General features: G+C 37.6%; 19 protein-coding genes and 1 long non-coding RNA gene across 26 annotated transcripts; 11 read left to right on the top strand and 9 right to left on the bottom strand.

Annotated features, from left to right (window-relative positions):
• The first annotated feature begins 5,638 nt into the window (after window positions 1-5,638).
• On the top strand, window positions 5,639-10,191 carry LOC133861474 (protein BEARSKIN2). The gene is made up of 3 exons (XM_062297267.1): window positions 5,639-5,892; window positions 8,044-8,321; window positions 9,360-10,191. Exons 1-3 carry the CDS (start codon window positions 5,730-5,732, stop codon window positions 9,999-10,001), a joined length of 1,083 nt encoding a protein of 360 aa, XP_062153251.1. The 5' UTR covers window positions 5,639-5,729; the 3' UTR covers window positions 10,002-10,191.
• Window positions 10,192-15,466: 5,275 nt separating this feature from the next.
• Window positions 15,467-84,187, top strand: LOC133859116 (uncharacterized). Its single transcript, XM_062294431.1, has 19 exons — window positions 15,467-16,592; window positions 16,688-16,988; window positions 17,145-17,247; window positions 17,504-17,611; window positions 18,766-18,947; window positions 31,606-31,801; window positions 34,758-35,015; window positions 44,599-44,745; window positions 57,297-57,375; window positions 69,970-70,083; window positions 70,184-70,353; window positions 72,301-72,419; window positions 77,631-77,754; window positions 77,866-77,937; window positions 78,016-78,142; window positions 78,382-78,496; window positions 82,019-82,209; window positions 82,326-82,438; window positions 83,538-84,187. Exons 2-19 carry the CDS (start codon window positions 16,717-16,719, stop codon window positions 83,802-83,804), a joined length of 2,757 nt encoding a protein of 918 aa, XP_062150415.1. The 5' UTR covers window positions 15,467-16,592; window positions 16,688-16,716; the 3' UTR covers window positions 83,805-84,187.
• A 512-nt stretch (window positions 84,188-84,699) lies between these two features.
• Window positions 84,700-87,150, bottom strand: LOC133859105 (chlorophyll a-b binding protein CP26, chloroplastic). Its single transcript, XM_062294420.1, is given in 8 exon segments — window positions 84,700-85,077; window positions 85,192-85,326; window positions 85,913-86,033; window positions 86,196-86,246; window positions 86,414-86,498; window positions 86,593-86,824; window positions 86,826-86,891; window positions 86,893-87,150. Coding segments are annotated over 8 exon segments (1,194 nt in total). The 5' UTR covers window positions 87,136-87,150; the 3' UTR covers window positions 84,700-84,816.
• A 350-nt stretch (window positions 87,151-87,500) lies between these two features.
• LOC133859109 (uncharacterized) lies at window positions 87,501-91,095 on the bottom strand. Of its 2 annotated transcripts, none has more exons than XM_062294424.1 (3): window positions 90,819-91,095; window positions 88,741-88,915; window positions 87,501-87,819 (listed from the first exon to the last, which is right to left on the bottom strand). In XM_062294424.1, the coding sequence occupies exons 1-3, from the start codon at window positions 90,952-90,954 to the stop codon at window positions 87,726-87,728; spliced, it is 405 nt and encodes a 134-aa protein (XP_062150408.1). In that variant the 5' UTR covers window positions 90,955-91,095; the 3' UTR covers window positions 87,501-87,725. The 2 variants fall into 2 exon arrangements, with proteins under 2 accessions (XP_062150408.1, XP_062150409.1); XM_062294425.1 differs by having other exon boundaries at window positions 90,888-91,095.
• Window positions 91,096-98,111: 7,016 nt separating this feature from the next.
• LOC133859104 (uncharacterized protein ycf45) lies at window positions 98,112-113,081 on the top strand. Its single transcript, XM_062294419.1, has 9 exons — window positions 98,112-98,500; window positions 102,126-102,188; window positions 105,731-105,808; window positions 107,197-107,417; window positions 107,854-107,926; window positions 108,069-108,353; window positions 108,861-109,004; window positions 111,258-111,308; window positions 112,880-113,081. Exons 1-9 carry the CDS (start codon window positions 98,285-98,287, stop codon window positions 112,949-112,951), a joined length of 1,203 nt encoding a protein of 400 aa, XP_062150403.1. The 5' UTR covers window positions 98,112-98,284; the 3' UTR covers window positions 112,952-113,081.
• A 1,911-nt stretch (window positions 113,082-114,992) lies between these two features.
• LOC133859103 (berberine bridge enzyme-like D-2) lies at window positions 114,993-117,566 on the top strand. The gene is made up of 2 exons (XM_062294418.1): window positions 114,993-115,403; window positions 116,063-117,566. The coding sequence occupies exons 1-2, from the start codon at window positions 115,069-115,071 to the stop codon at window positions 117,414-117,416; spliced, it is 1,689 nt and encodes a 562-aa protein (XP_062150402.1). The 5' UTR covers window positions 114,993-115,068; the 3' UTR covers window positions 117,417-117,566.
• Window positions 117,567-119,118: 1,552 nt separating this feature from the next.
• LOC133859107 (uncharacterized) lies at window positions 119,119-124,444 on the top strand. The gene is made up of 2 exons (XM_062294422.1): window positions 119,119-119,375; window positions 124,116-124,444. Exons 1-2 carry the CDS (start codon window positions 119,140-119,142, stop codon window positions 124,318-124,320), a joined length of 441 nt encoding a protein of 146 aa, XP_062150406.1. The 5' UTR covers window positions 119,119-119,139; the 3' UTR covers window positions 124,321-124,444.
• An 836-nt stretch (window positions 124,445-125,280) lies between these two features.
• Window positions 125,281-130,286, top strand: LOC133859108 (uncharacterized). Its single transcript, XM_062294423.1, has 2 exons — window positions 125,281-125,642; window positions 129,957-130,286. The coding sequence occupies exons 1-2, from the start codon at window positions 125,416-125,418 to the stop codon at window positions 130,162-130,164; spliced, it is 435 nt and encodes a 144-aa protein (XP_062150407.1). The 5' UTR covers window positions 125,281-125,415; the 3' UTR covers window positions 130,165-130,286.
• Window positions 130,287-132,051: 1,765 nt separating this feature from the next.
• Window positions 132,052-134,324, top strand: LOC133859106 (probable fructokinase-5). Its single transcript, XM_062294421.1, has 5 exons — window positions 132,052-132,401; window positions 132,501-132,911; window positions 133,448-133,582; window positions 133,738-133,854; window positions 133,970-134,324. Exons 1-5 carry the CDS (start codon window positions 132,210-132,212, stop codon window positions 134,105-134,107), a joined length of 993 nt encoding a protein of 330 aa, XP_062150405.1. The 5' UTR covers window positions 132,052-132,209; the 3' UTR covers window positions 134,108-134,324.
• A 1,000-nt stretch (window positions 134,325-135,324) lies between these two features.
• On the bottom strand, window positions 135,325-150,387 carry LOC133859102 (CLP protease regulatory subunit CLPX1, mitochondrial). Its single transcript, XM_062294417.1, has 15 exons — window positions 149,174-150,387; window positions 148,623-148,684; window positions 148,324-148,421; window positions 148,102-148,181; window positions 147,667-147,717; window positions 146,050-146,124; window positions 145,883-145,960; window positions 141,009-141,065; window positions 139,122-139,192; window positions 138,906-139,005; window positions 138,660-138,764; window positions 136,823-136,885; window positions 136,576-136,698; window positions 136,272-136,430; window positions 135,325-135,755 (listed from the first exon to the last, which is right to left on the bottom strand). The coding sequence occupies exons 1-15, from the start codon at window positions 150,077-150,079 to the stop codon at window positions 135,681-135,683; spliced, it is 2,103 nt and encodes a 700-aa protein (XP_062150401.1). The 5' UTR covers window positions 150,080-150,387; the 3' UTR covers window positions 135,325-135,680.
• A 1,128-nt stretch (window positions 150,388-151,515) lies between these two features.
• On the bottom strand, window positions 151,516-155,964 carry LOC133860870 (membrin-11). The gene is made up of 4 exons (XM_062296504.1): window positions 155,634-155,964; window positions 154,962-155,082; window positions 154,703-154,849; window positions 151,516-151,885 (listed from the first exon to the last, which is right to left on the bottom strand). The coding sequence occupies exons 1-4, from the start codon at window positions 155,885-155,887 to the stop codon at window positions 151,724-151,726; spliced, it is 684 nt and encodes a 227-aa protein (XP_062152488.1). The 5' UTR covers window positions 155,888-155,964; the 3' UTR covers window positions 151,516-151,723.
• A 1,926-nt stretch (window positions 155,965-157,890) lies between these two features.
• On the top strand, window positions 157,891-160,893 carry LOC133859101 (pentatricopeptide repeat-containing protein At1g33350). 4 transcript variants are annotated; one of them, XM_062294414.1, is made up of 3 exons: window positions 157,891-159,733; window positions 160,053-160,331; window positions 160,492-160,893. In XM_062294414.1, the coding sequence occupies exon 1, from the start codon at window positions 157,967-157,969 to the stop codon at window positions 159,599-159,601; it is 1,635 nt and encodes a 544-aa protein (XP_062150398.1). In that variant the 5' UTR covers window positions 157,891-157,966; the 3' UTR covers window positions 159,602-159,733; window positions 160,053-160,331; window positions 160,492-160,893. The 4 variants fall into 4 exon arrangements, with proteins under 4 accessions (XP_062150398.1, XP_062150400.1, XP_062150399.1 ...); XM_062294416.1 differs by having other exon boundaries at window positions 160,400-160,893; XM_062294415.1 differs by having other exon boundaries at window positions 160,391-160,893.
• Window positions 160,894-165,814: 4,921 nt separating this feature from the next.
• On the bottom strand, window positions 165,815-166,724 carry LOC133861324 (22.0 kDa class IV heat shock protein-like). The gene has a single exon (XM_062297079.1). It carries the CDS (start codon window positions 166,647-166,649, stop codon window positions 166,017-166,019), a length of 633 nt encoding a protein of 210 aa, XP_062153063.1. The 5' UTR covers window positions 166,650-166,724; the 3' UTR covers window positions 165,815-166,016.
• Window positions 166,725-166,970: 246 nt separating this feature from the next.
• LOC133860434 (protein FAR-RED IMPAIRED RESPONSE 1-like) lies at window positions 166,971-171,019 on the bottom strand. The gene is made up of 4 exons (XM_062296044.1): window positions 170,980-171,019; window positions 169,427-170,884; window positions 168,732-169,338; window positions 166,971-167,088 (listed from the first exon to the last, which is right to left on the bottom strand). The coding sequence occupies exons 1-4, from the start codon at window positions 171,017-171,019 to the stop codon at window positions 166,971-166,973; spliced, it is 2,223 nt and encodes a 740-aa protein (XP_062152028.1).
• Window positions 171,020-174,691: 3,672 nt separating this feature from the next.
• Window positions 174,692-175,837, bottom strand: LOC133861027 (22.0 kDa class IV heat shock protein-like). Its single transcript, XM_062296723.1, has one exon. The coding sequence runs from the start codon at window positions 175,641-175,643 to the stop codon at window positions 175,050-175,052; it is 594 nt and encodes a 197-aa protein (XP_062152707.1). The 5' UTR covers window positions 175,644-175,837; the 3' UTR covers window positions 174,692-175,049.
• Window positions 175,838-180,559: 4,722 nt separating this feature from the next.
• Window positions 180,560-182,677, top strand: LOC133860432 (B-box zinc finger protein 23). Its single transcript, XM_062296043.1, has 2 exons — window positions 180,560-180,793; window positions 182,273-182,677. Exons 1-2 carry the CDS (start codon window positions 180,560-180,562, stop codon window positions 182,675-182,677), a joined length of 639 nt encoding a protein of 212 aa, XP_062152027.1.
• Window positions 182,678-186,360: 3,683 nt separating this feature from the next.
• Window positions 186,361-187,632, bottom strand: LOC133860831 (putative clathrin assembly protein At1g33340). Its single transcript, XM_062296457.1, has one exon. The coding sequence runs from the start codon at window positions 187,606-187,608 to the stop codon at window positions 186,505-186,507; it is 1,104 nt and encodes a 367-aa protein (XP_062152441.1). The 5' UTR covers window positions 187,609-187,632; the 3' UTR covers window positions 186,361-186,504.
• An 11,054-nt stretch (window positions 187,633-198,686) lies between these two features.
• LOC133859280 (uncharacterized) lies at window positions 198,687-203,315 on the bottom strand. 3 transcript variants are annotated; one of them, XR_009898730.1, is made up of 7 exons: window positions 202,714-203,315; window positions 202,529-202,604; window positions 202,276-202,406; window positions 202,082-202,152; window positions 200,946-201,027; window positions 199,334-199,472; window positions 198,687-199,037 (listed from the first exon to the last, which is right to left on the bottom strand). XR_009898730.1 is itself a non-coding variant. In XM_062294620.1 (7 exons), exons 1-6 carry the CDS (start codon window positions 203,098-203,100, stop codon window positions 199,452-199,454), a joined length of 768 nt encoding a protein of 255 aa, XP_062150604.1. In that variant the 5' UTR covers window positions 203,101-203,315; the 3' UTR covers window positions 198,687-199,037; window positions 199,422-199,451. The 3 variants fall into 3 exon arrangements, 2 of the variants coding, with proteins under 2 accessions (XP_062150604.1, XP_062150603.1); XM_062294620.1 differs by having other exon boundaries at window positions 199,422-199,472; XM_062294619.1 differs by having other exon boundaries at window positions 198,687-199,041; window positions 199,422-199,472; window positions 202,714-203,312.
• An 11,269-nt stretch (window positions 203,316-214,584) lies between these two features.
• LOC133859098 (monooxygenase 1-like) lies at window positions 214,585-226,249 on the top strand. Its single transcript, XM_062294410.1, has 6 exons — window positions 214,585-214,853; window positions 214,978-215,124; window positions 217,027-217,077; window positions 217,274-217,442; window positions 225,183-225,411; window positions 225,510-226,249. Exons 1-6 carry the CDS (start codon window positions 214,774-214,776, stop codon window positions 226,043-226,045), a joined length of 1,212 nt encoding a protein of 403 aa, XP_062150394.1. The 5' UTR covers window positions 214,585-214,773; the 3' UTR covers window positions 226,046-226,249.
• A 1,558-nt stretch (window positions 226,250-227,807) lies between these two features.
• LOC133859642 (uncharacterized) lies at window positions 227,808-228,898 on the top strand. The gene is made up of 2 exons (XR_009898784.1): window positions 227,808-228,396; window positions 228,493-228,898. It is a non-coding gene; the product is annotated as an uncharacterized LOC133859642 (long non-coding RNA).
• The last annotated feature ends 838 nt before the right edge of the window (window positions 228,899-229,736 follow it).

The raw sequence follows: 229,736 nt of genomic DNA, 5'->3' as shown, positions 1-229,736 counted from the left end.
TAAAAAAATATATATATTATTTTGTTTTATTTTTTTTATGGGAAGAAAAATCGTTTCTATTGGTGGTCCGCCACCCGAGAGAGAGATCAGCCATACATGGGGGACAAAAAAAAAATTTGTTGCTGAGAAAAAATAATTTAAAAAAAAAAAAGAGTTTTGGGAAAATCAATTTTAGAGCTAAAACATTTTAGGACGATCAACCAAAGTATCATTCAATTCGAGTTATAAAATTTGATTTTTTTCATTTGTTACCACCTAACAGAAGGATATGAATGTTTATTTCATTTCAGCTTCTCGTATTCCTTAATAATACTCATTTATATTTCTAATAAATCAGCATTGTAATGTACCAAATGTATCCTAAGCGGACAAACTACCTATTTTCAACACTGCTTGTAGGCCTAATAGAGAAATGATTCATACACTCATTTCTCACAACAACTCCACAACAAGCTGACGTGGCTAGTAATATTTTATTATTTTTTTACAAAAAGAAATGAAAACAAAACAAAAAAATAATAAAATATTACCAACCACGTCAGCTTGTTGTGGGACTGTTGTGAGAAATTAGTGTAGGGATCATTTCTCGGCCTAATAAGAGCTTCCGCAATGAATTTGGCTTACATCCCGTTGGTCAAATAATCGGAAATCTCATGTAAAGAAGATGAGCGATAAAAATTTATTTTTGAAAACTCACTGTAGCCCCTAACAAAAACGTGTTTTTTTTTAAAAATAAAATAAAATTAAAAGGCGGGGAGCTACTTTTATTAGATCTTCAGGAGGAAAAGATATGATGCTCCTATCTTTATCTTTTATATTATTTTTTATTTTTGGTTTCTATTCCCTTTGTTAAGAAATCATATTTCATGTCGAATTAGAGTAATAATCCTAATCTGAGTTCAATTAGGACTTTTTTAAAAATTTGATCAATGGTCAATCTCCCAGTTGAATATATATAAGATTCTCAACTTATAGTTTAAGTAGAAATAAATCAGGGGTGGGCAAATTATCCGATTACCGCTTACCGCTTACCGATCACTTACTGAACAGACATCGACCACATACCGACTTTACCGACAAAGTTGGCATAACCGACTTAACAGAACCAATTTTACCGACCTAATCGAACCAACTTAATCGACTTAACTGCCTACCGAACGTTTTGTTGACAAATTATCAGACCACCGCCTATCGACTACTTATCAAACCGACATTAATCGCCTACCGACAAAAATTAACTTAACCGAACCGATTTTATCAACTTAACCGCCTACCGAATCGATGCTCACTCCTAAAAATAATAAATTTAGTTCAAATTTAACTTCAACTCTTTATTTATAAATAAGTTCATATACTAATTATAAACGACAGACCGACTTTCACATGATCTTCACAATAATTTTCGTTCATTGTAAAGCTTCAAAACCTGTCACATCATGTGTAACATCCCATAGCCTAGTGGACGTTGGGTCTTCGGTGGGCCCAGTATTTGGGGCTTTATAATCTGTGAGCCCATTAGATTGGACTTGAAATAAGATTAGTTCATGAATCATATCTTGAAACGGCTATGCTTCAAAATTTTGATTTTTCAATTTTCTTTCAGAAATAAAGTTTGCCTTAATGTTCAAAACCCTTTTTTTTTTTTTTTTAAATTTTTAGAGACAATGTTTAAGAACTTTGTTAGGCAGATGGGATGGGAAGTTTGAATCTGCATAGGATTGGTCACCTATAGAGAATATTTTAAAATTATTTTCTAGATAAAGAAATTATTGATTTTCCTTTTTGAACTAGCCTGAATTTTCTTATTTATTAAATTTCATATCATGGCCGGCCACCCATAATTAATTTTCCAAGGAAACTTTTTGAAATCTCCATAATTGCATAGATTCTACCATAATTAAAAATCTAAGACATTAATACTAAAAGTAAATCTTTCGAACTTTTCCTTGCAATAATTTCTCCTTTCCAAGCCTGGTTGGAGGCCCGTTAGTAATCCAATTTTTCAAATATACCAAAATTCACATTTATTTCAATATTTTTACTAAAATCGTTTTAGGGTTAAATATGCTACGCCCTTTGTGATTTCAAATTTTTATTTTTGCCTCATGTACTTCATTTTTATCACAGATGGTACCTGTGCTAGTTATAGAAAAAGATGAAAATGGTATCTCCGTCCAAAACTAACGGATTTTCACGTGATCGACACGTAACACATTTAAAATTGCAACATCAATCTCCATATGCCATGTTAGTCGCCACTTCAGCGCTGACGTGGCTGCTACATAAAAATGCTTAAAAAAAAAATTGTAGCCACCCCTAATGCTAGTTTTGGGGGTGGCCGAGGGCTTGGGGTGAATCGGCTACCACCAAGGGCCAAAGTGAAAAAAAAATAAAAAAAAATAAAAAAATAAAAATAATTAGGGGGTATTGGCCCGAACCACCCTCAAGCCAACGATTTTTTATTTTTATTTTTTAAAAGAAAAAAGCATTAATTTTTTTAAAAAAATGTGGCAGCTTTACATTAGCGCTAATGTGGCGACTTACGTGACATATGAGGGCAGGTGTTGAAATTTTAAGTGTGTTACGTGTCGATGATATGGAAATCCGTTAGTTTTAGACAGAAAAATTGGACAAATGTACCATCTCTGTCTTTTTCCATATATAGTACGATACCATTTGTAATATATATATATATATATATATATATATATATATATATATATATAATAAAAATAAAATTGAAACACATGGGACAAAAATAAAAATTTGAACACAATGGGCAAAAAAGTACTTAACCCATCATTTTAACTAAAAATAACTATAATGCCCGACTTAAAAATAAGCTATAAGTGAAAATTATTTGAATTTTCAAGTAACGCTACTACATAATAAAAGTCACACATTGAAAAATTACTAAGCATATAAAACATTCTATTAATTTTTGAAACCATAGACTCACTTAATGCCACATCATTCCATAGCTTCTATTGAAAACGCATCTTTATAAACATAAAAGTTATACTATATATCATTACAATTTAACCTCTAATCGTCTATTATCTATTGCAAACCAAAAGTTGTCATAAGCTCGCGTATAAAATCTACAATTGATCACTTATAGTAAGTATGTCATTCAAAAAGCGCAGGAGATCGAAATACATGCTACATATTAGAAAAAGTATTTCATTTTCACATGTTAAGAGACACGTACACGACACTAACTTTTAGATACGGGATTCGAAAAAATTTTTTACAACCCAATTTGAAAGAAATTTTTGTCCATGAGCAATAGCCTCCAAAACCAACGTAAAAGATTTTTTAACGCGCGCAGCAAGAAAAAATTAGTTGTTCGCTCATATGAACATAAACATATTGTCGAACTATATATATGCATGTACAATTAACGTAAATCTTCTTCGATCTGCATGTGTACTGTTTTTTCTCAATTTATTTTTGTTCACTTTTGATCACCAAAGTGCATAGTCTTAAGTTCTTAACAATCCAGCAGTTGTTGAAATATATAACCATAACGTACGTGACTAACTCGAGAGTACGTACGTGTTTATGTATGTGGAGAAGACAACTGGAGATTAGCTGATCACCAGAGATGAGCGCTGATGAATCCCCCCATTTTTTCTTATTTTTTCTTCCGAGCAAGATGATTTGAATCCCGTAAATATATAACTAGTCAACTATATACCCCAAAGAACAGCTCAAATAGGGCTAATTTGCGAGATATCTTTAAACATATTAACGTTTAATAAATTGCAGACACACAGAAAGAAAGCGTGCGCTCTAATCAAGTGAATCACTCTGAATCCTCTCAAGGTCATCCACGCATCACACATGCATGTGCAAGCCCAAGGTATGGCGACTGCATCTCCAACTTTATATTATTAAGGCCAAACCCTAAATTATTAGGGTTAACATAATGCTATCAATATCCATATAAAATTTCTGCCGTCCAATCAACTGTGAAAATCTCGAGAAAGCTTAGCAGCTATTTTTCCAAGTCTTGCTTTGAGAACAATCAAATATCTCATGATTATATTCTTCTTATTTTCTCGGGATCATTTTTACCTTTAAATATTTCCATTATATTAATTAACTAGATAGTGAGAATAGGCAGTCCACAGTGTTATGCGCAGCGCGTGGATTCTACGTACCATCAACTAAACAGGCCCCAGCTCCCAAGCCAAGGAATTAAACGATCGAGCACAATGCATGGCATAAATTTTACATCTCATGCATGTATAAAATGTATGTATATATATATATATATATAATAAAAATAAAAATAAAATTCATGAACTCATTTCCCTTTGCTCTTTGCATATGGCGAAAGAGAAGTTCAACACATTTATAAGCTTTTAGGATAAGGTCAGGTTAGTTAACTTACTGAATTTAGAAGCACAGGAAATTATAAGAAATTTCGAATTCAACATAAAGAGCAACAAATTATTTTATTAAAGGATCCCCGAAGCATATATATATATAGTTTTTTTTTTTTTTTTGTTTAAAAAAAAAAAAATCCAACATAAACACAATAAATGACAACAATAACTTTTATATAAAAATGTTTTAAAAAAACATTAGTGCTTGCAAAAGTAGGTTTTTGCATACGACTACTTGCAAGACAAGAAAACGACTATATATTGAAGTGGAGTTAACAGGAACCTCCGATGGTTAATTAACTCAATAATGTATTCGTAGAGAGAGTAAAATAGGGAGATCAGTTTTAAGAGAAAATGACCCTTATCTTATTTGAGGATTAATGTTCCCTTAATTTATCTTAGACTCCTTGTTTAACTGCCATGCACCTGATGGCAAGGCTTGTGATTGTGGAGGCTAGGCTTTTAGGCTTTTTAGCCTTTCTAATGAGTAAGCCTTTGGGCCTCTGGCTAGCTTATTTATAGTATTACTGGTTGCGCCCGAATTCTCATGGTCAGACTTATATAATTAGCTAGTCCGGCAATGAAAATTTTGTTGTTTTTGACTCGCTTCCCCTTTAATTTTTAGTGTGATTTCGCAAGCCCTTTTTGGGTTGCCTCTAGCTACTCTAGCTTGTAGGGTGTTAGTTATTTAATTTATTGTCGCCAAGCTCGTAATTAACTTGGTTTTTGGGTATCGAGTTTGAGGCTCGATCTGTCTCTTGGTGCCAAGCACTGCCTTGTACGTAGTAGTTTAGCCCTAAACCCCGAGCTCGTGCATCCTCTTATCCCTAGGGCGGCTTAAGTGGAACAATATTTACAAATTTCTTTTTAATCATTGATTAATTAGTTGAAGGTGTTACCTCATAATCGGCCTCTTAATTATGGGTTAATAAGCTAGGTTAACAAGAAATCAAGAATATATATATAATGTCAGGTTTTGCGGAGCTGTATTGGCGGGGAGAGTGCAGGCACGCTCCATATAAGCGCATGTAGAAGAAGTGTTACCCCTCAATGGTAGACTATATATTAAAAATTTAATCCTGGCTAGTCTCATTCCTTAGACTTGCTTTTTACGATAGCTCTATCCATTCCCGCCGGCGTCGTCACTGGCCGTCAACCTTTTCGCATCAACCATACCCCCGTTGACACCAATTAATTAATGGTGATATATATATATAAGCCCCATGACGTACGGCACCCCCACTTAGAAATTTATTTGCTCAACTCGAAGTTTTGGAGAACGAGGGAGACTTTCAAGAGCTATCAGCTCCTAAGTAATTTGGTTAGTTAATTGTAATGGCTTCATCTAGTGGTGGTGTGCCTCCAGGATTCCGATTCCACCCGACGGACGAAGAGCTGCTTCACTACTACCTGAAGAAGAAGATATCGTTTCAGAAGTTTGATATGGATGTCATTAGAGAGGTGGACTTGAATAAGATGGAGCCTTGGGACTTGCAAGGTAAAGTTTTTATATATATGGCTTTTGATCGATCATGGGGTTCTTTAGCTGTCTTGCATAGGTCGATGCTACATCGTAATTGATTTTACTGCATGCATTTACCGGCCAGAAATAAAATGAAAAAGAAGAGATTTAATTAATTACTGCAAAATGGTCGTCCTTCTGCTCGATCTTAATCAATTAGCTGAATGTTAAGCTTGATTAGATATGCCTACTAAAATTCCACTTATACCAAAAGCATATGGTTAATAAACATCGAAAATATAGTGAAAGTAATTCTAAGAATTTGCTTAATTAACCTACATACAAAATTGTAGAACCAAAAAGTCATAACGTTCGAAAATTTTATTTTCGTCCTTTGTATTCTTATTACATATGTGCCACTCATTAATTTATCAATGACCAAAAATTAATTACATAGAGATAGATACATAGATCAAAGCATTCTCTTTTAGTCAAATTTTATCTCTTCACTAAAAATTTGATTAGCTAGACCTTCGTCGATTGTGGCAAAAGTGTCTTGATCTCCTGCTATATATATATATATATATATATATATATATATATATATATATATATATATATATATATATATATATATATATATATATATATGGATTAACACATAAAGGAGTAATAGTTTTTTATTAATTTTGAAAAAAACATAATTCTTATTAATCAGAAAGTAAAGGAGTTATAGTTAATGAAGATTAAAGGAGCAATAATATATATGAATAACGTGCGTTCATGAATTTGAGGCCTCTACGTCTTCTCTTAATATGGAGATTATACTTAGAATTTCATGAATTGTTGTGACATAAATTAATTATTAGTATATGCTTTCGATCTTAATTCTATTATCAAAAGGCCTAGCTCTACGTTGAAATGATTTTTTTAACTGCTCTTACTTCAATTATGCTTTCCACTAAAAGGTTTTTAATTCAGTATTTGTTCTTGATGTTTACTATGATTCTTTTAGTATTATATACTAATAACAAACTCAGGCTTTTGTATTAATGCACATTTTGCTGTCGCTCTTGACCCTAATAGCCAGTAGGGAATTAAGCTAGCCTCCCCCCCGTGTTGTGAAAGGATTTCTTTTCTTTTTCTTTTTCTTTTTTTTCTTTTTTGGTGGATCTCTCTTCCTTTGAAGCAGCTTGGTTTAGCTACCATGCTTTAGGGAATAGGGACCCCTATGGGCTGAGGTGAGCTTTCTTGTATATCTGTTATTTTTTCTACAATAATATTCACTTGTTCACCCAAAAAAAAAAAAAAAAATACCCTCTCCGTACAATACGTATTTCATTACGATATTAACTCAAATGCCATTTTGCAGTACGTATATAGGAAACAGTATTTATTTTAAGGTTAACTACCCACCTTTACTTTCTTCTAATTATTATCATTTTTCTAATGTTCCTCTCAAACTATCGTTATGATTACAATTTTCCTTTTCGTCGCTTTAAGTGACGAAAATATCATTCGTATATAAGATAAAATAAATTACTTTTTTTTGTTGATTTTTTTATTTTATTTTATTGAGGATATTACAACCTCAATAATAGATTAGAGGTACAATATTACAAAGTTGAAAAATTGAGAAATATTGTAAACAAAATGATAATTAGAGAAATAAATATAGTTTTCCTTATTTTAACCGGGGATGCGCGCCTAACTAATTATTTCAAATCCTTAGATAAACAAAATATATACGGAATTATTAAGTCGTAAAAAAGCACAACATTCAAGGAAATTTTTTCCTCAAACTAAGTGACATATATAATTAAAGAATATATATAAGTAAAGAGGCCTGATTAATGCGTCTAATTCCTCACGAGGATACTTGGAGTAAAATAGCTTTCTCATATGGTGATCGAGCTTACAATTAATGCAAGGATATATATTCAAAATATAGAAGGTACGTACAAGCTAACTTAATCCAAGAATACAATAATGAACATATAAGCATGACATGCATATATATATATATATATATTGCCACATTCTTTATATGCATGCATGTACTTTGTTCATGACATGCAGTGATGCATCCTTTTTAATTTTTTTGTTCTCTAATTGCACATAATTAAGTTGCTAACAATTTTGGCGTACGTTGTCAATTGCTTAATTTGTTTGTTTAACTATATATAGAGAGATGTAAGATTGGGTCGACGCCGCAAAACGAGTGGTACTTCTTCAGCCACAAGGACAGGAAGTACCCGACAGGATCAAGGACGAATAGAGCAACAAATGCTGGGTTCTGGAAGGCAACAGGGAGGGACAAGTGCATTAGGAACACCTACAAGAAGATTGGGATGAGGAAAACGCTTGTCTTCTACAGAGGGAGAGCTCCCCATGGCCACAAGACTGACTGGATCATGCATGAGTACCGCCTAGAAGATGGCGATGATCCTCAAGGAAACTCCACTGTAAGTCGTCTCTCTCTCCATCCATGAGCTTAATTACCGGATCTGTAGAGATCATTGACCAGCTCGATCATATCGATCTCCCCTAGGCCCTAGCTAGCTACTATTGCTCTCGTACTTGTGGTCAAAAGCTGCTTTTTAATTAATTCAAAAGCAAACGTAAAACTCAATCTTTGACCTCTTAATTAATTCCATCGATCACTGCAAGCCTGATGCATGCCAGGTTAATCTTGCCACATAACAAAGCAATATGTTCGACGTACGACTTAAGTAATATTTATGTCCACCATGATCGAGAAAACTGTAAGTCTAATGCTCATACAACTATATATATATATATATATAACAATAGAAAACGTACGTGCCTGATTATATGTAGTCCTTGACAATCCCAGTTCATGATCGAGGCTCATATATATGAAGGATAATATTTATGTTAGAAGTGGCTAATAAAAAGTAGCTTTGATCTGTCGATTAGAGGTTCAGGGTAGCCCTTTTTATAAAAAAAAAAAATGAAATCAGCTGAAACGAAAAAAAAAACACAATCCGAATCAAGAAAAACTTTCCCCTTTTTCTTTTAACTTTAGTTTTAAATCGATAATTGCTAGGTTATATATATTGTTCCACGTATGTATCTATATTATTGGCCTCTATACAAGGACAGAGGAGGAGGGACCGGTTTAGGCCACGCACGCCCCTCAATCCTTCAATTCCTAAGAACTAAAATTTAGGCAAAATAAAAATAAAAATTATAAGATAAACTTTTGATTTTAGCCTACCGGCCCCTAACAACAAAATATTTTAGCCCATAGCTTCGTCCCTGCCATTGTATATAGATTCTTCCTGTACAGTGTTATATGCGATTCAATGTATATTTATTTTCTCTACACGGTATTAGAAAACTTAAAGGTTTTAGATTCGAACCTTATTTCTATTGATTCATCTTCTATTTTAGTTAAAAATTTCACATGTTGGACTTCATATTTCTTACTTGTTTAAGCTTTTGAATAAGTAGTGATTTAACAATATATGTATACGTAGGAAGATGGCTGGGTGATTTGTAGGGTGTTCAAGAAGAAGAATCTGTTCAAAGTTGGAAATGAAGGAGGGTCTAGCATAAACTCGGATCAACAGCTCAGCAACACATTAAACGCTAGTCAAGCTCGCACATTCATGCACAGGGACAACCAATACCTACCACGTCAACACCACAACAATGGCGGCAACCAAGCAACCTTTGAGCCTGAGCTAGCACTCCACCACTACTCCCACATGCCTGCAGCTTCTCAATACTCGCTTTTCCAATCCCAACTGCTTCTTCCGACCCACAAGCCCCTCGGCTACGACTACTCAACCGGCCTCCCTTCCGAGCCACCACCCATCATGGTCAAGCAGCTCATGTCAAACCCAAGAGACTGTGAGAGTGGCAGTGAAAACCTCCAGTACCAGGCTTGTGAGCCGGGCTTAGAGGTGGGCACGTGTGAGTCGGCTCAACAAATGGTAACGGGGAGAGATGAAGGCATGAATGAATGGGTTATGCTTAATCGGCTTGTCACTTCTCAGCTTGGAAATGAAGACTCGTCCAAAGGGATGAGGTTCGAGGATGCAAACACATCGTCTGTGCCCCAAATTAATCAGCTCTCACTGCGCGGGGAGATGGACTTTTGGGGCTATGGGAAATAGTGAAAATCCAGCTGACCATAGGCTATAAAAATTTGAAAAAGAAAATCTAAGTTAATAGTGATTAATATATATTGGTTTGATTTCCTTCTCTTATATTTTTACTCATTTATTTGAACATTATCCCATTGTTTTATGAACATTTTTTTTAACACTGAACTTGATTGAAATGGTACGGTACATGTAACTGTGTAAGCCTCTCTCTCTCTCTTTCTCTGAATTTATAGTTTTTTTTCTTTCCCTTTTTTAAAAATGTTAACACATATAATTATAAATATGTAAAATGGAATTGGTATGGGTAAATTACATTTTACCCCTTCAAATTATCACTCCAATTATATTTACACCTATAAACTATGATTCAGTACCAATTGGATCTATAAATTATTAAACTATTTTGATTTACTCTATGTGTCAGATTATTATTAATTAATGGATGGAAAACATTACACATAATTAACACGCGTAGGGATACAATCGAGTTGAATACTAGTTGTTCAAGTTTGGCTTGAAAAAAAATATACTTATATTTAGGATCAAGCTTGAATCGAGTTCTAAGAATATATTCGAACTTAGTTAGTCAGAAACCCACTAAGTTTGAGCGTGACTAGAGCTCATCTCATTTGATTAAATAGGTTGAACTCGAGCTCAAGTTAAATTTCAATTTTTTTTTATTGGGTAAATCAACATTGACTTTAATTTATACCATAAAATTGTTAAGCCGAATACTATAAAAATGATATAAATTACTATTTTATATATATATATATATATATATATATATATATATATATATATATATATATATATATATAGAGAGAGAGAGAGAGAGAGAGAGAGAGAGAGGGAGAGAGAGAGAGATCACCTAAATGAGTTTAATGAGTTAAGTCAAGTTTGTACGAGCATTATTCACAAGAATAAATCGAGCCAAGCCGACTCGTTTAAGTTCGAGCAATAATTATTATTCGAACTCAACTCATTTATCAAAAAAATGGGGTTCGAGTCGAATCTTGATCTATTTTGAAGAGTTCGGTGCATTTACAATCCTAAACACATGCATTTTAGACATTTGGAAGTGACCAAATTTGCCCCCATTTTGTGTGGAAATGCACTTTTTTATTATTAATAATCAACAAGAAAAAACTAAAAATAAAACCAAAAAAAAAAAAGGTTTTGCATTCAGAATAACAATTAAATCTTACAAGGGGATAAATTGAAAAAATTAAAAATAAAACTTTAATAGTTTATAAGTTCGAGTTACATTGACTCATAGTTTGAAGGTCTAAGTATAATTAATGTGGTAATTTGGGGAGTAAAATATAATTTACCCAATTATTTTCTTTGACTTTCGAATGAAAACACATTTTAATGTCGATTTCTTTCTACATGTCTTTTGTTTTTGGGTTAAAGACATTTTTAGTACCTCTAGTTTAATCCAAAATCAAATAGACTAATTGAATTAAAAAAACTATCATGGATGGTACCTACATACATCCAATAAACGCATATAGTACTTTTATCCATAAAATCAACAGTGATCCACGTTAACTCCTATCAGAATGTGATAGTTGTCTCATACGCCACATCATGTAGTCATTTGTTACCTTTTTTTTTTTCTTTTCTTTTTTTTTTTTCTTTTTCTTTTTTTTTTTTTTTTTTTTTTTTTATGAAAGATTACTATATCTAGTTTGTTTTTTGCTATGTATATAATTTTCCTTACTAGGCATTTGTTTGTTATATTGTGTGTGAACATTTTATTTTGTATTTGCTATTGTGCCGCCTGTGGCACTTGTGTGGAATTAATGCTCTAGTGTGTATTTATTCTATAATAACACATTTTAAATATTTATTATGTTAGCATTTTACGTTGGCTACATTCTGAATGACAAAAACACTTTATGTAATGGTTGCAATTTAAACAGGATGATCAGTTTCTATTCAGAGTTTTCATGTAATATGGACAGTGTTCATTTCAAGTCATGTGACTTATCACAAGTCAAAAAAATCGGTTCTTGTGCAACCGTTCGAACGGGCCTTTGAAGGCGTCTGGACGCCCTATAGTGTCTAGAAGCTTCAGCGTCGAAGACGTCCGGACGTCAAGCTTCTCCAATTTATAGTCGGACTAGGATTTTAGTCGACACTGTTTGGGAAGTTTCTACAAGACGTCTAGACGACGTTGCAATATGTCCGAATGATGTCCAGCATTCCAGAATATTTCAGGTTTCCTTTACGAGCGCAGAAAAGGAGATACAACGAAGACCGTCTGGACGCTCGGCCAGGCCGTCCGAACGTGGACCTTTTATGGGAAGAATTGCGCTATTCTGGAAAGGTGGTCGCAGAAGACCGTCCGGACGAGGCTAACTTCTGTTCGGATGCTCCACAGTCAGAGTCCGAATTTGAGCAGAATTAGGTTTTCTTTAAGCCTATAAATAGAGGGCTCTAGGCTTGTTATTTGTAATAATTCTGTATTGAATTTCTTAGTGCTTTGAGATGATGTTTAGGGAGAATTGAAGATTCGCTAGCTCTCAAGTCGTTGCTGGTGTGTGTTACTTTGTTCATGTGAAGTTTATCTTAGGGATCGACCTTAAGGTAAATAATTTTATTAAAGACCCCTTTAAGTTAAAGACTTTGTTGGAAATCGTTTACGATGGGCTTCGTATTAAAGTTAAAGGTATGACTACTACCCAAGGGTATGTAAGTACGAGTATCTTGTAACTAGCTTTGTCCTCGGTATAGTGGATTTCCTGGGTTTGGCTGCCCCGGAGTGGTTTTTCTCTTCACAGAGTTTCTACTTCGTCAACAAATATCTTGTCTCTTTTATTTTCCACTTTTAAGATATTTTGTTGCACACGAACACACACTTAGTAATTTAGAAGTCATTATTTATTTTTCATATTACATTGAGGTTTATACATTAGCTTTGAAGTGTTATGTGAGGGTTATCAAATGTTTTAAAGAATAACAAATATATATATTCTATTGCGATATTTTATTATCTCTGATGTAGTAATGTCACGTGGTTGATTAGATATCACCACTTACGCATTTTTGTAAAAGGTGAGGCGTTACAAGGCATTACAAAAAACTCATAATGGTCGTTATGAGTCATAAAATCTCTCTTTTGGATGTCATCCTCGTGAACTTTGATTTGATGGTATTCGGAACGCAAATCCAGCATAGAAAAATGTTGGGCACTACCTAACTCATCAAGTAGCTCGTCAATGATAGGAATTGGATACTTATCCTTAATAGTGATGCGATTCAATACTCTATGGTCAACACACATTATCCATGATCCATCATTTTTCCTGACCAACAAAACAAGAGAAAAGTAAGGACTAACACTAGGTCGGATAGTACATGAATTTTGCATCTTCTTTACAATATTTTCAATCTCAGCTTTCTACAAATATGGATAATGGTATGGCCGGACATTGGTTGGCGCACTCCTAGGCAAGAGAGGAATATAGTGATTGTGGGCTCTCTTTTGAGGCAACTCCTTAGGTTCTAAAAATATATCTCTGAACTCCTCCAAAAGTGATTATATATCCGTATGCTCTTTGTCAATTACCTTCGCCTCCTCATGCTTTAATTGCAATAAATATCCTTAACGTTCATTTTTGAGAATCCGCTCTATTCGATGGCTACTAAAAGTAGTAATATTTTCGCTACATTTGCCTTGGAAAGTCACTCTTTGCCTATTCAATGTGGACTTCATAGTTAATTTTGAGAAATTCCAAAGGACGTCTCCAAAAGTTCTTAGCCACGTACTCAATTCCAAACACTACTTCATAATCACCAAGTGGTAACCAAAAAAAAAATGGCTTGTAATTCTTGATATTGACAAGTCTATGATCTTTCGTGTGCCAACTTCACCTTGAATTGATCACATGGCTCTACCAGAATTCAAAGTCTTTTGACAATATCCTTATCTAGGAAATTAGTGGTATTGCCTATGTTAATTAAAATTGTTACGGGTTGGCGTTTAAGATATCCTATAACTTTAATTGTTTGCGGGCCATAAGATCTTGTGCATTCCTAGAGTCTTCAATGTCGGACTCAAACTCCTTGCTATCAATTTTTGAGTGAGAAGATTTTTCCATGGGTTCAATAATTAATAATCTTCATTGCTTGCATTGGTGACGTCCCCTATGCCACTTTTCATCACAATGCCGACAAAGACCCGTAGCTGACTGTTTCTTGAGCTCTTCTTGAGTCAACTGAGTAAAATAAGGCTTTCGAGTCGAATCCCAGTACTTCGTCCAGCCATCTTGTTCATTGCTTTAGTTGTTTTGCAGTTTTCCTTGCCAAGTCTTTATTCATCTACTATTGCAATTGAAAATGTAACTGTGATTGTCCTCGGTTGTTGGGCCTTGACTTATCATTGAATTTATGGCCGAAGTCCTTCAATGAAAGTCCCAACCAACTGTTTTTCAAACCATCCACAAGTTCAATTGTAGAGGTGCTTAAAGCAGCTTTGATATTTACTCACAGGAGAAGTCAATTGTATCTTCGCTAGCTCTTCGTCTACATTGTCATATGTTGAAGGACCAAATCAAAGGAGGATTCCTTTCAAAAATTCATCCTATGTTGGTTCTTGCGACAAGCCACCAACCAATCAAACCATTGTATGACATATTCGTCAAAACTAATTGATGTTATTTCCACCTTTAAATCAGTAAGTGTGCGGTGATATTGGAATAATTGCTCGGCTCTGGATACCAATCTTGATGGATCTCTATCATCCCAGTGTGGGAATTCTAATTTCATATGTGGAGCTCAATACTTATGCCCCCTTCACATTTAAGCTTCTTGTGACTCGATCTGTATTTGACCTGGCGTCTTCCCCCTCTTTCATGATCAAACTTTCAGTGACTCTAGATTTTTGCCTGACATGGTGTTCATCCTTTGTGTGTTTGGGTATTGAATTTTTGAAATTAGAATTGAATTCTTATTCTCTTTACGAATTTCTAGGCAAATAAAGTTTAGAATTTTTTTTGAAATTGTGTTTGGGTGTTGAATTTTTAAGATTGAAAAGTAGTATTTTTTAATGATAGAAAATGTTTAGAAATAATTGAAAGTATGAAAAGTTGTGTATAATAATTGGTGTTATGAAAAATAGTGTAGTATTATGATTGAAATAAATATAATAATTAAAAATAACTATTAAAAGGAAAATTTCTTAATTAAAATTAATTATAAAATTAAAAAAAATAATAAAATTGCAACCCACGTGCAGCTCGGACCAACAGAAAAATGCCGCTGGCCGTTGATACCCTGCAGTTCGAGAAGGCCCAGTCCTCATCTTCACTGTCCACTGGTTTCCCATTTTGCCTTGATTCATTTTGTTTTCCCTGTTGGTATAGGAGATCGATGAGGGTCCATTCCCTCTTGGTTTCCCATTTTGCCCCTGACTATTTTTGCTTTTAATTTTAATTATATTGCTTTTTTCAATCTAAAAACAATACCACATTTTTCCATTGTGGTAATTTTTCTACACTTTCTCGGTAACCAAACGGATCGAATACAGATAACCGACTCATTACAAAATAGGAGACCTGTACTCTTCGAGGAAGCGATCGTCGTCGAGATCGAGGTCGTCCTGGAGGTCCTCGAGCTCCTCTTCGATTTTCTCATCGATCCAAGACTTGTCCTTGGGGATAGAGGACTCGCCCGGGGCGGGTGTGAAGGGTGGGGGCTTGAACGCTGGGGGTTTCGGCGGTAAATTCCCGAACTTTCGTTGTAAGTCGTCCCACTACGTCGACACGCCCTCCACGTCCTTGCACACGAAGTGGTAGTCCGCCATTGTTGTTTCTTTGCTCGAGCTTTTCGAGTTTTCGGTAACTCTTGCACTCGATTTTTTTTCTTTTTCGTTTACACTGCTGTCTCTCTCTCTGTGTCTGGTGCGCCCCTGACACGCGGGAGTGATTTGGTGTGGGCGCGCAAGTATAGGTACATAGCGAGTTGACGGCACAGATGAGATCTGATTCATGTTTGAAAAATTATTGAATTCGGGCTTTTACTCGGGTTAATTGCGGTTGTTGGGTTTTGAAAAAAAACCCGAAAAGAAGGTATCCAGGGGGCAGGGGCTCGATCGACTATTCTTTGAACTGAATCCTCTATTAATTCTCTCAACTGTTCAATAATTTTCGGCATAATTCTTGATTCAAACAAAGCCTCGTCTAGTGGAACATTGCTATTCGAGGCCATGGCGTATTGACTTAAATCAGTAATACCAAGCTGTTTCTTCTTGCTGCAAGTAAAGGGCATACAACTTATTTTATCTCTCTTTTTTTTTTCCCCTTAGTCTGAATGGGATAAACTCAGAACACAGTAAACTAGAATATGGCTATCTTAAACCTGCTACCAAGATGTGCAACCAAACAGCACTCTTCTTCTACAATTAAACGGAATACATCCTCCCAAACGTAATTCTCGATTTTGCAACTCCAAGCACGATCGTCTCCCACAACTGCCCACCTCACGTTCCCAGAAGCTGGAGAAATCAGCAGCCATCGCACCACCGGAGCACACCGCACGTGTAGGAAGAGGAATCAGTAACCCTAATCCCATAGGAAGAGAAATCCTAACCTAGTAAGGAAATGACTTATTATTTAATAATAATAATAATATAATTGTAGGGTTCCTAACGCAGTCATTTAATTAATTATTTAATGAAATTTGTGAAGTTGAAGAGGCTTTGGACTGTTCTCTTGCTATGGGCACTGAAGACGTCATGAAAGTAGATGTTGTTGAGGAAGAGAATGAAGGAGAACAAGAGGAAGAAGTAGAAGAAGTAGAAGAAGAAGGAGAAGAAGGAGAAGAAGAGGATGAATGTGAGTATACATTCAGGTTTGAAGAAGGGATAAACCCTTTGGATTTTGTGGAAGACAATGCTGCTTCTGGTGTCCAACCTTATGAGCAATTCGAGCGCCTCGAGTATGAAGCTCTGGCAGATAAAAAGCGAAAATTACTTGCTGATTGTCAGCGGTAAAAACTTTCTCTTCGGTGGAAAGTTTTTTTTTTTTTTTTTTTTTTTTTTTTGTTTTTTTTGTTTTTTTTGTTTTTTGTTTTATTTCTTATTGCATTCGTGTGGGGTTAAAATTAGTGTTATTTGGATTTATTATATCAACTTCTTCTGAATAGTGAAAGACCTACGAAGAAGGCCAGGCAAGAGGATATATCTGGGGCAAGCTTTGATGAAATAATGGAAGCCATGAATTTTGGTGGTCGAAGGAAATCAAGGAAGGTGTGTAATGTGCTAATGATAACTATTATCTACATTTCATGAATGTCGCATTGAAAAATAGGCGCACAATTCACATTACTGGATGGGTAAATGGACTATTGCCTCCCGTTTTTTGCTGATGTCCTGGAAAGCTTCTTTTACATCGTTGTCATTTGTATATCATGTCTAATTTTTGCTATTCCCTCCTCCCACCTCCCCAACAAAGAAAAAGACAGAATGTATGATGCATGTTATTTTTATTCTGTTCCTTGTGCAGCTTAAGAAAAGAGGTAGGCGGAAAGGATCAAAGAATAAAGTCAGCCCTGAGATTGAACGAATGATTGCTGATGCTAATCTTCATTTTGCACATTGTTGTTATGATAAGGTAAAATGCTTGATGATTTTTATTGTTAAGTATTAATTTTTGGATCAGTCGCTGAAATTGCTAGTGTGGTTCTAAGAAAAGCATCTTTTCAGCTCAGAAAGACATGGTTGCTGGAGTCTACTAAGAGCCATATGTTTTAGTTAATGCGTAAGTTTATAGATTCGTTTTTCTTCACCATACGTGCTCCTAGGAACTCTTATGGGCTTTTGCCATGAGCCGCACTGAAACTAATTTGGGTCGCGGCTGAGTGCAAGGCTTATGGTGTTGTCATGTAACTGGTCTTTACATTGGGTTTGGGCTCCCTCACGTGGGTCTGTAGCTCCATGAAGTTATCTTTTCTTCTTCTTTAATAAGAAAAGTTGTTAAATGGAAATATACATACTTGTATATATATGTGTGTGTGTGTGTTTGGGCTCCATCACGTGGGTCTGTAGCTCCATGAAGTTATATTTTCTTCTTCTTTAATAGATAAGGAAAATGTGTATTTTTATAAACACCTTATTTATAACCCGTCTATACTACTCTGACCCTCTCCACCCATATTTTTTTTTTAGCTATTTTAAATCACTTTATATATTTTTCAAGAATTAAAATTTGGAAGGCTGAGTCTCACGCCCTGGCATTAGGAAGAGTAAAGCACCTTGTTATATGCTTTTGCCTTCAAACACAATGGTTGAAGGTGAGACACTTGGGTTCCTGTGACGCTAACAATGACTTTGAGGCACTTTTTATACATTCTTTTGACAATGTGTAATGAAAATAGAGTTCATATTTCAATCAGTTGATGATATATCTTGTCAATCCATTTTCTGATCTGGAAGATCTTGGTTTGGTTGGATTCTGTTTTGAATGGCTTTTCAACCATCTTAGTTTTGTAAAGTATACCTGCATTAGAAATCTAGTTGCTGCAACGCAACATCTATGTGCATTGTGTTGTGAAACATTGCATTTTATCCTGGTTATAATAATATGGTGCAGCACCATTCTAAGCAGAAATTTCTATTTTAGGTATGGGCTCTTTGGCATGGCAGTTTTAGTTGTATTCAATTTAGTACCGGGGGGGGGGGGGGGGGGGGGGGGGGGGGGGGTTCTATCTGAACCTTTATAATTCAATAGTTTTCATTTGCTAACACCTCTAAGATATTTTGTTGCAGGTCATATCATTGTTGCATGAGGTTATTAGGCTAGCACCAAATTTGCCCTATCCGTATCATACACTTGGACTTGTCCATGAAGCACTTGGTGACTATAAGAAAGCCTCAAATTTCTACATGTTTTCCGCCCGTTTAAAACCAAAAGATCCAACTCTATGGAAGACGCTTTTTACCTGGTCCATGTAAGGTTCCTCGTGGCTGTGATTCATTGTTTTTTGCGCATTGATCTTATGCATTCAACAACCTTTCTTTCTGATTATGGTCGTAGTTGTATTGTAATAACTGATATATCATGAGTACATATGATACTTATGCAGAAATTTATAATTTTAAGCTCAAGGGTTTGATATTTAATAACTCTCTATGTCATTTGGCCTTAGATATGCTTTAGTTAAAGTATAGTATTGTTCTATTGGAATCTCAAATACCTTAAATTTATGCAACATGATATGCTCTTTAGGCTTCGGTGGCGCGTGTAGGCGCATCCGTTGATTATTTTTGTTGGAGTTTTGTTTTTGTGTTTTTGTTTTTCATGCCTGTCAAGCCCCCGTTGCACCAATCTGCCCAGGCCCTGTCGACACTGGCCTAGACTCGACCGCCGGATTTGCAAAGCCCCGAAAGAAGACGAGGACAAAGCAAATTCACCGGAGAAACTTCATTCCCTTTAGCCTTCACAGTCTTGGTCAGAATCGTCGAAACGTCACTAGCCGATGAGGACTACCCTGGGCAATCACTGACATTGTCTTCGACTGTTACAAATCCTTCGTAGACACAGGACCCGCTTTAGGATCCGAGATAGGACCTGTAACCCCAAAGACCTCCATCATTAGGCTTCACTAATTAAGGTGGAGTTTGAGCTTACACGTGAGAGAAGCTTAAGGTGTGTTTGGGTATCGAATATTTTGAATATGAATAATATTCTGAATCTGATCTCGGATTTCAAGGCAATGAAAATGTGTTTGGATGTTGAATATAATTTTAGATTCTTTTGAATATGTGTTTGGGTGTTGAATTTGAAAGATTGGAAAAAAGTGTTTTATAATAGTATAAAGTGATTGGAAATGATTGGATTATATGAAAAGTTGTGTATAATGATTGGTATGGTAAAAAATAATAATAAAAAATATATGATGGGTTTTAAAAAAGTGTTTTATAATAGTATAAAATGATTGGATTGTATGAAAAGTTGTGTATAATGATTGGTATGGTAAAGAATAATAATAATTAATATATAATGGGTTTATTCAAACTATTCAAACTTTATTCAAGTGACCCATGGGTTTTATTCAACTTGGATCCGGGTATGGGTTTTTGAATAAAAACCCGGTTCGAATATTGAATAATATTACGAACCAAACGCACCATTAAGCTAGTGGGACAAGTAGTGATTTCACAGTTAGTGTACTAAGGAGGTAGTGGGACCCTTTGGAGTTGGAGTGTGGAAACATATTAGTAGGGGGTGGGGAGTTTTTTCGAGATTGGTCCAATACAAACTGGGAGATGGAACTAAGTGTTAAGGATACAACCCTAGTCGCCGAACCCTCTATAGAAACCCTAGCCGCTACTACAGCTCACAAACAAACCCTAGAGCCGTTAGGAAGATTTCCTAAATTAGACAACCAATTATCTCCTCCATATCTCTCATTAACTCCACCTCAGCCAACGGCTATATTGCCTATGAGGACATGATACTTATTCCTTATTTAAACCCTTGTAATTATAGAATATAATAACTACTGTATAATATGCCATATATACATGGCAGCCTGTAACTCTATATATACTGCATCAATATCAATAAACATTATTCAGCGCCTAAAGCTTTTACCCTAATTCTGTATTTAGTTTACATGGTATCAGAGCCTACCAATAGCCAACGCTTTCCCATGGCCAACACAAATACTGCTGAAACCAATTTTCTGCCCAATGTTACTCAACTCGGCAGCATCAAACTGGAAGGTCCTAACTACCTAGGCTGGGTTGCTCAGTTTCAACCAATCCTATGTGGTTATGATCTCCAAGGCCTACTCGATGGAACCGATCCCTGTCCGCCCAGAACCGTCGCCAATACCACTGGTGACGCTCAGATTCCGAACCCAGCCTATGTTACATGGCTGAGACGAGACCAACAGCTCCTGAGTCTCATCATATGCTCTTTAGCACCTTCTCTTGTGCCCTCGATGTACGGTTTGAACACATCGAGGCTTGCATGGACCTCTCTGTCCACACGGTTTGCTGGTCAATCTAAATCACGCATCTCCCATCTCAAGCGTCAGTTGCAAAGCTTGCAGCAGGGGACTAAGTCGTGCACCGAATATCTCAATCAAGCCAAGTCGTGGGCTGATGAACTTTCCGCTGTCGGTAAACCCGTCGACGATGATGATCTTATTTCCTACATTATTAACGGTATCAACCCTACTTTTAACCCTTTTGTTACTGCCTTCTCCCTACGTGATCGAGAAACCACATTCCATGACTTTCAATCCGAGTTGCTAAGCCATGAAATACTACTCCAGAATCAACAACAAGCCTTAACCCCTGAAACTGGATCCTTTGCACTCCATGCACACCGCTCCAAACCATCCTACAGCAACAATCCGAGCCTCAGAAAAACTCAATTTCCCAAACCATCTGGTCAATATCGTCACTCTTCACCCCATAATCGTTTCTCCCATCCTCCATTCTCCCCTCGACACAATCCTCCCTTTTCTCCCAGATATCAACCCCCTCCTCCTCCACCTCGTCCTACTACTGAGAATCCTATTCCCGTATCCTCTTCCTCTCCACGCCAATACTCCCCCTGCCAGATATGTGGAAGAACAAGCCACCGTGCGTTGGATTGCTACCATCGCATGGATTATGCATACCAAGGGCGCCATCCCCCAGTGCAGCTCGCTGCCATGACAGCACAAGCCAATGAAGAATTTGTCACTCAAGACTGGCTAGCCGACTCTGGAGCCAACACGCACGTCACTGCAGAATCCTCCAATCTCACCAATGCTCAGCCCTTTGATGGATCCGACACTGTTAGTGTAGGAAATGGCGCAGGTTTGCATATTCAAAACATTGGTTCTTCCTTAGTTAATTCCCCTACATCTACTTCTCACAATTTTCTCCTTAAAAATATCTTACACTGCCCTACTGCTTCAGCCAACTTACTATCTATTAATAAATTTTGCAAAGATAATAAATGTTGGTTTGCTCTTACTGATGTTGACTTTACTGTGAAGGACAACTTGACAGGAACAATTCTACTCCACGGTCCCAGTGAAAATGGGCTCTACCCCATTCCTTTGAATCATCACTCCTCCAATAAATGCAGTGGGTTCACTGCCTTCCTTGGTGTCAAAACCAATGACATGGTTTGGCACCAACGGTTGGGCCATCCCTCTACTTCAGTTTTTCAGTATCTCCTTCGTCATCATCATCTTCCTCTCCTTGGTCCAGTCAGTACCCCCTCAGTGTGCGAGTCCTGCCAACTTGGCAAGTCCAAGCAGTTACCTTATTCAGCAGCCACCAGGGGGTCTACTCAGCCTTTAGAAGTCATTCACTCGGATGTTTGGACCTCCCCAGTTCCTTCTTTGAGTGGATGCAAGTTTTACGTCATTTTTGTTGATGAATTCAGTCGTTTTTCATGGTTGTACCCCTTACTTAATAAAAGTGATGTTCTTACTTGTTTTATCAAATTCAAATTGCTTGTTGAAAATTTATTTGACACCAAAATTAAGTATTTTCAATCCGATAATGGTGGAGAATACACCTCCACTGCCTTCAAACAATTTCTAAGTAACAATGGCATTTTTCATCGCCTCACATGCCCCCACACATCTCAACAGAATGGCGTTGCTGAGAGAAAGCACCGCCACATCGTCGAAACTGGTTTAACTCTCCTTGCCCAGTCCGGTCTCCCTGCCAAGTACTGGGTCGATTCTTTCCTCACTTCAGTCTTCCTTATTAACAGACTACCCACCACAGTCCTTCAAAACCAGTCTCCCTTCTCCACTCTTTTCAAGAAGGAACCCGATTACACACTTCTCCGAAGCTTTGGATGCCTATGTTATCCACTCCTTCGCCCGTATGCCTCCCACAAACTTACTTATCGAAGCAAACCTTGCATCTTCCTTGGCTATGGAGCCAACCAACGCGGCTACCGTTGCCTTGAACCCCAATCCCAAAAAGTATACCTCTCCCGCAATGTTGTGTTCGATGAATCAAAATTCCCCTCTAAGAGTTCAACTCTCCCATCCGGTTCCTGCACAATCACTACACCTCCAGCAACTCCGATCCTCTTTCAACCTGCCCAACTATCCACCCACCTGCCCTCAACTCCTTCCTCACAACCTCCCATTTCCCCCTCCACTCATTCCCCAACCCTTGACTCCACTCCATCATCCCCCATCTCTCCCCCTATCCCTCCTTCCCTACCCGCCCCTCCCAACCCTCTCTCCCCTATTCAACCCAGCGCTGTCTCCATTCCCTCCCCTAACCCTGCTCCCCTTCTCGTTCCAAGTAACCGTCCCGTCACTCGTTCCCTTACTGGCTCCTCCAAACCCAGATCATTCCCTGGCTTCACCTCCTTCCTCAGCAGACACCCCTTCGTTACACTCACATCTGTCATTCTTCCACCCGCACCATCTTCATATAAGCAGGCAGCCTCTAAACCCGAATGGGCTACTGCTATGACTACTGAATTTCAAGCTCTCTTACACAATGACACTTGGTCCTTATGTCCTCGTCCTTTGCACCAAAATGTTGTTCGCAACAAATGGGTGTTTAAAATTAAACAGAATCCGGACGGCACTGTCGAACGCTACAAAGCTCGCCTCGTCGCCAAAGGCTTTGACCAACTTTGCGGTATTGATTATCATGACACCTTCAGTCCCGTCATTAAACCCGCCACCATTCGTCTACTCTTAGTCTTAGCCATTACCTTCAACTGGACCCTCAAACAGCTCGATGTCTCCAACGCCTTCCTCCATGGATTACTTGATGAAGATGTGTACATGGAGCAACCACAAGGTTTTGTGGACCCTGCCTTCCCCCATCATGTATGCAAATTGCGCAAGGCTTTATATGGCCTTAAACAGGCTCCTCGGGCCTGGTTCACCCGTCTCTCTCAAACTTTACTCGATCTTGGTTTCTCTAGCTCACAAGTCGATCCTTCCCTATTTTTATATCACTCTAACAGTTCTCACATTTTCCTTTTAGTGTATGTGGATGATATTATTATTACAGGTAACAATCCGGTCACCATTCAGTCCATCATCACCAAGCTCAAAGCTGCCTTTGCTATCAAAGATCTCGGCTCACTCTCCTACTTCCTTGGAATCCAGACTACCCGCGACTCCTCTGGGTTACACCTACGGCAATCCAAATACATCCAGGACGTTCTCATCCGTGCCAGCATGCTTGACTCCAAGCCTTATCGCACCCCCTGCACATCCGGCTCCAAAATGTCCAAGTTTGATGGAGATGCCCTTCCCAATCCTTCTGAATATCGCCAAATCGTTGGAGCTCTCCAATATGCCACCCTCACTCGTCCAGACATCGCCTACTCTGTCAACCAACTGTGCCAGCATATGCACAGCCCCACATCCACTCACTGGACTGCAGCTAAAAGGGTGCTTCGGTATCTCAAAGGCACCATTGATTTCGGCCTTCACTACACCCCAGGCTCCCTCCACCTAACCGGATTCTGTGACTCTGACTGGGCTGGTAACCCTGACGACCGCCGCTCCACCACTGGCTTTGGCATCTTCCTCGGCTCCAACCTCATCTCATGGTCCGCCAAAAAGCAACACATCGTCTCCCGATCCAGCACAGAGGCCGAATACCGTGCAATGGCCCTTGCCACCTCAGACCTTTACTGGCTCCGTATGCTATTCCGAGAACTGCAGGTTTCACTTCCGTCTCCACCAACTCTTTGGTGTGACAATTCCGGAGCACTATCCTTAGCCTCCAATCCGGTTTCCCACGCCCGCACCAAACATATTGAAGTTGACATCCATTTCATACGGGAAAAAGTAACCAACCGAGACATCCAACTTCGATACATCCCCACACTTGATCAAGTAGCTGACATCTTCACCAAAGGCCTCAATGCTGATCGGTTCTGCTGCTTGCGTACCAAACTTCCGGTCGTTCCTCCCATCAGTTTGCGGGGGGGTGTTAAGGATACAACCCTAGTCGCCGAACCCTCTACAGAAACCCTAGCCGCTACTACAGCTCACAAACAAACCCTAGAGCCGTTAGGAAGATTTCCTAAATTAGACAACCAATTATCTCCTCCATATCTCTCATTAACTCCACCTCAGCCAACGGCTATATTGCCTATGAGGACATGATACTTATTCCTTATTTAAACCCTTGTAATTATAGAATAGAATAACTACTGTATAATATGCCATATATACATGGCAGCCTGTAACTCTATATATACTGCATCAATATCAATAAACATTATTCAGCGCCTAAAGCTTTTACCCTAATTCTGTATTTAGTTTACACTAAGATTAGGTTTTGGCATGACTTATGGTGTAGGAATCTACCACTGAAGGAGTCTTTTCCTGAGTTGTTTAGTATTGTTGCTTGTAAGGAGGTATGAGTTGTGGATAATATGCAGGTGTCTAATGGTAATCTTTAGTGGAACTTATCTTCTATTAGATATGTATAGGATTGGGAGATGGATTAGGTGATTGCATTTTATGATTTGTTATCTCCTCTCAGATAAAGACAAGGTGGTGATGATCGTATTTGGTGGATGCCTTCGAAGAGGAGGGAATTGGAAGTATGGTCGTTTTTTCAAGAATTATCTAGATCGGGAGGTGCATCTTTTTCTCGGAAGAGTATTTGAAGAGTACATGTTCCATTGAGAGTGAGTTTCTTTGTGTGGTCGACGGCTCTTGAAAAGATTCTAACATTGGATAACCTGAGGAAAAGGAAAGTAATAGTGGTGAACTGGTGTTGCATGTCTAAAAAAAGTTGGGAATCTATAGATCATAGTCTTCTTCGTTGTGAAGTGGCAAGAGAATTATGGAATGCGTTTTTCGGCTTTTCGGAGTAGAATGGGTTATGCCTAGAATGGTAATTGAGTTTTTATATTTTTGGCGAAGTCAGTTGGGAAGTCATTCAATTTTAGCTGTTTGGAGGATGTCTCATTTGTGCTTAATGTGGAGCATATGGAGAGAGTGAAATGCAAGATGTTTTGATAATCGTGAGTTGGTGGTGGAAGAGCTCAAGAATATTTTTGTCAAAACGCTTTACATATGGACTTGAGCGTATAATTTCTCACATTTTTCTAATTTTTTTGAATTTGTGGATTTTTGTTATTCTTTCCAGCATTAGTGAGGGTTATCTCTTGTATCTTGTGCACTAGGGTTGCGACGCTTTGCGCTTATTAATGAATTGCATTACATATAAAAAAATTTAATGATGATTAGAGGGAGGGCAATCTAACAAAGGTAAAGGAAAGGGGAAGGGCAATTGTGTGCTTAATGAAGCCTAAGATACCATTCTGGAATGTGAAAGGGTTGGATGAGGAGGATAAAAGGATGAGGATTAGAGGTCTTATTAGGGATTGGAAGGCATATATTATTTGTTTACAAGAAACTAAAGTAGGGTTTGTTACTAGGGAGGAGGTGGTAAGAAATTTATGAGGGTGTCTACACGTGGATTAGTGTTATTTAGGGCCGAGAGCTGCTTTTGAAGGGATATTGTTAATGTGGGATAGGAGGATGGTGGAAAATGTTAGCAGAATTGACGCCTCATTATGTGCAGAATTGACACATATTTTACCTTATTTAGTTTAGCTATTTATGGAAGAATATATTGTTATAGGCAAGTAATTGATATGCTTTATTCCCTACCATATGTAGTTTAGGGTTTCTTGGTTACCACTCATTGTCTCTCTATAAATAGAGACCGATGTAATATTGTAAGGGGAAAGTGATTGAATACAATGTAGTCCATTATTTGTTTCCGCTCTTTCTCTCTTTCAGATACCTCTCCAATATTATTCTGACATGGTATCAATATTATTATGACATGGTATTAGAGCAATAGGGAGGATTGTGTGGGAAGATTTTCCATTGCGTGTTCCTTTAGAAGTAGGGGAAACTTCACTTAACCCCCCTGAATTTTCACTCCAAAAATTCAAAAACTCTCAATTTAGTATATCAAACTTCAAAACGTTTGTAATGTCACCCCTTTGGTTAGGTTTTGGGGTTAAATCAAATGGAAAAGGAGTGAAATGACCTAATTACCCTTGGAAAATTGAAGGCGGATTCGACCGATGTTGCGAAGAAGATGCCCATAGTGGGTGATGGTCGGTCCGGGCTAAGGGTTTCGCGGGCGACACCTTGCGAGTTCGATCTTCTTCCGGCGGTGCGGCATGCAGAGGATATTCCGAGATCGGCGGTGGATTGCTTTTCCTTGGAGGCTCACCGGTTTGATATGTTGGGCAAAGACCAGATTGTATGTCCGCAGGGTAAGGACTCTCATTTGAAATTTGAAATTTCGAGATTGCGGACGTGGCGTAAGTCGGGTTCTGGTTTTTATTTGGCTTTGGGCCGGGCCGTGGGGAGAGTTCTGAGCCGATTTACCGGGTCGGGGCTGTTTCGAAAACCTTTTGGTTTTCGCGTGACCCGAATCAAGCGGAAACCTAAAGTTTCCTGTCCGCCGCCAACCTCGCCGGAGACGACAACGGAGATGTCCTCTGGGTTGGTTCTGAATCGGATTCTTCCTGGGGGTTTGGAGGTGTCAGCGTTGGGAGATAATGTGGGCGTGAGTCCAGCTTCTTCGGCTGATGTCGGGATCTTCCAGCCTTTAATAGGTTCGGTTTTCCCCCTTTTCCGGCACCGGATCTGGGTTTTCCGGGGGGTTCAGCTTCTACTTCTTTTAAGTTTACTCCTTTGGGGAAGCTTCAGTTTCCTAATCCCCTCTCTGCCGCTCCGTCGCTCGCTGGTGCAGCTCTCTTAGGAGAGAAGTTGCGCTCTCCCCTCCCTGTGGTGGCTTCTAAGCCCTTCCAGTGTTACTACAGAAGGGCAAAAAAATTGAGGGAAAGGCATTCTGTGAAGTGGAATGATGGGCTACTTTCTGACTCTTTGCAAGCTGTGAAGATGCCAGTTGGTTTCGTTGTTAAGAGGGTTTCAGGTGGAGTGCCGCCAGCTGAGAAGGCGGCAAAACCTCCAGCAATAAAGAAGGCAATGACGCCAGTGAATCAGGGCCTTTTTAGGAAGGGGTTTCTCAATATTCCCCCGATTTTAGTCTCTACCGTGGCGCTTCAGGAGGTCAGCAATGACGGGGTTGTAGGTCCTTCTTCCCCTGCGAGTGGTTGCTTGAATGGTTTCTCCCAAACTCGGAATTGGCCAGTTGGCTTTGATCATAACGGGGAGATTGTGGTGTGGGAGGAGGATGAAGATGATTATTGGGATGGTTTGCCATTAGATTGGGCGATGGATGGGGATTTTGGGGAGGAGGCTTTGGCTATTCGGGATGCCATGGAGGAGGAGTTCCAGTTTTTTGCGCGTCAAAACTCTAAAGGGAAAAGGGAGCTTCTAAATTTGCATAGTTCCATTAACTATGGGGACGCGAATTACCCCTCTAGGCGTAGGAAAGGCAAGGCACATATGTTGTAGGTCTGTTGTGCTTTGACGGGTAGTGGGTTTTATTGTTCTTAGTTGGGTTCTTTTGTATTTTGTTTGGTTCTTTTGTGTTCTGGGGCATTGGTGTTATGGGTTTTTTTGGGTTAGCTTTGGTTGTTCCTGTGTATACTTCCTGTGTACCTAGGGGCGCCTTACGCTTTTTTTATAAAAGTTCTTCTTACTTATCAAAAAAAAATTGAAGTACAAAATTACCTTAATTAAAAAAAAAAAACTGCACCGTGTGGCTAACGTGACCTACATCGAGTTACCACCAGACCCTTGGCTGGGTTTGGTGGTGACCCACGACCATGGGTCATGGTGACCCACCAGACCATTTTCGTTTTTTGTTTTTCTTAAAAGGGTATTTTTGATAATTTTTAAGGCCTCCGTTAGGATTTTCTAAATCCTAACGGATGAGTGATATTGCAAACTTTTTAAAGGTGGATACACTAAATTGAGAGTTTTTGAACTTTTTTTTTAGGGGGGGTGGGGGTGATTGCAAAAGCGATAAAAGCTCAAGGGGGTTAAGTGAAGTTTCCCCTTAGAAGTATCAATGATAATTTTGAGTGTGCTTTTGCGGGTGTGTATGGTCAAAACAATGACAATGACAGGAAAGTGCTTTGGGATGGTTTGTCTTGGATTATGAGCTGGTGGGAGATGCCATGGCGGCATGGTGTATTGGGGAGATTTTAATGTTATTCGATATCCGAGTGAGAGATCAGAAGATACATGTCGTTCTCAAGCTGTGATGGAGTTTCCAGATTTCATTTTTGACCAAGGTCTTATGGACATCCCTCTTGTGGGTGGAAAATTCATGCGGTACAATAATCGTGATGATCAATGTTGGTCCATAATTTATAGGTTTTCTTTCTCTCCTAATTGGGAAGAACAATTTCGTAATGTAGTTCAGAGGAGACTTCATAGACTCTTGTCATATCATTTTCCGTTGAAGCTCGATTGTGGGGTATTTGAGTAGAAGTCGGCATTTTAAGTTTGAAAATATTTAGTTAAAGTCAAAGGGCTTTGTGATTCAAGTGAAAACATGGTGGAAGTCATATAATTTTTAGGGTTCTACTAGTTTTGTGTTGGCACACAAATTGAGAGCTTTGAAAACAGATATGAAAAAATGGAATGAAGAGATCTTTGGCAGTGTTGGGAAGTGGAAGATGATTTAGTGGATTCACTGGTTTGTATTTGAGAGTTTGGTATCATTGCAAAAGGTAGACACTAAGGATGAAAGGTTGAGAAAGGAAGAATTTCTAGGGATTTGGGGAGGTTGATTCTTTTTGAAGAAGTGAGTTGGATGCAGAAATCTAGGGTTTTTAGGCTGAGAAATAATACCATGAGGGGTCCTTATCTTTAGATTCTACAAAAATGCACATAGTACAATTTTATCCTCAACTTTACTCAACAGTTTAGTTGGAGGCCAAAACTGGATGGCCTTTCTTTCAATTCCATTGGTGCTTATGAGAGTTCTTGGTTGGAAAGAAAATTTGAGGAGAGTGATGTATATGAGGTGGTGAGAACATTGAAGGGTGATAAGGCCTTGGGCTTTGATGGGTTTTCATTGGCTTTTTCCAGACTTGCTAGGAGGTTCTTAAAGAGGATATCATGACAGTGTTCAGGGAGTTTCATGGTCGAGGGAACTTCGAGAAAAGCATTAATGCAACCTTTATTTCTTTTATCCCAAAGAAAGCCATTGCCGTGGATGTTAAGGATTTTCATCCTATTAGTCGAGTGGGTGGCGTTTATACATTCCCAATCCTTTTCCAACAAAGATTAGGATTTTTGAGTAAAATAGAAAAGTAACCGAAAGAAATTCTAAGCTAAGTGAAATCTACGAAAGAAAATGTAGAAAAAGACTCCAAAACTTAAAATAAGACTTGTGGGTCTCTGTTATAGTTCTATATAATAAATCTAAGAATTATCAGATTATCCCTGACATAACAGAACTTTAAACTAAACCAGTGGCTATCTAAGCTAAAGAAACTTGGTACTAAGACTTAATAGTAACTAAAATAGCCCATGAAGGGTGGCAATTAGGCTCCACATCAAAAACTTAACCCAAAAGCTTAAGTTGATAGGAAATGGTAAATGTAATTTAATTAATATTCTAACTCTTTCCTTAATGTGTGGGCCGCAACTCTCCTTTAATAAATGAGGCCCAACACGTAGAATATTTTAATTGAAATGGAAGGTGAATGACAAAGATAAGGTTCGAACTCATGACTTTTGCTTTAGTACCATGTTAAATCACTACTTATCTCAAAAGCTTAAGTTGATAGGAAATAGTAAATTTAATCATTTAATTAATATTCTAACAAACTAGACCATATTGTTGAATTACTTTGATCTTTGATCGCGTTTTTCTAAGATCTTTTTGCTGGCTGCATCAAACATACTAGGAATGACTCATAGATCGACTAGTAAAAGGTGTAAGAAAACCCAATAAGTGATTTCTAATACTATTAGAAGTTCTAGAATAATCTAGACCCAACATAATTAATAAAATAACCCTAATAATAAAAATAAAATTGTTTGTTTTTGAACTTTTTGCTTGTTGAGGGATGAATTTTGATTGGGGAGGGAGTCACATATCTTGGAGAACATTGTCCCCTTGCTTGAATTGGTGAATTTGATTGGAGGCATGGAGAAATCCTTGGGAAAGTTAAAATGAGCTTCCTTAAGGCATTGTAATCTTGGTTTTCGAGTAATACGTCCTTCGATATCTCATTCTTTTTCTTGATTTTTTGTTGAATCCATTGAAATTTAGGCTTTTATGAAAGTTTTTTTTTTCCTTCTCTTGAGTTCCATTTTCATGCCCAACCTTGTTTCTTCTTCTTCTCTCTCTCTCTCTCTCTCTCTCTCTCTCTCTAATGTACTTTTTAGTTAAAAGCAAGAATTGCAACTATAGTACAACGTAAGTTCCCCAACAAGGAATATTGTTTTTCCCTTTTAAGTAACATAGTGAGGATTCTACTTATCAAAAAAAAAAACATAGTGAGGATTCTATATATAAGGGTATGCTTGTTAATGTGTTCTGGTGGGGTTTTAGAGTGTTCTGTGTTTTGAGTTGTTTATTAATGAATTTGTTTGTTTTTGAGACGTCTAAACTATTTTTATGGATGTATTTAGTCACCTCACTGCTTGTAAATGTATAAAATGAATGGATTGATAAATAATGGACATTTTAATGCAGTGAAAACAGAAACATTGGTCAAGCTAATTATTGCCTTTCCAAAGCAATAGCGGCAGAACCTAGGAATATTACTCTAAGAATACACCGTGCATCCTTCCATGTTGAGCTTGGAGATTATCAGAAAGCAGCAGAGTCATATGAACAAATATATCGCCTTAATCCTGAGAACATTGAAGCAATCACGTCAAGTGCTAAGGTTTTACCTTTTTCCTTGTGAATAAAAGCCCTTATGAATTTGTTTCGAATTTGCATTGCAGTTGTGTTATTATATGCTTTGTTTTAGTTTGCTAAATTAATAACCATGTGCCTTTTTCTTTAAACACTATATGGAGAATGCTCTTTTTCCATGTTACAAGAGTTTGTTGGGATTTTGTTATATGGGTATTTTGGTCAGTTTGGTGTACATGGGTATTTTGTTCAGTTTGATATACTTTTCAACATATATAATAAAATGCGTCAGGTAGATTACTATCATTGAAAACGAGCCTCCTCTTTTTCTGCATATTTTCTCATGCAAACTGATTCACATGGTATCAGAGCCTAGGGTTTTATCCCTCTTGGTTTTTTTTGTGATTCTCTCTCTCTCTCTCTCTCTCTCTCTCTCTCTCTCTCTCTCTCGGTTTTGGGATTACATAAGGAGGAATGCCACAATTCCTTCAGAGATTAACTTAGATTAGATCGTTGAGCATCCCCACCCACATACAATTCCCTTTCGTGCAACCACGCTGATCGTGAATGAAAATTTTCGATTGGCACAAGTTAGTCGGTGACGTTGGTGGCACAGACTCACCTGAAACACTTCAGGCTTTCCCAAAGAATCTCGAATGTGGGTCTTTGGTGGCAACCAATGCACAGACTGAACGTGAGTCTGCCAATTTGTGCAATACAGGCGCAAAATAAAAACCAACCACAATCGCTTTGATATCAAGTTGAAAGAGAAAGACGAAAAGATTTGGAGAAATGGGTATTGTCTTTTTCCACTATATTGCTTTGTACACGTACACAAGTTTAAATAGAAAAGTCCTACAACCTATTTTGGAAATACACTTATTGCATATTACAATAATAGATACGAAATCAGATGTAATCAAATCAGGTAATAAACACATATCATAAGTTTCCTTCTTCAACACTCCTATCCCATTGTTTTTTGATAACCAAGTTGCGTCACATATTGCGAGTAACCCGGTTTTTCGTGAAAGAACCAAGCACATTGAGGTTAATTGTCATTTCATTCGAGAGAAGATACTCAATTGAGATATATCTACACCATTCATGAAGTTAGGAGACCAGTTAGCTTACATGTTTACAAAATCTTTTTGTCTTAATTGGTTAGATTTTATTTGTTCCAAGCTGGGTTTATCTGATATATATGCTCCAGCTTAAGTGGGAGTTTTTGAAGAGTTTTTTTATATAGGTATTTTGGTCAGTTTGGTGTACATGAGTATTTTAGTCAGTCTGATATAGTTTTTTGACATATATAATAAAATTTGTGAGGTAGGCTACATATCATTGAAAATGAGCCTCTTTGTCGCCATATTTTCTCATGCATACCGATTCACATTCCAAATGCTATTTTATGTTTTTATTTACAAGCATTTTTTTTTCCCATATAGTACTATTATTTTTCAAATAGTTTTTTTTCCTGAGTGTGTTGGCCAAGTATGACAAAATATAATACTCTACTTCTCCTAACGATTTAGGTTTTGACTAAGAAAGCAACCTTCTCTAGGAGGGTTGGTGTGACAGAAGGATCCTCTTTTTTTTTTTTCAATGTTGGTACCATTGCATATTATTTTTGCAATAATCTACTTGCATGAGGCAATTTTGTATAGTTTAGCATTTGAAGGTGAAGAGAAATCAGTTGAAGACACTGGATCGAGTTTTCTGAAGGCTTTGTTCGAATGGGTTTTGGTTCATCCTTCTTCTGATTCTTTGGGTTTGTTTTTAGATTATAGTAATGTTTTTAACTTTTGGATATGATTTGTAATTTCCTTTTCTTTTTTTCTTCTTTTGTTTGGGGTGCCCTTTTACATACTTCTATATACTCAGTGTGGGGTCCCCTTTGGCACTTTCTAGTATCTTTTCTTATTTTGACACTTTGGAGTGAAAGCAATACCCGGACTTTTAATGGTCAGGATCCCCCCTTGAGGGAGAACTGGAAAGGGCCCCATTTACAGATATTATTTAGGAGAAAATTCATGGCAAATAACTTGCCATGCGAGGATAGAAAAAGTGCATGCTTGGTGTTCTCCGTGGATATATTAAGTGAGAAAGTTGTTTATATTTTCCCTTACTGGTAATTTCAAAATTTTAGCATTGGTGAGATTCTTTCGGTTTTCATGCTCTTCATAATGCAACTGATTAAATTTGTTTGCATATATTTAGATATTGTAGTCGGTTCTGGAGTTTCACAAAGTTTACTATGACTGTCTGCTGTTTTGTTTTAGTAGTGACTCTCTTTTGAGAGCATTTTCCAAAGATTTAACTGAATAGGATATGGTAGTTTTTAATTTTGACAATTAGTATCCTTTGCCCCTTTGCAGCCCATCTGCAGGGTGGACCTCCACCCTTCCACCCCTACCGTGGTGGGTGTTGGTGGAGCCCCTCCCTGTTGCTAACCTTTGTAGGGGTGGCAAACCACCACACAAAGGGATGGGGTGGTTCTCCTCCTCTGTAGAGGCTTGCCCACCTTTGCAAGGGTGAAGAACCAACCCCATAGAGGCACAAGGGTGGATCTTCACTCCCGCAGAGGCTTGTCCGCCTCTACTGGGGTGGTGAACCACCCCACAGAGGAGCAAGGGTGGTTCGGTTCGCCAATCTCGCACCACACCTGCTGAGGTGGGAGATGGGGAGTGGCTGCAACCCCACCCCCTTTTGTGGGGTTGGAGGGGCGGAGGTCCACCCTGCAGAGGGCCTGTGCTCCATTTAGTTTTTTTCTTCCTTTCTTTTTATTTATTTAATTTAAAGGCATAACCTGCACATGTGGCATGATGAGATGGCTCTTGATCCATAACTATCAAAATTAAAAAATCTTAGGTTTTTATCTGTCACAAGGTCAAAACTCAGGAATTTTTGGAACAATTTCCTTAATTTTCTCATATTAGTTGTTTATTCTGTTGATGTTAGTTTTTGCCTTGCTTTCCATTCAGTTTTACCAGAAATGTGGTCAGCTTGAACATTCTATCCGCGTTCTTGAGGATTATGTTAAAACTCATCCAAGTGAAGCTGATTTGAGTGTGATTGATCTGCTAGCTGCCATATTCATGGAAAGTAATGCACATGACAAAGCTCTCCAACTTATTGAGCGTGCAAACTTGGCCTACTGTTCAGGAAAAGAGCTGCCTTTGATTTTGACAATAAAAGAAGGAATCTGTCATGCTCACCTTAAAAATATGGAGAAGGCAGAGGTCTGTTGCATGTCTATTTTTATTTATTGATATTTACTGTAATTCACAGGTGCTCGCTCATTCTCTTAACATGCTGTACTCTTTGGACATGTTAAATGGGATTCAAAAGGAATGCTTTTGATATCATCATTTTCTATAAGTGCCAAAATCCCTTATTTCTTTCTATTTAATGAGTTGTACATCAATATTTATTTGAGGCATTTCATACAGTTTCAGCTAGCTTCATGGTAAGGCCAATATGAAACTTACTTTTTGATATTTAGCTTGTTATGCATGAAACATGGAAGAATATTGTGGTTATTATGAAGCACTTAGTAGGAAAGAAGGTCCATCTTTCCCGTGGAAGAATATATGGTGTGCTAAGGCTCCGACAAGGGTGGCGTTCTTTGTATGGTCTGCAGCTTTAGGTAAAATTTTAACTCATGACAATCTGCGAAAGAGGAATATTGTGGTTATTGAGTGGTGTTGTATGTGTAAAAAGAAGGGGGAGTCTATTGATCATCTGTTACTTCATTGCGACACCGCCCGTGAGCTTTGGAGTTTTATGTTTTCTTTATTTGGAATTGAATGGGTCATGCCACAATCGGTGCTGGGTTTGTTGACTACGTGGGGTGCTTCTCGAGGGCATGGCCTAGCAAAAAATGTTTGGCGTTTAGTTCCTCACTGTGTGTTGTGGAGCATTTGGAGGGAGCGGAATGCGAGGCTTTTTGAAGATGTCGAGACTGTAATGGTAGTATTAAGGAAGCGTCTTCTTAACACGCTATATCTATGGATAGCACCCCATCTTTGCCACCTAGGTGTTTCTACTTTTGTAGACTTTCTTAATTTATTAGTTGTTCCTCCCGTGTAGGGGCTCTCTTGTATACTTTCCGTGTATTAGGGTTGCGCCCCTCTGCGCTTTTTATTGAATTTTAAATTACTTATCAAAAAAAAAAACATGAACAAAGCAGTCTATTTCTTCATCATATCATCATAATCGTTTATGGATGTTTTGCACATTGTTGTTGGGGGCATGGGCTAGAAATTATTTAAGCTAGGGTCATTAACCAGTGCTGGTCTCATCTTAGCGGGGTTCTGGGTGGGTTACTTGGTGATGCCCCTACCTTTAGCATTTTTAACATGAATTGGCCACCCTCATGATTTGGACCTGCGTACTTGCATGTGGCAACTTTAGACTTTACCACCAAATAGTGGCGCCTATTGTATTGAGTGGTTATGGGGCCTGTTAAAACGTGTCTAGAAAGATAGAATAAAGCTATAAGTATCTTTGGAAGAGCAAAATATCCGTACATATATATCTTTTTAAATCTAAAAGACACTGAAACTGAATGCATTGGTCCATCGCAAAATGCCCCTCTAATATATAGGATCCATGGAAGGATCTATTAGTGAATCCTTTGTTGGCTTTGCAAATCTTCAAGTTTGCCTTCCACATCAGGATCTTGTCCATTAGGACTGTAGTAATTATTGCAAACGCATGACCAAAATAGTGGTTCAAATTTCAAGAGCATGTTGACTAGGGAACATTATTGTTGTCTCTTTGCTTGGGTGGCTGATGTTCCTAGTGGCATGGTTATTTTATTAATTTTTTTGTAACATGCATAACCACTAACAAGTATTGCTAGTTTCTTCTGCCTTCACTATCAAAAGCTCTTCAGAAGTGACTTCCTCCTTGGTTGTCATTTGCAGTGTGTGGATAATATTTGAGTTATGATCTGGCTGTGATTACCCATAACATCTTGAATATTATCTTTCTTATTGGCCACGTGCTTTGCCCTTGTCTCCCTCCATTCAGGATTCTTTGCTTTCAGTTCTTGTTGCAATCTATCCATGAGAGTCAGATTTTAGGCTCGCAGACTTTGTTTGAATGCTATTTGAGTTGCAAAATTGATAGGCTTCATTTAACAAAAGATGGTCAGAACATTCTGTTGAATAGGTATCCTTGTTACCATACGATCACTTGATCTTCCATTTCTATTTGTGTCATCAGCCTATGAAGCTTAGTGTTGCAAAAGTAAAACCATTTTACCATGATGTGGTAAAACTTGATCAGCAGGTCCTTCTAATTTTGTTTTGAATGTGTAAATCCTTCTAATGAAAGAACTACTGAGCATAAGGTAGCTTGTTAGGTTTTGTATTTGTGTTGGCAAATCCCAGTATCAGTGGGTTTTGTTTCCACCAAGGCTGTTCTCCTCAGTGTATGGGTGTTCTCCCCAGTTTTTACCTGGTATGTCTTGGAGGGACCACCAGTTTTCTTGGGTCTTCGAGGTGGGTGAATCTTCGAAGGGGGATGATCCTGAGGGAGGAGTTGTTGTATACCCCAGGGTAGTGCAAGAGGCTAGATTGTGTTTTCGCATGATGGGGGTTTCTTTCAAGGGGACTGAGAAGGGTTTTCTGGATTTCTTGATTTTAGTTGATGAGGGGTATTAAAGCACAATCCACTTCCAACTCCGTTCAACCTAAAAAGAGTCCTAGTGAGTGTGTTAAGGAGAAACCCGGTTGATCACAACTACTAGTGACAACCGGTTTCTAAAGAGATAGAGTCCTGTTTTGTATCTACTAGAAGAGTTTAAAATACGGTTTCTAAAGAGATAGAGTCCTACTTGTATTTACTAAAGAGCTGATCACAGTTTTGTATTTAGATTAGGTTTATCCCTAAGAAGTAGTATTAGACTAGGAAGCAAGTACTTTGATGTTATCTTGTATCTTGTATAAACTCTATATAAATCAATAGATGCTCACGAGATGAGTAAGCTTCAAAAGCCAAATATTATTTGTTTTTACATGGTATCAGAGCCTTCCATAGACTAGCGTCTTTTTTTTTTCATCATCATGTCCGATTCTACAACCTCCTCAGGAGAAACAAATTCTACTCTTACTCCACCCGCTTCTAATGCTGTTTTTACTATTCCCAACATGAACCACACCCTGCAAATCAAGCTCTCCAATGCAAACTTTCCCAGTTGGAGAACTCAAATCATGGCTTTTGTTAAAGCTCAAGATTCATATGGCTTCCTGGATGGTTCTACTCAGCCTCCAGCCCAGACTATTCCGAATCCGAGCACCACTCAAGGTGCTCCTGCCACCATAGCAAATCCAGAATTTCTAGCTTGGTGCCAACGTGATCAGATGCTCCTCAGTGTGTTAATCTCCACACTATCCGAACCTCTTGTGGTTCATGCAGTCGGCTGTGCCACTGCTCATCAACTTTGGACTACCTTGGTGTCCATGTTTGCTTCCCAAGCCCGATCCCGGGTCCTCCAGATTCATTATCAGCTTGCTACCTCCAAGAAGGGAAGTGCATCGATCACTGAATATTTTCAATCATTCAAGGCTCTTTGTGACAACCTTGCTGCTGCCGGCCAACATCTCAACGATTTTATGCGCACCTCTTATTTTTTGGCTGGTCTCGGATCTGATTACGATCCGTTCGTTACTTCCATCACTACTCGACTGGATCCTTTATCCCTAGATGAAATCTATGGACATCTTCTTGCTCATGAGATGCGGATTGAACATAATCTCACACCCGTGGAGCCTGTATCGCCTGCTGCTAATATCTCTACCCGAGGTGCACCATCACGAGGTCGGGGCTATCGTGGTCGTGGCCGCAGCAACAACAACTATAGAGGTCGGGGACCTGCCTCTTCTGGCCGTGGCAGAGGTACATATTTCTCATCTGATTCCGCACAGTCTTCACGTCCCATCTGTCAATTTTGTGGGAAAATCGGACACACTGCCCCCAGGTGCTATCAGCGTCCAGATCCAACTCTTACTGGTTCACCAGCTGCTCCATATCAGTCTGCTCAGGCCTATTATTCTTCTCCTAATCTTCCTCCAGAGGAAAATTGGTATCCGGATACTGGTGCAACCCACCACCTAACTAACAACCTGCAGAACCTGAATATTTCCTCTGAAGAGTACTCTGGCCAAGATCAAATCCGCATAGGTAATGGTATAGGTTTGTCTATATCTCACTCCGGTTCTGCCACTCTTTCACTTTCTCGTCGTAAATTTCTTCCAAATCAATTACTTCATGTTCCTCATATCTGCAAAAACCTTCTTTCTGTCCGTCAGTTTGCTTCTGGCAATGATGTCTTCTTTGAGTTTCATTCCTCTTTTTTTGTCATTAAGGATTGCAAGACCAACCTGCCAGTTCATCAAGGCCCACTTAAGGATGGTCTTTATCACCTCTTCCCTCCGTCAGTGCCTTCATCTACATCACAAGCACTCGTTGGTGAGAGGACTTCTTCGCAAAGTTGGCATCAACTTTTGGGTCATCCAGCCCTTCGGACTGTCAACCTTGTCCTATCCAAATTTCAGCTTCCTGTTTTGTCAAATAAGGCATCGTCTCCCTGCAATGTCTGTCCTCAGGCAAAGGGTCACCAATTGCCCTTTTCTGCTTCTCAAACTTTAATTTGTAATCCCTTAGATTTAATCTACTCCGATGTTTGGGGTCCTTCCCCCACTATTTCAATAAATGGAAATCGGTTTTATGTTTCTTTTGTGGATGCTTTTAGTCGTTTTACGTGGGTGTACCCTATTCAATCCAAATCGGATGTCATGCAAGTGTTTCTTAATTTTCAATCCATGGTTGAACGTCTTCTCAATGCTAAGATAAAATCTGTCCAAACTGATTGGGGGGGCGAATACCGCAACCTCCATAAATATTTTCAATCCATTGGCATTCTCCATCGAGTTTCCTGCCCTCACACTCACCAACAACAAGGTTGTGTGGAAAGGAAGCATCGACATCTTATCGATACCACCTTAGCATTACTAGCAGCAAGTTCCCTTCCAAAGAAATTTTGGGATGAAGCTTGTTTAACGTCCTGCTACTTAATAAACCGCTTGCCAACTCCCTTACTCAAAAATCTTTCTCCCTTTGAAAAACTTTTTTCTCAAGTTCCGGATTATAAGTTTCTCAAGGTTTTTGGTTGCGCTTGTTTTCCAAATCTTCGTGCGTATAACTCTCACAAATTCTCCCTTCGTTCCAAACCTTGTGTCTTCCTAGGCTATAGCACTCTTCATAAGGGCTATAAATGTTATCATAGTGAAACTGGCCGTATCTATGTTTCTCGGGATGTCATATTTCATGAAGATGTTTTTCCCTTCTCAAACACAACAACCCTTGCAACTCCGGCTTCTCCATCTTCCATTCCTTATCCATTCCGAATTCATTGGCCGTTTCACCTCCACCCACCGAGAGTATTCCCAACTTAACTTCTTCTCCTACTCGTCCTAGTCCTTCTACCTCGTCCGTTTCTTCTTTTTCATCTCCTGCAGAACCAGATGTGGCCCCTGATCAGCAACCAACCCGTATACATCCTATGCGGACTCGATCTCAGAGTAATGTCAGCACAATCAGGAAGCTCACTGATGGAACAGTGCGCTATCCTCTACCTCGGGCATTGCTCTCTGAAGCTGCTATTACAGAACCTACATGCTTCACCAATGCTGTCAAGGTTAATGAGTGGCGTACTGCCATGCAAACTGAATTTAATGCCTTGCTGAAAAACAACACGTGGACCCTTGTTCCAGCTTCAATTGCACAAAATGTGGTTGGCTGCAAATGGGTTTTCAAGCTCAAACGAAAGGCTGATGGGTCTATCGAGCGTCATAAGGCCCGTCTCGTTGCTAAGGGTTTTCACCAACATGTTGGAATTGATTATGGTGAGACTTTCAGCCCTGTGGTAAAGCCAACTACTATACGTACTGTTCTATCACATGCTTACTCAGCTGGGTGGTCTATGAGACAAATAGACATCCAAAATGCTTTTTTGCATGGTGTATTGTCTGAGGATGTTTATATGGAGCAACCTCCGGGTTTTATTCATCCTTCTTACCCTCATCATATATGCAAGTTGAAGAAGGCACTATATGGACTAAAGCAGGCACCCCGGGCATGGTTTGCTCGCCTTAGTGGGAAACTGATTGAGCTTGGGTTTATTGGCTCCAAAGCCGATTCCTCTCTGTTTCTTTATCATACAGCAGCTGTCACCATGTTCTTACTGATTTATGTTGATGATATTATTATTGTCTCTTCTATTTCCACTGCCATTGATGACCTCTTACAGCTTTTGAGCAGTGATTTTGCTGTTAAAGATCTCGGCTCCTTACACTATTTTCTTGGCATTGAAGTTATACCAGTAAAGGATGGTCTCTTACTCTCTCAGCAACGCTACATTCGAGATTTGCTTTCCAAAACCAACATGACTGAAGCAAAACCCGTCTCATCTCCCATGGCCTCCTCTTCGACATTATCTGCTTACACAGGTGACACTATGGAAGACCCCACACTATATCGAAGTGTTGTTGGTTCACTTCAGTACTTGTCCCTCACACGCCCGGACTTGGCGTTTGCTGTAAGTCGTGTTTGTCAGTTTATGCATCGTCCAACCACGCTCCATTGGCAAGCTGTTAAGCGTATTCTTCGGTATCTCAAGCATACTATCTCTCATGGTTTACTTTTGCACAAGAATTCATCCAATTCTCTCCACGCCTACTCGGATGCTGACTGGGCCGGATGCTCCGATGATCGACGTTCCACTGGTGCCTATTGTGTGTATCTTGGTTCTAACTTAATTTCTTGGAGCTCTCGTAAGCAGCCTACTGTCTCCAGGTCTTCAACAGAGGCTGAGTATAAGTCTGTTGCTAACACAGCTGCCGAGGTGCTCTGGATTCGGTCTCTTCTTCAAGAACTTCGTCTTCCATTGTCTGGTCCACCAAAGATATGGTGTGATAATATTGGAGCAACTTACTTATCGGTCAATCCTGTCTTTCATGCTCGCACCAAGCATGTCGCCATTGATTTTCATTTTGTTCGCGAGTTGGTTGCATCCAAGGACCTAGAGATTCTATTTGTTCCAAGTGCTGACCAGATTGCAGATGTGCTAACTAAACCGCTTGCTTCTAAAAGATTCCAATGTTTGTCTTACAAGCTCAACGTCCGCTCACTCCCGTGGCCCTTGCGGGAGGATATTAAAGCACAATCCACTTCCAACTCCGTTCAACCTAAAAAGAGTCCTAGTGAGTGTGTTAAGGAGAAACCCGGTTGATCACAACTACTAGTGACAACCGGTTTCTAAAGAGATAGAGTCCTGTTTTGTATCTACTAGAAGAGTTTAAAATACGGTTTCTAAAGAGATAGAGTCCTACTTGTATTTACTAAAGAGCTGATCACAGTTTTGTATTTAGATTAGGTTTATCCCTAAGAAGTAGTATTAGACTAGGAAGCAAGTACTTTGATGTTATCTTGTATCTTGTATAAACTCTATATAAATCAATAGATGCTCACGAGATGAGTAAGCTTCAAAAGCCAAATATTATTTGTTTTTACAAGGGGGCAGCACTCTGTCTTTGCTCCTAAGAAAAAAGGGAAAAGAGAGGTAAAAAATCTAGAATGCTTGATCAATTTTGATGCTAGGGTTGTGGGTTCTAGCTGGGTTAGAGGCAAGATGTTGGGGGTTTAGTGTAGCATTTCTTGTCTTTTGGGTTTTTTTGGGTGTTCTTCTTTTGTTTTATGTTTTTCTTTTGTTTTGGTGTCCTTCTTGTATACTCCCTGTATGCTTAGGGAAGCCTTTACACTTTTCTAATGCTATTTCTTTTATTACCTATATAAAAAAAAAATCCCAGTATCAAAACATGGGTCATTTGAGTTTGTAATTGATAATGGTAGAGTTAGAGTTGAATCTGGTTTGAAATCTGGTTCAAGACTTGCACTTTATGAAGACTCGCTCAACCCTCGCTTGAGCAGGCAAGTTTCATGTAGAACCCAAAATGTCGCTCAACCCATGCTTGAGCGTTCAAGTTTCATGAAAAACCCGAGACTTTCCTTGACCCCTTGTGCGCCAGTCGTTTGAGCAAGCCCAAATAGAAACTTAGCTCGACCCTTGCTCGAGTGAGTTTATGGGAATTTTAATTCTGTTTTAGTTAGGATTTATTGTTTAACCCAAATTATTTCCCTTCCTATAAATACCATGCTTTGCACGACTTTTCATAATTCAGTGGCAACTGAGAGGAAACTTGATAACTCTAGAGAGAGAGAGCCTATATCTGCCTTGAGCTTAAACTACCTCACTTCTCTCCTTATTTACCAAACCACTATGAAATTCTTTATCGTTTTCTGAGTGTTGGGGTTTGGCTGGTGAGTTCTCAGAGCTGGAGTTCCAGATATCGAATGAGTTTGTTTGTGACAAGTCATTGTAGAAGAAGGTCAGAGTTCTAGAGTTGCTTTGGAGTGAAGATAGTGTGGTCACTCATGGGATTACAAGCCTTGCTTTGAGTCTACAAAGGTTTTATGAGTACTTAGCCAGGTTGTAAAACTTTAGTTCTATAGTGAAGTTTTCTAGTGGCCTACTGCTCTCTAAGTGGTTTTACTTTTGAAGAGTTATTCAAAAGGTTTCTACTTTGTCAACAAAAGTCCCCGCGCATTAATTTTTATTTACTTCACTTATTTTTGGATCTTTGTTGATTGATAATGTTTGGTTTGTGCTTCTTTTGATTTTAATTTGTAAAGTTTGTCAAGGAACACCTATTCACCCCCTTCCAGGTGTTTTATTTGGGTCTAATCCATTTTTCATATATGGTTAAAGAATTCCTCCAGGTGCGTCGAGCATTGAATTCTGTAACTTAAAACTTTTTTAAACCTTGATCTTAACCTCGATGTTAATATCTTTGCTTTTGATTAGAAAATCTTAACCTTTCAGGAGTTGCAGCCTTTACAAAATCATTTTGAGAACAAACATAGCCTGGCAATTGGCTGGCCTTCTCTAACACTAAAGTAGAATTAATCTAATCTACTATAACTCTCAACTCCTATTCAAGTTTGATCTTTTAATACTTTAGAGTTCTCCAAACTTTATGAAAGCTTTACAGCTGCACTTTCAATGCATTTTTCCCTTTCTGTTGGACTCTTGGGACTGCCAGGTTTACATTAGTGAATCTACCAAACTATTTGACTCACTTTCTGCATCAAATATCTCTTACAGGGAGATCCCTCAAAATCGTAAAGTGTAATTCCATTATTTTGAGTGGTTAAATGCCTCAGCTATGTATCTGTCTTCTATTTTCTAGCCAAAAGACAGTCCAATTTGTTCTCAAATTGGATATGTTGCAGCTTTATTCTTGATTTTGAGGGGCTCTCCTGCTTTTAGTCTGACATGGGGATTATCCCGCAGCAATTTGATGCCAAATTTCTCCTACATCTGATGATGTTTATGATTTCAGGGCTTTCCTTCATTTGCATGCTTGCCTCAGCCCTAAATCCTTTCCCATCCTAGGCATTGCTATTAAGGGTCCTACATAGTCTTATATTGCTTCCTACTGTAACTGGTGATTCATGTGATGTTGCTCGTATCGTGTTACTAATTATTTAGTGTTGTGCTTAAAGATACTATCTTGTTCTTTTATCATACAGGCACTGATCCTTAACGTCATGTTGCATTGATTTTCTTTCTAGACAATAATTTAAAATTGTTTTGCAGTGTGTAGGAGTCAATTTGTGTAAAATTTTATGAATGCTTTCTCCTTTTTGAATTTAAATCATTATTCTTTTTACTTAAGATCTTTGTATCGTTTGTAGATTCTCTTCAATGTTCTGCGGCCTGAAGGTATCAATGATCATGCTGACTTGTTCACTGAAGCTGCAGACTCGCTAATGAATCTTGAGCATTATAGTTCTGCATTGAAGTACTATCTGATGTTGGAAGGAGGTGCTGAAGTTGACCATGTAAGTGAAATGATGCCTGATATAAGAACTATATGAATCTATGATACTGCATCTGAAGTTGTCTGCCAATAATGTACATGAATAAAAACTGGTGTGGTTCTCAATTGGACTCTGCTGTATTATGAAATAAGTCAGGCGGTTAAAAGATATTGAACAAATGGTAAAAATTTTGTGGGTCGTTCATATCAAGTCCTCTTTGTACCAAGTCATTCCTATCAAGTCCTCTTTGTTGAGTTGTTCATATCAAGTCTTTCAGCAAGTTGTCATACATGAATTTGCTGCCACAAACTCTGGCATTCAGCTTTTGATAATTGGTTAGTGTCACGATTCTTGACATTTTGCATCATGGCCCTGATCAAAGCTATACATCACCTGTGCCTTTTTCCTTGTAGAGTAGTTGCCATATTTTAAAATGCCTCTGTAACGCCCTTCACTGTTAATGAATAGTTCCATGCTATCTTACTCAAACATGGCACGTCTGGCCGGGGTACCCATGTCGATGATTAGTTGTATGGGAATGAAAATAAATATAATTACTTTGCAAGTCAAACTCTAAATTCTTGTTGAATAAATAACATAGAACAGAAAATAACAACAAACTGGTTTTTTTTCATTTGTAATTTTATCTCAAATTTATCTTCTTAGTAAAATTGAGATGGCATTTAAAGAAAAGTTGTTGTGTAGGGGGAAGAGTGGAAAATTAACATAGTGATTTTTTAATTTTATATAAGTAATTGAATTTCATTCAAACCAAAGGACGCACTCAAGTACACAGGAGATGTATACAAGAGAAACACCTAACCAAAAATGGTGTTCTTGGATAGCTCATTGTATCTCCTTTGTGGGGTTTTCGATCTTGGTTAATGGCTCTCCTAATGGTTTTTATAGTAGCTCCTGTGGTTTGAGACAAGGGAATCCACTCTCTCTTTTGTTGTTTGTTTTTGGATGGAGGCTTTGAGTCGAATGATTTTTGTTGTGGTTAATAGAGAAATGCTAGAAGGTTTCACAATCGGCAACACTACTGTCTCTCATCTTCTGTTTGCTGACGATACACTGATCTTTTGTAGCGCTTGTCCCGCTTAGTTGAGTTATTTGCGGAATCTCTTTCTGTTGTTTGAAGCTACCTTGGGATTGAAGGTTAACTTGGCTAAGTCTAAACTAATTTCTATGGGGAACATTGACCTAGTGGGAAGATTGGCCGGAAATCTAGGGTGTGGGGTGTCCACTCTGCTAGTTAAGTATCTTGGTCTTCTGTTGGGGGCTTCCTATAAGGCGAAGCATATTTGGGATGGTGTTCTTGAGAAGATAGAATATTGGTTGGCCAGTTGAAAAATGATGTATCTGTCCAAGGGTGGTAGAGTCACCCTTATCAAGAGCACCCTCGCTAATTTACTCACGTATTACATGCCCCTCTTCCATCTCCTGACGAGTGTTGCAAATTGCATTGAGAAGCTACAACATGATTTTTTATGGGGTGGGCTAGGTGAAGAGTTCAAATTTCACTCGGTGAGTTGGTCCAAGGTATGCTCTCCAATTTCTGAGAGAGGTTTGGGTATCAAAAATTTGTTGGCTTTCAATAGTACTCTGTTCGGTAAGTGGCTGTGGCGCTATGGATTGAGAGAGACGCTTGGTGGAGAATTGGGGTGGATTCAAAATATGGTAGCTTATAGGGTGGGTGGTGCTCTCTTGAGCCTACAGGAACCTTTGGGGTGGGGTTGTGGAAGAACATTAGAAAAGGTTGGGAGTCCTTCTCAAGTTTTACTAGATTTGTGGTGGGAGATGGGACTAGGATTAGATTTTGGCATGATCTTTAGTTTGGGGATGCGGTTATGAAGGTTGCCTTTTCTGTTCTTTTTGGTATTGCTCGGTCGAAGGACACCTCTGTTGCGGCTAATGTGGAGCTCCTAGGCGGTTTTATTCAGTGGAACATGAGATTTACTAGAGAGGCACATGATTGGGAGGTTGGTATTTTTGCTTATTTTCTACAGGTCTTGCGCTCAGTTATAGTGAGAAGAGGAAGTGAAGATAAGCTTTGGTGGGTCGCCTCTAAAAGAGGTCTATTCAAGGTTAAGTCGTTTTTTTGTTCTCTGTGTTTTGAAGGGAGTTGCTTTCCTTGGAAGACCGTGTGGTGGACCCGGCTCCTTCGAGGGCAGCCTTTTTCTTGTGGTCGGCAGCTTTAGGCAAAATTCTTACTTTTTAGATAATCTTAGGAAACGGCGTGTTATTGTTATAGACATATGTTGCATGTGTAAGAAAGATGTGGAGACCATATTCTTTTTCATTGTGATGTGGCTTCTGCTTTATGGAGTGTTCTTAGCTGCTTCGGGATGTCTTGGGTTATGCCTAGACGGGTTATCGACTTGTTTGCGTGTTGGTGGTCCGTTGGAAGGCCAAGGAGTGCTGCAGTGCGGAAAATGGTGCCCACTTGCCTTTTTTGGACTATTTTGAGGGAGAAGAATAATAGGAGCTTTGAGGATTTGGAGAGGTCCTTGGAGGATATTCTTTCATTTTTCTTCCATACTTTGTATCTTTGGATTGCGGCCTTTTTGTCCCCTCTGATGATTAGTTATGATGATTTTGTTGTTCGCTTTTCTCTTTCTAGTTATGTGTCTCCTCTTGTATATTCTAGATATACTTAAGGGCACCTTACGCTTTTAATGAGATTGGTTTATTACATATAAAAACCAATCCTATGCAGCCATCCAAATGAAAAGGGAGTTAAAGAAGAGGGCCTTTAACTTTGCCACCATCCTTTCTCTGACTTCAAAGCTTCGCTCATTTCTCTCTCCAAATACATTGCATCAAACATAGTAGAATCATCTCTAGACAACTTCACTCATAGGGCTACTAAACTTCCCTATCCAACAAGCGAAGAGATCTCCCACTCGACGAGGCATGACACACGCCAAACCGAATAAGCCGAAGATAGAGTCCTAAAATGCACTAGCTAACTCGCAATAGAGTAAAAGATGGTCGGCGATTTCTCTACTCTTCTTACACAAACAACATCAATCAACCACAATGGTATGCCACTTCCTTAATTTCCCCAAAGTGAGGATCTTACCTAAAGCAGCCGTCCAAGCGAAGAAAGCTACTCTCAAAGGGGCCTTACTTTGCCAAATACACCTACAAGGGAAAGGGGTGCTATCATGGGGGATTAAGAAATTATAGAATAAGCTAATCTTAAATTGCCCTCTCTTGGAAAGGATCCAGTAAAGTTTGTCTACATAATCCTATTTCAAATTGATGGATTAGAGTTGATCGAAGAACGAAGTAAAGAATTCCAACTCCCAATCATGCGTTGCTCTAACAAAATTAACGTTCCACTGAGAAGCGCCATTAGAGAACTGGAGTTGATTTGTCACATACGCATCCCTATTGCAGGCAATGCTAAACAGCTCAGAATACACTCCCTTAAAGGGCATCACCCCCACATCATACGTCATGCCAAAAACTAACTTTGGAGCCGTCTCCCACCTCAAATCTAGTAAATCTAGAAAACTCCTAATGAATTTCCATAGCTCCATCCCTTATGACTCATTGACTCCATTAGGGCACCATCAGCCCCACTTACTACCATATTTAAGGTTCACTACCAATTTCCACATGGCCTCTCTCATAAGTATAACACCATAACGACTTCCTCAGAAGAGCTCGATTGAACATGAGCAAATTTCGGACCCCCAAACCCCCATCAGAAATCGGAGAACACACCTTGGACAAGCTACTTGGTGAAATTTGAGATCTTAATTCTTACCCCATACCTCCCCATAGGAAATCTGTTGTAATTTCTCAATTCTGTTGGCTACGCTCGCTGGGAGGGGAAACAAAGACATAAAGTAGGTCGGAAAATTAGACAATGTGCTATTGATCAAGGTAATCTTACCCCCTTTTAGTCAAGTATAACCGCTTCCAACCAGCCAATCGACATTCATTCTTTTCAATAATGCCATACCAAATAGATTTGGCTTTAAATGACGCACCCAAAGAAAGACCTAGGTACATTCATCAAAAAAAAAAAAAGACCTACGTACTTCATGGCAAAGAGGAGACCCTACATCCCAAAATCCTAGCCAAGCCTTATACGTTATTGATATATTGATATTACCAACAGGACCAATTCAAACTTAGCCAAATTACTTTTCTAACCCGAGACAACTTCAAAACATAATTACAAACAACGTGATGAAGTGATTTGGGTGGGCCCCACAAAAACTTAAAGTGTCATCTGCAAACAAGAGGTGAGAGATATCAATCCCACCATTGTTCCCCACCTCATTAGTGCTTTTTTTTTTTTTGGGGGGGGGGGGGGGTGTGGGGGTAGAAGAATCAATTAATTACAGTTAAACTACCAACTCACGCTCACAAGAAAAACCATGAAAAACAAGTCCTTTCAAGGCAGGGTCACGGACCCGTGCAAAGCACACCCTCCACACGGATTGGGTAATACTCCAGCTTCGTTGGCGGGCTTGCCTCAAAAAATTGTTTGCACCCAAGGGAATTCGAACCTTTGACTTGACGGAAATGCCACCAAGACCAAGGCCCTTTCTACTTGAACCAACCCCTTAGGGTTAACCATGGGAGTAACTTTTCTAACATGGAATTTGCTATCAGGCGAGTGACAATGATTTCTCTTGCAACCTTTCACTAAAAAGGTCTCTTCATGAGTGGAGGTTTCCAGGGATATGGACAGTCTACAAGGCTCACAATTTATGGGTGCTATTTGTAGCAGCATGATGTTGGGTTGCGGAAAAGGATTAGAATGGGCTCAGAGGAATTCTCTCTAGAGACCTGTTTTGGGGGAAGGGATGTGGGTTCTTTATTTGATATAGTGTACTGATCTGCCTTTGATTGTTGTATTCAATCTTGCAGAAGATTAGTTGGCCAAGGTGTGAGTTACTTCTACTGGTTAAGTAGGTGTTTCCAGTGGTTTATTATGCTCCCGGCTGGTCAAACCTTCTAGGAAAACCAGTACATGAAATCTGTATGAGGGTATTTACGTTAGGTTTAGTAATTAGTTCTTGATTTCATGTTTTGGAAACTTAAGATGTAATTAGTATAGTGAAAAATTCTTGGCACTCTTAATTTATATCTAGGAACATATGAAAATATCAGAATATTCACTATTTTGATAGAAATCTTATCTTGTGTTTGGGAATTACTCCATTTTCTGTCGGGTTATGTCCAGATGGATTATTGACTTGCTTGCGTGTTGGTGGTCCTCTAGAAGGTCAAAGAGCGCTATGGTTTGGAAAATGACGCTTATTTGTCTCTTTTGGTGCTTATGGAGGGAAAGAAACAATAGGAGCTTTGAGGACTTCAAATGTACCTTGGAAGAGATTATTTCCTTGTTCTACCTTTCTTTGTATTTTTGGATGACAGCTTATGTCCACCCTTTGTCTTTTTCTTTTCCCGACTTTCTCGCTCGCTTTTCTCTTTTTAACTAGGTGTTTTCCTTGTATACTCCCTGACAAAATATTATGTGAATGGCTGAATTTAGCCTTGAGTTCTGTCTATTATAAAGACTTTACATGAATGCTATACATGGAAAAAATAAAGTCCCGCATGATTCTAGCCCTATACGTACAAACCATAATCGGTCAAATATATATATGCCAACTATACAAAATAAGAGATGGAGAAATAAGGAAAGAATAAGGAAAGAAATAATGAACAATTATGGACAGCTGTGCTGTCCATTGACAGCCCCCCTCAAATTGATGCAGGGTGATCAACAAGCATCAATTTGCCACTTAGGAAGCAATGTCGATGACGGGTGAGCGCCTTGGTGAAAATATCCGCAATTTGGAGATCAGTGGAAATATGTGGAAGAGTGATAATCCTAGCTTCAAAAGCTTCCCGGATAGAGTGACAGTCCACTTCAATATGCTTGGTGCGCTCATGATAGACAGGATTGGCCGTGATCTGAATCGCACTGGTATTATCGGCATGTATCTCAATAAAATCTAATTCAGCAAGCAAACCACGAAGCCAAATAATTTCTGAGCAAGCAAGAGACATAGCGCGGTACTCAGATTCCGTAGATGACTTAGAGACTCTGTCTTGCTTCTTACTTTTCCATGAGATCAAGGCATCACCTAAGAACACACACCAACCAGTGATAGAACGACGAGTATCCGCACAACCAGCCCAATCAGCATCACTATAAGCGGCAAGACGAGTAGAATTGCTGGCAGGAAATAATAAGCCACGGGCAGAAGTACTGCGAACATAGCGTATAATTCTTCGGACAGTAGTCAAATGTAGATGACGAGGAGCCTGAAGAAACTGGCTGACTTGCTGAACAGCAAAGGAAATGTCCGGTCAAGTAATGGTGAGATAAACGAGGCTTCCCACCAACTGCCGGTATAGGCTGGGATCAGCAAGTAAGTCACCCTCCTCTTTGCGAAGCTTGACATTTAATTCCATGGGAGTATCAACAGAAGAAGCCTCTTGAAGACCAGCTGTAGCCACCAAGTCACTAGCATACTTATGTTGATTGAGGAAAATGCCGGAGGGACCACGATGCACCTCAAGACCAAGAAAATATGTGAGAGACCCAAGATCTTTCATATGAAAGGACCCCGAGAGATGAGTTTTGAGCTGGTCAAGTAAAATAGAATCGGAACCAGTGATCACAATATCATCAACATAGACCAAGAGAAGAACAATACCCATGTCCGATTTCCGAAGAAACAAAGAGGTGTCATACTTGCTATGCTTGAATGAAAATTGCAATAAAGTGGTGCGAAATTTATCAAACCAGGCCCTTGGAGCCTGTTTGAGACCATAAAGGGAGCGACGGAGCTTACACACATGTGAAGTCGGAGATGAAAACAAGCCTGGAGGTGGCTTCATGTAAATACATTCTTTCAAATCCCCATGGAGAAAAGCATTCTTAACATCCATTTGATGTAGGGGCCAATCATTAGAAGCAGCAAGGGCAAGAATCGTACGAACAGTTGTCATTTTAGCCACTGGAGCAAAAGTCTCTTCATAATTGACACCATACTCCTGATTATTTCCAAGAGCAACAAGCCGAGCCTTGTAACGGTCCAAACTTCCATCAGATCGAACTTTGACTGAGTAAACCCATTTGCATCCCAGGGGCACAACAGTAGGAGGACAGGGCTCAATGTCCCAGGTGTGATTGGCCTCTAGAGCAGCAATCTCTTCCTGCATAGCCTGTCGCCAACAATCATGCTGGGCAACATGTGAGTAACAATTGGGAATATCAAAAGTGGCCAATGTAGCAGTAAGGGCTGAAATAGAACTGTCAGCACTGGAAGAAGAAAAACCATACCTATCCGGAGGTACAGACACTCGAGAAGAGCGACGAACCAAAGGCTCAGGAGATGTTGCCACGGACTGAATCTGGAGCGCGGTAGGATCAGATACCGGGTGAGCGACCGGAAGAGGCTGTGGGCGGGAGCGTCTTGTATACACAATACCTGGTTTAAATCGGGAACTGATAGGAGGAAGATTTGAGAGCCACTCCTCAAAGGAGGGAAGAACCACAGTAGAGGACGATGACAGAGAGGACACAGGAAAGAAATGTTGGTTTTCAAAGAAAATAACATTCCTAGAAATACGAGTACGACGTAAGATAGGATCATAGCAAACAAATCCCTTCTGACACACATTATATCCCAAGAAAGCACAACGGACAGATTGAGCAGACAATTTATGTCGCTCATGAGGAGGTAAATGAACAAAGCAGACACAACCAAAAGTACGAAGGTTATCATAACTAGGTTGCTTAGCAAATAAGCAGAAATAGGGAGACTCCATATGTAGAACTTGAGAAGGTAAACAGTTAATCAAGTGAGTATCAGTTTTCATAGCCTCGACCCAAAACATGGACGGAACAGAAGATTCTAACAAGAGAGTACGTACCACATCAAGAAGATGACGATTTTTACGTTCGGCTACTCCATTTTGTTGAGGAGTAGAGGGACATGAACGTTGATGAAGAATACCCTTAGACGCCAAGAAAGCCTGAAACTCAGTAGACAAATATTCACCACCAGAATCGGTGCGTAATGTTTTAATAGAAGAAGAAAATTGATTGGCAACATATGCAAAGAATTCAGTAAAAATACGAAAGACCTCAGATTTAGAGCGAAGAAAATAGACCCAAGTAAATCTGCTATGATCATCAATGAACGTCACATAATATTTAAATTTTTCATGTGAACTCACTGGAGAAGGACCCCAAACATCACTATGGATAAGTTCAAAGCAGTGAGATGCCCGACTAGCATGCAAAGGAAAGGGAAGAATTTTGCTTTTACCAAGTTTGCAAGAAGCACACTCAAGAGAGAAAGAAGAACTGTTTTTATTACCAAGCAAACCAGAATTCAATACATGAGATAAAATCTGAGTATTGGGATGGCCCAAACGACGATGCCACACCATACTAAGATCGGAAACATTATTACAAGCAAAAGACTTAATAGAAGAAACTGGAGACGAAACTGGAACAGGTAAAAATAGTGGAAACAAGCGCCCCACTTTAGGTCCCTTCGCGATCTGCTCCCCCGTTACCTGGTCCTGCACAACACAACCATCACCAGAAAATTTAACATCACAATTGTTTTCAACTAATTGGCCAACCGAAATAAGATTTGTGGAAAGCTGAGGAGCAAGAAACACATCAGTGAGCGTAGAAGAGGCATCTCCGACAGCAGCTATTGGCAGAGAACTGCCATTGGCAGTCTGAATAGCAGAGTTACCAGCATAAGGCCGAACATGGCGCAAAGCGGTGTGAGTAGGAGTCATGTGATTAGAAGCGGCCGAGTCCACATACCAGAGTTTAGGGGAATGTTTACCTTGAAACCCCATTGCAGATAAGGCAGAGATCAGAATCTGTTGTACCGTTTCTGGAGTGCAAAAATCTGGTGCAGGAGGGGCGGCAGGAGCAGCAGTAGGCGTGGCAAGAATTGAAGTCTGAAATGCCTGGGCTGGACGATTCGAGGGACGAATACGACATTCCTTGATAATGTGACCCTTCTTCTTGCAATAAGAGCAGAATTTCTTAGGACAATTAACAGCAATATGTCCAGACTCCTTGCAGCAAAAACACTGCAACGGTCGAGAATGCATAGGCGGTCCACGGCCTTGGGCAGAGAAGGCCACAGTGGCAGCCCCAGAACTGCTGTGAGATTGCTCCAAAATAACTTGAGTACTAAGACGTTGTTCTTCACGAAGTAACTCACCAAAACAAACATCAAGAGAGGGAACCGGAGAGCGATTCAGTAAGGAGGAGCGAATAGGTTCATATTCTGGGCGAAGTTTCATAAGAAACTGATCATGCTGTGTAGTGGCGTGAAGAGTTTGAATAGCAGAAAGAGCGGCAGCAGGAACGTCCGCAGTAACCAAGGCCGGATATTCGTGCCAAAGAGTCAAAAACCCTGAGTAATAATCTTGGATGGAAAGGCTATTATGCTGAAACATGGCAATTTCATGTTCCAACTGAAAATGACGAGCATCATTAACTTGATGATAAACCTGCTTCAAATAAGCCCACATGGCTTGAGCAGAGCGATGAGGCCGCAAGTGAGTGACAATATGAGGCTCCACTGAATCAAGAAGCCAGGACATGATACGGGCATCAAGCACAGCCCAGGACGGAGAAGACCCGTCAGCCTTAGATTTTTCAGAAGTTGATGATGAGTCAACATCCGTGCCATCAATATGACCCCAAAGCGCCTTGCCCTTGAGAAAGAACTCAAACTGAAATGCCCAGGTAGCATAATTGGTGCCAGTAAACTTAACACACACAGGAGCTGAATCCATAGGGAAGAAAAAGAGACTCTGCCGAGAAGAGAGATACTGCCGAGAACTCCACTGAGAGGGACAACCCACACTGTTGCCCAGAGAAGTGCTGAGAAAACCACCGAGAATCACACAGAGACTGCCGAAACCACCAACCCAAGCTGCAGAAAACGGTTTCGAGAGACTGAGGCCGAGAACCACCGAGAAACCGAGAAGTCACCGAGAAACCAAGAAACTACCGAGAAACCGAGAAACCACCGAGAAGCCGAGAACCGAAAAAAAATCAGGAAGCGAAAAAATTTAGTAATTGGGCTCTGATACCATGACAAAATATTATGTGAATGGCTGAATTTAGCCTTGAGTTCTGTCTATTATAAAGACTTTACATGAATGCTATACATGGAAAAAATAAAGTCCCGCATGATTCTAGCCCTATACGTACAAACCATAATCGGTCAAATATATATATATGCCAACTATACAAAATAAGAGATGGAGAAATAAGGAAAGAATAAGGAAAGAAATAATGAACAATTATGGACAGCTGTGCTGTCCATTGACACTCCCAATGTACTAAGGGACGCCTTGCTTTTTTTTTTTTTTTTTTCATAAGATTGGTTTCTTACTTATAAAAAAAAAATTGCTCCATTTTCTGTCTCTTTAGGTCTTATCTGCTGTTTTGCAACAAATATATCATCTGTGCTGCATTATCTAGAAATCGGTCAGTGGCTTCACGTCGAAAGAGATTGCAAGAGTTGGAGGATATTAAACTTCAACTTAAGTGTATACGTCAAAGCCTTGATGAGTTAGAAGCTTGCATGGGGATTTCAGAAAGGGTTCTATTTGATTCTAGTGCTTTTCAAGAAGAGGCAGAGTTTAGGAGTATCAAAAACTATTGTTCAAGTTTCTGAACAAATGGTATTTTGAAATCCATCTTCATCCCCTGATGTAGAGATTGATTGGGATTCACCGTGAATTTTTCATTATTGCTCAGATGAGTGATATTTGATTGCAAGTAAGAATAGAGCTGCTGTATCTATATGTTTTGAAAATGTGAGAAATGACTAATTGGAATTAATTATGGATGATGGATCTTTTGAATTAAATATTTTGGGCGACATACGCACGAAAGGAAAACCAACCTCAACCTCAACCTCAACCTCTTTCTGATACCAAAATGAAAGAGAAAGATGAGAAATAGTTGAATTTAGGGATTTTTGTTCTTGTTTTAGCATTTAAGGGGGACTCTCTTTGTTAGGACCCAGAGAAAGCGCTAGCCACATTCTGTGCTATCATCCCAAAATGACTAGTCAATTTTGAGCTTTCCTAGAATCACTTATAAATCCTAATTTCACATAGTAAATAAGCAATGTGACTTAGTACCCATGAATATTTTTATAAACTACCCATTCTATGTGGGCTACTCATCTTTTCAATATAGGACTGGGATGTTGCACTCTTTTTATACATCTTTTGTATTAGGGTTGCTCCCATCTACGCTTGTCAATGAAATGAGTTATTTATTAAAAAAAAATAAGTTGAAAAAGAAAGACGAAAGATTTGGAGAAAGCAGAAGATGGGGATTACTGTCTTATTCCACATTGTATTTTTTTGTATACTTACACAAGTTTAAATAGAAAATTCTACAACCTATTATGGAAATACACATTGTATATTACAATAACAGGAATGAAATCATGTGTAATCAAATCAGGTAATAATAGGAAATAAACACTTATCTTAAGTTTCCTTCTTCAACAGTATTCTGTATAAATTAGGAATGAAAATCAGAGAACGTTGACTACTTTGACAGAACTCATCTTATTTCTGTGAGTCTCCTTAGGTTTTATCTGATGTTCTACAGCAGGCACATGATCCTTTCAGCATCATCTAGTTGCATGAGTTTGCCAAGCCTTGTCCATGCTTAATGGTATTAGGAAGCTGGAGCTAGCACTCGCTTGGTTTTTTTCTTTTTTTTTTTAGGGGTGAAGCTGTAAGATACGATGCTTTGGCTGATGTCGCATATATTACAAAAGGCTTGGGTTGAGATCTGTTTTTTTTTTTTTTTTTTCTTTGGGAAGGGCTTCTTGCATGCTATGTGCCTATTTTCAGTGGTGCAGTTTTTGCATACAACTACTCTTTGACAAATTGTTTTGATTGGGTAACTTTCTAAAGGGAAATAGGCTTTATTACGAATTGGTTCTATATGTGTAAAGGTTCTGGGCTATTTGTGTATTTTCATTGGTCAGTAACTAGGGAACTCTGCATCCGAGCATGTAGATTGTTTAGAACTTGAAGTTCACTGGCGGTGCTAGATACTGTTTAAAGTTTTTTTAGCACTTGGAGTGGCGGATCCACTGTCGAGTTTTGTTTGATGTGGTGCGTATGGAAGGAGAGGATGTGTCTTGAAGGCATTGGCTTAGACTTTGGAGTTCATTGGTGGTGCTAGATACTGTTTTAAGGTTGTTTAGCACTTGGTAGTGCAGATGGTGTGCTAATTGAAGGAGAGGATGTATCTTGAAGGCATTGGGTTGTGACTGCAACAAAGAGCTTGTATTCTGCTTCCCCTTTGAGCCTCTTTTTGAACAAATTTGTATATATTAAGGAAGATTTATGGCTTGTAAAACTTTTGGCTTACGAACTAATGTACTTACACTGGTATTGGTTGTCTCAGTACTTCAATCAGTTTCTTGTGAGGTTATATTGTATATTTATTTCAAAAATCTACTTATTATCAGCTGCCAATATGTTTATGTTGCATTTGTTTCATGCAGGGGCTTTTATATCTGAAAATTGCTCAGTGTTACTCATTCTTGAAAGAAAGAGTGCAAGCAATTCTCTTCTTGTACAAAGGTAAGGTGAATTTTATTAATAGTTGGGAGGGAATCAATTTTCATTCGTAGAATGTTTTAATTGGTACTTTTGAAGGGGCATCGATGTGTCTCCAAAGTGAGTGATGACTGTGACACCTAATGGGTTTTGATCTAATAAGTTGCAGGGTTGGATTATATATGTGTGTGTGTGTGTGTGTTTCAATTGCTAAATTTTGATTGAATAACATGAAAAGAGAAATAAAAAATCGATGAGAGTAGTCTTCCAAGTCTTTAATTGTGATAAAAGAGGTGAGAAAAAGAAGAGGGAAGAGAAAAAAGATATGAGAGGGATTGTGATAGCAATTGATGAGTGATGAAAAAACAAAAATAATGGAATAAACAATAAAGAAGAGTGTCATGTTAATTTTCTTTCTATACTATGCCTAATAACTTATGTTCATTGAACTTAAAGTTAGGAAAGGAACATAAGAGAGGGAAGAGAAAATGGAGAATATTTTTTTTTTTGATAAGTAATAATTTATTGAAAAGTGTAAGGTAACCCTAAGTACACAGACAGTACACACAAGAGGCTCCAAACGAGCAGGAAACCCAAGCCCTTAAACCTGAAACCCTACACGCCCTCAAGCCCAAAATCCACTAAACAACAATTCTCAAAAACCCCCCAAGGCACTCAACGCTAGAAAACATGAGACTTGCCTCTCCCCCGTCTAGCGGATGCAACCTTAGCATCGTAGTTGATGGAGCATTCTAAATTAAGAAGCTCCCTTCTGCCCTTTACCGTCCAGGGGGTATCCTCCAAGGTGACATCGCCTTCACACGGCTCCCTCATCGAATCCATCCAACCCCAATCCAAACATGTGGCAGGGGAGAAATCTCTGTCATCCCCAACCTCATCCCAACATTCGTGGTCCTCCGAAGATGGATAGTGAATGACGACAAGCGGGGGAGAGTCATGTTAAATTGCTTTGTATAATGCCTAATAGTAAGTTCTGTTCATTGAGCTTAAGTCTAGCGTTCATTCAACTTTTTATGTAGTTGAAGTTTAAGAGCATCCCCAACAAGCTCTCCAAACTTTAACCAAATTTTAGCTAAAAAATATTCTTTTGTTATTTTAATTATTACTTTTAACAAACTTCCTATACCAAACTCTCTAAATATTTCTCTATTTTAACCGTATATTAATTTTTTAATTGGTTTTAAGCAACTACTCTTAACAAATGAGGAGAGAGGAAAAGTGAAAAGTGAAGTAAGAGGAGAGAGGAATTCTAAAAAATGATAAAAATTGAATAGCTCATGGAGGCCCTTAGTAAGTTGTTCTCTATTGCTGTTGAAAGGTGCTTCCTCTCTGGCTTCTCTATGGGCTCTAGCAGCAATGGAGAGATTAACATTTCTCATCTGTTATTCGCAGACGATACTTTAGTGTTTTGCGGGGCTAATCCTGATCATCTCTTCTATCTTCGTATGTTATTACTGTCCTTTGAAGCTGTTTCAGGTTTGAAGATTAATTTGGATAAGTCAGTATTGGTTCCTGTGGGTCATGTGGATAATGTGGATGATTTGGTTGGCATCTTGGGCTGTGGAGTTTCTTCTCTTTCTTTAAAGTACCTTGGACTTCCGTTGGGGGCCGTCCAGCTAGGATGAGGTAGTTGGTAAGATTGAGAGGCGGCTGGCTAGCTGGAAGCGGTTGTATCTGTCGAAGGGTGGTAGAGTTACCCTTGTAAAAAGCACTCTCTCTAATCTTCCTACGTACTTTCTTTCTCTGTTCCCTATTCCCTCTAGTGTTTCTAGTCGCATAGAGAAGTTGCATCGAGATTTCTTGTGGGGTGGCATAGGTGAAGAATTTAAATTTCATCTAGTTAATTGGTCCAAGGTTTGTTCTCCTATTTCAAATGGCGGTTTGGGCATCCGGAATCTAAGGATTTTCAACAAGGTTCTTTTAGGGAAGTGGCTATGGCGTTATGCCCATGAGAGAGGAGCTTGGTGGAAATTTGTTGTGGATGCAAAGTACAGTTCTACTTGGGCTGGTTGGTGTTCTTTAAATCCCCCTGGGTCACACGGAGTGGGGCTTTGGAAGAATATTAGGAAGGGGTGGAGTTTGCTTTGCAGCCATACTTGACTTTTTCTGAGAAATGAATCTAGGATTCGCTTTTGGGACGATGTGTGGTGTGGTGAGGTGCCCCTTAAGGAAGCTTTCCCAGTTTTGTATGATATAGCGCGTGACAAGGATGCTCATGTTGCAGACCATTTGGTTGTGGTGAATGGGTCTTATCAATGGGATGTTAGCTTCTTTCGAGCGGCACACGATTGGGAGGTGGATGTTTTGGCCTCCTTTTTCTCTTTGTTGTACTCTACCAGAGTGGATTGTGATGGGGAAGACCAGCTCTGGTGGTCTCCTTCCCACAAAGGAAAATTTGATGTTAGATCTTTCTATAAGGCTCTTGCTTGCAAATAGGCTATTCATTTTCCCTGGAAAAGTATTTGGCGGACCAAGGTTCCTTTGAAAGTAGCTTTCTTTGCTTGGATGGCAGCGCAAGGGAAGATCTTCACCTTGGACAATCTCAAAAAGAAGCGTGTCATTGTGATTGATAAATGTTGCATGTGCAAATTGAATGGGGAGTCGGTGGATCACCTTCTTCTCCATTGCGAGGTTGCATGCGCTCTATGGAACGCCATCTTTAGTCGCTTCAGTTTGTATTGGGTTATGCCTCTTCGAGTGGTAGATTTATTCGCTTGCTGGTGGACGGGTGGTCGCTTTCGGAATGCGATCGTGTGGAAGATGGTCCCTGGTTGCCTTTTGTGGTGCTTGTGGAGGGAATGCAATGATAGACAGTTCAAGGACAAAGAAAGAACTATTGAGGAACTCATTTCATTTTTCTTTCATTCTTTGTACTCTTGGTCGGCTGCGTTCCTTGCACCTTTAGTGTTTAGTTTTAATGATTTCCTTGTTTTGTTTTCTTCTTCCTCTTGATGCCTTTCTTGTATACTTCCTGTGTACTTGATTGCGCTTTGTGCTTTTTAATTATATTTCTCTTACTTATCAGAAAAAAAAAAAAATAAATAAAAATTTGTGAGCCAAATTTGGAGAAGGTTTTTGACATAGCCTATTTTGAGGAAAGAGTAGAGAGCTTGCTGCATGGAGCAAATTTTGGTTTTTCTCTAAAATTTGGGGAAACTTTCAAAATAAAGAGCTTGATGGGGATGCTCTAACTAGTGGTAATGGAAGAAAAAAGAGAGTTGACACAGCTTTGACCTAGATTTATGTCTATATCAACCTTAAAAAATTTATTAGGAGCATTGAAATAGATTCAAGTAAATTACTTTTTGAACTTGAATCATTTGGAGCACATACTGTAAATTGTGTGTGGAAGAGGGATATTCTGACAAGCTGTTATAATGTTTCTCTTTGTTTGAAATAGTCATGATTAAGCATGGCTACCAAAGATATACCCTATCAACTGGAAATCGAAAATATTAAGACTCCTTTTGGTGACAAAAAAAACATAAATTGATAGCTTTAGCAATTGATTAAGTGATCTAGGTCGACGATCTTGACTTCTTGATTCTATGACATGGTGTGAATTGGGCCCCATTGGCACCACTAGCAGCATCCCAATGGCACCATCGATTGTGGAAGCGATCATCCATTGTCAAGATAATCTCATTTAGGGAGAAAGGTAAATATATATATATAAGATATAAAAAAAATGTAAATTTTTTCAAGATCCACATAACATTTTATAGAATAAAAAGGGAAGCTATCTCAAAGAAGCTTACATGCATTGGGAGAGTAGGAAAGGATTGGAGTGAGGATGGTGGTACAGATGCCTTGCTTGATGGTTAAGTGAGGTTGAAGGGTCGGTGCTGCTGGGTTCTTTTGAGCTACATTTTATTAGTATTATTTATTATTTATTTTTTGTTACTTGTTATTTTACTTATTATTATTGCTTTTTTTTTTTTTTTTTTTGAAAGGATATATGAGATAGTGAGACTCACAAAATGTGTTTCTCGTTAGACACATGGAATTATGGAAGCAAAGCTTAACATGTTAAATCACTAGTTATCTCAAAAGCTTAAGCTGATAGGAAAATATGAATTTAATTATTTAACTAATATTAACACTTTTCCTCACGTCTAGACTCAAACTCTCCCTTGACAAGTGAAACTCAACACGTAAAAAATTTAATTGAAATGGGAGATAAGTAATAAAGTCAACGTTCAAACTCAATATCATTGCTATGTTTTCATGTCAAATTACCAGCTATTTCTTTTTTGATAAGTAATAGAGATAAAGCGCCCCATGTACACAGGAAGTATAAGAGAAGCCACCTAACTAGCAGGGGTAAAAAGAATAAGAAAATCATGATAACTAATCACCAAAAGAGAAATATAAGCAACTGTCAAAAAATACAAAGTGTTGAAAAATAAAGACTTAATTTTCTCCAAAGTCCTCCTCTCACGGTCCTTAAAACTTCTATTATTCTTTTCCCTTCATAGACACCACAAAAGGCACGAAGGTAGCATCTTCCATAGTCGCACTATGAGTGTTGCCAACAGTCCACCAACAAGCATACAAATCGACTACTCGTCTAGGCATAACCCCAAGACAATCCAAATTGACTGAGAATAACATTCCAAATGGCACAAGCAACTTCACAATGAAGAAGAAGATGGGCCACAGACTCCCCATTCCTTTTGCACATACAACATCTATCAACCACAATGACGCTTCGCTTCTAGAGATTGTCCATGGTAAGAATCTTTCCTAAGGCCGTTGACCATACAAAAAAGGCCACCCTCAACAGAACCTTAGTTCACCAAGCACTCTTCCAAGGGAAACAGAAACCATCATGACAACCCATGACATTGTAGAAGGAATTAATACCAAACAACTCTCTTTTGGAAAGGACCCATTACAACTTGTCTTCCCCTTCCCGTCTCATTCTAGCTAAATACAACATCATGAAGAATGAGGCAAAGGCATCCACCTCCCAATCCTAAGCCGTTCTAACAAAGCTCATGTTTCACTGAATGACACCTCCCGAATATCCCACATGAGCCACAACATGAGCATCCTTTCCGCAAGCAATACCAAATAAAACTGAAATGCATCTATGGCCCCCACACCAAAGATCATACCAGAATCTAACCTTGGAGCCATCTCCTACCTCACATTTGGTGTGACTACAAAACTTCCCCCAACCCCTCCTAATATTCTTCTAAGACACACACCATACACTCCAATAGGCTCACTAGAATCCCACCCTCCCCAAGAACTTCCATATTTAAAGTTCACCATTCTCCACCAAGCATCTCTCTCAAGTCTATAGCGCTAGAGCTATTTACCTAAGAGAGCTTGATTGAACCTCGGCAAGGCGTATGGGGTGGGTCTATGGATCAAAAGCTTAAGTTGATAGAAAATTCATTAATATTCTAATAAACAGAGTTGGAAGGTGAAGGCCCCTCCTCGCATTGTTTTCTTCTTATGGGCAACGGCTTTGGGTAGAATCCTCACGGTGAAAAATCTTAGAAGGCGGGAGTTTCAGCTGATTAACCGGTGTTGCCTCTGTGAGAAAGATGAGGAAACTATTAATCATCTTTTCGTTCATTGTGAGTATGCTGCTGACATCTGGCACTTAGTTCTCAATAGTTTTGGAGTCTCTTGGGCCATGCTTTGTAACATTCTTCAGCTTCTCTATTGTTAGAAATTTCTTGGGTGAGGACATCCTAGAGAAGCTATCTAGAAAGTTATTCCCACCCTTTTAATGTGGAGCATTTAGAGATAAAGGAGTCGTCGGCTCTTTGAGGATAGCGAGACCAATGTGCTTCTTCTTAAATCCTCCTTTTTGAGATCTCTTCTGGATTGAGCTATTGTTCGTGTTCCTAACTTTCCATCAGGGAATTTAGTATATCTGATTTGTTTTCTAGATTGTAGTTGCAGTTAGAGTTTTGGTTCTCTTGTATACTCCGTGTTTGAGGAATTTACGTCTTTTAATAAAGTTATGGGGTAATTACAATTTTTTCTCATGAACAACCACTCATTGTCAATATACCCCCATGAATTGACAACCTCACCACCTGACCTCATTGAACTACCATTTACTTACCAAAACCTTCATTTCATCAGTGCCATTGAAAAGGACTTCCGTCGGGAAGTTAAGACAACGCGCCCAAAGACCAAAGGTAGGAGAGAAGTTTTGAATCTGGTAAGCTCCATTAACTACAGTGATTCTAGCGCGTCCTCCTGGCTTAGGAAAGGCAATGCGCACATGGTGTAGGGTTGGAATCTCCCGAAGGTTTTGGGTTTGAGGGTTTAAGTTTTTGAGGGTTGGTGGGTTTTCTACTTTTCTTTCTTGTTGTAGGCTGCTTTAGTTATTTCTGTGTATACTTCATGTGTACTTAGAAACGTCTTACGCTTTTTTTAATAAAACCTTTATTACTTATCAAAAAAAAAAATCGTTAATTCAGACGGTTAACCCATCACGTGCGCTTCACATGGCGTTTTACCATTTTTTTTTCTCCACTTTTGTCCTCAGTTCGATTGTTAAACGACGCTTATACCCTTCAGTTACGAGTTCCAACATTTTAAAATATCTTCAACAATTGAATGGCGCTTATACCCTTATCTAAGCAACAAAGTACCTAAATTGACCCTTGTCTCTCCTATTGAAAGACTGAACTACCCCGACAAAAGTGAATAAGCTCATGTGAGTCCCTTAGTAAATGCAATCATTAACCCAAAAGTTAAAGTTAATCTTGCACTTTTCATCTTCTAGAAGACGAAACCCTAGATCGGCTCTGCTACCAACTCACGCTTGAAGGACGATACTTGCACAATAATTTGAAGGTCTCGCAGTTGTAGTATTATCCCTCACGCCCAAGATCCGTGCCATTGTAAGTATCATTTAATTTTGTGATTTTAATAATAAAAAAACAAAATTTTCTTGTTGGAGTGAAAGCAACAATTCATTGATTAATGAAATATACTCCAACTTCTGTTACAGAGCTGTGTTACCTTTAGTTCTTTTTTGCGATGAAGTACCATCTTGATATGTACAAACTTGTGATTTGTTTGTTTGTTGGTTGGTTTTTTTATTTGAAGTGGTCTCACATGATCTTTGTTTTCTCGTTTGTTGGTGGTCCACAAATTATTGTCATATTTCTTTATTGTCTTGTCTTTATTTGTATTTTCTTTCTTTGTCTATTTCTTTATCTGAAGTGGTCCCCAATGATGGTGCATTGTTTTTTTTTTTTTTCTATTGTCTACGCATTTGGTTTCTCGAAGCATACTATCAGAGATGTTTGGTACATCCCTATTAATTGAAAATGAATGTAAAGCTGAATAAACTCATGCACAATATCCCTATTTTATGTGTAGGGTCCAGCAATACACTTACACGATGGGAAGTGACGATGTCATTTTTAAGGTTCCTTTTTGGGGTAGGTTTGATAGGCAGTACAAGTGCACATATGTTGGTAGGGCATAGGGTTGTATGATGAGCCATATGATCTAGACTGTCTATCATTTTTTGAAGTCGAAACCATAGTTAAGAAATTTGGATACTAACCAGGCGACCTGATTTACTATAGCCAACCTGATGAAAAATTGGATGATGGGTTGGTGCTTATAACATCTGATGATGATATCATCATAATGGCTGAATGCTTTCTAGGACATAAACTTGTTGGGAGGAATGTTATCCACTTGATCCACATTTTCTTATGAATGAACTTTTTGTTTGGGTTGTTGGACATCTGCTCAATCTGTTGGTTGTAAACATTTTGGGAATTGTTAGAACTTTCTGGTTAACTTTTTGGGAATTGCTGTGAATGTTGGGCCCCCTATCAGATGTCCATAAACTTATATTAATGCGAATGTTTATGTTGGTTGGTTGTAGTTGTGGTGTTTTGTTTATGACAAGTCTGTTTAGTATTCCAAGTTGTCTCCTGTATTTATTCTTCTACCTAAATATCAAGTCTTTGAGACACTTGTATGCGTGTTAACAAATTATTTGAATGGTGTGATTATGTATATCTAGTCCTCAGTTGATTGCTCACATAGAGGCTGAAACTTTGACATCTTATACATAAACATTTTTTAATTTCATATAATGAAAGGTTATGATATTATAACACTGGTGATTAACCCAACACGACATCAACATTCACATTAAGCTAATATAGTCGTCTTTAAATAATTAGTCATTACAAATTTAAGAACATAAAACACATTTTCATGATAGCCGTTTGTAGGTTAAATGTCCATTACATGCACCATTATAGTTGGCCCAAAACACAGCTACAAAGACAACAAAAAAGATCCAGGAAAATGACAACAGTTGATTGTGTCTTCAACGCTTTCACTTGCATCTCATATCGACTTGCTTCAATCTCTAACTTTAGCCTTCAATTCTGTAACCTCTTTATTCAACTTCGCATCCCTGCGTTGCAAAACAACCTGACACTTGTTTAACATGGTCACATATGTCAGTATCTTTCCATTGGAAGAATCCACACGACCGACCAACCTATTCAAATTAGAGTACATATAAACAGAGGTTAGTGATTATCATCTGAAAATAAATGTTGAAAATTGAATTTATCCATTATGCTCCGGATCTACAATATATAAGTCAGTCTAAAACTTAACCCTAATTACCATTATGATTCACATCTACAATGTACAAGTTCAAGGAAAAAAAAAAGTTGACCCAGTATAGTTTGGATCTAAGATTTAAAAGTTCATTTCATAAAAAAAGTTACCCATTATCTACAACTTAAAAGTAATTGAACGAAAAGAAAAAAAAAGAAGTTACCCAATAAGAAGAGAAGAAAAAAAGGAGAGAAATTTCAAGACAATTATTCAAAAATGAAGAAATTCTTGCATTATAATTAACACAACCGTAAAACAACCGTCCAAAATTTTTCTCAGTAAAGGAAGTCTTCAAACATGCAGGTACTCCACATTGGCACATGGGCTCCGCAGATGTTATTTTGCTTTTTAGTGAACACAACATTTTTGTCTAAGATAAAAGCCGCTTCCTTTACATGGTATGCAGTCTGAATGTTGAAAGAGCATGAAGACACCCTTTTAATGATGCTTTTTATTTTTTTTCCTCTTTCTTAGACATCCATGCACGGCACATGTGTTGTTCAAACAATAATTCTTTTGAGCTGCATTTAACAATCGAACTGAGGGCAAAAGTGGGAGAAGAAATGGTAAAACGCCATGTGAAGCGCACGTGATGGGTTGATTGTCTGAATTAACGAAATTAACTGATCGAATGAAGGTTTTGGTAAGTAAATGGTAGCTCGATGCAGTCGGGTGGTGAGGTTGTCAATTCATGGATGTATATTGACAATGGGTGGTAGTTCATGGGGAAAAATGTAATACCCCTAAAATTATTATTTATTAAAAAAAAATAAAAATTCTAAGAAACAGAGGGGGTCTAATAAGAATTACAAGTAGCACAGGGGGTGTCCATAACACATTTGAAAACTAAGGGGGTGTTAAAAGAAATAGGTCTAACCACAGGAAATGTTCGAAACAATTTACCTTTCCTAGAAATCTTGTATTAGTTATCTTCATGTATGATGATAATAATTTGGGATGGGGATTTTGCTTTGCCATTCTAGATGAAGTACTTATAGCTTTGTTTGATTCTTATAATTTTTTTTTTTTGATAAGTAATTGCAATTTATAAAAATAGCGTAGAGGGGCGCAACCCTTATACATGGGAAGTATACAAGAGAACCCCTAAAAGGGATGAACATAGAATAATTTTAAAAAGTCTACATAAGTAAAGACACTCAAGCTATGCTGGGACGCTATCCAAATATATAACGTATTGAGTAACCGCTTCCGTAGCTTTACCATAGATGTCTCTACATCTCCATAGAGCCTCCAAATACACCACAATAAGCACAAAGGAGCTAACTGCTAAGCTTCTTTAGCACGACCACACCCAATCGCCCCCCCATCCCCCCCCAAAAAAAACTATTCAACAACTCCAATACCGTTCGTGGCATAACCCACTGTACCCCAAATAAAATAAGAATGTAGCTTCAAAGATCCCAAGCGATTTCGCAGTGAAGTAACAAATGATCAATAGACTCCCCACTCTTCTTACACAAACAACACAACTCAATCACTATAACATTCCTTTTACACAAGTTATCATGCGTCAATATTTTGCCCAAAGCAGCTGACCAAACGAAGAAAGCCACCCTTGTTGGAGCCTTAACATGCCATATATTCTTCCAGGGAAAAGAAGGAAAATGTGGGCCATCTTTCCTAATAAGCTCTTCATAGAAGGATCTCACCTCAAATAAACCTTTTTTAGAGGGATTCCACACTAACCTGTCACCCTTTCCATGTCGAGCCGAAATGGAGTATAGTCGATCGAAGAAAGAAAGGACCATATCCATCTCCCAATCTTAGATTTGTCGCGTAAAAAGAACATTCCACTGAATTACACCATTATAAACAGTCAAATTATCCCCCACCATCGCATCTTTGTTCCTCACTATACTAAAAAGAGCTGGAAAGCATTGCTTCAATGATCTATCCCCACACCACCAATCATGCCAAAAACTAATATTTGATCCATTCCCCACTTCAAAACGAACAAAATTGCGAAACTCCTCCTGCCCCCTCCTAATATGTTTCCATACACCCACTCCAAAAGAACCCGACACCTCTTTCGAGCACCACCCACCCTTTAGACTCTCAAATTTGGCATCAATCACCAATTGCCATAAAGCCTCTCTCTCCCTACCATATCTCCACAACATCTTACCCAAGAGTGCTCGATTGAACTGGATGAAATTGTGAGCTCCCAACCCACCTGCATGCAAAGGAGTACAAATCTTGTTCCAATTTACTAGATGAAATTTGGCCTCATCACCAATGCCACCCCAAAGAAAATCCTTTTGAATTTTATCAAGACGATTAGCCACCCTCAGTGGAATAGGAAACAATGATAAGTAATATGTAGGAATATTGGAGAGCGCACTATTAATAAGAGTCAACCGGGCACCCTTCGACAAATACATTCGCTTCCATCCCGCCAACCTCCTTTCCATTTTTTTAATAACACCATTCCAAAGAGAAGTGGACTTGTAAGAGGCACCCAAAGGCAAACCCAGGTAAGTCATAGGCAAAGATGCAACCCGACATTCAAGAAGATTAGCCAACCCTTCAACATCCTCTACTTCACCAATTGGAACAATTTTGATTTTCTTAGTTAATTCTCAAACCAGAAGCTGCCTCAAAGCATAAGAAGATACATCTCAGATGTCGAATTTGTTCTTCTTGAGCACCACAAAAGATCAATGTGTCATCAGGAAACAGAAGGTGATTCACAACTAAGGCCTCGGAATCCCTGGAACCCACTGAAAACCTTGTCAAATTACCTTGATCCAATGCGGCAGCCAGCATCCGACTCAAAGGCCTCCATAACCACCACAAACAACAAAGGGGAAAGAAAATCTTCTTGTCGCAAACCACGAGAACTACTAAAAAAACCCGACGGGGTTCCATTTACAAGAATAGAAAATCAGTTACTATGGGACATCCTTGAAGGATGAGCGAGTTGTTGAGAAGTTGGAGGAGGCAAATGGGCAACTGTGTGGCGTTGCACTTATGGAGGATGGCTCTACTATGTTTGATGTGTTGTCTATAGAGGGAGCGGAATGCATGTAACTTTGACGATTGTGAGAATGGCTTGCTCAATTTGAATAAGTTGGTGCTACAAACCATATATACGTGGAGAGTGATGTGGAATACTGTTGGTTCCTACTTTTTCTGAATTTTTAAATTTATGTTTTCCTTTCTCTATAGATTATGGGTTATCTTGTATACCTCCTATGTACTTGGGTTATGCCTCTTTGTGCTTTGAATGAATATACATTATTTATAAAAAATAAAAAAACTACAGGACATCCAAGTATCCTCCATATGATGTTATTCCTAGGTGGATTGGCAGAAGGAAAAAAAGAAGGTAAAAAAAGGATATTCTTAACGATCCAATTGGTGCCTATGGTACAGTGCAGAAATTAATTTTCTAGCATACAGTGATCACTAGTGTGGCTACATTGGAAAAATGACTATTTAGGTTTTCTGTTTGCTCCATTAGAAAGCTTAGATGGATTTATGTCATTAAATATGGTAATCCTATTATTGCAAGAATGTTGAGAAGTTGTCTTCCTTGATGGTGGAGTTTTATGTGTGGTTTATTAGAGAAATTTGACATTATGTTATTGATACTCTCTCTCTCTCTCTCTCTCTCTCCCTTATGCAGAGATGGTCAATGAGCCAGTCTCCTATATAATGATTCACTTTTTCTCTGAATTATTTTATCAACAGTTATACTTAATTTTACAACTGACTAATTTTTCCAATTCAGCATTCTCTCTCTCTCCCTCTCTCCCTTCTGCAGAGATGGTCAATGAGCCAGTCTCCTATATAATAATTCACTTTCTCTCTCTCTCTCTCTCTCTTCTGCAGAGATGGTCAATGAGCCAGTCTCCTATATAATAATTCACTTTTTCTCCTTTGAATTGTTTTATCAACAGTAATACTTAGTTTTACAACTGACTAATTTTTCCAATTCAGCGCTACAAATGCTTGAGGATAATGTTGATGCTCGATTAACTCTCGCTTCCCTTCTTCTAGAAGAAGCTAAGGAAGATGAAGCAATTTCATTGCTAACTCCTCCAAAAGATTTAGGTATTTTAGTTTTGAACTGTTCTATTCCTTACAAATTTTGTTAGTTTGCAACAATACTTTATTAACTTTTCTTATGTGGGCTTGTGGGTCATATTTATAGACTCTATTGATCTACCACTGCCTGAAAAATCTAAACCATGGTGGCTAAATGAAAAGGTGAAATTGAAGCTTGCTCTCATATATAGAGCTAAAGGGATGCTTCAGGACTTTGTGGATGCAATCTTCCCTTTGGTTCGTGAGTCATTATATGTTGAAACTCTTCATCCTAAGGTAATTATGAGATGATGCTCAAATCACACTTTCTCTCCATCTCTCTCTCTCTCTCTCTCTCTCACACACACACACACTCATACAGTCAGCTACATACATTTTTTTTTTGATAAGTAAAGTACATTTCAAAAAAGCGCAGAGGGGCGCATTCAAAAGTATACAGGAAGTATACATGATACCCCTAATCCAAAGAGAAAGAAGAGCACAAATTTAAAAAATCAGAAAAGAACAATCAGATATAAAATGTAGCGTTACTCTCCACGTAAACAAGGTTTGTATCACTAACTTCTTCAAATTAAGTGAATCAGTTTCACAATCTTCAAAACCGCATGCATTCCGTTCCTTCTATAGATACCACATCAACCACAATGGAGCCATTCTCCAAATCGGCACCAACAACTGGTTGCCCTTTTGCTCCCTCCAACTCAGACCCACCAAGATATATAGAATGCCGCAAAATAAAGAATTACTCCAAATCACTGTCACCTTGTTGGAAAATTTATTCTCTTAAAAGCTTAAGCTGCCAACAATGTATATTAAGCAAAAATCCCCCTTTACTTGCATGCTTAGAAACTACATGTAGATCCATAAAGGGAAATGGAGATATAGAATATAAGAACTGAAACTGAAAAAAGTTGGGGCGCGCAATAGTCAAACGCAAGACTTTTTTAGATAAAAGAAGCTTTGAGACCTGGGTGGAGAGCTGATGTAGGACGAGACAAGAATAATTAAGTCTTTAGTTTTATTTAAATTATTAGTTTTATTTGTATTAAATTATGGGCTTGGCCCAAAGTTTTAAATTATTTGTAATTCAATAATGGGCTTAGCCCAAAAGTCAGTCACATTAGCTTAAGTTATTTGTTATTTAATAATAGGCTTGACCCTTGGCCCAAAGTTAGTAGCATTAGGGTTAGGGTTTTGTCTATGAGCCTATTTAAGCATAATGTTCTATTGTAATAGACAGTTGATGATGAAGCATATTGATTAATTGAGTGTGCGCCGCTATGTTTTCTCTATTTTCTCTCTCTTTCGGCTTTCTTCCTTTTTTCTTTCTTAATTTCTGCTTCTTCTTCCTCTTGAATTCTTGCTTTATTTCTCTGAGTAATCACCCTGCATCAAGAGAGAGCGAGGGAAAGGGGTCGTTTTCCAGATGGATGATTTTAAGTCCTTTGAACTTCATTAAGATGGTTGGATTCATGATTCATTTCAGATTGAGATGGGCAGAGACTTCATGTATTTGAGTCGAGAAAGCCAAAACTTTATTTTCATATATTGATTATTGAGGACCACCTACTTTGGTATGTGATGTATCTTTCGTGTACTGTCCTAATAGTAGATGAACCTTTAATTGGTGTCAAAGGTGGGATGTACCTCAAGTAAATGCCAGTGTAGCACAAATGCTGCAGAATAAGAGCAAAAAGAAAAATAGAAAAGGAAACAACTGAAATCAACCTGAATTTATATGTGGAAAGAATTGAATCTGTTCCTGAATAAATATTCATAATCCCACTTAATTTCTTTTTTTAGTTTATTAATAATAAGTTCCCTGTTTAAAGGTATTCACTTTTTATGCTCCAGCTTTCTTATTTTTATTACTCTTAGTGAAGCATTTGACTAATAATTAGTTCCTAGTATTCAGTAACGCAACTTTGGCATTTTATTCTATGCATTTTAATCATGTCTTTTCGCAGTCCTATAGAAAGAAAACATTTTTATGTTAGCGTGTTAAAAGCTAGCTCTCCAGATGAAGCATGTAATCATTTCTGTGATTTTGAGCTTAATGTATCAGTTGTTTGCTCTATTCCTGTAATTTGACACAGGAAGAATTATCTGAACTCATTTATTCCCATGATTCATTTGGGAAAATCTCATAATGATTATGAATTTTTGATTTAGTGTCAGTTGACAGTTGCCTTATCTCTTTTTCATTATTGATGCTTTATTTAGGTTAAAGTGAAAAAGAGGCTCTCAAGAAGAGTTCTGTTTGAAAGAATTAAAGTACTGGAAGATCGTGAAACTGAGAACTTATTTTCTGGATTTAGACCAGTAGCTCCTTCATCAGACCTGTGAGTAGTGATTTTTTTCTTGTTTCATCTCGACTACATATGTGTGCTTGTGTATGAGTAAGACTACCACTACAGGCTTTTTTTGTTTCTTAATGAATTATAACTTTATTAAAATTTCAGGTATATGTATCATATACATATACGACATAACAGTGTAGCCTGCCCCTCCCAAATCTCTTTCTTCACATGGGTTCCTTCTATATATACATAGTTTGGCTTCTAAAATTCTTTACTCTGAATGTTTTAGAATACGAGTATCAGTTTAGGTATAAGTAGTGTCTTATATTCTAGATTTTATGTATGCTACAAATACTTTTTCTATAGCTTTTGTCTTGGTGATTTCCACTGTATTGTCTAGCATAATTTAACCCTTTGTACTATTCTGATCATCTTATGAATTATTTATCTTCTACTTTTGGTATGAATCTCAGTCATCGTCCTCTCAGGGCCTCCATAACAACCACAAACAATAATGGCAATGACGGATCCCTATGTCTCAATCCACGAGAATTACTAAAGAATCTAGATGGAGAACCATTAATAAGAATAGAAAACCACATTGTAGAAATACAATACACAATACACTCCCTCTATTTCTCCCAAAATCCACATCACTTCAACAAATATATAAGGGGAAAATATACTTTAACCCCCTGAATCATCACCACATTTTTATTACACATTCAAACTTCAAAATGTGACATTAGGGCCCCCTAAACTACCATTCCGTGTCAAATTACACACTTTTGCGTTTTTCTCCCCAAATACCCTTAAAGTAATTAAAAAAAACCATTCAAAAAAAGATTAAGAGGGGCTAATATGAAGGGGTCACCCTTTTTGGTATTTTCAGTTTTTCCCCTTTTTTGTTTAATTTTTTAATAATTATTTTTTTTTCAAATGTTAATTTTTTTAATAATTTTGAGGGTATTTTGGGAAATGAAAAAGTGTCTAATTTGACATGAGATGGTAGTTCAATGGGCCCTAATGTCACCTTTTAAAGTTTGGAGATGTAAATGAATATGTGGTGATAGTTTAAGGGGCTAAAGTATATCTTTCTCAATATATCAAGAATTCCCAATTAACATAATCATACACTTTCTCCAAGTCCAATTTACACAACACTCTAGGTTTCCCAGATCTAATTCAATTATCCAAACATTAATTGGTAATAAGAACTAAATCTAAAATTTGTCTACCTCTGTTGAACGCATTCTGGGAATTGGAAATAATCTTTCCCAAAACCGATTTTAGCATGTTTGCCATGACCTTGGAGATACTTTTATATACTCCACCCACTAAGCTAATAGGACGGGAGTCCTTAATGTCCACAACACCAACCTTTTTTAAGAATAAGGGATACAAAAGCTGCATTAAAACTCATCTTAAGCTTTCGTCGACTATGAAGCTCCTTAAAAATTGCCAAAATGTCCTCTTTCAAAACCTCGCAGTACTTTTGGAAAAAGGGCCATAGAGAAACCATCAGGACCCAGAACCTTGTCACCATTCAAATCCCTTACTACCTCACACCTCATTTTCCTCAAACTCTCTTTCCAACCAATCTCTCTTATTCTCATCAATGGATATAAATGAAAGGCCATCTAGTTTTGGTCGCCAACTAAATTTTTCAGAATACAGACCCTTATTTCACTATATGCTCCCTTATTTCTATAGAGTCAGAAATTATAGACCCATTGATAACTAAAGAATCCACCAAGTCATTTCTTTGGTGTGAATTTGCCACCCGATGATTTTTTTTTTTTGTTGTTGTTGTGTGTGTGTGTGTGTTTTTATCCTCTCTCAACCACAAGGCCTTTGACTTCTGCCTCCAATTCACTTCAAGAAAGATAAATCTCTCCAATTCCTTAGAAATATCCTCCTTCCTCAACCTTTCAACCTAAGTTAAAGGTCGTCCCTCAATAGAATCGAGCTCCTATATACCATCCATAAGATCTTTCTTTTTCTTCCCTACATTACCAAACACCTTCTCATTCCATTTCTTTAAATCCGACTTCAAAGCTTTCAACTTACATGCCAGTACATGACTAGGAGATCCTTGAAAACCATAATAAAATAACCATGTTTTCTCCTGCTCCACAAAACCGTATGATTGAGACTGTGACTACAAGTCACGATTATTAGACCAAGGAAAAATTCTACCTACAAGTGGGATGTCCATGAGTCCCAATCATGGGAATATTATAAGGAAATCATAGGATCCTATCATAGATCTAGATTAATAGCAACAAAAGGGGCTTTAACTGAGAAAGATCTAGATCTAGACAAAGTACCTGAGATTGAGTGCAAGAAAGAGATGAGAGTAGTTCGTGCAAAAATGAAAGAGAGGGGTAGAGAAGGAGCTGTGACTGAGGAGGAAAATGGTTTATACAAATGAGAAGTGTAAACCATTTTACTCGTGAAGGTTCTTTTTCGCGGTCAACTACAAATGTTTTTAGTTTAACCAAGGTTTTCAACGACTCCAAACACTCAAAAGTGGGGAAAACATTTTCTGGAAAAGGTTTTATGCGGAAACAAACTTGGCCTAATTTTGGTTGTCTTATCTATTTAAAGAAAGGCCTTTTTCTTGGGGCCTTAGCCCAACTTTCATCCAAGTGGTACTGAAGTAGGTGACTTGTGCTTGCTGGAGAGGCCATTATGGATTCACATGGTACCTTCGTCTTTTTTTTTTTTTGGGCCAAATGTTACGTAAACTGGTGTAGCGGAGGCGAAAGATAGAAATAAAAGAAGCAGGTACGTCTTCTTCTCTATAAGGTATACAAGCTACCACATAGCTTAGCAATACAAAGACACCAAACTTCCACTGATTTCAATATTTCATTGTCAAAAGTTGTTTTTTCAGTACATCCATTTTATAACAGCAACCTAGAGCACCTAAAGATAGAAACTAAAACCTAAATAGCAATTAAATCATCTAAGAAGGAAAACATTACAAAATATTAAATCTTAAAGGCAATAAAATAAACTAAAGATGGAAAATTCAAATAAACAGCAAAATCTTAAAATAGAAAGTCAATAAAATTGATTGTCAACTATGGATGAAAGTCACCTAGGATCATGATTCTATTTCAAAATCCGTGTACGTTTTAGTTGCTCCAAGTGTGTCTCGGTCGCAACACATTCGACCAGGCTGCGACCGAACTCCTCGGCAATTACTCTAGAGACGGCCAGCCACACCCTCGTTCGAATGGGATTACAACCAGAGCCCTCGGGTTGAATGGCTGAAGTTTAACAGCAAATTGGGGATAAAAAATTGGGTTGTCTTGAAATTGAAGGAAAAGTCTTTCCTTTTATACTTCCATTGCTTGCAACCTAAAATAGGGGTTGCCGTCCTACATCAGACACTCCCCCTTGAAAAGAACTCATCCTCGAGTTCTCTTTAGGATATGGCGGCTCCTTCGGGGAATGGTACTCGAATAAGTTGGTGAAGGTGATGCCAAATTGCTGTTAGAATATAAATGAAATTATTAAATTCATCTCTTCCTATTAGCTTAAGTTTTTGGGATAAGTGGTTTTTTAACAATCGTATCTTCTCCTCCTCGTCTCCTTCTGCCAAGTTTCCTCTACCAAATTCGCCTTGGAGGTCATCTCCAACTCCTTCAAATCTTTCCCCAGCAAATGCTCCTTGGAGGTAATCTCTAACTCCATGATGTTCTTCAAAAAAATCGCCATTTTCCACTCTTGTCGTGGCGATATTGACAAGTTGCGCTTGTTGTGGATGTGGTGGTTGCTCTTCAACTTGGTCAGTCGTCGGATCAAATGGTTGTGGTTGCATAGATTGTTACTCTGATGGCAGCCCCACTTTTACAACCGAATTAATAGCATCTTTCTTATTGTCACTGAAATTTTCTTCGTAGGTGTATTACCTATTTGGAGGTTTAGGATTATGGTTATGGATAGGTCGAACGCAACTTACGTCGTCATCGAGGAACCTGTCAACACTGCAAAACTGTATGGGTTTCCCCTTCAATCTAATGACAGCATCCCAGAGTTCGCGTATCGATTGCTGTAGCTCTTGACGTAGTTCTTGCTGCGATTGTGCAATTGACTTTTCGATCAAACACTGGAACTCCGTCAGTTTGGCACTTCAAACAGCCCCTCCCTTACAAGCGACGTTGTTAGAGAGGTTGCTACCATTGCACTAGTTGGTTATCGATCAAGATAAAGCCTGCTCTAACACTACTTGATATAGTGGAAGCGAAAGATAGAAAGAAAAGAAGCAGCTATGTCTTCTTCTCTATAAAATAAACAAGCTATCATGTAGCTTAGAAACAAAGACACCGGAATTTCACCAATTTCAATATTTCATTGTCAAAACTTGTTTTTGCAATACATCCATTTGTCTTTTTATAACTGCAACCTAGAGCACCTAATAGAAACGAAAACCTAAAAAGTAATTAAATCATCTACGAAGGAAATATGACAAAATATTATATCTTAAAGGCATAAAATAAACTAAAGATGGAAATTTCAAATAAATGGAAAAATCCTAAAATAGAAAATCAATAAAATTGATTTTGTCAACCAAATATGGATGACATCAGCTGGGATCATGATTCTATGTCAAAATCCTTTCCTTGTATGTTTCAGGTGTGTCTCGGTCACAACCCATTTGACCAGGTTGTGACTGAACTCCTCGGCAATTACTCCAAAGACTCCCAGCCGCAACCCGCTGCCCTGGTTCGGACGAGATTGTGACTGGAGCCCTCGGGTTGAAGGGCTGGAATTTCACATCAAATTGGGGATAAAAAATCAGTTGGGTCTTGAAATTTAAGGAAAATCTTTCGTTTTATACTTCCATTGCATGCACCCCAAAATAGGGGGTTGCCGTCCTACATCAAAACATAATCTTTGAATTCAAACATGCAGTCTTTTTGGCTTATGGCTTATCAATTACCATTAAATCTTGAGGTCGAGTTGTTCCCTAGTCCAGTAAATCTGTATTGATACTCCATATTTTCCAATGGGTCCACAATTGTTTAGTTTCTCAATATTGAGTATTATTGTCTTTAAAAGAAGTCTATTTTATTTAGCTTTCATATTTTTGATCTATTCTATTATAGTTTGAGTTGTTTAGACTTTTGGGTTATTATTTTGTTAATGTTTGTGAATGCTAGGTACATAAACTATTTTCTCCTGTACTATATCTACCCTGATCTGACTTCCACCCATTTTTTGGTCAATGCTTTGAATTAGGTCTAAAGCTGCCAGAGCAAAGCGGTTACTTCAGAAGAAGGAAACATTAAGGGAGAAAAAGAAAGCTGAGGCACTGGCTTCTGGGGCTGATTGGCAAAGTGATTATTCAGAGGATGAGCCTCCGGTAAATTGTTTTTGTTATGTTGCGAGCTGCTTAAGGACCCAATATCTACGTAATAAATTGTAAGATCTTCTCCTAACAAACTTTTATATGTCTTATCTGGGATGCTTTCAGCAAGAAGTGCACCGAGAACCTCCCCTGCCTAATCTTCTAAAAGATGAAGAGCATCATTGCCTTATAATAGATGTTAGTAATTATTGAACCTTTTCTTATACTTTAGTCTGCTTTATTATTGCTCTGACATCTTTATTGTCTTATTTATAGTTGTGTAAATCACTGGCTTCCTTGAGAAGGTATTGGGAAGCATTGGAGATTATTAATCTCACTCTAAGGTTGGCTCATAACATGCTGTCTGCAGAGAAGAAGGAGGAGCTTCGTTCTCTGGGAGCTCGTAAGTCCTCTACTCTGAAGAACTTGTACTTTCTTTTGCAACAACACCCCCTCCCCCCCCCCCCCCCCAAAAAAAAAAAAGAAAAAGAAAAAAAACTACTGTAGTCAAAATATCAATTTGAAATTCTGTTTAGAAGGATACCCTTGTCAAAAGACAGTTTGATTTAATGCTTCTTTGAAGAAGATGTGGCATATCTTTTCACACTTCCTAAGGTGGGTGCTTTCTTCAATATTCTACAGAGATTGCATACAATACAACGGATCCTAAGCATGGATTTGACTGTGTAAAATACATTGTTCAGCAGCATTCATACAGCCTCTCTGCCTGGAATTGCTATTACAAAGTAGTTTCAAGGTATTTGACCTGTGTATGTGCAAAATATTTTGATAATTGTTTTTCTTCTTCTTCTTCTTCTTCTTTTTTGAAGGGAATTTTTCTTGTTATTAAATAGCTTTGTATACCACACTTTGTTTTGTTATTTTTTTGGTCAGGTTTTTACCGAGGCACACCATGAATTATGGGATAGAGTGCTTGAGTATAGCTTAAAACAAAAAGCAGGGGTGTCAAATCAAATTTGGTTAGATGCCATGACAATGAGTCAGGGAAACTATTTCCTTGATAAGGCATTTTCTAGAAAAAATATTGATAATGAGTAAAGATCTTCGTATGAATTTTATCGACTCAGAGGAAATATGATTCCAACACTCTATGTGACTTCTGAAAAGATGCCATTTGTATGATTGATTATGGAATCATCAAGATAGAGGGGGTTTTACTCCAGCCACTACTGAAGGCACTTCTATCAGGTTGTCACCAGCAGCTACCGTTTCCACTCCCAATTCACCATTTTCAAGACTGCGTCGTAGGAGGTGGACTTTGTGTTATTTCTTAAGAGCCTGGAAAAGGATATCTAGGAAGTTATTTTGTTGGGTTTTTAGGAAAGAGAAAAAGGTTCCAATAAAGTATTATTCATGTGATTAGAGATATGTAAGATGGACAGTGACTCTTGTAAGAACAAGTGGAGAAATCAATGCGAGTTCCCATCTATAATAGGTTTACATCAAAGAAAAGCATCAAGTCCTTATTTTTTTAGAATCCTTTATGAATGAACTCACTGGATGGGTCCAGAATAAGGTCCTGTGGTGTATGCTATTTGCAGATGATATTAGGAATTTAAATCTGAATTGTATGGAAGGATACTTTAGTATCTTAAGTTTTTAGCCTAAGTAGGACTGAGCCGGAGCATATGATGTGCAGATTTTGTGAAATACCCAATATCAAGAGAAAGACCCAGCATGGGGAGAATGACTTAATGCTTTACATGAAAGTTTCAGTACTAAAAACATAATCTCCCTGTTAGTAGTCCCTGTCAATATTTCTAGACTTAATATGTCCTAATAACTCTTCAAAATTCAATTATTCATCCCACTACTAGTTCTATTTCCCATGTCTGACTTTCTGTAGGACTTCAGGCTGTCACTAAAATATGCATTTGCAGATTAAATGTATTTTCTCCCTTTATAACTAAGAATACTTATTTGACTATACCAAGTGAATGGACTTCTGCATCAGTCATAGCTTGTACTCAATTGGAGGTAGTACTTTTTATATTAAGTGTAAGGCTATTGGGGTCTTTGGCGTGAGAGGAATGCAAGGCTATTTGAAGATGTGGAATTACCGGTTTTGGACTTGTGTCGAAATGTGCTTAATACGCTATTTGTATGGGTCTTAGCTCATAGCCCGAGTTGTCCTATGTTTGCTGAGTTCTTACATTCATGTTCTTTTGTCTCCTTTGATTGGGGGCACTTTTGTATACTTCCCGTGTGCTAGGGTTGCGCCCCTCTACGCTTTTTAATGAGATTATAGTACTTATCAAAAAAAAAAAAATCTCTTCCATACAAGAATCTATCGGAATATAAACACATAGCTCCTTATCCTTGCCTTTGTTGCCTCTGAGCTCTATTTCTTGCAAACCCAAAAAGCATAAATTCTAGGTTGTTCAGATGCTGTTTCATGGGCATTGGGCACAATCTTGACCTGTTGAGATTGCTATGTGGTTACATGTCCTTCGTTTTGGTGTTTATCCTCCACTTGCATTTTACCTTTTTACTCTTTTGCTTCTGTTTTCTAATATCTTTTTCTTTAGGGCTTTGCATACTTGAATAGTTAAATGGGCTGTGCCTTCATATGGTTTACTTCCCAGCTAAAAGGTTTCTAGCCATTTGCACCTGTGTTACAAATTCTTAAATGACATCAGCTAATGTTGAAACAAATATCTGAATGGTTGTCTGAATTTGGATTCTGAAAAAAGTTTTAGAAATTCTACATCTATATAGTTCTTTGACAATCTAATAGAGGTATGATTTTCTAAAGAATGGATTCTTTAAGATAATTTGATCTCTGTTGAAGTTGTGGATGTTTAATTGAGTAGGAAGAATTTTTGTTGAGGTTTGAACATGGAGTTGTTTGGTTGATTTGTATGAAACGAAGGAATAATGTAGAGAGATATGGAAGAGAAGTTTTCCACCTATTCCCATCTTACCCTAATATTTGAAGACTTGAAAGAGAAACTAGTAGTCTTGTTAGGAAGAGATTTGTATGTTGATCCCTATTCGCACCTTCTTTTTTCTGGTAAGTAAATAATTTGTTAAACAAATATGCAGAAAAGGGGCTCAACCCTGGTCCACTGGAGGTTTGCAAGAGAGCACTTGGTATGAAAATCTAGCGTCTAAAATGTAAAAGATAGATAAACTGCAACGATTTTGAAAAGGAGAAATTATTATTAACTGCCATCCAATTATAGAGGGAATGCAAACAAAAGCTTCAATTCTAATGCCAAAGCCTCATACTTTTCAAAACTTTGGGCATTCCTCTCACTCCAAATGCACCTCATAATATACACAAGGAAAGTGTTCCAATTATCATTTTTATGCCTTGCAAATTTTCCTTTCCACCATTTGCACACCTGATATTTTCAGTCACTGTTGCATATTTATTTCATGCTATTTGAAAGAATTGGGGAAATGCCTCCTTCATTGGAGTATGTCCACACCATAAATCATGCCAAAACCAAATGAAAATTTGGATTACAAATCTGGCTGACCTGAAAATTTGTCCTTGATGCAATGCTAATATGTTTCCATGTGTTTTCACTATATGCAGGATTGAATGGTGAGTTGTAACAAATGCTACCTTACTATCAAAATGCAAATTCGTATGTGATACTATTCAATGACATGAGCTCATAAAACATGAGTCCTTGGTCTAAACTCATCTCTTATGAAGAATCTTTTGTTTACTGCATGACATGACTGCTTTAGTGAACTCTTTCTAATTGTTTCTACTGCATCTCATTACTTGGTTTCTGTATACCTCTTTTTATTAATAGGTTTGTGAATATAATGACTTTTCACCCATGTACAACTTGTTTGGTGGTTTGTTGTTGGTTTTATTTTATTTTTTTGATGAATGGTTTCTTGTCAGTATGTACTTCATTTGATTGATGTGTTAGTGTTGTTGGTTGTGTTGTTAGTGCTTGTCTGTAGATGTTTGTATTTTGAAGTGAATATGTTTGATGGAACTCAAAAAGTTGCAATTAGCAATCCCTAGTTGCTAAACCTTGTTGGATGACCTTGGCAATTATTGTGTTGCCTTCCATGCCTTCATAAGCTACAATATGTCTAAAATAACGTGTTGTTCCCCTTCTTTCACTTTCTTTTTTGGTTAATGGGAAGGATTGAATTACATCAACTAGAACACAAAACCTTTTTCTTAACGCTCAAAAACAATCAATTAGAACTATGGTGGTTTTGTTTATACTTGATGGAGTTTTTAACATTAAATCATCCTTTGGTGGGTGTTTGTACTGTATTGTAGACTGGAGAATCGTGATTCGAGGCATTGCAAGTTTCTCCGTGCTATGTTAGGCAAACTCCTAGATTGTGTACCACCCATTATCATATATGGGCATCAGTTTACCATGGCCAGCAATCATCAACATGCTGCAAGTAAATACCTTGAAGCTTATAAACTGCTGCCAGAGAATCCCTTAATTAATCTGTGTGTCGGTAAGACCCTTTATTTTTCTTTATTGTAGGTTGAGTACTTACATATATATATGCATTTTTTTATACTTTGAGTCTAGTTGAATGTGAAACATAACATAATGTTGTTTTCTCTGCAGGAACTTCCTTGATTAATTTAGCCCTTGGATTCAGACTTCAAAACAAGCATCAGTGTCTTGCCCAAGGCTTGGCTTTCCTCTACAACAATTCACGTCTTTGTGAGAACAGCCAGGTTCAATTACTTTTTGGTTTTATTTTGCTTTTAGTTGACTAAGGTATGCATACTTTGATGTTGTAATAGGTATATCTATATATTTTTAGTTTTGTTATTTGAATGAAACTATAGGAAGATTTATTTGTATGGTAATTATCAGAAAGAAAGACTAGGAATGATTAATAGAATGGACAAAAGGTTCTATAAACCCAGAATCTGCTCATTAAGAAGAAAAGCTAGAACTAAAGAACCAACCCCCTCCTCCCACCTCTTCTTCCTTCCCTTCGCCAACCCCCTTCTCTTTTTCATCTTTGCCGGAAGTAAGCCCCTCTACTTATTGACTGCTGGATTTCCTGGGAGATACATCAGAAAAAAAAGAAAAGAGGTGAAAAGGAGAATGAGAATGGTTGAACTGCAGTATAATAGGGAAGTCTATTTTGTTGCTGGTGCTGCCTCCAAATCTACTGCAGCCACTGCCTGTTTATCGTCCTCTTCATCATTTTTTTCTTGTCTGCCAGACTGCCACCTAACCACTGCATTTTCATGTTATCCATTTCCTTCGTTAGTTCTTTGCTCAGGCTATTGATGCAGTTTCTGCTTCTCTATTTTACGTGGCCCTAGATTTATCAAATGGTAATATGACTTTCTCGACTGATACATATGATTCATTATGTATGTATGAATGTGTATTTGTCTATATATATGTTTATGCATTATGTATACATATATAAGAAATATAAGCTTTTTTACCCAAAAGAAAGACCTCCCTTTTCAAATATTTCAACACATTATTTCGATTTACTACAAACTCTTGCCTTAAAAGGAAACTGTGGGGAGGCGTGATTGGGCCTGCCTCAGCTTTGAACTTGGTGACTGGAAAATCCAGTGAGGGGGACGTTATTTGGACATTCTCTTCATACTTAACACGTACACTAAATTTCTTGTCAGTATGATTTTATAGGGTATCCAGTTCATATATATATATATATATATATATATATATATATATATATATATATATATATATATATATACATATATATTGTATGTTTTTAAGATATAAGAAAACTAAAATTTGTCAGTATGTTATAACCATGCTGTTAAAACCTTGATGCAGGAAGCATTATATAACATAGCCCGGGCGTATCATCATGTTGGCCTTGTAACTCTTGCAGCTTCATATTATGAGAAAGTGCTTGCAGTTCGTGAGAAAGATTACCCCATCCCAAAGCTTCCTTGTGAGAATCCAGACATCGTTGAAAATCGGAAACCAGGCTATTGTGATCTCCGCAGGGAAGCAGCTTACAATCTGCATCTTATCTACAAAAAAAGTGGAGCATTTGACCTAGCTAGACAAGTCTTGAAAGATCATTGCACCATTTGAGTATACATCCTATATATTTACTACTAACTGGCTGGAAACAAGGCTATCTTTATTTGTAGATTTACATGTATAGTAAATTAGCTTATTATAGCATTGTGTTGGAATTAAAGGATACTGATATCTTTAAATAGGTTTCTAAATTATTTGGGTAGTACTTCTTTTTCATGTACTTGGTGCTTTAAGAATTTTGGGATTCTTTGAGTTTAATTATTTTGATCTTGTTATGGGAGAAATTGTGTAATTTTGCAATTTAAGGGGTGTGGTCTTGGTTGTGATGTGTAAAGAGATTTGACTGTGTTTGATGTTACCGTGTATAGCTGGACTTAATGGCATGGATTTGTAACAGCTATGTGTTATCTACTTCTATTAGTTATCATTTGTTATTACCTGTTATTTGAATTGTTTTATCTTTATCGCTCGCTTACGTGTGGGTAGAAGTTTTTTCCTCATACATACAGGTTCTCTTTAAAGACCTACCTTAACCATTCCGTTATCAAGCACGTAACAATGGAGAATTTTTGGGGAGCAAATTTGTGAGAATTTTTGGAAAAGTGTAGCATTTCTTTTTTTTTTTTTTAAAAATGCAATCTTAAATGGAACATTTTCTGCAATTTAGTTTAAAATCATACCGCTGTGGCATTTACTCCAGCTTATCGCCTATTACTTAACATCTAATGGAAATGTTGAGGAAGGATAAGCATAAAGTTGTTGATATAAGAGAAAGAGGCATGCGAAATCCTTTGTGTAGTAGGACTTGTTATTGGTAAATTGGCTATTATAAGCCTATAATTAATTAATTATAATTATGTGAAAATTAAGAAGAAATTGGGTTGAAGAAAGTAATTATAGCTAGGTGAAGGACGCTTCTTCTCTATAAATAAAAAACACAGTTACGTTGGAGATGGATGATTCGAGTAGAAGATTAAGGTTGCATGCCTTAGATAAAACGTATCAGTGCATGACATTAATTTACAATGCATCGAAGCTTGTGGAATTGGAGCTTAAAATTAAGTCACAGAGTTGGAGCTCTTTCAGCAGCTCCAGAAATGACAGTGAGCAAGTTGTTGCCGAAAGGATCACTGAGATGTTTTGCAAGGTTTTCAACAGGACCTTCTCCAGTCACATATGCTTGAATGAAGAAACCCAGCATCGCAAACATTGCAAGTCTACCATTCTTAATCTCCTTCACCTTCAGAACTGCAGCCTGGTCCGGATCCTTTGCAAGCCCCAATGGATCAAAAGGACCACCTGGGTGAAGCTTGTCCTCCAAGTCCTATATATATATATATATATATACAACCAAAACTTGCATAATTAATTTACTATTAATGTATTAATTAAAGCCATGATTTAGATAATTAAACAAGTGTACGTAGTTAGTACGTACCAAGCCATTGGTAATTCTGTAATATTCTGCACCACCAACAAGAACAACCTCAGCAACCACAGCAAGAATGAGATTGATGGGGATGTTCTTCCCGAAGTAATTCAATGTGTTCCCATCCAGGAGTAGAGCTCCTGTCTGCAGTTATGTATGCGTACATTAATGCTTCATTAATTATATGAGTTGAACAATTATTTTTAAACTTACTCAACCACAAGAAACATAATTATCATGAACATGAACATGAACATATATACTTGATCTCCATATTTCTATTATCATAATGAACCCCTTTCATTTACTATAGAGTATAGACACAACATTAAAGTTAATTATGATAGCTGCCTCCAATGTTCATATAATTCTTTAATTAGTCTAGGTTCTTCGAAATATATGTGGGTACATAGGGATGGAACTAGGATTTTTTGCGTGGGGATCCGAACCTACGTAAATAAATAAATATGCAGATACATATCTCTCTTAATGATGTAAAATAAAAGCAGACAATTCTTAAACTTAGTTTCATACTAAGTTACCATAAGTCATAACTATATACATAAGTTACACGTCTATAAAATATCCTTAAAAAGTTTTCTAGTTCAGCTAAATCATTGAAGGGACCTCCAACTACTATGGTAGTTTCACCCGTGTGTGTGTGTGTGTATTCCTCTGTTCCTAAATGGAAGTTTCTATTTCACAGATGGAAGGGCGGGGGGAAAAGAACCTTGAACCAGACAGCCTCAGGGCCGCAGTTGGCACCAAATTTGTTGAAGGCCTCTGGGATAATGAATCCGGCCGCACCAAGCATAGCCCACCGGGCGTGAATCACCTCAAATGCCTGATATCTGCAATCAAAGCATCCCCCAACACCACATTTTTCATTGATTAATTAGAGAAATTAATTAATTAATTAGTGCGTATTCAAGTATCACTCATGAGATTAATTTGAAAAGAACTCTCAAGTCTAAAGAGTAAAGAGAGCAATGTAGAGTGTACAGTTAACATACTTGGCGAAATCCTCTGGCTTCTTGCTAAGCCCAAAAGGATCGTAACCATAGCTGCATGCACATGAACAAGTCCAAGATTAATCACTCAATCGATATATTTTACTAGTACATTATGCTACATTACGTATGATTTACAACTTTAAAGGAAAACTAATTAGCACCATCGAATAAATTTCCCGAAAAAAAAAAAAATCATTGTTTAGAAGAGTTAAACATACTCTCCAGGAACTTCTCCGGTCAAGTATTCCGGGATGTCAGCTCGGTCCAAGAGACCATCCGGCAAGAAAATCCTTCTGTCAGGACCTGACCAAACCGCAATGTAGAAGGTTGATAAGTACAACAAAAACACTTTCTCCATGAACAGGAAAGGAGATGATGGTTCGATCAATCAACTTACCGTACCACTTGGCAAGCTCTTCGTTTGCCGGAGAAGCAACAGGCTTGGACTTAGGAGGCGGCGCTTTCTTCTTGGAGAAAAGTGCAACAGTCTTGAAGGTGGCCGGGCTGGAGGCCGTTGGAGCTGCTGACCTTGCTGCGCCGCTGAAGTTGAGAGGGTTCCCGAGCATTTCAGACACGCCAAGAGAGGCAGCCGCCGTGGATGCTGCCAGAGAAGCCATTCCTGGGTCGCCGGGAAACTGAGCCTCTGGTGGGGAGGAGGTAGTGGTTCAGAATTGGATTGGCGTAATTGTGGAGAATGGGAGATGACGGAGAAATGAGATACTATATTGTTGAGCTGGTGGACGTGGGCATGCCACATAGGATTCTTGTTCATGTGCTTTGATTGGCTTGCATGGTGGAATCCGTAATCCAATGCAACGATCTGATAGGGTGAGTTTGATGATGTGGCAGATGATGCTGCTGACATGGAATGCTCCTGAACTTGTAGATGGCTTAGGTTTGGATAACATGTCCCATCCAATGGACATCCATCACGATCCATTATTCAAGGCTTAGTCACCTCATGCTTCTCTTAAGATAATTATTCAGTATTTTGAAAATATGTGTGAAGTGAATTCCATCATAAAATCAATTTTATCTTTACGAATTACGATTACTCAATATTTCCAACATTATAATTTATTTTATGTTTTTCATATAAATGATGGGATGTACATCATAAATTTCACCCCTCAATTCTACTCTGTATCACTATCACCGTAAAACTTGCTGCAATATTAAGGGAAAAGTTCTCTAAATCATATGTTTTTCACGGAATGCTTAGCCTTAAGGAAACAAGTTTCCAATCACAACTATGCCGGGACACGGGCTTCTTTGTAACTATGGCTAGTGCAGTAAACATGTGCATTTGCATCTGAAATCCAGAGAGGCCCTTTGAAAGCACCCGAAAATTGTATGCTTCAATAAATTCTGAATTTAATAATAATTACATAAAGAGAATCGCCAACATGCATAGGAAATAAAGGTTTTTTTTAATATATCTATATATATATTCCCCTACGTAAATCCATGTGTACAGAATCTGGCTAGAGAGGTTCATAGTTCATTTGATTATACAGCAAGAACTCGGCATCATCTTCTCCACTTGTCAATCTCTCTCGACGTAGCTCGGATAAGCTTCTTGGTATTAATGACAAGCTCATCAACAAGTGCACCCATCTCATCCCTGACAACACCAGGCAAAAATACCAGAAACTTATACGAAAACATACCAGCCAAGAACCTAATAATAGTAATTTATAATATAAGACTTTTAACGGTCTCAATGAAACAAAAATTCTCATTTCAGTTTTTTGCCTCATCATCCGACTGTATTTGAAATTAAATACCAAAGCCCTTACTGGTGTCCAAAATCTAATCAAGCTCGAGCTCAATTCTGTGTCTAATCCTTGCCAAAGACAGATACCTTCCGAAGGACAAAACTTAACAGCTTTGGAGTATAAACATCTCTGACTCTCATACTTGCAAAATTTACCTATAACAATCTAAAGGGTTTATTCCAAATTTGAATAAAGACACGAACCTTGAAGTTTTTGAGCATTTCATTTGTATTCTTGGGAAATTTTACTAGTATTTTGTTTCAAGGGGTTTGGGAGGTTTAACATCACTCTTTTGCCTGAATTTGAAACTTTTTGTATTTATTTTCACAAGTGTACATTAACATCCTATTTTCCTCAGATGTAATTGAATCACAAAATTCTCCACCGAATAATATAATTTACTTTTAGGATATTCACTCCTCCCTATCAAAATTCTTGATTCTAAAAACCTTGAAACTAAAGTGAAGTAAGGCATTTCAGATCAGTCATCATGAAGCTCTAAATTAAAGAATTATCTTAGATCATAATAAGTTAAAGAATGACACACTAGCTTCCATCATTTTCATATATCACTTTCTGGCTTTTGTGAAAACAGTCATTAAAGACAAAAATTTGTCCTATTTTTTCCTCTTTTTTTTTTTTTTTTGGGGCGGGGGGGGGGGGGGGGGGGGGGGGGGGGGGGGGGGGGGTGATTCCAGATGATTAATAAAGTGAGTTTAATGCATTAATAAATGGAAACACCAAACACAACTAAATAGTGAACTTACTGAGACGGAATATTTATAGGAGCACGCGAAAGATTCCCAACATTAGAGTATCTTCGGTTCTCATCATAAGCGATGCCCCTCCCCGCACCATAGCCAAACCCTAAACCAACCCCACATCCAGCACCAAATCCAATGCCAACTTGTAAGCCGGGCATTCCAGGACCAAAGCCTACACCTGGAGTAGACAATCACATTACACCAACATTTATTTAGGTCTTATTTTTCCTTCCTTTCCGAGCTAAGCATGTAACAAAATAATATTTACATACTATCACATCAGCAACACGAGCAAAGATAACGGATTTATAGGCCTAATACCAAGTGGCATTGATAGTAGCGAATTCAGAAAGGGAAATCAAGAGCAAAGACGAGACGAGAATAAGAAAGACAGCATGACATCTCATTCCCCACAATTATATATAAAGATACTGTGAGATCTGATCATATATCCCTAACGAGAAACAAAAATAAATAAAGACAAAGTAAAACTATTCAAATGAAGTGCATCATAAACAAAATATCCTTAACAAGTAGGAACTAAATGAAACTTGAGTGCTCTCCTTCTCTCCCTCTCCCGTGAACCCTCTCTCTAGAAAATCCCCAATACAACCTTTGCTCTGCCTGACCCCTCCTTCTCTTCCCTTCCCCTCCTTCTCTGTATCCATTTCCCTCTCCCCTTTTCTTCCTCCTCCCCCAACCTGTCACCCCCCTTACCCCTTGCAGCCCATTGCCACCACCCTCCAACTTCCTCCTCTCTCCAATATGGCCTCTCCTTCCTCAAATCTAGTCATCTCTCAACCGGAACCACCTCCTTCTCATCTCGCCGCCCTCCATACTCCCTCCTCTCCTCACTGCCAATCTCCGCCCCTCCTCTCCCTTAGATATTGTGCCTCGTTGCCCTCCCCAAACCACCTCCCCCACCGCTGCCAGGGATCTTTTGGAAACCATCACCCTCCTTGAGCAGTGAAAAATAAATTGATTTTTATTTTATGCCTCTTCTTCTTTTATTTTTTCCTCTCCTTTTCAAGCGTACGGATTTTTGTTTGAGGGAACACAACCAACGTCCAGATCCTCAATGCATTAGGGCACAGTTCATTCGTAATGCCTCAGCAAAGGTAATATCCCCCCCGCCCACCTACACTATAGCTCAAGACCAGCTAGTATTGGTGCAGACAGATTTGTTGCAGCGAACAATTTCATCTTACTCGCTCCCGCAGTGGTCATCTTTGTCTCCAGCAGTCCAATTAGAACTCCTCTCAAATAGACTACTGGTTTCAAACCGCCAGGGTTGAGCTGCTGCCTTTCTATTGGACTAGGCTTTTGGCCCATTTCCATTGGTGTTGTATTCTATCAGCATTGTTTCTTGCTAGTTTGATCTTAATACTTGGGGTTTCTACCTTTGTTGTACTTTGATTTTTAATGAATGCTATTTGCTAAAAAAAAAATGAAATTTTGAGTGTCAAAATTGTTATAGATGTCATAACATAATTAAAGAATTAAGCAAACAAGTCTTAATCAATGTAAGTACTCCATTCTTTCTCAATATCTATAATGCCTTTTTAACTTTTAAGTAATCTGGAGTAGCAAGAACTCCTGAAGATTGAGCTCCTTACTTGAAGGTAAAATGAAAACCAACTAAGAGGTCTTTCACACATATACCGTCTGTAAGATTGAAGAAAACAGGCATAATTGACAATCTCAGAAAACCTGGTCATTTCCGAAAAGCCTCCAAGAAGAAATGCATTTAGAATGTTCAACCAACACAGAATTTCCCTTTTGAAGACTTCAAGCAATGCGAACAAAACGAGGTACTACAAATTACAGTAACAATTGAAATGATAAATTTATGTACATAAAATATTGTCTATTCAATAGGAAATCCACCGTCTGGCAATTTAGTGCGTTATATATTGTAGTTCAAAAAAAGTTTGAAGAACTTAATCTTCAAAGTGGTAGGCAATCATCACAATTTGAACGTGCAATAGCATCATGGCCGAGGGCTTCACACGTAATGATTGAATTGTAAATGTTAAGAAAGAGATATTTGTGGACAAAAAGCAAAAGAAAGAGAATAGCACCGCCGAGAAGGCCGATGCCGAGACCAAGACCGCAGCCGGCGCCGAAGCCGAAGCCGGGGCCCAGCTTACCCAGTTGCATCGAGTTCACCTGCGGAAGCTTCCACAACAAGCCCTTCTCCTCGCTTTCCTCTCTCATCCCTCTCTCTCTCTCTCTCTCTCCCTCAAGGTTTTCTATTTTCTTGTACACGCACCTCAGTATTGGTGGAGCATAATCCGGCCTGGGTCAGCCTTGAACCTTCTTTTTTCTTTTTTGATAATAAGCCTTGAACCTTCTATCTCGATTCTCGAGTTTAAGCACCCTTTCTAGTATGGCAAACTATATTTGTATACGCACTATATTTACTATTTAGGTCCGTTTGAATCTACGAATTAAAAAAAAAGTAAGTGCGATTTAATATAACGATTTTAAAGTATGTGATTTGAAAAAGTCATTTTTAAAAATGCAATTAAGCGTTTGGTAAAATCGCAGTTTAGCCTTTAAAATTCTACATTTTCAAAAAAGCATAATCTTATCTAAGATTTTAAAAAGCAGATTTTCTACGTTTTTCAAATCACAATTTTTAAAAACGCAGTTCCCAAACAATTTATGCTCTGCGATTTAGCTTAAAATCTCACATATTGTCTACGAAATCGTTTGGACTTATATATATAGGATTCATCTCATATGTATGAGCTCTACATTAAATGTGAGTGTATGTACAAAGTGTGTACGGGTAATGCTACATATCATCCTCTTTTGTCCTCCCAAAATTGATGTGACTCTTAAAATCACCATTGAATTTTTGATATATCACTCTTGGATTTTGATCCAACGGTAATTTTAAGAACCACATCAATTTTAAGAAGACAAAAGGATGATGTATAACCTTACTCATTACTAAGGTTTTAATTTTATCGATTTTGTTGATTTATTTTTTAAAGTTTCAATTATTATTAAATAAATCTTTGCATCCACCCTCAATTGGTAACCACTCGACAAGACACATAAAACCTTGCCTTAGGTAAAGTTGGCAAAACAGCCGCACATGCTCTAAAACGGCTCATATTATTTAAATTTACTAATATGAACCCTTTTTGACTCCAAAAAAAATGATTCAGAGTAAAATTGCTGCTACAATAAATAGCTAGATGGCTATTTACTATAGCACATTGAACCTTTTTTTTCTCTCTCTCTCTCTCTCTCTCCCTCTCTCGCAACAAAGCCTCTCGGCCTCTCACATAAAGAAGAAAGCAACAGTGCCAAATCTCTGTGAGCATATATGAATCGCAAACATAGATTACCACACGATCCCTCTCCCACTTGTTCTTTGCTCTTATCTTCAAAACTCAACTTTGATTGTGACTTATCCAATTAATCAAGTATATCAAGAAATTTCTTGTAGCCATCCCTCAACTGGTATAGTAAGGATGAAGTACTTACATTGCCTTTTTAAGTGAAAATTTAACAATTTATTACAATAGTCGCATTTTGCTTTAGGCTCCTCGGGAGCATCCCTCTACCTTGGTAAAATGGTCCCATGCTTTTGATTTTAACACATATTTTATAGGGTTTGGTGGGAGACTAGAGCTCATACAATTTTGAGTGCCAACAGGATTTTGACTTAGAGCACCAACAATAAATGTAGGTTCACTACCTACACATTCAAGATTCTCATAAATAGGAGGCATAATACTATCTAAAATACTAGATCTAAGACCATATGAAAATGAAAGTACCAGTGCTAGTACTACATTATCTGTATTACCATCCATCTATGATCTACAATAAGTGATAAAAACAAATCATACTCAACAATCAATAACCCAAAACAGCTAGACATGGAGAAAGCTTTTGACTCTATGGGATGGGTTTTCATTTTGATTTTTTTTTTCTTTACTTGGGTTCAGTTCCACTTGGATTGAGTGGATCAAGCAATGCATCTCCACATTTTCATTTTCCATTCCACTTGATGGCTCTCCTTTTGGTAACTTTGTTCCCACCCGATGATTGAGGCAAGGAGATCCGCTCTCTCCCTTTATTTTCATATTGGGTTCAGAGATACTTTCTAGATTAATTATGCAAGAAGAAGGTTTGAATTCTCTGCATGGTATTAAGATGAACCCTAGATGTCCTCCCATTTCACATCTTTTGTTTGCTAATAATGTGATGATCTTCTCTCATGCCAATGCCCGTGAAGCTATTGTTGTTCTTCATTGTCTTTCTACTTACTCAAATTGGTCTGGACAATGCATCAATTTGACTAAATCAGCAGTGTTCTCCAGTAAGAATTGTTGGGCAACCTCAAAACTTTCCACCAATGGTATTCTTAATTTAAATCACATTCCTGCTAGAGCTAAATATTTGGGCATTCCTGTATTTTTGAGCCATAAGAAGAGTGATTCCTTTATTGATCTCAAGGATAAGGATTTTTGCAAAGATTACTAGGTGGAAGGCTAAGCTACTTTCTCAAGCAGCTCAGACAACTCTTTTGAAGTCAGTTGCTAGTGCAATCCCTACCTATCTTATGTCTATATTTCTTCTACTGAAGTCTATATGTGCTGAAATTGGTACTGCTTTTACGTAAATTCTAGTGGGGTTTTCCCCAGGAGAAGAAGCACAACTTGTCTTTATGTCTTGGCATAGTATATGCCAGCCTATGGCTCTCGGTGGATTGGGAATTCGCTCTATGGAGTTTCTTAATAAGGCTCAGCTATCTAGGTTGGGTTGGAAACTGACTTCCAATCAACCTCTTTTCTGGGTGGATGTGCTTAGAAGTAAGTATCTCAAGCATGGTTCCTTTCTCTCAGCTTCTGCTAATCTATGGTCTTCCTGGCTTTGGAATGGATTGCTTAAAAACCAGGAAGTTGATAGAAAAGGAGCATGTATCTCCATCTCGATTGGGAGTCATGTCAATATATGGAACTCTCCTTGGATTCCATTGATGCATGATTTCAAGCCAAGACTGAATACCAACCTGCAAGTGCTCCCTGATTTTTGTGTGGATGATTTGATTCTTCCTAATGCTAGAGAATGGAATAAAATGCTACTGATGGATCTTTTTTATCCTCTTTCTGTTTAGTGCATTCTCAGTATCTATCTGCCCCAGTCCATTGCCTTTGATAAATGGTTTTGGGTTCCTTCTCCTTCAGGAATTTTTTTTCTGTGAGATTGGCCCATGATGTGTCTTCTTCTCCTATTGGTAGATCTCATCCTCTTCCTGAATCAGCTTGGCATTCCCTTTGGGGAATGAAACTCCAAGCTAGACTTAAAGCACATCCCATGGAAGATTGCTCCAACTCGTGGTAACATAAGTCAATTTGTAACTTCAACTGATAATGATGCTTGGGTTTGTCCATTCTGCAAAGGTCCTCAAGAAACGATATGCCATACTTTTTTGGAGTGTACTTTGGCCAAAATTCTTTGGAGATCGTCTGCTTGACCTCTTATCACGTCTAATTTTATTAATAGACATATCTCGGACTGGATCCTTGCAATTATCAACCCAGTGCATTGGTGGCCATTCCTAATTAAGTCTGAAGCTAGAAAGTTTCAAAAAATTTCAGCTATTACATTGGATTTAATTTGGTTTGCTAGGAACAACTTGCCATTCAGCCTGTTCCTTCTAACATCAGTAAGCATATTTCTACTTCTCTAGAGTATCATATCTTTGTCTGGAAGAAGCATTCTTTGGATTCCTCCGTGTTTGGGTAGAATTAAAGGTAATTTTGATGTGGCTATTTGGGATTCCTTTGTTGTGGTTGCGGCAATTATCACTGACTCCTCTGGGCATAATCTCTTGGCTACTACTCAGAAATTGCTTGTCCCGGATGCATTGATTGGTACGATAAAGCCTCTGCTGCTCTCGTTGCTTCAAATATGGCTATCTCCTCAGGTTTTAGTTCTTTTTCTTTGAAAGGAGATTTTCTTTTGGTGATTTTGGCTATCAATAATCATTTGTTCTTCTATACTTGGAATTTTTCTAATATTGTATTTTATATTAGTTGTAATTTGTCTTTTATTTCAAAGCTGGAATGCTTTGAAAGTGTTTCATAATTTCAATTTTAGGGCACATGCTTTAGCTCACTAGGTCGCTTTCCATATTGTTTTTGGAAGCATTCTCATTGGATTTTCCATTCTCTCTTTCATCCGAATAAGAGTGAGAAATATTCTCATGCCTTTATTCCCCATTCAATTAGGAAAAAAAAAAAAAAAACCAAAACAACTACTGCAATGTATAAAACATATTATGGTACCCATATCACCTTGCTTTTGCCATGGGTCTGACCTAGTGGTTGAAGAAGAAGACGGATAGATTGAAGAAGACTTTTTTTTTTTTGTTAGGTGTTATTTTTTAAAATTTTAATTTTTAATAAAATAACAAAAATATTATTTTAAGCAAACTTGGATGGCAAACTCATGGAGGGATCTATTGCAAATAATAAAAAATTCAGACATCTAATTTATAAAATTAAAAAGTGAGGGAGTGAATTCAAAACCCGTGTTTACTCAGTAATTTATCATACATTTACTCATTTTGGGAGGATTAGTCTTCCTTTTAGCATTACTTTTTCAATTGATATTCAAAGGCCTCGTTTAGTTCGCGGAATAAACCCTTAGAATAAAATGACTATTTTTATGGAGTAGTCGTTACTTTGTTTGGTAGAGATCTATTAATTGAAATAGTTATTCCCATTAACAAACAAACAAAAAAAAAAATCTCAAAATTTTTTATTTCCTTTCATTTTTTTTTTAAAAAAAAAAAAATAATAAATAAAGAAACCAAAATCTCCCTTTATAATAGGGGTGGCCAGCCACGTATGGAGCCGGGGTGGTTCGACCACCCCAGAGCATTTGGGGGTGGCACAGGCCACCCAAGAGTCACCATGCTGAATCCCTATTGCTCCCCGTTCGGCTAAGGATTGATTGATTTGGTTAGGTACTCCCACTAGCCATTTCGGTGTGCGGAGTGCATACCATTTGGAAGTGGCTCCAGAGCCCTTGCTAGCTGCTCCAATCCCGCGATGAGCAGTCCGGTTTGGAAGCTTCTCTAGAGACTAGATATTCCCCGAAGTTCACAATTGTTTCTTTGGCGTGCTTGTCAAAACATTTTGCCTACCAAACAGAAGTTTTTCCGGGGGAAGATTGTTAAGGATCCTCTTTGCATGATGTGCGGTCAGGCGGAGGAACAGGTGGGGCATGTGTTTGTGGAGTTGTGATGCCGCCCTAGCAGTCTGGGCGAATTGTCCAAGGGGGTTGGGGAAGTGTACTCAGGGTGCAGAGAATTTTCTTTTCTATCTTGGAAATACTCAGTGAGCGCTTGGAGCTTGATGATCTTGCTTTAGCTGCAATGGTTGCCCAATAGATTTGGCATCGGCGGAATAAATTTGTGTTTGAGGGGACTGCGGGGACCCAAGGTGTTTGTTGAAATGCGGAGCCGATACTTTGACAAATTATAGGCTAGCTCGTTGGGAAGATGACACCCAATCCATTCGGTCGCCAGTTCAGAGCTCTTCGGTTTGGTCCGCACCGTCAAATGGTTGGATCAAAGTTAACTGGGACGCATCGTTGGATACTCAGTAGAAGGTGTTGGGGATTAGTCCGATTGCACGCGATAATCTGGGTCGAGTTAAAGCCTCTATGTGTTATGCCCAGAAGTATCTTCTAGACCCAACAGCAGAGGAAGCTTTTGGAGCAAGGCTGGGAGCGGAGTTTTGTAGAAGGATGGGTTTTGATCCAATCTGCCTGGAAGGGGACACTCATGAGGTAGTTCGGGCTTTGAATAGTGACTAGTGAGAAGGGGAGCCTCTGTTCGTTTGGTAGTATCATTAATTATCGATGCGCACATGGTGCTTGCTGGATTTCAGTCTTGGAAAGTTAATTTTGTGGGGAAAGGGGGTAATAAGGCGGCTCATTATCTTACAAAACTTGCTAGCTCACGACAGTTAGACTAAGATTTGGGTTGCGTCTGTTAGGTATTGTAAATTCTGAGTTTGTTCTGTCTGATTCATAATGAGAATACAAGACACTTTCAAAAAAAAAAAAAAAAAACAAGTTTTTCATTTTTTTTTTTTATTTTATTTTTAATAATTTGAGTCCATCTCTCTTGGTTGCACACCCACATTAGATTGTTGTTTTATAATTTTTTTTTTAAAAAAATAATGTGAACTTTTTTTTAGTTATCTTGATTGGATTGCAATTAAAGTATAGGGAAAAATCATATTTAGTCCATAAATTTTCATCTGATTTGGATTTAGTCCTTAGGTTTTTAATTTTAAAAATAAAGTCCTTATGTTTTGTCTAAATTTCAAATTGATCACTCAATTAATTTAATGTCAAATTTAACGATTTTTCATTTGTCACATGTGTTTTATTTGATACTCTAAGGTTCATATTAGCACCCAATACAATGTTAATGTCCACGTCAGCATTAAATTTAACAATTTTTCATCAAATGTTACAAATCTAGAAGATTAAGATGATGAAGATGGTTTTTGTTTCTAGAGTTGGGTCTTCTTCTTCTTTATTTATTTATTTATTATTATTTTTTTTTATGGATGACTTGACGTTTAATGATGTGGCATTGATATTAGATATTGATATAGACACTGATGTTTCAATTGAGACACACATGAAATATGACAAACTATTAATCTTGAGGAAAAAAGTAACAGAGGGACTTATTTAAAATTTAATGCAAAACCTAATGACCATATTCTTAAAATTAGAAACTGAATGACTAACTTCAAATAAGATAAAAACTTAAAGACTAAATATGATTTTTCCTTAAAGTATATGAGTTGTTAGTTGTTACCAAACTAAAAAGTAAGAATAGCCATTCCGTTCCGCTCTATTTTATTCTCAATAATGACTATTTCATTTCCTAATAGAATACTCTGAGGGTGCGTTTGAGATTGCGATTTCGAAGAGAAAAAATGCGATTTTAAACCAAATAGTAGAAAATGAACCATTTAAAAACTGCGTTTTTAAAAAATTGCTATTTGAAAACGCAGTATTTTAAAAGGCTAACCTGCGATTTTGTCAAACGCTTTTTTAAAAATCACTTTTTTAAATCGCACATTTTAAATCGCACTTTTTGAAATTGCAAATTCAAACGGACCCTCGTTCCGTAATAATTAATACAAATTTTTTTGTAAGTGTCCAATCAATATTAATAAATAATAACGTCTTTCATTTTTTCCTAACACAAATTCCAAAGCAAAATACAGGCCCAAACCCAATACAATTCTCTTCTCTATTATCTTTTTTTAGGCCACAAGCTCTATATATATAAGGTTCAGGATCGTGTAGGATTCTATAGCATCTTGATCCATATATAGAACCCCTACCACCAACCAAATACAATCAAAATATGGTTAAAAGAAGAAAAATATGAAAGAGAAGGAAGATTGTACGTCATTGGCCTTGTAGCCGTAGGATAGTGGTACCATTTGTTACTGGTTCTTGAATATCTCCAATATATACGTAAATGAGTTCAGCGACAATATTGTCGGCCAAACCCTCAATCTCGCTGAAACGAAGTCTGAACCCACTCATCAGGTTCAACTGGCTGTCCTTGAAAACGAACCATTCTTGTCACCGATTGGCAACGGGCATGAGGCTCGCCGGTATCGCATTATGTCAAGCACCATTCGACCTTGCTGCCCATTTGGTGGTGCGGGACGATCTCGACGCTCTCTTGCAGGTGCGCCTGTACGCTCAAATGGGTTTCTTTCTTTTCTTCATTTTTCTACTTCTCTTTTCTTTTTGCTCTCTGTTTGTTTCATTTTCTTCCTCATTCATATGTTAATTGATATGGAGAACATGCTTGAATCGCTTCTCGTCTTTATTTTTCTGATGACATGTCTTTTTTAACATGGTTTTGCTTGCATGGTTTCTGAACATCCTCTAATGGGGATGGAAAAAGATCAACTTTGCATGGTTACTATTAGTGTCTAGTGATGAGAAATAAGTAGGAAAATTATGTGTCTTTGGGTATGATTGAGGTTCTAACTTAATTTTAACAGTATGGGATCGTCAACAATATCAATTAGTGGTAACTTGGAGTATTTTGGGCTTTTCAGATCTTAATTGATTGTCCATAGTAGGCTTGATTAGTACTTTCAAAATAGGATTTTTACAGTGGATTGGGGCTAGAACAAGGTCCATTTGCGACTTAATTAAAGCAAAAGAAGAATAAGAAGAAGAAAGAAATATGGAAACTAAGAATCTCGTTATGTTTTTCACCAAGTCTCTCCTAGAAGAAATTTATTCTTTAATTCATCAAAAAAAAAAAAGAGAAGAAATTTATTATTTCGCTGAACAAATTTATTTATTGAATTGAGGAATTGCATTTATATATGAGAAATATTACATACCACACAAACATCCCACAAAGCTGACGTGTCAAGGTTTAGTAGCTATTGGATCAGCCATTATTAAAAAAAAAAAAAAAAAATCAAGTAACTACTAAACTTTGTCATGTCAGCTTTATGGGATATTTGTATTGTATGTAGCATTTCTCTTTATATATATGTAAACTTAGAGAAATATTAGGGTAAAAGCCTTAGCACTTGATGCTTAGGTTTTGATATTGATACAGTAAATAAAGAGTTGTACAGGGTGCCATGTGTATGGCTTTCTATAATTACAAAGATATATTCTATAATTACATAGGTTAAATATGGTAAGAGGTATCCTGTCCTAAAGGCAAGATAGCCGTTGGTGTGTATTGAGGGTAATGGGAGATATGCTAGCCGTTATAGGTCTGATATGGTGAGGATCTTCTGTCATCTAGTTTAGGTAGTCTTCCGTGAATCGCGGCTGACTGCTCTAGGGTTTGTATGCTGTCACCAAGTGAGCTTGAGGCTGTAGTGTAGGGTTTGGTTGCTGTAGTGGCGGCTGAGGAAGGTTCAGGTAGGCTTGTATCCTTAACAATATATATTTATAATTCTAGCTCTCCTAATGTAACAGGATTTGGGCTTCAAATTTAGAAAATATTACAAAGATAAGATCCATGGGTAACAAGTGCAGCCCTGGTCCAGGAATTCTAAACATTGAAGAAAAACAACGGAGATTAAAAATCAAGAAAACATTAAGAGAACTAAAGCAAGAGCTAGCTAATGCAATGAAGGATGAGAATAGATAGAGTTAGCTGTGAAGGATCCCAATTAGACTATATTTCAACTGGTGCATATGTAATTACCAATAAAAAAAATACCATATTTCGAACTTTCTATGTACTTTAAAGATTGCCTTTTCAAGTGGCCTATGTCTGCTTGACTTTTAGCTTGCCAGGACAAAAGTTTATCATAGCTGATCATCTTATTGGTTTGGGAGGATTCTTTCCTAATAAATTTACTCTTATTTCTTCTGTTCCATATCCATTATCCATCACAAGTGTGGGGATTCCAACCCTTTTATTACCTACTGACCCTCTTAGAAAACTGGAATAGTTGGATTTGTTTGGTAAAGTTTCTGAATAGTGTTTTTGGTTGTGGAAAGGTAAAAATGGAGAAGTGTTTTGGTGAGGGCCACATTTGAAAAAGTGTTTTTTGGGGGGTCGGCAAAAGAAAATTTGTTTGGTTAAATATTTTTGAAAAGCAAAAGATTGTGGAGTCTTCAAAGCATAAGAAAAAAAACCAAAATGCAAAAATGCAAAAAAAAATAGTTAAAAGCTTGCCTCCACAGGTGGCTGTCACCACCCCTTCATTGGAGGAGGGAGAGGTGGGTCTCCGCTACCCCCACTACGAGGCTCTAGGCAGAGAGGGGCAGTAGGGGTGAAGATCCACCCCCATGCTTGCGCGAGAGGCTTGGAGGGGGGGAGGGAGGGACCCCTCTTAACCCCCTCCACTCTGCAGGAGTGGAACCCACTCCTGCGCCTTTGCAAGAGGTGTGGAGGGGGTGGGTCCTCCCCATCTATGGGGGTGGACATTGGAGGTGGGTCTCAACCTCTGGTGAAGGGAGGCTGGTCCATCTCCAGTGAGTTTAATTTTAAAATAAGTAACAAGGCCTGTCTCCATTCTTGAAGAAGAGCATGTGTTTTCAAAACATTTCTATTCCTATATGAAAATGTGAGAAGGTTTTTTTTTTTCGAAGTGTTTTTTTTTTTTTATAAAAAGAATTGTTTTGTGGTTTGTTTTGAATATTGCATTAGTGGTGGCGGCCACATCTGAAAACACGTTTGAATGACTATTGTTTGAGAAGTATTTTTCTATGTTTAAAAATTGAGGGGAGTTTTTCAAAACTTCCCCAAACAAATAGTTTTCTATTATCTTATAGTGTTTTATAACATGGAAAGTTCTGCTATTTTCTGGTCCTCTTAGAAAATACTCTAAGAAAAGAGACGTTTACCGGGTGAAATAGGAAGAAAGTGACTGTTAAGTTGTGGGTTTCTACTCAATGTCTTTGATGCATTGGACAACCAGATCTAAACTAGGTGTAGCTGCCTTTCTTTGAAAGATAAATGAATATTCTTTATTTAGTTTTTTTTTTCTTCTATTGCTCTCTGGCTTCTTCTAAAGGTTGCTGCTTCTCCTGAAAGAGTGTATGGCAGACTCAGGCTTCTTCAAGGGTAGCCTTTTTTGCGCGGTTGGCAGCTCTAGGCAAGATCCTCAGCTTGGACAATCTTAGGAGGCGACATATCATCGTGATGGACAGATGTTGCATGTGCTAGAGGAATGAGGAGTTTGTGGATTACTTGCTTCCTCATTGTGATGTGGTTTCCGCTATTTGAAGTGTTTTTTTCAGTTGTTTTGGGATGTCCGGGGTTATGCCTAAACGTGTTGTTAATCTGTATGACTGTTTTGCGTCCTTTGGCAAGCCAAGGAATGCTGCGGTGTGGAAAATGGTGCCTATGTGCCTCTTTTAGTGTTTATGGGGGAAATGAATGATAGAAACTTTGCGGACAGAGAGAGGACGCTGGGGGAAATTATATCTCTGTTTTTCGGAACATTTTATCTATGCACGTCGATATATGTGTCTCTTTTGTCGATTAGTTATAGTGACTTCCTTGTTCATTTTGCTCTTTTTAGTTAAGTGAATCTTTTCGTATACTTCTTATGTACTTAGGGGCACTTTACGCTTTCAATGAGATTGATTTATTACTTACAAACAAAAAAAAGCTTTTTTTTTTTTTTTTTTTTTTTCCTTCATTTTTCTTAGTTTTTTGGGTATCCATGAAGGTTTGATTCTCATATGCTGTTTGATTTATGCCAATTCACGTCTTGGGAATTGTCCAATGTGGAAGGTTATTTAACTAGTCCCTTGTAATTTGGATTTGTAGTTTGCCTTTTGAACTGAATCAACATAATTTGTTGTTATTTCAACAGATTCTTCCATGTGATTTGCGCGACAATCTCCTAAATGAACCTAAGAGAGGCAAACTTTTAGAGGTGACTATTCTTTATCTCTGCAGTGTTATTATTATTTTTTTTCCTTCTACTTATAGGATGAAAATGTGCAGTTATCCTGTTATACTGATGATACACTGTGGCACCCACTCCCAGCTTAATTATCAATTAAGCATTAATCTCAACTAATTGGGGTCAGCTAGGTGGATCCTTTTACATGTGGAACCCGTGTAACACCCAAGGAATTTCTTAGGATGACTAAGAATATTTTGTATAAACATTGGTATTAAATTAAATCAAATATATTTGGAAAAATATATTTTATGTTCACAGTTTAATATGTGAGAAGTGGACAGTTCAAACTAGGCTCAAAGAGAAATGAAATTTTGGAGCTTGAGGAATTTTCAAGAGTTTTGTTTTAAAAGAATAAATAAATAAAAATATGATAATAATAAATAAATAGAAAATAGTAGGTTCCAGATTTCGAACATGCTAGAGAAGCTTAGTGACTCCACGTCTAAATGGAGTTGAACTCTAGAGGATTGTTTTCGGTGCAATATAGCACTAGTTCACAACTGCACGTAAGCACTAGAAAAGACTAGAAAAAAATCAGATTGGTAACTTCACGCCTAAGCTAGAATTTGTTCTACTAAAGTCTAGATGATTTTTTATGCATTCGTGCACCGTAGGGACCTGCTAGATTTGTAAGGTTCTTCACATTTTCTTGTAAAGTCTAGAAAAGAGTAGAAAAAAAAAATTAATATATAAAAATCTCACCGTTTGGATTCTTTTTGCAATATACTGAGTAAGTCCCAATATTTTGCCTATAAATAGGCTGGACCACAAGTCATTTTTCATTCAGAAAATCTACTCTCTCTCACGCAGAGTGTGAGGTAGAAAAAGAGAAAAAAAAAAAAAAAAAGAGAAAAAAAGAAAGAAAGAAAGAAAAGGGTGAGAAATATTTAGAATAGTAATAAGTTTTGGAGCTACTTAAAGTGAGAGTGCTAGGTATAATTTTTTTTATCCTTAGTTCAATTCTAGTTATTAGAATTTAAATTATGTTGATATAATGCCTAAATTGCTCGGGAAAGTGTGATTGAATATCTTAGGGAAAGATATTATATTCAATCATTATTTTAAATATTACAAATGCGTCGTTGTGCTGCCTAAATATTATTATGTATTTTACAATAGTGCCATTGTAATACCCAAGTAATATTAGAAATTTTAAATAAATATTATACTAGTGTCGTTGTAATGCCCAAGTAATGTTAGAAATTTTAGAGAAATATTATACTAGTGTCGTAGTAATGCCCATATGAAAATACGTGGTAAAGCTACATAGTCGTTATGATGTCCGAATGACATCATGACATTTTAGATATATATATGCCGTTATGCTGTTCGTTTTTAGACTAAGTAGAAGGGAAATTAATCAATGGTCTAGATATTAGCTTTTTAAAATTATCACGTGTGTTGAAATGATTTGTGAAATGAAGGGAGATGATTATGAGAACAAAATAATGATCTTAAGGGAGACATGTTATTGCATATTGTCGATTAATAAGAATAAAAGACAATAAAACTGGGAAGCCAGAAGGTCTTCCTAAGTTAAATATGAAGTTAGAAGGTTGTTCTATGTTAATTGTGGAAGCCGAAAGTGCCTTACAGGTTAAATAAGAAGCCAGAAGGTCTTAATGTAAAGCTAGAGGGTGTTCTTATGTTAATTGTGGAAGCCGAAGTTGCCTTTTAGATTAAATAAGATATCAGAAAGTTTTCTACAAATGATATTTAAACGAGGAGCCGAAGGTGTCTCCTGATAGCCATAAACGAAAGGTTCAAGTCCTTTAAAAAGCCGGAGGAGCCAAAATAGTCTCTTAGAGGAAAATGAGAGAAGATTGCATTGCATCTAATGAATAAACTGATTTATATGTTTTGTGATTTGTGAATGCTTTATACTTATATACATATGCAATTTATGAGATGCAAGTAACATGTATATTGATATATGTATAAAGCTATACGTATTAAAGAAATGTCAAGAAAAAAATAAGTGGATTTTATTATGTATTATTAAACCAGCTCTACAATGTTTATCTTATCAGCTATAAATTACATAAAATTATTCTTTTTGGTAAACCTAACATAGCTGTTATTATAATCACCATGTTAGGGATTTTTTCGAAAAGGATGGCTCTTTTTAAAAATGCTTAGTAATTCTTATACTAATTGAGACCGTGGACTCATTAATCCGCCTATGTAAATGTGGCTACACCACAATTACATAGATGTTGATGTAGGTATAGAAGTGAGTGAAGATGATCCATATGTTTGTCTAGGGTATTATGGATAGGGTTTTCTTGTGCCTTAGTTTGTAGTAAATATCCTGAAAATGTCTATCTTTTGGAGTGTACCTATAGTTAGACATGTTCTAAGTACTTTTGATGTATAGCTGCTTATGTGCTATCTGTGGCACTTTTGACTAGTATTGTTTTATCATGTAAAGTACAATGTAAGAATCTATATAATATAGAAGACATCATTTCAGCTCTGATGTGTTCTATGAGGATTACCTTATAAAATAAAATAAAATAAAAATATTTCGCTGTGAGTTATATGAACTTTGATGATATTGAGGTTCAGATAGTAGTTCTTAGTGGAGATTGGAGATTGGAGATTTTCACTTTCGTATTTCATTAAGTAAAGACGGGGCGCAACAACCCGCCCAAAATTGTCTGTAGAATTTTTTGTTAGGGGTGCCAACAACTTTAATACCTTAGTGTAAACAAGGACATGCACAGCTTATATGGCAGAGGCCTTCACTGTTAATCACGTGAAGGTACTTGAATCATCTATATCCATGGTTTAACACTTGGTTTAGATAGCCAGTGGGCATTTGCCTAACAAAGCTTTGTGGGCACTTTTATGGGCCAGTCTAAGTTGTTTCATATGTTATTTTGCATATAAACAGAACATATCCAATAAGTAAGGTGATGGGGGACAGATGTTGCATTTGTTAGAGGAATAGAGTCTGTGGATTATCTTCTTCTTCATTGTAATGTGGCTTATGCCATTTGGGTTGCCTTTTTTAGTCGTTTTGGATTATCTTGGATTATGCTTAGACGTATAGTTGGCCTATGTTCTTTATCTCATTTTTCTTTTTCATTCATTTTTTCTTTTCACTTCATACGGCATCGATTTATTTCAGTTTGAGACTGCTCAGAGGATCTGGCTTAGATTATTTTCTTGTGTCCAAAACAACACAAGGAAGATTCATGGAAAGGCGCGCTTGCACGCACACACACATATTGAATATTCCTGGAAAAGCATATTCTGCTTGAGAAAAAAATACTAAAATGTCTTTCTCATTTTTCCTAAATATTAACAGTTGCACTTGTGCGGTTAATCTTTTTTCTTTTGGTGTATCATTTTGAAGTTGGTGTCCTTTAAAACTGCTTAAGTGACATTGTACTGCACTGTTACTTTTCATTTTAGGATAATATGATGCTTTTGTGCTGCACTGTTTTTTTTTTTTTTTTTTTATCATAAAAGATGACGATGCTTATGTATTGCAACATTAGTAGGTTATATTGGATCTGGGTCGTTTTCCAGAAGCACGCTATCTTGGTGAATTTGGAGGGCAGTATCTGAGGAGTAGTGAGGTAAATACATGCTTGAAGTGTCAATGGTTAGAATTTGTTTTCGTTGGTGAAATGCATAATTTTTCTTTCCTCTTGCAATGCATTTTATTCCACTTTTCTCATTTTTTGATTAATGTATCTAGATTCACAAAAACTTATCTAACATGAAGAGCCCGGGCTAATTGTTTAAACAACCCCTTCAACTTTGACTCAGTTATAATCACACCCTTGACTTTTCATTATTTTCTTTTTTTCTCTTTTTAATCACACTCCTCAAGTTCTTCTGTTCATTATTGTTTAATGGAAATTATCAATGGTTGGCACATTACCGCTTAGGGGCATATGTTCCCAAGAGTACCCATAGTTGTTTCCGTTCTTTTCTTTTAAAATGTTTTCTAAATTCTTTTCTAATTGATGAGAGAGATGCCCAAACCCATGTAAAAGCCATTCAAGCATCTTCAGTGGATGTGAAATGGGTTGTTCATGGTGGTCATGGTGCTTGAGAGGTTGCTTGGATGTGCCGATGGTGCATGAGTATAAGTGGCTGTGGATGTGGGAGATGAGGGTGGCTGGCTTTGGGTACTGATGTAGAGTTTGGTGGCTTGTGTGGTAGGTTTTGCTCTTGATGGCTGTCCAAATAGATGGGGACTTGAAGAGTACAGGTCATAGATTTGAATGTTGTGATTTGGATAATGGCTTTGTGGGTTTGGAATGGTTTTGACCCAAAGAATATGTGGCAAGACTAAAAGATTATTTTACGGTGGCATGGTAACTAGTTTGATAATTGTTTGGTGTGAGAAGGGAATCAGACCATGACTGAGTTTGGTTGTTTGCTAAGATGGCATGGGTGGTTGTTTCGTACTGATTTGCTGTTCTTTTTTGATTAGTTGGTCTTTTTCTTTTTCTTTCCTCTTTTCCACTTTTAATTTGTTCATTCTGGGATTAGAATTACTGATCATACTTGTTAAGGATATACTTTGATACTTGAATTCCTTTGTCATTTGAATTCCATAAATAAATTTTTTGCCGAGAATTGGATAACCCATCAGTGAAGGTGGAGCACAAAGAGGTGGGCCATAGGTATGCTTCCAAGAATAGTGGTTTTTTGGTGATGCCTAGAACCAACTTATTTTAAGGGTTTCCCCCATTTTCATTGAACAAAAGTATCACGTGACTTTTCAACCTGTTAACAAGAATTGGACCTAAGGATCTGTTAAGAGATGGGCAGAAGCAGAAGAGGTGAGATTAAAAATTTTAAAAATTCAAGTCATGTGATTGAACTAATTCAAATTTGGAGGGTATTGGTGAATTGTATCAAATTCTTTTTTTCCCTTCTAAATAAATTATTATATAGAACGAAAACAATTTGTCGTGAGATTTATGGAGCTAATCAATATGTTATTAACTAGGTGTCATTGAAAGAGTTGGAGTACGCTCAAAATGCCGTTGGAGAATTTGGAGGGGACAATAGAGCTGGCATTGAAGGTACCTTGCACAGGATATCTGCAATCAGGAGTAGGAAAGGGATGATAGTTGGTTTGACTTGCCGAGTTGGCAGGGTAGTCAGTGGACATGTTGACATGGTTTATGATCTGCTTCAGTATGGGAAGAGCATCTTGTTTGTCGGAAAGTATGTATGCCAAGTGATACGAAACAAGGGCACTCTTTTGTAGTTACTTGTGGTACAGGCTTAACATTGGGACATTGGGTGTTAAGGGATCCCATACATATGAAATCACTCCATTGTCCTAACAACATGCTAGAATGAGATCTATTTGTTTTTCATGGATGAAAAAAGAATAAAAGAAATGAGTTATTCTGCATTGTGTTTATCATTATATGGGTTTGGAAAAAGATATAAGGTATATCTTTTCATAGTCAACATACTTTTTGACTTCCATGTTTGTCACTGTTAAATGTCGTTCAATGTATGAATGGTGATTTGATAAATTTTTTGAAAAGAGAAGTGTTAATAATATTCAAAGTGATTAGCCATCATTACTATCCCATACAGTGTATCCAAAAATCACTTATATTAATATATATCATTTCTTTGATTCTTGAAGGCCTGGGGTTGGCAAGACCACTGTTATGCGAGAGATCGCTCGCATCTTGTCAGATAAATTTCACAAAAGAGTGGTGCGTTGAGTCTTTCTGTGTTACACGGTGGCATCTGTCTCTGTCTCTCTCTCTCACACACACACACACACCACATAGACACATTTCTGAGAATCTTAAGCTGAATTTCATTACATTTTTAAAGTGTACTGAACTGGAGTAGGTGATTGTCGACACAAGCAATGAGATAGGTGGGGATGGGAATGTTCCACATTCAGCGATAGGAGGCGCACGAAGAATGCAGGTACCAGAACCATCCATGCAATATAGAGTCATGATTGAGGCAGTAGAGAATCACATGCCTGAGGTGATCATCGTTGATGAGATTGGCACAGAAGCTGAAACTCATGCTTGCCGCTCAATTGCCGAGAGAGGCGTCATGCTTATTGGTACTGCTCATGGACAACGGCTTGAGAATATAATAAAGAACCCTACACTCTCTGACCTGGTTTGTTCTGATCTCTATTAGACAGTCTCAATGTGAATCTAATCTTTCTTGAGTTCCCTGTATAGCAACTTAAATTCCAAATGTGTGCTTCAATTTTTATTCTTAATAATTGCTAGACAACTCTATTTCTATTTTGGCACATTCCTGCGAGGCAGAAAAGTAAATTTCCTAAGACATGCTTAAGCTTGCTTTTTCTCCTACATTTTGTAGTGATGATAGTAAAATTATTATAACTTTACAAAAGAGTTACATGATTACCTCATTTCATTTGTTCTTCATGTTCTCTTATTGAGTTATCCAATTACGAAAGAGTTACATGATTACCTCATAAATAATTTGGCAAAACTCACGTTCAAACATATGCCACTTGATAATTTTAAGTTGAAATTTATGGTAATTTTATTGAAGTTTGAAAATTAAAAACCAGATGGATTTGTCTATTAAGTTGCAACTTCAGTACATGAATGTTGGGTTAATGTGCCACGTTTAATGTTTTTACTTTCCAAGGTTGGAGGAGTAAAATCTGTTACTTTAGGAGATGATGAAGCCCGAGCTAGAAAAAGTCAGAAAACCATTCTAGAAAGGCAAGCTCCACCAACATTTGATTTCTTGATTGAGATGAGAGACAGGGATTATTGGATTACACATCAGGTATGTTGATAGACATTTACTTATTTTAAATGATAAGAGAATTCTTTTAGAGACCACTGAATTAAATGTGGCACAGTCACTTCATATACTTGGAAGAATATTCCCTAACTTTTATTCTATTTAGGGATAAATTCTGGTGTTTAATTAACAATTTGCAACTAAGTAGATCTAATGCAGAGGTCAATTCACTTTGTGAAAGTAACAAATAAACCTCTAAACTCTTTTGTGGCATTCTCTTCAACTTTCGGATTGTGAAGCATAGATTGGACAGTGATTGGGGTAGCACCATGAATTGCAAACTGAAGACACTCCGCTCATGATCTCATAATGTTTACTTATCTTTTTACTCATAAAAAATCAATGATTTTCACTCGTCCTTAATTTAATGGCACCAGCTTACCAAAGTGCCTACTTCCCAGTTTTTGTCGTTTGTGTGATTATCTTTTCTTTGCATTCTTTCGTTATATTTCTTTAAATGATATTCTTGGAGAATTCATTTTGTCACTGCTCTGCAAACTAGGATACAGCTTTCTTTGTACTTCTAAAAGTACATTCCTGGAATGACCTATTGAATATTGGTTATGATATCATATATTTAAGAGGTTTAAGATGGAAAAACATATTTTGTTTCTAATGAATATGATTTTTTACCCCCTAAAACAGAGGCAATGTCATTATAAGTCAGCAAATTGACTATTAAATGGTCAAATAAGTATATTTCAATGAAGAATTTAGTTGAAGAAGGACAAAATTGTGTATCCGAAAAACCTAATCGACTTCCTTCAACTTCTACCAGAAAATGTTACTGTTGGACCTTCTACCATTGGCGTTACAGCGCCTTGATCTTTGGTGTCAACAATTGGCGTTCTTTACAATTTGATCTTTCTTTTCTTTTGGTCCTTTTTTGTGGGTAGCATCCATATAGCAATTAGAGGAGTTGTATATAGGTGTCCAAAAGTAGGAGGGATATAGCTAGGGCTCTTTTTCTTTTTGTTTTTTTGCCTGAGCAAGGAGAGAGATAGGGCTTGATACCCCAGATTTTCACTCTACCTGGTTTGAAAACTTACTTGTGGTGGAAGGGAGATCACTAAAATTGACATGTTTGTTGTGGTTTTTTTTCCCCCCTTTTTTTCAAGTACTAAAAATTTATTAGAAAAGAAGAGAAGAAAATAACTTGAAAAAGAAGAGAAGAGAAGTAATATAGTGGATGTATGAAGTACATCCTCTCCAGAGATCAAAACTGGAGGGTCAAAAGGAGCAATAAAATCCAAAAAAGACTGGAATATGTTGCCCAATGCACACTGCCAACAATACAATGAAAAGTAGGGATATGTTTTTAAGTGGGTTCCCATTTACTAGTATGGTTGTTCCCGTTTTCTTTTTCTTTTTCTTCTTCCTTTGGAATTATTTTTAATTAGTTCTAGAGGCAATGCAGACATAGCGCTAAACTCTTGCATGTATCTCCTTTAGTTACAGAGAGACAGTTATGGCCGGAGCTATGTTCTTGTATCAATTTACTAGGCAGTTCCTGTCCTTGAGTTCCTCTCTCTCTCACTTGCATGCGTGTGCACGTGCATCTGGATAACTAATAAATAACCAAAAAGCACCAAAGAGGGAGCACAACCAGGTTCATAGGGAGTATATAAAACAAAAAAAGGGCACCCCTGAAAAGAAAAAAGGAAAAGGAAAAAGTACAGATCATATGTCCGAAAATTCATAGGATCAATAAAATTGAGAAAAGAACCCAATGATCCTAAACAGGGATGGAACCAAAATTCAGTGAAATAAGGCACTTGGGAACCCCACTTGCAAATAGATGCTTCACATCAATCAAATAAGGTAGAATTTATCCTCTCCCAAGTAAACCCCTTCCACAATCTAGTTTTCTATTACAACAAGCTAAACTACGATTAATTGGAAGTTTGATCCGGATTGGTAGAAGCATTAGGTAATATTGAGTGGAAAGTTTGATCTGGATTGACGCTGCTAGCGTCATTATAGGAGTAAAACTGTCAACTGTTTGATAAATGTGCCAGGGAGAAGCTTTAAACTTGTTATTAAATAGTAAAGTTGAAGATAAACTCAGATGATATTAGATAAATAAATAGTTCATTCGCATACTGCTTCTTAGTTAATTTTGTATTATTATTATTGTTGTTGTTGTTTTGGATCAATATTATTTGTTGATTTATTTATTTGTTGCTATTCTTATATTATTATTATTTCTTAAATACTTTCTCTTGCACCCTTCAGACAGAGAAGAGTGTGGACATGTTGCTTCGAGGCAAAAACCCTCAGGTTGAGGTAATTTTCTTTATGGCCTCAGAAATTTGGAATTTAGTTGATTTGATTAGAAGCATTTCATTTGCATGTGAGAACTCTTTTAGTTTAGGTTGTGATCAGAACATAAGTCTAGTATTGCAGAGGCCATATCATCTTTTCTGGATCATGAATGATCTCTCTCTCTCTCTCTCTCTCTCTCTCTCTCTCCACACACACACATACATGCATGTATATATAGATATTCTATATGTTGCATGAAACTTAGTATGTTTCTGAGATGTCAGAGGTGATCCATTGTAGCAAAACAAAAATAAGTGATATGTGGTTATGACCTTAGAGAAATGTTTTACTACGAAGTTTCAGTGTTTGTTCATTTTTTTCTCCTTTCCTGTGTCAGTCTGGAACAAATACAGGTAAGTTGATACTCTATTTGTGGAATAGGATCTTTTAATTTTAAGTGAAATTGAGAGAAGTCATTTTATGGTTAAGATGAGATTTCACATATTTAATGGTGTATATGTTGCTACATAGTGAATATGTTGTTACATCATTTAAAATGTTTAAAGGACGTGATACCATGTACACTGTTAGATGTAACAAAATAAAATCTTGACTATAAAATGATTTCTTTCTATTTTACTTGAAATGGAGAGGATCCTGATCCCTCTAGTTGTACATTACGAGGATAAGCCAAATTTAACTACATCCAGCGATTGTTTTAATACCTTAGAATTATCCCTATAGAGACATGTTACATGCATATTTCTTGTATATCTTTTATACATCACTTTTTTAAATTAATTATTGGATTTGTAGTACTCACAAGAATTCACTTGTGGGTCCTACAAATCTAATGGTTGATTTTAAAAAGTGTACAACCAGCGATTGCTTTAATACCTTAGAATTATTCCTATAGAGACATGTTACATGCACATTTCTTGTATATCTTTTATACTTCACTTTTTTAAATTAATCATTGGACTTGTAGGACTCACAAGAATCCGCTTGTGGGTCCTACAAATCCAATGGTTGATTTAAAAAAGTGATGTATAAAAGATATACAAGAGACGTGCAAAAATCATTTCTCCATTGCTTTATGAGTGGATGAGGGCATCAAACTGTCTGTCAGTATTTTCTCACTTTTAAGTTTCTTTTTCTGGCTTCTTTCTTGTATACTAATGTCTAAGAAAAATGGCCCTAGAAAGGGCAGAATAATGGCCAATCTCAAATATTTGGGTCGATTTTATTTTATTTTATATATATATATAATTGATTTTGCTGAAGGGAAATCCCTTAAACAAAGTTCTTGTTCTCTTCTTTCTTTGGTGGGCCAAATTTCTCTCTACACGTACCTTGGCATTTTTGTATTTCTGCTATTAAGCTGTGTTTTGACTGATAATGACTTTATTTTATTTTATATATATATATATATATAATTGATTTTGCTGAAAGGAAATCCCTTAAGCAAAGTTCTTGTTCTCTTCTTTCTTTGGTGGGCCAAATTTCTTTCTACACGTACCTTGGCATTCTTGTGTTTCTGCTATTAAGCTGTGTTTTGACTGATAATGACTCTAAAATTCTGTTTTTTACAGGTCAGGAAAAGGGATAAAAGATTCGAGGTTGTTATAGAAAGATCAAAGGCATATGATACATGTGACCCTTAATTCTTTCGCTTATTCTCTTTATAATTTTTTGGCCAGTCATTTTCGTAAAAATTAACTCACATTATTTCACCACGTACATTGCTGTAAATGAGTCTTACATGAAGGCCATTTCTAAATTTGTTTTTCCTCTTGATTTGTGTCTATTATTCCATAAGGAAGTTGTTTGTTAAATTTGCTAAAGAATGTAGATTGTTATGTGATTATCTTACAACTTGATGATGTGATAGTGAAAATTAACGATTAGATTAGCACTTGGAAAAAAAAATTAAAGGTTAATTTTTACTGCCATGTCATCACATATGTATGACAGTTGTATATTTGTGTATTAAATAACATTACTCTTTGTTGAAATACTTCTTAAATTTGGTAATATGCCTTTGGCAGCCAAAGCTTCTGTTGATTTATCAAACTGGTCCCTCGATCTAGAAAAACACAATAAATTTATAGCGTCTATTTTGCTTTCAAAAACTATCATTTGTTACACTCAACCGCCTTAAACTATCAATCGTAATCATCTATTAGTATTTGTGAAGATCGTTAAAAGTGACAAAAATATTTATTATGTGGATTTTTTAGTCATGAAACAACGAAAATACTTTCAGTTTACAAACTAAATTTACTTGGGCCTCGTTTGGTACGAGGAATGAGTATTCCATAAAATAAAATGAATAGTTATTACAGGGAATAAGGAATAGTGAAATGAATTAATTATTTCAATTGCTTAGTTTGGTAATAACACATATACCACAATTGGAATTAAATCAAAATTATTAAAAAAAATGGAATAGTTATTCTTAAGAATATGTTCTTACCAAATAAATGAATAACTATTTCAATAAAATAGTCATTTCATTTCAAGAATTTATTCCGCGAACCAAACGAAACCTTATTTTTTAAGATAGAATTTGAACCCATAATGTTTACTCGATCTGTAAGGCTTGTATCATACGATTAGGCTAACATCATTTTAAATATTAATTATTGGTGGGCTTACCGGTTAGGGCAGCTAGCTGCGTGCATGGAATATACTATGCTACTCGTAGTCAATACAGTTTTACATCGATCATCTCATCTCTAGCTAGCATTTTAGGAATGATGGCGACTATATATATATGGATCGGAGGAAATTAAATAAATATTGGAAGACCTTTTCTTATGCTTTATTTTGTTTTATTCACTTAAATTCAGAATTTCATATAGAAACAAGGGGATGCGACCAATAATATAGTAATGATCAAATATACATATATAAGCAAAAGTGTGCAGCTTAATTTTGGATCTAATTAATTATATGGTTGGCCGGCATGGATGCATGTGGAGTTCATATATGTATCTTTATGCATGTATTGCTTATTTTATAACGTCATGCTCAAGATGATTACATTACACGTCTCTCTCTCTCTCTCTACACCGAACTTCTTTAATTTCATGCAAACCTGTTTTGTCACGTTGCATGGGGGCGTTTGAACCGATTATATATATATATATATATGAAAGAGTAATGATTCACTACCACCTAAATATACAACTTTTCACTACCTTGTCTATGTGGCAAGGTGGTCCCCTACTAACTTTAGAGTTTTTATTTTATTTTAAAAGATAAAATAAAGTGGGGGACCACCTTACCACATAGATAAGGTGGTGAAAAATTATATATTTAGGTGGTAAAGAATCATTTCTCTATATGAAATATGTTGGGAATAATCATATTCCAAGTTGAATTAGAGTAGTAGTCCTAATTCGGGTTCAATAAAGATTTCTTGAAGAATTTGGTCAACGGTCCAACTTCCAAGACTTCAATTCTAAACCAAATCAAACTCGGAGCATTATTTCTAATTCAGGTTTAACTTCACATCTTTATTTATAAATAGATCCATACATTTTATGCATAGAATATACTTTTTTCTCTCCGACTTAAACCGGAAAGTGTTCTAACAAAAGAGTTCCACTTTTCACAAACTCTCCCGTGGCTTGAACAAATGGCCGGCCACATAAAAGCACTACCCCTGCTGCGTTGATCTCTCCATCCGTTTGTCCTCAACGTATCAGATAATTCTATAAAACTGCTCCAGTTCTCTTTTTACTCGCAGATAGATTGCTAGCTTCTCAAATCAGCAATGAAATCCAGGAGAAACCCATCACCTAATTTAATCACGATCTTGTTCCTGTCCTTTCTCGTTAATATTCCTTGTTGTTTATCCGCAGCACCCACAGACAGCATAACTTCTTGTTTGACTCTTCATAACATCGGCAACTTCACCACACTCCCGGACGTAAAAAATGACCCGTACTCGACAGCTTACTATAAGCTCCTCAATTTTTCAATTCAAAATCTCAGGTTCGCCGAGTTCACGGTCCCTAAACCAATAGCCATTATACTTCCCGACAGCGTCGACCAGCTAGTCAACGCCGTACTTTGTTCCAGAGAAGGGTTTAGGGAAATTAGAGTAAGGTAATACTATTTATTTCAAAAGTTTAAGTTGATAAAAAAATTATTTAATTTATATTCGACATTTTTACTCACTAGCTTGTGGGGTCAAACTTCTCTTTAATTAGTGAGATCTAACATGTAAAATATTTTAGGGAAAACTTCGCTTATACCCCCAGATCTTTAATCACTTTTGTAATTATGTATTTAAACTTTAAAAAGTGTCAATTTATGATATCTATTTTTCAATTATAATTTTTTTCAATTTCAACAATCCGTTAGAATTTTTAGTTAAATCTTGTCAAAATTTTCAAAATACCCTATTTGTTTTAGGGGGAAAAAAAAGGAGAAAAAATTGTAAGGATTTATGTGTTGGATGTTGGTAAGAATTTAATGGAAACCATGCATGAATATTTGAAAATATATATATATATAAACAAAAAGGTATTGTGGAAATTTTAATAGGATTTAAAGAAAAATTCTAACGGAGGGTTGAAATTAAAAAAAAAAAAAAAAAAAAATTTGAAAGATGGATACCCTTTAAAGTTTAAGTACCTAATTGTAAAAGTAATGAAAAATCAAGAGTTATAAGTGAAGTTTTACTAATATTTTAAATATCACTTATCCAAAAAATTTTATCATAAAAATAGATGAATTTAATCATTTAATTTATATTCTAACAGGTGTGGCGGACACAGTTATGAAGGGACATCGTCGGTCACCGCTGATGGAGCTCCATTTGTCATCATTGACATGATGAATTTGAACCGGGTTTCGGTGGAGTTGGAAACCGAGACGGCATGGGTGGAAGGAGGAGCAACACTGGGTGAGACGTACTATGCCATTGCTGACTCGAGCAACGCCCATGGATTCTCAGCCGGGTCATGCCCAACTGTAGGCGTTGGTGGGCATATTGGCGGCGGCGGATTTGGGTTGTTGTCGAGGAAATATGGGCTCGCAGCCGATAATGTAGTGGATGCCCTTCTTGTTGATGCTAATGGAAGGTTGCTAGACCGAGAAGGCATGGGAGAGGATGTGTTTTGGGCAATTAGAGGAGGTGGTGGGGGTGTTTGGGGGATTGTCTATGCTTGGAAAATCAAGTTGTTGAAAGTTCCACCAACTGTGACTAGTTTCATAGTCTCTAGACCAGGCACCAAACGACATGTAGCAAAGTTGGTGAACAAGTGGCAATATGTTGCACCCTACTTAGAAGATGACTTCTATTTGTCATGCTTCATTGGTGCTGATCTGCCAGAAAGTGTAACCGCTGGAATGTCAGCTACATTTAGAGGGTTTTATCTGGGTGGTAGGAGCGAAGCCATATCCATTTTAAACCAGGTTTTTCCTGAGTTGGGTGTTGTAGAAGAAGATTGCATGGAGATGAGTTGGATTGAATCGATTGTATTCTTCTCCGGCCTAAGCAATGGAAGCTCAGTCTCCGACTTGAAAAACAGGTATCTGCAAGACAAGGGATATTTCAAGGCCAAATCAGACTATGTCAGAGCTCCGATTTCCTTTACGGGTATAAGGGTTGCTCTGGACTTACTAGAGAAACAGCCCAAAGGGTACGTTATTTTAGACCCTTATGGTGGGATTATGCAAAATATAAGCAGTAAATCCATCGCTTTTCCTCACAGAAAAGGCAACCTGTTTGCAATTCAGTATCTGGTGGCTTGGCAGGAAGAAGATAATAACAAAAGCAGCGAGTACATAGATTGGATAAGAGGGTTTTATAATTCAATGACACCCTTTGTTTCATGGGGTCCTAGGGCTGCTTACATTAATTACATGGATTTTGACCTTGGAGTGATTGATCATGATTTGGTTAACACTAGTACTAGTGTCCCATCTGAGGTCGACGCTGTAGAGATTGCCAGGCTTTGGGGTGAAAAATACTTCTTGAAAAACTATGATAGATTGGTTAGAGCCAAGACAGTCATTGATCCCAACAATGTTTTTAGCAATGAACAAGGGATTCCTCCAATATTGTCCCCGACCAGTTTCACAGCCGGGGAAAATATAGTGAGTTCCTCATGAGATTCTAACTTGTTTGAAAATCTGTCAGCACATTAGATTCACAGATCATTAAACTGTTAAGTGTTACGTTGCTGATCATGATCATGTTTCTGTTTGAAAGTTGTTCTTGTTTATATGTGAATCAATGCATCTCTACCATCGATCTCTATATATATCAGATATATATTACAAACATTTATATGTGAATCCAAGCTTACGACTGTTGTTGCCTTCAATACGACGACTTTATAGTATATATAGACCATGGATAAATAACAACCACCCGAGAGGCTCAACATGATAAAGTTGATTGTGTCCTACTCTTTTGCTTGAAATTTATAAAATCATCAAAGCATATCTTGGCAATACAGGATTCTTAACATACCCCTTCATTGTCCAAGGCCTTAAGATTTGATTTTATGATAAAGTCCATTACACTTTACACTTAAAAAAAAAATAAAAAAAATATTTGGTAAATCTGCATTTTATATTATTAACATCAAAATCTAATAATAATAATAATCTTAAATTTAATGGTGACGTGACACAAAAAGGACACTCTAGAATTACTCTTCCTCGAACTGCCTAGAGCTTTACTGGTTTTGTTCCAAATCCACCTGGTCTAAACATGGGCCAGACAAGTTTCCGATTTCAAGATAAGGTGGGAGTGGCCTAGAAATTGGAAATGAAAAGAAACAAAAAGTAGTCGATTACTACTAAAATATTGGGAAAATATAAAAAGCCTAGTCAATTAACAGCTGATTTTAAAATAGCCTTATAAATTTTTAAGTGCGTTAAAGTGACTCATCAAACTATTAAGGTGTGCCATAAATGCTATTTTTTCCCCTATAAAACCTTTATTCTCTCAAAAGCTAAAATAAAAAAAAATAAAAACTAATTTTTTTTGGATAAATATAAAATCAGTTATTGTAATTGACCTAAATTACAAATTGCTTCATGCGGTATAAAAATAATTTAGAGGTCATTATGGTATGCCAAAATAACAATTTAATTCCTACAGTCAAAACACTTGACATCTTCCGTTAGTGTCATGTCAGCACCAACAAAATGAAGATATATGTCCCTCTTAGTAAAAAAAAGGAAAAAAAAAATGCAAAATATGAAAAATTAGTTCTCATGGTTTATCTTACTTACAATTAACTATACATGGTATCAAAATGAATTTAGAGGTTTATGTGGTATGCGAAAAATAAAAACAATCCCCTCTAGTCAAATTCTGTCAAAACTTTGATGAATTTCGTTAGTTTACTACTCAGCGCTAATAAAATGACAACACGTGTCACTGTTAATATTATAATATATATATATATAAAACTAAAAAAATTAAAATTTATTAATTAAAAAGAAAAAGAAAAAGAAAAAACAAGCCATCGTAAAGGGGTCGGGGTGGGGCGCAGCCACCCCTAGCTAAGGGGTGGTTGCCAAGCCAATTCTTGGTTTTTTCTTCTTTTTTTAATTAAAAAATTTTAATTTATAAAGTTTTGAATTTCTTGAACTTTTTAGATTCTTTTTTGTTTAAAAAAAAATATTATTTTTTTCATTATTAATTTTTAAGAGAATAAGAGTATTATCGAAAAAAGTTGAATTTTTAACATTCTTTAATAGTTTGTTGGCCACTTTAACGCACTTAAAATTTTTTTAGGATATTTTAAAAATTAATTATTAGTTAGTTGAGGCTATATATAAGAGCAAAACGAGGAAAGAAAATCATAAGACATTGCACATGGCGTCATTGGCGTGTGTTGGCGGTCTATCAGCAGGCCAGTCATTGCTATTCGCCAAAACCAAACACTCGTCACCCTTTACTTTATCACCCGTGAGTTGTTCAAGAAACAGGGTAGGGAGGCGCTTTGGCTCAATAAGAGCGGAGACCATGGCCACTGAGAAACTGGGAATCAAGATCGAGAAGAACCCTCCCGAGTCCAAGCTCACACAACTTGGTGTCAGAAAATGGCCCAAGTACGCGCCCTCTCTCTCTCTCTGCTGATTGATTTCTTCCTTAGTGTTTTTGGTAGTCATTGGTTGTGTTTTATTTGTTCTGGGTTTGTGCTTAGAATTGACTGAACTTTGCTCCAAATTCTGGGAATGTGATATTATATTAACTGGTTGTGTTGTCTAAATTTCTTATGTTTAATTGTCTATGACCTTGTACACCAACTATGTTTCATCCTGGCAATGTGATTAATATTATCTGTGAGCAAAGTTTTGTATTTTTTTAAAAGCAAAAACTGCTTTCTCCGTAGCTCTTCCGTGAGATAGGTTTTTACAATATTGATGCAGCAGGTAGAATTTAAATCAGTAGATATAGTGTATATCTGATTGGATCCAGCAAAAAGATGTCACCTCTCAAGTGGTAAGATAAGAGCCTTGGTCTTTGTGGTGGTCCTACGAGATCTAAGGTTCGAATCCCCTTAAGTGCAAATAATTTCTTGGAGTCAGCCCGCCGGCCTGGGGCGGAGTCAGAAATTTTTTGGTGGGGGTCCAAACCTATATATATATATATATATAGTCCTTCTATATGTGCGCACGTGATAAATAAAAGTAGACAAGTCTTAAACTTAACTTTATACTAAGTCATAAGTCATAAGTACTGTATACAAAAGTTACATGTCTATAAAATCATCTTTAAAAAGAAATTTTCTTATAAAATCAAAAGTGTTCTAGCTTGCTATAGACATGTACAAAAAAAAAAAAAAAAAAATCCAAAAAAGAACTTTGTATCTTTCGAATTGTGCTCAACGACAGTATTTTATGGAATAAAATTCATCTATTATCATTTATGTAGTGAAATCCTTTGATATTTCTTTCTCAATATAAACTAGCAAATGATTTGCTAGAAACTCATTTTTCATTTTACTACGTAATCTAGTTTTTACTTTTTTTTTGATAAGTAGTAAAATAAGAGTAAAAAAATAATATTTAATTGATATAAGGAAAAGTAAAGGAATCTATTGTGGGGTATTTTTTTATAGGGAAGCAAAAAGTAGAGTAAATTTTTTTGGGGGGTTGAATTTCATTTTTGCTAGGGCCATCATATGATTAATCTTTAAAAAATAATTTTTTTCAAGGTTTTGAAATTTTTTGGGGGGGCCATGGACCCCCCCACCAAGTGCATCCGGCGAAGTCGGAGTATTACCCGATCCATATGGAGGAGGCGCTTACTTATAGTGACTCGAAAGAGGCTATTTATAGTAGTGTAAACCTAAAAATCTCAGCCCTTCATTACTTATCAAAAAAAAATCCTCAGCCCTTCATTACACATGTTACAAATAAGTCCTAACCATTTAAGATATAACATAGACAAATAAAAGTCTACGCTTATGGTAGCGTGTGATAGCTCTGCTTTGGGCTTAGATGCTCCTGCATCAACCCATCCGGGTTGGGAAAAACTTGGCTCTGACGAGAAAGCCTTAATAGTTTCAGCATATACCTAGGGATCAATTTTTCTCAACTACTCTTCAGAGATCCATGTACTTTCACTAGCTGGTTTTCCCAATCACTTCACCAAGAACGGTCTATATTGGTTTCCCCACCTTGATATAACCTCTTTGACATAAGCACATCTTCAATAACATCTGGTTGGCCTTTTGGTTGTTGATCAACTTACTTTTCAATAGCTTTCTATTTCTCCATCCAAGCCCATGGAATGAGTACAGATCAGAAACATTAAAGATGGGGCTGATTTGCAAGTCTGCTGGCAACTCAAGCGAAGAAGCATTTGAGCTGATCTTATTCAACACCATATGTGGCCAAAACTCCCTTGACTTCAGCTTATTATCAATCCCTTCAGGGAACCTCTCACACCTTAAATTCACCAATACTATGTCACCTACTTCAAAATGTTAAACTCTTTGATGTTATTTACACGCTTCATTACTGCCTTGAGAGCAGCCCTTACTAACTTGTGAACTCTTCAACATGGTCAGCAAAAGCCTGACCATCATGACTAACTCGAGCTTCTTGCGGTAGTGGCACTAAATCCAGAACATGCGTAGATTTGAGTCCATTAGCCACCTCAAATGGTGTCTTATTTGTGGTTTTTTTTCACTGAATTCTTGTAAGCAAACTCAGTGTGTGGTATAATATTATTCCACATCTTCACATGGTTCCCAACAAGGCACCTCAACATGTTACTTCAGCTTCAGTTGACTACTTCAGTTTGGCCATCAGTTTGTGGATGTCACGTGCTGAAATATTTCAGCTAAGTTCAAACTTTCGCCACAAAGTTGTCTGAAAGTGCCCCATGAACTTAATATCTCTATCAGACACGATGGATGAAAGGACACCAAGTAGTCTCACCATCTTTTTATAATTCAGCAATATGTGTAACATCAGAAATCTTCAAACAAGGGATGAAACGTTCCATTTCGAAATAATGGTGAACCACAACAAGGATAGAGTCATGTCTCTTTGCTGCCATTTGGAAGTCCCAACATGAAATCCATACTGGCCTCAGGAGCTTCTAGTTCAGGCAATTGCGCCCACAAACCAGTATTTCATAAACTCCCTTTACCAAATTGGTATGCTTGACAGTGCCTCACCTTCCTGTCCACACCTTTTTACATCTTTGGCCAAAGATCGCGCAACCATCACCAAAGTCTTGTCTCTGCCAAATGTCCCTCCAAATCATCACTTTGAAGCTCCCTAATAATTTGTTCAAGTAAGGATCCCATGGCATGCACAATTGACTGCCTTAAATAAGTACCCATCATGCAACTTATACTGCAACTCACTCATGTTGGTTCTCACAATTGGGCAATTAGTTGGCCAAAGTATAGATAATTTTCAAACTGTTATTCAACTCACAACAAAGTCTATCTACTCAAGCATTTGAAACTTTATTGGAATCACTGGTCCTGTATTTTATTGAAAACTTAAATTCTTGAAGAAAAGAGCTCTGCCATGAATGACATGGGTCAAGCTTCTTGTGAGAATTAAGTACCTCAATGCTTGATGATTAGAATAAACCACAAACTCTTAGTATGTCAAAATATTGTTTCCAATGATGAATTGCCTATACCAAATCATAGAACTTCAAGTCATGTGTTGATTAACGACGTTTAGCATCAGTTAAACCCTCACTGAAAAACTCCATTGACCTTTCTTCTTGATTGAGAAAAACCCCTATTCCCACCTGCGAAGCATCACACTCCATAACAAGTTGCTTCCAAAAATCTAGTAGTACAAGAACTGGCTTCTGTCGTCGAAGTTTTGATCTGTTCAAAGGCTGGTCATGCTAAGTTGGACAGCTGAAAATTAGCCCCTTCTATTCATTCAATGATATGACTCATTATAGAGCTTAAATTTTTAACTTCTATAAAATGGGGATAATCCATGGGAAATATGAATATCCCCATGGATTATGGAAGTGGCAACTCCTTGATAGCTTCCACTTTCTGAGGATCCAATTGCAGTCCATCTGTTGACAAAACAAAGCCATGAAACACAACTGCGTTGCACAAAAAAGAGAACTTTATCAAGTTCACAGAGTTTCTCCTCGTGAAGAACCTTTAAGATTTGGAGCAAATGAATCAAATACTCTTCTCTAGGACGCCAATTTATCAATATATCATCAAATTAGACAACTAAAAATTAGCCCAAGAAAGGTTTGAGTACCTTAGGAAAACCTGCATGACAGTACTCAGTGCATTAGAGAGTCCAAACAGCATCAATAACCACTCAAAAAGTTCATCTTGTGTCTTGAACGCAGACTTCTATTCGTGACCATACCTCCTGATCATATAACACCCATTTTTCAATTCCATTTCGGAGAACACCTTCCATCCACCAACTTGTCAAGCATATCTCAAATGAGGAATTGGAAATTGGTACTTGATTATGATCTTATTGATGGCCTTACTGCACACATCTTCCATGAACCATCCTGTTAAGAAAGTCAGACAGCAAAATGGCTTTTGCTTTCATGCACCAAACCTTTAGCAATCAACTCTTCGACTTGCCTTTGCATTCAGCTCATTGAATAGGTGGCAGGTTAGCAAAGCTTCCCATGATACCGAACCAGTAACTAGATTTATTGATATGCAGAGATGATTGAGAGTTTCTGGTTTTTAGGTTTTCCATGATACTAAGCTACCTCTGTTTTTTATGAAGACAGTACACCAAATGATAATGGCAGTCTATATCTAGAATTTCCATCAATTGGTGTTTCGGAAAATTGGCCTAATCAAAATGATTTTCTTGATACGTTTAAATGAATTCAAACTGCCACTTTGAGTTTAACATATGTACACCCAAATACATAATGCTAAATTAGTCATGAATGAAGGATGTGCTAGGCTCTGGATTGAGTCCATGTTTTAAATGAAGCTTAAATTGATATCAACTTGCATCTTGAACTCTGAGTTCACCTTAACAGCAACTAATGGAGGAACTTCTTTCATGCATTTGAGACATTTGTAACACACATGGTTCATCATTAAACATTCATTATGATGTAATCTAATATTTTCTCTCGTCTCAACTAGCCATTACTGCTAGGAAGAATTTAAGGATATTTGTGGCTGAATATTTTGAAAGAAAATGGAGAAGGTAATGTGCTTGTCATGCATTTATTCCTGTTATACAAGAACTTTGTCTTGTTCTATAGTTTGTTCGTTAATTGCTGTAATTCTTTTCCACAATTGCAGTTCCATTCTGGCCATTTTTAATGTAAATTTCTGCTGCATTTTGAGTTAACAGGTGGAGTTGCCCCCCAAGCAAATTCCCATGGACATTCGATACTAAAGAGGCCTGCTATCTGCTTGAAGGAAAAGTGAAGGTTACTCCTGATGGGTCTTCCGAGTCAGTCGAGATAGGCGCGGGTGATTTTGTCGAGTTCCCAAAAGGAATGAGTTGCACTTGGGATGTCTCAGTAGGTGTCGATAAGCATTATAATCTGGGCTAGTGACGTACCAAAGCCTTTTGCCGCGTATTCCAGTATAATCTATCTGGCATTACTTCTGTGTAAAGTGATGAAAACATGGTTTAAAAGTTTTGCTACTTGTTACTTGTTTTTGGAGTAACTGAAATCTCTCTCTCTCTCTCTCTCTCTCTCTCTCTCTATATATATATATATATATATATATATATATATATATATATATATATATATGATTTATCTCATATTAGATGGTCGAGATTAATTCTACAAAAATGGTGAAATAGAGTCAATCAATATCAATGTCGTATGACTACAAATAAAGATTTAAACAAATGAGATTCATATTAAAAAAGCCGATTAATTCATTACAAAAAACAAAATGATTTTGAAATAGATTTATTACTAAATCAAAAAGAAAATATTAAAAGTTAATGACACAATGGCATATATCACTACTGATAATTTTGAAAACCGTAGTAGCCATCTAATAAAAGTCCAAACTACATGAACAAAAAGATATTTAACCAAACACAATCAATACAACCCTATAATCCATCCAAAAAAAGAAAAGAAAAAGGAATTTAACCCTATAAATCTTTCTATCAATATTAAGTCTTCAAGTCATGCTCATTTGATTTGTAAATTTGGCACATTGAATGCACAAAGAGTGGATACAAAACATTTATACTTGGCCTCAAAAATTGATCCTATAATTTTTAATTGAATGATTTTAACGCTTCCGTATCTTCACTATTGATGTTTTTACATCTTCGAAGAGCCATGCATTCTACTCTTTTTTTTTTCTTTTTTTTTTATTCTTCCTAATGTTATTTTTATATTTAAATGTGTGGTGTTTTTCTAATCCTTGGCCAGGAGAGGAATGGGCATTGGTAATAATAAAAATAATAATAAAATAAACAAACAAACAAAATAGTCCAACTACAATAGAAGGGGCATTGGTGGGCAAAAAACACTCTTGTTTTCTGCCATCACCGTATAGAAGGGGCTCACCAATTGACTGTTTCCCTTCTTTCTAGGTCTACGTCAATATTCTCTAGTCAGAAGTCGTCACTTACTGAAGAAAGTTTAGAGAAACAAACGTCTGCATATCGCCAAGAAATGTCAAATATTCTATGGAACGGAAGGGTAATACTCCTAGCAGTAGTTGTAGCTATAATCCCTCTTTTTCTTTCAGTTGTTTTTACAAAACCAAAGCAGACGGAAGTAAGTTTCCCTCGACCTGAACAACAATTATTTCCCATGGCCACCGAGATATTTGGAGTGAAGATTGAAAAGAATCCTCCTGAATCCAGACTCAATGAACTTGGTGTTCGAGCGTGGCCCACGTACGCGACTCTAAAACCTTTACCTTTTATTGTTTACTGCTGCTTCTTTTTTTGCCTTTTTCTTCTCCTCAAGTTTGTTGGGTTTGTGATTCCTGAATGCTTAGCAATTATTGTGCTGAAAAATCTTGGGTTCTAATATTCAAATGTAATAAGAGACCTTGCTGGGTGAGTACATGAATCAAAAAAGTGTCTTTTTTGCTCTCTTTCTCTTTTTATTTAATGTCTTCTTTTTAATATTCCGTTTGTTTTTAACGTAAAATGGTTTTCATGGTAAAATATTTTCGACAAAATCATTTTCAAAATTTTTTTTTGACGTTTGATTCTCTCAAAAAAAAAAATTACAAAATGAGAAATTGCAACTGTTGCCGGAATCCGGCAACGTCCGGTCGCCGTTGCCGGATTCCGGCGAACTCGTTTGGCCGAATCCTGCCAAAATTGCCGGATTTCTGCCGGACTCCGGACGGATCCCGGCCATTTTGGCCAGATCCGGCCGGATCAGTCTTTATTACTTTTTGATCTAAATATTGAGCTGTTACTTTTTGATTTCTTTGTATTATTACTTGAGACTTGCAGTCTTTATAGTCTTTATGTTGGATTCGTCGTTTATCCTCCTAAACATTACCCATCACTACTAGTACCCCAAATCACTGGAAATAGACAACGTCGTTTTTCCTTAAAATTCGAATCTATAGTCTATAAACATATATTTCACCAAACCTGTTCATTCATCTTACTTCTTTCTTTTTTTCCATCCCTTTTGGAAGGAAAAATATCCCGAGTAAAAACCCATGAAATGCAAATTTTTGGGTCAGAAAGGAGCAACAAACACTACACTATCAAGCGACTAGTGCTGCTAATTGGGTATTGAAAGGAAAATCAATGTCACAATGTAGACTAAATTATCACATTATTAGTTTTATGTACCTGTGATTTTAAGAATGTGTTAGGAAGATTGACACATTGTAGAGTCTTTTAGTGCAACCATAATATAACATGTTGGGACACCACCTAACCCAAAAACTTAAGCCTATGAGTTTGGATTCTCACACATGTGATATCTTTCCAATGTGGGATTTAACCTTTCCAAACACACGCGTATATTTAATAGACTAAAATAGCAAGGACGAAATAAGCTAAAAATGAACTTTTTTTTTTCTTTTGATAAGTAATAAGAGTATACAAAAGGAAACACCTAACTAGAGAAACGAGTAAGGAAGTCAAGAAAGCTAAAAGATAAAAGGGAACACATAAGCCGTAGTCCAAAGATACAGAGTGTGATAGAAAGAGGATAAAAGTTCTTCAAGGGTCTTTTCCACGTCCTCAAAGCTTCGGTTGTTTCTTTCCCTCCAAAAGCACCAAAAGAGGCAAGTGGGCGCCGTTGTCCACACCGTAGCACTCCTCGACCAGCCCGAAGACCACCAACAAGCAAGCAGATCGATAACCTGTCGTGACATAACCCAGGACAACCCAAAGCGATTGAAAAGAGAGTACCACAAGGCAAAAGCCACGTCGCAATGGAGAAGGAGATGGTCCACAGACTCCTTCATCTTCTTGCACATACAACATCTATTTATCACGATGGCATGGCACTTCCTGAGATTGTCCAAGGTGAGGATCTTTCCAAGAGCCGCCAACCACGAAAAGAAGGCCGCCCTTGAGGGGGCTTGGGTCCGCCACACACATTTTCAAGGAAAGCGGGTACCTAAAGTACGAGTCAGGGAAGTCTTGACCTTGAAGAGGCCTTTTTTGGAGGGGACCCACCAAAGCTTGTCTTCACTGCCTCTTCTGACTATAACTGAATGCAGCATCTGGAAGAAAGAAGCAAAAACATTCACCTCCCAATCATGTGCTTCTCTTGGTCAACAAGATTTTAGATATGAGCAATAGGAAGTTAGAAGATGTGGAAGAACTTTTACTAAAAGCCAGAGTGGCAAGCTTATATTCTTAACAAGACACATTTCTAATTCTTATTAGAATGGAAATGGTGGTGGTCATGAGTATATCAATAAATCAAAAAATTATGAGCACCATAGACCATTTGATTCATGGAATATAAGAATCATTATGTTCTTATACATGTTATTTCCTCTGCAGAACATATTTTGGAAGTTCAGAAAAAGGTTTGTTCAATTGTAACTTATTCAACTTGGTTCAGACAGTCACAAGGCATTACTAAGTTGAGCAATCCCAATCCGTCTAACTTCACTCAAATGCTTAGTAATAAAACAGTTGTTCTTAGTAGGACCACAAGAAGCTGTCCTGTTACAAGTCCAGTAAACCCGGAATCCTAGCCATGAATTTTTGTGTGATAACTCTTTGGAATACAAAACTATTGGTATTCTCTAAAATTTCTCTGTATAGTTCTGTGTTAATAGCTTTAGTCCTTGACCAACTGAGCTGAGGGTTGAAGAATTTTAGTTGAATGCACAAAAAAGAGCTGAGCTTGTGCAAGTTTTTGAACCGACTACCATGATAGTGATTATCAATTTATCTGTGTAATAAGTAGGGAACATAAGCTCTAATGACTAATCGTATCGCGAATATATTATGAACATTATGTCATTAAGCTTTTTGACTAGGATAAAGGAACAAGGGCAATGAATCCTTCGAAAATTTTAATGGCATGACTCAATGGTTCATAGTGCTACTTTTAGGTCATCCATTCAGTATCTAACCAACTTATTCCTTGTTGGAAGTAGGCTGATTGAAGAGAATGTCAACATTCCTTTGGTGCATCATTTGTGCCTTTCCATCCCTTGTATTTGCTAACCATACTCGTATACTTCGTCAGAAAAGTCTCGGAGAAGATCAAATAAATGCAATTTTTTCTCTAAATTGTGGGTTTTAGATTCTCCATACTTTACACAAGATTTATATGCCCAAGAGATGGCTAGGCCTTTAGAATGGACCTAACTGCTCAACTTCGGATTTGAGTAGCAGTTCATACCGCTTATATATGGTCTTGTAAGAATTCCAAGTATGGTCTCCTCCTGAAAAGAATTCCTGTTGGAAATATAGCTTGGAATTGTTGTGACAGTGAAATTGTAGCTAGAGAACTATTTAATTATCTGCATAAATTGACCAACCATTCAGTGCCAAGTTGGCATACCCATGTTTTGCTCTGTTTCGATTAAGTATGAAAAAAATGGAAGGCAATGTCGCTATTAAAGATTGAGATGAGCTGCTAGAATTTGATAATAGGATACTGAAGACAAGGACGTACACCCTACTAGAATAGAAAAAGGAGCAAATAGTGATTTTATTTATACTTAGAAAAAGGGGTGAGGGGTCTGTGGGCTTTTATTGTTTTATTAATACCTAGATAGAGATGATGGTCTACTATCTTGAAGCAAGACTTGGGCATGCTCTGAAATTTTGTCTGTAGATAACCTGAAACTTTAAGGGTCAACATTGGTGTGGTACCACTATTCAAGTCAACCTCAAACCGCTCTTGGGTTGATATGATTGGTTGATGGCTTGCTTGATTTTATTCTGGTTTTGATTTAGTCACAATCAAGGACTCTTTACATTTTCGGTATATAGCTCACTGCTCAGGTATGCCGAATTGACTAAGGGACGAAATCCTTGTTAGTTGATGTATTACCTGTCTTTCTTTAATAATAAAACTCCATCAGACCGAACAAGACAAGAAAAAAGGCACCAGACCAAAATGAACTTAATTTTAGGTTTCTGCAGGAATTTGAACATTTGTCTCCCGATCTTAATTACGAACTTGGTATACAGGACTTAGATTTGGGTAAGCATTTCTAAATTTTCAATTATAAGCAATATTCAAGTCAGCTCTATTGGTCTCACAGTTGAGGCCAAGCTGAACCAAACTGAATCAAGTTGCTCCCTCCCATTTAGCTCTGCTGATGAATCTGATATGCACTATTTAACAAGCTCTGAAGTACTGAATTTGATGAGCCTAAAATCTCTACCAACACTGCAGTTAGAATGCTGTCACCAGCAGTACAGCTAATACCTCCTCAAGGACACCCTTTATTTCAGCATTTCTTCACTCTTGCTTCCAATCTATGTACGCACCTAGCGGATCAACCCATGACCTTACCCTCACCTTGTTAAGAGGTGTAATTTGAGTTAGAGATCATTAGCATACAAAGTTTTCTACTTGGTCATATTTCATGGCATCATGCCGCCATATCTTGAATGATACGGATTAGGTGCCACTACTTCAAAACTGTGAGTTTGACTTGCGCTCATATGTACATTTAAGGGAAAAGCTGCCATTTATAGGACTTCTTCATGTTGATATTTCATATTATTTTACTTTGATATTTGTAATATGAATAGGTGGGAAGGCAGTCCAAGCAAATATCCGTGGAAATTCTCTGCCACAGAGACTATGTATCTGCTGGAGGGCAAAGTCAAGGTTTATGTTGATGGGCATGAAGAATCGTTTGAACTTGGGGCTGGTGACTTGGTTGTGTTCCCAAAAGAAATGAAGGTTACTTGGGATGTCACTGAAGCTGTGAAGAAGCATTATAGCTTGGAAAAGTGATGTTTCTAAGCATTGCACAGATGCTGATTGAGAATATCTTCTGTGAACTGAATGGTACTATCTATGTCGTTGTAGTTTTTACTTAAAACTTTGAAATTGGATAACTGAATATGTTGGATTCTCATGTATTATGTTTCTATTTTTGAGATTTTTTTTTTTGGGGGGTAAAATTAATGTCCAAGGGAAACTTTAGGTGTTGTTCCTCCAATCCAGTACTGGTGGAGCCAGAATTTTTGGTTCGCTGGAGACAATTAAAAATTATAGTCGAACAAAAAGTGAAATGCTAATCCTTATTGCCGTTAAAAGTGAATACAAACTACAATCAACTAACGTATTCAAACAAAAGTTATATGTTACCTTTTCTGCCAATCTTATTGCTTGTCAAAAAAAAAAAAAAAAAAAAAAAAAATGTTAGAATGCTTTGTTTTCTTGTTGAGAAATGCTGCCATATTTTTTCAAATTATTTTTTGGGAAAATCATGGTTAATCGATTGACAATGTCATTTTTGTAGATATATGTTTCAAATTTGGTCTTTATCATTGTTTTTTGTTTTTGTTTTTGTTTTTTTTCCATAATCTCATATAACTCTAATTATATATTTTAGACAATTAAAATATGTAACAAGGTTGATTGCATGCGATCTTAGAGATATTTGATGAAAAAATCTTATAATTATAAACTTCAACTATAATGGTGCGATTATGCATGTATTTGAATGAATATTACGACTTAAAAGTTCGAAGGAAAGATTGCATATGATTAAGGGTGATTTGAAATAAGTTTCCATGCATGCGTGCATGAATTTTCTCCATGAGTTTGCATGGAATAATTTTTGATATATATATATATGGTGATATGCATCTAATTTAATTCTATTTGATTTGCTTTCGAATAAAGATACAATGACGTCTTTATATTTCCTTCTAATTTAATTCGATTGTATTGTTTAAAGTTTGAATTGCATGTTAATTATCATTCCTTATCAGCCCTTGATTTGAATTTGATATATATATATATATATATATATATATATATATAGAGAGAGAGAGAGAGAGAGAGAGAGAGAGAGAGGGTTAAGATTAGGGTTTTAATTATTTTGTGAACTTTTTCTTTTAAAAAGAAATTAAGTAAAATAATTACAAAATTAAGATTTTTGGCCTAATGGGGATTCAGCTTGTCATTTTTTTTTTTTTTTTGGAAAAAAAAAAAAAAAAACTTTCCATTTCAATACATATCACGGCAATAGTTGGAACTCTTTCCCTTTCGGATGGAGCGAATTTGGTGACCAATTACTATATACGGTTATGGCATTTTCATGTTGGGACTGCTTTACTGGTGAGGAAATTTAATGGGTGCCACCCCTGATGGGATTTACAATAATTAGTTGTTTAAATTGTTAACGATTTAGACAATTATTATGAAAGAGTCTATATGGTACTCAGCTGCCCAAATAAATTTTAGACTATCCTACCACTTACTCGGGTAGCTAGGTAACCCACATGGACTATTTCATAATAACTGCTCAAAATTGTTAGTAATTTGAATAGCTAATTACATCCCAATCCGCTACCACTTATATTAAGTTTTTATTTCTTGAATTGCAAGGAGAAATTGGATAAACTCCGATAGATTAACTAGGTTATTATCCGATGTTCACTCTAGTTTGTTCCTAGAAAAACTCAAAAAAAAAAAATTTTAAAAAAATCCCGTTTTATTTGGGCAGTGGATCGAATCATATATATATAAAAGAAAACTAACTAAAAAAGACATTAAATGTAATTAAAAAACTATTATTATAATTATTAAAAAAATTAAGTTCATAATCATGATCTGTTATGTTTGGAGATAAGTTCATTACATTGACTAATCCTATCCAATTAATACGGATCGAATGAATAGTGATAGTTTCATATTATAACTCTGATTTCTTCCTTCGTATCCTTATAAAAAGCCTTTGCTAGGGATTGCCAATCAGAGATATATACCACATAACCTCAATATTGTGAGAGAGAAGAAAATTAATTAAGCAAAAACCAGAAGACTCGATGACGATCTCAGCAACCAGTCCTAGCCCTTCGATCGTGGCTTTTGGTGAGATGCTAATCGATTTCGTGCCCGACACAGCCGGAGTTTCCCTGGCTGAGTCTACCGGCTTCATCAAAGCTCCTGGCGGTGCTCCTGCCAATGTTGCTTGCGCCATCACCAAGCTCGGTGGCAACTCTGCCTTCATTGGCAAGGTTCTTATTTAATAACCCTAGTTTAATTAGTTTTCATTCAATTCTCTCTTTTTATATATGATGGTGTTTTCGATCTGATTCATATATAATAATTTACAGTTGGGAGATGATGAGTTTGGACACATGCTGGTCGATATCTTGAAGAAGAACAGTGTGAATACAGATGGGGTGTGTTTTGATCCGCATGCGAGAACTGCGTTGGCCTTCGTGACGTTGAAGAAGAATGGGGAGAGGGAGTTCATGTTTTACAGAAACCCTAGTGCAGACATGCTGCTCGAAGAGTCCGAGTTGAAGATGGGTCTCATCAAGGAGGCCAAGATATTCCATTATGGATCGATAAGCCTGATATCCGAGCCATGCAGGTCGGCTCACATCGCAGCCATGAAAGCTGCTAAGGAAGCCGGCATATTGCTTTCATATGATCCGAACTTGCGGCTGCCTCTGTGGCCTTCTCCTGATGCAGCTAGAGACGGAATCAAGAGTATCTGGAATCAAGCTGATTTCATCAAGGTATTACTAATTCATCAACCTAGCTATTATATTATCTAACTTAATTATTCAATTCGAATCCTTTTTCATTTTTAATTGTTTTCATATTAAATTAGGTTTAATGGGTATAGCCCATGCATTAATAATTCGTATTTATCGTTTTTATGTTGCACTAGCTAGGGTTTAATCAGTTCATATAATGTCTCCCACTGGTTCTTCTTTGTTTGGTACGATAAGGAATTGCAATGATGCGTCAAATAGCGGCATATTAAATGAGTAATACTATTTGGTAGACAACGAAAATTAGCTTTTGGATCAATAACGACTTGTAAAAAAAAAAAATCAAATACTTAATTTTTTCTATCACGTCATATATAGATATATGACAGTCGTATAGCTGATTGGATAAGAATAGGATTCGATAGCTAGACTTGCATGCACCAAATATATATAATTATATATAGTAGAACTATTTACCTAAATTGATCAATATTAATTTCTTAATTTACTTTTTAAGGTAATTATAAAATGATTTTTTTATTTTTTTTTGGGTGTAGGTGAGTGATGAGGAGGTTGAATTCCTAACACAAGGAGATCCTGAAAAGGAAGAAGTTGTTATGAGCCTGTGGAATGATAACCTCAAGCTGCTTGTTGTTACTGATGGAGAGAAGGGATGTAGATACTTCACAAAGGTATAATTCCTTGTTTTTTTGATATAATTATACTGAAAACTTGAGCTCCCTCTCCCCCCCTCCCCCCCTTTTTTCCCTACAAATCCCTAGGGTATTCATTTGCAGGCTCATTAAATTAATTATCTTTTCGTCTAAATAATATGTAATGGCTGCAGAGTTTTAAAGGAAAGGTTTCTGGGTTCTCGGTGAAAACGATCGACACGACTGGTGCTGGTGATGCTTTTGTTGGTGCACTTTTAGTGTCCATGGCCAAAGATACTGCTATCTTTCATGTATTTATTCTCTTTTCTTTTGGCTCACTTCACTTTAAAGTTTCTTTTCTTTTATTTTTTTCTTATTTCATGAGTTTTTGTTTTTCTATAATTTATTTTTGTTGCTTTTCTTTAGGATGAAGCAAAACTTAGAGAGGCTCTGACATTTGCAAATGCTTGTGGAGCAATTTGTACAACAAAGAAGGGAGCAATTCCAGCTCTTCCATCCACCTCCCATGCTTATGAGCTCATTACCGAGTCTAAGGCCAACTAGGCAAACATATTTCATTGAGAAATATGATTTAGTAGATACGAATGTCATATGTATTGCAGTCTACTAAATAACATTATCCTAGTTTTATTTAATTTTCACCCTTGTTCTAGGTTTTGCATTTTGTGTAGGCCATGAATAATTAATAAGTAATTTGTTTTAGTTTTTAAGAATTGTGAATCCTCTCTTATTATGAAGAGTGTGCTCTACCAGCCTTCCATTTGCAAATGCTTGTGTAATGTTTGATTTGTTACTAAAATCCCTTTTTTGGAGGAGGATGAATTTGGAAGATATACTTTGTTATGGGAATATCACTGATTTAAGCTTTATCACAGAACAAGAAAAGAATTTGCATTTAAATAAATCTCTTTTGATTGAATTCAATAAAATAAATTTCAAAAATCTTAATTGATAAAGCAAAACTAATAGTCAGGATCGGAAAAAGTTAATAATCACTTATAAATATTAAACTCTAATATTACTTTACTAGAAAATATAAATAATAATAAATTTTGTTGAAAACTAGACGACAAAATTTCTAAGAAAAAATACAGGGAAAAAATGTTCAAGAGGTCCTTGAGATATCTCTAATATATATATATATTGTCAAATTGCTCTTTAAGGTTTAAATTTTATCAATTTAGTCCATAAGGTTAGAACTGTAATCAAATATATATTTATGTTCACCTTCTATTAAATTTCTAATAGTGCTCACTCAAGTTAGAATATAGTTCATATTTGATACCAATTCTAACCTTAGAGAGTAAATTGATCAAATTCAACTCTTAAGGAGCGATATTGATAAAAAGTAATACCTCAAAGACATTTGAAGCATTTTGTTTTTCAAAAATAAAATATTGAAAAAATTATAAATGTATAAAATAAAAAGAATAAATATACGTTAAAACTCTTTCGCTACATAAATTGTCCTTAATGAGCGCGATGGCCATTGGACTTGATATTAAATATCAATTTAGTGCACATACAACATGATTTACCTTATGATGATGCATGGACCATCCGCAGTAACTTCAGGGCCGCCTTCCTTCCAAAATAAGGGAAGAGTCATCAAAATGCTTATCAATCTGCGAACGCCTAAGTCAGTAGAGCCCAAGCTGAGGGGGAGAGGAAAACTAGTAAAAAGGGGAAATCGATTCTCTCTTGGCGTAAAACAGAAAAGACATGCATGCAACAAGCCGGATTTCTTCCATCCTCCCGTATTAGACTATTAGTAACCAGATTTGCATTGAGTGACAGCTTGTTTACATGATAAATTTATTACCCAACAAGGTAAGAGAAATCAGGAAAATAAAACAAACTGAAGATTGTGCAGAAAAGTAATTTGTTCCAACTAAACCTAAATTTTGCAACAAATTTTTAAAAAAATGTGCTGCATGAATTAGCAATGCTACATTTTTCTTTTCTATCTCCCCCCCTCCCCCCTCTAATCAAATGAACATGAACCCCAGAAGCTATACTGTTTTACAAGGGATAATTACACCAAACTATGAATGTGATTTTTACAAATCAAAAATCACAAAGAGAAACTGCCACATCCTAACAGGAACTATGTATGTTACATGCTCATGGCTCTTGAGGAAAGCTCCGATTCACCCTCCTGCAACTCTCCCAAAGCCACCTCAGCATTATCCTGCAAAGAATGTACAAGCAGGCATATAATTACCAAACAAAGTCTAAACCGCCAGTAGTCCGATATTAGGTTAAGGGCCCGAAAAAACTAGATTTAACTAGGCCGTAAGTCTGTTTTACTTACGTTTTGATTGATAAATTACACATACACCTAAAGAATCCTGAACCCATAACTGCACCTTCCACCCCATTTTTATAAGGAAGTGTGTCGTTTGAGCCAGAGCTTAGTGGATCAGTCTTATGTTTGCAGGAATCATCATCAGATTGTGTTTGCAGGAATCATCTAATGCTCCGTGGCCCGGATGCTATTCTCAAGAAAGCATGTGATCTGACGAGTACTAATCAGAAGTGGGTCCTACAGGCCAAGCCAATTTCGAAAATGCATATCTAAAGTGTGGAGTATCACATCTTTTGATAATTGATCGGAAGGAAAGAATCCTAGAAACTCAGACAAACTCATAGGTGGGAATAGACCCCCCCCCCCGGCGCAAATATTGTATATATTATGAGATCATACCGGTGAATTGTTCAACTTGGTTTCAGCTATGTAACGCTCCAGTGCACCATCTCCACGTAGAATTTTCCCTCCTAATCCAGGGGTATTTGCTGAACCCACTGACTCCTCATCAACCACAACAGCATCTATTCTATCATTTCCTGTCTTAACATCTGGAATCTGAATTGTACAAGCATTCATAGATTCTATAAATGAGTAAACAGCACCTCCAAGCTAGAATCAGAGGCTTCATGGTAGCCAAGTACTTAAATAAGATGTAGGTCCTTCAGCCTTGGCAACAGAAAAGAAATAGACAATTGCATACCTCGTACATGGCTTCGGTTAGAATGGTTTCCAGTATGGCCCTTAAACCCCTGGCACCAGTATTCTTAGCCATTGCTTTCTTGGCAATAAGTCTCAGTGCCTTCTCTGTAAAATGTAGGTTCACCTGAAATTGGATGAGGTCATACAATTAACAAAAAGAGGGCAAACGCAAATTCAGTTAAACATGCTTAGAGAGAGAGAGAGAGAGAGAGAGTCCAAAGCACAACAAGCATAGGCAAAATGCTTACATTGTTCATGCTGAACAATTTCTTGTACTGCTTACCAAGAGCATTTTTTGGTTCCGTGAGCACCTGCAGAACAACAGTAAAACCCAAGAAATTTTAGTAGATATTCCAAATAGGAGGATTTAACCGTCCATTAATTTAAACAATGGCAGTAATAGCCTCATGTTTGGCCTGCCGATCTCCTTTTAAATCTACCAATATTGTAATATAACATGCAAAAGCCATTTTAAACACAGTGGTGCATGCATAGAACTTAAATCAAGGGGTGGGGCTCAAGAGGTGTGTATTTGGCAAAATTTTCAAAAACACTAAACAATTTTCAAACACCAAAAAACACTTTCCAAACGAGTTTTCAGATATTTCCCCTAGACACTTTTCACATGTTTGGAAACTGGTCCAAAAATTAGTTTTCAATTTTTTTTTTTTTTTTATATAAGTAAGAAAACTTTATTAATAAAAACGTAAGGCGCCCCTAAGTACACAAAAAGTATACACAGGAGTAGCCAAAGCTAACCCGCAAAGCCCAACAAAACCCGCAAAACCTAAACCCCAGAAGCCGAAAAAACACCCAAAAGCAAACTAAAAAAGGGCCCAACTAAGATACAAGGCAACCCACCACTCGCCAAGGCACACCAACCTACAACATGTGTGCCTTGCCTTTCCTACGCCTGAAGGGATCTTTCGCGTCTCCATAATTGATGGAGCTATGCAGATTCAGAAGCTCAATTTTTCCTTTAGACTTTTGACGTGCAATCATCTTATCCTGCTGTAAATCTTCTTCCATAGCATCCCAAATTGCCATGGTCTCCTCCCCAAAAGCCCCATCCGACTCCCAATCCAAGGGCAATCCATCCCAATAATCATCTTCCTCCTCCCAAACCACAATCTCCCCATTATGATCAAAGCCAACAGGCCAATTCCACTAGTTTTCAATTTTTTATATGAACCAATATAAGATATGTGGGATTTTTATTTTTAATTTTTATTTTTTTAAAAAAAAAAAATAGGAACCAGCGTAAGACGTGTCTAACCCACTGGTTCTGCAAGATGACTTTGCGTGGCGGCCACAACAGAAGATTGTCAAATCAGTGTGGTGACCCAGTGGAAGCCTGCGAGGCTGTTGGATTTGCATGGCGACCACTAGATCTCTCTGGCAGCCCCGCAATGGCTGTCAAATCTGCGTGGCAGCCACTGCAGGGGCCACGGATACATATGGCAGCCCCACATGGCCACCAGATCTGCGTGAGGACCATCATGATCAAATCTGTCCGGTGGCCTCCACCCTGCACAGAGGAGGGTTGGCGGCCGCCACCCATGAAGGCCAGCCTCCAGCAGGCCCAAAATTGTTTTTGCTTTTCTTTGTTTTGTTTCTTTTATATTTTGAAAACACTTGTCAGTTTTTTGCTTTTTAGAAATACTTTCAGTTTACCAGATAAATTTTATTTTGTGAATCCCACAAATAACACTTTCAAATGTGGGCCCCAAAAAGAGCACTGCTTAATTTCAAAAACTCTTTTTAAAACTCAAAACCAAAAGCACTTTTCGAAAACTTTACTAAAGAGACCCTTAATTTCTTATACTTGAGCCCAAAAGTAAATAAAAAATAATAATTGATAGAGAATTTCCAATAAAATAGAGAAATATCCCAAATTATAATGAAATTGAAGATGATTTACACTTCTTAATCATAAACATACATGACTTTTCCCTACTCAAATATTTTCCTGCATAAGCCGTTCCATAGAAAGTCCACCAAAGCAAGCACAGAGAGTACCAGTTCGGAAGTTCCAACCAGCAAAACCCATACAAAATACGATAAACAAGTAACATGCAGTATTACCTGAACAAGTTGGTCCTCAGTTAAAGCCGACAGACTAACTAAAATTGGAAAACGTCCAATAAACTCTGGTATGAGCCCGTATGCAATAAGATCAGCACTTTCAACCTGAAAATGCAGAAGCAACTTTCATGCTTACATTGAGTGCATGAATTTCATAATAGACAGCACAAATAATAAACATAAAAGTGGAAAATACAAACTTTAAATTTTTCCATGTCAATGACTTTAGAGGGTCTTGATCCTCACCGACTCAAGCAAGGATGATGTCACTGCAGCATTAGTGACTCCACCAGTTCTCATGTTTGCACGAACAGGTGCTCCAAAACCAATTGAAGAATCTTGTCGCCTGATTAGTATTGTCAATAATTTCAGAGTTAAAAACATTCTTAAACGCCAAAAGAAAAGAGAGGAAGAAAAAAAAGTTAAGAGGAATTCTGCAAGAGAAAACTTAAAAGGATTTACCTCTCTGAAATGGTTTTCTCAAGATCAACAAATGCTCCACCACATATAAAAAGGATATCTTTTGTATCCATCTGCAAATCATTTAAATGATTCAAGATGACGAGATAACCAAAGCTATACAAATCTGAAAGATTGGTAATATTTACATGCACATAAACTGTGTTTCTACGGATTAAAATAGAAGATCAAAGCAGAAAGCTTTATTTTTGGTAAGACATCGTCATTGCTGGTTCTAAGTATTCTCCTTTTTTCCATGGCAAGGAAAAGGCTTGTCCTACATTCCCCTTCCTAGATCTCAAGGAAAATGTATGATGTGAGAGATCATAACGAAAAACTGTAAACAAGAGTCGAACTTCCACTGGTTGCACAAAGTTTTTACAGCTATGTCTGAATTGCAGGCATGTGCAATATAGGAATTCTTTCCTGATCAAAGTTTGACTGAGACAATTTCCCTTGCACTACTCAAAGCCCTTTATTTATACAGTAACCAACTTGCCTTTTCTATGTTCATTTCCCCAGCAAGTTTTACCTTGCTGAGTACCTCAACATAATTACACCATACTCCAGATATTTTTAAGTTGACTGTATTAGACACCTTGTACCAAAATGTGGGCCCTTGTCACATAGGCATCTAGCTTCCAAAGGTGGTAAAAGACAACTTTTTGCCCTCCAAAGAGAGTTTCAGTTCAATCATATGGGATTATTGTACTAAATAGTTGCCAAGCATAACTGCACAAAATCATAATGTTTTTCCTCATTTTGATAAATTGGCAAGGACAAAGGTGACCATAGTATTTAGAGGCAAAATTCTTCTACCTTGTCTCTCAATCTGAATTTATTGAGGGGAAATAAAATTCGTGATTTATTTCTTTTGGATAGGTAAATAAATAATGCACCCAAACGGGATCTAAACAACGATCTCACCTTGCATCCCTTTCTTTAGGGGGGGAGATGTAATTTGATCATTGATTGGGGAAACATAATGCTTAAGATAAGAAGCAAAAGATAAAATTTAAAATTATGAACAACAATAGTGATGATACGCGAAACTTACTTAAAAGCATTCTTCTATCCTTTCACTTGCTCTTTCCGAGAGCGTGGAACCATGCGTATCAAAGTAAAACTTTACTAGGTCTAAAGAAATGAACAAAAAGGAACGACATTAATGCCATTTCCAAAAGAAATTTCTCCCAAGGACAAAAGGTAAGAAACCAACCACCACATGATCACATTTTGTTAACTGATTAAGGAGCTGAAGTAAAATCCAGCAAATTCATTCATCAGTTTGATAAGAGCCAGTATATCTTTAATTTTGTTTTTAACTTCTAGGGATTTGTGCCAAACTGTTTGTTTTTCCCTACAGTATTTAATTCAACGTTGATCTTGCAGCCATTTATGTCAATCCTGTATTTTGGCAATGACTTGTACCTTTCATCTGCCATCCACTTGAGCTATTTAGACACCAATATTGAAATTTTAATACACAGGCAACTTTGCAACTGTCTGAAAGCTAAAGCTCTGGCATGTCCACCTCTGCCAAATACTGACAATATGCCCTAAAATGAAAAATGGTGACAGCAACCCTAGAACCACTCAGACTGTAATATTAAAAATAAAATAAAAGAAGAGAGTATGCCAAAAGGAATCAACAACTAAAGATACTAAAAAACAATAAATATATGGTGTAGGTTACATGCATATATAGAATACAAGGAAAACAATAATTAATGATGACTCACATACAAGAAACTAATTCTAAATGAAATCGGTAGAATCTAGGTTCTAAATAGGTAATGCAAGAATGATCAATCTCATATGAAATATCTGTAACAGACAACATAATTTGAAATTATAAAACGGAAAAGGACATATTTAGGCCTAGTATACCTGTATGTTATCTCCCCGCGGATGCTTCCTCGCCCCCTTCTCGGGAACATTAACAATCTAGACAAGAAGAAATTATTCTGCTTTTAGACTAATAATAAAGAAGGTACTAAATTTTTTAAAGTAATCTCTTTCTGGAAGTGAAAATTTATTATAACAAATAAAAAAGAACGCAGAGATTCCCCCCACAAGCATTGCAAGGGTCCTATAATGCAAATTCAGAAACTAATATAATCTCTGCGAGTATAAAATCAGAGTGGTAAGAAAGCTTAAAGACCAAAAGTTTTGAGAACAGGGTTCATATTCGAAAGAGTCATGCCTGAGATCCATATTAATCTAGAAAAAATAATATTGACTCTAATTTTAAGTGACTTTCAATTAGCATACAGCTTATTTGTTATATAGGGCCACGTGAAGGTATATTTCACTGCCCAAAGCAGGGAGGAGACGGGAGAGGTGAATACTCTTTAGAATTTTGAGTAAACCAAAATCACCCATTCTGTATAAATTAAATATTTCTGAATCCTAATACCCTTCCTCTTTTATTTTAGTTTGGATTGCTTATTAGTGTTTGTTTAACTCCATTCAGAAAGGATTTCTATTTTCCTCTTATATGCTACTTTGAATGCATATCTTTTACTATATGTATATAATATGAACAATACTATAATTATAATTATTTCAGGAAGACAGGAATCTGATTTTCTTTGTGCAGGGAGGGGACACTTTAACTTGGCTAAGATGAGGGCAGGAACTGGGGTCCCCAGCCCTCCTCCATCATGTTGCCATTTCTAATCCTATGGTGATTAGATGATCTTTCATCTTTGGGTATAATTCAGTAACTGGATGTTATATGAGGTCTCTAGCTATGTTTTATTAGTCAAAGTTCTTATTCTGTAGCTTCAACATTTAAAGTCCTCATCCTAATAGTAGTAGGAGCAGCCAGGGACCTTCAATTTGAGAGGAAGGAGTCCGTAGAATTTTCAGCAGCTGGAGATTCTGTTTGAGGTTAGTATGATGCACCTAACCAGGTGTGACGATCAAGGATTCAGACCTAGGATATCATCACTTTCTCCAATTTAATTTTTCAAATTAATTTTCTACAGTTACAGCTATAACTGAATTGAACCTAAATCCACTTTTCATTGCCCTAACTCTTGGTTCTCCCAAGTTTAGAACCTAATAGGTAAAGCCTTACAAGTGGCGCAATGCAGAAATTCCTGGAACATTTTTTTTTTTAAAGTTCAGTGACTTTTCAGCCCTAAAACTACTGAACTGGTAGGGCCTACTTCATGAACAAATCAGGTAAACCATTATATCAAATCAAAGAAATTGAAATACATGATAGCCAAAACAAATTTAGAAGGAAATGTTAAATTTAGAAAGAACAACTATGTAGCACGAATTTAGAAGTAACAGGTCAGAGGAATACATATGTTTATAAAATATCTAGGAGTTATGTGTTTCATCCAAATTCCACTTACTCATTAAAGGATTTATTGACAATATCCATCTTAAATCAACACTTAAAGGGAATACCCAAGCCAGAAACTTTATCAAATTTTACAGGACAGTGTACATAGCTGTGATAAGAAAGAAAAAGTACACAATAGAGCAAAATAAAATCACCATTTTTTATACTCCTTAAAAAAAAAAAAAAAAAGAGAGAAGAAAAAAGCATTGGAATAGAGTAATATCTCTTCTGCTATTAGGCATGCACGTGAGCAATCAAATGACCATCTTTACTAGCCAGAAAAGTCATTTTTTTTATCCTTAATGAACTACAAAGATCAGTTCAACACCTTCTGAATTAAATAGAATAATGGGAAACTACACTTACCCCTTCCAATTACCACCCAATTAGCAATGCCCCCCCCCCCCCCCCCCCCCCCCCCAAAAGAAAAAAAGAAAAAAAGAAAAGAAAAAAACCTAGCCCCTCTCCTAAAGGATTTTCTATTAAATCCAATGGAAATAGGTCACATGCGATATACATAACTCAAAATGAAAATAATACCCCAGCATCCGATTAAAAATTAAAAAAGAAAAAAAAAATGCCGTGGGAGGAGACCCATGGATCCTCGGCTCCATGGCCAGAGACCCACAGCTAGGGTTTCCACATCCACGGTTTGAACCAACTTAGCCGTGGATCTCCATGGCCAGAGAAGGTTTATTTTAAGGGCTAAATACAAAATTAACTTTTGGTGTGGATCAAACTAGTCCTTGGGTTTTCAAAAGTAATAAAATTAGTCCTTATGCTTTCTGTGGGAATAAAATCACTCCTTCCGTCATTGAGCCGTTTGCAACGTGTGAAAAAGCCAGTTGCTCCAATCACATTGCGCTACATGTACATCTCCATGTGATCATTGCTAGATCATCAAACATTGCCTCAGTGCTCCATCTGGTCTTGTGACTCCATGTCACCAGAAACAAATTGCACATAGCCCATCCCTGCACCAAGGGTCTAGTTCCATGCCTAACCCATCAGTGCTGGCACTGAACTTCTGCTGGACCAATCGAACCCATCACCATGCCGCTGCGTAATCGAACAGCCCCTTCATACTCGTAACAGAAACAATTTTTAGTGACCCATCGCCGCTGTGTATGCAAACAACCGCCACAGAATTGAACCCAACTGCAACACTTGGCTAGAGATTGGCAGTGGTTTTCGATTGAAATAATATACACATGAAAAGACTCAAATTTCCAAATCCATTTCCATTTCATCTTATTTTCCCACATTTCCACTTCCATCAAGCAGAGCACTATTTCAAAATGACCTATCTAAACTAGAAAACATAAATTTTATCCGGTCCTCATTTCATACATTTCCCCAAACAAACAAACAAAGCATTCTAACATCAGCTACTTGAATTTCGTTTTCGCTTCCTACTCTCATCAGCAACCAAAAAAAAACATACTTCAAAAGAATCATCACTTACATTCTATTTCCTCGACGAAAAGATGAGAAAACGCAAAAGCTCCACCGAATGGTTCCACACAAACCAAATGACTCTGTTATCGGCGCAAATTGGTCCACCAATCCATATGCCGACTCATACCAAAATGGAGTTCAACGAATTTGGTGAAGAGTCGTCCTAGATGCCTCCACATGAATTGGCAACAACCGAAGATTCATCTCCAGCTCATCAACCACTAGAAGCCTCCACATCCTAGATGCCACCACATGAACAAGCTTGTACTTGGCCCGCCTCTAGTCTACGGCCTTGTTCATGAGTAGAACTGAGGCACACCTGACTCGAAACAAGTAATTGGGTATCAATATAGACTTCTTATTCCCAAAATACCAATTCTGGGTAATATTCCCAATGCTCACAACCAATATGGACCACTACCCAAGCGCAGCAGCGGCGGAGATGGGTTAAGCGTGGAACAAAACCCTTGATTTGGCAATTAATTATGTGCGATTTGTTTTTGTTGACGTGGTGTGGCTGAAGCAGAGTCATGGGACCAAATGGAGCACTGATTTGGCAATGTTTGATGATTCGACAATGATAACATGGAGATGGTACACACGACACAATACGATTGGAGCAACCGGCTTTTTTTTTACTTGTGGCAAATGGCTCATTAACGGAAGCAGATAGAAGGAGTAATTTTTACATGGTCAAAATGCCTAAGGACTAATTGTATCACTTTTGAAAACCTAAAGACTAATTTTATATGCACTAAAAGCACAAGGACCAATTTTGTATTTAACCCTTTTTTCAATCCATCCAAGGGCATAATTGAATTTCACACATGATAGGGGTATGATAGACATCTTTACGTCATGTGTATCACACGTGACCCATTTCTGACAGATTTAAAACAGAAAATCCTAACAGAAGGAGGCTAGGTGTAAGGGTTAGATAGTTTGGGGGGGACATTGCAACTTGGAGGGGTTCCTCGTCATATATAAATATAACAGTTGCATAACTAAGACCCATTAAAAGAGTAAAACACTGAACTAGTGAAAAATTATGAGGTGATTTCCAAGCACAGAACATGGTCAGAAAACCAAGTCCCTTGTAGAAATACCATTCAAATCCATACTTTGTTCCTTTCCATCCTAAAAGAACATAGTTGAACTGTCTCCCCTGAAGGTTTATCCAACCATCTATTGCTACTGACTGTAGATAGGGCTCCAAATCTCCAAAGGGTTGCTTCCATCTGCAGTTCAGGCTTTTGAAAACCCACAAAGATTTTAGAACCAGTTCATATTTTCTGACTTAAATTTACTCTCCAATAAACTGTTTTACAAACTTAAACTGCTCAAAAAGGTTCTTCAACCTCCCATTAGCATTCTTACACCTTCTTGATAAACATACCGTTTGGTTCATTTGAAACAAGAGTTTTCTCTAGCTTACACATCTTCCAAGAAACCCCTTTGGATTTACTCTTTCCTCAATGTGTTATCTGCTAGTCTCTCTGAAAAGGTTCCTTTTATTCTTTTGGATCCCAAAGAACATTTGTGTTCTACCGCATCAATGTATGTTTCCAGTTATCTCTGTATCTCTATATCTTAGACCAAAACCAGCATAACCACAAGGGATTCTTCACCATACCATTTAAACTCGTCCTTAAACAGACCCTAGATCATTTTAAAAGTAGTGATCTATGACAAATTACATAACCCCATAAACATCACAAGAGGGAAGCTCAGTAGTGTGCATAAAACTGCATAATGGATTGCACTATGATATTATATTACACCTATAAGTGATTCTCATGTGCTCGCGATTCTACAGATCAGGAAAGACTTGAGTATAAAAACCAAACTTGCATTCCTTAAAAATTAACCCAAAAGGATGACAGCAGAAATATAAAAAATAAATAAACCAAAGAGAATGACTGCAGAGTAGAACCAATTGACTCACAGTTCCTTCTAGCATTTTCAATAATGCCTGTTGGACGCCCTCGCCAGAAACATCTCTGCTAATGTTTAAGCTCTCTGCCTGAAAAATGAGACACAGTTAAGTATATTTTGGGTATAAACGTACCTAGAAATTTGATCAAACTACTATGAAATCAAAACTTGCAGAACCTTCTTAGTTATCTTGTCAACTTCATCTATGTAGACCATCCCTTGTTGAGCTGCTTGTACATTGAACTCAGCTGCCTAAATTGTAATGGACAAGCATGAAAATGTTAGTAATGAACAGCAAGCACAAGCTGAGAGGCTAAAAGATAATGCATTTTGATGTTTAAGAAAGCTAAACTATTAGATCAAATAGGAGCAAAGGCATAGTGATCAAACAAAAGCACCCAGTTAAAGGGTGAAAACCACCCAACAAGAGGAGGAGGAGGAGGAGCGCAGGGGGGGGTGCTAAAAACCCTCAAATCAAGAAAAACAAAGCAAAAAACAATTTTTTTTCTTTTCTTTTGCTAAGGATCTTAAACTTTCAAATCAGGGCATCAATATATTATTGTACCACCCTTATGCCTTTCCTCTTCCCAGCCCATATAGCTATTTCAACTCCCATCAGAATTGTCAATGAAGTTCCTGTTTCACAGTAGTCCACATAAAAATCCACTTTATATTTTCTTAAGGAGCCTAATCCTTCTTGAAATTCTTTAGATAGATTATAATGGAGAATGAAAAATACTGTTACTGAAGCACACCCATCTAAAAGAGCAGGAACTAATAGAACACGAAAAGTATCAGAAGTGACAAAGATGTGACAATAAATTACCAATTTTTTTAAGCCAACTTTAAAACACACCATAGGAAGGGAGGGGGAACCCAAGTACAGACGCAACATAAAATAGAAAATTACCTCACACCAAATAGCAGTCAAAGGATTGATGCACAAAAATCATTAAACTTAGCAAATTCAGAAGTCCACAAGTTCCCCAAAGATATGTCGTTGACAGGCCAATTGGAGGGCTATGCCCACAATTAGGTGGTGAGAGCAATCCACTGATAAGTGGCAATGGTGAGTAGCCTAAAACAATATGAAATAATATATGCAACTCCGAGAGCTAGGAGGCTGAAGCTAGGTCCAATACATTTTTATTCTACAATATGGTCCCACAACCCAACAGTCTGGGAATAGTCCTTTTGTGTTAGCATAACACAAAAGAACATTGATGCGACTAAGATGAGTAGCCTAAAACAATATGAAGTAATATATGCAACTCCAAGATCTAGTAAGCACATTGGCAAGGAGGCTGGAGCTAGTCCAGTACATTTTTATTCTACAACATGATCCCACAACCAAAATAATCTGGGAATAATCTTTTTGTGTTAGCAGAACAAGAATCTATTGACCCAAGCCAAAAAAGAAAAAAGAAAAAAAGAAAAAGAGGATTGCCCCAAGCCAAGCTTCTTTTATCTCAGTTTTTATGAAGTTTGTAAAAAAGTCGTTTTTCCTCTACAAATTTGATACAAACTCTTCACTGCATGACAATATTCATCTCAAGTTAAGAGGCAGTATCCTCAGCAACGTCCCTTCTTGAAAAATTAAATTTTCTTGTTATGAAAATCAACCATCCCATATATATAAAAAAATAATAATAACAATAATAATAAAAAAAGAAGAAAAAGAAGCACGAATTATTTCAAAAATTGTCAGATGTTTGCAGAATTCCCAGATGATTCCAAGATTAATTCAAAAACAATGTCAGTTTGTAATCTAAAGGTGCTAAACATGAAGCATACCGCAAGCAGTTTATACAAGATTGATTCAACATCTTCTCCAACATAACCTGCCTGCAAATTTAAGATAAATAAATAATAAAGTCATTATTTGCCTCCTTTAATTGAATGGTAATAAATGAAAAATATATGAATAAAATCCATCGATCCCAGAAGAATGTAGCCGCACAAAAACATATTAATAATACTAGAACAAGCAAAGTTTCCTTTTCCCAATGAAATTTGGTAGCAGTTTACCAATTAGTAATAGATAACAAGCATGTTAAAAATCAATAATTACTACTGCTGAAAAAAGATAATTACTAATACTGAAAAGGAAAAATAAGTACATAAACAACCTTGATCTGATACTGAGTTTTTAAGTTCAAGCAGTCTGATATTCTACGTTGCACATTTTTTAATAACTACTATTAATGCATCAATCAGAAACAGACCTACCTGTGTTAAATTTGTTGCATCAGCAATGACAAAGGGCACATTCACAAATCGAGCTAGTGTTTTTGCAAGCAATGTCTTCCCTGTTTTACAATATGCAGGTTAGAATGGCAGTTTGATCTTAAAAATTAAGAGAATGGATACACCTCTATCAAATAAATCATGTGGAGGCCACTGGTTTTCAGTGCAAGTCATAGAAGAATGGGCACATGGTCATAGTTGTACCTGAGCCAGTCGGGCCCATCAAAAGGACATTGCTCTTTTCTAGCTCCACATTATCCTCATCATCTATTCTCTCTGGAATTCCCGATTCTGCTCCTGACCTAGTATTAAAATCCGGCAGTTTGTTCTATTAGATAAAATCCAAAAACGACTGTAAAAGGATAGAAAACCATTCTCCCACTGCTGAAATATGAATTCCCATTCCAAAAAAAGAAAAATGGAAAAAAATCAGAATGAGTCTGAGGTCAGTTATTTTAGGGGCGCACAAAATGCATTAAACAAATTCCATGGTAAAAACTGACCCTTTTTGCAGGGATGAATGATATATTCTTTTATAGTGGTTATATACAGCAACAGCAAGAACCTGCAGGATAAAGAGAAAGCATCCATGGAGTAAGTTTTAGAGAAAGTAATTAAGATAAAAAAAAACCCAGAATTTCCCTAAATGTGCATTCCATTTCTCATAAATGCTGAGACTAAAGTATAAACAAGTAACGCAAACGCTGAAATCATGAGTCTCAAACACCACCACCTAAATCTTTAATATATTTAAATTTTGTCACACGTAACAGATGTATCCTTTTAGCAGCATGTCTCTCTCCTTCAGTCTGTCTTTGTGTGTATGTTCAACGGAATAATAGATCCAGCAGCATGTGAAACATGGGTGTTGACCATGATGAGTATGTCGCAGATCAGATAGGTAAGAAGATTACAATGAACAATCTTCAATGGATTTGAGCAACGCATTGACATTTTTCTTGTATTGAATAGACATTTTATGCATTGGTAGAATTCAATTTGTCCGATTGCTATGATATGTACAGAAATGGATAACAAGCAAACCTAGACCGACCTTTTTGGCTCTATCTTGGCCAATGACAAACTTGTCGAGACCCTTGCAGATCTCCTTTGGCGTGGGAAATTCCTTGCCCAAATTGGACCCGCCCCATCCGTTTTTCTCACCGTTACTTCTACCATCACCACCACCACCAGCAGAGCCACCTCCACCGGGCCCTGCCGCCCGAACCACATTAACCCCGGGCGCAAACGGTGGCCCCGGAGGCGTGTGCACCGCCAACCCATTTCCCGAAGGAGGAGGCGGCCAATTCTCCGGCGGGTCTCCACCTGAACTGTACGATCTTAAAGTGTCCCAAAACGAGACCCTAAACCTATTATTATTGTTAATATTAGTACAAGTGTTAGTATTAGGATTAGTATTCCGATAATCTTCTTCTACACCACCGTTACCACTCCCATCAGCTTTGCTGTTGCTCCTGGAGGTGTTATTGACTCTGGCAATCTCGACGAAGCTGCCCTGGAGAGGAGAGATCCCGTGGGGGCGGAAGTAGTAGGCGGTCTTGCAATTGGGGCAGAGATTGACGGCTCCTCCGGTCTTGGTAGGATCATCACCATCCTCATCAACAACATCGACCGGACCGAGCGGAACCGGTGGGGACAAATTGTGGCGAGTGGAGAAGGAGAAGAGAAGATCCATGTGCTTGAAGCAGCGCGGGCAATTGGCCTCCGCGCGAATCTTGCGGATTCGATTGCTCTTGAAGCCATCGCTGTCGGAGCCACCGTGGCCCCACTTGTACCGCTCTTGGACTCCGACAAGCGACTCGCGGCGGCGGTGCATGCCGACCGGGAGGTGGTTGAGGTGGGCCGAGATTGGGCGCACCTGCGTGAACCGGCTGGTATCTGACGTCAGCAGCTGCGTCATTCGCTTCGCCTTGTTGCTCCATCTCCAGATTCCAGACATTCGCAACTCGCGAGAGAAAGAGAGAGTGCAACCAGTCGGGAAAGGGCGAGAGAGTGCCTAACACTGCTTTCTTATTTTTAATTTTAATTATTCCTATTTTTCGTAGACCAAAAAAAAAATACAGGATAAGAAAGAGAAAGAGAGAGAGCGTGTTAGAGAGAATGCGAAGGCAGGGGAAGGGCGGAGAAGCGGAGAAGACCGAGATAAAGCAAGCGAGTGCTTGTAGTAATATGAGAATTGAGATGAGATAAGCCAAGAGAAAACAGAACTGACCAAATTCCTTTCTTTCTTTCTTTTCTTTGCCTTGCTAACCAAACCTCTCTCTCTTTCCCTGTTTGGTATAAATTTGACAGTTCGACAGTAATGTATTCCGTGGTTAATAAAGTGTACGTGGCGTCTTTACCTGGTAGTAATTTTGGTAACTTCTTACTGACGCAACTTTCGGATAAACTAGCTAGCCTCCCTACGGAGTCCCCTCACTCTTCCCGTGTATTCCTCGCAAAACAATAAAATAAAACCCATGCATAATCCCACGTGGCCACGCTTGTCTTTCTGTTGCGTGAAGTACTTTGACAGTATGTATATATAATATAAATTATACAATCATAGGACGTTCGGGTAGACCAAACTAGATTGATTGAGGGTGCTCCAAGCCCACTACCATGCATTGACGGAGGTGCGAGGAATTATGGAACTTCGGCCCACCCACTTACTGCATTATTGAGAAAAGGGCTAGTTTGCATGGACGACCCAAGCCAGAGGAGGCATTTTTGCTGCTCTTGAGAGAGCCGTGGTGGCCACCCCCGGGCTCCGTTCTTGCACTCCTCAATTTCTCAGAACCTTTGATGGGGCAGAGGATATATAATAGTAACTCCTGAATTAAAACGTCGCACGCAAGAAGACCTCAATACCTCGCATGCGCAGGGTTTTGGTATAACTGTACGTTCCACCAATCTACAGCAACAACTCCCTTTCATGCGCGCGCTATAGGGGCACCATCTTTCAACGAACACATTTGAAATACTTTGGCCCTACAAGATCGATCATTAAGACAATCGAAGCTGTCGCTTATCATCCTATGATTGATGATACTCACCCTTCTTTTGGGAATGATTCATTCTCAGGCAATTAGAAAAAGGAGACGTGGGACGTTGCTCTCCTTTTTCTGTAATTTGCACGAAAGAAAAATCAATGGGCCAGTTTTAGGACTAAAAACAAGACTTCTCAAACCCAAATCTGGCCCGCTGTCAATTCCCCAAGTATTATACAACAAGAAAGAAAATTTATGGCGGATTTTCAAAGGCATTCATTTAGGAAAAATCAGGTTTAAATAAATAAAACTTCTTCACACCAACTAGCCAAACTTGCCCCCTGTCAGTCACACTCCAAAACATCTTTTGGCCAGATAACTAAATACAATGGTGTACACACCAAAATAATCCACAGAAAATGGAGGTGCACTACATTTAAGATTTCAACAGTTGACAGGAAGAGAAGTCCAAGATAGTAGACAGCCAATTTTATAGAAGTATAGCTCAAAGATAGCCTTTGTGTAACCTCATTACCTTTCCAACATGAAATTACATTGACAAAAAATGCATCTGGAGGAAATGCACAAAACACACATCGCTAGACAAGAGTAAATCATCCTTTCCACCTCCAAATGATGAACACAATGACGACAGTCAAAATCATGCCTGCATATTTAATCCAATTATCAACACGGTGCCTCCTCTCAATCAGCCTCAATACAGAATTTGAGAGCCCCACTGTATTAAGTACATCCAGTGCTTTCCGGTGTGCTTTCTGAACCAAGAAAAAAGCATATCAGACAAAGTGCTTATGCGCATCAGTAACAACATTTCATGTCAGAGCATCACTAAACATTATCTGTCAAGGAGATTAGCTACCCTCAACAATTTAGACCTGTTTACTTTTTTCATGCTTTAAATCGATCCAAAAGGATCATAAAATATACTACTAAAAAATGGATCATGCATAATAATTAAGAACCCCAATTCTCATGCAGCATATCCGACCATTCCCAATTAGTAGTTCGAATCTCAAATCATTTATGGATTTATCCGAGAGAGAGAACCTACTGGACAAACATACCACATACACACAATCATAAAGCAATGATATTTTATAGGCTACTGAAGGCTTCTCCTTTGAGGGATGGTCAGAACTCAAAAGGAACCAAAAAAAAAAATTAAAGGAGAAATACTCTACTTCCCAATTTTTTTCCCCTAAAATTGGTTCCCAAATAGGGTTGTAACTGAGCCGAGTATTGAATGATGTTGAAGCTCGGTTCGTTTAATTTTTTTCGAACATGAGCTAAGCTCGAGCTTATCACCGAACTACATAATCTATTCAAGCTCTATTCATTTATTTTTCGAACAAACTCAAACTTGTTTACGAGCTACTCAATTAATTTAGTTATTCTATATATAAAGTAAATGTTGGAATTGTTCAATATTTTTTTTAAAAAAAATTAATACTAATTATTAGTTATTTAATTATGGTTAAGATTTATTATTTGAGTAATTAGATAAACTAACTCAATTATTAAATAATCTAATCTCAATTTTATATCTTTATCTTAGAGCATCCGCATCGAGCTCGGCATTTCAAACATTTCACCAAATTTTGGTGAAACTTCTCAAAAACTCATCTGCATCAAGCTCTTCATCATTTCACCAAAATACCTCTTGTCAGAATCATTCTCCATATTTAACGCCAATCAAACTCATGCTATTCCATTTTTTATTATTTTTTTTTCATTCTCGCGCCTTTCTTCACTTCTCATCTCTTTATAGAGCTTCTTCACTGTGTGCAGAAGTTTTTCCCTCTTTCTCAAAACACCCAAACTCTCTCTCTCTCATGGCTTTTGATATGGATTCTGATAGATGCACAAGACGAGCAAGAAGAGCAAGATTTTGCTGAGGACAAGAACTTGAGCCTCCTCTCCGACTCCAAGAAGTCCAAGTCTTCTTCTCATTCTGAAGCATATGAAATCATCACCGAAGGAAATCAAGAACTGGGTTTTGCTTCTGGTGCTCAACAAAGTAGCCATATTCTGGGTTCCGTCGTCTCCACTTGCAAACACCGAGAGAGTGTTTGGTATTTGGCGGATTTCACTTCCCAAACATGAGCTTCATTCTTTGTTTTCAATTGATTTAGGGTTTCATTTCAAATATATATATATATATATATATTTGATTTAGGGTTTGAAATTGTGGGTTTCAATTGGTTAATGAGTTGTGGGTTGGATTTCTTATTTATGATGTTTTGTTGGATGATTATCGGTATTTTGGGTTTTTGTTTAAGGCTTGAGAATTTGCCCTGTTTTGGCCGATTCTAGTGAGAACTTGAGTTCTCTGTTGATGGCAAATGGGGTGGTGTTTGATGGTATAATTTTGAGATTTTGGTGGTATTGTGTTGATGTTTGTAGTGGCTGGGAATTGAAAATTTGAAGTTCTCAGTTCTGTAGGTAGCCGATTGTGGTGGGATTGTTTGATGTAGGAAAATTTGATGTTCATACAGTTAAATTGGTTGGTGTCAAAACTAATAAAAAAAGCAATATATAATTAAAATAGAGAAATATTAGAGAGTTTGATGTAGGAAGTTTTTCAAAAGTGAGAGATAAAATTAAAAAAAAAAAAAAAAGTTAGATTGTTTGGGTTAAATTTGGAGAAAATTTTGGAGAGCTTAATACAGATGCTCTTATAATATACTTTTGATAGGTAATTTTTTTTTTTTTTATACATACACAAGCTTACTCATATACACACAAAAGCACTTAAATCTATATCCAGACTTACAATTACAATAATTCAACTTATATCTATTACATTACGAAGAACATTTTTTTTAAGTACTTGGCATGTTTTATTACAAAGTTAAAACTAATATAATAAAAATAAAATTATACAAGCTTATACAAGCTAAGCCGGGCTTATACGAGCAGAGCCTGAATTTTTTGGTCAAGCTCTGTTCGTTTAATAAACGAACCAATCACGAGCTAAGCTAGTCTGAACCGAGTCCGAACATGTTCACGAGTAGCTCTACTCGCTTACAACCCTATTCTTAAATGATGTGTCAACATCCCATGAAATAGTGACACATTTTCTAAAATAATAGATCTTATCAATGATTGACACATCATTTGAGAATCAACTTTTGGGGAAAAAAAAAGTTTAGTAAGTGTAGCACTTCTCATATAAAAAATAAAAAATAAACACCTTCATCAAAACCATTGATTAATATAAGAATATTTACATACTATTAACTAGCAGAAAACACAAATCAAAAGCACTACGATCACCAAATCTCAAAGCTGTTGCAGCTGCAACTACCAGATCTATTATCTCCAAACAATAGATGACTTAAAATAGATACGATAATAATAACCAAAATATGCCAAACAAGGCTATACAAACAAAAGATTTAAGAGAATCCAACAACAAAAGTTGATTTAGACATTGTCTTGCTTATATTGAAATTCCAGAGTCCTGTCCTTAATCAGACATTAGCTTATTGTATGAACTATACGTGTGCATGTGTATGTGTGAGTGCATATGGTGAGCGCATGTGGCTACGCAGGGGCTGGATTGCAGATACCTTTAGACGTTCCCTTGAGCCTGACATTGCAGACAGGATGGCCTCACCAGTTAAACTAGCTTCTTCCAACATCCGGGCAGAATTACGAGCTGACTGCATTGCTTGCGCTTCCTCGTCAAATATTTTTAGAACATGAGAGTCCCCATTCTACAACATAAAATATGTTCATAAGATACTGAAGCAAAAATAATTCAGTTGCCAAACCAAGGGAATCTTCACTGCTGGCATACTGGCATCAGATAAAGAAAGAATTACATACAGCTCTTCCAAGCAATTCTTGCCTCTCTTTGGCTTCCGTCATCCTCCTCTGAGTCCTTAAAGAATATTTATCCACACTTTGTTTCAAAGATTCAGCCTCTTCTGCTACTTGTTCAACTTTTCTGCATGACAAAACAAGAACTGCATCCCATCAAGATACATGATCATTAAATAGCATTAAAACTACAATAGTTTTGTTACACTGTAAAAATTTACACAAAGTGCAGATCCTATTATCCAATTGCTACAACCAATTATGTACACTGCAAACTTCCATGCAAACAGCAGATCCAATGCTGGAAGTGCAAAGATGACAAAGAATATTCATGAAAGTACAATTCGCACAGGAATTATCATGTATACCATAATTAACGATGTATCAGTAACCCAGTGAAATTTGACGAGAAAGGGTTCCTTTTACAAGGTATTTGGTCACCTACTGACAAATTATTCGAAATGAGCCTTTCACATGGTATTGAAATGACTCAATTTGCGCTCGATTACAAATTGGTCTCTCGAAAAATTCATGAAATTGACTTGCTTTGAAGAAAATATTATAAATGACAGTAATGGGTCAGAATCGACACCAAACAAAAAAGAAGAAGAAAACCCAAATCCATGTCTCCCAAACAAAGCAATCAGAGTACAGATTCATTGGAGAAAGAAAGCTCACCGTTTCCAGAGATCGCGGTGGGACTTGGCGGGGAGGGAGCGGCAGAGGCGATCCATCTCGACGCAGAGGGACTGGATGTGGGTGATGTCCCTCGCGATTGAGGACGAGAGCTCCGGAGGAGATTCCATACCGGCGCTCGAGTACTCGAGACGCTCCAGGCGTTCCACCGCGTCCCTCGTCCTCAACAGCACCTTCTTCGCGTTCTGGTATATCTCCGACAGCGTACTCCTCCCTCCTCCTCCTCCTCCATCCATATCCGCACTTATTTCTTTCTTGTTTTCTCTGACGCAATGGAGATTGAATCGTTTTCTCTCGCTGCTTCATAAATGAGAGTATGTATGGAAACAACTTTCTAAATAGTCATCAACAAAGCTGTCAATTCATAATTGGCAAAATAATTAAGAATATTGATACGATAAAAATATTTTACTTAATTATTTTACCAATTACAATCTATTCATCAATTTATAAATAATTTTATAATAAAAATTGTATGCCTAGCACTAGGGGTGTGCATGGGGCGGGGTGGTGCGGGTTTCCGCCTTTTTTGGCCCCGCCCCGCACCTTTGCGGGTTGGAAATTTTCAACCCGCAAACCGCACTTGATAAAGACTAACCGTGCGGGGCGGGTTCGTGCGGGGCGGGGATTGCGGGTATTGCGGGGCGGGCGCGGGTATTTTAAGTGGCATTTACATAATTTTGATTTTATTTTGTAAAAAATAAAAATTCAAAAAAAAAATACCGATTTTTTAAATAAAAAATTAAATTCATATTTCCATTCAAGAACATTTTTTATGGAATTAGCCTTTTAAACTAAAAGCCCTATTAATTATAAGATAAAATTCTAAGAAACATGATTTCTATTTTCTCCAATCAATAAAACATAATTGAATAAATGTAAAGAATAAAAAGTTATAATATTTCACTATTCCATGTAATCAATTTTCTTGTTTTTTCCAAAAGTAATAAAAAGATTATTTCAAATAACAATACAATAAAAATGTGTACATTTTAACATCCCATGAAATTGAACCATAAAAATTATATTTCTCACACAATGAAATTGAACCATAGAGCTAGTTTTTTTTTTTTTTCTTCCCCTTTGTGTGGTGCGGGGCGGGGACCCGCGTTTTTTAAAAGGCTAAACCCGCAACCCGCCCCGCCCCGCATAAATTTCTCAAATTAAGATCCTAACCCGCAAAAAAATTTGAAAACTCGGTCCTCTGCGGGGCGGGGTGGGGCGGGTCCTGCGGGGCGGGGCGGGGCGGGAATTGCGGGTTTTGCACCCCCCTACCTAGCACTACTTTTATACATATACATTGGAGAAGTAAGGTTACTTCAAAAAATAAAATAAATAAAAATAAAAGAAAAGTAAGGTAAAACATATTTCTTATTCATTATTTCTTGTATTTGGCATATCTATTTTTTATTCATTATTTCATCCTTTTTCTCTAAACAAAATTGGTGTCTTTTATTCATTATTTCTTCCTTTCTCTCTAAACAAATTTGGTGTCTTTTCATTTTTCGTTTTCCCTATCATGTTGGCATTCTTTTTTTTCTTTTTAACACTTTTTAAACTTTTGAATCAACTTAAAGAAGGTTTTTATTTCCGATATTTGTACACAAATTAATGAATTCAAAGGTATGGAAATTGTTTTGAGAGGGAAATTAGGTTAGAAAAACAAAGGTTCCTTTTTAAAAAACAAAAAGAAGTTAACAGAGTTTCGGTCGTTAGAATCATTTAGAAGTCACATAGCCTCTCACATGATTTAAGATAATTAGCAATTTATTAAACCCGTTCGTAGTTAATTTATGTCCAAAACTAACCCCAAAACCATAAGCATTTTGAAGAAAAAACCCTATTCCATAGAGCAAAAGGTTTTTTCTTGTGAAGATTAAGGACATGTTAGGGTCCATTTGAATTTGCGATATTAAAAAGTGTAATTTAAAAATAATGATATTAAAATGTGAGATTTTAAAAAGTGATTTTTAAAAACACAGTTAAGCGTTTGACAAAATCGTAGTTTGACCTTTAAAATTACAAGTTAGCCTTTAAAATTATGCGTTTTCAAAAAATTCATTTCATTACCTATGATTTGAAAAAACAATTTTCTACTTCTTCGAACCGCAATTTTTTTAAAATACAATTTCCAAACAGTTTTGCTATTTGATTTAACATAACATTTTTTTCATCTACAAAATCCCACCCCAAACGCAGTCTAAGCATTCTCGAAACAAAGGAGGGAGGGAGCCCATTAAAAGCCCGACGAAAGTTTCGGTTATTTGGGTTACAAAAGAAAAAAAGAAAAACCTAACACGTACCGCTACCAATGGATGAGAACCCCAAAGAGAAGGAACAACCGAACAACAATGCTCTCTGACCAAAATCGAACGAACCTAAACGAACGTGTCTTAGCAGTACTTGCAAAATGCAGTCACCTCAACCATCTCAAGCAACTCCAAGCCTTTCTCGTCACCCTAGGCCATAGCCAAACCCAGTTCTACGCCTTCAAGCTGGTCCGCTTCTGCGCTCTTTCTCTTGCAAACCTTCCTTACGCTCGCTTCATCTTCGATCATCTCCACTCTCCCAATGTCTATCTTTATACTGCCATGGTTACTGCCTATGCTTCTAGGCCCGATCACGAGTCGGCCTTTGCCTTGTACCGCAACATGGTTCGTAGAAGACGCCCTCAGCCCAACCATTTTGTCTATCCGCATGTCCTGAAATCCTTTCCCCAGGCTTTGGAGTCTCATGGCACTAAAATGGTGCATACCCAGATTTTAAAATCAGGTTTTGGTCAATACCCGGTTGTGGAAACGGCTCTTGTTGATTCGTACTCGAGGTTTTATTCGGATATTAGAAGCGCGAGACAGGTGTTTGATGAAATGTGTGACAAAAATGTTGTATCATGGACAGCTATGATTTCTGGGTATACTCGACTTGGGGAGATTGGTAATGCTATATCGTTGTTTGAAAAAATGCCGAATCGAGATGTTCCGGCTTGGAATGCTGTTATTGCAGGGTGCACTCAAAACGGTTCCTTCTCTGAAGCAATTTCACTCTTCAGAAGAATGATCAGTCTTTCACAGGAGGGGCAGCATCGAGGTATTAGGCCGAACCAGGTTACAGTTGTTTGTGCGCTCTCAGCTTGTGGCCACACTGGCATGCTCCAGCTTGGTAAATGGATTCATGGTTATGTTTATAAAAATAAGGTTGATCAAGATACATTTATCTCAAACGCACTAATCGATATGTATGGGAAATGTGGGAACTTGAAAAAATCAAGAAGGGTTTTTGACATGACTCCAAAGAAAAGCTTGACCTTGTGGAATTCCATGATCAATTCTTTTGCTCTCCATGGCCAAAGCGAGAGTGCAATTAGCACATTTGAGGAGATGATGCAATGTGCAGATGGTATGAGACCAGATGAGGTTACATTTGTTGGTTTGTTGAATGCTTGTACTCATGGAGGATTGGTAGAAAAAGGTACTTCTTATTTTGAGATGATGACTAATAGTTGTAGAATTGAGCCCAAAATTGAACACTATGGGTGCTTGATAGACCTTCTTGGTCGGGCAGGTCGATTTCAAGAAGCCTTGGAGGTTGTGAGGGGAATGAGTATGGAACCTGATGAGGTTGTTTGGGGTTCTTTGCTTAATGGATGTAAGATTCATGGTCGTACTGATTTGGCAGAATTCACAGTCAGAAAATTGATTGAGATTGATCCAAACAATGGTGGTTATGGCATAATGCTGGCGAATTTACATGGGGAGTTGGGGAAGTGGGATGAGGTCCGGAAGGTGAGGAAGATGTTGAAGGCGCAGAATTCCTATAAAACTCCAGGGTGCAGTTGGATTGAGGTTGACAACCAAGTTTATCAGTTTTATTCTGCTGATAAATCACATTACAAAACAGAAGAGATATACAAAATCTTGGAAAGTATGCTTTGTTTTATTAGTTTGAAGTGAAGTCAGGCAAGAATTCTCTCTTTTTTCCCTTCACCAAAAAAAAAAAAAAAAACAGAGGAGACGCAAGTGGGAGAAAGGAAATTATTCGAAGAAAGGTGCATGGAATCTCTGGATCATAATCACCCGGTTCTGGTAAGAGTTTCAATTGTCTTTTTGTAGATAAATATTTTGATAGATCACTTCCATTTTGATGATTGAATTTTTTTAATGTCATCTAGAGAAGAGAACCCCTTCTGGATGTTGATTGGAGTTTGTTGGTGATTTTGCCCTCTTTCTTAATTCATTGGACGGTCATAATACCCTGGCATACTCATTATCATTCCATTATCTAATTTTAGTTTTCTGAGCTTCAAGAAAGTCTTTAGTTCACACAAAGCTAGGCTAGCTTCAGGTTCTTCTCAAAATGTATCTTCATATTCATGTATTTTGTTTGTCCTGCTTCCATAAACAGGCTGAAAAATTGGGGTTTAAAGATGAGAGTTGAAATTGGGTTTCGTTAGAGTTGAGTGCATTATTCACCTTCCGGGATAATATAATGGGGAAAGGTGGCAGTATATGGCAGCCAAGTAAAATCCTGGAGTCTTCTCTTGGGAACAAGCCGTCTTTTGCTTGGCGGAGCATTTTCTCCGCTAAGGATCTAGTACAGCAGGGCTTGATATGGAGAGTTGGGGACAGTAATAGTATCCATGTGTGGGGTGATCGCTGGATTCCACGACCAACCTCTTTTCTGGTACAATCTCCTCCTAATCAAATTGCTGGAAATTCTTTGGTTTCTAATCTTATTGACAGGGATCTTAGGAGCTGGAATGTGGGACTCATTCACTCTATTTTCACTGAAGATGAAGCTCAACTCATTATTAACATCCCTCTCTGCCCCACTTTTCCACCAGATCGCTTGGTTTGGCAAGGGACCTCTAATGGTGTGTTCTCGGTGCGTAGTGCTTACCACCTTGCTAAGGAGCTCCAGCAACGTAACTGCGGTGAATGCTCAAATCCGGTCACTCAAGGGGAGGTTTGGAGAGTCCTTTGGTCCCTTCAAATTCCCAACCCAGTTAAGGTTTTCCTTTGGAAGGCATGCCACAACCTGTTGCCAACCAAGGCCAACCTTTTTACTAGGAAGGTGGTGGATAATAACTGCTGCCCTGTGTGTCTCATTGAGGAGGAGAATATTTTTCATGCTTTATGGGGTTGTAGTGGAGCAAAGGATGTTTGGGGTTTTGGCCCCAAGTGTTTCCATGAATGTTCAATGTTGGGGGACTCTTTTGTTGCATTGTTTGAATTCCTTTTTCACAGGTTGAACTTAGAGCAGATGGCTCTCATGGCTATGGTGGCTCAGAAGATTTGATTTAGAAGAAATGCACTGATTTTTGAAGACAAGTTTGTCCACCCAAAAACTATTTTTGAGGAAGCAACCACGGCTTTTTTGGAGTTCCAACAGTGCAACCCAAAGCCTTCCATAAGGGCCAGTCAAGCAGGGGGTGAGGTTACTCCAACTATTCCTTGGCAACCTCCCTCACGGGGGGTGGTAAAGGTTAATTGGGATGCTTCTATCCATAAGGGCATGGGCTGTGTTGGTTTTGGCTATAGGATTTAGAGTATTTGTTGATAATCTGCTTACTGAATTGTATAGCAGTGCCTTGATAACTTTTTCTGTGTGACTTTAGAGGGAAGTCGATTTATGAGATAAGTGGCGGTTTCAAAAGTTGAGTCCCAAAAAGTTAAGGGTATGCTAGCAGTAGCTAGGAGAGATAGCCCGGTTTCAACAATATGTCTATCTTTTCTTTCTACCGTTCCCATTTGATGATGTGTATGGGGACAACTTAGTCTATATGAAATGCCCATAGAGGTGAGAGAGGTCTTAAGAGGACTAAATTCACCTCCATTATCGCTCTGGACAGAAACAATTTTGGTAGTGAAATAGGTTTCAACTAATTGTTTAAACCTAAGAAAAGTAGCACAAACTTCATATTTGGTTTCAAGAGGATAAAGCCATGTATACTTGCTAAAATCATCAACCACACTTAGATAAAATCTCTTATTGTGTACAGAATTTTGAGGAGCAGGGCCTCATACATCAAGAAACAGCAACTGTAAAGGTTTGCTGGAGGTGGAAGGAGAAATACTGAAATGTAAACGATGGCCTTTTCCTTGCTGACATGGGGAGTAGAAGGAAGGAGTCTTGGAAGAAGACACGGGCAGCTTATTGAATTGAATAACTTGGTTGACGATGGGAGTAGCAGGATGGCCGAGCCGGAGATGCCATTTGTCCAAGGATACTTTTTCACCAACGAAAGCAGCAAGAGACTTGGAAAAGGAAGCATTTGAGGATGGCCATGGATAAAGGCCGAACTTACTCGGGCCTTGGAGGAGGAGCTGCCGAGTTGGAATATCCTTAACACAGAAAAAATTGGGATGAAATTCAATGAAAACATGGTTATCTCTAGTAAATTGGTTTACAGAAATAAGATTTTTTTGAATCTGAGGAACATGAAACAGGGAGAATAAATTGAAATTACGTGAGGGTGTTGGTAAGAGACCACGGCCATAATGTGAAATTTGCAAACCTTGTCCATTGCCTACACGAATTTGATCTGTGCCTGTGTATTCCTCAGCATTCAAATTGAGATTGGAGAGATCATTTGTGAGATGAACGTTGGCTCCTATGTCCGGATACCATAAAGGGTTAGAAGTAGATGTTGCTGAAGTCATGTTGACTTGCATAGGAGAGGAGTCAGCCTGGTTGCCTTGCTCGTACCTGAACCAGCATGTGGCTGCTGTATGCCTGAGTTTGTGGCAGACTTGACAAACTGGGCGCTGGGACATATTGTTGCTGGATGTGGAAAACTGCTGGGGTGGTCCACGACCACGGCCACGGCCCCTTCCTCGATGAAAGTTGGTGTTGCGATATCCATTATTGTGGCCCCGGTTGTTGCGGGATTAGACAGGACTTTGGCGTTGAGCCGTGTTAGCAGTGGATATGTTTATCTCAAGAGCAGATTTGTGTTGCTCTAGACGCAGTTCATAGGACAGCATAAAACCATAGAGATCATTTAGAGATATAGAATCTTGCCTTGTAGTTACGGATGTGACAAAAGGGTCATACTCGGCGCCAAGTCCAGCGAGTATGTGAGAGACAAGTTCAGAGGCTTCAATCGGTTTGCCAACCGCTGCTAGGAGATGAGATAATCCCTGCGCTTTCTGGAAGTAAGCGGAGATGGTTTGAGATCCTTTCTTCATGTTGGACACTTGCTGTTTGAGCTGCATGATCCGAGACTAAGATTGGGCAAAGAAGAGAGTTTCCAATGTGATCCAGACTTCACGGGAAGTTGTGAGGCCAATGACATGAGGGAGAGTTTCTACGGAGAGAGTGGAGATGATAGCACTGAATATCATCCGATCCTGATGGTACCATGAGTGGTAGCTCGGATTTGCAACAAGAAGTCCGGATGTGGAGTCGGGCAGGAGCTGAGGAGGTCGTGGGGTAGTGCCATCGATATACCCGAACAGATTTTGGCCTTCTAGGAAGGGGACCATGAGAAACTGCCAAAGAATGTAGTTGTCTTGTGTCAGTTTCTCGGAGATATGAGCATGGACATTCTGGATTTGTGGTGGTAGGACGGAAGGGGAGAGAATAGTTGAGAGAGGGGGAGAAGTTACGTTGGAATCAGTTTCAGAAGAAGGAATAACCATAGACGTAGGTCTTGAGAGGCTCTGATATCATATAGGATTTAAAGTATTTGTTGATAATCTGCTTACTGAATTGTATAGCAGTACCTTGATATATATAGTACCGAAATATCTAGATAATCTCTAGAAGTGATTTACATCAAAACAACTTCTATCTCACCTATCAACTGTATCTCTTAACCTAGAGACCTAATATAATTACAACTCAACAACTTAACATTTATCTAAAATAGGAAGACACTTAGTCTAACTCAACTACTTTAGCTTTATCACTAGAAGATAAGTGTTGTGATCCAATATTGGCTGTGTAGCTCGAGATCATGTTGGGAATTTTCTAGGGGTAAAGTTTCTTATCAACGGACTGTAGTGGAGCCTAAGATGGCGGAAGCAATATCGGCACACCGTGCCGTCCTTTTTGCCAAAGAGATGGGTTTTACTGATGTGTTTTTTGAGGGGATGCTCTTCAAGTTATTCAAGCTCTATCTGCTACTCCTCATCTTCACTGTTTTGGACATTTTGTTGAGAGCATTCTTTTAGAGGTGCAATATTTCCAGTCTTTCTCCTTTGCCCACTGTCGACGTGATGCAAATGGGGTGGCTCACTCATTAGCTAAAGCTGCAGCTTCTCAATGTTTAGAGGATAGGTGGGTGGTGCAACCCCCGAGTTTCATCTGTAATTTTCTTCTTAGGGACCTTTGTCTTCCCTAGATCTTCCTTTGGGTTTTGGGTGTTGTGGCCTTGTGGGTTTTCTTGAGTTTTTTATGTGGGCTATTGAGGTTTTTTTTTTTTTTGTATTGTGGTGGGTCTATTGTATCTTGGGTTTTTCTGTATTATGGGGGGTTATTTTTGTATCTTGGGTGATTGATGGGGTTTACTATTGTATTTTGGGTCTCATGTGGGTTTTGGGTGTTGTGGGTTTGTTGTTCCTTGTGGGTTTTCTTGGGTTTTTATGTGGGTTAGCTAAGTTGCTCCTGTGTATACTTCCTGTGTCCTTGGGGCGCCTTACGCTTTTTTAATTAAATTTTCTTACTTATAAAAAAAAAAAAAATACAGAAGATTTTGGCTTCAAAAAAAAAAAAAAATCCTGGAGTGCACTAAAGAGTTCCCCCAAGCTCTAAGCCGCACGTGCCTATGGATCCTATTAACGTGAGTTCCCCTTTCCCCCTTCGTAATCAACATATTTGTATATGGATTCTGCATGCTTATTCATTATATTATTATATCACTGTTCTTGTATTCACTTTTCTTTTTTTTTTTTTCTTTTTTTATAGATATTCTTGTATTCACTTCTACTCTCGTATTACTTTGTCTACATCTGATTAACATAAATTATTCATGATTATTATTTTCGCAAGTAAAGTTCTATTCATAAAGATGCAAAAGGGTTCCCGGAAGTACACTTTTCATGATCCATGGGATAAATTAAATATCTTTATGCTTTATTAAGAAAATAAAAACATTTAATTTTGGATGTTGCAGGACTGACCAATCACCATTTAAAAAAAAAAAAAAAAATTATAGATGAGATTGTACACTCAGTACAAAACAGAAAAGCAAATACAACTGAAATTACACGGCCGGTCAAAAAAGGAGGCCACAAAAACTCTACCAAGGGGAATCTTTACCACTATCAGGTGTGAGATCTAACAATGGATACAAATCTGTGGGAAAACTGTCGGTCGAACTAGTGGTAGCAGCCCAGTGAGCTATGTTGTGAGCACAGCGATTCGCATTCTTATCAATCTTGTTGACAGTTCAGCTGTCAAAAGAGCTAAGGAGACCAAGAATATCAGAAATAATGGACACAATTCTCTAACAGATAAAGAATCTCTCTCTAGGAATAGGTGCTTACAATGTAGTGCTTGTGCTGATTTTACTGCATGGAGGTTGGGTCGCACGGGTTACCCAATGTAGATGAGGCAAAAATAATGGACCCTTAAGAATTTGTGCCAATGGCAGCAAAGGCTGAGTGAAATGTGCGAATGGCGGTGTCAAAGTTCAGGTGGCCAGGTGGTGGGGGATGAATTTGAGGATGAAGAATTTCCAGACTTTAAGGTAAACTAGTAGAGTTTATTTGCTTTGAAAGAGTCGGTGGGTCGGGATTGGAAGCCCTGCGAATTTTGTTGTTTCTGACCATCCAAATGAGACAAAAAGATATTGGATTCTTATGGACTATACATCTCAGAAATTACTGGTTTAACATTCTAATGGACTTTACAGCTCGATCAGAAATTGCTTGCCAAAAAAGAAAGCAGAAAAATTAGTGAGATAAATTTACTGCTCTTCGCACAGAATCCACATTCACTTGCGCAATTGGGAGTTAAATTTTATATGAAGTTTTGATAAAGCCAACTGAAACAACCAAGAATCAGTTGCAGTAGAGAAGGTCATCATGAATGGCAACTATCTCTATTGGGTTCATAAATTTAGTTCATGAATTCAATGCTTAACAAAGCAGTACGTAGTGTCATGCTATATATTAACCCAAGAAATTCGGTCAAAAGAAGTGACAGAAAGAAAGAACAACTTAAGGAATTGCTAATTAACCACATATATATAAGTTAATTTTAGTAGAAAGTAGAAGAGATAGATTACATCGATCATCGATCAGACGCTTTAACAACACAACAAAAAAAAAAAAAGAAGAAGAAAGATCAAGATCAAGTGAAACCCTTTATTCACTCACAAGCCACAAACATAGTGCGGTAACTCAAAAGATGTTAAAAAGTTTAGAGCTCCTGCTTGGCCTCAGCCTCACCGCTCCAGGGCTTAGCAGGTTCATGGTCCTCTTCTCCAGTAATGCTAACTACCTTGGGAACCTTGATCTTGTCGGGGGACAACCTGGCCAATGACAAAGTGAGCACCCCATTCTCCAACTTGGCCTTAACAGAATCCAAGTCCACGTTCTCCGGCAACTGGAACTGCCTCCAAAACTTGCCATACGACATCCCCACCCGGTGCCAATGATCCCCTTTCTTCTCATCTTCCCTCTTCCTCTCTCCGCTTACTCTCAGCACCCGGTTCTCCACTTCGATCTTTAGCTCCTTCTCCTTCAACCCCGGCATGTCCAGCATGATAACGTGACCTTTTGGTGTCTCCTTCCAGTTGAACTTGTCAGTCTTGTCGTCCCTGTCGAGTGCACATGGGATATGTTCCCACACTCGCAACGGGTCTGCCCAGAAACCCCTGTGGAGACAAAATGGGATATGTTCCAACACTCGGAACGGGTCTGCCCTGAAATCAGCCAACATACTCCTCTGATCACGATCTACTAGTGGCAGCAAAGACTGATTGGAGAACCGAACCTTAAGAAAGAGTAGGAGAAACAAAGCGGGGACAACTTGTTTTACTTGTTCTCTCATCTCTCTCTCTTTTTTGTTTTAGAGGTTTCGGTAAGTGGAAGAACGTGCTCTACTGCTCTGTGATTCTCACTTGTGAAGAGCGAGGGGGTGCTACGGTACCTATTTATATGGGGAAGGGAAAAAGTAAAAGACGTGGTGGAATTTGGAGAGTTGTAGAGAAATGGGAAAGGTTCCATGTTGATTTGTCTTTGTTGTTTGGTGCCTTTTAGGCTTGCTTGGGCGTGTATTTGCCCTTTGAGCAGTTTGAGTTTTGAGCTAGGGCCTGTGGGTTATTTTTGTTCCCCTTTGCCCTGTGAGTGGCTTGGTGTTTGGAAAAGAATATTAACTTCTTTTCCCAACATTGAACCCGTGAAAAGTGATGCAAAAGCAATAGTCCCCACAGCCAAATCTCTGGAGCTGCCCATAATCGCATAAACCAATGGTGGAATGAAGCTCGAATCTGCATTATATTCAAGCAATCACCAAAACTCGTTAAAAAAAAATTTACTCTTAATTAATTAATGCTTTTGTGTGGACACAAAAAGCACTAACATAGGCCAAGAATTGGAGGCAAGTTGGCTAGCTTTGCATAACTAATCCCCTGTGAGTGGCTTGGTGTGGGATTCTGTTTTGGTGTTTGGTTTAATTTATAAAGCTTTTCATTCATTAAAAAGAAAAAGGAAAAAAAAAGATTTAAGCTTTTCTTGATACAGGTGGGGGGCAACCACTGTAATGTGATGAAATAAAGTGATTTTGCGTGGCCCTTTAATTAAGCTTTTTGACCCATTTGCCATTTTAATCTTTCACTTCGAGATTACTTCTCCACGAATTCAAATGCAACCTTACCTGCCTTTCACGCATACTCAATCAAAAGTCCATGTTAAATTGCTCCGAAATTACTACACATGGTATATATATATGCAAAAAGGTCAAAAATGAGAGATAATATTCTTCCAAGATTTCACCAAGAACGACGTGAAAAATCATCTTGCTTTGCGTTATATATGTGTGTCTGGCAAAGCTCAAGGATTCGAAATTGGCAATTGAAAAACAGTAAGAATCAATTACTTCTCCTAACCCAAAAACATGTCAGGCATGATAAGCATCAAAACGCTGTTATAAACACACATGTGCAGCCCTATTGAGGCCAAAAAATGAAAAAACAAAATAAAATTAGACGATTGAATACAAATCTAAAGCCTTTGGTCAACACAATCCATCAAAATAGAAATACAAATTACAAAGTGCCATAACTTCAAGTCTTCTATATCTCCACCACTGCAACTTCCCCAGTACCAATAGATTACTACAAAATCAAAACTAATTCTACTAAAATGGCCCTTTGGTCTGCAAAACCGATGTCATTTAGGCCCCGTTTGAAATCCCCTTTCCCCTTTCCTTTCCTTTGAAATTTTTTTTAATAATTGAGAAATAGGATTGATGTGATATAAAGTTGAAATAATTTATATGAAAAAGTGAGAAAAATTTGTATTGTAGTGAGTTTTTTATTTAAAAAGTAATAAAAAAAAGTGTTGATGTGATATAAAAAGTAAAAAAAGTAAGAATGTTTTGAATTGATATTTTTTGAGAAAAGTGAAGGGAAAGGGAGGGGAGGGGATAGGGGATTTCAAACGGGGCCTTAGATTCAGTAAAAAGTAAAATAAAAAATCTTGATTAGTCATTTAAACTAGGCTTGTTAATGTAACAAATATATATAGTTGATGTGATGCTCTATGTTGAGTTTCCAAGTACCATAAAATTATGAGTTTGTATGTAGGCATTTTTTTTTTTTTTTTTTTTTTAGTTTAGAACATAAATTTCATGTACAAAGTATCAATTATTATATATTCACCGTGATTTAGAAGATAAATTGTACCTGAGTAATTATACTTTCTTGAGTTCAAACTTCTTCAACTTCTTCTGTTGCTTCAGAAGTCTTTCATTAAGATATGCACAACAAACAATAAGTAGGGTTACAAAATCTATGAAAAATTCAAAAATATGCACTTGTTTTTGAGAACAAGATATATATACAAATAAGAAAAGAAGAAATAAGCAACCTGGTTTTGTCCTTTTTTTTGTTGTATCTTCGTTAATTTTAACTTTCTAACAACCCTTTCTACAACAGATTGCTTGCTTGTTGATGGTAGCCTCCCTTTACTTTTTGCAACTAAAGGACTCCGCAACTTATTACATTTCTTAAAGCTCCCATCAATTGCTACACTACCAATGGAATATGCACCTGGAAGATGAAGAGAAGGTGCACTACTTAATCTGCTTTCACCCCTTAACCCATTGTGAAGCAATTCCTCTTTTAACTTACGTACACAAGTCTTCATCTTCATATATGTTTCAGTGTCTTCCGATGCGATGAATGCTACTTCAAAAAAATCATTGCACAAATCGTCATACTTTTGTGCTTTAGGGTTGCCACTCAAATCGTCATAACTACTTTTAACGAATGTATACTTTCGTTTCAAGTCCTTCCTCCATCGATCAAGAATATATTTGGATGGCAACTCTTCAACACTTTTTATCAAGGTGAGAACAATAAGCGCATGTCTGCACATGATTCCTCTAAATTCAAACAATCTACAAGTGCATTTCACATCGCATTCATCGTCATTAAAGTAAACACAATACTTTACTTCTTTCGCGAAGTCATCATTAACTCTTACACGATCAATAACTTCATAAGTAGAAATTGCACCTTCGCATTTCAGTAGGGATGAAAAACACATCATGAATCCCCTAAACTCCTCTTAAACTTCTTTGAATTTTTTTATTTGTGTAAATACCTTGAAGTTGACGCTCAATAGAATGAAGAGTTATAAGTGGAAACATTTTATTAAATGAACCAAAATCAGCTAGACTCTCGTTCTCAACCATTCTCATCAAAGCATTATCATAATCCCCAACAAATTTCTTCAAAGAGGTATTTGGCCCCACATAACCATCAAAGAAAGCATTCATACTCTCACTTCGTTGTGTAGTGGACATTCCGGCCCAAAATGTACCTTTCACATATGCCGGTACCCAACGATGTCGCTCACCATATAACTGACACAACCATGCATTCTCTTGAAGATTATATCTCTCAATTACTTCTTGCCATCTTTTTTCAAATTCATCACAAGTCAAAGAGTCGTATACGCAATTTAATAGAGCGCCCTTAAAGTTCTCATATTTAGAGTATGATCTAAGTTTTTGCGGAACTTTGTTCATTATATGCCATAAACAAAATTTATGCTTAGCTCTTGGAAATACTATCTCAATTGCAGCTTGCATAGCTCTATCTTGATCAGTTATAATTGCATTAGGAGCTCGGCCTGACATGCATTTCAACCATGTGTTGAACAACCACACAAAAGTATCAGTATTTTCATTTGATAGTAATCCACACCCAAAAAGTATGGATTGACCATGATGATTTACTCCAACAAAAGGCGCAAATGGCATCTTGTATTTATTAGTCAAGTATGTTGTGTCAAATGTTATGACATCTCCAAAAGATTCATATGCTGCCCTACTTCGTGCGTCTGCCCAAAACACATTTTTCAAACGACTTTCTTCATCCAGGTTTATGACATAAAAGAAGCGGTCATTTTTTTCTTGCATTCGCATTAAATATTTAAGAAATGCTTCAGCGTCTCCTTCTCCAAGCAACTCATTCCTTACTTTGTTAATGTAATTTCTACAATCTTTCTCTCCAAATGAAAGATTCTCATACCCACCCGCTTCAATAGCAAGAGCTTTGTAGTTTTTACTTGGATGAACTCCAGCTTTATCCATTACTTCAAGCCTTCTTTTCACACGAGCATCTAACTTCTTATGGCATGTAAAATATCTTGCCTTACTTGGACTTACTGCATGAGTGTGTTCAAGTACGACAGTAGACAATGTAAACCTTCCATCATAATATAATTTTGCATTGATCTTCGCCTTGCACCCCATTTTTTCCATTGGTTTTGGCCTAACAATGTTAGATGATTTGCTTTTTGACTTGCCTTCACGAACACATGCAATGGTGAAATATCTTAAATTTCCATCATCTCCAATTTTACGAGTTCTTCTTCTCACACCAAAACCTACTTGCTTGGCATATTGCATATAATATGATACAACATCTTTTTCAGAATCAAACTTCATACCGACCTTCGGTTCTTCAACAATTTGATTTCCAAAAATCATATTATTTGACCCATCATTATTCTCATTATCATCCACGTCTAACTCGCATTCAATTTGCTTTCCATCTATATTATAAATAAGAAAACAAAGTTAAAAAGAAACAATTAACATAGTTTAACAAATCATGCAATACAAACACATTTTATTTTGTTTGACTAACCAAGAGGAAGGTCAAGAGCTTCATCATTGCCCACATTCATTGTTGGCCTCGGTTTCAATTACACAAATTATATGAGATCTTGACTGGATGGAAATCCTGACAGGTTATACTCAAACAATTGATCAAGCTTGAAAAATATCAAGATTGGTAAAAAAATGGGCAGCCAAATATACATCAAAAATATTCAAAAGTCCAATAAATGGCTGCTAACAGAGGAATTTACAATCAGGGCATCTACAATAGGAATTAATAGCCGAATATAATTTTCAGTTATTTTTTTGTTTCTACTTCTGTTCAAGTTGTTGAATCTTATGTGAAAGATGATGCTATGCATCTTAGGTGAAGATTTTGGAAGTCTCTTACTTACGTATTAGACGAGTTCTTAGTATTATATTTTTCTAGGATGTATTGCCTTACTGTTTGGAGAAGGTTACTTGATTTTTTTATTTTTTTATTTTTATTTTATGTGCATATGTATCAATTTTATTGTGATATATTGGGTACTGTCCATTGACTCATTTTCTCCTTATATGTGCATGGCGTCATTAATTCTTTTTTCGATGAATGAATTTCTATTAACACCAAACGAAGAATTACATGCAATACACTAGCAGAAACCTGCTAAATCCCAAAGGCCATTAGGCCTCACAACAATCAGCAAAACCATCCCCAACAAACTACCAGTAACAAAGCCTATCTCAGTGCAACAAAGAACAGTAACACTATATAAAGATATTGCTCCAAACAATAAGCCTATACAAACAAAGAATGACCCAGACCCCTATACAAACAAAGAACGACTCAGAAAATAAAAGAGAATTTTTCAGTTTTGGGCATACCAATTTCAGTGAGGAACTAGGACTAGTCAAAGAAGGCCAGCGGCAAAGAGGCAGGAAATGTTGCAACAGAGAGGAGAAGCCCAACGGATTATCACAGCACCACCGTATAGAAGAAATTTTCAGCAGAGCCAAGCAGTTTATGTTCATGGGGTCTCCAAGCCAAAAACAAAGAGAGAGAGAGAGAGAGAGAGAGAGAGAGAGAGAGAGAGAGAGAGAGAGAGAGAGAGAGAGAGAGAGACACCTTGGAGAGAGTTGCGAAAATGGAGACACGGAGAGAGACCTTGCAAAGAACCCACATTTTTAATAGAAAATAAAAGAGAGTTTCGGTATGCAGCAAGGACTAAGGAGCTCCTTGCCCAGATTTGTTCTGCAAGGAGCTTTGATGAGAAAATGGAGAGAAACCTGTAGAAGGTGAAAAATTGAAAATGGAGGGAGAGAGAGAGACGCTTTTCTTATTGCTGCAATTTTCTCTGCAAACAAATCAAACAACATCACACGTCCATCATTTTGTCAGTAATAGTTGAAACTCCAGCATGAATTTTTTTTTTTTAAATAAAACCCAACGTGGCCTAGCCACGTCAATTTGGAACACTCTCTCGTGAAAATAGTCGGGTTCTGTAGCATTTCTTTTTTATAACAAAAAGACATTAGCACAAATAATGGGTAAGATTGCAAGATTTACACAAAAATGATACGCACTCTGGCAATAAAAATTTATTAACTCAACATAAATTTCAATCACTATTAAGTGTATCTGCCATTTTGCAACATAACCTTTTTATTTTATCCAACACCAAAAATGTAAAAACTCAGCATGATTTTGAAAGCATAAATCCAAGAAATTCCCAGCACATAAGATAGAGTTATGGAGCTCATGACTCTTAAAATTCAAAATACCCAGCACAAAATATAACTGAATGTGAGTTTGTTACTTGCCTTGTAATTCTCGTACCTCACAAACTTCCTACCATTTTTTTTTATTTTTATTTTTTAGGCGGTTCTAAAACAAGCCAGACACTCGCAAAAACAAAGTATTTTTGGTGTAGATGCATGTTGCCCTGCTCTTCGTGGAACCGAATGTTGCATCAGAATATGACGAATCCCTCTTAATTCCGAAGGGTGGTTCTCCAATATTCAAAATCCTAAATTATGAAAGCTGTTGTGTTTGAAGGAGACAAAAGACAACCTTTTTTTTTTCTTTTAAAAATGTGAATTACGCTTTTAAAAGTAATTGTTTTATTCATACAAGAAGACCAACTGACCGGGGCATTTTTGTGACTTAATGTCGTTAAAAGTTACGTGCGACACACATGATTGACATTCCATTCAAAAAGACAAAAAAAAGTTGACGGATGAGTTAAGATGTCACAATTTGTTAGTTTGAGAGAATCAAATATCACTTTTTAAATTTTGGAAGCTAAATATCAGTAGTAGTCTTATTGATCATCATCATCATCATCCTCGAGCTCGACTTCCTCCTCCTCTTCGCATGCGCAGCTCCCTCCATGTCATATCTGCCACCAACATTCCCATTTCTCTATCATCCTAATGCTAGCTCTCTCTCCCAGAAAAACTAGAGGTTTTTTTTTTTTTTTTTTTTTTTTAAAGGACAATATGCAATCCTATCAATCTTAGTAACAGTTCAGCAGTTGATCGAGGAGACTAAGAGTATAAAAAATAATGGGCACAATTCTCCAATTAGTGGTGGGGACGTAGTTTCTGGAGACTAACTATAACGTACAAATAAAGAATCCCTCTAGGGTGTTTTTTGGGGGCACGTTGTATGGCTAAATATGTGGTTGTTGATCCCTTGGTGGCTGAAGTTATGACAGTTCTTAAAGCTATCATTTTTTGCAAAGAAATGAGATTTTTTGATGTTATATATCTTTGAAGGGGATGCATTGCTGGTTGTAAAGGTCATTACTGATACATCCCCTAATTTCTCTAGAATTGACCATTTTGTAGATAGTAGTAGAATGGAGATGAGATTTCTTCGTTGTGCTTATGTAGTTCACATTTCTCGGTTGTATAATGATGCGGCTCATATTTTGGCTAAGGAGGCTTCATGTTATAGTTTAGATAATGTATGACTAAAAGATATTCCTAGATGTATTGCCAAAATTGTACTTAGGAAACAATGTAATCCCTAGATTCTGTTGGGGATCAGTTTTTCTCAATCAATGATAGAACTTGTTTAAAAAATTAAAAAAAAAAAAAAAAAAAAAAAAAAAATCTCTCTTAAGATTAAGTGCTGACGGTGTAGTGCTTGGGCTTATTTTATTGCATGGAGGGCTGCAAGGGTCGCACGGGGAACCCAATGTAGATGAGGCAAAAATAATGGACCCTTAAGAATTTGTGACAACGGCAGCGAGGGCTGAGTGAGATGTGCGAATGGGGGTGTCCAAGTTAACTTTGAGGTGGTGGTGGGGATGATGGGGGATGAATTTGAGAATGAAGGCTTTCCAGACTTTAAGATGGGATGGGATGGACTAGTGGAGTTTGTTTGCTTTGGAAGAGTCGGTGGGTCGGGATTGGGAATCCTTGCGAATCTGGTTGTTTCTGACCATCCAAATGAGACAAAAAGATATTGCATTCTTATGGACTTTACATCTCAGAAATTGCTTGCCAAAAAAGAAAGTAGAGAAATTAGTGAGATAAATTGACTCCTAGCTCTTCGCACAGAATCCACATTCAGGACTTGTGCAATTGGGAGTTAAATTTTATATGAAGTTTTGATAAAGCCAGCTGAAACAACCAAGAGTCAGTTGCAGGATGGAAGGTCATCCTGTGCTTAACGAAGCAGTACTGTCATGCTATTAACCCAAGAAATTCGGTCAAAAGAAGTGATAGAAAGAAAGAACAACTTAAGGAACTGCTAATTAACCACATATATATATATATATATAAGGAAATTTTAGTAGAAAGTAGAAGAGATAGATTTCATCGATCATCAGACGCTGTAACAACACAACAAAAAAAAAAAGAAAGAAGAAAGATCAAGATCAAGTGAAACCCTTTATTCACTCACAAGCCACAAACATAGTGCGGTAACTCAAAAGATATATAAGGAAATTTTAGTAGAAAGTAGAAGAGATAGATTTCATCGATCATCAGACGCTGTAACAACACAACAAAAAAAGAAAGAAAGAAGAAAGATCAAGATCAAGTGAAACCCTTTATTCACTCACAAGCCACAAACATAGTGCGGTAACTCAAAAGATGTTAAAAAGTTTAGAGCTCCTGCTTGGCCTCAGCCTCACCGCTCCTGAGCTTAGCAGGTTCATGGTCCTCTTCTCCAGCAATGCTAACTACCTTGGGACCCTTGATCTTGTCGGGGGACAACTTGGCCAATGACATAGTGAGCACCCCGTTCTCCAACTTGGGCTTCACAGAATCCAAGTCCACGTTCTCCGGCAACCGGAACTGCCTCCAAAACTTGCCATACGATCTCTCCACCCGGTGCCAATGATCCCCTTTCTTCTCCTCTTCCCTCTTCCTCTCTCCGCTTACTCTCAGCACCCGGTTCTCCACTTCGATCTTTAGCTCCTCCTTCCTCAGCCCGGGCACGTCCAGCATGATAACGTGGCCTTCTGGCGTCTCCTTCCAGTCGACCCTGGCAGGAGAGAGTGCCACGGCGTTGTCGTCCCTGTCGAGCCCAAATGGGATATGTTCCAACACTCGGAACGGGTCTGCCCAGAAATCAGCCAACATACCCCCCGGACGATCTACGAGTGGCAGAAAAGACCCATTGGAGAACTGAACATTAAGAAAGAGTAGGAGAAACAAAGCGAGGACAACTTGTTGTGCTTGTGCTTGTGCTCTCATTTCTCTCTTTTTTTTCCGTTAACTTCAGAGGTTTTGGTAAGTGGAAGAACGCTGATATTGCTGGATTACGAGCGTTGTAGCGTGCTCTCTGTGATTCTAACTTCTGAAGAGCGAGGGGGTGCTACGCTGTTTATATTGGGAAGGGGAAAAGTAAAAGATGTGCGTGTTGGACTCTGGAGGGGTGTAGAGAAATGTGGAAGGTTCCAGGTTGATTTTGTTTGGGAAATTAGCTGAGTATACAGAGGAGGGTGCAAGGTGTTTCCAACATGTTCCAGACGCTTCATGTCATGTTCCACAACCATCATCGTTTATTTTATGATATTAACACAACTCATCATCGCCTTATCTCATCTTATATTAAAGTTACTGAAACGTACATGAAAATTTCATGGTTAAGATTTAAAATTGAGATAATTGCACTATTGATCTATGTGGTCGATCGGCTTAAATTACAAATCATTTCTTGTGGTATTAACATTAATTCAGAGATTCCTGTGGTTAGTTTAATTTACAAATCGATCATTGAAATTAAATTCCGTTAAAAATTTTGACAGATTCTGTTAAACGCCACATAAGTGCCACGCCAGCCAATAAAATAGTGACACGTGTCCATCTTAATAAATAATATAAATATATTAAAAAATAAATAATTTAATTTAATTTTTTTTTTTTTAAAAAAAAAAAAAAAAAGCAAAGAAGTGGCTGCCAACCCCCAGGATTTGGGGATGGCTGCGCGGCCACACCCAAGGAAGTCGGGGGTCACCGCGCGGCCACCCAGTGGTCAGGGGGTGGCGTGTGGCCACCCCGAAATGCATTTGGAGTGGCCCGTTGGCCACCCCTAGGCCACTGGGGGTGGTTGCTAGGGGTGGCCGGGGGTGGCGCGTGGCCACCCCTATTGGGTAGGGGTGGCCAAGCCACCCCTTTGCTTCTTTTTTTTTTTTCTCATTTTTTTTAATATATTTATATTTTTTTTATTAAGATGGACACGTGTCACCATCTTATAGGCGCTTACGTGGCGTTTAACGGAATCTCTTAAAATTTTTAACGAAATTTGACTGTAGAGATTGATTAGTAAACTAAGCAAACCACTGAAATCTCTAAATTCATATTGATACCATAGATAATGATTTGTAATTTATGACAACCACAGGAACTAATGATGCAATTATTCCTTTAAAATTAATATATCTAATAGTGTATTATACATGCTGTTATTTTTTTTTTAAAATGCGTGCCACGTCATATAGTAGAGATAAAAGGGTAACATGTTGAATAATAAGATTAATTACAATAATTTAATATTCTTCTATGTTACTAAGTGTCTTTTAAGAGTTTGTGTCTTTTTTTTTTTTTAACAAAAGTTGAAACTTTTATTAGAAAAAACATCAAATCAGCTAGGGACATAAAAAATCCCTGCCTACAATATCACAAATACAAGTTAGAGTTTCTTCAACCCAAACACTATCTATAACACACAAAATAGTCTCTCGAGCTATGGTATGAACGGACGCATTCGCACTTCTCTTAACATGTACGACGCTCCATGATCATATAAGACGCAAACCCTCTTTAATTTCATCAACTATATGTCCAACTTAGCATCAATTATTTCTGTCCACTTTAATCGCCATTACAATCTGCTGGGTATCTCCCTCCAAAATAATATCATTAAAACCCATTTCTCTACAGAACTCAACGGCGTGTAAAGCTGCCAAAGCTCCGTTACTACTCGTTTGGCTACCACGTTCCTTTGGTTTTTCAAGCGTGTAAGATTTACGTACATGATATTTATTTTACATGTAGGAGTTATATGGAGTTACATAAGATTTATTCTACATGTGGGAGTTAATTAGAATTTATAATGTAATTTGGAGTTATATGTGATGGAAATGAGTGAAGTTAATGTTAGAACCTAGAAGGATCCTTTGTAGTCTGTAAATACTCATGTCAGCGAGTCATTTTGATCGAGTTGAATAAAAGAACCAAAGTCCTCTACTAGTTTCCAGTTTTTTTTTTTTGGTCTTCCATTCTTATTCTCTCTCTTAGTGTGTGTTCTTCAATTTTCAATAAAGTGGTATAATAGCCAAGTCTCTTGATCCTAGAGAAGCACATTTAGAATGCTAAAGAGGATGCCATTGATTGTCTTGTTTATTTATAAATTTACAAAAGGAAAATGATAGACGGGGGACGGTTGTCCGTCTTCTGTCCATCTTTTATTATTAAAATAATGCATTTTATATTTTTTTTCATTTATCATGTCTAATTTTTTCATCTTTTACTATTAAAATGTATTATTTTAATAATAAAAGATGGACAAGGGACGGATAACCGTCCCTTGTCTATCATTTCCCTTCACAAAAGTATGGCCCATATCGAGTGCTCAAGAAGATTAACGACAATGCTTCCATCATCAGTTTTCTAGAAGACATGGCAATTTCACTTATGTTCACCATTGCTAATAATATCTTTGAGTACGATCCTTTGAATGAAGCGTAAATAGGTCTAAATTCTAGGACGAGTTCCTTCTAAGTCGGGGCGACTGATGTAGAATAACCCCACGGCAAGATTGGAGGGCAGAGTGACTCGGCCACAACACCGTCTTGACAAGGGTTGCATCCAAGTACTGTTGACTAAGCCTTCGAGCTCCTAAGTTGCATCACCGTCCGAACGAGGTTGCAACTGCGCGGTTGTAACACCTCGGTCCCATATTGAGAAGAGATGAATAACTCACATAGAGTGAGTAGTTTTTAAAGATATTAATGGATACTAAGTCCCACATTGCCTACTTACTAAGTGAAACTGGGCTTTATAAGGAATTTTAGGAAAGCTCTAAATTGACTAGTCATTTTGAGGTGATAGTGCAAATGTAGTTATCGCTTTTTCTTTGGTCGTTACAAATGGTATCAGAGCCACCTAGTAATGGCAGGCTATGTGGTACTGAAGCGCTGCATGACGTGGCCCTGACGAAGGCGTCAGGAGTTTATAACACCCAGGTCCCATATTGGGAAGATGAGTAACCCACATAAAGTGAGTGGTTTATAAAAATAGTTATAAGTGTTAAGTTCCACGTTGCCTAGTTATTAAGTGAAACTGGACTTTATAAGGAATTCTAAAAAAGCTCCAAATTGACTAATCATTTCGAAGTGATAACGCAAATGTGGTTAACGATTTTCCTTGGGTCGTTACAGCAGCACCCCTGAAAGACTTCCCGAGAGGCTCGAGTGCAACCCCTGTCTAGACGAGTTTGCAGCAAAGCTTCCCTGGATGCTCACAGGAGCGATCATCACCGAGAAGGAAAGAAAATCTTGCTGAAATCAATTTTTTTCAACGCCAAAGTTCTCTCCTTTAAATGTACGTATCTTTTGATTTTCTATTTTCCATAATTAGTTTATCTTTGCTTTGGGTAGTTTCACTCGTTTTAAGGCATCTATTTTCCTTTTTTTATTTCTACCAATGTAATATTTATTCTACTGTTTGTATAATAGTAGGCACATTTGAATCACCAGAAAATTTTCATTCTCGCATATTTGTGTTCTTCAGTTTTTTTTTTCGATCAGAAGATGAAGCTTCTGTTAGTCTTCTTTCTTCACCGTTTGTTACGTCAAGTGGTATCAGAGCCTGAATTTAATGGCTAATCAGACTAACGTTTTTGAATATCCAAAAATCAATAATAGTTTTTTTAAAATAAACAAAAAACTCGTGATGCATGCCAAACTTTAAGAAATTGCCTAGACCAAATATCACATGTTCGATCTGTTGGAATTAAGAGACTAAAGATCTCATTCAAATGAGATGACTCTGGATCAAACAAGAATGTGCATCAAGTTTTTACAAAAGTTCCATTTTGATCGTAAGCATATTTGAAAGACGTTCGAACGAGAACATGAAGATAATTCAAGAACAATTTTCCAAATTCCTCGATTGTATCCTGTTCGAACGAGTTTTAAAGGCACTTCTAGCCAGTCTCAATTGTAGTCTCGTTTGAATCATGTTTGATCGCCACTCAAGAAAGTTGTGAAATCCTAGATCTTGTTTGAACAAAACTTATTTTCTTTCGAACGAGACTGGGGTAAACGTACCGTTTTAAACTTAGCTGACTTAGCCTAAAAACTTCAATTTTCTCCCCTTCTATATAAGCCCCATAAGTCATGACTTTCATTGCTATCGGAGAGGTTTAGCATTGTTCTTGAGTTTAAACAGTTTCAAACCTTCTCATTGTTTCATCATTATCCTTCAAACTAAAAAAAAAAAAAAAAACCTCCAAATGAAAGAATGATAAGGAGGAGAATGGGAGGCATTTATTGGCTCCAAAAAGAAAAGGAACCTAAACAAGAGCCTAGCTATCCCACATTCCCATGACCATGATACAGTCGCCTCTTGGAGTAACAAAAGGTCAAGTTGTGGAAGATATATACAGGGCCATATCGAATCTAATGTTTTTGGCATGCAGTAGGTGCGTGCATATATATATCAAAGATATACATGCACTAAAAAGATCGAAGGCATGGTGGGAAGATTTGCAGTCTCCCATTCCATTCCCATACCAATTCACTGACAAGTAAGCAAAGTAGCATGCAAGAGAAGATGGATTGACGGGGGCCGGGGTTTGACCGCCAAACCCAAATCTGCTCCATGCCAGAGCCGTATCCTGTATCCATATACGTGTGGTCCCTTTCCAACTGATATCACCGTATGGCAGATGACTGCAAATCCTAGAAGACTCGAATTTATATAAGAAATACCCAAGAATCTATTAATTGCAGCTTATATATATATATATATATATATATATATAAAGAAATTAACAATACATAGGTCGAGGTAATTATACAGCTAGCTAGTAGTAGTCTTACTGATCGATCATCTTAAGGCTCGAGGAGGCCGGCCAGGAGGTGGAGGAGAAGGGGAAAATTAATATGAAAATACAATGTGAGGTGTGCGAGAAAGTGGAGGCAGAGGTGCTATGTTGTGCAGATGAGGCGGTTCTATGCAGGAGATGCGACCACAATGTCCATGCTGCTAACAAGCTCTCACTAAAGCACGAGCGCCTTCTTCTCCTCAAAAGTAATCCCTCATCAACATCATCATCCTCGAGCTTGACTTCCTCCTCCCCTTCGCATGCGCAGCTCCCTCCATGTCATATCTGCCAGGTATATATCTGCCACCAACATTTCTCTAGCTATCATCCTAATTATGCTCTCTCCCCCCCCCCAAAAAAAAGACTGGAGGATTTTTTTTTTTTTATAAGGGTCGAGATTTAATTTTAAAATATTTAATGAGAAAGAGAAAGAAAATAAAATTGAATGTGAATGGTTGAAAAAACTAATTTTTTTTTTTTAAAAGAAAAAAAAAATCACCTAAGCCAAATCACGGTGGCCGGATCAATCTCCACCCCCAGGCCCCCAATGAACCACTCCCTTTTGGCCTTTATGTTGGGGTGGATGTGGGGTAGGGATTCACTTTTGGGCGGAATTAGGATTTTAGATGTGAAGAGATGAAATTCAAAAAAAAATAAAAAATAAAAATAAAATTGAAAAACATTTTTAAGTTCCCAAGCCTCTAGATAGTTCTGCCCTTGGATTCACCCTCTTCCATACCCACCCCCTTCTTTATCTCCCATCTGTGTTAAGAGGGGCAATGGAGGCCGGGTGGATCGATATCTCCATCTCATGTACCCTCCACATTTTTCTTTTCTTTTCTTTTGTGGCCTTTTTCAGACATAAATGATTTTTTTTTTTTTTTTGAAAAAAAGAAAATTGTCACTTTACGTTTTACTCGCAACCTCTTAATTGTTGGTTTGAAAATGTATATTCTATTATTGTTGGTTTGAAAAAATTGTCGCTCTACGGAAAATGTTTTTCATCATAAAATATTTTTAACGAAATTATCTTTTAGAAAATATGATTTTCTTGAAAATATTTTTTTTTGCGTTTGACTCGTACAAAAAAAAAAATCACCAACAGCTAAAAACTTCCGGTGACAAGATTTCATTACTGGCTGGCAGGATTTCACTCACTTTCACCGGATTCTGGCTGTTGTTGCCGAATTCATTTTTTTTTTAAACAACAAACTTTCTAAATGTTTTTCTACTTTACATAAATATTATTTTTTAATCATTCACAATATGTCAATAACTATCACGAATACCATAAATATTATTTTTCTCTACTTCGGCACTGGTTGCAAAAAATATTATTAAAAAACATTATAACATTGGCTTTTTTGCTAATTGAATATAAAGAGAAAATCTGACAAATGTTAAGTTTAAAAGTTGCTAAAAAGTCTGTTATATGGGCTTATTTGTAGTTTTTGTTAAAAATATAGAGACAAACTAAGTATAAAGAGGCCATTGTAAGCGTTTTTACGGCTAGTAAAAAAAAAATGTAATTTTCACATATTTAAAGGACACGTAGTACTTTTAGAACAGGATTGAAAGAATTCTTACAACATAATGTGTAACAAATTTCTGTCCATCCTAATATAAATGCTCACAATGAACCACTTGGACAAAATATTTTCTTCAATTATATAAACAGGAGAACTAGTTGAGAAGATTTTCTTATTTTTCTTGCTTTATGCCTTTAATTATTATTTATATATTCAACCTTAATTGTGAATTATGCATGCAGGAGAGAAATGGGTACTTCTTCTGCTTAGAAGATAGAGCACTCTTCTGCAAGCACTGCGACGTTTCAACCCACATGGGAAGCCCCTCCGCATCATCCCACCAACGATTTCTTATTACGGGCGTCAAAGTCGCCCTTCAAGCTTCAATTAACAACAATGACATGATTAGCACAAACTCAAGCTCGCCCAAGTCGACTAGTACTTCTTTCAATTTCGTTGCAGACAAGGAGAGCAGTACTGCAGCAATGACAATGAATGTTGAGGCTGCGTCGACAGAAAGCAGAGCTTCCTTCTCAGCTGAACCCAACTTTGGTTGGTTACTAAATGAGATGTTTGACACGAAGGATCTTAACTGCTATGAATTTTCAGAAGTTGGATCATCAAGAATAACCAGTACTACTCCTTGAAATTCCAATTCCTCAACACCAAATTGTTTTAAATGTGTTCTTTTGATTATATATGGCAATCTATATTTTGTTATGTAATAATATTGATGGGTTTAAGGTTTTTATTTTCTTTTTTGGTTTTAAGAGTATTCTGAGTGAAACATTAATGATAATTTGCCTATTGGCACGATATATATATATATATATATTCTGCAAATTTAATATAAATTTAACATGAAATTAAAAGGATTAAGAGTTTGACATGTTTAATTAAATGGGTCGGGGCTAAGTTGACATATATAAACTTATATATATATATATATATATATATATATATATATATATATATGCCTTGTTACGATCTAAAGCCGACATGCAACATAATTAAAGATTGTTAATTTTTGACATGACCGGATTAGGTTGATAGGTCTAACTCATTTAATTAAATTAGTCATATTAGAGTTGGCATATATCGTCTTATACTCATACTTCGATACGACTCAAACTCGATATATGAATACGAATTGTTACCCCTACTTGTCACAACACATGCATGACATATATAATTGCTAATCAAAATTGTAATTGGTCTGTCCATAAGTTTTGGAGATCCATTTTATAGTCAATATTTTATTTTATTACATTTAATGGTGTGCATGAAAATAACGTGACAACATATGTGAAACAAAATTTAGACCATGATGTTAACACAAGAGTAATAAAGAATCAAGAGACAAGAGTTAGAAGATGATAAATTAAATTTATTGTTGTTAATGTAAAAGTAAAAGAGATAAGTAACATTCAGACTCGTTCTCTATAAATAGAGTAGTCTTGTATACAATCAAATGAATCAAGAAAATATGCAGTCAATAAAAAGTTTTGACGTGTGGACGTAGGTTATATGCCAAACTATCTTAATTCTCTGTCGCTTTTTTTTTGTTCTTATCTCTTTTCTAGATTATGTGATCTTACACATGAAACGAATCATGTCCAATATTTGACTTCCAATGAAGTTTTTTGTTTTGAGTACTGGAGAGGAGAAGACATGCATGGCTGCCTTAAGGAGCAGCTTTAAATGTGCATACAAGTGGGCCAGACAGGGACATATATAGATGCAAATATACAGCGGATATGCCTAGCTCTGCGGTGGAAGAAATATAAAGCTACACATCACATACACTTGATTATAACCCCACCCTTATCAATTTGAGTTTTGAAGGGGACAGGACAATCTATATATTTCTAGTCACCATTTCAAGAGGCGAATCCTTTTAAAAAAGTTTTGATATCAAACTTCCCAGTCATTGACAAAGAAGGGATATATACCCCAGATAAACACACAACATGGAAGATCGATCTTCACAAATTATTCCTCTATGTGCTTCAAATGAGATGACTTTCTCATTGCCGTTGCCTTCAAGTTTGTGCTTCTTTCTTTATTGTTTCTTTTTTCTTTTTTTCTTGAAATCAATGTGGAATTCATTATCAAAAGTTAAGGGAGTACTTACAACATTAACTTCTTTTTTCACATAATAAATTTGTCAAACTGGCATCGTGTTCGAAACACCTTTATATCATTCACAAGCTATCTAAATCTACTCTAGTTTGATCTGTCTATAGCTTTCACTGCATTCAATATTATCTATAGGAATAATTGCACCACTGATCCCTGAAGTATGTCATAATTACAAATTACTCTCTATGGTTTAAAAAGTTCATGAAAAGTCTTTATGGTAAACTATAATTACAAATCGATCCCTAGAGTCAAATTCCGTTAATTTTTTTGACAAATTCTGTTAAATGTCAAATCAGCGCCACATCAAATCAATAAAATAGCGACACGTGTCCATCTTAATAAAAAAATATACATTTATTAAACAATAAATAAATTTATTTATTTTTTTAAAAAACAAAAAAACAAAAAAGGGAAGGGGCCGGTGGCCCTGCGCCACCCCCAGCCTCTGTGGAGGCCGCGCGCCGTCCTCGACGGCCACTGGGGGTGGCCCAGCCACCCCTTCCCCCTTTTTTTTTTTTTTTTTTCTTTTTTTTCCTAAAAAAAATAAGTTTATTTATTTAATTTTTAATAAACTTATATTTTTTTATTCAGATGGACAAGTGTCGCCATCTTATTTGTTTGATGCGGCATACCCCAAGGACCAGTAATATAATTATTCCTTATCTATATTACATATCTTCTTCAAGTATAATTTTTTGCAATTACAAATCACAACTGAATTATACGGCGTGTAATTCTACCAATGCTTCTGCTGCTAAGAACTCTAATAGTAGAGGTTCAGTTGAAGTGCTCTTATACGGCAGGCAGATATATATCCTTTATGTCCCTCACCTTTTAAAGGAGAAAAATGTTAGATTTACAACACCAATTGTTGGACCACAAAGGGTGCAAACCCAAGTGTAGGTTTTCGCAAGTAATAAATCACGGTAAGTCCGAGGTCAATCCACAAGGAATGATTAGACACGCGAGAATAATTTTTATTATTATGCAGGGAAGAAAAAAAAAATAAAAAAAAATAGGAATTTTGCTTTTGGTTTCCACTCGAAAGTGGAGCAGATAAATATAATTTAAATTAAAAAGTAAACTACGAAACTAAAATAAATAAATTTGATTTGGAAGATAATATTGGAAAAGACTAGGGTTTCAAGGATCCAACTAGTATTTTATTATGTATTCATGAGACATAAAAAAAAATATAAAATAGATCAAACATGGTTGATTGAGAATTTGATTATATTCTGTTGTATTATATTCTGTTGTATTGTTTTTTTGCTGGTATATATATATGATGTTATATAGTAGGGGTAATGGTGATCTTGTACGTTGTACTTTAATCTTCATGAATCATGAATGTTATTGCTAAGAAAAAAAAAAAAAATATATATATATATATATATATCCATTGGCATATGATTAATATAACCATTGGCATATGATTAAATTTTTCGGATCCAGTTTGCATGCGGTAGTTTCATGCTATAGTGGAAACGGTACCGTTTACCACAAATTAGTACCGTTTTTCACTTAAAAAAATTTGCAAAACTTAAACCTAAAAATAAAAAATTTATTAAAACTTAAAAATTATATTAATTAAAAACCAAAAAAAAAAAAAACATAAAGGTTAAATTAATTAAACTGTAAAATCACAAGGTCAAACAGACTTTTAGTCCTTTACAAATTGACATAGTGGTTCACGTGACACTTATAACCCGCTAAATAATTAAATTTACCTGTCAAATTTTGCTACTCCAAATATGTTTCTTTAGTAATAATCTGCAACCATTAAAACTAATTTCCTTTTTCCCGAAATCTTTGCGATCACTTTATTTCTGTGTCCAATTTAGATTGTTTTCACTTATATAGGAATTTCGACTCGAATAGTACCTAACATCTTTTCTTATATATAATTTCTTTTTCTTTGGTTTTTATTCTCTTAATTGTAAATCTTCTGGCTCTTTATGCTTAATTAATTAATTGTTTCCTTAATTTTGCGCCATCAGAATCTTGCTTTGCTCACATATAGGATCATATCCTCTCAAACTATTTGTTCGAATTTAAAAAAATTAGAAAAAATAATTGTAGGAGACCACTTATGGGATCCACTTAACCGGATAAGTGGTTGGACAACCCAATTTTTATTTGGTCAGATGAGTCTCATAATCCTTCAATTCCTTGAAACAAGAAAGCAAGCACCATTAACTCACATTATTAAGATCGATGTAAGAACAACGGAAATACAGTTGAAAGTACAAGCCCAGTTAGAATTCACTCCTACAAAAAAAGAAATTTCTTGTTGGTCGGAGCTTATATATATATAGGGGTTTAGAAAGGCCTATCTAATATTCACCACATCGTCTTCTTCGAACAACACCCATACCATGCTTATTTTGGTCTCCATTGCGCACGAGAAAAGGGTCGATGAAAAAGTACTGATATCGCTGTTGTTGCTTTCGTTCTTTTTGCCTTCTTTTGCTCTTGTTAGGGGCTTGGTCGAGTTCGATAGAAAGCCCAAGATCGGAGGAGGTTGATTTTGTGGGCACCCCAAACATTCTTCCAACGCCATGACATGCTCCATGGTGATGATCTGAACAGTAGGGTATTCCAAATTCTTGTTCTCAATAATCCTTTTGCAGTTCTCGTACATGTCGTGAAGCTCTTGGCTTTGCCGGGAAGCCCTCTTGAGTATTTCGCAGGCTAAACCTCTCGCCGCCCTGTTTAAGTCAAAGAACATGTTAACGAGAGCCGTGATGCCTTCACAAAATGTGAAGTACACTTGGAAGCTCTCTTTCAGAGTGCTGATCATGGCTGCCTGAGCGAGATAATCTGAAGGTAAGGCTGCATCGAGCGGTGAGCAATCCAAGACCCGGTCTATGAGTAGTTGACATTTTGGCAATTTACGAAACACCATGTCGATTGACTTCTCCTCGTAGCATCGAAAATCCAAGCCTTGAGACATGACAACAGGTTCGAGTTTACCGGCTTGGTTAATGAGCCACGCCATCCTTTCTTCCAGATAGGCTGCGTATTTGCGTAGGAAAGAGTCCTTGGAAATCCACGTGGCGTTCAGTTGGAGATGGCTGGAAACGTGAGCGCCGCGTAGCTGTTGCTCGAAGCAGCGGTTGCCGCCGCGTAGGAGGCGGTGGATGAGGACGAGGGTCTTGAGGGCGACGAGGCGGTCTCTGGTTTTGCAAAGACGGCGAGAGATCCGCTCGGCGAGAAAAGGAATGGATCCGGGTGAGTTGGAGACGAGGAAGAGGATCTCGTGAATGTGCTCGTCATCGATGGGGCCGTTATCGTGGCCGGTAGCACGCAGGACGGCAACCTCTATGTTGGAAAAGCCGTCGTGATGATTGTATATCATGGCCTTGCCGATGGAGGCCTGGTCCTTCACGGAGCCGAGAGCCAGCCGGAGCTTTCCCTGTATGTCTACCCCCATTTTCTTTCTTAATTTGTGGGTAGGGGTGAGAGTAGAGATATATAAAAGAAGGTAAGATATATAGATATATAGAGAGATGGAGACGTATTGAAAAATGGAATCAAATCTGTGATAATATTATAACATGGATATATGGGTGGTCTCGACTCTCCAATAAACAGAGAGACAATGTGCGAAAGAATGTTCTAAATTTCTAAATAAATAAAATAAAATAAAATTTCCAATTCGTCTTGAGAGTTGAGGCCCTACAACTATGATTCTATGCAGTACAAAAGTAATCCATGTTTTAGTCAACGACCACGTACTGTAGAAATTAACTGAAATTATACTTTAATTAAAATGCTAAACAGATCCAAGAACAAAGCGAAATGACAAAATACTTTCCCAACAAGAATGGACTATGGAGAGGGAAAATTTACGAAATATATATGTGTGCATAAAAATGAAGAAAACGAGAGAAGACGTCACATTCAAATGATCGAGCTCCGTTGGATGAATTTGGGAAGAACTTCCGGGAAGTCTCGGTTGATGGTCAGTCGATACCTATTTGACCAAGGTGACTTCTCGAAAGGCTCGGTCAATAGACGGTCAATCCCCCATCCACAAAATCCCGAGACGTTTAGTCGATTCTTGGTCTACCGAGGACTTCATTGAAAGGTTTCGTTTGAATGGAACTTTTGTCTTTGCAAACATGATTCAGCAGTTTCGATTTATTTCACTTTTTTAGTAAGGTTGGGACTGATTTTCCTATCTAAACTCACTTAAAACGACTTTCGCTACAATTTATTTGATATTTTCTTCAACTTTCAACGGGAAACACTCGAACGTTGAGTTTTCTTATATTTTTTCTCGAATCCTTGATTATTTTGTTCTTGTTTTAGGAAGAGTTGTGAGTTTTGTGTGTTAATTTTACGATCCACTAAACCACGCTGCATCGGTTGGTATCAAAGCTCAAGATTTCTTTCCTATCATGACGCGCACAAAGAGCACGGGCAGAGGAAATAGACATGCAACCATTAATGGTGATGTGTGTGAGTGCAAAGATTATGCCATGCATGATGGGTTCCTTCTCCACTAACCCATATTTTGACTATATTGTGAGTGATGTGATAATATGATATTGATATGATTATGCCATGCATGACAGGTTCATTTTCAAATGAAATCAGTTGTGTGTTCTTGAGAGTAGTTTTTGTGCTGAAACAAGTGGCTCATATTCTTTTGGGTATAAAGAGTAATACAAGAGTATTAGTAAAGTATCCATTCTGCATTAGTTGTGGACGAACATGAGAATGAACTTTGTTTTGAGATTACCAAGGACAAGAATAACGGACTTGCGGGTGTATTATTATTATTATTATTTATTTTATTTTATTTTTTACTTTTCAACTTGTTTAGTTTATAAATAATATTGATGTGGCATGAGGGATACTTGTCGGTTTTTGAAAGGCTCTGATATGGCGAGCAGTTAATTTTTTGGATGAAAAAACATGGATGGAGAGACTAACTCCAATTATTAAATGGCCCCAAGTACAATCTGTGATACTTTTTGAAACCGAAATAGCTATTTGATAATAGTCCAAAACGCATGTACTAAAAAGATATCTAACCCCATTTTCTTTCTTTTTGTTGGGTTAATTAGAAATCCAATAAGACTGTGGGAGCAATTTTTGTGTGTAGAGAGAAGCTTAGGCTAAGAGTATACATATATATAAAAGAAGGTTAGAGAGAGAGAGAAATTGAGAAGCTAGGAATGAGGAATCAAATCTCTCATTTTAAAACATTAATGTTGAGTGCTCCTCGACCCTCCAAAAAAACAGAGAGACAATGTGCGAAAGAATGTTCTAATAAAATAAAATTTCCCATTAGTCTTGAGGCCCTACAACTATCATTATTCTATGCTGTACAGAGTAATTCACGTGCAAGTCAACGACCACTGTAGAAATGAAGTGGAATTATACCTTAAAACGTTTGATGAACATATACTGCAGTGCCAGTACTGTTATATAATTACTGTTAATATGCCCTTCAATATATACTTCATTAATTGAGAGCAAAAAAGCATGGCGGCCCCGACAAGCCAAACAAGAATTGATGGATTAAGGAAACTGTTTAATTAATTTGTTTTTACCAAGAAAGAAAGAAAGAAGAAAAAGGGTGTTTGATAATTAATGGGTCAATATTGGCCACACCACTAAAAGCCTTGGATTCTCTTTATACTCCCATCTAACTAGTTGTTTTCATCAACATTTCCACTTCTTAAAGGTTTACTTGATAGTACGTTATGAACTTATGAATATGAAAGTTGAACAAAAAGTTGGAAGGATCGGAAGAAAGAAGAGAGAGAGGGAAGGGAATAATAAGAAAGAGTGCCTTACAAGTCTTTCTAAACCTTTTTTTCTTTTGATATATATGAATGAATTATTATTATCATTATTATCAGCATGCAAAGAGTCAACGTGGCAAAAGTTAATTGTGGTGGGTGGGGGGGAAAGAACCTCATCCTCATTCTTTAGGAATAGGATTCTTCTGCATCAAACTCGCTTCCCATTCGCAACATCTCACCATAAACAACGTTTTTGACCATGGAAATTTTCTTTTCTTATCTTTTTCTTTTCTCTCATTCAATTCACAGCCACATGCATGCAGCTTAATTCTTTCATCGATCATAATATATGATTCAACTTTTTCTTAATTTGCTAGCCTTGTCCCTTGTAGGGGAGGTTGAAGAGCCCCACTCAAGTGGCATAGAAAGTAAGTAGAAAAAGGGGCTTTCTCATATTCTGTTCTCCCAATTATCCAAATGTTTCTCCCATTACGTACTCGTACTAATTGAGTCGGTATTGATTAACGTACAACAAAACCCCACCATTGTGTCAATACAAAGTACAAACATACATCACGAAATTAACGTACGATGCCTTATTAGATTATGGGAAACTGGAAATTTACTTGCCTGACTTAGCTTCTTATTGATGCGGGAGAAGATCATGTATAAGATTTGAAGATTATTTCTTGAATAAAATTAGCTAGAGAATAGAAAAGATCGTACAAAATATTTGAATATATATTATTTTTAGAATAATATCTTTTATTTTCTGTATAAGAATTTTACTTTGTCTCCAAGTTTACTGTTATGGTATGCATTTTTATTAATTTCTTTATTTTTTTTTTTTCAAGTATTCTGCTTGGAAAATACTCAAACTTTGCCTACATAAATTAAGGCAGGTATGTCTTATTTTTGCAATCAAGTTTTAAATTATCAATTAAATTTTAAGTCTTTAAGAGTTATTTCTCTGTTTATTTATTTGGGGCAATTAGGGATTTTCTTTTCCCTATTTGTTATTTTTTTTGTTCCTGAATTCCTGGAATTTTCTATCTCCAATTTATAATTTATCCTGCTATCATACGATGTCAGAACAATCTTGACTCTGTCCCGCGTCACTTACATGGAGAAGCTGACTCTAATATATATATATATAAGAAAGAATATAATATTAATTACTAGCTAGCTAGCAGCATATTATACATTTATTTATATGCGCGGTTTTGCCTGGCCGGAATAAAAACAATCATGCCCATCACGTATATCGTAAGCTTGCTAAAACCTTTCAGCTCCTGATTTGTGGAGATAATTGTTGTAAGGGGGTTGATCCTTGCACAACAGGTTGTGCACAACCTACTCACATGGGTGTAACCCATCTGAATGGGTGGGTCCCACCCATGTAAATGGTTGTGCACAATCTCTTGTGTACCGAGCTTTTCCCCAGTTGTAATTAACACCCTCTTGCTCTAATTGGACAATTTCTTAGGTCAAACCACTTCCTATGACCCCATTAAGCTAAGGAGCGGCTGTCACAAACCAGAAATAGAGTTAGGGTAAAGATGAGATTTTTGAGTGTAGAAGAATCGAGAAGAAGGAAGATAGAGAGAAGTGAGTTGTTTAGAAGATTACGTGGCAGTTAGAGAACTGAAGACTGAAGGCCAAGGTGCGTTCCAACTGACTCTAAGCTGTGCGTTTCGGTCTAGTAACTAAGGGCCGGTTATATGGGCCGAGTTATGGGTTATAGTTAGGCTTCGTTTCTTTTATGTTAGTTGGGTTTCCTTTTATGTTATATCTTAATGGGCTGTCTTGTAAGGGGAATTATATATATAGCCTCTAGGGTTGTTACAAGGGTATCTCCTTGGTATTGATAACCTTGTATTGGAGGTTGGCTACCTCGAACCAGTCACTGCTGTTATCTTCCCTTATTTTCTCATTAATGATATTTCCATAATTTTAGCCACGTTATTGATCATTGTCAGTCTCCCTCCTTAATTTTAGCTACTATACAATTCACTGATTTCAATCTAGTATCAGAGCCTTCGACCCTACCTATGAAAACTCGTTATGCTGCTATGGCTGAAGATTCACAAAATTTGGCTAATCTCCAAGGCCAAGTAGCCAAACTCCAACAAGCGGAAATGGCTACTCTGGTGGAAATGCAGAACACCCGGGAGGCTATTGACCGTTTAACCCAGATGGTCCAATTCTTGATGGACAACCGCTCCCGCAACCCAAAAAAATAACCCATCACCGATACCCCCCTCGCAATTCCCCTCTTCCTACCCCTCCTAACCCTCCTCCTAATACTTTTGGTAGGGAGACATCCTCATTTCCAAGAAGCTCTAGCTCTAGGGATGGCCTCAAACCCAAAACGGTCCGGCTAAAGTTTCCCCGTTTCGATGGGGATGACTTGGAGACATGGTGCTGTCACGCCAAGCAATTCTTTGACATGTACAGCACCCTCGACAACCAGCCCCTTTCACATGGATGGAAAAGCCTTGGTGTGGTTCCAAGAACTCAAGGCCAACAATGCGGTAACCTCTTGGAGTGAATTGGTTCGGGCAATTCAAATCCGGTTTGGCCGGGGTCCCTACGACAATCCCATGGAGACATTGTCCAAGCTGAAACAGGAGGACTCCCTGGATGATTACAAGAACCAGTTCGACATCCTGGCACTCAAAGTTCATCGCCTACCCGATGAACACAAGCTGAACTGTTTTTTGGGTGGGCTCAAGAACGAAATCCAGTTGCCAGTCCGGATGTTCAACCTCAAAACCTTGGTGGAAGCGTATTCCCTCCCTCGCATCCAAGAGGAATGTTTGTCTAACCTCACTAAGGGCCTCAGACCACCATGGCGGTCGGCGCCCTTCTCTTCGTCCAACCGCAGCATGAGTTCGGAGTTACTTATTAGCGAGGGTAAGGGACCTCCCTTGCGAGCTCACCCTTTAACTCATAACCGGCCATCTGCAGCTTTTCAGGGTAGACAGGGGTACAACCAAAACAAGGGGCCTAATTCGAACCAAGCTCTGGTTCCTGGTCAAAGGGTTACTCAAGCTCAGATGGAGGACCGGAGAAAAAGGGGCTTATGCTATTCCTGTGATGCCAAGTGGACCCAAGGTCATGTTTGTGCGGTGCCCAAGCTATTCCTAATTGATGCCGTTCAGAAGGAGGAGGAAGCAGACAACACCCAGGCTGACCAAACAGAAGAAGACCCCGGGGAATTCTTCTTGGAAGAATTTTTGGAAATCTCGTTAAATACTATTAGCGGGACACCTAACTCGAAGACCATGCGGATTGTCGGAATTCGATTCCACCGAGTCGTTGTCCTTATCAACTCTGGGAGTACCCACAATTTTGTGGACTCCAAACTAGCGGCCTCATTGGGTATCCACCCTTAGCCACACGATGGAATCAAGGTTCAAATTGCCAATGGCCATGAGGTGGCTAGCCCTGGTCGTAGCAAGGAGGTGGAGGTTAAGCTCTAGGAGATCATTTTCAAGACAGATCTCTTTATTTTACCCCTGGCTGGGTGTGACGCGGTACTGGCCATTCAGTGGCTGCGAACCTTGGGCCCATTCTCTGGGACTTTTCGGCTCTTACTATGAAGTTCACTTAGGTTGGATCCCCCTGTGTGTTACAAGGCCTAAGGCAAGGGCCCAATGTGATGCTAGAGGGTGAAGAATCCTTTAAGCTTCCCAAACACGAAAAAAAAAAAAAAAAAAAAAAAAAAAAAAAAAAAAAAAAAAAAAGGGCTGCTTCTCCAACTCCTGGGCCATTCTCCTTTTGAAGCCCAGTTGAGCAGTAGTGTTCGCGCCCCACCATCAAGCCCTATAGCCGCAATTTTAAAGGACTTTGAGGAGGTTTTCCATGAGCCCAAAGGATTACCCCCTTCTCGGGCCCACGACCATGTTATTCCCCTATAGGAGGGAGCCCAGCCCATTTCCATAAGGCCCTATAGAAATCCGTATTTTCAGAATGAAGAAATTGAAAGGATAGTCCAAGAGCTGCTTGATTCAGGGGTGATCCGACCCCAGTCACAGTCCCTTCTCCTCTCCGGTCTTACTAGTAAGGAAGGCCGACGGCACATGGAGGATGTGCATGGACTACCGGGCCCTCAACAAGGTAACCATAAAATATAAGTTTCTTATTCCCTTGGTTGATGAGTTACTAGATGAGTTATGGGGATCAAGGGTTTTCTCTAAGCTGGACCTAAGGTCCGATTATCACCAGATTAGGGTAGTGGAAGCTGACATACCCAAAACAACCTTTCGTACCCATTCCTGGCACTACGAATTTCTGGTTATGCCGTTCGGCCTAACCAATGCACCTTCCACATTTCAAGCTCGATTAACCATATATTTAAACCATATTTAAGGAAGTTTGTCCTAGTTTTTTTTTTTACGATATCCTCATCTATAGTCAGGACATGGAATCTCACTTAGTTCATCTCACTAAGGCATTAACCCTCCTCAAACAAAACCGTCTTTTTGCTAAAATGTCTAAATGTATTTTCGGTGGTCCTAAGGTAGAATACTTGGGCCACATCTTATCAGCTCAAGGGCTTTGTGCAGACCCTGGAAAAATTCAAGCTATGCTTGATTGGCCCCTCCCTAAAACTACCAAGGCACTCAGAGGCTTCCTAGGACTTACTGGTTATTACCCGAAGTTCATTAAGGGCTTCGAGAAAATAGCTGCACCCCTTACAGCCTTGTTACGGCACAATTCTTTCACTTGGACCGATCCAGCTCGCGAGGCTTTCCAAGCTCTAAAAAGGGCAGTATCTCAAGCCCAAGTACTAGCCCTACCAAACTTCGTCCAGCCATTTCTAATTGAGTGCAATGCTAGTGGGATTGGCATCGGAGCAGTCTTAATGCAGAACAACCGGCCCATAGCCTTTTTTAGTAAGGCATTGAAGGGAAAGGCACTGCACATTTCAGTTTACGAAAGGGAACTATTCGCCTTGGTCACAGCGGTCCAGAAATGGAGACCCTACTTGTTGGGCAATCCTTTTTGTGGTAAAAATAGACCAATAGAGCTTAAAATTCCTGCTGGAACAAAAGATCGGCACTTCATTTCAGCAAAAATGGATCACAAAACTATTGGGGTATGACTTTGTGGTCGAATACAAGAAGGGGGTCGAGAATAAGGTGGTTGATGCCCTATCTCGGAAAGAAGGGTGGGAAGAAGATGACTCACTAGCCCTATTATCTATTCCCATAGCCGAATGGGTGGAAGAACTTAAACAGCAGTACACTAATGATGCTGAACTCCAGCAGCTGTGGGAGAAGTGGCAATGAAATGAGCTTGATGCTCGGAAGTTCTCAGTCCGAGATGGGATCTTACTATACAAGCAAAAAATTGTGCTAGGGCAATACCCTAGGATCAAGGCTCAGGTGCTGCAATTTGTTCACAGTGACCCTATGGCAGGGCATTCCGGGTACGATAAGACCCTTCAACAGGCAAGGCGTGACTTTTATTGGAAAGGTATGAGAAAGGAGATAAAAAGATTCATCCGTGAGTGCGATGTGTGCCAACAGAACAAACATGAAAACACTCGGCCATCAGGGTTTTTACAGCCTCTCCCAATGCCTAACAGAATCTGGACAGATATTACTATGGACTTCATAGAAGGCCTTCCACTCTCACAATGCCAATTAGTAGTCCTTGTAGTAGTGGATAGGCTATCCAAGTACAGTCACTTCATAGCCCTATCTCATCCATACACGGCAGCCAAGGTAGCTCAGTTGTTCATACAGCATGTTTTCAAGCCACATGGGATGCCCCAGTCTATTGTATCAGATCGGGACCCCACATTCACCAGCCAATTTTGGAGTGAATTGTTCAGGTTGCAAGGCACTTCCTTAAAGCTAAGCACCAGTTACCACCCCCAGACTGACGGGCAAACGGAAGTGGTTAACAAGAGCCTGGAGAATTACCTACGGTGTTTCACATAAGACCCCCCTAAGGACTGGACCCATTGGTTGCTATGGGCAGAGTACTGGTACAACACCTCGTGGCACTCGGCCATTAGGATGACACCCTACGAGGCAGTCTACGGCGTCCCTCCACCACGACTTCTCAGCTATTTTCCTAGAACTACTCGAGTAGAAGCAGTGGACGAAGTGCTCCGCAACAAAGAGCAAATCATCCACCTGCTCCAACACAACATCAAGCAAGCCCAACAAAGGATGAAAAAGTATGCAAATTTACATAGATCAGAGAGAAAATTTCAAGTCGGGTAGGAGGTTTACCTAAGACTCCAGCCCTATCGACAAACCACCGTGGCCCACCACCGCGTGGGGAAAGTGGCGTACGAGCTCGATCTGCCGCCAAAAGCCCGCATCCACCCGGTGTTCCATGTCTCACAACTCAAGCTCAAACTGGGATCCACCGCTATAACGCTACCCAAGCTGCCACCAATCAACGCCAAGGGGGTTCTCCAACCGGAACCCGTTGAAGTGCTGGGCCGCCGCGCTCGACCAAAGGGTAATCGTCCTCTCATCGAAATCTTGGTTCGATGGGAGGGACAGACGGCCGACGATGCAACCTGGGAGGAGTTCCACCGTCTGAGAGATGCTTACCCACACCTTGTGGGCAAGGTGTTCTAAACGGGGAGGTATTGTCACAAACCAGAAATGGAGTTAGGGTAAAGATGGGATTTTTTAGTGTTGAAGAATCGAGAAGAAGGAAGATAGAGAGAAGTGAGTTGTTCAGAAGATTACGTGGCAGTTAGAGAACTGAAGACTGAAGGGTGTGTTCCAACTAGCTCTAAGCTGTGCGTTTCGGTCTAGTAAATAAGGGCCGAGTTATGGGTTATAGTTGGGCTTCATTCCTTTTTATGTTAGTTGGGTTTCCTTTTATGTTATATCTTAATGGGCTGTCTTGTAAGGGGAATTATATATATAGCCTCTAGGGTTGTTAGAAGGGTATCTCCTTGGTATTGATAACCTTGTATTGGAGGTTGGCTACCTCGAACCAGCCACTGCTATTATCTTCCATTATTTTCTCATTAATGATATTTCCAGAATTTCAACTCCGTTATTGATCCTTGCCAGTCTCCCTCCTTGATTTTACCCCTAAATCCCTACTATACAATTCACTGGTTTCAACGGCTCACCTCTCACATACTCCTTTCTTTTCTCTTTATTTTTTTAAATATCACAAATATTTTACAAGTATCTTACTACGTCACTACGCTGATGTGGCAATGTTAATTTTGTTTTTTTTTTTTTTTTTTTTTTAACATTAGCTAATCCAATGATGGATTAGTACTCTCACATCATATAGTGATAATGGTGAGATATTAGTGTAGTATATAACATTACACAAAATGTAATAGTAAAGATAAAATCTTGTTTGGAAAATGTCACTTAACATCTGTTAACCTCAAAAAAAAAAAAAAAAAAAAAAAAGAGAGAGAGAGAGGGAGATTAAAAAATTTGGAAGTTTTATTCTCCCTGGCTAGAAAGAAGCCAAGCAAGAAGTTCCCTGCGAAATGTTGTTATGAATTTTCTTGTTTTTGAATTATAAAAGTGAATGAATGAGTAGGAGCAGAGTATGGATGTAACGAATGAATCCATGAACTGTTATTGAAAGATTGAGTTATGGCTGATTCGAGCTCAACCAAAAAGCTCCAAAGGTTTATAAACTGAAATAAGATACTAGACTTTCTATATCCAGCCCAATAGTTGAGTGGACTCTTATACCTAGTGGATCTGCCAACCACCTAACAGATAGACCCAACAGATTACCACTTTTACAAGCCTTATTACAAACTCCAAACTGTCACACAAAACGGTGCATTTTACCACTGTCAGCTGTTATCCATGCATCTGTCATGCTGCCTTACATAACTCTCATACTTCAACATCACGCCCAACGTCTCTGAACTCACTGCCCAATAGTGGATTACACGACTCTCCATACTTCAAACACCACGTCCAACGTCTCTTTCCAACGTATATATGCCCATTCATCTTCTCTATATCTCCTCTGCACTTTCTTCTTCCTCCAAATCTTACAAAGCCAAAGTAGGCAACAAAGACAAAGAAGTGGATCAAGAGGAGCATGGGATCTCCAGCAAGGCCACGGGAATTATGAACGGCTTCATTTATATCATCTTCAAGAACTTGCCAGCTTTAAGTAGCCGACAATTTCAACGAAAGAGATCTAGACGGCGGTGCAATTGACTGTTTTTAATTTTTTTACTTATTTGTTAAATCACCACTTATATTAACACTTTTCCCGCGTTTAAGCTTAAACTCTTAAATAAATAAAGTCCAACATGTAAAAATAGAAGGTAAATAACTGAGACAATATTTAAAATTACTAGTTATACTAAAAGTTTAAGCTGATAAGAAATTATGAATTTAATTATTTAATAAATATTTTAACATTTCCAATCATATATAGGCTCAAATTCCTCCTCAATAAGTAAGAACTTACATATAGAATATTTAATTGAAATAAAAAGTAATTATAAAAACAACGTTCGAACCCAGAACTTTTGCTCTGATACCATAGTAAATCTTCAATTTCCTCAAAAACTTGACGAATAAAAAATAATAAATCTAATCATTTAATTTATTTTCTAACACTTTCGGGAGCCAAAGCTATTAAATCTTAACTGGCTGTAGTATTTTTATTCAATTACTAAAAGATTCATTACAATCTGGCCAGCAAACAAACAAACAGATACAATGAGCCCCGCACTTCACCAATATTTAGAAAAGTAGGAAATTTTTCAGGAGGCTTCTTCCAAGGCTATGGTGTATAAATTCTTTAATAATATGGGTTAGTGATTTTACAATCTCTACTGGCATAAAAACTTCTTCTTCTGCGTAACTACAATAACCCAAACATCAGAGGATCGAGCCACATACTTGCCAAAAGAGAATATAGGGAAGATTATACATTCAGCAATAGCTGCAACCCGAACCAAAAGAAGAATGAAAATATCCTTCCTCTGAACTTTGACATAGTTGACTAAATCTGAATGATGTCTAACCAAGTCCAAGCTAGTCTCAATGTGTCAGTTAATAACGTATAATATCAGACAGGTAAGAATTCCGCCACATACGTTTTTCCCCGCTCTTCACGTGCCCTGGCTGCCGCACACAAGTTTTTCAAATTTGGAAAGTACATTAGAAGGATGCTCCAACCATGAAGAGAGACAACATATAAACAAATGACTTAGAAAATAAAAGAAAAACAATACAATGAGGGATGTAGAGGGATTGAGGTAAAGACAACAAATCAGGCAGGCTGTTCTATTTTCAGTTATTGACCTAACTGCCGGCTGACACCACACCTAAAACTTCCAAAATTTAAATTCTTGTCCCTTTTAAACCTGAGTAAATCAGAAAGCAGGTTATGGATTCATGTAATTGGAAACAGTACATGGAGCTCTGGGGTTTTAAGCAACAAGATCAGTTTCCGTGCAGAGTGGTTATACTAGCCTGAAAAGAACAACAATTCTACATTGTACCTGACGCGTGCAATTAGCATCCAAGAACTCCTACTTGAGAGGCTTCATACCCTGCGCAAGTTCGGTAACACCTTTGTTATTGTATTCCAGAACATAAAGTAAAGCTTTTATTAATGTTTTCATATCCTGAACCAGATAATTTCAGAACAATTTTCACCATCCAAAAAATATATGCCAGCACAAGACGTCCAAAGAAGGGTGTGTGTAGCGTGCAAAAAATACACAACCTCGTACCAAGATCCATACACCAAAGCCAAACTTAAACACAGTCCAAGTAAGAATATCATGGATTATTTCTTTTTTTCTTTTTCTTTTTTTCCTATTTTTCCTTTTTTGTTTTTTTAATAAATATTCATCCAATTTTTTTTTTTTTTTTTTTTTCATAAGTAATAAAATTTTATTAAAAAAGCGTAAAGCGCCTCTAAGTACACATGAACAAATATTCATCCAAAAAAAATTAAGCTGACAAAGATCGATTCTCTTAGTCGATATAGTCTAATGGCTTTTCCATGGTCAGGGATGCTTTTCTTCTTTTGCTGATTTTTTTGCAGGTAGTGGAATTTGGTTTTCTTGTTTTGAGACCCATCCTCTTCATTTCTTGTTATTTTGGTCAAATAAATTGTCTTTAGAGTATCAGTAAATGGATGTCTCATTCTTTAGTTCCTTCAACCTGTATGTCCCTTATTAGATACTAGGACAAACAGTCAGACTCTCATGATAGGAGTCACTGATTTATTATGACAAAGGAGGTTATAAACTAAAGAGTAGCCCTCCAAGTCAAATGAGATCCAAGCAATCCGTCTACGAACCATGTTCTTCTGCAGACAATCCTGGAAGACCATGTTCTTGTGGTTGATAACATTAATGAAAACATATAGTACCTAGAAATGGGACTGCATTGCATTGATATATAGCATCTATTTCTAAGTTTCCATTAGAAACCAATCCTCTTTGTTTCTTGATGCCCAGCATCCTGATCAAACCATGCTTTATCCAAATCACAAAATGATCTAGACCAGTGTAGCAATTTGGTGTGAAAAATGCATTCGCACAAGGTGCTTTGAAGAACTTCATCCAATTAGATTGCAGCTAAAACCGTGTTGATCCTAACAAACACATCTGAGACATGGTTAATAGTAGTGGACAGTAATGACTCATAGTCCCCTAGGAGACATCACCGTGATATGAGTTCCAGTTGCAATAATGACATCTCAACCAAAGCCCAAAATATTGTTCATCTCAATCATTTTGTCATCATTTTAGGACGCAATGCCAAGAGATATGAGAAACACTAAGCTGTCTTGCCAATATATAACTGGAGTATATTACATTTTCCGAACTATGAAAGAACAATTTAGACAAAGAATGAAATTCCCCGAAAATCCCATGGTTAAATTGAGAATCCATCTTTAAAACCATTATCTATTTACTTATTTCTTTGTTTGTTTATGGTAATACTAGGTAATATTCAGCCATGTGATACAAACTAGTAAGCTAAAACCATATATCCATAGGGTGATGTACCTTAGAAGCCCTCAGCTCATTGACCGTCATTCGAAGAGAATCATCCGATAATATTAAGCGTGATAGCGCACCGGTGCTCAACCTGCGAGAATCAATCGTGTCTTTAGCAAGTTATTCGTCAAAAAAGAGCAATGGATATATTTAACAATTTGAGTAAATTGTGCTAACCTGACCAAATACATACCTGAGGCAATGATGGATTTTACCATACAAGATTTGAGATGGGAGATGGAAGAATATTAAGAACGGTTGGGGAGAGTTTTCTAGACATAGTAGATTTGATATAGGAGAGGGCTCCAAGATTATATTCTGGTATGACCTGTGGTGTGGAGATCAAACCCTTAAGGAGGCTTTTCCGAATTTATATAGTATTGCTTGCATAGCAAATCATTTGGAGCTTTCTAGCAGCTCCCATTAGTGGAACGTAAGCTTTATTAGAGCTGCTCATGAATGCGAGATGGATGTCTATGCTTCATTTTTCAATTTATGTATTCCCTTAGATTGAGACTAGGAAGTGAAGACAAGCTTTGTTGGGCCCTTCCACGAGAGGGTTGTTCAACTTTAGATCTTTCTACAGTGTTCTTGTCCCTTATGATGGCACTCTCTTCCCTTGAAATAGTATTTGGCAGATTAAGGTCCTTTTAAGAGCAGCTTTCCTTGCTTGGTCAGCCGCCTTAGAGAAGATCCTCACTATAAATAACTTAGGGAAGCGGCATGTCATTGTGATCGATTGGTGTTGTTTGTGTAAGAAAAGTGAGGAGTATGTGGATCATCTTCTTTTCTATTGTGAGTTTGCCAGTGCCTTATGGAGTGCTATTTTTAATCGTGTTTGGCTAACTTGGGTTATGCCTAGACGAGTAAAAAACCCGTTTGCGTGTTGGAGATGGTTATATGGCAGTCGTCAGAGAGCAACAATGTGGAAGATGGCTATAATCTTTGAATTTTTTATGTATATCATACTGAAAAAATCAAATTTCTGATTATATTATAAGAATTCTCAATTTCAAACATGATGCTTTTTAGCAGTTTAGGATTCTGAAACTATATTCTACAAATATTGTTCTATTACACCTGCCCCTAAAGAAAAAAAATCCTAGCTTCGCCGCTTAGTATCATATAGGGAAAAATTAGCATACCCAAGAAACTTGGCTGCTTCTGATACAGAACCCTCAACTGCAAAAATTAGATCCAAGAGAGCTTGCATTCCCTGTCAAGAAAGAAAACCATGGTTGTTCCTTAACAAACTCCTTCTGCCCAGCCTAACCAACAAAAAAAAATTCCTTCTGCCCCCAATTGTGATTCAAGAAAGTAAGAGAAAAACAAAGCTTACCATACGAAATTTGGGGTTATTATGACCAATCTGGGGACCAGAATTGGAAGGTCTAACGGTGGACTTAGGGGGCAGAATCCGAAGGAGCTCCGGGGGCGGCTCATAAGCTTGAAGATCCACATTGTTCCTCACTGACATGTAATAAAAACCGAAAATGTCAAGTAGTCAGTAGCCAAAGCCAAAGCAAAATGCCAAAAAGAAAGAAAGGAATGAATGAATGTAATCTCAGCCACTCCTAATCTTACCTACCTACCTCTAAGGGCTAAGAGAGTGCGAAGGCGCGCTAACGCTGATTCGCGGTTCATATGCTGCGATCGATCCTCCGCAGCCTGCAATTGCAATGCAAAACATATTAATAATTATTACTTATCTATTTAATAATCAAAATATATTTATTTTTAAAAAAAAAGAAAAAAAAAAAAAAAAAAAAAAGAAGACCTGGGCAATGATACCGGTGGGGAGGTGCTTGAGGCGGACGGCAGACTCGCGCTTGTTGCGGTGCTGACCGCCTGGGCCGGAGGACTTGAAGGTGTCCATCTGGCACTGTTTCATAAGCTCCTGGTCCGTCAATTCCAGGTATTCTTTCCCCTTACAATTCCCAACAACCTCGTTACTAGTTGTTGTATATGCGTATCCCTGGCACCACCGCATGGTTCCTCCTCTGGTTATTCTTAGTGGCGGTGCGGGCCGAGAAGCTTTGAGAAAGAGTGAGCTTAGCGATGATGGTGAACTCCAACGACTAGAATAATAATAGTAGTAAGGCGATGCATGACCCAAACTCAATCTCATTCCCACGCACCATTTCAACACCAATTGACTCCCCATCTCTCTCTCTCTCTCTGGATTCCTTCTATCAATTTCGTTTCCCTTTTGCAAACGTCTCTTCCCTTGGATTTCTCCTTTGCGTTGCGTTAAGCCGATAACTGGCCTTAGTCGGACTAGCCCAGACCTAAGCTTATTGACTACCCTCACAAAACAAGCCCACTGGCGCGGACTGGGGAAAGTATTCTTGGTCCGAAATAACTTTTTTCAGAATTCTATTCGGGTCTTTTTTTCTTTTTTTTTTTTCAAAACCCGCATTCAACCCATATTCAACCCGAGTAAAATACCGAATTGAATTTCAATTCTACTCATCCACACAGCGGCGGAGCCAGATTCTTGCTAGGGGGGTCAAGATTTAATTTTTATTTTTATATATTTTTATGAAAGAAAAAAAGAATAAAGTTAAATAGAAATTAATTTTTAAATAAATATAACTAAAAAAAAAATCAATTATTGCTTAAAACATATAAATGTAACATACAATTTATTCTATTACGTACTGCCTAGCCTGTTACTTTATTCAATTATCTTTGACGAGTCTTCATAATTGGTTAACAAACTGAAGGAAAAAAATAATAATAAAATAAAATAAAATAAAAACTTTAGAATTTCTAAAAAGTTTAAATCGCAATTCTCAATTTGTAAATTTGTTTTTTACTGTCAATGACCTTATTTTTTGCTCAGCTTTTCCTTATTTAGGCCTTAATATACTATTTGCTTCTTCTTTCTTTTATTTTTTTTTTCTTTTTTTAAGTCAGCAGGACCTATATTTGAGGGTTTTTTTTTTAAAAAAAATATATATATATATATATATATATTTAGAGTTTAGACACACCATTATTTTGTACCTTTTGTTTTTAAGTCAGCACGACCCATTGGCCCACCCCACAGGCATTTTTTTTTTCCTAGCCCACTAACGCAACTTACAAAAGCCAAAATAAAAGAATGAAAGAAAGAAGTTACTTAAGGCAGTGGCCCATAGGCCACAAACAAAACAGTCCAACGAATTTATTAAAACGGTGTGTTTAAGGGGTATTGTCATTCTCATCATCTTCTTCCCCATTTTCATCTAGTTCTAACCTAAATGCAAAATTCAAAAAAATTTCAAGACGTCGCCGTAGCTGAAGTTTGCCCCTAAAGTTTGGTGACTGGGTTTCGATTGTTCCTGATTTTGCAGTTGAGGGTGGGCAAAAAGGGCATCTAGAAGATTTTCTACCAAGAGTAAGAAATATTTTTGGAGGTTGAGGGGGGGCATGTGCCCCCCCTCGACCCCCCTTGGCTCCGCCCCTGCATTCACACGAATTCCAACGCCATTATTACCTCAAAACCAACGTTAAATATAAGTTGCAACTTGACAGTGAGACCCACGATTTCAGTTAAATTTCAAATAAAAAAATCGCATTATCTTAGATTTAAAGAATAAAATAATTAAATACCAAATTTTAATATTAATAGTCATTTATTAATTATTATAGTTATTTTAATCATTCCACACTACTTTTCATAATACCAATTATTATATACAACTTTTCACACTTCCAATCATTTTCTACAATTAAAAAACACTACTTTACAATCTCAAAAATCCAACACCCATACACAATTTCAAAAAAAAAATTAAGGAGCTATTTGGTAAGTAAGTGTGAAATGGAATATTTATTTAAATAGTAGTAAGAAGTGATTGATGTAATATAAAATTTGTGAATGTTTTATGAAAAAGTAAAAAAGTTTTGTTTTGTAGTAGATTTCTTTATTTGAATAGTAATAAAAAATTATTGATGTGATGTAAAAAGTGTAAAAAAGTAATAATGTTTTTTATTTGATATTTTTGAGAGAAGTGAAAAGGGAATTGGAAATTTTACATTTGGTTGCCAAACAACTCCTTAAATTCTACTCATCACCCAAACATATTTTTTTTGCCTCGAAATTCGCAATCAGAATAAAATTTTTTCTCTAAATTCTAAAATTTAACATCAAAACGAACCATTAAGATTTTAATTCATAAAATCAGAAGTCTCAACGTTTAAGTAAAACAATGAAAGTATATATATATATATAATAAAATAAACAGTAATTTAGACTAGATTATATACAGGGTTTTTCTAGGAAAAATCATTTTCCTTAAAGAGATTAATCATGTTGTACAGGTTGTGCATAAATTGTGCAGAGAGCTTTTTCCCAAATCTTTAATAAGATTCTCTGTCTGAAACAAATTCTATAAAAAAAAAATGCTCCAAATACTCGCCCAATTGTAGTAGTGCACTTGTTGTCCACTATAAATGTATGTACCATTCCCCTTCTATAAAAGGACCATCTTCAACTTCTCATCTACTTCAGTTTCGTGATTGTTGACTTAGAGTCTTCCTTCATCTACTTCATTTCCGTATGTGATCCTCCAGACGTCGAGAATGGCCGGCGAAGGAGAGTGGCCTGCGATAGGGATTGATCTAGGGACGACTTACTCCTGCGTGGCAGTGTGGCAGAATGATCGAGTTGAGATAATAGCGAACAATCAGGGCAACAGGACGACGTCGTCTCATGTTGCCTTCACTGACAAAGAGCATTGGTCGATGATGCAGCCAAGAACCAGGTCGCCAGGAATCCCACTAACTCTGTCTCTGGTAATTAATCTCTCACTCTCTTTTTTTCTTTTCTTTCCTTCGATCTGTTTCCTTTTTCTATGTGACACACAGCAAACCAAAAAATAAAGAAAAAGAAAAACTAGGCTTTAATTTGTTGTCAATGGCGCGTGCTTATCAAGGGTGTGCCCATTTATGCTCAGTGGCATCTACATGTGTTCAAATTGGACGAAAGGAACATATTTAATGATATGAAGGTTTAGGATCCTGTTGGGATCCGGGTTTTATGTGGTACTAAAAAGTACCGCATATCTGCTGTGATTTTTCTACGGCTGAGATGCAAACAGCAAACATATGAAGGAAAAAACAAAACTCCGTCACTTCTCCGTTACAGCAAGCCTCTTTCTTCTTTTTTTTTTTTTTTTTTTTTTTTTTTTTTTTTTTTTTTTTTTTTTTTTTTTTTTCGCGGCACTTCCTGAGCAGCTGCTCAATAAGGAATCCACGAGTCTTGGCAATACTCCGCAATTTCGATCCCTTCCGACCTCATTGCATAGCACATTTGCGACTGGAACTGAAGAAGCGACAACGAAGGCGTAGCGAAAGAAAAAGCACATTGTTGTCCCTGGGAAGGCTCCCAATTGGAGAAGAGATATCACTGATTGTGGTCGAGATTCGATCTCAATAAGTTGGGTGCAGATTTGGCGGCAAGCGAGCACGTTCCAAGCCTTCAAGACGTGGTTTTCGAGTGCGGGATCGAAGTAAAACTCTATAGCATAGCCTTGTGAAATTGCTACTAGAATTGAAATTCAGAGAGGAAAATAGTGAATCAAAGGGAATGGAGTACAACCCGAGATTCAGAATTGACATATGAATGTAACCCAACAAAGGAAATTGGACAATCAAATTAGCCCACAAAGTTAAAATCAAAACGCTAGACGTTTTAGCACAAATCTGCAAAAAGAAAGAAATACCCAAATGAGATTGAAGGCAAATGAGACCTAAGAAGTGAACAATATGTAAGATTCAAAGTAGCCAACGAAGGTAAAAATCAAAACCCTAGAGATATTGTGCGAGAATACAAAGAAGAAGAAACACCCAGATGAAATTGAAGGTAAAACAGGCCAAAGGAGCAGGAAAATTGGAGGAGTAAAATGGAGGTGAGATGAGAAATGGGCAATTGGAGAAAGGGAAGCGAGAGAGATAGAGAGTTCATAAGGGTGTTGGCGTGGGAATAGGAAATGGAAGAAACAATCACATGTGAAACGGTGGGAGTAAAGTTTCAATCAGAAAAGAGACAAAGGGAATAAAAGGAAAGAAATCAAAAGGCTTTTGCCTGGTACAATGTTTTTACGAGGTTTCCCAACAAAATTGCCTTCAATCATCACGGCGCCAATACAAAGAGAAAGATTTTGCTACGTCGGTCACCCCAAGAAGGATCCGACTTCTATGTTTGCTGTTTGTAACGGAGAGGTGACGAAGTTTTATTTTTTGTTTCATATGTTTGTTGTTTGCATCCCAACGGTAGGAAAAAATCACAGCAGATATGCGGTACTTTTTAGTACCGCATATGGAAACCAATCCTACAATAACACAAATCCAATATCAATCCAACCATTAAATTCGATCTTCAACAACAAAATACACTCATACAAGCTCCAACAAAACATCATCAAAAACACCTCCAGATTCGGCCAAGACCCACAGAATCCTAGAAATTCCATACCAAAGCCACAACTAAAATCACTCCACTGCCAACACACCAAAACAAGGGTTTTCATGCTTTAACCGAAACACAAAACCAATACACAATCATCAACCAACTTCAGATTTCAATTAATTAAAATAGAGGATCTAAGAACCCCAAATACTCAAACTCATCAATAAGCTAACCAAGAGTAAAATACCCAAACTAAATCAACATAGTTTGTAAGAAATTACCCCAAGGGTTTTCATAGCAAGTCCACTGGAATCAGTGAGCTAAAATCGCCGGAAAACATCACTGACCCGCCGGAAAATTTGCCGGAAACCTAGCCTTAAGCCGTTGGGTCACACGGGTACGGGTCATGGGTTGCTCGGATTAACGGGTCTTTGGGTTTCTACGGTTCACCGGTTGCAAGGCTCACCGGAAATTGCTCATCCATCGCCGGACTTCGCGTCTCAGGTCATCGGAGTTCGTTAATGGAGGATCGGGTCTTCCTCTCAGGTTCAGCAGGTCGCGGGTCTTCTCTCCCGGGTTTGGTGGGTTACGGGTCACGGGCTCGCCAGAATCGCCACTGGAACCGCCGGTTTTCGGTTCTGGCCACCGTCCACAGAGGATCGGGCTCCATCTCTCTCTCGAGATCTGTCTCTCCTTCTCTCCCGATCTCACACTCAATCTCTCGGCTCTCTAGGTCTCTCTTTCCCTCTCAATCTCCCTAAATCTCTCTCTCAGCTCTCCCTCTTACTCGGTCTCTCTCTCACTCTCAATCTCTCTGTGTGTTCGGGTGGGTAGAACAGAGAAGAAGGAAGAAGAATAGAAGAGAAAAGAAGAAAGAAGAAGTCGTGGACTGTTGTCCCCTGAGGAGAGAAAAAAAAAATAAAAAGAAAGAAAGAAAAGAAAAGGAAAAGTGAAAGGGATAAGGGATAAGGGATAAGGGATATGTGGCAAGTTGTAAGTGGGTGGGGAGATTTCTTTTTATTTAAAACCCCCTACTATTATTAATCATAGTGGGACCCCATCAAATTTTATTTCTATCTTTTATCAATAAATATTCAATCTCATATTTAATTTAATTACTCCCTATCCATACACTTATTTAATTGTTCCTTAGGGTCCATTATTATTCCACTTCTATTATTTATCTTAGACTTATTTAATTTAAATAATATAAATATCACTTAAAATCTAATTATTAATCACTTCTATTTATAAATACAATTTATTAATTGCTAAATCCCTTATTTAATTTCTTGGTCTACAAATGATATTAGAGCCATTGGCCAGCTTAAGATGGTGGAAGAGTGCACAAGCCCAATGAGGGATGCCAGCGGGGACGCTGGGTCCAAAGAGGGGGTGATTGTGACGTCCCACATCGCCTGGGAATGAGGATGTGATTATATGTATAAATGCACCATTTATGACACAACGCGTTTTAAAGTCGTGATGGCCATGAACCTATCAGAACTCCGCAGTCAAACGTGCTTCTGCGAGAGCAATACCAGGATGGGTGACCTTCTGGGAAGTCTGGTTCGGGGGAGTCAAAAGCGGACAATATTGTGTCATTAAGGGTGGGTCGTTACATTATTGCCCCCTGTGGTTTGCGACTTTTATTTTTTGCCCCCTAAATTTTACTTTTTATCATAGGTGGTAACCTGTAGTATGGGAAAAGACGGAAATGGTACCTTCGTCCATTTTTCCATCCAAAACTAACGTCCAGCCATGTTATCCTACAAGTGTCGGCGTACATGCGCGACACCTGTCCCTATGACACACCTTAGAGCACTAGCAGCAGATTCCCAACCATTTTTCCTAAATTTAAGGAATAAAATTACTTTTTGCTTCTCTATAAAAAAACACTCCATAATACATTCCCTTAACTTTCCCTATATCAATTAAATACTTTTTTTTACTCTTATTTTATTCTTTTTTTCTCTTTCTTACTTTTTTGTACCAACCAACTCCCAACCAACCCTTCATATCTTTGTTTTTATGTTCATAAAACTATTAAATGACCATTTAAATGGTTTGATCAAAATAGTTGGGAATGAGAATTTTTTTTTTCAAGGGAAGGTTCTAGGAATCTTTTTTTGTGATAGAATTTAGATCTAAATTCATATATTCCTCCCTTAATAACATAGTAAAAACAAGCTGAATAAGTGATCCATTTTTTTTTCTTCAATGAATAAGTGATCTTTATAAAACTAAACAAAACTGAACAAACCCAGTCCAACAAGAACATCGAAAACAAAACAAAAGAGCAAAACAAAGCTCTGACCAAATTCTCAAAACAGAGAACAACAAAACCAGAGCTGGAAAAACACCCATGTTGAGCTTATGTAATTTCTTGGTGAACCACTTAATGAAATCTTCGATTATTCAAAAAAAAAATAAAAAAACAAATTAGCACTCTAACGTTTCTTCAAGTATCTTAATAAAAAGGTAACAACTAAACCTCATATAACTATAGGTGAACACACCATAGAAATCCTGCTCATCCTTCGTTAAGTTAAAACCAAACCTCAATATAACTTCTTACACACAAAACACCAACAAGAAGACCATTTTTCATATCTCAAATAAATGTAAATTATTTTTAAAATTCTCAGACTAACTATCATTAAAACTCCAAAACCAATAACAAAACTTTCCATAAACAAACATAAGAATCCCTGCAAACAGTTGAAGATGTTCTGTACTCACCCTATCTCAAATCAATGATATATTTTTTTTTTTTTTATGAAATAAAACCTTCATTGATCAAGCACTTCAAAATAACACTCCAGCAAGGAGCTGGATACCAGATTCAATACAGAACAACAAAACACACCCTGTACTACAAAACGAAAAACCAGGGAACTAAAAACACTCTACAACAAACTCAACAGAGATTACAAACTCCATAAATGAACTAAATAAGCAAGAGCCAGGAATGTGGATTTGCCAAAAACTTCTATTCTCATATATATGTTTCTATGGCTAAAACAAAAATCCATAACAATTAAAATTTTGAAAGACCCAGATCAAAAATTTCCCATATGTCAACAAAAAAATTTCCATGAAGAATCCGGAAATGTTTCAGAAGAAGAAACTCCAAAATGCCCGTCCCATGATTTACAATATGTACAACGAAAATATTGGAGATAATAAAAATAACCCACATTATTTTTCAAGATTTTCTCGTGATAATCATGAAAATAGGAAGTGTACCTCATGAAACAGCTCGAAAACACACGAAAGAACCGTCGAGTTGGAAGAGCGATGCGAGAATCAACCCATCGACAACAGAATACAAGAATCAACGGCAAACTTGACTTCAACTAACAAAGAAAAAAAGCCAAAGCAACGCACAACAACAAGTTGGTTAAAAATTAAAGAAGGAACACAAACAAATAAGTAGAAACAAAGAATGGGAAAGAAAAGAACGGGTCTGGGTGTTCACCGGCGCTGCTCCAGCCACACATCAACTACCGCAAGACCTGCAGCTCGTCTTTCTCGCTCCCGCTGTGCAGAAAGCTAGTGAAGAATGAGGGTAGAGGCGTGATGGAGGAGTTGTTTTATGGGTATGGCGCGAGAATGAGTTTCAGATGGAGGGAAATGAAAGCAAAAGTGGGGAAATGAAAGCAGAAATGGGGAAGCGTGAAAGGTGAGAGATATGGCCGATTTTTTTCTATTAAAAAAATTTATTGGGAAGTTACAGTGCTACCCAACCAAGATGTGTAAAAATGGGGAAGCCACCGTGGGTCAATTTTTGGTGCTTTTTATCAAATTTATCCTAAATATAGGGAAAGAAACCATTATAGAGAATCTGCTACTGGTGCTCTTAGCGTTGACGTGGCTACCATATATATATATATAATTGTGGGGTGGCTGCCACCCTCAAGATACCATTTCTGATACTTAGTCAAACCACAGTAAGCACATCATGAAATTTATAAAACCACAGGGGTATATATTGGAAAAAAAAAATTGTGTTTAAGTAACAAACATTTGGTCATTTTTTGGGTTATATCAATTGGCCATGCAGATAATTTTGTGTTTCCAATTGTTACACAATCAATTATGTTTTCTTTTTCTTTTTTTTTTTTTTCTTTTTTTTTTTTTTTAATTTTTTAATTTTTTTTATGAAGGGTTCAATTCTTGTCAACATGTTATTTTGATACACGATAGGCATACATGTTACTTTTGGTTCAAAATAGGCATACCAAATATATCAAATATTATTTGTGTATAAAGTACCATTTGTGATATAATTACAAAACTAAAGTACCATTTCTAATACTTATTAAAATCACATGGGGCACATCAAGAAATGTATAAAACCACTGGGATATATATTGGAAAAAAAAAATTGTGGTTTTTAATTTTAATTTTTAAGTTTTTTTTTTTTTTTTTTTTTTTTTTTTTTTTTTTTTTTTTTTTTTTTTTTTTTTTTTTTTTACAAAAAAAAGGAAATTCTAGGGGTGGCCGAAACCACCCCCATTTGGGCTTGGAAGTGGTCGAGCCACCCTCGACCTAATGGGGGTGGCCGAGTCACCCTCAAGCCAAATGGGGGTGGTTTCGGCCACCTCCATTTTGGCCCTTGGCGGTGTGGCCATCCACCCCACCGCTTAGATTTTTATTTTTTTTTTTAATTTTTTTTTAATTTATAAAGTTTATTATATATATATATATATATGGTAGCCACGTCAGCGATGAGGTATGCCACGGGAACAGGTGTCACGCATGTACGCCGACACCTGTAGGATGACATGGTTGGACGTTAGTTTTGGATGGAAACATGGACGGAAATATTATTTCATTTTTTTTTTCCCATACTACAGGTACCACATATGATAAAAAGTAGAATTCAGGGGACAAAAAAAAAAAAAAAAAAAAAGAGGTCGCAAACCACATGGGCAGTAAAATATTTAACCCTAAAAAAAAAAACCGTCACCCACGTTCAATGGCCTTTAATAGATAAATATATTGAAAAGGGAAGCATTTTCCCAAATATATGGGAGTTGTTTGGTAAGTAATTGTGAAATGAAATATTTATTTGAATAATAGTAAAAAGTGATTGATGTGATATAAAATTTGTAAATGCTTTTATGAAAAAGTGAAAAAAAAAAAAACAAAAAAATAAAATTATGTTGTAGTGGGTTTTTTTATTTGAATAGTAATAAAAAATTATTGATGTGATGTAAAAAGTGTAAAAAAGTTAAAATGTTTTTGATTTGATTTTTTTTTTTTTAGAAGTGAAAAAGAAATTAGAAATTTAACAATTGTTTACCAAAGAGCTTCATGATTAGCACGCTCCACGTGTTTGTGCAGTGCAAGGACACAACAGTCTATTATAAAGTGACGTCATTCCATACGTAGTTTAGATGTTTCATTTATCAACTTATATGCAAGCATTAATTATACACCTATCTAAAAAATTCGTATAATAATTGAAGAGTAATGATTCACTACCACCTAAATATACAACTTTTCACCACCTTGTCTATGTGGAAAGGTGGTCCCTCACCTTAATTTATTTTTAAAAAATAAAAAAACTCAAAAAGTAGTGGGGGACCACCTTGCTACATATATATTTAGGTGGCATTGAATCATTATTCATAATTGAATGCTTCACTTCAAACAACTCTATCCATTATCTTATTTGTAACCCATATTTGTCTTATTTGTAAGACAACTTCTAATAATTCTTACCACACAATTCTTTCAAAAAAAAAAAAAATTCTTATCACACAACTTAAAAAATTGGATCCAAGACCATCACAAAAATCTTCCTCTCTCTCTCAGGCGATTTTTCCTCCGAAGGCAAAAATCTTTTTTCGAGCGTGTTCATCCTCCCTAGTGGTTTGTGGTAGTTTTTGTTTATCAATAAATTTCTTTCTCTCTACGTGCTTTGTCGGCACTTTAGAGGTGAAGGGGTGGTGTTTTCTTTAGGTTTGACAATTCGGGTTGGCGTGTCAACCCATCGGGGTAGCGTGTCAACCCATTTAAATAATTTGGTAAAAAATGTGTAATTATCGCGTCATAAATATGTTATAAACGGGTTGATGGGTCATAAACGTGTCATAAACAGGTTGATGGGTCATAAACGGGTCGTTAACAAGTCATAAACGTGTCATAAATGGGTTGATGGGTCGTAAACGAGTTATAGCCTAAAGTCAAACCCTATATATTTGTGTCATGTTCGTGTCGGATTCGCGGGTCGTGTCAAAATTGCCAAGCCTAGTTTTCTTCTCCTTTTCGGGATGAAGAAGTGGTTTTTCTTCTGATTTTTGGGGTGTAACGGCATATGATTTCCCCGTTTCCAAGTTTTTGGTTCTCTTCCTTGGACCTCCAGTCTGATTCGTGGCAGATTGCAGCAGCGACGGCCTAGGGTTTCTTCTGGATCGGCGGTTTTAGGGCGTGGAGGGGCTCGGTTTTGGGCGGATTACCGAAAATTTGGGCGTTCTCTTCAAGTGAAGCCGGAGGTGTCGAGTGAGGTTTGGATCGGCTTACGGATCTTCTGGAGGTTGCAAACCGTCGAGGAAAAAAGGGGAAGTGGGGAAACCGGTCTGCCAGTGCATTTGTAGTTTGTTTTTTCTTTGTTTTGTTTGGTTGTTGGTGATTGCAGCTGCTGGGTTGTTTTTGAAAGATCAAAATCTAGTACTTCAAAGCTATTTGATGGCTTAGTTTGTGTGCCCTCTCCCGGTTCAAGTAGAGTTTTTATGGTGATGTAGAGGCATCTTTCTGTTGTCTAGATTTTTGAGCAGTTGTATTATGTAATGGTCTTAGTCTACTTTACCTGGGTGGAGGAAACTCTCACCACTGTACTGTGCCGTGACTTTGTATATTAAGGATTCTTTGGAATCCTGGACGTTTGACTTCTTTGGTCTCTTTTATATATTAGAAGGGATTTTCAAAAAAAAAAATTGGATCCAAGGAAAAGATCAAATGAGTGTTCACATTGGTCAACATGCCGCCTTTGAATCTCTTGGAAGCTCCACAAGAAAAGTGGAAATGGACTTAATTAAGGCGAAGGTAAATTTTCTCTTTCCTCTTTTTATTTTTACTTTCTCTCTCAAAAAAAAAAAAAAAAAACCTATTACGGCAACAATCTTTACCAGTCGATTCATCGCAATTGACATTGGTCAGCATGAGGAGATATGGTCAATATGGATACTCTGTAGACTTGTCAAAAAACAACTGAGCATAAAGATGTGGCCAACCTTGTCTGGAAGGAGGAGAAAAACTAGCCGCGGAAGCGAAGAGAGCAGCTCTCTTCAACGTCGTCTCCATAGACTTATATATATATATAGATATATATGATATGAGTGTATCCGTACAAGTCGGTGTGAAGAAAAGGGTGTCGAGTGCTTACTGATAGAGAAAACAGAGCAAGTAGAAGGGAAGACCGAGATCGAAATGGAAGGAGTTGAAGAGATGGAGATTGTAATAGCCGGAGGTGGCATCTGTGGGCTTGCCACCGCACTTGCTCTTCACAGGTTTGTTTTGTCTTCTTAAGAGATATATGGCTCTTAATTAATTATTAGCCTGTGCTTGATTATACTAATCTAATGCCTCTCTCTCTCTCTATATATATATATGCTTCGATCCCTTGGGATGCAGGAAGGGTATTGCAAGTGTAATCTTGGAAAGATCAGAGTCTCTGAGAGCAACTGGAGGCGGTATTGCTGTTCACACTAATGGCTGGCGTGCCCTTGAGCAGCTGGGTATTGCTTCAGAGCTCAGACAAACTGCCCTCACTCTTCAATTGTACGCCCTCTTTCTCTCTCTTCCTCCCCCATTACTCAGCAGATAAGTACAAGTAGATCGATGTATTTAATGCTATCATTGTTTGGGCGTATAATGCTTTTTGAAAAACCTTTTTTCTATTTCTCAGTCTTTTGTAGGAAAAAAAATACAATTTAACTCTCTAAATTACAACTCTTTTTTTTTTGGATGACCCTCAAAATTATTAAAGTTTGCACTCTAGCTTGTAAACTATCAAAACCTTTGAAAAAAAATCCATTTTGGCGAAATATCCTCATGATACTCATGTCACATGTCATTTTTCAATTAAAAAATAATTCAAAAAAAATTCAAAAGCTTAAAACAAATTCAAAAAATTTAAACAATTAAAAAAAAAAAACTAAAAAAAAAAAAAGTATTTTTTATTTTAAAAAAATATTGCGATCGACTAAAGGATGTATTGCTTCTTTCCACCATTGTCATTGGGCACGATGCACGCCTGAAGCTCGACGAGCTTGAGCCTGGCCAAGATCAGCGAGTTGATGATTGCGAATCGGAACTCGCCGAGCTGGACTATAAAATCGATCATCATAGCGTTGTAAACGGACGGTGACCGGAGGAGTGTCGGGAAGATCGGGTCGTGGTTGGGAAATAATGTCACCCCAAACATCCATCTCTTTTCAAATAAATAAATAAATAAGAAATAAAATTTTAGTTTTTTGAATTTTTTGAATTTTGAATTGAAAAATGACACTTGACAGGGCTATTATGGGGATATTTTGTCAAAATTGGCATTTTTCAAAAGTTTTGGTAGTTTAGGAGGCCAGATTCCAAGCCTTGGTAGTTCGGAGGGCTATCCGGAGAATGACTGGTAGTTTGGGGGGCTAAATTGTATTTTTTTTCCCTCTTTTGTACTAAAGAAAATCATGGTCAAACTCAAAACATTTTGGTGGACTTGAAAACCTTTTTAATTTTCGTATAATGGTTTATCTCTTTTAAAATTATGGGAAATTACACTTTACCCCCTGATATATCCACCATATGGCGATCTGGCGCCCAATGTTTAAAAATTTGTAGATGACCCACCTAATGCTAACAACGTGTGTCAACGTGGACCTTCCGTCCACTTGCCGGTCACTTTGGATGGAAAAAAGGCCACGTGCGTTGCACGTGACCTTTTAAACAAAAATCAAGACCATTTTGCCTCTATCCCTTGCAATCCTTGTTGTCAACATGCACGTGATAACACCTCGATGGTCATCGACTTACAGCAGAAGAGAAATCCAATTGCCAATAGAATGAACCTATGGCTTTTGGAAATCGGAGGCAGGCTGCCGGGTTTTGACGAGCCTTCGACTTGGTAATATATGCGGCCGAGGAGCTTGGTGGCGAGGGAAATGGAGAAGAGATCGTAGGAATCAGTGAAGAACGTACCCAAGAAGAGATCTTGTTGGTGAAGATGAATTTTGGGGCAAAATTGTCTTGATTTTTGTTTAAAAGGTCACGTGTAACGCACATGGCCTTTTTTCCGTCCAAAGTGACGGACAAGTGAACGGAAGGTCCATGTTGACACACGTTGTTAACATTAAGGGGGTTATCTACCAATTTTTAAACATTGGACACCAAATCGCTATATGGTGAATATATCATGGGGTAAAGTGTAATTTCTCCTTAAAATTATAAACCATTTTTCAAGGTTAAACTTCTCATTTTCAAATCGTTTGAGTTCACCAGCCCATTGCAAAAAGTTGTCGAACGACCGTTGGTCGAAGTTCATTGGACCACAGTCGGAAGTCGCGACCACTACCTGAGTACATCAGATCACAGACAGATCCCTGTTGGACCTCTTAGCCTTATGTGCGTGTTGAATTACTGTATCATGAATAATGAATAAATAACAAAGCTTATTTTTACTGTTGATAACAGGGCACGGACCATATGGCTTGACAGTGGAAAGCAACAAGAATCACCCGTCTCGTAAGTATATAGGGCTTTTCATTTTCCATTCAAAATCACTTTTTAACCATTTTTACGTCCGCATATATATATATATATATATATATATATATATATATATATATATATATATATATATATAGATATATATATATATATATATTAAATACAAACTCAGTGTAGAAAATAGAAGATAAAATTTCTATTATTTTGGTAGGGAAGGAGAAGCTCGGTGTGTAGAACGGAGTAAATTAGTTGAATTGCTGGCAGCTCATTTGCCGGTTGGCACAATTCGGTTTGGATGCCACATAATCTCAATCAAATTGGACGCACACACTTCAACTCCAATCCTTCATATGCATGATGGAAGCATAATTAAGGCTAAGGTACCTACTCTTTTCCTTTCATTCACACCATTTGGATTTTTATTTTATGGGTACCATTCATTCTCAATCTTTCTTGAACAATTACATGTTTCACTGTAAATTGAATTTTATAATAGGGACAACTTTACAAAAAGGCATCGAACTATAACGCATTTTGACGGAAGGGTACTGAACTAGTAAACTTCTCGAACCCGGGGTTTTAACTATCAAAATGAATCCCATAAGGACATTTCGTTTGGTTTTGGTGTTAAAACGTGACGGAAGTCGAGTCACGTGACTTCCATGTAATTTTTTTAATGCGTTCTACTCGTTTTGCCCCCACCTAAACAAATAAATTACATCTTTTCCCACCTTCCCCGTTTACTCTTTCTCTCTCTCTCTCTCTCTCTCTCTCTCTCTGTCTTTGTTACACGCACCTTCCCCGTTTACTCTCTCTTTCTCTCTCTCTCTCTCTCTCTCTCTCTCTCTCTCTCTCTCTCTCTCTCTCTCTCTCTCTCTCTCTCTTTGTTACACGCACGTAAAAAGTTTCCCTATCTTTTTACTTGCCAAATTCAGTGGGTGTTCTGTGACTTCTGTCCGTGCTCAACACCTCACTACTGAGAACTATCTATAGCTCAATATACATACATACATGTGTGTCTCTTAATATTTTGAATGCTTTGTGCTCTATCTAAATCTTTCATCTATGGACTTATCCAGAGTTTGTACTGGATTTGCATGCTTATCCTTTTCCATGCATTGTGTTGGTTTTTGTGCGTGAGAAGGCTAGGAAGTATGCAATAGTTAAAGAGCGTGATGAGCCTGTGAGTCTAAAGGATGGAACTGTTGTCCTCCAATTTGAGACCAGGCTCCAGAAAGGGCTTGAATGTGGTGGTGCATATCTCAAATATCTTCGACCAAAGGAATTTGACAATGAGTCACCTTATACCATAATGTTTGGACCTGACAAATGTGGGGCCACAAACAAGGTTCACTTCATTTCATATCTCAGTACGCATGTATATTCTGGGAACTCTGAATTGCATCTACTCAAGATCAAGAGTATCATTTTGCTTTGTTTTAATTATGAAAACGACGAACTTGACACCCATCAAATGAAATCATGTTCGTTTGTGAAAAACTTGGTAGTACATTAAGCATATACTCTTCCATTTGATTGGCGTACAGATATAATATAATTACCTGAAAGAAGCCCCAGCCTTTGCATTGAAGATCTAGCTTCTTGAGCTCTTCTTTGTCCCCTTTTGCATTGCATCTCTCGTCATGATTCCTTACATATCTTTCATGGAGCTGCAAAGAGTCCCTCCTGTGGAGATGGTGCATCCAAAGACAACCTCAGCAACCTACGTGGCTCTATTACACTCTGTTTTATGAAGCTAAAACAGAGAAAATTTCATAAATGGATATTTGCTATTTAAAAGGCTCTCTGAACCATTCCTTAAAGCACAAAGATGGATATCTAACTTACAAATGATAATCCTATACTTGTTCCACGTACCAGTCCACACTCACCACACCACGACTTCACCACACCACCACTCGACTTCACTGCACCACATGTAGTCACAGCAAATGTAGTCAGGCGTGTGGCCAAGGGAAGCTACGGTATTGAAGCCTGTGTTGAAGGAGTGGTTCAAGAACGTCAACGCCATGTTCGACAAGACTCACAAGACCCAGACCACGTGGGTGGTCTGTGACGAGCAGCTTCAATCAGAGCATAGAAATACCAGTGAACAGAAATAAGAGAACGATGATTTAGCAGATCATTTGCATCAATAGAGAATAAATGCAATTATATAGAGGCGGAAAACTGTGAACCAGAAAGAAAGGAAGGAAAGAAGAAGGTGAAAAATACCACAAACGTTAAAGGGTGAGGATTACCGGTAATATCACATTGATTGCTCAACAGTGAATGACTTTTTAATTTGCTTTGATCTGAATGACTTTTTAATTCATATCCACAACAGCTCCACCTTTTGCCCTGCTTTGGTAGCACACAATTTGTGAAGTTTTTTCATCGTGCTTTCCACCTGATCTGAAGCTGGTTTGTGCTTGAGCAAGTCGAGTCGATGATTCGACAAAAGCTCAAATGTAGTTATCTTGCGTATTTTACGCCAGTACTCCCCATACCCAGTCAAGCCAAACATAGCAAAGTTATAGCCCAACAGCCTAGCTGCAGCCACGCTTGGTCTGGTGGAGAACGCCTCATCGTGGACAGTGAAGCATTCTTTGATGAGAGATTCTTCTGTAGATTCAGGCTTAGATTCACGCTTTCATACGTCTCAAGATTTTGCTTGGAAGTTTGTGGCATATTTGCTGAAACGGTAGACTGAATTCCAATACCCATAACCCACCAAAATCCAAATCACAATCGCACAATCCATTCTTCAAGCAATCTTGACTGCAATGGACTTGGGCTTCTTGGGCTCCGAAGGAGGGAACTTCTAGACAGTCACAGTCAGCACGCCGTCCTGGCAAACCACATAGATGGCATCGGTGTTGGCATTCTCAGGCAGCCCAAACTTCCTCATCAACTTACCGACCCTCCTCTCCATTCTCTCGTACTTGGCCCCCTCTTTCTACTCCTCCTCCTTCTTCCTCTCGCCGCTTATCACGAGCATATTGTCGTCCTCTACCTATAGAATACACAGAGGAGATGGAAGCCATAAAAATATAAAATCCCACATGGCTCTGTTACACTCTGTTTTAGGAAGCTAAAACAAAGGAAATTCTTCTACTTTGACGTAAGCCTAGATTCCTGAATAAGATTCTTCTACTTTGATTTTGAGATAGTCCGCAACCCGTAGCATGCATGCAGCACAAGAAATTGTTAGAGATATTTAACATATTATTCTTAAACTAACATGCGCAGCGGAAATAAAAGATAGGACTCAGGCTTACCTCTAGCCATATTTGCTCAAGCGTTTCCACGATCCATTTGAAGAACAAGAAAAGATTATCTGAAGGATCTTCTAACCTATGCCTATTACCGAATTGCCGTACTGATGGTGTACACAGGCTATTAATTTATAGGCTAGGTCAGGGACCCTCAAATATGGTAAATACCGTATTGTTCCTCCCATCAAGGAAATAATATTATTAATTGATTTTAAATCAATTAAACGATTCCATTACGGTAATCTAAATTAATAGAAATTACCATAACCATAATACCGTATAATATAATTATTTATTAAAACATAATAAATATAATAAACACCGTAATATGTGATATAAATGCCACATAAGGGAATAATATCTTACAGAAATCGCATCCTCTGATCAAGAACACTAATAACGGCTTCGACGAGTTCATTGAGCCTTTTTATCCCATGGCCACTCTCGTCTACTTCCACGTTCATTGAGCCTTTTTATCTCAAATTCGTGATGATAACCTCACCGCAGAAATAATTGAAGATATGAGCGATAGCTTGTGGGAGCATCCAGAGGTATGAAATTTGTCGGTCTGTTATTACTTCTTGGAATAATATCGAATGTCAAAAACCTAGTAGTGATAACATATCAGATGTAGGGATCTAGAAATGTCATGCTCTTTTGATTCAGGAACTTTGTTAGTTGTGACTCGTGAATATTTGCTGTAATCACAATATTTTATAATGATTTTAGTTATTGTTGTATGTAAGTTAAAATGGTCTATGTAAGCTCAAGTCCTGCTTACCAGAGCTTCTCTCTGGCCGGGTTGATGACGACGACTACAATCTTCATGTGTGAGTGGAGAGTGGGTCTAGCTTGAGGAGTTGTGTTTACATGCATGAAAGTGAGGGGCAAAACGGACAAATGACATTAAAAAAGTCACGTGACTTGACTTCTATCACGTTTTAACACTGAAACCAGATGGAATGCCCGCTTAGGGCTCATTTTGATAGTTAAAACCCCGGATTCGAGAGATTTGCCAGTTCAGTACCTTTCCGTCAAAACGCGTTATAGTTCGATACCCTTTTGTGAAGTTGTCCCTTTATAATATGATGTTAAAGTATTAATGAGATGATTAAATTCATAATTTTTTAGTAGTTTTTTTGGGATAATTGAACCATTGGTTCCTGTGGTATGCCATAATTATTTTTCACTCCCTATGGTTTAAAAAGTTCATGGGAGGTCCTCGTGGTATGCAATAATTACAAATCGATCCCTGGCGTCAAATTCTGTTAAATTTTTTAACATATGCCGTCAAATGCCACGCCAGTGACACGTGTCACCAATAAGATGGCGACACATGTCCATCTTAATAAAAAAAAATATAAATTAGGGGTGGCCCGCCACGTCAGCGACACGTGTCACCAATAAGATGGCGACACATGTCCATCTTAATAAAAAAAAAATATAAATTAGGGGTGGCCCAGCCACCCTTTCAGCTTTTTTTTTCTGTTTTTTTTTTTGAATTTTTTTTTGAATTTTTTTTATAAAAAAAATAAGTATTTTTATTTATTTATATTTTTTTTATTAAGATGGACACGTGTCGCCATCTTATTGGTGACATGTGTCGCTGATGGAATCTGTTAAAAATTTTAACAAAATTTGACGCCGGGGATCGATTTGTAATTATTGCATACCACGAGGACCTCCCATGAACTTTTTAAACCATAGGAAGTAAAAAATAATTATTGCATACCACAGGGATCAACGGTGCAATTATCCCTAATTTTTAACATAAGTAGTATTTTTTTTTTTGAACCAAGTAGACGTGCCTTCATTGAAAATAAAAATGATCCCAAAATTGGAATCTAGGGATATAAACGATCCCTATTTACAGCATACATAAGAAAATCTGGAACATCTTCCAGCCACGCCATGTCTAAAAATTTGGCCGAAGCCTCTTTTGCTAGGACATGGGCTACATTATTAGAATTCCTCCCTATATGAGCTACCTTAACATACCTCAGACCTTTTAGCTCTGAAAGAATGTCATCCACAAACAAACCAGCTGCCGACAAATCTGTCTTCCCAGCTTAACATCATTGACCACTTGTTAGGCATCCCCTTCTAGAATTACTTCAAAAAAACCACATTCTTTACAAAACAACACCGCTTCAAGGGCAGCCATAGTTTCAACAAGTTTCGGAGAGCCTATAACCTTCTTGGTGATTGCCCTTGCCCCCATAAAATTTCCACTATGATCCCGGGCCACAATCCCAATACCAACATATCTATCTTTCATGTTTAAAGAAGCATTCCAGTTAACTTTTATAATACCATTCAGGGGTGGTTGCCAATCAGTAAAGCTACATGAGGCTCTGTAACTTCTCGAATGTGTCCCCCATGTTCCTCTTGAAGGTGTACTCTACAATAATCACTATAAGCGTCAAATGCTTTCTTATAAACAACTTGTGGAGGGGTGAATAAAATTTCAAAAATAAATTTATTTCTTCGCAGCCAAATACGTCTTGCAATAGTGGCCAATAACCCCACATCCTCCTTGGAAAACCTGTCCATACTATATTCCATAAATTGCATGAAATTGTCCCCCATAAAATAAGATTTTTGAAACAGAATAGAACCTCCTCCCCAAACATCTTGGGCTGCCGGACAGTTCCAAATAACATGCAGAGTAGTTTCTACCTCTCTTCTACAGCATGGGCAAATGTTATCTTCCACAATTTTCCTCAAAGCTAGATTGCACCTGGTAGGGAGTAAATTATTACAAGCACGCCATAAAAATATCTTGACTTGATTTTGCACCGGTAGGCTCCAAATTCAAGACCAAACTCTTTCGCCGGACTCTGCCCTTGATGTGCTACCGTGGCTACGTGCTTGGATTTCCATGCCCATATGATAGGCGCTTCTAACTGTGAACAACCTATCAGTAGTACCAAGCCATGTCAATCTGTCCGGAGGGTAGGAGGGGCTGAGAGGGATAGATGCAATGACTTCCGCTTCATCTTGGTGGAAAATATCCTTAATGAAGTTACAATTCCACCCTCCCAATCTAGGGTCAATAAGCCTTGAGACCGTAGCAGTATCCGGAAGCACCCGGATTGGAGACATCACCGAAAAAGAAGTGGGGGTAGGCAGCCACCTGTCTTTCCAAATATTGACACTCTTTCCATCCCCTATTCTCCACAATAAACCTTCTTGCAACAGATCTCTACTGGAAGTTAAACTTCTCCACACAAAAGAGGGACGAGCTCCCACCTCCGCCTCCATGAACGAGCCATTTTTAAAATACTTGGCCTTTAGAACTGTGGCAATAAGGGAATCAGGATTCTGCAAAATCCTCCACCCTTGCTTAGCAAGCAAGGCTTTGTTGAACATCAAAAGATCCCTGAATCCGAGTCCTCCCATCATTTTAGATCTGCCCATCCTCTCCCAACTCATCCAATGCACATTGGACTCCTTAGCCATATGCCCCCACCAAAACCGCTGCATCATACCCTGCAACTCTTTACATAATGACACTGGCAGAAGGAAGACACTCATGCTGTATATAGGGATCGCTTGTACAACAACTTTAAGAAGAATTTATTTCCTGCCTGTGATAGGAATTTTACCTTCCAGTTGTTAAGCCTTTGTTGGACTTTGTCTTTAATGGAGTTGAAGGATTGTAATTTTGATTTTCCAATGTACGATGGCAACCCGAGATACTTGTCTATCCTCTGTGCTTCTGTAAACCCGGATAGGTTAAGGATTTCGGCCTTCTTCTCAGCACTTGTATTACGGCTAAAAATTATAGATGACTTTTGAAGATTAAGTTTCTGACCGGAACCTGCTTCATAGATCCCCAAAATCTTCATAAGCCGCCTCCATTCCACCGAGTTTGCTCTGCAGAAGAGCAAACTGTCTTCTGCAAAAAACAAGTGACTGACTCTTGGTCCCCGTGGTGAAGTAGGCACTCCTGTAATGACACCAGTTTCAGCAGCATGGGAAATCAGAGAGCTTAAAGCTTCAGCACACAACAGAAAGAGATAAGGGGAAATGGGATCCCCTTGTCTAATTCCCCTAGTAGGTGTGATAGAACCCACTGAATTGCCATTAACCACAACTGAATAGGTCACCGATTTGACACAAGCCATCACCAAATTAATCCACAGATCATCAAACCCGAGCCTCCTCATCACAGTCTCCAAAAAGGCCCATTCCACTCGATCATATGCTTTGCTCATGTCTAACTTCAACCCCATAAAACCAACCTTGCTCCACAGCCGATTCTGCATGGTATGCAATATCTCATACGCTATAATAACATTATCCGTTATCAACCTGCCCGCTAGAAAAGCACTCTGTGAAGAGGATATAATTCCTGGCAACACTCCTTTAAACCGCTTAGCCAAGACTTTAGAAATTAGTTTATAAATGACAACATAAGTAGTATTTTATGTATGGTATTGAGTAGAAGTATGAATTCGAACCATGTATTGTTTGGTCTTACACATAAGGAATGTGTTAAAGTATTAATCAAATAATTAAATCTATTATTTTTTATATACTTAATTAAGCAACATAGCTCAATTAAGAATAGAAACATTATGCTTCTTTTTTTCACTCATTGGTCACGTTATCACATAAAATAATATACCAAAATACATGGCTGAAATTAAGTTTAGACTTACCTTAAGCCATATTTATTCAAGCTTGCTTAAGATTTTGAAACAGAAAACCTCAGCAATAGAAAACTTAAATAAAATATTTTATTAAGGTTTTTTCTAACCCTATGCCTTTTTGCTCTTTTCGATTAGAATACAAAGAGACCATTGATTAGAATTTTACCTTATTTATTCCTCACAGATTGTGATTGGATGTGATGGAGGCAACTCAGTGATTGGGGATTTTCTGGAACTAAAGCCCCCGAAGCTTTTAACTGCATGTGCGGTGAGAGGCTTTACAAATTATCCAAATGGGCATGGATTTGCCCCCGAATTCATACGCCAAAAAAAGGGTCAAGTCCTGCTTGGAAGATCTCCTGTTAATGACACGTTGGTTTTCTGGTTTGTAGCTCCGCAAGTTAACCCTCAAGGTACACTAATCACTATATATACGTACGCCGTAATGCTTAATTAGTTTAATTTGCATTAATCTTTCTTAATGGTTACTATTTATGATTTATTTCAACAGATTCAAATGTTTGGAAAGATCCAAAGCTTATTAGACAGTTTGCTCTAAAGTCAGCCAAAGGCTTCCCTACAGAGATGATAGAGATGATTAACAGCAGTGATGAGAATTCACTGTCTCTCACACACCTGAGATATCGTGAGCCATGGGACGTACTATTGGGAAGGTTTCGGAAAGGAAGCGTGACTGTAGCGGGGGATGCAATGCATATAATGGGCCCGTTCCTTGGTCAAGGTGGCTCGGCAGGTGTTGAAGATGCTGTTGTGCTTGCCAGATGCTTGGCTCCGAAGTTGCGTGAGGTGAACTTGGAAAGAAATGGAAGGGAGACGATGGTCGTGCAAAAAGTTGGAGAGGCACTGGATGCGTATGTGAAGGAGAGGAGGATGAGACTTGTGTGGTTGTCTGCACAAACTTATCTCACGGGGAAATTATTGCTTGATTCTTTGCCATTGCCGTTGAAGTTGCTTACTCTCGTCGTCATGGTTGCTCTCTTTAGAGACCCAATTGGTCATAGTCGATATGATTGTGGCCGCCTTTAAAACCTATGGCTAATAAAGCTCAGTTTCCATGGTTTGCTGCTTTAATAATGCTGTCATTGAAATAATCCTTTCTATTTTCCACGAATAGCATAACAATGTTAAATGTTAAATTTGATTTACATTTATGCTAATTTACTTGAATAACTTTAAGAGAGATTACTAATGAGAACTCTAAACTATATGGCCGAAAGGTCTGTTAAGATATATTTCGTTATGGTGGCACAAGCTTTTGTAAAGTCATTCATTCACTCCTGTAAAACAATAAATGTTAGCAAAGGAGTTCACCAGGGGTATCAGCTGTTCTCACTCCGATGCTTTAAGTCAATATTTGAGAGAATTTATATCAAGTTTTTATAATTAATAATTCATCTGAAGAATACCCGATAGCTTGTACATATTTATAGATGAGACTTCAATCACTTACCTTGAATAAGGTGGGAATTGGCTCCTTGATTCCGAGGGATCATCCCGAGCTACCCGGGATTGGTGCCGTTTGGGTATTTCGAGATTTGATACTTCTGAGATGCTCTTGGCTTCTTACGAATTATTCCTGGATAGGCTTTAACTTTTATTTCTTGATGGGCCTTAGCTAAAATTGTTAATATAGCTGGCCTATTTTAGGAATAATATATGTATATGGGCTTGTATGAATTACATAAGCCCATCTACTAACTATTGAGAATATTTCCCAACAATGTCCGAATAAAATCATGCACGAAGAGGCATTTTTATGAAGTCTCATAAAACTAGGTTTATTACTTTAATTAGAAGACCTTAATAAGGGAAAATTAAGCTTGTGTTCGGAGAGTCTAAAGTTGACATTTGGCATTTGGACTTCCCAACGAACTGTTAGAAGTATGTCTAGAATCAATACATGTAGAGTAATTAAAGAAGAGCAAAAGACTCACAGAAGAGTTGTTTCACATCTGCTGAAAATGAAGAGACTCATGGCATACAATAAAATAAAGAGCAGTCACTAAGGAAAGAATATGTAGAGACTATTGTTTTTCATTATTGTATTTGTTCTGCATATCATCTTAAATGCTAATTGTTGTATATATAATGAGATAGTGTACACACATCTATGTAAAGTGTGAAAAATTGAAGAGTTTCTTTTGCATTACAAATTCGTACTTGGTATCAAAGCTTCTTGGCTAACCCCACCTTTCTTTGTCAATCACAAATGGCATCTTCTAGTTCCAATAGTTCAAATGATATATTTGTTGCTCCCAATGTCACTTCTCTTGCAATGGTAATTCCAATTACCTCAACTAGACCACCCAATTATTCCTGTTCTTCGTACCCATGATCTTCTGAGTATTGTTGAAACCTCAGAGGTTTGTCCCTCTCATTTTGTTATTGATAATGAGAGAAAAAAACCTATTTCTGCTATAAACTCTGAATATCAGATATGGTAGAAAAAATGATCAATTTGTTTTGGCTTGGCTCACTGCCACTCTTACTGAAAAGGTTCTCTCTACTGTTTATGGACAGAATACTGCATACCGAGTTTGGACTCACTTCGCTAACAAATTTGCTTCTAATTCTCGTTCAAGAATCTCACACCTCAAGTGTCAACTCCATACGTTAAATCAGAGATCAAAAAATTGCTCAAATTACTTGCTTACTGCAACGAGTTGGGCTGACCAACTTGCTGCAGTTGGTAAGACTGTAGATGATGAGGACCTGGTATCTTACGTTGAAGGAGGTCTTAACCCTTCATGTCACCCATTTATCACCTCCTTGAGTTTTGCTACAAGAGAAGCCTCAATTTCATTCGACGATTTTTCAATGCAATTGCTCAATTTTGAGCTCTTATTGAATGCTCATGTCAAGACGGTCCCACCTGAAGCCAATCAGGTGGCTTTCTTCACACAAAAGCCAAAACAGCAACGCTACAATAGGAAGCACAAGTTCCAACCACCACAAGCTTTCAATCAGTGATCTCAACCTTCTCAGCAGTATCCAAATCAGCCAAATCGGTCTCTACCAAGCTCCAAAACTGTAGGACCCACGCAGCATAATGGTAAATCCTTCTCAAGTTCTCAAATTTTTACTAGTTACTACCAATTGGACTCCCTATCAAATTTGTGGAAAGACAAATCATCAGGCACTTGATTGCAACCACAGTATGAATTTCTCATACCAAGTTAGACATCCACCTTCCCAACTAGCAGTCATGGTGGCATATACACATGATATTCAAGACAATGAACGACCATGATGCTTGGGTAGTGGTGCAAACAATAACGAAACTGCAGAGCTTGAGAATCTGACTCTGCAGCATCCTTACCAGGGAATTGACAGTGTGACAGTGGCAAATGGAGGAAGATTGCAGATTGCCAACGCTGGTTCTACTCTTATTTTTCAAATTTACTTTCAATTCAAAAGTTTGTAAAGATAATAATTGTTATTTTATTCTTACTTCTACCCACTTTGTGATTCAGGATTTGCTGACCAAGGAAATCATCCTGCAAGGGCCGAGTGAAGAGGGGTTATACCCCATTTACCTCAAACAGCTTCTTCAGAGAAAATATTCGGCTAAGGCTGCTTTCATTTCATGTTTTACCGCTTCCCTAGGTGTCACAGCACATATTCATGTATGGCATTCTAGGCTTGGTCACCCGTCAGAGTCCATCATTCAGAAATTAATTAAGGAGTCTTTGTTACCTGTGTCTGGTTCGGTTAAATTCATTAAGTTGTGTGAATTGTGTCATGTTGCTAAGAGTAGGAAGTTGCCTTTTTTCTGATTCCATAAGAAGATCTACACATCCTCTTCGATTAATTCATTTGGATGTATGGACTTCACCAGTCGTATCAGTTGGTGGTTGTAAGTTTTACATTGTTTTTATTGATGATTTTTCAAGATTTGCTGGGTTGTTCCCATTAAAACAAAAATCAGATATGCTTCTGTACTTTATTAAATTCAAATGCCTTACAGAAAATTTATTCTCCTATAAAACCAAACAACTTCAAATTGACAATGGTGGAGAATATGTTTCTATTGCATTTAAACAATTCATTCACTCACATGGCATTCATCATAGATTTACATGTCCATATACGTTTGAGCAAAACGAAATTTCTGAAAGAAAACACCGCCGGCCACTACAAAAATTTCTGCAATTTGCCACTTGCATTTCGCCACATGTACGGACACTGTACACGTGGCGAATAGTTAGACACGTGTAAATGGCCACGTATTCGGTGCGTGGTAGATCTGAGTGTAGCTAATTGTACAATTGCCCACGTGTTTTACTGTACGCGGGGCTGACAGTTTGCCACGTGTATATAAATACATGTGGCTAACTTTCAGACACGTGTACTAATATACGTGTGGCAAAATTTTAGAAATTTAATTTTTTTTAAAATTAATTAATTAATTAATTTGTTAATTTCTTTTTAAATTAATTAATTTTTTTTTGTTAAATTCCTTTTTCTTGTTTCTTATTTTTGTTAAATTCTTTTTTTTTTTTTTTTTTTTTTTTTTTTTTTTTTTAATTTGGACAAACGGACATGGACATATATCTTTGGTGCTTGCTGTGCTACCACAATGTTCATACCTTCATTTCACAACCACTGAACCCTAACCGGTGATGTACTGGCCGGCCGAAGTTTAGAGAGATAGAGAGAGATAGAGAGACAAAGAGAGAAACAGAGAGAGATACAAAGAGAGAGAGAGAGAGAGAGA

This window comes from Alnus glutinosa, chromosome 2 (assembly GCF_958979055.1).
Source record: "Alnus glutinosa chromosome 2, dhAlnGlut1.1, whole genome shotgun sequence".
Taxonomy (NCBI): domain Eukaryota; kingdom Viridiplantae; phylum Streptophyta; class Magnoliopsida; order Fagales; family Betulaceae; genus Alnus; species Alnus glutinosa.
The sequence above is the reverse complement of the archived record's forward strand: the minus strand, read 5'-3'. Positions and strand labels throughout refer to the sequence as shown.

What these genes read in the sequence shown, in the direction of transcription:
- LOC133859116 (XM_062294431.1), top strand. Translation starts at nt 16,717, where the DNA reads ATGGGCACTGAAGACGTCATGAAAGTAGATGTTGTTGAGGAAGAGAAT. An exon ending in AAAATATGGAGAAGGCAGAG is followed by an intron (nt 35,016 to 44,598) that starts GTCTGTTGCATG and finishes TATCGTTTGTAG; the next exon opens with ATTCTCTTCAATGTTCTGCG. An exon ending in GTCTTTGTGAGAACAGCCAG is followed by an intron (nt 82,439 to 83,537) that starts GTTCAATTACTT and finishes ACCTTGATGCAG; the next exon opens with GAAGCATTATATAACATAGC.
- LOC133859280 (XM_062294620.1), bottom strand. Translation starts at nt 203,100, where the DNA reads ATGGGGAGTCAATTGGTGTTGAAATGGTGCGTGGGAATGAGATTGAGT. An exon ending in CCACCGGTATCATTGCCCAG is followed by an intron (nt 202,605 to 202,713) that starts GTCTTCTTTTTT and finishes TTGCAATTGCAG; the next exon opens with GCTGCGGAGGATCGATCGCA. An exon ending in GAAGCAGCCAAGTTTCTTGG is followed by an intron (nt 201,028 to 202,081) that starts GTATGCTAATTT and finishes TGATTCTCGCAG; the next exon opens with GTTGAGCACCGGTGCGCTAT.
- LOC133861474 (XM_062297267.1), top strand. Translation starts at nt 5,730, where the DNA reads ATGGCTTCATCTAGTGGTGGTGTGCCTCCAGGATTCCGATTCCACCCG. An exon ending in GGAGCCTTGGGACTTGCAAG is followed by an intron (nt 5,893 to 8,043) that starts GTAAAGTTTTTA and finishes AACTATATATAG; the next exon opens with AGAGATGTAAGATTGGGTCG. An exon ending in ATCCTCAAGGAAACTCCACT is followed by an intron (nt 8,322 to 9,359) that starts GTAAGTCGTCTC and finishes ATGTATACGTAG; the next exon opens with GAAGATGGCTGGGTGATTTG.
- LOC133860432 (XM_062296043.1), top strand. Translation starts at nt 180,560, where the DNA reads ATGAAAATACAATGTGAGGTGTGCGAGAAAGTGGAGGCAGAGGTGCTA. An exon ending in CTCCATGTCATATCTGCCAG is followed by an intron (nt 180,794 to 182,272) that starts GTATATATCTGC and finishes TTATGCATGCAG; the next exon opens with GAGAGAAATGGGTACTTCTT.
- LOC133859106 (XM_062294421.1), top strand. Translation starts at nt 132,210, where the DNA reads ATGACGATCTCAGCAACCAGTCCTAGCCCTTCGATCGTGGCTTTTGGT. An exon ending in ACTCTGCCTTCATTGGCAAG is followed by an intron (nt 132,402 to 132,500) that starts GTTCTTATTTAA and finishes AATAATTTACAG; the next exon opens with TTGGGAGATGATGAGTTTGG. An exon ending in ATCAAGCTGATTTCATCAAG is followed by an intron (nt 132,912 to 133,447) that starts GTATTACTAATT and finishes TTTTGGGTGTAG; the next exon opens with GTGAGTGATGAGGAGGTTGA.
- LOC133859102 (XM_062294417.1), bottom strand. Translation starts at nt 150,079, where the DNA reads ATGTCTGGAATCTGGAGATGGAGCAACAAGGCGAAGCGAATGACGCAG. An exon ending in TCTTGTATAAACTGCTTGCG is followed by an intron (nt 146,125 to 147,666) that starts GTATGCTTCATG and finishes ATTACAATTTAG; the next exon opens with GCAGCTGAGTTCAATGTACA. An exon ending in GAGAAAACCATTTCAGAGAG is followed by an intron (nt 139,006 to 139,121) that starts GTAAATCCTTTT and finishes AATACTAATCAG; the next exon opens with GCGACAAGATTCTTCAATTG.
- LOC133861027 (XM_062296723.1), bottom strand. Translation starts at nt 175,643, where the DNA reads ATGAGAGCACAAGCACAAGCACAACAAGTTGTCCTCGCTTTGTTTCTC.
- LOC133860831 (XM_062296457.1), bottom strand. Translation starts at nt 187,608, where the DNA reads ATGGGGGTAGACATACAGGGAAAGCTCCGGCTGGCTCTCGGCTCCGTG.
- LOC133859104 (XM_062294419.1), top strand. Translation starts at nt 98,285, where the DNA reads ATGAGTTCAGCGACAATATTGTCGGCCAAACCCTCAATCTCGCTGAAA. An exon ending in ATCTCGACGCTCTCTTGCAG is followed by an intron (nt 98,501 to 102,125) that starts GTGCGCCTGTAC and finishes TTATTTCAACAG; the next exon opens with ATTCTTCCATGTGATTTGCG. An exon ending in ATTATTGGATTACACATCAG is followed by an intron (nt 109,005 to 111,257) that starts GTATGTTGATAG and finishes TGCACCCTTCAG; the next exon opens with ACAGAGAAGAGTGTGGACAT.
- LOC133859107 (XM_062294422.1), top strand. Translation starts at nt 119,140, where the DNA reads ATGGCGTCATTGGCGTGTGTTGGCGGTCTATCAGCAGGCCAGTCATTG. An exon ending in GGTGTCAGAAAATGGCCCAA is followed by an intron (nt 119,376 to 124,115) that starts GTACGCGCCCTC and finishes TTGAGTTAACAG; the next exon opens with GTGGAGTTGCCCCCCAAGCA.
- LOC133859103 (XM_062294418.1), top strand. Translation starts at nt 115,069, where the DNA reads ATGAAATCCAGGAGAAACCCATCACCTAATTTAATCACGATCTTGTTC. An exon ending in TTTAGGGAAATTAGAGTAAG is followed by an intron (nt 115,404 to 116,062) that starts GTAATACTATTT and finishes ATATTCTAACAG; the next exon opens with GTGTGGCGGACACAGTTATG.
- LOC133861324 (XM_062297079.1), bottom strand. Translation starts at nt 166,649, where the DNA reads ATGAGAGAACAAGTAAAACAAGTTGTCCCCGCTTTGTTTCTCCTACTC.
- LOC133859098 (XM_062294410.1), top strand. Translation starts at nt 214,774, where the DNA reads ATGGAAGGAGTTGAAGAGATGGAGATTGTAATAGCCGGAGGTGGCATC. An exon ending in ACCGCACTTGCTCTTCACAG is followed by an intron (nt 214,854 to 214,977) that starts GTTTGTTTTGTC and finishes CTTGGGATGCAG; the next exon opens with GAAGGGTATTGCAAGTGTAA. An exon ending in CAACAAGAATCACCCGTCTC is followed by an intron (nt 217,078 to 217,273) that starts GTAAGTATATAG and finishes TTATTTTGGTAG; the next exon opens with GGAAGGAGAAGCTCGGTGTG.
- LOC133859108 (XM_062294423.1), top strand. Translation starts at nt 125,416, where the DNA reads ATGTCAAATATTCTATGGAACGGAAGGGTAATACTCCTAGCAGTAGTT. An exon ending in GGTGTTCGAGCGTGGCCCAC is followed by an intron (nt 125,643 to 129,956) that starts GTACGCGACTCT and finishes TAATATGAATAG; the next exon opens with GTGGGAAGGCAGTCCAAGCA.
- LOC133860434 (XM_062296044.1), bottom strand. Translation starts at nt 171,019, where the DNA reads ATGAATGTGGGCAATGATGAAGCTCTTGACCTTCCTCTTG. An exon ending in TATTGAGCGTCAACTTCAAG is followed by an intron (nt 169,339 to 169,426) that starts GTATTTACACAA and finishes TGAAATGCGAAG; the next exon opens with GTGCAATTTCTACTTATGAA. An exon ending in GTAGAAAGGGTTGTTAGAAA is followed by an intron (nt 167,089 to 168,731) that starts GTTAAAATTAAC and finishes AATATAATGCAG; the next exon opens with ATTCGAGCTTCATTCCACCA.
- LOC133860870 (XM_062296504.1), bottom strand. Translation starts at nt 155,887, where the DNA reads ATGGATGGAGGAGGAGGAGGAGGGAGGAGTACGCTGTCGGAGATATAC. An exon ending in CACCGCGATCTCTGGAAACG is followed by an intron (nt 155,083 to 155,633) that starts GTGAGCTTTCTT and finishes TTTGTCATGCAG; the next exon opens with AAAAGTTGAACAAGTAGCAG. An exon ending in AAGAATTGCTTGGAAGAGCT is followed by an intron (nt 154,850 to 154,961) that starts GTATGTAATTCT and finishes TTTATGTTGTAG; the next exon opens with AATGGGGACTCTCATGTTCT.
- LOC133859109 (XM_062294424.1), bottom strand. Translation starts at nt 90,954, where the DNA reads ATGAGAGAGGAAAGCGAGGAGAAGGGCTTGTTGTGGAAGCTTCCGCAG. An exon ending in CGGCATCGGCCTTCTCGGCG is followed by an intron (nt 88,916 to 90,818) that starts GTGCTATTCTCT and finishes TGTCTACTCCAG; the next exon opens with GTGTAGGCTTTGGTCCTGGA. An exon ending in CCTATAAATATTCCGTCTCA is followed by an intron (nt 87,820 to 88,740) that starts GTAAGTTCACTA and finishes TGGTGTTGTCAG; the next exon opens with GGATGAGATGGGTGCACTTG.
- LOC133859101 (XM_062294414.1), top strand. Translation starts at nt 157,967, where the DNA reads ATGAGAACCCCAAAGAGAAGGAACAACCGAACAACAATGCTCTCTGAC.